This window comes from Mytilus galloprovincialis, chromosome 10 (assembly GCF_965363235.1).
Source record: "Mytilus galloprovincialis chromosome 10, xbMytGall1.hap1.1, whole genome shotgun sequence".
NCBI classification, from domain to species: domain Eukaryota; kingdom Metazoa; phylum Mollusca; class Bivalvia; order Mytilida; family Mytilidae; genus Mytilus; species Mytilus galloprovincialis.
In genome coordinates, this window is record NC_134847.1 from 85,627,239 (window position 1) to 85,915,596 (window position 288,358).

Sequence of the window (288,358 nt, forward strand, 5' to 3'; positions counted from 1 at the left end):
AGAAAACTATTTAATATGCACATAAACCAAGGTGAGCGACACAGGCTCTTAAGAGCCTCTAGTTTATTCTCTCCATATAGAAAATCCAAATTAAGTTTGTTGTCTTTTTTCCGGATTGATCTTTCGTACATTATAGGCTTTATGCGTCATTTGTCAATCTCCTGTACATAAATGACACTTGTCTAACGAGCTGAATAATAATGTTTATTCTGTTGCATTATGTTGCTTATACTTGTATTTTATATATATCTATGTTTTTTTTAGAGTAATTCATCGTGTCCTATTCCTCATTATGACATTTTGACTGAATGTAGATTTTAGTGACGATGATTATGTAACGCTGGAGACGCCAAACCTCTGGACACAATGTAACCGGCTTTGTCCCTTTTGAATTTCATAGAATGCACTTTTAATTTTGTGTTTGATCATGAGTTGTTGCTCAACCAAACTGGTCAATAGAACGATGCTATAAACAACTGCCATTCAAGCGGAAAGTTTATAAAGGTACTAAAGCCGGTTTAATCAACCATTGTTTTCAGAAAGTATCCATACCTAGTTAACAATATGTCAGGTGTTCTCTATTACGTCCGCTGGTTGCTATATTCGAGCGTTTTAAGTTTCCTGGACTTCCTTTTTTAATTTACCTTAGAGTTCGGTATAAATATTTGTTTTAATTAATGTATCGATACTGTTATTGTATTCCTATTAAAAGAAATCTTAAAAAAGATGGTAGCTGATAGCAAAACGAAAATAGAAAATAACGAATGACATTTGTATACTTTTCTTGTTATATGAAGTACAATCAATAACTCAATTGTTGATAATGTAATAAGTAAATTCAAAGTAACATTTTTCGTTACAGTTTATTGCCTTGATTGTTATGAAGTTGATCATCCAGACAATTGCACTCAATCAACAGCTTGCAGTGATGGGAAGGTATGCACACATATTTGGAATGTTGCATTATATTTGAATGTGGTTTTTTTTCTACAATGCAATTTAACAAAGCGATGTGATTACATTGTAAACGTAAATATATATCCTTATGTATATTAACATGATTAACAACAAAAACTTCTTCATGTCGCTAAATAAAATGTTATTTTCCATTATTTCAAAGTTATTATAAATTCACCAGAAACATAACTAGTAATTTTGTTCCACAAATATTTTTGTATTATAATCAACTATTGATATACAAGTACGAGTTTTGTAATTTGCTAATGGAAAATTCACATCAAACACTTTACATGTAGTGCATTAAAATATTAATGAGTAATGTTTTCAGTTTAGAAATTATTAAGTGCGCATGAGTAAACCCGTATTTTTCTTTCTTTCTCATATCAAATCGCCATAAGTTATAATGTTTCAAAATGTGTGGATAATATAATAACATATTTCAAATTTTTCCTCACTCATAAAAAAAAGGTAAAATCAAAACTTATGATATACATAGTAAAAACAACTCCTCATAGATACAAAAGCTTTGAAACTGAGAAATTTTGTTAATATTTTTGATTCGTCAAAGCTCAAAGGTAACAATGTAGGTATAGTAATCCATGGGACGCACACGGGCTTGTCCAGGAAGTTTCAAATCCCTTACTAATTATTTTTGAAAAGTTTCACAGTTAACCTGTATATTCAACTTTCTGGAAGATTGCAAATACTGTAAAAATGAGAATGGAAATGGGGAATGTGTCAAAGAGACAACAACCCACCTATAGAACAGACAACAACAGAAGGTCACCAATAGGTCATCAATGCATCTACAAACTAGGGTGTAATATGATTGATTGATTGATTGTTGGTTGCTTAACGTCCAGTGGCAAATATTTCATGCATATTGAGGACGAGAACAAATTCACAATAAATACAATAGGTAGGTTGTTGTAATAGAGGCCATCTAGGATGATGGTCGGGGAAATTTGGACTGCCACTGGAAAATGAGGGTATATTGGATAGGGACAGAAATTTTGCCTTGCAACAGGCCACCTACGGACCCCTACAAGAGTTATTGCAAGGGTTCTTAACGTGCAAAGAGCGTGGCACTCTCTTTACACGAGGCATCGGATTTAACGTCCCCCTTCTGACCGGACGTGACTGCGAACTTGATACATCCCGCACAGCCAAATGGACGCCCCACTTCAGCAAGCGTTTTATTGCCGGTCGGAAGAAGACCAAGTGACCATATTTCTATACCCCAGTCACCCTTGGGGTTGTAATATGATTGCAAGTTACACATATTTAGTAGAAAGAAAGCAACAATGATGTAAGCAAATACTAGTCTTGTTTATTCTCACAATAAAAATTTAACCCCAAATCCGTAAGGCTTGAAGATGTACAAGATTTTATGTTACCATGTTATCACTTCCTATTAATTATTTCCATAGACATACACACATGCGTGCAAATAGTTTTTAATAGTCCATTTGAAAATATAAATTGAAAACATAGCATTCGAAGTTGGTATTCGTTTAAAAAATCATTGTAATGTTAACCAACATTGAATATTATCGCTTCTTTGATTGTTAAACATAAACAATTCATATATGAAATTAACAAAAACTTATCTTTATTTATCTTTTTTCACTGTTAGTTCACTGTTTAAATATTTTTATTCTATTCTTAACTTTTAGGAATGTTATGGACTTGAAAAATTGGGATCAAACTTTAAAACTGTAGTTCAACTCGGATGCATTGAACGGAGTGTAAGTTTGTTAAATATAGGAGGAAGCCAAGTATTGTGGTCATAGAACAAATATACAAGTTATATATGATTGAATTATATTTGATGTTTTTACATGGTACAAGTAATTATTTAGAGACAGTTTAAAGCTGTACTAATTTAAATATATTTTGAACTGTATACTTATTTATAACAAAATGTGAGAGACGAATATTTTTGGGGGAAAGTTACAAGGATATTATTCGTTTTTATAAAGGGAATATTTTTTGCGAGTTTGATAACGTTTTGTTGTAACTAAAATCTCGTTTATGAACTTTTTCGTTTTGAATATACCTTTGAGCTCGGTATTGTTCCTATTCTTTTTGGAACAAATTTAAGATTGTGACAATCAATTTGATTCAACAATCTGTCAGAAATTCTCAGATGTTAAGTAATCAACAACAGAGTATGTGATCATTTATCTTTGAATTGAAACTTATAAGAAACATACCAATATTAATTATCGTTTGACATATTACAGTTGTGTGATCAACTAAAGTCACCTTCAGGTCATGTATTTGGACGAAGAGATTTTACCTTCTCTGGTGGATGCTGCAAGGGAGATAAATGTAACGCACATCCTAATTCTAAAACAATATCAACTACGACTACGACAACCACGGCTCAACCACGTATGTAAGATGATTTTAGAACAGTTTAAAATTAATACTCAACAAGTTGTGACAATTTCTATTTGTCAATTTAGAACACATCAACTGTAGTATATGTCATTTTTAGTAAAATTTCATGTCGGATATGAATTTTTGTTCATTAATATATTACATCACTATTAATCGTTTTAATATTGTTTAAACTATTTTTATTTTTAGGCTGTTCAAATCGGTATTATCGGTGTCCGATTGGTTTTCGTCAGCATGGTAATAATTGTTATCTCTTTGGTAATCAGAAGGTAACCAAACATGAAGCTCTTGTAAGTATAGTTGTACTTTTAAACATGATTATGTGGAAACAAATAAGTAGTATTGGACAAAATGAATACGAAAAAACATCATGACCTCTAATATTTATAAATACGTTATTGTTAGAAAAGCTATTGATGACATTGGCTTTCTCCTCTTACCACGTGTATCTCTTTTAATAATATGACATCGGACATGATTATAGGTATAATGAGAGGGTTATCTTTCAAATATAAGTTCAATCTATATATACCACAGTATCAAGTAGGCTCTGCATTTTATATGAAAACAACATGTTAAATAATTTCATTCGTCCGAAGTGCTTTTCTTGATTTACCTTCATTGGGAACTCTGAATATTTAAAGCTGTAAATGCATAAAATCGGAAACAGTCGTAGAGCTGTATGACAAACTAAAAGCTAACAAATAACTAAATCCGTCTAAGGTAGACTTTGCCTTAGTTATAATTTTTTTTAATTTTAAAATTTATTAACTAACTGTTGTTTTGTGTTAGAGACTGTACAATTTACTAAAGTAAATAGTTTTCTTTTTAAAAATTTAAATTTGTATTAATATGTATAAAGTGTATATGAGTGCACAAATTAGAGATACCTACTACAACTTCAAGATTTTAGAATTTATAATGTCACTTACTGTTATACAAATTATTTTTGTAGAGATTCTGTCGAAGTCATTGCGCAGACCTTTTTTACATTCAGTCTGACTCTGAACTTTCTGCATTCAAACAATACCAACACAATGGATATATAGGTATGTTTTGGTGCCCTTTATAGCTTACTGTTCGGTGTTAACCGAGGCTACGTGTTGAAGACTGTACTTTGACCTATAACGGTTTACTTTTGCAAATTGTGACTTGGATTGAGTATTGTCTCATTGGCACTCATACCCCATCGTCATATATCACTGGGAAGGTTTACATTATATCAATTAATATGTTGGTATTGATGAAATCAATCAAAGAACCTTTTATTTAGAGAGGGTACAACCATTTACTCGGTTAAATTAATCAAAGTATATGTTATACGGAAATATACGACTAAGTATAAACCTAAGAGTAAATCTATAAAATATATAATAAACCAAAAATATTGTATCAGATCATATTAGCAAACCCTATGATGACCGTGTATGGCATGATGGGCAACTGAACCGGTCGTGAATGCTCTCATATCATATGCACACACATAAACATTCATAAATGCTTTGTCTGAAATTGGCTAAACACTCAGAGAGGGACACGGAGTGTTCAAATCTTAATGATAAACTGTTCAATGTCCATGCTCAGCTAGTGCAATTCATTGGCTTTGAAACCCTTATCATGTTATTTTATAGAGTTGAAACCTAATACATATATTTTGCTTGACAAAAACAATCTCAAAATTAATGGACCCGTTTTGGTTTGTTTTAAGTAATGAATTTGTGATTTACCATCTGGTTCTCTGTTTGCATACAAAAGAAAACAGTGTTGCGGTTAAATATGTTATGAGGGAAATGAAGCTCTAGAAACATAACATTTATGGAGATATCTAAATAACAACAATAACTACAATATTAGGGCTTAGTTTGTCGTCGACGTCAGCTGTGTTCCTTAGCCGTATTTAGCACAACTTTTTAGAATTTTGGATTGTCAATGCTCTTCAACTTTTTCTTGTTTGGCTTTATACATATTTTGATATCAGCGTCACTGATGAGTCTTATGTAGACGAAACGCGCGTCTGGCGTTCTAAATTATAATCCTGGTACCTTTGATAATTTTTAACAAAGAACGTCCGAATTAGGAAATTCTTATCAGCGTTTATACTGTCTCTGATTAACAAAGCCTTGATTTAGTTTATTTTTAAAGTCATGTAAATACAAAAAATCAGCGTTCTGTCATGAATATAGTATAACAATATTATAACTTGTAAATACATGCATGTTGATGTTTTTTCTATATTTTAGACGTGTTTACGGGGTTGGTCAGAGATCACCGTCAGGGATGGATTTGGAGCCATAATGGTTTGCGGATCCAGCAGTCCGTGCAGGTTGATCTATTCCTTAATTATAATCAACATGTAATTGGACAAAATTGTGCCACAGCTAATTACCAATACAGCAATAACAATGGCCATTACAGTTTAAGAGCAGTATCTTGTACAGATTTACATCATCCGTTTTGTAAACTGGAAATGGGATAATGTTGTTACTTAATCATTGCCTTGTGTATTCAATTTTCTTTGGAAAATAAAATAATCATATACTTATAGTTTTTTTTTTACACTCGAAACAAATGTTAACTGATCTTTCAAACATAATATGTTTTTAAAGACTCATTCAAGGACATGAACAGGGCCTTGTTTCATTGAAAAGTTTCTTTTATGCGTTTACCGAGTTGTGTTGATTTTTCACTTCATTTGTATTTTTGCAGATAAAGAACGCATCAAGAATCGATTAAGATATAAACTGGTGTTAAGTTGAATAAAATACTTAACATGAGTGTCAACCTGTTTAGTACTATAGACAAAATTTAACATTGCATTTCAATAATTATCACTGGACGTTAACCAATCAAATTCCGCCCCTTTTTCCACTGTGTACAACAAACAACAACCATGTAAATAATATCTTCATAGATACCAAGATTAACATTTTCAGTGACGTTTCAATAAAAAAAAGTTAAAAAGACAAAATGAAGAACGAAGTTAAAAAGCATAATACCAAATATTCTTAAAAGTAAAGCCAAATACAGCTAAGGTTATCTATTCCTGAGGTAGAAGTACTTCAATATTCCAAAATGTTCTATATTAATACCAAATAAAAAGTACTGTTCTTTGAAACACCTGATAGATACGTTTATGACTCAGAAATATTTTAATACAACTGTCAAATACAAGGAAACATTTTTTCGACAAGTTTTCGTATGGAACTGGATGCGACGTTCTAGTATTAGGTGGTACTATATTAAAAAAGATTTTTTTGTTGATTAATCAAAATTTGACTCTCCCTCCACCCCCACCCCCTTCCACACACACACACCATTGCGCTACCTGTTAACTCAAGCTTAAATGTCAAGTTTGTGGATCAATAAATTTATCTCATTGTCCCAAGAACAATTCAATATGATACAAAAGAGTACTCTTGGATTATAAATACAACTAATGGACCTCTTTGGCAATGTTCTCATAAAATCATGATGTGTTTTTCGATTCTAAATTCCTCAGAATAAATTATCTTGGTAGTATTTCACTTAACAGCATGACATTTTAACAAAGGAGAGTAAACTCAAGGTCGAAGTGCATGTACAGCTTCTCATAATGCACATACCACAATTTATCTATCCTATCTAATCAACCTTAAAAAAAAAGAAATGATTGGCATGAGTAAAGTTATATCATGTCCAGTACTACAGACAAATTTTCACATTGCATATAAGAAAAGAACCATTACCAACGGTAACCAATGAAATTGTAAATGCTGTTTTCCCTGTATACAAGTAACCATGTAACCACGAATTTCGAAAATAATCTATAGAAACACCAAATGAAAAAATAATGGTGCTTTGAAGCCCCAAATATATACCGGTATGTTATATGACTCGGAAATGTTTGACTGCAATCAATTGTATGATTAATTTCCCACAACTGTCACATTCAAAGGAGTATTGTTCTGCACTTTTTCATATGCAACCGGATGTGACGTACTATGATTATGTGGTATTGCACCTAAAATTACGTATAATTTTTTATATTTATTGTTACAAAATGCTACTTGTAAACGTCATAAACATTTTGTCAATCAAAAAGTCAAGGATTTTGACAATGTCAGTTTTTGAGGATTGTTTTGTCTATATTAAAGCTGTATTTTACAATGTTTATCCTGTCTAAAACAAGATATCTGTGTCTACTGTGGTCATTATTTTCTTTTAATTTGTCTTAAAGTTTAGATTAGGGTATACTAGAGTCAAAAAAAGAGGGACGAAAGATACCAAAGGGACAGTCAAACTCATAAATCTAAAACAAACTGACAACGCCATGGCTAAAAATAAAAAAGACAAACAGAAAAACAATAGTACACACGACACAACATAGAAAACTAAAGAATAAACAACACGAACCCCACCAAAAACTAGGGGTGATCTCAGGTGCTCCGGAAGGGTAAGCAGATCCTGCTCCACATGTGGCACCCGTCGTGTTGCTTAAGTGATTACAAATCCGGTAAATAGTCTAATTCGGTAGGTCATATTCATGAAAGGGAAGGGGATTGTAGTTACGACGTAAGGAACATATCCGATATCATTTGTGAAACGGTTATTCCATAACGGTCAACCAACTCGTGATGGCGTCCGTAAAATTTACGAAGGGATGATTTCAACTTCACCATTTGGAACTCTTGGTTTAATAGCTTCCTTGTGAGCAGCAAACCTCTATCAAGAAAATCATGATAGGAAATGCAAGCACGGGAATATCGTATCAATTGGGAGATATATACCCCGTATGCAGGTGCTGCTGGAATGTTGCTACTTAGAAATGGAAAGTTCACAATTGGAAAGCTGAAATCATCTCTTTTGTCGTAAAGTTTTGTTTTCAACCGACCCTCATTGTCAATTTCTAGATGTAAGTCAAGATATGAAGCCGACTTAACTGTATCTGTAGTATCCTTTATCTCTAATTCGATTGGATAGATGCGTTCCACATAGTCACCAAATTTTGAATTGTTTAGTGAAAGAACATCATCTATATAGCGGAAAGTAGAGTTAAAGGATATTGCTAACTTCTTATCTTTCTTCCTAAGAAGTTCCTGCATGAAGTCAGCCTCATAATAATAAAGAAACAAGTCGGCGAGTAGAGGGGCACAGTTTGTTCCCATTGGAATGCCGACAGTCTGTTGAAAAACACGTCCTCCGAACGTAACAAATATGTTGTCAATCAAGAAATCAAGCATCTTGATAATATCAGTTTCAGAGAATTTTTTGTTTGAATCAGAGTGATTCTTTACAAAGTAGGATTTATCCCTCCCTAAGACAAGATACTTGTATCTACGTTGGCCATTCTTTTTTATGAAGCAAAGTAATATCAACTCTTTCAATTTGTCTTTTAGTTTGGAATGTGGAATACTTGTGTACAGGGTAGAAAAGTCAAATGTTTTAATACTGTTACAAGATGAAAGAGAGTTAGATTGTATGTACTCTAAAAGATCTTTTGAATTTTTAAGTATCCACATCTGATTCACGCCACCTCTAGAATAGGCAGTTTCACAATAACTTTGAAGCCCGTCTTTGATTGCTGATAAAATAGATGTTAATAATTTAGAAAGAGGTTTCGTGGAGCACTTGGAAGACCCAGCAATATACCGTTGTTTGTAAGGACACTTATGTAGTTTAGGTATCCAATACAGTGATGGAAGATCCAGTTCTTCATCTTTGGTTGAAATTCCAAAGGAACATACATGTAGAACAGACCTATGATTATCCAGGATTTCCTCTTTGGTAAGTGTCGTGAGGGTATATGTTGAGTTACCAAGTGAATTGTCAATACCTAATTCGTTTATCAAGCAGTTGATATAGTGACTTTTACACACAAAAACGATGTTATTTGGGGCTTTATCTGCAGGGACAACAACATATTTGTCATGGAGGTCGGATAGGTGTTTTGCAACATTTGGGTCTTTAAAGATTGACGTAGCACTGGCATTGATGGACCCATTCAGTTTCTTAATTCTGATTTGTATCAACGACCTCACTGCCTTAATCCATTCGGAAAGAGTGTCTACGTCTTCCTTTTCGCGCTTAGCCCATTGCCTGGCATAATCCTCGACTGAATCCATCAAAATTTTAAAGTTGTATTTCCAATTGATGGATTTAGGCTCACGATATTTGGGACCTTTCGATAACACATTTCGTAGAGAAGTGTTATTAACAATGTTAAGGTCACCGGTAATAACGTGGCCAGCAGGATTATATGTGAATTTGGAACTAGCACAAGTGCAATCAGGAGGTTTAGACTTGAAGTCGTCAATATCGAGATCCTGCAAAACGCGTTTGTAATTGAAAATTTTAGTTGCAATAGGTTTGGTATAGGTATAAGAAATTATTGGTACAGACTGGTCTTTGAAATAAGGAGGTATTTTCGATTGCACTAATTTATGATGGAGGATATTGCCTAGGTTGACGCCATCGAGACCTTTGTTGGCAAAGGAAAGATTAAGAAAAGATCTTTTCTCTTTTTCATCTTTTCCAATGCGAACTGGCTTGAAAAGTCTGTGACTTGCAATATCCGAAATTATAGCTTCAAGTTTGTATTGGTTTGAATCAAACGTTCTCATTTTATTGCTAAAAGAGACCGATTAAGATTGTATGTTCTCTAGCAAAACTTTCTAGTATCCACATCTGATATACATCGTCCTTAGAGTAGGAAGTGTCACAGTAACTAAAAAATCCTGTTTTGGTTGCTTATAATATTGGTGCTAATAATATAGAAAGGGCACTTGACAAATCGAGCAAGCTTATTTTGTGCAAGGACACTTTTGTCATCGAGTACAGTAAACAAAGATCAAGTTCATCATCTCTGATTAAAATTCGATAGCAAAGTAGAATTGATATGTATGTACAGAAATTCTTCTTTTGTAAGTGTCGTGGTCGTATTGGTTGAGATACAGGATGAATTGAAAATACCTTTTTACGTTATCAAGCAGATTCCTCCATATGATTTACGCAACGTAGTTGGTCGGAGGGAAGGAACATATTTTTCATTAAAATAAGATAAGGTGTTTAGCAAATTTAAGTGTTTTAAAGATAGATGTAGCATGAGTATTAACACTAATTTAGTTTTAAAGTTATAATTTGTATCAACGGCATCACGACCTTAACCTATTCGGAATTATATTATATGCCTTCATTTTCTTGCATTTCGTTTTTTTTTATATAATCCTCGACTGGTTCCATGATATTCTGAAAAACTGTGCTTCAAACTCGTGAATATAGGTTCACGACAATAGTTCCATTCGTCTTTAAAATTGTGATATTGTATTATTTCATAAATGTTACGAAAAGCTGAGGTTGAATACGTTCACATTTTTACATTTCTGTTTGAATTCGTGAACAACAGATTTAGATAAATATCAATAGAGAAATATATAAAGTCATGTCACAGAACTGATAAAAGGATAAGACAACAAGGTCACCTAAAATGTCCACCATGAAATATTACAAAATTTTTACTCTATCAGGTCAGTACAACTATAGGACTGTTTATCTTACATTTTCTTTTATATAAACTCCTTTCTAAATACATCAAGGACGAAAAAGAAATGTCGTTTAAATGTGTACAACATCATTTGACAATGTAGTAAAATTTACTTATCGTTATATTGACTCTTATGAAGTCTTTATGGTTTCAGTAACTTGTGTTGTCTTTACTCTTACGTTTTCTAACTATTCGATTGACTCCAATAAGTTTTTGTGCATTCAGTACATAGTGTAGTGTTTATTCCCATGTTTGCTTATCATTTGATTGACTCTTATGAAGTCTTCGAATATTCAGTAACTTGTGATATGTGTTTATTCTTACGTTTAATGATTATTTTATTGACTATAATGAAGTCTTCATGTTTTAAGTACACTGTGTAGTGTTTATTCCTACGCATGCTAATTATTAAATTGACTCTAATGAAGTTGTGTTTTCAGTAACTTGTGTTGTTTTTTCTTTAACGTTCGCCGATCATTCGACTTACAGTTATGAAGTTTTTGTGTTTTTAGTAACTTGTGTTGTGTGAACAGTAACGTTTGCTAATCATTACAACAACTTTAATGAAATATTTGTGTTTTCACTCATTTAAGTTGTGGTAAATACAAGTAACAATAGTTTACATCTGTTCAATATTTATAAATCTTTAAGCAAAACCAAACCCTGGTTACAAACTAAAACCTTTGAAAACTCATCATCTGTTTTGTTTATTATAACGTTTGCTCTTCATTTCATTAACTTTAATAAAGTTTGTTTTTATTTTCAGTAATATGTGTATTGTTTACTGTGACGTTGGCTGAGATATGTGATGATGATAGTAAATCGTTGTGTAGTTTGATGCAAAGTCGGATACCAGACATGTGTGGTGATCCCTGTTTGTCTAAATTCTGTAAAAGAACTTGTGGTTTATGTCGTAAGTATATATAATCAACAAGTGATGAACAATTTCACAATCCTTTTTTTTCTCCAAGATATTTACTTTGTTGAACATTCTAAACGGCATGCTTTAATGTGATAAACGATAAATATGAAGATAAAAAGATACCTGATAATATTTGTATACGGTATGACATTTATTCATTGTTGAAAGCTGCACAGTGACAAATAGTTGCTTAAATACTCGTCCTTTTGACTCTGTTGGATTGTAATCACATTGGCAATCATGCCCCATTTTCATATTGTTATACTCATATTAAAATGAAAGCATTCAGAAAACGTTGTATGAGTTGTAACTATTTAACTGCGTATGAATGATTGGTGTATTTATTATAATGATATTTTATTCAAGTCTATATAAACATGATTTATTATCATGAATTAAAAGAATGTACCGAAATGATGTTTCTTGTTATTCTTTATTCCATTTGTTTTCTAATGCTTTTAGCTCTGACCTGCTACGAATGTATCGATGTTGACGACGCTACCCAATGTACTACAGTAAAGACATGTGCCAAAGATCAGGTAAAGACAGTGTAATATTGGTATAGCTCAAGCTTTCAAGAACAGACAGTAGATGTAGGGATAATGGAATTCGTTCGTTTGTCCAACATATGTATCCACAATTGCTTCATAACCGTTTGACACTTTACTTTAAATTTTCACATAATGTACTTTTTCAACTCATTTTCCATTTCGTTATGCGATTCCTATTATTTGGTGTACCTATCATATGTGAACACTAACGTACTTCTTCTCCTAAACCCCTATGCATAACTATATTGAAATGTTCGTCAAAGTTTCATTTTATTACTCGCCAAAACGTAATACTAAAAATAAATTAAAGACTGAAAGTATATATACTTAATATTTATGTTATATGAATTTAAGACGCAATTACTACATAAGTAAGCCGCCTACCAAAACCAATAACAACATTTTTTCTCTCGTAATAGGATCCCCTTAATTTAAAATGGTAGATGTTGAATTGTTGTTTGGGACCATTTAGATTTTCTAGCTGCAAATAGATAATGATAATGATAATAACAAATACGCTGACAAAAAAAAGCTACAAAAATAACAATTGATGATAAATTATTATATTTCAGTATTGTTTTACTGCCCAGACATTCACCATTAACTTTGCTGAGGCTTATCGTCTTGGTTGTGGTCCGATTAAGGTTTGTATATTAGAGTTCGTGTTTCATCATCCTTTCTTTTTATCCTTTAATTAACTATAGTTTATAATTGTCCGATTTCGAGACGAACACATATTTTGATCATCTTTTATTTCTTTAATTTTGCTTTCTTCTTATTGTATGCATATTTTGTAATTCATAGAGCTACACAACTTCAGAACAATATAATATGACAATACCTTTGCCACATTGTAGCATAATGCATATTTTTTCCTCAACGATTGTTAGTCCTCAATGGTCTTCAAATTTGTACTTGATTGGCGTTATAACTATTTTGACCTGAGTATGACTGATGAGTCTATGTAGACGAAACGCGCGTCTAGCGAATTAAATTATAATCCTGGTACACCACTGGGTCGATGCCACTGCTTGTGGACGTTTGGTCTCCGAGGGTATCATCAGCCCAGCAGTCAGCACTTCGGCGTTGACATGAATATTTATTATATGGTAATTTTAATAAATTTCCTGTTGACAAAACTTAACTTTGAACTAGCTGTCAGATAACTGCGAGTACTCTCAGATCTGTTCATTGTGTCTTTTTGTGTCGGGATGTATAAGTACCGGGCCACGTCCACTTGTATATTTGTCCTTCTGATGAGTTAAGCCTTTTTCAACTAATTGTTATAGTTCCTTCTTATGTTGTACTGTTATACCACTGTCCCAGGTTAGGGGAGGGTTGGGATCCCGCTAACATCTTTAACCCCAGCACATTATTTATGTATGTGCCTGTCCCAAGTCAGGAGCCTGTAATTCAGTGGTTGTCGTTTGTTTATGTGTTACATATTTGTTTTTCGTTCATTTTTTTTTTTTTAACATAAATAAGGCCGTTAGTTTTCTCGTTTGAATTGTTTTACATTGTCTTATTGGGGCCTTTTATAGTTGACTATGCGGTATGGGCTTTGCTCGTTGTTGAAGGCCGTACGGTGACCTATAGTTGTTAATTTCTGTGTCATTTTGGTCTTTTGTGGATAGTTGTCTCATTGGCAATCATACCACATATTCTTTTTATATTAAATATTTTAGACAAAATAAGAGTTTTCTTATCCCAGGAGTAGATAACCTTAGCCGTGTTTGACTCAAATGTTTTTGGAATTTTGGGTCCTCAATGCTCTTCAATTTTGTACTTGTGTTGCATTATAACTATCTTGATATGAGCGTCACTGATGAGTCTATGTAGACGAAACGCGCGTCTGGCGTTTTAAATTATAATCCTGGTACATTTGTTTCATTGGCTTTAATCCCCAAATCTTATTTTAGTCATTGTAATAATTGAAAGCATGATTTTACTATATATCGAACAGATAATTAGAAGCGTCGATTCCTATATTTTGAGATGTAATATGTTTTCTATGTATCCTAGACCTGTCTACAATATGCCTCGATATCAACAAAAAGAGTAAACTTAGATGCCGGATGCTGTAACACTGATAAATGTAACAATAAACCGCCCGCTCTCATGAAAGTGATACCAAAACAAAATTTTACTAATGCAACAAGTAAGTGTTGAAAGTGTTGAACATGTTGAATATGTTTAATAATTAATACGATGACAATATAATGATATATGATTTCAAAACATTCCACCATGTCTGCAATCAGTTTCCATATTTACGATTATATAACATTAAAAGAACTTATATAAATCATTTATATGAACAAGGAAATTCGAACAAAATAGTTTATGTATCAATTCATATATTTGAAACTGTGTTAACGATTCTACAATTCAGTTCAACATTCAAACAATGTAACAAGAAATCCTTAAAATATCAAAATTCTTCATAGCGAATAATTTCTTAATGTACTTAACAAAATGCCTGTATCAAGTCATGATAATAACAGTTGTAATCCATTCATTTGATGTGTTTGAACTTTTGATATTGACATTTGATTATGGACTTTCCGTTTTGAATTTTCCTCGGAGTTCAGTATTTTTGTGATTTTTACCTTTTTTGCATTTGAGTATTTGAAATATTATATAATCCGATTTTACACATCTTTTTTAAATTGGAAGATGTGTTGGTCCCCTTTGAAAACGAAAAGACGATATATAGTATATACATTGTGTTTAATTTTATATAGTACCTACTACTGATAAAAGTTTCTGTGTGAACCTGGACGACGATGTATGTACAAGGCTGGCAATAGTTCATCCTAATCCTTGCTCTGACGACTGTATCGCTTCCAAAATATGTCCTCATATGTGTAAGAAATGTTGTAAGTACGCAAAATATATAAATAATTCAAGTGTGACTTTACTAGCTGATTAGGACATGTCACAATAGCTTGCAAAAATATAATTCTTCACATTTTTTGTTTGGAATTGCAAAGTGCGCACTTGTGAATAACCGCCCACAATGACTTTTGATATTGCCTTTTTAGTAAAATAGTTCAAACTATACTTAATTCAAAAACATTAAGTGCAAAGAAGAACTCAATGTGTTCCTTTTGTATCTTTGGGTTTTACGTGCGAGAGGAAAATTTGTGTCGCAACTAAATGATATCTTTCCTTCCTTATCTTTTTTATTTGTGTTCCCTTCTTTTAAACTAATTGGTTTTTTTTAATTGAACAATTTTTCAGTCATTTTATAAATGTTGCAGTTTATTGTCTTGACTGCAATGAAGTCAATCATCCAGCTAATTGTACTAAAACAACAGCATGTGGATATGGAAAGGTTAGTTGTCAGTACTTTATTTACGAAAAAAACTGGATATTGTGCGGTTCCTGTCGATCATTGTGTTTAAAGGAGAATGCTTTAAATTTGCACGTTTGATTTCTTGCAAAACGATATGAAGACTTATTTAAATTGGTTGACGTTTTCCCTGACTGGATAAAAATACCTACATCACAAATACTTATATTGGTTATCACGTCTTACCGGCCATGTGATTGGAGTAATTGTGCTTTCACAAGGTTGTGTAAGTGTTTCTGGTTAAATGAAATAGAGAATAGAAAAAATGATTAATAAATGATCCTCGAAATGGACGCAATTATAAACCTTGAGACATACAAATGACAAAAATATCACCACAAGACTACCAAAGCCTAAGGCTTCCTGGCTTGGACATATCTGGACAGGTGCAAAGCAGTTAAGTTTTAGTGTTGCCTTGCGAGTATATTATTTGATGCAGATGACTCTTTTTATTACAATAACAAATTTTATTGGAATGAATTTATAGCAAAACATAAAAACAAAGCATTTTTTCTTTATAAATATTGAATAGTACTATATATTAAGACAAGAACAAAAAATGCTAAAGGGCTATTGATATCAAATTTAAGATCTTTTCTCTACAGTATTATTTGAAAATTTGACAATTGCAATGCTTGATAAATTGAAAATGAACTACTATAGCTGGTACTTTTTTCAATCTTTAGGCTGTGTATCTTGTCTGACAGAAATACTTTAAAAAAAGGTTTATACAATTTCACTTTTGATTCAGCAATGTTATGGCTATGAGAAAATAGGATCAAACAGATTGCCAGCAGTCGAACTAGGGTGCATTGACGAACAGGTACTGTTAAGATTACTAGTTAAGTCCATTGTTGTTGGTACTCGTTGGTGTTAAACGCTTTCAAACTTAATATGCGTAAAACAGCCAGGAACCGTATGCATGAAGCTACTGAAGTTAAAATTTGTTCCGAACAGACGGATTTTCTACATGTCCTATGATAAATTAGAAGTACGATTCAGTTTATTAACTTCTGTGGTTGTACTCATACAGGCCAAGGTACCCCCCCCCCAAAAAAAACAACAACAACAACAAAGCAAGTTCATTGGATGAATTAATTAACATGTTTGTGGCCTAGTCTTTTGTTCCTAAGCTTTCTCATTGGCAATCAAACTACATCTTTAATCATTTATTTTATTAACAAAGTATTAATAAAAACTGATTTGTTGATATCCTCAGAATTATTACTTGTAAGATATCTTGTTATCATGTTATTAACACTTTTCACATACTCATTTTCATATGTATTTTGTTTCTAAAGGTATGCAACCTTCTGCAAACACCATCAGGTCACGTATTAGGTAGACGGGATAAGTTTACCTTCACCGGGGGATGCTGTGTTGGTGACTTTTGCAATACACATCCCGATGGTGCGGTGACAACTCAACCTTCAGTCGCTACGGTCTCTACTTCATCGCCTGCAGTAGTTGGACAAAGTATGAAAAATGAAAAATTATATATGCTAGAACACGTAAGATCAATAAAAAGCAAATAATGATCTACAAATAGTCAAATGTGTTCATATATAGTTAGGTACTTATTGAATCTGATATTTATGTGAACGATTCCCAAAGCGTTATTTGAAAACACTTTTAGTTAATTCTTAAGAACAATCCAATCAATGATATAAATTACGCATTTCTAAAGTAATTCCTTGCTAATGTCTCTTGAAATAAACATTAATCAGTATGTATTAAGAGTGTTAGAGAAATAGACCAAACGTCGGCAATCCAACATAAAGAAAACAAGTGTATCTAGATTATCAAACTTTCATATCGATAACAACGCCTTAAAAAGTTGGAGCGTCTGGATGTACTTTTCTCAGTATTAAAATCAAAATAGTATTGGACTTAATGTTTTACATCTGAACGGCTGTTCTTGATTTTCTTTCATTGTGATTGACGCTTGATATCAATTAATGGAATTTGAGTAGAGGAATATGTATAGATCATTGTCGACAAAACAGCAAATATAAAAAAAAAAACCAACACACATTACTTTTCATAAAAGGAGATATGAGAAAAATTTTAATGTCCAGTCATTTATAATATTTAATGGTGTGGTTCGTTTACATTGAAATGACGAATAATTTTTACATAGTTTATATGAACAGCGGTGGTATGAAACAAAGCGTTATTTGTAATCAATGACACATTGCATTTTTCAGATTGTAGTTATCAGTATCATCTGACCTGTCCAGCGGGATTTAAACCAATAGGCAAAAACTGTTACCACATGCCACCGAACATAAACGTGACCAAAGTCAATGCTGAGGTAGTAATATTTAGACCTAAGTTGTGTTTACTTTATGTGCGTTTGTTTTGTCGAATTTTCCTCGAAGTTTGGTATTAATGTTCTTTTACTGTAAAAAAATATCTGTTACTAATGATAGACTATAAATTTATTTTTAGCGCTACTGTCATGATAGGTGTGCTCATCTGGTTAAATTCTCAGACAAAGTGGAAATATTGAACGTGTTCTCTCACTATGACAACAATCATCACCATGGTGACGGTAAGTTTCTATAATTAAAAATTAAAGTAAAAATATAATCATATAAAAGGCTATTTAGCAATTTTACGTTTTATGAAGCAATACCGAGACAGCAAATTGAACAAATATATCCTTGCACAAAATAGGTGACAAGATATTCCAGAAATACCTAAGGATTTCTTCTTCAAAAAAAGAGGATTGCTTCTTGTTAGAAATCTACTACTCGTTAGGTGATATTTTTTTAAAGTAAAGTCATCTTTTAAACATCGTCATACATATAACATTAAGGGTACCTATTCAACCATTCCTACAGTCCCAGCTCTGACCCACATTTAAAACTAACTAGGTGCGAAAATTTATAATTTTTGGAACAGAATTGATTATTGACTATTTATCAATATTTTGATTTCTTTGTGGTATGAGTTCTAATGTGAAAACTCACCATCGAAGTCACAATGTATAAAAAGATAACAATTATAGGTCAAAGTTCTGCCATCAACATGGAGCCTTGGATCGCACCGAACAGCTAGCTATAAAGGGCCCGCAAATGACTAGTGTAATACAGTTGTATATAACAAAATAAAAAAACGAGAGCAACCCCAATGAACCGCACCAACAAACGGCAACCACTGAATAACAAGCGCATGACTGAGAATATGATAGGTGCAGAACAATATTTTGTTTGTGCTCTTCTATTTTATAGGAAGTTTAAGGTCCTTCCTTAACTTAAATCTTTGAATAATTTATTTTTACTTTTTAAACCCAAGACAGCAAAAATGAACGTCCTTGCATGTTTGTTCCAGCCATTGTTGAAGACTGTACGTTACCAACAGTTGTTAATTTCTGTAACATTTGGTCTCTTGTGAAGAGTTGTCTCAATGGAAATCATACTATATCTGTTTTTACATCCTAGCAACTATTAATGAACTGCTGCTATTTTCCAGAGGTATTTACATCCTTGTCTAAAGATTTATTGGATCATTGGATCTGGGACAGTGACAAGACGACAGCGAATCCCCAACTGATTGAACACGATTTCCATCTTACTCACAACACATGCGTAGTAGCCTACATATCATACTTCACAGGAACTAACGGACATATAGTATATGCTTATGGTTTGTCACCTGTGGATTGCAATCACCATGCCATTCCTATGTGCTATGTTACACGATCATAGTATTTAAATAATTTCAATAAAAATAATTTTATTATTCTATCATCAACTATACCCGTCCAATATCTATGATTTATCATGCCTTAAGTTAATGTATGTCATCAGTCAATTTATCAGCCAATTTAACAAATCACTCCATACTTAAAATCTTAGTCTTTGCGAATATCCAGCAACTTAGAAATATTTCAAAACATGGATGAAAAACAGCCCGCCGACCTAACCATCCTATTTAAGACTACCCTCATCCCGAGTTAGAAATGCAATTCGGTTCTGCATGTCTTTTAATTTATGTAATCTCTAGGTAAAGTTTGGTACAAAAGTAAGAATGATAACCAATTACTGAGTTATTTTCTACACACTCTGTATGTATGTGCCTGTCCGAAGCCACGAACCTGTAATTCAGTGATTGTCGTGTGTTGCTGCGTCAAATATTTGCTGTTTTAAAGACCCATTGGAGGCCTTTTGCTGTTTTCTGCTCTTTGGTCGGATTGTTGTCTCTTTGAAACATTCTAAATTTCAATTCTAAACTTTGTTTTTCACTTTCATCGTTTTGCAAATAAATTTAATACTGAGTTTAATCGTTTGAATCATTCTATCTTTGTCATATTGGGGTCTTTTATATCTGACTTTGCGATATGGGCTTATATAGCTCATTGTTGAAGGCCGAATAATGACCAACAATAGTTAATTTTTATATCATTTGATCACTTGTGAAGTGTTAAATTTGTCTCATTTGCAGGCATACCACATTTGCTTCTTTTTATGCATATAAGCTCCTCTTAACTGTAAATTTCTATTTCATTTTCAACCAAATATATCTTTGAATACAAGACCATTTAAAAGAAACGAATTTGTATTAGTGTTCTATTACACATTTTAAACTAGCATTAATGTAAATTTGAGGGTGTTTTGATTTGTTTGTCTTGTATTTTGCCATTACCTGATTCTTAGACAGATTGGCTTTTAACATGAACTTGCCTGTATATATATTTTAAAAACATTATTTTGTTTTATAAGCACCAAGGTTAATTGAATGATTGGAAAAGTTCTATGGGATTATAGGGCACACAGATTGATGGATTGATGGATGATCTGAAATAGTCGCAGAGTTAAACGGGCATCAGGTTTAATTTGACGACTAAAACATTCAAAGAATAAGAGAGACACAATGATAGATAGGTCGACTAATAGAACAGGATCAAGGTTTAATGTATAGAAAGATTTTTATCGTTTGACAATCACAAATATAAGGCAATTTCCACTACGATGTTTACCGTTTGACATCCATAAAGGTCAGTCGGTCTACTGAACGATTTTTATTATTTGACAATCATAAGTGTAAGTCGGTCAACTGAGAAAAGTAAAATCACAAAATACTGAATTCCGAGGAATACTCAAAAAACGAAAAGTCCCTAATAGAATGGTAAATCGACTTATCATTATCCTTGTCAAACATTAAGAATCGTTCAGTTGATCGACTAACCTTTCTGATCGCCAAACAATAAGAAGTTTCAGTAAACCGACGTACTTATGTGACTGTCAAACAATCAAAATCGTTCAATAGATCGGCTAACCTCTATGATTGCCAAACGGTAAAAATCGTTCAATAGATCGGCTAACCTCTATGATTGCCAAACGGTAAAAATCGTTCAATAGATCGGCTAACCTCTATGATTGCCAAACGGTAAAAATCGTTCAATAGATCGGCTAACCTCTATGATTGCCAAACGGTAAAAATCGTTCAATAGGTCGAAAAACCTTTATAGGTGACACACAATAAGAAGTTTCAGTAAAGGTTAGTCGTTCTACTTAACGATTCTTATTGTTTGATAATCATAAGGATAAGTTGGTCAACTAAAATTAGTAAAATCACAAAAATACTGAACTCCGAAACAGAAAGTCCCTAATAAAATGGCAAAATTAAAAGCTCAAACGGTACTCATCGTTTGACGATCCCAAAGGTAAGTCGAAATACTGAAAGATTCTCATCGTTTGACAATCATAAAGGTCAGTGGATTAACTGAACATCTTGTTTGACAACCATAAAGGTTAATCGACCTACAGAAAGATTTTAATCGTTTGGCAATCATAGAGGTTAGTCGATCAACTAAACGATTCCTATTGTTTGGCAATGGTCAGTCAGTCTACTGAACGATTCTTGTCATGTGACAATAATACAGGTCAGTCGGTCTACTGAACGATTCTTGTCGTGTGACAATAATACAGGTCAGTCGGTCTACTGAACGATTCTTGTCGTGTGACAATAATACAGGTCAGTCGGTCTACTGAACGATTCTTGTCGTGTGACAATAATACATGTCAGTCAATCTACTGAACGATTCTTGTCGTGTAACAATAATACATGTCAGTCGGTCTACTGAATGATTCTTGTCGTGTGAAAATAATACATGTCAGTCGGTCTACTGAACGTTTCTTGTCGTGTGACAATAATACAGGTCAGTCAGTCTACTGAACGATTCTTATTGTTTGACAATGGTCAGCCTGTCTACTGAACGATTCTTGTCGTGTGACAATAATACTTGTCAGTCGGTCTACTGAACGATTCTTGTCGTGTGACAATAATAGAGGTCAGTCGGTCTACTGAACGATTCTTGTCGTGTGACAATAATAGAGGTCAGTCGGTCTACTGAACGATTCTTGTCGTGTGACAACAATACAGGTCAGTCGGTCTACTGAACGATTCTTGTCGTGTGGCAATAATACAGGTCAGTCGATCTACTGAACGATTCTTATCTTGTGACATTATACAGGTCAGTCAGTCTACTGAAAGATTGAAAGTGGAATATTTGATGTTAAAAAAATGTTTAATATAATATATAACTGAATGATCCTTTTGTTGGAAATGAACAAGAATAAATTAGCCAACCACAATATTCTGAAAATCACACAGGATTAAGGATTGATTGGTCAATCTGATTGTTCTTATTGAAACAGGCAGAAAGGCTATGAAAAGATTGTATCAGTGTATATAACAACACGGATGAAGAGAAACGACAAAACGTTAGTGAAGACAAAAGCTAGAAAAAAAGGCTGATCACACAAACTTGTCGAAGTCGATTAGAAACTGACAACGACTTTATAGCATGAAAATACGTCATTGAAACTCATTTTTGAAAGAATGAGTTCCACTTTTATGTTTCAGTTTTAACACTAAGAAGTTTATTTGAACTGATCGCCAAATGCTTCCATTTTGATATATTTAAGTCTGTATTTATCAGGATTATTTCTTAGTTCCTAACTTCCTTGTTCTGTTTTGTACCTTGTTTATCAGACACAACCATCCTGCGAGAGGACAATTTATTGACCCGGCTTGTATTTACAGTACTGATTTACCTAAAGTTCATTTCCTTACGTATCTCTGATAAGAAAAGCCGGAGAGATTATTGACTGATATGTTGGTTATAGGTATGACAAATAATATTTATCTAAAATCGAAAGAATTGTTTAGATACAGGAACTTTTATATCAGTCTTAACTTCTTAAATCAAATTATAAAAATAACCATAATTATGTTAATGACTTACGATATTTCAGACAAAGATAAACTAAATGTATATAAAATTTAGCATGTAAGAACACCTTTAGATTTCTGGAAGATATATTAGTACGTCAATGTTAGCTAAATATTTGACAAGCAAGAACACCAGAATATTGATAATCATACATACGGGATAGGTATGTCATCCCAAATACATGACTAACCTGGCAGTAAGAAGATGTGGTATTATTGCCAATGTGACAGCTCTCCAACAGAGACCAAATGGGTAGAGGTAAACAACTACAGGTCCGCACGGCCTTTAACAATAATTTAAACGCATACCACATAGTCAACTATAAAAGGCCCCAAAATTACTAATACAAAACAATTCAAACGAGAAATTTACGACCTGCAGATTTATGTACAAAACAAAAATCAAAAAACAAATATGATATAAAGCAACAAACGACAGCCATTGCACTATATACTCATGAGTTGGAACAGGCACATACAGAATATGGCGGTGCTAAACATGTGTGAAGGTGCCAACCCTCTCCAATTTGCAAATATATCAATACATGTTTTAATGTATTTCAATCATGTAAATCCATTGTATACCCTTGAAAATGAAAACGATAATATAATTGCATTCGTTTTTCAGTTACTTTGCTGTTGATAAGTGTGGTCAATTCTGAGTTGTGCTCAGACGTCGACAACATACTGTGTAATTTGTTACTCCACAGGGTACCAGATACATGTACCGACTCATGTCTATCTAGGTTCTGTAAACGATCATGTGGGAACTGTGGTATGTATTATATATACAAAAGACTGGTGCTGGGTCTCTAGACCTTATGTAAATCCAATGATTTGTCTTACTTGAATCTATCAAAGTTGAGACAAACTTTATGTTGTGTCAAAAAATGCAGACATTTAAGGCCGTGTTCACACCAAATGCCGTGTACAGTAAACATGTTTACATCCCAGCTCCTTTGTTTTAACAGGGGTGATCTGAGCCGGATCACCCCTATTAGATCACCTGAGTTTGAGTTTCTTTGTTATGCAGGTTTCCTTTGTTCTGTAACATTTTGGCGGGAATGTAAAATCAACTATAAAACTTATAATTAATTATACGGAAAAGACTATTTTTCAAAATTCACTTAGTAAAAATCCAGTCAATGTGCTGGGATTCGAACTCAAGACCTTTAGCATGTTAAGCCACGACACATACCACTAAAAGAGGACAACTGGATACGAACTAACATTAATTTATCATACTTAAAGGAAGCAAGATCTTTTTATAAGTGGGGCGAGTTGGCAGACCTTTATTCAGTGGGCTTTAAACCTTTTTCGTTAATAAGTGAGTTGTCAGACTGATTGTTTAATTTGATGTTACACTTTTTCAAAAGTAGGGCGAGTCGGTAAACAAGAGTGGGGCGATTTTTTTATAAAGTGGCGATATAATGTGGGCCGATTCGCAAGTGGGGCGAGTTGACATTGTTTGATATCTACTCATCGTTTACGGGGGTCATCAAAGGGTATACATCATATAGTAATATATAAAGTATATGGGTCATTTTCAAAAAATGTCGAATTTTGAAATTGAAAAAATGATTAAAAGTTTCTTATTCAAACAACCCTCTACATAAGCAAATCAAAACAAACAGTACTTTAAGAACAACATATTAAAAGATGCAATCTTAATGATGTCAAACAAGAATATGTTGAAACATTTTTTGATCGGTGGTACATTATTTTGTCTATCCTGTTACCATTTTCAAAAGAAATTTTGGGTTATTAAGAAAAGGTTTAGATAAAATGTTAAGCTTGTTTTACGTAGTCAATTAGATGGTTTTCAAGAGAATAAACTTCTATATATATTCATTCTGTAATATAATAGATTATTTGCCCATTTTCCAGGTTGTACTGAAAAATGCCTCTAAAAATTGGTTTTCAAAGGTTGTAAAAATTTCCACCAGTAATGCAAGTCTAAGATATCAATTCATATTGTTCGGCATTTTTTCACCCTTTCAAATAAACCCAACATCAAGTAAATCCCTCATAAGTTAGTTTACTTGTCTCTGTATTTCATTGGTAACAGGAACGTACGTTTCTGATATATCACTATATAAAAGTCTATCCTGTTACCTTTTTGTCTATCCTGTTACCGATATCAGTATTGCACCTGCGAATGCTTAATTAGGAAGATTAAGACGTTATAACCCTATTAAGATGAGTTCAAACAACGAAATATTTTATTCGTTTTGCACCTATATGTTAAGATAAAAAAAATAACGACGTTTTTGTCTACAATTGTCTATCCTGTTACTGTAACCATAGCAACCATAGTAACAGGATAGACATAACAGGATAGACAAATTTCATCGTTTTTGATTGCTGTTGTGAAATAACTACTCCCTTTGGTGAAGTGATTATGTTTTTCTATTGTGAATTTGGTTTCCAACACGTTATTGCACTTTTTACAAGTATACTGTTGGTGTAATTAATCAAAATGGTTGGTAACAGCATAGACATGAAAAAAAGTACGCTCTATTTTTTTCACTAAATGTCTTGAAATTTCTGTTCTCTACACTGTCGTTCAAGAAACGAGGCGTTTTAAATGTAAAGATTACTTTGCACTTTTGATATCAACACTGACTGATTCAATATTCATGTGGAGAATAATTTAACGGCTGATTTAAGTAGCGGTAACAGGAAAGACATGAACCTCCTGTACGCTGATTCAATTTAGTTTGTAGATAATATGTTACATACAATGATAAAGAAGCTACGATTTTTCGTTAGAGTAATATTAAACGTTCTTAAAAAGTCCCTTTTGCAGATATCAAGGCGATCAGAAAATCGCAAAAAAATCATTTGAAATGTGTTTTTCTTACACTGTACGCAGACAAATACCCCCAAAATCGGTCTTAAATCCAGTTTAATCTTATCAAAATAGATGTAAGGTGTGTCTATTATTAATGTTCTGAATCACAAATCTGACAAGCTTTCATTTAAACCATTACAACTGAAATTTCCATTAGAAATAAAAAAATTAGCATGGGTGTACTGAAAATTCGACATTTTTTGAAAATGACCCATATTATAATGGTTGTGTGGCGTTCTAAACTAGATTTTATGAATTTTAAATGTTTTTTCGTCTAATCTAAAACAGCTGGGATGTAAAATAGTTACCCCACTCGGACTTGGTGTGTCAGTGTTAGATCACCATCTGGCCTTCGGCCATCGGGGTGATCTTACGCTGACACACCGCGTCCTTGTGGGATAAGTATTAGATAAAATACAAAGAAAATACAAAGGTAACAAAGAAACAGGTCGGTAACAACCGTTGCCGGATAGTTTTTCTGCACGAGTAGTCCGGTCAAGGTCCGAGGCGATAACCGAGGACCTTGACCTGACTACAAGTGCAGAAAAACTATTCGACTGGTTGTAACCGGCCTGGTTCTTTTGTTACTTTTGTTTTTTATCTGACTTGTACGACGTTTCAAGAAAGTAATGATACTTTTAGCAAGACTAAACATTTGAGAAACTTAGATAGCCATACTGGAGTAAATGTAAGTTATAGTATAAACACATATTTTTTCTTTTCCCTTCAACCGAGATTTTTTTAAGATTTAAGATTTTTTAAATGCAATTTCGTAAAAAAAAGTAATATATTAAAGAAATATTTTAGTGCTATTTAAGTAAGATAACGTTTGATTTTATGAATGAAACGGAAAGCGGAGAGGGGGAGGTCTAATTCATTTTAAATTAAACAGGCTGAGATCTTTATTTTTTATGAAAAATGTAGGATGTGCCATTCCATCCCCCATAAAAAAAAAATCGTAAGAATCGCGCGTTTGTTGCCAAATACATGAATTTAATATTTAGTGGTTGGGGTCGCAGGGGTTGGAACAACTTTTTTTTGGACGATCAATGCATTTAAATGGGGACATAAAGTTGGACCCCCACCCCCCTTTCCCTGTTTTGTCCTGGATTTGGACCTGGATCCGCCACTGATATAAATTCGATAACAATATAAATGTATTAAAAAAATGAATTTCCTACTTCATTAGTGAATGAAATGTTTATGAAAAAATGGATTTTGTCTAAATATACATATTCAGGCATATACTTTGATTTTAAAAAAAAATCATGCTCGTCTCTAGATCTGCAAGTGTTGATCGGGATTAAACACGTGTTAATATATGATCCAATCGCAGCTTACCGCCCAAAATTGATGACATAAGTTGAATGATTTTCTTCTAGATTTGCTGCTTTTTTGGACGTGTATAACATGAACACTTTTTGTTTATAGGATCAATCGTGCATTGGTGAGTTGATAGGGACTTTATCTTTTGATATTAGATTTAATTTTTTTATTTACTTATTTCTTGTCTTATTTTTATTGAAATATACACGTCAGTGTCTTCATTTCTTTACTTTCAGCATTGTCCAAAATTCTATTCATGTCCATATATTGAAGAAAACATTTATTGACCGAATATTTTGCTTCATAAAGGGGGCGGTATTTTCTTTTTTGAGTAATTAACTATTTACTTTTCAACGCCATCACCCAAATGTTTTTGTTAAAATTAGCACTATTAACGGTATTCGGAAAATCAGGAATCATGCAAAACATTAATTTGTCATCTGCTTGACCATAAAAAAAAATTTCTCATAAAATTTGGGAACAAAATATCTATTTTAGGAGAAAACTATACCCCATCCCCCTTTTGAAGTTAAATGTCTAATCCCTTAGTGTACTGATATGAAAAGTATTTAACTGGAAATATTTGAAAAAAGATATTGATGCTAACGTAAATATGTTGTTCAATAAAAATACAGGAAATAAGTCGGTGAACCAAAAAATTCAAATCCAATTGAAAGTTAAAGTGCCCATGACCTCACTGATCATGCACGAGTGATACTATTTATAAAAACTGTCCGTGTAACAACAAAAAAGAGTTAGTGTATCGCCTAAAAAGAGTCCGTGTAACACCCGTTAATGTACTGGGGCCATATGCATAAAACATCTTAACTTAAGGACTCCTTAAACTTAGATTTCACTAAGAATTTCCTTAGTTAAGTAAAATTCTTAAGCGGTATGCATAAACTTACTTAAGTCTTCACTTAACTAAGGAATACTTAAATCGGAACCTTTCTCTAATTACCGTATGATATATATATACTAGCTCATCACATGTACTCATCCGTGTAAAAGTTTGTTAAGATTATTTAAGTTTATCGATCAATGCATGCTTTTCTTTTAAAGAACTGATATTGGTTTGTAAATTAATTCAATAGAACGTATAAGCATAGTATAATGATGAACAATTGGCGCATATAAGACAACGCTTTCTAAGGTTATTTTGACGGGAAAGCATTGGAAGAAAAATATTTCGGTAATCAAAGACTTTCCTCTACTTAATCTTTAATCATCTTTTAATGGGTGTAATATTTTCTGGATACAACAATATGTTTTAAACTCTTACAAAACATGATCAAAGTTTCAGTGGCGTAGCACAAGACTAAGGCATTGTAAGCAAATCATTTTACAAAACACTTTTTTCAATAAAATGTTTACTAATAGTTCAGCTTATTATGCGCTCACATCTCCCTTTCCAGGCCCCTTGCTTACATTTGCTTATGGTTTGAAAAAAAATCTATTTTGATGTGAAATTAACATTTTTGTCGAGTCTTCGACTTTAGTCGAAAAAGCGAGACTAAGCGATCCTACATTCCGTCGGCGTCGTCGTCGGCGGCGTCCACAAATATTCACTCTGTGGTTAAAGTTTTTGAAATTTTAATAACTTTCTTAAACTATACTGAATTTCTACCAAACTTGGACAGAAGCTTGTTTATGATCATAAGAAAGTATCCAGAAGTAAATTTTGTAAAAATAAAATTCCATTTTTTCCGTATTTTACTTATAAATGGACTTAGTTTTTCTGCGAGGAAACATTACATTCACTCTGTGGTTAAAGTTTTTAAAATTTTAATAACTTTCATAGCTATCCTTGATTTGTACCAAACTTGGACAAAAGCTTGTTTGTGATCATAAGATAGTATCAAGAAGAAAATTTTGTAAAAATAAATTTCCACTTTTCCATATTTTACTTATAAATGGACTTAGTTTTTCTGCGAGGAAACATTACATTCACTCTGTGGTTAAAGTTTTTAAAATTTTAATAACTTTCATAAACTATCCTTGATTTGTACCAAACTTGGACAGAAGCTTGTTTATGAACATAAGATAGTATCAAGAAGAAAATTTTGTAAAAATAAATTTCCACTTTTCCGTATTTTACTTATATTGAAGTTATAAATGGACTTAGTTTTTTTGCCAGAAACAAAACATTCACTCTGTGGTTTAAGTTTTTAAAATTTTTATAATGTTCTTAAACTATCCTGGATTTCTACCAAACTTAGACAAGAGCTTGTTTCTGATCATAAGATATTATTCAGAAGTATATTTTGTAAAAAAAAAAATCGCTTTTTCCGTATTTTACTTATAAATGGACTTAGTTTTTCTTCCAGTTAACATTACATACAGTCTGCAGTTAAAGTTTATAAAACATTTATTAGATTAATAAACTATCCTGGATCTTTTTACCAAACTTGGAAGCTTCTTTCAATCAAAAGACAGTATCGAGAGGGAAATTTTTATTAATGTTTTTCCTCGTTTTTGTTGAGTCTGCGATTAACAGCAAAAGTAGGCGAGACACTGGGTTCCGTGGAACCCTTACGAATTTTTATCACTTCAAGTCCCTTTTACAACAAACAAAAAGGGGGAGGGTAGATTTTCCCACAGGAATCCATTATATACAAACTAGGGCATTTTTCAAACTTTGAGTCCTACAATATTTACTAAAACAAATTATTACAGTAAGTTTATTCTCAACATCTTAACGTACTTAGCAATATTTTCGAAACCGTAATATATCTCATTGAATATATAAGGAAATATAAAAAAATAATTTGATACGAGTAAGGTATCATAAATACCTTATATGATCTTATATAAACTTCGAATTCAATGGGGTGTAGCAGTGGGGACTTCTGACTGCCGAAACAGTGATTCCATAAACAATCAACTTATTGTTTCAACAAAATGGAGGTCCATTTCAACCCCACCCCACCCCACCCCCTCTCACCCCTTTTATGAAAGAAATCCGTAGGTCTTAAAACTTTTCGATTTTGTCCCTGTAAGTGAAAAAAAGTAGGGTATGCCCTACATCTTTAAAATAAAACTAAACTGAAAATTCAAATGACCCCCTCCACCCCTCCCTAATTAAAAAAAAACAACCCCCCCCCACACACACATGATATAAAAAATGTGGTTTTGCATGCCCTCTCTTCATTCCTTAATTCTGTTTGAACTTACGGTTACGAATGATATCCGCGCGGCGTATTTTAAAAACTACGCACTGCTAACATGGATAATGCACTCATGTATACCCTGCAGAATGTCGAGGCGAATGGTCTACGGTATATATAGCATGACAGTGCCATTAAGTTCTGCACAAATATATACTATTAACAAAAGAATCAGCGGGAACAATAGCTGTTTTCTTTTCTATGAATTTGTATTGTAGCGGATCGGCCTGTCGATCATTATAAATTCCGGAAAACACTTCATGCAGTTCCGCGAGAAATTATTGCCCCCTCCCATGAATCGGTATTGAGCTTTTACTCTAAACATTTGAAGTTTTCTCAACAAGCAACAACAATTACCCGTATTCTGAAACGTCTGTGAAAACCGCAATAATGACAATTGACGTAAATTTTGTATATTTTGTTACATAACGTTAAAATCGTATGTGGGGACATTGTATCGGACATTATAGTTTTAACCGATATCTCGTATTTTAGATTAAATTTATGAGAATTTACTATCAAAATAGAGATAACTTTTTGTACTTTTTTCCCTTATATTTTATTTTATGTAGCGAATAGCACTGTATTAAATAAATATCACGAAAAAACAGAAAAACGTAACCCTACGTCAATTGGGTTTGAAGGGGACAAATTGTCGGACATTGATATTCGACTCGAATAAAAAGAATTTGTTATTAAAATCCCTGATTATTGCATGAGGCGAAAGTGTGAGCTTTGTACAAAATACTAGTATAATAATTATTTACTTACGACATGGTGATTGCTTTGGTGTCCCTTTTTAATTGGACAATTTAGAAAAATGACGGCAATTTTTTTAGCATGGGACACATAATTTGTATCATCTAGATCCTTTTTTCTCGAAATTCGTCTTTTCAAAGAAAAAAACGACATTACATCATCGACCAATTATGTCGTTCTTGTTCTAGACAGACTTCTATATCGTTTGGTGGAATCTTTTATATGTTTTTACAATATTCCGAATTTCCCAAAACTTAAAGTGTAACGCGGGACAATGAAATAATATTAAAAAATGAAGGTTTAATTGATTTTTACTTAATGAAAAAAGTCTGTTACTTATACAAAATTGCAATATTCTTAAAGTAGAATTTAAAAGCTTTAAAATGATATATAACACTTTAGAAGATCACTTTTAATGTTTATTAATTAATGACATGAATGTGTCTTGTCCGCGATTTCACTAAAATAACACCAGTATCGTGCGACGTTTCTATACACACGAGATATGGGAAATAGTATATAACTAACCACTGTTATCTCTTGATTTGTTGATTATACGTGATTTGAAGAAAATCGTTGATATTTAGCAGTTTCCTTAGTATAAGTAGTTTTATGCATACCACTTAAGTTTTGTGGGCGTGACTTAAAACAACTAAGATTTTACTGAGGAAATACTTAGTTTAAGATTTTTTATGCATACCACTTAGATAAAAAGGGCGGAGTTTCCTTAATTTAAGTGTTTACTAAGGAAAATCTTAACTTAAGTAGCTTTATGCATACGGGCCCTGTTTTTCTATGGCTGTGCGGGGGGTAAAGTCGTACAACTATTAAGTAATCTAAACGCAATTGCGCTCCCATTGATAAAACTCAATGTTTACATGCAGTTAAATCATGTTCTGTCTATACATGTATTTATAGGTTAGACAATACTTGGTCATGTTTTATGAAGATTTAAGCCCAATGCGAAGCCGAGGGCTTAAATCTTCATAAAACATGACCAAGTATTGTCTGGCCAATTTAGAACATATTCACATTTTCGAGTGACCTTACAAAACACAGGATCTGTTTTATGCATCGTATTGATCTGATGAGTTTAGCGACTTTGATAACAGGGTTGAGGGCTTGCAAACTTTTTCCCTGCCAATTCTGTATGTGCATGTCTCATAACATACACTTATTCAGTGGTTGTCGTTTGTTGCTGTATATCATGTTTGTTTATAGGTGTTGTGCAATCTTTAGTGTTTTGTTTTGTCGATAGTTGAAGTGTTTTTGTTGTTTTGCCTGTGCATGGCCATAGTGTCGTCTTTTTGTATTGCCTTTTTTTTTTATTGTCGACTTTCAATCTTCTCCCTCTTTAAAGGTACAATAAAAACGGTCCAAACAATGAGGTCTGTATCTTGTTATAAGAATCTTTAAGCGTATCAAATAACAACATGTAAATATTAACGATTATATCTGTATACAAACTATGATCATGAGTACTAGTTTGTGATTAACGCACGTTCATGTCAGTGTAGAACATGCGCATCATTAAAACTAGCGATTCAAGGTTTTAATTTTCATTTAAAACATTTACAATTTAGTATTACAGCACAACCCATGTACAGTTTACATATAATAATAACCCCAATTACTTTATTTAATGATAGATGTAGGACTTGTTGATGAACTGATTGATTGGTGGTGTTTAACATCACTGTAAGCACTCTTGGTTTAATTGCGATGATGAGTGTTTATTGGTGTAGAAGCTGGCGTGCCAGAATACATGTAGAACCACCGGGTCTGGGCAGGAAAATTATCAAACAGAGTCAATTGTGACGCGCTGGTTCGAACTAAACAACTGTTTTCCTCTACTCATACCGCGAGACCACGACAGTTTGTATGATATGCAAACAAATAACTAAAAATACTTATAAAATTTATTTGTATTTTTCTTCTTCTTTTGTAGGTTTTTGTTTACTATTGTTTTTCTGTTCAACAGTATAATAGTCCTAGTATGTACTATGCATTATGACTTTTCCAATATTCAATATGTACATGTACTTATAACAATACTTTGACGATTATAATATATTTGTCTGTTTTCTTTTGAAGCCCTGAAATGTTATGATTGTACTGATATCAATGATCCGGGTAACTGTACCAGCTTTAAGACATGTTCCAGCAATGATGAGGTAATTAGTCACGTGTTATCTTCTAACATCAGATAAGATGCTGTTTCTTTTGTCTCTTCGTTGTGATTAAAAAGAGAAGGAATTCAATGAGACATCACCCCAACAATAAAACAACGTTATGACTTTATGTTACAAAATGTATGTTAAGCAGGATAGTAAAATAGAGAATCTTACTTAAATATGTGTTTTGTTTTTTTTTATTTTCTTATTTATATGACTCATGATGAATTCCTTTTAAGAAAAACAATGCTTTACCACTAGTAATTTTTGTTGTTTGGTGTGAGCCTACTAGGCTACGTGTTGAAGATCGTACATTGACTTTTAATGGTTTTCTTTTATAATTGTGACTTGGATGGAGAGTTGTCCCATTGGCACTCATACCACATCTTCCTATATCGATTAAACCAGTTAAAATACATGATTTTCGTTTATTTCGAGAAAAAATTCGACACCAATGAAGTATGCTTATCTAAGAGCACCTTGATATTTTGAATGAAACAAAACATTTTCAACGTTCAAGTTAAAACTGAATCTGCTATTGAAATTATGATATGTCTTTTATTTTCGTAGCTTAGTTAGTGGTTAACCTTTTGGTAGTAAGACAAAAAAAAATCATTGCGTGTTTTAATTTTATGAAATTTTTACTTAAGAGGGAAAAAGAGATGTTTGTTCATGCACATTACTAGTTTGACTCAACTACACAGTCGCGCTACCTCAACCATGTTTTTGGTTTATCTTTGTGTGTACGTTTATTCTATTTCGGAGGGTGTATGTGATAGGCTTGTTATCTGCTCTTTGGTCGGGTTTTGTTCACGGGGAACAGAAAATGTGAATGAGTATTTCCTTTTGTCCAATCTTTTAAAGATTTGTTATAAAACAGTTTTTCTTATGTTTCTCATTATATTTATAATGTACAATAAAACTTAAAATTATATTACAGTACTGTTTCAGTGCCCAGTCATTTACTAACGATTTACATCAGGCTTTTCGTCTCGGTTGCAGTACTAAAGATGTAAGTGTTACTATCATTTCCAATTATGTCAATTATTTGGTAAGAATAGAATAATACACAAAAGAAAAGAAAATATTGATATGGCGGAAGAATATATAAAGAACGTTTTGCACGAAAGGAGTAGGTTCAGTAAGACCCCTTTTTGGCCCCAAAATATAGCAGTTTTACAAAAGTATGAAAATGTAATCTTTTAGCTATTTACTGGAAAGTAGAATGCTTCTGCTACATAAATATGGGTTCTTTTTGACAAAACAATGCACATATATGGTACTAGCATCATTAAGTCATGCTAAATTACTGAAATCTTCACAATTTGAGCATTTTAGTTAAATTTTAAACGGTTTCCGTCTAAAATGGAAGTGGCCGCATTCGTGTTCATTCATAATATTGAAATGTAAGTTGTATTTGATGATAATACATAACATATATAAAGGTTGAGGATGAACACAGATGCGGCCACTTTCATTTTTGACAAAAATCTTTTGAAAAAGGACGTTTCTTTGCATATTTGATAGATTTTTCATATTTAAGCTTGAATCGGAGCGTTTTTAATTACTAAATCACTTAAAATTCTTTACAAAAACCATTTAAATAGACACTTAAGTGTTTAAAAAGTGTCCAACATCTTTCGTTCGATGAACGTGAAATTTGAGGCCAAAATCGGCCCTTACCGGACCTACTCCTTTGAATGCCTACTCAAATCCAATATATAAGACAATCGAATTATTACAGGAGAGTATCCAATATGCACTTGCACTGCACTATTATTAGAGTAGTAGAATATAATGATATACAAATGGATGAAAATTACATATTCGCGTAACTATCTTATACAAATATTAATATAAAACATAACAAAATTAATAACTGATTTGTATCACTACAATATAATATAGGGTTATTGCATGAATATTGGGGAATATTGTCCTGAGTAGAATTTTATATTGCACGAGCTTGCGATATATGTTCTACGAGGGACAATATTCCCCAATATTCATGCAATAGCCCTTTTATTGTTTAGCAATACAATATAAGAAAGTAAAAATTAGTTTAAACTAAGATTTTGTCGATGAAGACGTCATGAATTTTAAAGATTTATTGCACTAGTGGAATATTGGAATTTATTGCACGCTAACTTTTGGTTATTTCTGTGGGAAACATTATATTGCTATGCAATAATAATTATTACAATGAGGTTGAATTCCCTGTCATTTATTCATTATCCATGCACAAACTTGTCTCAGTAAAACATATATCTATTTATAGAGATGTGATTGGTTTTCTGAGACAAGTGCTTGTGACCATTCACGAGAACTTGCGGTCATTTGATTTTCAGTACTTCAGTACTATGATTGGATTAGTTATCTATATATTTATATCGTATGTAATACCGCAGTCCCACTAGGCAACGATTGCACTACCGTCTGTGATAAAAATGCAAATTTTGATGATCGTAGTACGATCGTGTAGATCGCAGTATGGTCGTATCACGGTCGCAGTGAGGTCTTCAAGATCTGATGAGCGTGGCCAACTTTGAACATGTTCAAAACAATCGTTGTGCGGTCGTGGCAAAATCAAGTTGTAGTAGAAGAGCAGTGAGAGCGCACTAAGGTCGTAGTAAGATCGCAAAGGTCGCTGTACCATCGTGACGAGAACGTAGCGAAAGCGTGATTCTATTCGGAGAGACTGCGATACGATCTCGCAGCGACGTTAATACGACCTCACTACGACCACCACGTTCTCACCACTACCCGTCTACGCTACCGATACGACTATATCACGCTGTTCACGACCATAGTACGATTCTAGCACGTTTTTACCGTCCTCACCACGCTCTTCTTACGACCTGACTATGTTCATACTACGACCTTCATTCTCATTGTCATTTTCACATAAAACATATTGAATCTCTTCAGGTTTTGTTTGTCTGTATGTAATTAGGACTTCTTGTCTATTTTCTCTAACGGCTCAACCATTCTTCTTGTTTTTATATAGATTAGACCGTTGTTTTTCCCGTTTGAATGGTTTTACACTAGTAATTTTTGGGGCCCTTTATAGCTTGCTGTTCGATGTGAGCGAAGGCTCCGTGTTGAAGGCCGTACATTGTCCTATAATGGTTTACTTTTATGTGTTACTAAGATGGAGAGTTGTCTCATTGGCACTCGTACCACATATTCCTATATATTTTGCCACATCTGTCATCGCTGCTATCGTTCACTAAAATATCGTCATTTGAGCTTTATGGACCAGCAATATGTTGAAATTTAGGTTGGATTGGTCGGTCAGACATCTCTGCTTGATCAGAATTTGTTATTATCAGAGTTCTCTCTGGCTCTAAATCAACCCCTTCCACCACGCCCACGTGTTTTTGTAGATTGTGGTGGCATGACAGTATTGTTTCCGAGAAATATACATATTAATCAGAAATAGAAGGAATGGGGCTGTATTGATATGGAACACGTATTGACGTTATTGCTTAGAACGTAGTAAGATCGCGGTTTGAACGTAGTATAATCGTGGTAAGAACGTGCTATAATCGCAGTAGAAGCGTGAACATATCGTGTTGCAATCGGATAAATCGTTGTATGGTCGTAGTAAGAACGTGATGATCGTAGAAAATCTTGATAAGCGTAGTAAGGTCGCAGAATAAGCGCGGTGAGAACGTGGTATAATCGTAGCAGAATCGTTGTAAAAGCGTAATGAGGACGTAGTAGCATCGTGAAAGCAACGATAATTTTGCGATCGTGGTCTAGTGGGACTGGGGCTTTTTAAGAAGAGCTATAATTTGTTATAATAGATATACTAGTAATTGACGTTAAATCCTAAGCAGGTAAACACTCAATGTAAACAAACTAGAGACCTGCAAGTCAGTGATTGTAAACAAAATAGAGACCTGTAAGTCAGTGATTGCAAACTGATTGTAAACAAACAAGAGACCTGTAAGTCAGTGATTGTAAACAAACTAGAGACCTGTAAGTCAGTGATTGTCGTTGGTTGTTATTTGGTATATAATTATTTTGTTCGTTTATTGATTAGTCACAAAAAGGGCCGTTGGTTGTTTTCGTATGAATTGTTTCACATTTAGAATCGATGGAGCCTTTATTTGCGTAGTATACGGGGTGTTGCTGATTGTTGAAAACCTCCGTTGATGTGTTATTGCTTTTAAAATCTACGTCATTTAAAATAATTGGATATTTACCACGTTGTCATTCATACTTCCAATCAAGTATAAGAACCCATATAGACGACATATTTAGTTTTTTTCTTATTTTTGTCGTGAATAATGAATAAACATATAGCATATTCTTTTAGACTTGTGAACAGTTTGCCAGTTCGCAAGACAAGAGAGTAAATTTTGATGCAGGTTGTTGTAACCATGATAAATGTAACAACAAACCACCATCTTTATTAAATTCGACGCCATTACCAACACCTAACCCAATAGGTATGTACATAGGTAACGCATAACGACAAATACCAACACCTAACTCAATAGGTATGTACATAGGTAACGCATAACGACAAATACCAACACCTAACTCAATAGGTATGTACATAGGTAACGCATAACGACAAATACCAACACCTAACTCAATAGGTATGTACATAGGTAACGCATAACGACAAATACCAACACCTAACCCAATAGGTATGTACATAGGTTAACGCATAACGACAAATACCAAACCCTAACTCAATAGGTATGTACATAGGTTAACGCATAACGACAAATACCAACACCTAACTCAATAGGTATGTACATAGGTTAACGCATAACGACAAATACCAAACCCTAACCCGATCAGTATATACCCACACCAGAGTAAGTACAAAGACTGAAATAGAAATAATTAGAAATAAAAAATAATAGTAAACAGAGCAATAAATCAAGCTAGAGGTACAAGATATAGACTGGATAAGGAAAACAAAATTTTAGGACAATATCAGGATAACAACAGATTCAAAATGTCCAACATTTTTATAAATATTAATAATTTCAAAACTGCAAAACTGTTTCCTGGTGAAGATAAATGAAAAAAGCGCTTTTACAACGTGTTATTTCATTTTCAGACTTGGTCGATACCTCTGCTGACATATCCAAGTAAAACAAACAGACTAATGTCAGATGCTAAAAACAACCACCTGTGAATTAAAACAAATACTCATATACTGCATATCTACACATGTACAAAAGCATATTTTTGTAACTGTAATGTAAAGATATAAGTTAAACTAAGTATATAATTATATGACAGCTAATTCATATTATTGTCAAATTAATGATAACATGAAGTTAATGATATTAAATGTCTTCTATCAAGTCTCAATAACTTATTCATTATTTATATAAAACAGTGCCTACTTCCGGTAGTGATTTCTGCGTCAACACAGACGAAGACACGTGTCAAAGATTTGCTCTGCTGTACCCTAATCCATGTCAGTACGACTGCGTCAAAGCATTGTGTCCCCACATGTGTCAGCAATGTTGTAAGTAATGTAGTTATATATATTTATGCCAATATCAAACATTGTCAAGCACTATGCCCGCATGAATAACAACTTATATGAATGATTTTTTCAGCAACTCATATATTTCCGTACGAATGCTCCAAAAGACGAAGAGGTTGAGTGTGTCAAGAATGTTGAAAATTACATATTTATATGTTTCAATATGGCTACATATTTTGAAGATTGACCTTATTGACCAGAACTAAGGATTTTTTTTATTAAGGCTTTGGTGAGTATAACGACGGACGAGGAACGAAGATCCATTATTATGCCCAATTTATGGGCATTATGTTTTCTGGTTTGTGCGTTCGTCCGTTCGTCCGTCTGTCTGTCCCGCTTTAGGTTAAAGTTTTTGGTCGATGTAGTTTTTGATGAAGTTGAGTCCAATCAACTTGAAACTTAGTACACATGTTTCCTGTAATATGATCTTTCTAATTGTAATGCTAAATTAGAGATTTTCTCCCATTTTCACGGGCCACTGAACATAGAAAATGATAGTGCGGATGGGGCATCCGTGTACTGGCGACACATTGTTTTTTGTTATCTATAAACAGGTTTTAAGTCAGCGCCCGTAAGATAAAGGTCACGAAATAAATTGTCAAAACATCAATTGAGTTTTTCTTTAGTTTATTTATAATTGTGTCCCAATATGAAAGAAAGTCGTAAAACTGATACACACGGGTAAACAAGGATAAACAAAATATAAATAGGTTCAAAGTTTATGTTTACATTCCTATATTTATATCTATGTTTATTCTTTTAGTCTATTGTCTTAACTGCGATGGAATTTCAAACCCAAATCAATGTCAACAGATAACCGTCTGTGGTAATGGATCAGTAAGTATACAATACCTCATTTTATTAACCAACTTACTACAATATGTATAGAAATGCCCATGCATTATAAAAGGAAAATTTCGACATCTGGTCATTATGAACGGAGAAATTGCTACAGCCAGTCATTACGAGATCTCAGTCATGCATTACGAAATCACAGTCATGCATTATGAACAGTTGAAACGGGACATCGATTAAAACAAAATGTCGTTTATTTCTGTAAATAAGTGTGACATTTTTTTATTCTTTTTTAAACTTAATATCATAAAAATAAGTTTAATAAATGATGTTCAGTAACATTGTTTTGTAACGACTTGAAACGGAAATATTTCACAGCCTTTTTCGAGAACGATTTTCGATTATTATCACTGTTTCATTTCCGTTGTTCAATCCTCAGAATGCAGACTTTACTGTCTGATTAATTCTTCCCAGCTACTTTTTATTTGCTAGATGAAATGAATTTTAATAGCATAAAATTAAGTACTTGGATGACAAATCAGAAATTACATCTGACAGTCACAATGTTGACTAAAATTCCATGCGAAATTGAATGCGAAAAGACAAGTTGAAGTTCAGCTATGAAATTCCTGTATCTTCTTCACGGTAAGTTTTTTACTCTTTGTTTAATCGAAGAATAAAACCATTTAATAAAAATTTTATGAAACGGGCTTTTCTGTATTGGTCCTGTTGTAGTTTGTGGATAGCTGTATAATTTTGGATCCGAGACTCGAAGACTGTTCTTGAATGAAGTTGCCTTTATAGTTGGTTAATAAAAGTATCAATATATGGACTTTTTCATATTGGCCCTGTAACATGCCCTTGATATTAATAATGGCCTCGGACAGTTGTAATGGCCCTCGGCGTTGCCTCAGGGCCATTACAACCATCCTTGGCCATTATTAACACCTTGGGCATGTTACAGGGCCAATATGAAAAAGTCCATACATTAATACTATAGTAATAAGGGCATATGACGATATCGGCTGCAGACGTCATATTGCCTTACGTCGTAACTAAAATCCTCTCCCCTTTCATGAATGAGACCTACCGACTGTTTATCGGATTTGTTATAACATAAGCAATACGACGGGTGGAGAAGGATCTGTTTATCCTTCCGGAGCATCTGATATCACCATTAATATTTGGTAGGGTTCGTGTTGCTTATTCTTTAGTTTTCTATGTTGTATCATGCGTTCTATTGTTTGTTTGTTTGTCTTCTGTCATTTTTAGACAGGCGTTGTCAGTTTATTTTCGATTTATGAGTTTGACTGTCCCTCTGGTATCTTTCCTCCCTCTTTTACATAACTCAACTCATTACACTTCATGAGTACACATTTAAATTAATCTAAATAAATAAATAGTTGAAGGTTCAACAACAAAGCTTTTAAACGTTCATTTCAAATATTGTATTTTTTCTAATTTTTAATGACTAGAAAAACAAAGGGTTATGGGGTATCCATGAATGACATATATTCATGTATATGTTACAGTGAATTTGTATAATCAGGGATTATGTAGATTATGTATAATCACTGGTTAGTTTAGGGATTATATATAATCACTAAAACTTTCAGGGATTATGTATAATCACTAGAAAAAACGTCAGGGATTATACAGAATAACTGAAATGATACTAGAATATATAACATATTGAAATATTGATATATATATACATATATATATATCATAATAATAACCTTAATATTGTAAAACGTTAGGCATAATTTATTAATATGAAAGACACAAAAATATTGAAATGTTATACACAAAATAATCAAATGATAAGCACAATATGATAAAATGATAAGCAAAATATATATGGAATAATTGATGTCTTGTTTTTAATACTGATTTTATCAGTAATAATATCAAGCGAGCCCTTTTTGATATGGACTGTATTAGTATTAATAATACCAAGCGAGCCCACACGGGCGGGTTGATGAAGTCAGTATGAAAATATTAAATTGCATAATGATTATTCATTTTATCGTATTGTTTTAAGAAATTGTTTTTAGGTTGAGAATATGAAGTAATTTAAAATGAAATTGTCATTAAAACTATTTCTATGCGTACAGTTGTTTTGATAAATGTTAATGTTATGTATAATATTTTAATATTAAACATTTTATTTACAAACTAAATTTGGGTGGCATTGACTATTACACATTTGCCCTGATTTTCTACAGGCATATCTATCAAATTCACATCTGTTTTTACCACGATATCAACATTAAAAAAACCTTGTCCTCCACATCAAATAAGATTTTATGGCACGTCTCAGAGAAATAGAGTTTTCAGCACAAACATCTGAAGGTACAAATTGTACCAATGAAGGGTAATCAGCAACCTCAAACTGATTTCTTGTATTAAAGATCCGAGCAGGATTCTATGCTATATAGCAAGGCGATATCCTTCTTCAGCCTTTTCGTGAATATTGACCATTAGTTTTTTGGGATCTCCCTTTCCTGAAACCAAGGATTTGTATAGTAAGACTATACAAATCCTTGCTGGAACCACTTGTGTAATTGGTTTGAGATATCATCTTTGAAGCTTTTAATTATTGATAATCCCTGAAATCATATTAGGGAAGTTGTAGAATAATAATTAAAATTATCAGTGATTATATAAAATCACTGGTCATTTTCAGGGAATCTATATAATCACTAATGTTTTTAGTGATTCTACATAATCCCTGATTATACAAATTCACTGTAACATATATACGTATATCTAACAACACATTAAAAGGATATTACCTTAATTGTTTATATTAATCATACACGTATGATATATCTTTTATTATTATATTGAACTTTATTCGTTAAAGGTTTGCTATGGATACGAGAAACTAAATAATGATCTACAGATTGTTGCAGAATTAGGTTGTATGGATTCTCAGGTATATATTTTATGAAATCGATCGCAAAATCATGTTATTGATAATGACGAAGCAGAGTTCTAACCACTAATAAATAGTAGATATATGATGTGTACTTTTTAAACAATGACTTTTTTTTTAATTCAGTTGAACTGTAATATATCATACGATCTTTACATTAGGTATACTGGACTTCAACATTCGTATACCTCCCCGTACATTTCTATTAAATATAACAACGCTTTTGGTGTAACCTCACGACACGCTAGAGTCGATATTGTTTAATGATGTCATTTAAGCCGATTTACCGTCGGTCAACGGATGTTCTTCTTCTATGAGATCGAGGTCGAAATTTGTTTATACAGAATTAATCCTAAAATTGCGATTCTATAACTGATCATATTCCAACGTTTCATTGAATTGCCGTTTTCGATATTTAAAACTCTACTAGTCCGGCAGCTACACGCGCATTTCAGACGAATTGGGCAAATCCTGCTACAAGCATGAAATCTGGCACCTTCCTCAACTATTACTCTTTGATTACAGATAGGGAGGCATTTAAACAAAATGTCTCACTACCGGTAAAATTCAAAATGGGGGACATCATACTTAAATCAGCCCAATATCGAAGGCTAGTATGTGAATAGGTGTTAATATCATGCTACTATCATAATATTCAGTACAAACATTTTTTTTACTACTTTTGGATATATTATATAGATTAGATGTCTTACAAAACCATTCTTCCGGTAAAATCCAACATGGCGGACATTGTTCTAACATAAGCTTATTTTTTAGGGAGGGTAATTGAAGTGTGTTTTAACGTATTGCTACTATCATTACATTGTGCAGGAACCTTTCTTCATGCTTCTCATGGATACAATGTATAAGACGTATATCTTTAAAACCCTTACTTTAGGTAATATCCTAAAATGGCGGACATAGAAATATCAATTTATTATTTAAATATTCAACTTTTTCAGCATGTAAGGAAAATGTTGTTTTTTGTGCTGGTCATTAAACTTTTGGCTTTAAGTTATTCCCAAAACCACTAATTCTATTCTGTTGTAAATGTTTAAATACAAAGTTGACACCTCTGGTAAAAAATATGGCGTAAAGTCCTCAATCCATATCTTCGGTGTAGTGTGTCTTATGCAGCGAAACACGAACTAAAGAATGTACTTAGGTGAGGTTAGGTGAAAAATAATAAATCAAGAATTTAAAATTGATACTTTAACCTGGTAGAGCATCTATTAAGGATAAAGATAAGCTAAAAGTATTGATAGGTCATGGACCTCCTTTTCGAGATATTTGAGATTTAAAATATGGCGGGAAAAGGCTAACTCGGACTTTTACCTTATATTTGCATAGGTATTATTTTTGTCTCAAAACGGAAAAAAGAAAATCAAGAATCTTCTTTATAAATTTTGGTAAATGACCTTTCATGAGCTATTAAGTCAAATATGAAAAAATAAATGGGTGTTATCGGGCAAAATATTTTACATCGATTGTATGGAAAAATACCAAGGAGTCCGAACATTTTACACACATTCCAAAACCTCACCTAAGTACATCCAACGAGTCATGATTCGAACAGTCGTTACTGTTGATGCCATCTCAATTGTTTTTCACAAAGCCGCCGTACTATCATGACTATACTGATTATTTTAGTTGTTAAACAGTTCCTGCCTTAAAACATTCATTTGTTGAAAAGGGACGGATGAACGACATTCTTTCTATCAAGATATAGATAGATGTGGTGTGAGTGCCAATGAGACAACTCTCCATCCAAATAACAATTTATAAAAGTAAACCATTATAGGTCAATGTACGGCCTTCAACACGGAGCATAGGAAGATGTGGTGTGAGTGCCAATGAGACAACTCTCCATCCAAATAACAATTTATAAAAGTAAACCATTATCGGTCAATGTACGGCCTTTAACACGGAGCCTAGGAAGATGTGGTGTGAGTGCCAATGAGACAACTCTCCATCCAAATAACAATTTATAAAAGTAAACCATTATAGGTCAATGTACGGCCTTCAACACGGAGCCTTGCATTGATATTATGACACAATAGAGACATTAATGTTTCCTCTATTTCCAAGATACATGATGCGCAGATTGTCTTCGTTTTCCTTTCTTGGAGAATCTGTTTGCAAACAAAACAGTATTTATTGAGTAATTAAAACTCAATTAATGCCTGACATTGATTTATATAACTTTATGTCGATTTCTGTTTAAGCAATGTTCGATTTTGATGTCACCTGCGAATCACCCATTCAACCAGTTTGGAAGAAAACGAGACTTTGGTTTGATTGGTGGATGTTGTACTGGTGACCGCTGTAATCTTCATCCAAACGGGGTTCCAGTTGTAACTACAACACCTCTACCTACTACAGCGACTCCTACCACTACTGTTACAGTGCCTAATCATACAGTTCCTGTTAATAGTATGTATACTAACTATATTTTAATATTCAAGTGGCGCCTGCTTATAGATTATGTATTTCTCAGATAATTGCAGTTCCTGTCATAATTTCCTTGATAGATGATTGGTTCTTACATGGAAGCTTTTAAAACCAGGGTTCCAAGTTGTGGCAATAGCATGAAATCTTGCAACTAGTCAAAACTGGAAGGATCAAATGTCAACTTGGTTCCTTGATTTGTGAAAAATTACTGTTACTATTTAGTCTGTTTTGGTGATATCCATATGACGTGGCTCTGTACTTATATATCCCGTCATTTTGTTATTGTTCTATGTTAAATATTTTGTATTCTTTTCTTTTATTTTTACTAATGTACATTGTCTATATGCTTTTTTGTTTCTTTGTTACATATGACGTGACTCTACTTATACATCCTGCAATTGTGTTATTGTGCTAAAGTAAAACAAATATTTCTTGTCTTTCATTTTTGTTAATGTGCTTTTTAGCTCACCTGTCCCGAAGGGACAAGTGAGCTTATGCCATCACTTGGCGTCCGTCGTCGTCCGTCGTCTGTCGTCGTAAACTATTTCAAGAATCTTCTCCTCTGAAACTACTGGGCCAAATGCTTTCAAACTTTAACTGAATGTTCCTTAGGGTATCTAATTTATAAATTGTATCCGAAGTTTTGATCTATCAACAAACATGGTCGCCATTGCTAAAAATAGAACATAGGGGTCAAATGCAGTTTTTGGCTTATAACTCAAAAACCAAAGCATTTAGAGCAAATCTGACAGGGGTAATATTGTTTATCAGGTCAAGATCTATCTGCCCTGAAATTTTCAGATGAATCAGACAACCTGTTGTTGGGTTACTGCCCCTGAATTGGTAATTTTAAAGAAATTTTGCTGTTTTTGGTTATTATCTTGAATATTGTTATAGATAGAGATAAACTGTAAACAGCAATAATGTTCAGCAAAGTAAGATTTACAAATAAGTCAACATGACGGAAATGGTCAGTTGACCCCTTTAGGAGTTATTGCCCTTTATAGTCAATTTTTAACCATTTTTCGTAAATCTTAGTAATCTTTTACAAAAATCTTCTCCTCTGAAACTACTGGGCCAAATACTTCCAAACTTTAACTGAATGTTCCTTAGGGTATCTAGTTTGTAAATTGTATCCGAAGTTATGATCTATCAACAAACATGGTCGCCATTGCTAAAAATAGAACATAGGGGTCAAATGCAGTTTTTGGCTTATAACTCAAAAACTAAAGCATTTAGAGCAAATCTGACGTTGGGTAATATTGTTTATCAGGTCAAGATCTATCTGCCCTGAAATTTTCAGATGAATCAGACAACCTGTTGTTGGGTTGCTGCCCCTGAATTGATAATTTTAAGGAAATTTTGCTGTTTTTGTTTATTATCTTGAATATAATTATAGATAGAAATAAACTGTAAACAGCAATAATGTTCAGCAAAGTAAGATCTTCAATTAAGTCAATTTGACCAAAATTGTCAATTGACCCCTTAAGGAGTTATTGCCCTTTAAAGACTTTTTTCACAATTTGTTCATCATGTTAACTTACTTTAAAAAATCTTCTCCTTTGAAACTGCTGTATCAATTTCAGCCAAACTTAGGCTAAATGAGTTTCAGAGTATCTAGTATAAATTTTATATTTTATTTCCTTGTATGTCAAGAAACATAGCTCCTATGGCTAAAATAGAACATAGGAGAAAATGATTATTTTTTTTGGCTTTTGAAGAAAATAGGACGATCCAAAAAACATTTAAATAAATTGAAAAGCCAAAATAATCATTGATGAGAGATTTAACCAAAATAATTAAGGTGAGCGATTCAGGCTCTTGAGAGCCTCTTGTTCTATGTTCCCATTTGTGTTTCTTTGATACATATTTGTTTGTCAGATTATAACACAGTGTTGACTGTTGTACTCCTATTTTTGGACATTTTTATCTATACACACGGAAAAAAGTATTGCAACACCTTGATTTTTTAAAACTTGAAAAATCAGCCTATTTTTTTTGATAAAATATAATAAAATATTTGCATAAAATTATTGAAACATAGTTTATGATAACATTGGCAATGAAACGAACAAAACATGTTTGAAAAAAAAAATGATTTATTTAACCACAATTCTAATAACAAAATGAAGTGTTTTTTGTACAAAATAATGCATTTTACAACTTTTACTTTAGTCGAACTTTACAATGTCAGAAATTTCAAAATTAATCTTCAGATGACTGTTCACATCATGGTTGATCGTTATACGCCAAAGAATTAGTACTTTGTGCGCAGCTTCCATTCATCCATTCAAACGGATAACCGCATCTAAACGTCTTCTGATTCCTGCCATAAATCGACTAACTTATTGCTAAGGTAGCAGCAACCATTTCTGATGAAGAGCATTGTTTATTTCATGATGTGTTTGAACTGGGGTGTCCTTTCGCGCACTTTCCGCCCAATAGTTTCCCATATATGCTCGATATGGTTCAAATCCGGCCTACGATCGGGCCAAGGAAGATGAACCGAATTCCATTGGAACAATGGATCTTCCTCCACGATGCTAATTTCGAACTTTGGCGAGCTCTACACTACATTTGATACGGAAAACTGTGTGTCTGTTCGTAAGGAAAGGTCTCCGAAATGGTCTTACCGCACGATAACCAGTAGCGATGAGTCGATCTTGAACAGTTCTTGTTAAAAGGCTCCTGTATGCCCACCACTCTCTTTTTAGGATTGTATTGTATGCAATGGGTTTCCTTCTGCCCAACCTTCATTATGCTTGATTTTCCCTAGCAAATGGTATAGGGGGTCTTCGTTATCTCGGAAGGTCTTTAACATCGTTTATTGCCTGATTTTTATTCTCAAAACGACTTATAGTGGAATGGTGATGACCAACAATACGTACAATTGTTACAGCGACATCCCTACTTCTCTCATGCTGATAAACTGCCATCTTGCTGCAGTTAAGAGTTGTCGAGGACCCATTACAAGGTGTCAATCACATAACTTTAAAAACTTGGTTATTTAAAGTGTTGAAAACAATGAGGATAAAAACATCTGTTTTGCTGTTTACGGGTACAGTAGCTGCATGTGCAGATAAGAACTTACCGAGTGGATATTTATTGATTAAACTCAGGTGATACTTAAATAATGTTTAATTAGTTCTATTTTACCAAATTATATCACAAAAAAATAAAGAGTGTTTTTTTATTTCAATTTCAATTTGGTGTTGCAATACTTTTTTCCATGTGTATATTACATGTATTATGTCTGCTGGGTTTTTTTCACACACCGTTGACAATGTAATGGAATTTTATGCGACTATGACACAAGTGAGAGGTTTATCTAGCTATATAACCAGGTCTTATCTTATTTTTAACATAAAAAATGCCAGTACCAAGTCATGAATATGACATTTGTTGTCCGTTCATTTGATGTGTTTGAGCGTTTGTTTTGCCATTTGATTAGGGACTTTCCGTTTTGAATTTCCTCGACGATCCGACGATATTTTTTGTTATTTTACTTGTTTCAGTATGAATGATATATTCCACTTGTCCACACTCTCTGCTACCTTGAATTTGAACTCTTTGTTTTAATACGATTGTTTTATTGCAGACTGTACGAGCTATGTCTATCGGGACTGTCCTCTTGGTTTTGTTCCACATGGACATTACTGTTACAACATAGGAAATCTAACATTAAACAAACAACAAGCTGAGGTATGCTAGTATCTAAAATGGTAAACTATCATATCAATAATTTAAATTTCCTGAATATGATATCAAATTTTTTCTGCTGGATCTGGTCCTTAAGTTCAAAATTTTGATATAAAAAGGAAGATGTGGTATGATTGCCATTGAGACAACTCTTCACAAGAAACCAAAATGACGCTGAACAACTATATTAAACCAACTTTGCCTTTGATTTCATATCTTGTTCTTTATAAACAAATGTATGGAAGTGGTGAAAACGAAACGCCAATATATTTATGTTGCAATTATCCATACCTAATAATATGAACAGCTAACTGTTTGGATTAAATTATACTGTATCTACTGCTCTAGTGACATTGTGTGGCGTTATCTTGTAAATAACAATCAGCATCTATGATTTCAGGATTATTGCTATCAGAGATGTGCTAGTTTAGTCAAATTCTCGGATAAAACGGAGATCTTAGAAGTATTCTCATATTTCCAGCATAAAAATCATGGTGAGTGTGTTTCGTCTCCTGGGCGTTTGTTTAGAGGATACATTTCATTAATTTTTTTCTCAATAAGCAGATATTTTGCTCCTAAAATAGAAAAGGCAACGTTAACTTATATGAATAATACAGGAGACTAGCAGACGTGATATCACATTCAATAAAGGCGAAAGAAATAATTCGGACATTCAAAACGATTACCAAAATTCATTTCATCATATTTGGATTCAATATATGGCACTGATTTGTTTATTACCGAACAGTTAATTTTAAAGAAGTTCCGTGAATCCTTATTCTATCTACATATGTGTAAATACATTAGTTTTGGAAAGAGGATTTCTATTACACACCTGCAATAATTTTTTTTATTCTTTGCACACATAAATCTTTATATAAATAAAATATTTTATTTATAGAGGCGTACACGTCACTTACAAGAGATATAAAGCACCAGTATTGGTACTGGGAAAGCGACGATACTATAGTGTCCAGTCAGCTGTTAGAGAATGATTTCCAGTTAACACAGGACTCGTGTGCTGTTGCCTACATTACGTTTTCTGTTGGGATACATTCACATTCAGTCTATACCTATGGACTAAGTCCAGTATCGTGTGCACATAATGCAGTTCCAATGTGTTATATTCGGAGGTCTACATAGTGTCCTTTTAAACTTGTGCCAATTCACTTGTTAGCGTACTTACATTACAACTGTCTCTAAATTGAGATTGCATTATAATGTTTATTAGAATGTTATTAAATCTTTAAACTATATCGACTCCGAGGTCTTATTTGTTATGTCGAATTTGAACATAATGAACCGACGAATGTTGTGTGTTAAAATGGTAAATAAACTCATCATAGATACCAGGACTAAATTTTGTATATACGACAGACGCGAGTTTCGTCTAAAAAAGACTCATCAGTGACGCTCGAATCCAAAATAGTTAAATACATGTATGCCAAATAAAGTACGAAGTTGAAGAGCATTGAGGACCAAAATTCCTAAAAGTTTTGCAAAACGTGTGGGGATGATTTGGCAAGGTAGATTACCACGTTCATGACCTCATAAAGAATAACATATACTAGTACCCGAAAAAAAGTTCAAAGTTAACGATAATCAGAACACAAGTTCATAACACTAAAAGATCCACAAGTATGCACCTGCAGTTTCATAATCGCCATTTTTCAGCTTTTCTGGAAAGAATTAAAAAAACTTTATTTTGTAAAAATATTAAAAGAAATGTCACCTTAGATTTTATAGTAATATTTACGTCCATTGCCGATCAGAGGAGGTTGTGAATTTTGCTACTGAATGCCAGGGATTGCAAATGTGTATGTCCGAGTGTACGATTTTTACGTGTTTTAAACAGATATATCATGTTAAGGAGGGATATTTGCGAAAAATACCAGTCGAGAGAATGTTAAATTTCACGAGCCGTAAGGCGAGGGAAATTCATTCTCAAGACTGGTATTTTTCGCAAATACCCCTCAAGAACATGCTATATCTGTTTAATTACACCGAATGTTAATGTTCAAAAACGCATTGATGATCTTGATGTTACAAGCGTCCAGTCGGATAGAGAATTTTTTGGCAAATACCACGGCAGAGAGGGTAAAAAAGGCATATCCTTTTGGCAAATACCCCGGCGGCTTTAAAAAATGAACGATATTCATCTGATAACAGTAAATTGGTGAAAAATACACTGGCTATCAACCAATCAAAATCCAAGATTCTTACATAAGGTGTAATTAAATCAACAACAAACTGTACATTTACTTTCATGTTTACAAACGTTATAGACTATATTTGACATAATAATAGACTGGCTGAGAATTTAGAATTGCACCATGAAAATTAAAAATCTTAAATGTACACCCATATTTGAACCGGGCTTTATTTGTATTTCCACATTCGGCTAAAACATTCGACATAAGTATTCTACCCTATTTATGTAGACACAAAATGCCATAAACATATAGTCTAGTTCATAAATATATTTTATAAAAGCTAAATATAATCTGTTTCCTAGATGTGAAATTAAAATCTTTTTGTGATGAAGATAGTCTATCATTTGAGTATTCTCAACGTAGGTTGTTATGGTATAATAGCACAGTCATTATTGATATAACTAGTTATTACATTCTGTGAATGATATACCTATATATTTATATAGCACAAAAGTATAAAATAATGAGAAAAAAATCAATGAGGAAACCAAACCATGTGATCAGCATAGTCACATTATTATCTATTTTGTTGTAAGTAATGCAACACGCGTATTTACATGTGAATATTCACAATGTTCTAAAGGCATGTCAAAATACATGTCAACTGTCTATTTATATACTGGATTCGTGTATAAGGAAGGTAAGTTTGTATACATACATATTTAGACCTTATCCATCTCTGAAACCAAAAAAAGCTTCTTAAAACGTCTTGAAAAAGCTTCTTTTATTATATCTTATTTTTCTCTCCTGCTTAAGGTTTTTTGACACTACTATTTTGGAAACGAAAAGAACGAGCTGAGCTCATGCATAAAAATCACATTACATGATCGTACTTTGCGTATCAATGATAAAAACAGAAATATCCAGTAAATATTACATGTAAGTATGAGATTGTGATAGAATGGCTATCATGACTTATAAATATCAATGTCAGTTTAAATAAAAAGATGTAGTATGATTAAAAATGAGGCAACTAAATTGGTTTTTTTTATATTTAATTCTAATATGGATCATTTTAAATTAAATTTCATCTACAGCCCCTTCAAATATGATTGGTTTATTGATTAATTGATTGATCAATCAAAAGATTGATTGATTGCCATTGAATTGTAAATAAACTCGTCTTAGATACCAGGACTAAATTAGTATATACGCCAGACGCGCGTTTCGTCTACAAAAGACTCATCAGTGACGCTCGAATCCAAAAAAGTTAAAAAGGCCAAATAAAGTACGAAGTTGAAGAGCATTGAGAACCAAAATTCCAAAAAGTTTTGCCAAATACAGCTAAAGTAATCTATGCCTGAGGTAGAAAAGCCTTAGTATTTCAAAAAATTCAAAAAATTGTTAACAGTATATAACCATATCAATGACAATTCATGTCAGCACAAAAAGTGCTGACTACTGGGCTTGTGATACATGTACCCTCGGGGAAATAAATCTCCACCAGCAGTGGTATCGACCCAGTGGTTGTAAATAAACTCATTATAGTAATTACTGGAAAGCAGATGAATAGAAACACTAAAATATAAATTTTACCACAACATCGATAGTGATCCAAGGTTTCGCCTATGAAACAGTTTAAAAAATCAAATCTAAAATGCAGGACTTGCCGAGGATCTAATATATTCAAAATTTAATTAACAAAGTTACACGACCAACAACATAAAAAATTAAATAAAAATTAAAAAAAATAAAGCTAAAATCATAGCTAAAAATATCCTGGTTTGCAAGTGGCACCCATTGATCGCTTATTGCAAAAGAGAATGCGAAAATAAGTTCTAGATGTCATAAACGAGAAAAGAAAGACAGAAATATTGTCTCAAAAAATATAAAACACAAACAAACTACAAATGGCCAGACAGTCAGACATAGCACAGACAAACTACGTACACACTTGAAATGCCATTTTCTAAAAATTCTTTCTTTTAATAGGTCTTTTATTCAAAACGAACGATTAGTCCCATTCTAAAAGCAAGATATTTAGTGCACGTGTTATAGGAGACTGCTGGTTACGTTCATTATCCCTGTGATCCACATGAATTTTTTGCTGCGTATATATTCCGGATCAATTCCATTTTGCTATTTTTAAATTTTAATCTTGCATAATTAAATGAAATATACCAGCCTTTAGTTCTAATCAACAATATACGCAGTGAACAAGAATAATTTTTGCTCCTCCTTAATATCAACTAAATCTGAAACATAACGCACCACATTAAACAAAACATTCTGAAGGATGTACACCTCTGAGGAGCCAAACATTTTTGATTTCTGGAATTAAACTTTTTTTCTTAACCTGATTTTCGGGTTGATATGACTGCAAAAAAAATAGTTGCTGAGGAAAAAATCATATGGTGTAACATTTCTTCTTTTGTTATAACTCTTTGAAAGTACCTCTATTGTAAAGCTTTGACTTACGACTTGCAACAATAAAATTCTATGTTCGCATAATTTTATCAAAATAACTAACAATTTAAGAGGGTGTCCATGGAAAAACAAGGCAGTTGGTGGCACATGACATATTTTGTTTTCAAATTTTTTTCATCTATTTCATATCACAATTTCATTCTTTCTTAAAGTTAAATTTTGTTTATTATTAACTACGACAAATAAAGAGAAAAAAAATACATAGAAAGCACTGCAAATTCATTTAAAAGGGGAGATAACTCTTCATTTTGTACAAATTTTTTTTGCATTGTTAGTGAACTTTAAAATCATTTTCTGAGCCATCCACTGATGATTCAAAAATATCTTTGACATATATATCCTTTGTATGATATAAACGTTGCATTGGATCCAAAAATTCAGTGGGGAAAAAAATATGTTGTGCCACCAATATCATAGGATTTGCCTGATATTTACTTGGACAGCCTCTTAACACACAAACATTAGAAAAAAATATTCCAATTTACATGGCATCTTGTGTCTTAAATCATAACTCTATTAAGGAACATATAAAATATATGCCAACCTTGATGTTGGAATTGCTAGTTCGGTCAGATATACGTAACATTTTTATTTTCGATTCAAATAAAGTTGATAAAAGGCTGAACATACAGAAAACATATATTCTCTGTACTGTATAAAAAAAAACGTAACGTTGCTAAAACATTCACTTATCATGTCACTAGGTTACATATTTATATAACAAGATGATTTATTTTGCAGATGTGATGTTTGCAAATGTCCAAAATTACTCCGTATGAAGATACAAGGCACGGCCAACTGCCTGACATGTCTTCTATCACTAATGGATGGGAAACGTTTTATTCATAAAGTCCACAGTAAAATACGTCAGCATCAGAAGTTGACTGCTTGTTGTTTATTGTCATTGTCATTTGTAATTTTGTTTAACATATTCTTCCGTACGCTTTCCGTTGATTGTGCTCCATTTATTTGGAGTTATTACAATCCGAGTTGGTTTAATGTAACCTTTATAGAATCCGCTTCAACTCCTGTTCAGTTAGTTGGCAGTGTCACAGTAGACTCAGAAAATATACTTAATCTGAAAGAAAATCACAGAGAAGTCTACAGACAACTCGGTGTTATATTGGATGATAATGATATACAAAAGTTACAGGCATGGCATGGACTAGATACTCGTTTAAAACTTGTCGGGAAAATAGCAACATTCAACGACGTAGTTGTGTCGTCTGACGGTTGGATCGTAGACAGTAAATATGACCTTGCGGTTAGAAATGGTGGCTGCCAGACAACAACAAACTTTTTTGTTCGGACATTTTTGGTGACGCGATACCGAAGTGTTATAACAATCGCCGCACGTTGGTGTGAAGGAATATGGCACTTTCCAATGGAGGCATTAGTTGGTTTAGCACATATAACAGATCTCAATAAACATAATAGCTTCATCCACGTCTCTGAACAAAATAAATGGGTAATGCAATGGCTCAAATTGATTGGCGTGAATAAAAAACGAGTAATCCATGGAACTATATTTGCAGATACATTAACTGTCCCTCAAATGGCAAAATGTGGTAGTCCCTCATTTGATCAGCTTCAATGGTTGCGTAAAAGTATTTCTATAAAAGTTCCGTTAGACAAACTCAGCATCTTATTAATAAAAAGAACTCGAAAACGTGTGATGCCGAAATTTGATGAAATTCAAAGCTTGGTAGAAAAGTTTGCCAAAGAGATGGATTTAAACTTTGTTCTCCACGATGATCATTCATTGCCATCATTAACTGTTCAGTTAGAACGTTTTTCAATGGCTTCCATTGTAATAGGTCCTCATGGTGCCGGAATGGTAAATCTTATTGCATCACAAAATAGAACATGTGTCATTGAATTTTCCCCAACTGATTCAAACACTTGTTATATGAGTTTAAGCTATCTATTAGGTCATAATTATTTCTCTGTACCTTTGTATGAAGATCAAACAGTTCAAATAAATAAAGTAGAGAAAGCATTAATTGCTTGTAGACGAACTAAATAATGCATTGAAATCGAATATATATTATTTTACTTGTTATGTTATTACTTCTATACAATGGAAGAACTGTTAAAGCACCATTGGCCACTTGACCTTGGTTTATTGGTTGGTTAATAACAACTTTGTTCTTACATATCCTTCTATGAATCATTTCCTATCCAAATGGATTTCTGGATATCTTGCCATTATTTCAAAGAACCACTGGTTAGTTATTAAACTTATCAACCATAAGATACTATAATAAGTATCTTTAAAGTAGTTTTTATTCCGTAATCGAATTTGTTCTAAACGCAAATTTTTATTAACACAAATTTAATTTATCAAAGTAAGTTGTGTTATTAAATTTCCATTTTATGTGTACTTTTATGACAGTATTGAAGTGTGCAATTTGAAATAAGAATTCAAAGGAAATATCTGTTTTTCCACTATTACTACTGAAAGATACGCCAAAACAAAAGAATGACTGAAAGATTAATCACACCATGACTGTCAAACAAAAGAATGACTGAAAGATTAATCACACCATGACTGTCAAACAAAAGAATGACTGAAAGATTAATCACACCATGACTGTCAAACAAAAGAATGACTGAAAGATTAATCACACCGTGACTGTCAAACAAAAGAATGACTGAAAGATTAATCACACCGTGACTGTCAAACAAAAGAATGACTGAAAGATTAATCACACCGTGACTGTCAAACAAAAGAATGACTGAAAGATTAATCACACCGTGACTGTCAAACAAAAGAATGACTGAAAGATTAATCACACCGTGACTGTCAAACAAAAGAATGACTGAAAGATTAATCACACCGTGACTGTCAAACAAATAAAAACAAATCAAACAAATCAAACAAGACACGATTCTTAAGCAGGTAGTTAGAATCCTACTTTCATGTTTTATACAAGACACGAATCTAAAGCAGGTAGTTAGAATCCTACTTTCATGTTTTATACAAGCCATTTATATATTTATTTCTTATAGCTAGTATTCTGCGTTTGTTAAAAGGAAAGTCTTGCGTCACTGATGAGTCTTATGCAGACGAAACTCGTGTCTAGCGTATTAAATTATAATCCTGGTACCTTTGATAACTATTTGCGCAGAATAGAAAAACAAACTTATGTATTTTTATCATTTTGAGCTATACGCACACATTCATGATGCTGACAAATCTACTTCATACTTGAACAGATACATTTATTTTAAGTAGCAGACATTTAATGAACATTGCAAACAAACATACACATATCACGTCTTTTGAATAAAGTCTTTTCTGAAAAAAATATTGTTATTCTTATTTGTCACGTGTCGTATATATGATATAACATCTTAACTAGAAGTAAAGTGAAAACGGTACTATTTATTCTGCCATAGGCGACAATGTTAACATTTTCTAAATTTACCACTTTTTAAGATAAAAACCTGGATAAAACAGTTATGTGTTGTGTTAGTACTTTATTACTCTGTTTTAAAAATTAAAGCCAAATAGTATCATGACCAACTTCCAACGGAGCTTGTTTATGTTATCCATGCCCACCGTCATTTTGCACCAAATTTATGAAATTTTGCAAGTCTTTTCGAATAATTCTCTAGAAAATATTTCAATAGGTTTTAAAATTTATATTGTAAATATACACACTGCAGTTATTCAAAGATAAATAAAAAATATATTGTACCCTTACAACCAATCACAGCGCTCCTAATTTGACTTCCTTCACCTGCCTTGGGTACACAAAAGGCCAACCTAATGCTGGGAAAATTAAATACTACCGTTTTCCCTAAAGGGAACCTCGAAGCTACAAAAATAGCCTTGTAGATCATTTAAAAAAAAGCATTCGCTTAGAAAACTGCTTTAATTTTGCTTGCTGTGTTTCATGTAAAAAAAATGGTATCATAAAGATTGTAAATGTATGAGCTCTAAGTTCAGTCACTTTGTTTATCAGGGACTTAAAAATGTAAAGTGGAAATGGTCCCTCTGTGGTCTACCTAACTTCTACTCATGCCTTTTTGATGCGCCCATAGTGATGATGAATCAAATACATGGTATCGTTAATCCTCCACCAATTCATACAAAGAATCGAACTATAAGATAACAACTGTCATATTCTGACTCGGTACAGGACAATTTAAGAAAAAAATGGTGGGTTGAACCTAGTGTTGTGGCTAGCCAACCCTTGCACTTTAAGGCAATGTCAAATATACCGCTTAAATGATATTACATGACAGGAATCCGGTACAAATAAATGCAAGTACACTCAGGAAGGAATGATATAAGATATAATATTATATTGCCTCCTTTACACTTCTAGGAATATGATTGGTTAAAAGCGTCCGCGTGGAGGCCATGTATAATCAATATTAGGTTAGGGAGGTGTGTCTTATATCAATACACGGTTAGTAGTTGATATTTCATATCTATTACAAGAATATTATTATAAAAATTGTGTTAGCAATTGTATAACTAATTATATTAGCTTTAAACCAAAATTTTTGATTGGTACTGCATAACGGTTGCACACAGAATTACATAGTACTAATGTTTGTTCACTTGAGTGCATTGTCGAAAATGCCTATTTAACTGCAAAGAAATATGCAAAAATGATAGCTTGTAGATATACCCCTGATGTAGATCGTATGGATTTAACTCGTTATTGAAGGTCATACAGTGAGCAGCTGTTTACGTAACTGTCATATTTTTTACTCAATGGTAATGAAGTGATACCTAGTGATTACCTAGGATATCTGATCGCGAAATAGTAAACTGTAAAACCAATTTTCAAGAGCTCTATATTTTTTCGAGTGGACAAATAGGGCGAATATAAATTGTCGCGAATATGCAAAACTTGGATATTATTCTTATACAACTACACCAAGAACATTTGAAAATCACAAACTTTTAAAGAGTGGGCGAAAGATACCAGAGGAACAGTTAAACTCATAAATCGAAAATAAACTGAAAACGCCATGGCTAATTTATAGCCACTTGTAGATGGACCACCTATTATCTGCTTTTAACGCCAAATTCTTTATAAAGAAAACCCAACATGAAATTCCCTAAGTTACTGACGTTGGATAGGTACACTGATTATTTGTCTTCCTCACTTGAGACAGGTACATGTACTGAAGAAATCTATCCTCTTGAACTTACTTTAAATAAAGCTAATACTAACAATGACCACTGCCCTTTTCTCGATCTTGATATCTATATCATTAACGGAAAGCTTAATACAAACATTTATGATAAAAGAGATGATTTCTCATTTCCTTTCGTTAATTATCCATTTTTAGATGGTGACGTTCCCTTTTCACCATCTTACGGTGTTTATATATCTCAACTTGTGCGATTCGCTCGTGTATGTAACAATGTTTAAGATTTTAACGAGAGAAATTTATGTATTACTGAAAAATTTTTACACCAGGGTTTTCGATATCACAAACTAGTCAAAACATTTACTAATTTTATCATCGGTATAAGGACATCATTCGTAAATAAAGCTCAACATGCAGACTTCTTATACGTTCAGGTATCTCACATCCAATATTTTATGAAAATATTCTTTATAAAGCATAAAAATGTCAGTATTCACCTCAGAAGCTATCAAAACCGTTTTAAAAATAGACTTATTAAGAAGGGATATAGTTACGATACTGTTGTCAAGTCATTTAAGATTGCATATTTTGGACGCATCGGAACTAAACACATTTATTTAAAAAAAAACAAAAAAAAAAACAGTCGTTGGCATGACACGGGTTATGCTCTTTTCATATATTTTATGACGGTATGATACTAAATACATCACGAGGAGGATTGTGCCTGATATTCATGTGATGAAGACATAATTTTTCAATCAGTTTAATTGAAGTCTCTGGCATGTCAGCAAACTGCTAGTAGTCTGATGTTATTTATGTATTATTGTCATTTTGTTTATTTTCTTTGATTCCATCTTCTGACATCAGACTTGGACTTCTCTTGAACTGAATTTTAATGTGCGTATTGTTATGCGTTTACTTTTCTGCATTGGCTAGAGGTACAGGGGGAGGGTTGAGATCTCACAAACATGTTTAACCCCGTCGCATTTTTGCGCCTGTACCAAGTCTTGTATTATTTTAACTTTTAGTTTCTTGTGTACAATTTGGAGTTTAGTATGGCGGCGTTCATTATCACTGAACTAGTATATCTATTTTGTAGGGCCAGCTGAAGGACGCCTCCAGGTGTGAGAATTTCTCGCTGCATTGAAGACCTGTTGGTGACCTTCTGCTGTTGTCTGCTCTGTGGTCGGGTTGTTGTCTCTTTGACATATTCCACATTTCCATTCTCAATTTTACAATAATCCTAAAATGTTTATGATAATAGCAAGCGTCTTGTGTATTTTACCCATTTTAGTATCTAGGCTCTTATATATAGTTGCCAACACAACACAATACATATCTTATCTTGTTTGTAAAAGGTCATAAACTTGTCACCTATTTGTAATGGAACTTCTTGTACTAATCTGTGAGTTGTATACTATTTTTAATATTGAAAAATTAATAACGAAATAATCACCATTGAAACATATAGCTACTTCCAGGTTTATTTATTTTTGTATTTTGATACATCCTTTAGACAATTAGAAACACCAATACCTTACATATGGCTATATGCGGCCCTGACATGAAAAACGTACAACTATTCAATTGAGAATACAATCCGCCTTGTAAGTAACAAAACAATTAACGAAAAACAATTAAGATAGACGTTCTGTTGTGACGTTTTTGATTTTAACTAACGCAATCTATGTATTACTGGTAAATTATTAAACCAGGGATATCGTTACCATAAATTACTTAAAACCTTAACTTAATTTTTCCATAGATATAAAGCTTTGGTTTTGAAGTTTGGTTGTTTAAACTGGTATAAATATTGATTTTGCTATCAGTAAATTAAAAGCAAACTAACTATTACTAGTATGTTATATACATATATACATTCGTGGATCTACAATCTGTCGACACCTTTAACTTTGCATTCACAAGGTCATGTTTTTCTCTGACTGTTTATGGCGTCTTTACACTAAATCCATTGGATGTTGAATGTGTACGAATTGATAGTTTAGTCTTAGATGCATGATTTTTTTTTTATTAGTTGTTAGTGGCTTTGAACTAGCTGTCAGATAACAGCGAGTAATCTCAGATCAGTTCCTAGTGTCTTTTTGTTGTCGGGATGTACAAGTACCCGGTCACGTCCACAAGTATTTTTGTCCATCTGATGAGTTAAGCCTTTCTTAACTGATTTTTATAGTTCATTCTTATGTTGTACTGTTGTATCACTGTCCCAGGTTAGGGGAGGGTTAGGATCCCGCTAACATGTTTAACCCTGCCACATTATTTATGTACGTGCCTGTCCCAAGTCAGGAGCCTGTAATTCAGTGGTTGTCGTTTGTTTATGTGTTACATATTTGTTTTTCGTTCATTTTTTATATAAATAAGGCCGTTATTTTTCTAGTTTGAATTGTTTTACATTGTAATATCGGGGCCTTTTATAGCTGACTATACGGTATGGGCTTTGCTCATTGTTGACGACCGTACGGTGACCTATAGTTGTTAATGTCTGTGTCGTTTTTGGTCTCTTGTGAACAGTTGTCTCATTGTCAATCATACCACATCTTCTTTTGTATATGAATGATAATTTACAGCGATTCTGGTTATTTCCGGTACTCGTAGTGAGACTGTAGAACAAGCTGAAACATGTGACGATGTAGATAAAACTTTATGCGATGAAATATTTGCTAGGAAACCTGACATGTGTACAGAGTCTTGTATCACCAAGCTATGTAAACGTTCGTGTGGACTATGTCGTAAGTACTTTCTAATAAACAATTATAATATTTTTTCCTTTACAAATTGTGACTTGGATTGAGAGTCGTCTCGTTGGCACTTATACCACATATTCTCATATATAGCAAACGAACCACACGTTGATTAAAATTAGATAATCAACATGTCAGGAAAAGGATAAATGTGTTAGACTTAGAGAATTAAGGTTATATGTAACAGAGTATATATACGCACTGTGTATCATGAGCATCGGATATAGATACCCTTAACTTGGTTCCCTGTTCATTGTTAAAGAAAAACAACATTACTTTTTTTCAAATCCCAGCGTAAAGCTGCCCGGGTACCAACATATTTGCACAGTAATGTAGCCTTTCTTTTACAATGAACAGAGAACCAGGCCAAGAATACCTATATGCGGTGGTGATGCTACACAGTGATGTCGCTTTTTTTTAAACTTCCATGTGGATTATGTATTAAGTCGTATAAATTGCATATTTCTCCTGGTACATATGCACAAACTTATTCAGTTTACAATTCTGACATATGAAATATTTTCAAATCCTGATACGTTCTCGATTATTTTTCGATATCATGGACCATGTATATTGATTCTACAAAACCATGAACCTCTTCATAGTGACAATAGTTATCAAAGGTACCAGGATTAACAAACTAGTCACAACGTACATTTGACATTTTATTTTTTAAATTTCGCGTTTTATCTTTTGTATGTTCGTATTACAACACGTTTTTTTCATATCTTAAGCACTACGATGCTACACCTGTCATGAGGTATCTGATGTCACTAATTGTACCGCAGAGTCTGCCTGTACTAATACTGAAGAGGTAGGAATTCTTTTACCTCAATACGTGGACAAAATACTAATAACGTAAACACATTCTATGGAGTATGAATTCCTCCGTAATTCCAATGTTAACTGTTTAAGGTAGTTCTTATTGTGTTCATGGAATAACATAACTTACAAGTAAACGATTTTTGACAAGAGCTTTTGAGTTTTTCGTTCGTTTACCAAAACCTCTGTTTCATTGAATCAAAGTATTTTGTCCAAAATATAATGAATGTGCTTCCAAGGCAATCAAGAGAAACTTCACTTCTATAAACTTTTCTGCATTTTGACATAGTAATATGTATTTCCATAACATATAATCAGTATTTTTAAGTTTAATGTGTACTTTTTCTTTTTCTTTTAGTTGTGTTTTACCGTGCAGACGTTCACTGACAATTTTGAAGAAGCTTACAAATTGGGGTGTGCTAAAAAATCGGTAAGATTATTAGTGTTTTTAACAGAAATTTCTTTTAATTAAGTATCACATGATTTCTATCCAAGACAGCTACAGCTTACAAAGTCAGAGAGTACCAAAATTATTCTTAATATTGCATAACTAGCAACACACAGGACAAACATGTAAAGTTTTCTTACATACATTCGAGTGCTGCGCATTTTATAATTTTATTGTGATGTACTGTAGTAGTGTCGTACATTTATGAAAGGTGTCCGTTGTTTTTCGGTGGTCGGCATGTTGTGCAAAACTATACTATTATTTATCTAAGTATTTCAATGTCGTGAGTGTGTATATTTGTATTGTATTCCTGTCACGTAATGTTGTCGTTTAAGAGGTATTTTTTTATATTGCCATATATCTAGCCATAAAACCAGATTCAACCCACCATTTTGTTTAAAATGTTTTAAGGTATCAAGTCAGGAAAAGTACAGTTGTTTTCTAAAAGTCCGTTTCTATGTTGCTCTTGTTTTTGTTTCGTGACCCAGATTTGTTTTTAAGTAGAATCGATTTATAAATATTGGACAGCGGTATACTACTGTTACCTTTACATACATGTTGTATTATCAACTTGCTTTGTAGCAAAATCTACCTTTTTATTTTGTTGTTGTTGTTGTTTACTACGTCAGTTGAACTACTACTATTATAAAGATTGATGCATTATGTTCTTATCTTCCTATAAGTTATGTGATAGCATGTCTAGTAAGCGAAAAGTGAATGTTGATGCTGGATGTTGTAATTCTGAGTTATGTAATAATAAGCCTCCCACACTACTCAATGTGACAGACTCACAGACATTATTAACAAGTAAGATTCAAAAGTAGTTCATGTATCTCCAGTAATATAAACATCTTTAGTTATTCGTTTATACAAGTAAACTTTATATGATCATATACTGTTCGTTCTCGTGTTGCAATTAAGTACTTAAAAGAATATAAGCCCTTTACTTATTAAACTGTCATTGTCTTATTCATGGGTTTAATCTCGTACAATGCAATGTCTTCCTTTATATGTATCCATGAATAAAGGTTCAGTACTAATACAATGGATAATGATAGAGGGGAACACGGCACTTAGTGAATAGATATTTTTTTCTAATTAAGTGTTTTAAGCTGTCTTTAAACCATTTTCATTCAAAACTACCAAGTTGTTTACCGATTTTGATTGTCGCTTCCAAGTTTTCATCAAAGAGTAATACTATTAACAATAATTAATATCAACCATTAGTTTAAGGAGACTTCAAATTTATTAGATGAATGTATTCACAGATAATACAACGATGAACGATACCAACATGTGCGATGATATAGACAGTGACATATGTCAGAAAATGATGAAGATGGATCCAAACATGTGTAGTGATGACTGTATTGCTTCAAAGCTATGTCCACATATGTGTGGTAGATGTTGTAAGTATTAGTTTGAACTTTATTGGCTAATTGTATCACTGGCAATTATTCAACATACTTCTATATGTATTATGCACAGTTGGTTGTTAACGTGATGAAGGTGAAATAGTATGAAGTAAAATCACAACAGTACTGAGCTCCGAGGAAAGTCCGTAGTCAAATCTGAAAATTAATAGACCAAACACATCAAAAGAATGGATAACAACTGTCATACTCCTGACTTGGAATAAACATTTTCTTATCTAGAAAATGGTGGATTAAACCTGGTTTTATAGCTAGCCAAACCTGTCACTTGTATGACATTCGCATAAAATTCCATTGTATTGACAAAAGAGGGACGAAAGATACCAAAGGGACAGTCAAACTCATAAATCTAAAACAAACTGACAACGCCATGGCTAAAAATGAAAAAGATAAACAAACAACAGCACACACGACACAACATAGAAAACTAAAGAATAAACAACACGAACCCCACCAAAAAACTAGGGGTGATCTCAGGTGCTCCGGAAGGGTAAGCAGATCCTGCTCCACATGTGGCACCCGTCGTGTTGCTTATGTGATAACAAATCCGGTAAATAGTCTAATTCGGTAGGTCACATTCATGAAAGGGAAGGGGATTGTAGTTACGACGTAAGGAACATATCCGATATCATTTGTGAAACGGTTATTCCATAACGGTCAACGGACAACAGTTACGCAAACATAATGTTGGGTTAAAGCATTAGACATATTTGTGCCAAATACCGGTTTCATGCATATGCAAATGTATGTAGTAGTGACACAATACGTTGCCAGCGTTTGTGTCCGCTTATCTGTATAAGGTTTTGTTATAAAAACGTATGCACTTTAAATGGATTAACTTGATGTGAACATCGGCTAACTACGGTTGCCTCTAACCAACATATTTTTCATTTTCTTTTATTTTTGTTATTTTCTTGTAGTTCACTGCCTGCATTGTGATGAGATAGATAATCCCAATAACTGCAACATGACTACTACATGTGCAAATGGAAAGGTTTGTTTAATTCTATTTCCTGATAACTACGCAAAACACAGTCATGGTTTAATTTGATCCTCAAGACTCGCTGATCCTTGGGAATTAGATTCCAGTTTACTTCTAAGTTTCTATCTATTAGTAATTCACCTTATGTTGTGTGATAAGGGGTTTATATATTTCATTTTCTTTATCATATATTTTAGCTTTTTCCCTTTAGTTTACCTTAAGATCTTTCAATAACAGTGTAATGTTTTGTCCTTTTTTTGCTCTCATGTTCATCCTGATAGATGAGAATCAAAAACAAGTACGGCAATTAAAAAATATGTGTTTATATTACTCAATTATGAAGAGGAGTCAACTGTTATATGTAAGTAATACAATAACCAGTCACACAAAAATAGAAAAAAATAGTTCTCAGTAGGTTTAGTTACATTCTGCATAGTAAATGACGCCGCAGAATGTCTAATGATACAAAACATGTTTGTTTCAGGAATGTTTTGCATTGGAAACATTAACCTCAGAAGGAATGATAGCCACCAAGCTAGGATGTATGTCTAAACAGGTGAAATTGTACTAGTTTTTGAACTATATTGAAGCCATTACTGTATTGTATTTGGAGCTTTGCGAGATCCAACGGTAGTTTTACTGTGGCAAATTTAGTTTACCTTGCGACGCATTGAATGACAAAAGTTCCATCTTCCAAATATTAAGAATTTGAAATTATGACCTAAACAACATAACAAATATGAACTTAACGTTAATAATAACTATTGGTCAAAATCAATCGTAAATGTTGATTTTGTATCAAAATCAAGATAGCTAGACTTTGTTTTGTTTCCAAATAGTTGATCCAGTCTTTCCTTAATGGTGCAATAAACATTATGTATATAAATATGTAGGACTCTAAAGTGCGATGGGGACTCTAAAGTACGATGGTCACGCTAAAGTGCGATGGTCTACGCTAAAGTACGTGGTTCCATACGCTAAAGTGCGATGGTCCGGGAAAATATAGACGTTAGAAACGCAGTTGGATTATGACGTTAACAGTCGATTATACAAAACAAAAATGTACATGCCGTAAGATAAATTAAAAATATTTGATCAACATATTTTTTAAACCAAATGTCTATGACATTATTTCAAACATAATTGTGATTTGGTTGGCAAAATGCGTTTTTTTAGTGCTAATAGAAGGATCTGCATGTATCCTGCACCCGACCTGACATTTTACTATACAGATACAAAATAGAATACGCATAGGTTCCCTGTGTCCTGTTTCTATTGGAAGCGAACTGATCCAATTATATCTCGTAAACGTTGCAATTTATTTTGCGGTCCCCTTTAAAATATTGTCGATTTTATTGAAAATTAAGCGTAAATGATAAATTGTCCGCTAAAACATAGTTTGTACATTGTAGTTAAATATAACATGTATTTGTACTCGTTACGAATATGGAGAAAGCTTGGCGAATATTGATTTTTTTTCTTGCATTTACATTAAAGCTTGTACAGATAAATATTTATAGTATAACTAATCGCCGTATTTGAATATCAAAAATAAGACAACGCGTGACCGAACGACGCATGGATTAAACGAGTGCGCAGCACGAGTTTAATCCATAGCGGCGTTCGGTCACAAGTTGTCTTATTTTTGATATTCAAATACGGCGATTAGTTATTCTTTTTATTACATTGGCAAATGGCCTTTTTTTTATGAAATTAATGTAGAAAATGTAAGGAACTATATTTTTTTCCTACGCATTGACAATTTGTTTTGATCCGACGTTATTGACGTCTTGACAACGCCTATAACGTCATAATAACAACCCTGATTATTCCGTAACGTTTTCCTATTGTGTGTGTTACGTTCTACAATTGTTTAAGAAAATGGCGTCTAGCAACAAAAACAATAACAGTCAAACATGAAAAAAATTCAAAGCACAGATAACAACAAAACTGTTCAACATCAAAATATATCAAGAGACTACACTTTAAATAAATCAAAGGCCTTGACCAAGAAACTAGATGCAACAAGATCAGAACATTTAAGTTTTAAATTGACCGGTGGTGGCCTTAGGCTGTTTTTTAGCACGTCTAGTTTTGAAGTGTTTAAACGTGCATGCACATACTATTATGAACATCTGAATACAAATGGAGGAGATAACAGAGAAATCGCATTTATTCCAATCAGCGATAAGAATAATAAAAATGCCGTTGAAGAACAAATTAAAGTTTCCGAAAAAGGTCTTGATTCGTTGGGAAGATCTATCAAGCGTAAATCTTATTGTATAAATATATATTTCACAACATCTTCTGTACTTATTAATGGAAAAGGACTGAACATATTTTGTGAAACAGATCTTCCGGTCATTGTAGTTAAAATGAAAGAATGCCAAATAAACGGGAAAGATGTAAATTTAAATGAGCTAAACAAAATTTTCGAAGAGGTGATTTTAATGGAGAAACAAGGAAAAGAAGATTGCAACAACAACTCTGTTATAGATGTAGATAAAACAGAACATTTAAACCCCGGTACCATTCAAATATCAAATCCTAATAACAACACAATAAAATCAATAAAAGAGGATGTATCGTCAAATACAAATCGGGAACCGTCAACTTCGTCAGTAGCTATACCTATAATAAATATTCCAGATGATATACAAGCACAAGTGAAAGATATAAATCCGACTAATTCAGAGGATAAAAGTACATGTTTAGATGGAACTGGTAACAATTTACCACAGTTAAATATTCAAGACTTCGTTACAACACTAGACAAACTAACTACTGTTGTTACAAATTTGAAAGACAAAGTTGACAAATTGGAAATATCTATACAAGCGAATAATTTATCAAATGCGAGTAGCATTCAAATTTTAAATGACCGCATGACAGCTTTAGCAAAGGTGCGCATGCAACATGACCAACAATCAATGAATAAGATGCAAGACATTGAAGCAGAAATTCAAAATGTTAATAAAAATTTGGAAAAAAAAGTTAACATGTTACAAGGAAAAACACAAAGCATCAGTGACAAAATGAAACTGTATGAAGTGGAAACCATTAAATTACAAAAGAGCTTTATGCCGGAGGAAAATCTCGGTAACCAATGTACCCCAATGTTAGATGAAGATCAAACAATTCCAAAAACAACATGTGAAACAATATTACAAGAACATCCACATGAACTAGAACAGTCAATAAATGCAGATATAAATGAAGAACCACAAAATCCTGTGTATGATACCCAACCAAAACTGCCATTATCAGGAAGTAGGGTTTTAATTGCAGGAAGTTCAGTCCTAAAAGGAATTGACCCATCTAAATTAAAAGATTATATAGATGTCCATGTTCACAGAGGAGCAAATGTACTAGATTTATACGAAGACATAAGAAGTATGGATCTGAGTTCATACAATACCATTATAATTCATGTAGGTGGCAATGATGCAAGTAGCAAAATGAATGTACAACAATTTGTGGACATTTTCCAAGAAATCATTAACTTTGTAAGATGTCAAAACTGTCGAGCAATTGTATCTGGCATATTGCCAAGGATACAATGTGATGTAACTGAATATAACACAATCCTAAAACAAATGTGCCATTATAATGATGTCAAATTCATATCAAATTATGAATCTTTTGTTTACAAAGATGATCATATAGCTAAATCATTTTACACCACAGATGGCATTCATCTAAATAGATATGGAACAATAAAGTTGTTGGCAAATGTTAATAAAGTAATTAAAGTATTCAAGGGAAAACAAATAAAGCATCATTTGAACCAACAAAACAGAAATATATATCAAAGTTCCAGTCACCAATATTACGCAAACAACTTCAGAAGGAGCCCTGCAAAACCAAGATATCAATCTCGGAGCAACATGAATACAACAGACAGAAGAAATTTCAACCATTCACGAATCAACCCCAGAAACGTAAAGGATAGAAATGATCTCAATATGAACTCTCGTGACTCGTGGGAAAACAATAATGAGCTAAATAGACAAAATGTAGACAGAGCACCATTTTTTAACAATCATTCACCAAACTCTGTACGTAAGTCAGATTATGTTCATAGGTAGCATTTAGCTTGTTCTAGTTTTTCAAACAGATATAATATTTTAAATCTGTTATGTGATAAATGTAGTAGTATACAATGTTCATGTAATATAAAAGACATTGATAATATAAACAACAGTAATACTAATAATTGGAGAAAATCTCAAAAGAGACATAGAAAGAGTCAAAATAAAACACCTAGTTCAGTAAATAAAAGTAGAAATAATCAAGCAAGTTGGTTGTTTAAAAAAGGGTTTAAACTAGGTTGTTTAAATATTCAACATTTACAACCAAAAATTGAAGAAATAAAATTTCTATTAAAATATGAACAATTATTTGATATATTTGGTATGGTAGAAACATTTTTAAATAATGAAATTAGTACCGAAACATTACAAATTGAAGGTTACAAAATAGAAAGAAAAGATAGAAACGCTATTAATTATGGCGGAGGTGTCATTGCGTACATACGAAATAGTGTATGTCATCAGAGAAGAATCAATTTAGAAATAAGTAGTATTGAATCTTTATGGATTGAAATTAAATTTCCAAACACAAACTCTATTTTAATAGGCATTTTTTATCGTCCACCGAGTTCATTTCAATCTTGGATTGATTCAGCTGAAAAAGAAATAGATAAAGCGTCTGCAGAAAATAAAGAAATTATACTCTTAGGAGATTTTAATATAAACTTTTCACATATAAATCATACAGTTGTCGGAAACCAAAAATGGAAGGACTGTATTAATTTGTATGGTTTACAACAAATTGTAAATAAACCGACACGAGTAACAGATAAATGTGCAACTACCATAGACCATATATATACGACCGATGTAGACCATATTATAGAAGTAAAGGTGCCTAGTTACGCTGTCAGTGATCATTATCCTGTTTGCGTAACAAGAAAACTTAACCCAAAAATATCAAAAATGGAGCATTTGTCCATAGAATATAGATCATTCAAACAATTTGATAAAAATAAATTTATTGAAAATTTAACAAATACTCCTTTTTATCTCATTCAATCGATTGGAGATGTTGATGAAGCAGCTAATTATTGGTATAATTTATTTCTCAGCACCCTAGACAAACATGCTCCTAAGAAAATTAAAAGGGTAAAAAACACCCAACAACCAGAGTGGTAGACTTCTGATATAAATAGCGCTAGACACCAAAGAGATCATTTTCAAAGAATTGGTGATATATATAATTATAAAATTTGGCGTAATAAGGTTACATTTTTAGTAGAACAGGCAAAGAAAAAATATTTCCAAAATGCTATTTCAAATTGTAAAGATAGTAAAACTATTTGGAAGTATGTCAAAAGTCTAAATCCTAAAAAAGCACATAATAATATCACGCATTTAGAATATAAAAATAGTGTAATTCAAAATGATGTTGATATAGCAAATACATTTAATGTGCATTTCACAAATATTGCTGAAGGTATAGTTGATAACAAATTATGTAATAATGATGATGGTGCCAGTTTTGATGCACTCAAAAAATTTGTAAAATCAAAGTTACAAACGGGTAGTGAAAAATTCATTATACCAGAAATGAGTATTTTAGATGTAAACAAATATTTAAAAAAACTTGACAAGTCTAAAGCAACTGGTTTAGATGATGTCGGACCAAATATTTTGAGTATGTGCAGCGATGTCATTGCACCAGCCTTGACATATATATTTAATCTAAGCATCAAAAGTGGTAAATTTCCAAGTATTTTTAAAACTGCAAGAGTTTGCCCAATTTTTAAAAGTGGCGATGCCTGTAATCCTGATAATTATAGACCAATAGCAGTTTTGCCTTGTCTCTCAAAAATTATAGAACGACATATAGCTAATAGTTTGTATATATTTTTAAATAGTAATGACCTTCTTAATACTACACAGTCAGGTTTCAGACCTAAACATTCGTGTACTACTGCTCTTACTAAATTAGTAGATGAATGGTTAGCAAATATAGATAATGGAGAGATAAACAGAGTTATATTTTTAGATTTAAAGAAAGCTTTTGATCTGGTTAATCACATAATTTTATTGAAAAAACTTGAATATTATAATGTTTCAAATTGTACACTAGACTGGTGTAAGTCTTACTTGATTGAACGAAGCCAACAAGTGAAGGTCAATAACGTCATGTCTAATACTAAATGCATAAAAACTGGGGTACCACAAGGTTCTATCCTGGGCCCTCTGTTATTTATTTTATATATCAATGATTTACCACTTAATATAGAACATTCATTAATAGATTTATATGCAGATGATTCTACATTACATTGTAAAGGTAATAATTTACTTCAGTTAACTTCTAACCTTCAAAATGATATTCATGTAATTGAAAACTGGTGTTCGCAAAATTGTATGAAATTAAATGCCAAAAAGTGTAAATCAATGATTATTGGTTCAAAACAAAGGCTTTGTTCAACTGGAAACAGTTTAGATATCAATATTTCAAATGAACAAATAGAAAATGTAGATTGTGAAAAACTTCTTGGTTTATATATTGACAAAAACCTAAGTTGGAATCAGCAGATAGATAAAATGTCATGTACTATATCAAACAGAATCAATTTATTACAAAAGATAAGAAAATATTTACCTATGCATATACGTATTATCTATTTTAATGCTTATATTCTGCCATTATTTGATTATTGTTGCAATATATGGGGAAGCTGTTGTGAAAGTGGAATAAATAAACTAAATAAGTTATTAAAGAAATCTGCTAGGGTTATAGTAGAAGCTGACATAATGACATCATCCAGTTTATTGTTTAATAGTTTACACTGGTTAAATATGGAAAAACGCATTCAATACCAAAAGGCAATACTTGTATTTAAATCATTAAATGGTATGGTTCCTAACTATTTACAAGAAAATTTTCATTTTACTGATAATCAAAATTATAACTTACGTTCAGCTGATGAAAAACTATTAAATCTTCCAAAACCAAAAACAAATTTTTTAAAGAAAACATTTACATATTCAGGTTCTCAAATATGGAACAGTTTACCAAATGAAATAAAAATGAGTAATACACTTGTATCTTTTAAAACAAAATGTTACAAATTTTTCATCAATTGTGCAAATTAATATGCTTTTTCATTATTATTTAAATACAATTGTATATTGTGTATAATATAACTTTATAATACTCTATGTACTTATAAATATGTTATTATTATTTTGAGGACTCTCAGGAAGATTAGTTTTAACTAATGGGATCATCCTCTTGAAATAAAGATTATTTATTTATTTATTTTATTTATTGTTGTATGACGTCAGAGAGTGAAATAACCACGTTAATTTCACATGTGAAATTATCGGTTTTTATCTAACTGGGAAATCAATGTAATTCATTGCAACCAATGTAATAATACTTATTCCGACTTTTGTATTTGTAATTTACGATGACGACTGTAAAAGGGGAAAAAAGGGGGATAGAATATTGATGAACTGTGTGAACGGCAAGCTACGCCAATTATCAAAATATTTCTAAATACGCCTGAATTGTAAAAAAAATGATTTAACAGGATATACAGTATTTTGTCACACTAAATATTTTTTTTAGCAATTATTACGTTGTTGGTCTTCTATAAACAATCATTTCATCCTACAGTCCAGTATATCATAAAGCCTACATGTTTTACATATGTTTTACCCTAGCATACTAACTTTTGCCAAACAACTATTTTAAAAAATCCATGTACTTTAACGTTTAAATCCCCCAACCTTACCCTATTGATGCATTTCAATTTTAGTGTGACATATCATCGTACGTTAGCAAACAAACAACCATCGCACTTTTGCGTGAAACACCATCGTACTTTAGTAAACAAACAACCATCGCACTTTAGCGTGAGACACCATCGTACTTTAGCGTAGACCATCGCACTTTAGCGTGACCATCGCACTTTAGAGTACCATCGCACTTTAGAGTCCTACAAATATATTCTGTAATATTTCGTCTTTTTTCAAGGTTTGTCAAAGAATTCAAGATCCCGTCAACCATATATTTGGCAGACGACAGGAATCGTTTTCTTTCAAAGGAGGATGTTGCATAGGAGACAATTGTAACCGAGACATTGCATCAACTACTACCTTGTCAACAATACAACCTACAACAACAAGTTCAACTACACATGAGGTCCAACATCTTACAACTCAATGTAAGACTTTTTCTCAAATGTATATATCTTGTAGTCTTAAAAACTACGAAATAAACATGAAAGTCACGTTAAAAAAATGTATTGTGTGTCGTGGCGATTTCTTGTTGTTGTTCAGAAAATTGGACCAAAAATATCAAACGTCGATCCTTATATGTTTTGTTGACAGAGAAAAATATTAAAAAATAGTCTGATTCTCAACATGCTAAATGTATATGATTCTGTCAATGTTTAAAGTGTAAAAGATTGTTGCGTAGTTTTATTTACCATTTTCGCGTCTGAAGCCAGTTATTTGTTGATATTTTTTTTTCATCTGCGCAGGCTCTTTATATTACGTAGATAATTAATTTGATTTAATTTGTGTTTTCTGCAAATTAATGCATAAATCTTAGTTTTATACGGAATCCTACTGTACAAACATGTTTATAAAGTTGTTACAAGGAATATAACTGCCAACTTAAAGGTAAAAAAAAATGTTTAATTTTATATAGCTGTACAAGTACTAATAAACAAAATTGTAAATGAATCGTTCTGTAGAATAGAAATTTCTTAAAATGTAACATCATAAATATACTTAACCTTACGAGAAAAGTTCAAAACGGCAAGTCCTTAATCAAATGAGAAAATCAAAAGACCTAACACATCAAACGAATGGGTTACAAATGTCATATTACAGACATAGAACCGATGTTAGAGGTGTCTGTTTAAACCTAGTTTTCAAATGTTCCACGAAGACGAAGTTAAATATAAACATTCTAAAAACATTTTGTTTTTGTAGTTTAAACATTAATATAATCATATACATTGAGCATGTTGAGAATCAGACCAGAAAAACACATTACTTTCGAACAGCGGTATACTACTGTTTACATAACATATGAAGTACTAGATGTTTAATCTGAATTACAGCTACCAATTTCTGTAATCATTACGGAAGAGGATGTCCACCAAACTACCAACAGATTGGCAACGGTTGTTATATGGTAGAACGACAGAGATTTAACTATGCAAAAAGCAAAGTAAGTACGTAACCATTTAACATTGAAAATGAACTATTTGTTATATTTTGTCCTTCTCATTTAACATAAACGGTTTATACATTGACTTTTACATTTCTGATTAAAATATATTAACTAGAAAAATACACTTTTATACTGAAAAATGTTTAATTTTGCTGCATTAATTTGTTTATTAATATAGATGATGACAAGGTAAAAATAAAAACGATTTCAAAATGTATTATAGGTGTCACACCACCAATTACTCCCTCAAATTTAGAACGTATGTGAAAGTAGGCTTACTCGGACAAAAAATAGTGCATTTGATGTCATTGTTTACTTAAACAAACCAACAAATTGGCAGAAATGAAACTTTTGGTGAAAGAGAAATACATTAAGACCATTTTGATCTAAAACTTACTTGTTTATGAGTTTGCATTCAAAGTTGAGGATTAATGCACTCCATAGTATACTAATTTAAGATTTCCAGAAAACCAGGGGTTATTTTTAGTGGTACCTCTATTCGGAAGACCTTTCTTTTTTATATGATTTTAAACATCTGTTGACAATTGGCATGTAGAAAGCTGATACATGTACGATCCAGGATATAACTGGTTTCTATGAAGTTAAACTTAAGGTAAAATATTTACAAAGCTGTGAAAATGGCAAAATTTGGTTGAACAGATAGGGACTTTTAAATTGGTGGTATGACACCTGATACGGAGACGTAAATCTCGATGCGAACAAGAGGGGTATAAATGGGAAACTTAATATTACTAATAATCAGTTTTAACTATCTTTTTATAATAAATGATCGAAGAAAAAGAAGAATATGTTGTATCAAACCTTTTATGACCTTTCTAGTAATAAACAGAGAAACGTACTTGTAGACAAAACTATTCCTTGGTTAATACATTAACATAGTTCCGAAGCAAGGTTTACCAAAGATTACAAACAGGGTTAAACTTAACCACAGGCTAAATAACAGAAAAATAATCTATAGTTAAATTTTACCAAGGGTATTCAACCCTTGGTTAAAATTTAACAACGAGAAGTAAACTGGGTCCTTAGGGTATAACCAATCCAGAAAGCGGAACCTTTGCACGAGCATTACGGATATCGTTTTATTTTATTTGCTGATTATAATTTGGAAATATTTTAGATTAAGAAATGTAGCTAACCAGTGCAAATATGTGCTTTCTTGTCCAGGTTCAGATTTTCCTCTTGTTCTAATTGATTTTTCAGCTCTTCAACTTTTGCATTCATTAGTTTTTGGATATTCAAAATAAATGTCCTTTGGTGTCACTGGACATTGATTATCAAATCGTGCAACAGTTACTGGTGGAGAACAACTGGTACCGTTTGTATTATGTCATTGTGTACTATTTAATTTGCTGTTGAGTATTATTATGTTTGTAAAGAGATACAACTCTCGCTTATTCAATGGAACTCTTTTTGTAGACGTTTTGCAAAACACGATGTGGAGCACACCTCGCAGAGTTCACCAGCGTAGCCAAGTTTTACGAAGTCATGTCATTTTACAAAAAGTTTGTTCCGTTTATAGGTGAGAATTCTATCTGTAGAAATATATATACCAGTATCCGCATTTTAGATGTCCGAGATAAATCTGTTATACACAATAATTTTTCTCAAGTACCATACATGTTGCTTTCAAAATTTTCAACTAAAAGCTAAAGTTATTATTTAAAATGAAGTTATTTGCAATTAAGGAGTGTATCTCCATCTAGCAAAACTCTGATTCCTTGCCGGCTTTGGCTATGCGTGTTTGTCCTTTATGGTTTATAGCTCTTCATTATTTTCATAAGCTTTGGATTTTCTAATATTTTAGACTCGAGCATTACTGATGAGACATTGATTGTCGAAATAAACATCTGGTGCAGAAATTGCTACCGTTTATGTTATTGCAGGACAACTAGTCTTTACCTTCTATGTTATCATTTTCTTGTTTCATATTATATAACTGCGTAGTATTTGTGACTTTCATTGACTATAAACAATTGTCCAAAAGTGTTATAGCCTGGTACCAATTACTTTATTTTTAAATTCTAACATTAAAGAGAAGGGCGAAAGATACATAAGGAATATTCAAACTCACAAGGCGAAGATAGACTCATTTTGCTATAGCAACAAAGAAAAAACAAAAAAGGACAAGGTGCTCATAATCAGGACTGGGAGACAGATCGTATTCACATGTGACACTCGTTGTGTTGCTCGTGTAAGTATATATTGTTGTCTGCTCTATGGTCGGGTTGTTGTCTCTTTGGCACATTCCCCATTTCCATTCTCAATTTTATTGGGCATTATGCTTGATATTACACATGGCAAATTAGATCGACGCAAATGGATTAAATTTAGGATTTATATTTTTTATGAGGGATAACCTTATTATGGGGCGCAATGTTAATTTGGCGCAACTTCTGAAGTTAATTAAGTTTTATTGATAAACATTGTACTTTACGCACTTTTTTGTCTTCAATTTGAAGATGCATATCTATGATTTTCAAAAAAAATGTTAAAATAATTTTCCATCAATTTGATTAACGTTATAGTATTATAGCACAACATGCGTACTTTTTAGGTTCTAAAAGTATGTTTGCTTAAGCATCCAATATTTTAGTAGTGACAAAAAATATCATGGACATGAACATATTAATTTCAAATAGGACTTGTTATTTAAACATTGAAAGTCGATCTTGCTCGGTTTCTGACATCACAAGCATTTGTACAAAATACCTGACAGGCTTTGTCCTTTCTCACATTGAATTAACATTGATCAACATTGCTTCTTTCTTTTACAATAATGCATACAAGGAATATTAGAATTATCAAAAATATTTGACGTAACAAAAAATTATAAACCATTCCGCAGAAAAAAAAGAATTTCGAAATGTGACAGGTTTTAACTGGACGAAATATACCCCTTCACTTGTATATCGTGTTTGCTCAAAAACGAAACAAACACACTTAGCACATTCTTGCTACCAATAGAATGACATCAAACGTGTTAACACGATTCCGTGAAACACGTCATTTATGCATTTAACACTAGGTCACATTCTCTAAATTAAAGTGTATTATAAATTTGAGAAGTAGTACGAAATATGGTTCGAACTCTATTTGACAATTTTGACCGTAAGTGGGTTCCGCTCTTCTTTTAGGGTCCGTTTTGTCCTATATCTATTTCAGAATACAAATTCCGATTCTTCGTTGCTTTCAAATATTCAAATTAAGCGTTTCTTGATGAAGATAATGACAGAAAGACGCATGAAGGACATTTGCTATTCAACAAATGGAAGTTTTTAACGACCTTAACTGGCTATACAGCCCTTGCACGGTCGGTTGCTATTCATACTACATAAATTTACTTTTATTTAAATAATGCAAATTATATTTAAAAGAATGATAATTACATTCTTTTTTAACAGATATGGATCTCTATATCGGAGCAATTAAACACAATGATAGTAGCATTTATTATTGGGAGGAAACCCATGCTTATGTGGCAAATAATTTATGGGTGCAGAAAAATGAAGCAAGAGGAAGTTGTGTAATGGCAAGAGGAAAATACAGACTGGTACCCTATCATTTAGAAGAAGGACTGGTTTCCGTATTATGTGATGAGCTCTACAATCCTCTTTGTTATGCTCCATTACATTATTAAACTTATGTTCTAATTCGCCACACTTAAACGAACATAAATTATTTATACAATAAAACTCAACACATGTATCAGAAATGAGCTCTCCTTGTGAGGGTAGCATACTTTTTATTAACGAATGTATAACAAATCTAAATCAAACAGTTCATTTAAGCACACTGCGGCTTATTCTCATAATTGAGACACTAAAACAGTCATACTGGCTCGATCACAGTCAGCCATCCATAATGAATACAAATATACACCAATCTACAAAACAAGAAATTCAAGTTAAATAAATCATTGTAAATAAATCACTACTTTCAACATGAACACAATAGATGGTCTTGTTGATAGTGGGTTGGGTTGGGTTGGGGGAGGGGGGGGGTAATACAGGCAAGGCAGTAGTACGGCGTATGCTATCCAGCGTAAGGCAGAACTTCGAATAATAACATTATAAATTCCATTTAATTTATATCAAACAACAAGCACGAGAAACACGAGCTAGAATACCTTTTTTTAACAATATTGTCCAATGGAATACAATGTAAACATTACATGTACTCTAAAAACACGTGTTGATGTAAACAATTATAAACAAACACACGTTTTTTTTACAAAAACAAATACATGTGCTCCCGTACTATAATTAAATATATTACCTTGTCATTACATTACTTAAAATAATGTCTTCGTATTTATATTATCTATGCAAGTTGACAAATTTAATCTGTCATGTTTGCTAAACGTATATTTCTGACCTAATATCTATCTTGAGCGCCAACACTAAAAGCTTGACCTCCCATTATGTATAAGTTGTTTAAAGTTCCGTTATATTAAAAAAAAATGATAAAGCATCCCAAACAGACATTAAAGATACGCATTACATTAGATGGGAGTAGCAGTCTAAACTGTATAAACATACATCACAACTAACTTAAACATTAAAAAAACAAAGAAAACCAAACAAAGACACTTACAAAACAATCAACTTACTTTTTACAGTTTGATAATAACTTTAAATTTACCTTAGTCTCATACTTTCTAAAAATGTACTTATAATATAAAAAAGTGTTTAATTGCTTCCAGTTATCACGCTATTGCACGGCAAGTCGTACAGTTTTTCCTAGTTTGGAAAATAGTGCCAACATTATTCAAATATTACCTTTGAAAACTCATCAACGATACCAGTATTATAATTGGTGTTTTGACGTACAATTCATCATTACGACGAACCAAAGCAGCTAAAAACTAATTCAAATGAAGACAGTTAATGATCATCTAACCCCATCTTTCCCACAAAAGATGTTTTATAAAGCGTCCAGTCAGACACTTTTACTTGTGAATTTATCACGGTGTGATTACTAAACTCTGGTTGGATTATCGTTCCTTCACCAATGTGGTATATCAGGTTTGCAGATTGATAATAGCTTTATAGTAACCAAAAATATCCAATTAAGTGTGTGTTTTTTTATTATTATTATTCTATTGCTTTAGTCGCCTGTAGCTTAGGTTTCATAATTTTTTGGAATATTTCATTTTTTCAATGTAAAGTCTGTCAGACATACGCGTATTTATGTTTCTTCTTTTTCTATGTCTATTTTGAATGTTTTCCTTTGACAATGTTTGATCATATTGAAGGTGGTTTTACATTAGAGTAAAACATGAAAGATGTAAAGATCCATATGGTTAGAGCCTTATCGTCGACTATAGTTTTACCAAATCCAAGATAAATAAGATGAGGAACATCCCTATTAAAACAGTAATGGACCCTATCAATACTTGTATGTTGAGTATTTGTAGTTTTTCACTTTCTGTGTTTTGTTTATTGAACTTGATGATTTTTTCCTGTCTGTGTCAATAGTACTACTGTCTGTCTTTTATTCTGTTAAACAGTTTCTTGTTGCCTCTTTTATATTTTCATACGGTTACTTGTTTGATTCTCTCCTTATAGTACTGTTAGATTTTTATGTCTGTTCATAATTATATTTTGTAACTATGCCTCTTTGAATAATTGATCGCCCTGAAGATCATAAAAAACATTTTATTAAAATTAAGTATGTCAATAAAGGCTTTGATTTTGTAAATATTGCCGGTATATTTAACGACCATTCTCTTAAAGAACAAATTCCTGGATATTTTGACAATACTGAGCTACCTCTTATTTGTTATATTTACAAAAAATCTACCCGGAAATTTGTGTTTAATTATAGTCAATTGTGTAAAGATGTTAATATCAGTGAAAATACACCTACTTCATGTAATTGCAGTAATTCCGAATATATTTATGGACCCATTTCCCATGTTATAACAGGAGATCTTAACATCGTTCAAGACCGAGAGTTAAAATCATTCCTCAGTAAAGGACCTAAATATCGTCCCCCGTCAATTATTAATTGGAATGAGTGTCGTAATATCATCCACGACTCACTCCATACTTACTGTATGAAATGGATAAAACGGGAAAAAGCTGACAAAAAATCTTTGGACTCTTTTTTTAATTCAGTAATGAAGATAGTTGATATACGTATTCAACATTTTAAAGATCATTTTACTATAAACAATAACCACAATAAACCTATTTCTCGTATCAAACATAAACTAAAAGAACTAGCCAAGGAATTTGTTTTTGTCCCGGCCGATAAAGCTGCTAATAATATTATTATTGTTTGACGTAAATTTTACATTGAGGTTCTGAAAAAGGAAATCACCAATTCACCAACATTCCAACTGACTCCATTTTCAGAAAACGAAATCTGTAACAAACATAAACTTTTAGCCACCGCTTTACAAGCAGAGCCAAGTACAATGAAAGTCCCAACTATGTATTGGCTTCCGAAGCTACACAAAACCCCTTACAAATATGGATTTATTTCGTCTTCAAGCCATTGTTCAACTACTAAATTGTCTATTCTTCTTACCAGCACACTTGGTACAATTAAAAACCTGATAATAAATTGTTCAAATAAGGCTTTCGAAAATAGTGGAATAAATTACTTTTGGAGTGTCAAGAACTCGTTGGAAGTACTTGATAAATTGCATGCTTATATTGGTGATTTTGAATCTGTTCAAAGTTTTGATTGTTCTACCCTGTATACCACATTGCTTCACATTCTCATTAAGAAAAAATTCACACACCTAATTAAATGGGCATTCAAAAAATCAGAATGTGAATATATATGTTCAAACTCTTTTAGGTCATTTTTTAGTAGCAATAAACAAAAAAACTATGTTAATTGGACATGCTTTGATACTATATATGCCCTTGAATTTTTACTAGATAACATTTTTGTTTGCTTTGGGGATTCCGTATATCGTCAGATTATCGGAATTCCAATGGGGACTAACTGTGCACCACTTATTGCGGACCTGTTTTTGTATTGTTATGAGTTACAATTTATGACAAAAATAAGCAAAGACCCATCGAAACAACATCTGATAAACAAATTTAATAATACTTTTAGATATTTGGATGATATTTTGGCTCTCAATAATGACGACTTCAGTATGTATATTAATGAAATTTATCCTGTTGAACTTACTTTAAATAAAGCTAATACTAACAATGACCACTGCCCTTTTCTCGATCTTGATATCTATATCACTAATGGAAAGCTGAATACTAAAATTTATGATAAAAGGGATGATTTTTCATTTCCTATCGTTAATTATCCGTTTTTAGATGGTGACGTTCCCTTGTCACCATCTTACGGTGTTTATATATCTCAACTTGTACGATTCGCTCGTGTATGTAACAATGTTTTAGATTTTAACGAGAGAAATTTATGTATTACTGAAAAATTTTTACACCAGGGTTTTCGATATCACAAACTAGTCAAAACATTTACTAAATTTTATCATCGGTATAAAGACATCATTCGTAAATATAGCTCAACATGCAGACTTCTAATACGTTCAGGTATTTCACATCTAATTTTTTATGGAAATATTCTTTATAAAGCACAAAGGTGTCAGTATTCACCTCAGAAACTTACAAAACCTTTGAATAGACTTATTAAGAAGGGATATAATTACGATACTGTTGTCAAGTCATTAAAGATTGCATATTTTGGCGTTAATATTGAGTCACTGATAAAGTCTTTGCATCGGAACTAAACACATTTATTCTAAAAACAGTTGTTGGCATGACACGGGTTATGTTCTTCTCATATATGTTATGATGGTATGATACTAAACCCCTAACGGGAAGGATTGTGCCTGATGTTCATATGATGAAATCATAATCTTTCAGTCAGTTTAATTGAAGTCTGGAGCTGGCATGTCAGTTAACTGCTAGTAGTCTGTTGTTATTTATGTATTATTGTCATTTTGTTTATTTTCTTTGGTTACATCTCCTGACATGCATCAGACTCGGACTTCTCTTGAACTGAATTTTAATGTGCGTATTGTTATGCGTTTACTTTTCTACATTGGTTAGAGGTATAGGGGGAGGGTTGAGATCTCACAAACATGTTTAACCCCGCCGCATTTTTGCGCCTGTCCCAAGTGAGGAGCCTCTGGCCTTTGTTAGTCTTGTATTATTTTAATTTTAGTTTCTTGTGTACAATTTGGAAATTAGTATGGCGTTCATTATCACTGGACTAGTATATATTTGTTTAGGGGCCAGCTGAAGGACGCCTCCGGGTGCGGGAATTTCTCGCTACATTGAAGACCTGTTGGTGACCCTCTGCTGTTGTTTTTTATTTGGTCGGGTTGTTGTCTCTTTGACACATTCCCCATTTCCATTCTCAATTTTAAATTTTACTTTTTGAATACTAAATGTTTGATAAAACTTCTTTCAGTTCACTTGCTTTTTTTAATGATATATTATACAAAAGAGGGGCAAAAGGTACCAGAGGGACAATCAAACTCATAGATTGAAAACAAACCGACAACGACATGGCTAAAAAAAGACAAACAGATAAACAATAACACACAAGACACAACATAGATAATTACAAACTAAGCAACACAAACCCCACCAAAAACTGGGGGTTCTCAGGTACAAATTTCGATAACGTAGTACTCAGCAGGCACACTCAATACCTAATATTGTTGTAGCTAAAACCATTAAACATTGTAAATCAAGGTGCAGAAAGAACAAAAAGAAAAGCAAAATAAGGTCAAATTTTCAAATAAGTACGGAAATTTGAAAAAAGAGAACTATTAATTACGTTTTAAGTTACTATGTGTTATGAATGATTGATACTTTATAAGGTTCAATACCATACTATCAATTTCGAACAAAAAAAACAAAATGAAATTTCGATAACATGAAAGTGAATTGAAAGTGATACAATCGTGACAAACAATCGACAGCCGTTACATTAGGTCAAATGTGGGTGTTGATGACACGTATTCATATCTAGGTCTAACCTTTTCTATATATTACTTGAACATGTATTTGCAACTTCATTTATCAAAAACTGCTTTCATGCAGCAAGTTATAAACTTTTTTAATGTATTTTTTATATGTATAACAAGTCCAGTGCTATGAGATTAACCTTCTTTTTACCCGATTTTTTACTAGACAAATTCATCTTCATTTCATATAGATGAACATATGTTACTTTGAAATTTTTGAAATACTAAGTCTTTTCTACCAGGGATAGATTACCTTAGCTGTATTTGGCAAAACATTTGGGAACATTTGATCCTCAATGCTCTTCAACTTCGTACTTTATTGGGCCTTCTAAACCTCTTTTGTGGGGTTTCGAGCGGCACTGATGGGTCTTTTATAGACGAAACGCGCGTCTAGCGTAAATACAAAATTCTATCATGGTATCTTTGATGAGTTTATTTACTTGAATGCTGTCTCTTGTATGTGTCCCAATACATGATATAATTCAGTTTCCATAGTGACTCAATAGTACATTTATTTATGTATGACTTTTGCTGTTACCAAGACGGGACTCGTACAGGCTTAATGACACCCATTATCTGCTTCATAGTAAAGAAAGTTGCCTGATCCTTGCTGATGTATTACAATACTAATATTAGAATATAACATTACAAGATGCAAATGTTAAATTTACGTACCATATGTGCATTTCTAAAACGTACTTTTCGACAGCTGAGCACAAAACAAAACAAAGGGTCGAGCAAGAGTAATCTGAAATAGTACTAATACAAGTTACACATGTACATCATAAATATATCTCGAAAACTATACTCTTTGAAATTGTTTTTTTTTTTTATTATTTTTCAACTGCTTTGCTTATGGCGTGACTAAGTATTTTGTAGTTGAAACGAACGTCTGGCGTACAAAATTATAGATCTGGTGTCTTTGTTTCTTGTTTAAAAAAATGCATAGGTTGTTACTGTCTTGAAATGAATATTGTGTATTCTGTTTCCGCTTTAATTTTAATGAATATAATATTATTCATTTAATTAAACTTCTGATATCAACTTTTCTTATCAGGCATTTATTTTTACGGTTCTCTTTTTTTCTGACAGATAGCGTTTCGTTTCATTATCTGTGGAGAAATTTCTTATCATTTATTGCTTAACATCAAATACTGTGTTGTATAACGCAAAGCAATACAGAAACCGGTGGGCCATACGCGGTGCACAGTAAGTCCCCATTTGATTTCCGATGACTTGACAAAGTATTTATCGCCAACCTAACTCAATGAACATCGATGAACATTATATTTGTGTTCTCTCATTTTCAACTATTTTAATGGTTTGTAAATCATTAACAAATTTGTCGTTTTTGAAAAATCTGTGAACTGATGTTAGAACGAATTAGTATCAAAGTACAGATAGCAGCTTTCTTCAATAGATATATTGCCACAAATAATTTTATACAGAAGATGATTTGGGTTAGATGGTGGTTAAACATGACATATTGCTATAAGGCGGAATAGTGTGTCACGTAAATTTTATAATTTCAGACCAAAAAAAGTGAAATGAACGTTGACCATTTGTCTTTTATTTCACCAGATTACATAATAATTCAAAATACTTTTTCTAATAAGTATTTAGTGTTTTAATGGTTTACGCAGGGTAGTAAAATGCATTCATTTTTTTATAGTTGCATATATCAAACTACAGGAATTAATATTAAATTGAACGAACCTAGAACTCTTTTGTTCATTGTAACAAAACTATGACTCAAGTGTCTAAAAGCAAATGTGATGTATACAGTCTTAGTACTCAAAATTCCTCGTAGGTTTATCCGTCATAATTTTTTTCTTGACAAATAATCTGTTTTGATCTTTATGAAGTTAAAACAAAGGCAACAGAAGTATATCGCTGTTTACAAGTAAAAAAAAAACTAACAAATATACCGAACTCCGGGGAAAATTCCACCAGCAATAACGTTTAGTTTTGGAAGAAACTTGACATAGACTTGGTTGTAATAAAAGCAAAATAACCAAAATACCGAACTCCGAGGAAATCGATTGGGAGAATACAAATCCGGGTTACAAACTAAAAAAAAAGGAACACAACAACTATAAGAAGAAGAAAACAAAGAAACAACAGGAAAACTGATGTGATAAAAACCAAACACCACCATACAGAAAAACAAATTATTTGATAACAACTGCCTGGGTACTAGCAAAGAATTATAGATATTGTTGTGGTATCACTATATTTTGGCCATGATTTTAATTTTAGAATGTATCTTCATCATGAACAGCTAAATTATAGTTGGTAAATGATATAGGGGTCTCGATAAACTATGATTAAATCCAAATGAAGGAAATGAATTTGCTTACTATGTAAAACATATTCGGTTCTAACAAAGTTAGGCAGAATTTAAAAGTATACGTATTTTCTATCTAGTTGTAAGCTTTGCTGGTGCATTTTATTTTATTTTATATACAAAATATCTTACACAATTCTTTCTTTCGAATTTGTAGTCATAGAACCTAGAATTATAACAGCAGCTTATAATTACAAATTGTGTTAAGTGAAAATTATCAATAGACGTGTACTTATAAGCAGATAGGTCTTTTGACCCTTATTATATTTGAGTTTGAGATTTAAAAAAAATATGTTTCAGTAGAAGAAATAGACAAAAAAGTAGAAACAAATTTAAAAAAACTTAAGGTCGAGTTAAGAGAAAATAATTAAGATGATACATTGTCCAAACTTTAACATTTACCATTGTTAACAGAACATTGTATCACCAAGTTATCTCCCTTTTTCTGACCTGTTATAGTTGTATATGGCTGATGTGTTATATATATGTGATTAAAACGTTACCAACCGATGTCTTTCTTATAGCATATTTACATAATCGCGATGTCAAAGGGGAGTAATTTATAATCGTTAAATTCAAATTTAAACGAAATAAGATTATTTTTGTTTCAATATTACATACATTATTGAAATACAATTATCAATGGTTGAAATCCTTACAATTAAATCAAATATGTATCGATTAATATTATGTATTTGTAATAGAACCGTCTATAATATCGATTTGTAATATTAAATATAATTTTAACATTCAGATTTAAAATTAGACATAATTTACATTTTAAATATTTCTTCGTCATCATCTAACACATTGCTTCTTTATTGTAAGTTTTATTTGAGATATGTAGTCGAGCATTTGGTTTTCGTTCTCAATAACCCCTACTCTTAACAAATGAAGGGTTGATCCTGATATTATGGCTAGCCAAACATCCAACTTCTCTGGCAATGTTAAAAAATATTGCTAAAATGACAACGTAAGAACAGACGACATAGATGTTAAACCATATGTAAAGTAAGGCATGTGAATTTCACAGACTTGAATTCTATTGGTAAATTCGTATTAACTTAACTACTATATTCCTTATCAAATTTCTATATGACTTTATCCTTTCAAATGTTTATCCGTGTATTTCTTTTTGTGATAAGTGTATTTCGTACGTTAACTGGCCTTTTTATCTTTATTTTTTTATTCAAGTGTTTAAAATGACGAGTATATGGAGTACACATTTTTAACTATGGTATACATGATGGATTTATTCTATATAACATTGCCATGTATTAATATTCCAACAGTACCTGTATATCGAATACAACCTAACAAATTTATACAATTTCACAAAATATGCTTGGAGCTTCAAAACTTGATTGATGAAAGATTTCTGCTTAAAACGGAGCTTATCCTATGTTTTGTGTGGTTAAGTTTAAATCATCTCGTCGAAAATTTTACAAACACAATCTGGACTTAATTAATATCTCTACTCAGTTCATGTCCACACTAATAGTTTACTGGTATTACTGGTTTGTTATTGTTCCAGATGTGACATTCATTATATAATGTGATGTTAGAATCAATTCTGTTTGGGTTATCTGACTATTTGTCTTTTTATTATTATTCCTAATCTAATGGTTGCGACTGAACAGACTAGCAATACCTGTCATGTGCATGCAACTACCTATTGGTTTATTCTTTGTGTGTGTGCTTTTCCACGAGCACCATCATATAACTCTGAAAACTTCAAATATATATATGATACTTAACACTTAGCTGTAGATAATCAATACATATTCTTAGTTTTGTTTGACGGAACCAAAATTTTCAATTTTGGCTATTCAAAAATAACTAATTGTTTTTAATAAATATCAACATTAGAATGTTTTCATTTATTTCGGTTATTATCTTTATTATGACATTTTTCTTTATTATGATTATTATTACCGTTGTTCTTATCATTAATCTTGCTGTTGTTTTTAAATTGGTAACTTTGACACTAGTTGTTATCCATTTGTTTGATTTGTTTGAGCTTTTGATTTTGACATTGAATTAGGGACTTTCAGTCATGAATTTTCCTAGGAGTTCAGTATTTTTGTAATTTAAATTTTTTTCTATTTTTTTTCAGATGTTATTGGTATATTTTTCTTTTTTCTTATCTTACTTTACCATCTTTACTACATCTACGTTGATCACAATGCATGAAAATGTTATTTTCTGTCGATGTTGCGTTCGTATAGTTGAGTCAATGACAATTTTATTTTTGCGAGTAGATCGAGCCTTGTAACACATGATGTAATACTTGCATGAAATAACATATATTCTTGAGAAATTGCCGGCTAAGAAATTATAGGTGTTTGTATTTCAATAGTTGTCATCTTAACATATATATATATATGGCCCTTTAATTGATAGTTTTTTTAGTATCGTTTTATTGTTGTTTTTAAGTATTGACTCGTTAATGTTTAAATAATTTTCTGTGTTCTTAGGTTATTTAAGGGCCGGTGGCGGTAGAAAAAAAGTTGAAAGTGAGAGTGATGGTGTATAAGTAGTGCATATAATTTGATTCTGTATTCTTAGTTATGTTTCTTAAAATTCTAAAAGGGTTAATTTGGATAGTTATATAAAACATTAAATTCATCTGATTTTGTTAACTGTCAATTAATGTGATTACTATTGATTTGATATTGTAAACTATAGACCCTTTTTTTTAGTTTTACCGTGCAATCTCTGGATTTTCTACCTAGAAGGAAGTTTATACCTCTCGAATTCTGTTGTATTTACATTTGTTTAAATAACGAAAGCTATGTTAACGTTAATTTCACAACATTTCATGGACTTTTATACAAAGTTCATAAAATAAACAAACACAATCAAAACATAAGTTATATATAATTGTTACACTCAAGTATTGAAATTACAGTTCAAATTATATTGTTATAAAATGATGGTTTTGTAGATCCTTTGGCTTTGCAGGCACAGATAAATGTGTGTTTCAATGCTCTTTCCGAGAGGAAATAATAACATAATGGATTGTGTTTTCAATGCAATTCAAATTAACTTCACGGATTGAGATAAGAAGAAACATTTTGGATAAAGAGACTCCGTAGGAAAATAAATATACATATTGGTGAATTGAGAAGACATAATGATGAAAGTTAGAAGACAAAACGTATGCTTCTTTTTCTTCTTAATAAAATTTATTCACCTAATCAGATTACAAGAACAATATATAATCTTTCAATATAAAGTTCATATTTTGTTAACAGCTTTTGAGACTATTTTACGTTTTATGGATAGGTTATCATCAAATACTGCCAGTCACTGTATTAATTTCCAAATTAGGACTTAATTTCCGCACAAAATTTCATATTGGTAAAAGAAAATCAAAGTAACTTATTCGGATGAGATTGGAGTTAGCGTGTCGTCACGAGATTGAACTTCATAAATCTGCCATTTTATCAGGTGTATATAATATGAAAAACCACATGACGGACTGTCAACCCGGAGAAGTTCATATGCGGATATTGGACAGTAATCTTGTTAATTATCCAAAATCATGCAAGTTTTTAAATTTGATATTGTGTTATCATTTCGATTGAAATAAAATATTGAAATATGATTTAATTTTGAAAATGGAACAAACAATGAATTTTCATTACTTCAGATTATTTCATGTTAATTTATGAGGGTGTATAATCCAACTCAACATTTAAAAGTTAAAAAAAAAATAAAAACACCTTTTTAAAAAATCAAACAATAGTACACGAAATACAACATAAAACGACAGAGCAACACGAATCCCACCACTCCAGTGCTGAGAAGGGCAACCTGGATGCAACATAACTGTTATCTGCCTGAACAGAAATAACTATTGTATATCAATTTTGAATACTTTGTTTCCTGTTATGCTTAGATTTGAGAAGCCAATAAAAGTATTCCAATATTTCCATATATACTCATTCTTTGGTACCAAAAATCAGAAGATACGGTCTGATTTTCAATTTGACGACTCTCCATCATAGTCCAAATGGCATGGGTATAAGTAGCAATAGGTCACTGTATGCACTTTAACAATAAGAAGTACACGATTGCTTACATTTCTGTCTTTACAGCTATTTATACTCAATATCTAGCTTGTCTTTAATATGTTCTGTTTAAAATTTTGGCCGCATTTCAGTTGACGTACTGGTAGCATTTTGGATTTGAATTTGTGTCTGTCTTTTGTTTGTGTTTTGTGTGTTTTTTCGCTAAACTTTTTTCCTCATCTATACCCATATATTAAAAATCTTTATGATTGAAGACTGAGCCTGATAAAAATGATATTCCAAGACAAACAATAGAATATAAATTAAATTATGCATTCATGTATCGTCTACTGTTCATAACTTTGTATTTATAATACTCACCTGAAACAAGATTCCCCTCATTTTCGTTATTTTATGAATCCCCAAACTGTTATTACATTTTCCGCAAATAACAGATGTAAATAAACATGTATTGTTTTATTTATTTAAGCCACAGTTGTGAGCAACTTTGTCCGGGAACTTGCCCAATTACTGCCTGGTAAAAGGGTAGAATAATTTCAAAGAAGAAACATCACCTTTATTCAATAAAAATATCGTCAAATTGTTATAAGAAAAATACACAATATAAAGAAAAGGAGAAAAAATAGACAGCAGTAAGGCTAAATAGAAATCAAACGAAAAGACAAGATGGAACATTTTAAATTTAGCACACGAACTCAACCAATGACAGTTCCTGCTCATTTAATGACTATCACAATGGTCCTCCTGGTAATAAGTGAATAAGCTCTGTACAATAGCAGATTGGTAAATGACTCATAGACATAACCAAATGCATAGACAATAATAAGTTACAGCAATGAAAAATATATATTAAAATTTTAATTCAAACTTTATTCTAGTCTAGATTTATTTCAAATTTTAGATATAATGAAATACTGGCTGATAGCTACTTGACGTTTTTCAATCAGTAAAGTGGCAACATCGGAGTAGAATACATGTATATACATTTACACATATATATATATATATATATATATATATATATATATATATATATATATATATATATATATATATATATATATATATCTTATAATACATTCAGTATAAGTCACTGTAGAAAAATAAAATTGCACTTTGTTTAAATGATATATAACCGTTAACTTTGTAAGACTGACCCGTATTATGTTTTGGTTGGTTGTCTTCAGCATCTTGCATAAAAAATTATTATGCATTATCTGAAAGAACAACAACTTCGTTTGCATAGAAAATGGTAATTATTTAATTCTTTTACTCTGATGTGATGGCATTTGTATAATTCACACCTCAAAAGAAATTTAATAGTTGTAGTTTTTCAGAATACTGAAAGAGAATTTAAATCAAGGCCTTAATTCAGGTATAAAAACTGATATATAGCAAAACATTAAGTTTTAATGATTTTCTTTGTTCTTTCGGATCAGGTAAAGCATTAAGAGTTTCATTATTGATAAAATCATTTTATATCAAAAATACGTTAAGTACACATCATTTATAAGTTAAAATTAAAGTAAAATCTCTTATTTTCTGATCTAAGACGGAATTACGACGGCCGCTGAACCGTCTTTGAATCTAAAACTACTCAGCATTAATTGCAATTTGACACGAACGGGCCGACTTAATCAGGTAACAGGTTAATAATGTATTCTTTCCATGTTGATTAATTACCATGATAACGCATATTGGACGGAAGTCCATCGATTTGACTAATTGTCTACCGTTGTTTAATAAAAGATGAAAATAAAAGTGAAATAAAAAATACAAACATGAAAGTGAATGATCAAGTTAAAAACGTACCGTTGATGACATCATTAACCAAAGTTAAACATGATTTTAAAATATTAATGCAGTAAAATAGCAAAATAAACTGAAAAAGGTCAAATGTATTAAACATATGTAACATTTGAAAAGATTACATAATTACAGTGTTAACGAGCTTTGATTTGTTTGTTTATACTAAGAATAGTCTGAACTGCAAGGGAACAAGTCTATTCATTTGGACGAAAAAAGTTGAATTCACCTATGAGAATTCTTTTTTATTTGCTAGTATTTATTTAACTATTTGTAATTTTTTTCTTCAATTTCTTAATTTGTTTTTCTGCAAATGTTTACTTTTAAACTAAATGAAATCAAAATTGGAAAAAAATATTTTCATTTCCAAACATTTTACCAAAATAATTTGTGTTTACTATACATTAAGTTTTGTTGGACAACTTGTGCGTTTGCGTTTACAAAGGTGATGACATTTAAAAAGTTATTCGAAATTGCTTTCCGTTACCATGGTTACACATCTATATTATTTAGAAAAGGTTCGTAACAATTTTCACCCGCTGTGATTTTATCTCTTGGTCTTACCATGGAGAGGAGTGTAAGATTATTTATATGTTCTATCAATTATTTCTTAAGATAATATATTATAAAACCACTGTATACTGTACAATTATATACACAAATATATGAAGTGATGAAATTAGGCTTTGTTTCAAATGATTTGTAAATAATTGATCATTTAAAAATAAAACCTTTCTACGAACAATGATTTCTTGGTAGAAACATATTGACACATCAGCATGCCAAATAAGGCTTGATGGTGACTGGACTATCTAAGAAGAAGGTATGCAACACGATAGTTAAATATCAAGGTAATGTGTTTTTCAATTTATTTTACTGTCGTACAAGAATTGTAGGAACATGTCAGTAAGACATTAACCCAATAACAAAATCTATTTAAAACATTTGAGGTCAGTATACTACCCACCTCCTCCCCCCAATGATAAATGTTATGATATGAATTAGCCCTAATGTGTATGTGTTTAAAATAAATTTAACATATACTATCAACGTTTAACACACCAACACCAATTTATTTGTTTGATACATTATACAAGACAATATGAAATCTAGGATGCGATGCACGACCTCATCTGATTTGCTCTCCTTACTGTTTGGATTCAATAGATATCAAAGGAACCAGGCTTACAACTTAATACGCCAGACGCGTGTTTCGTCTACATAAGACTTATCAGTGACTTAGTTATAAAGCCAAACATTTATAAGGTTGAAGAGCATTGAGGATCCAAAATTCCAAACAAATTGATTCAAGTGTCTGGTATAGGACTAATTATTACGGTCCTCTGTCGAGAAAGATCAAAACCAAATTGCATTCATTGTAAGCTTTTTACTTCTATTAGTTGTTTTATAACAAGCACAATATTCAACACTTCTGACGTACATCCTGGTAGCTAGGAAAAGTTTATTTACTTGATCGAGTACCAAAATGTCCTACCACAGAGAGTTGTTAAATTTTATTCCAGTACTCCGAATTCAAAAGTTTGTTAAATTGAATATAGTAGTGAAAACGAATTAGTTCTCGTCATGGCAAGATTACTAATAATGGATCGTTGCAGCAGAGAGCAATGGCTAAAAGTAAATAGAAAACAAAATGCTACTTTAATATACAACATTGTCAACCTTTTACAGAGCTTAATTACAATTATCTTTAAATGCAAAAGACTATTTATAATTATTAGTTAAGGAATGACAGTAATATTTTTTCAGTCTACGGAGAAGTAACATAAAGAATTTGGTGCACACTGAATAACGTGCGTAGTGGGTTATTTAACAGTTTGCACAACATTTTTTATGTTATTTCGAATAGACAGAAAAAATATTACAGTCATTTCTTATAATCAAATTCTTAATTCCATTTTAAACCGTAGAAAACAATGAAAAAACGTTGATGACGTAACGGTCACATGACTAAATTATGTCTATGGGCTGATAACAAAATAACGTCAGCCAATCAGAAGACGCGTGACATCCAAAATTAAATTATATTCAAATAAATCAAATATTATCTTTAAATCGACATATGTTATAAGAACTGGTAATCGCTGACGTTTCATTACGCTTCCTTTTCACAGAGGAGTTCGATTCCCGACAAGGGAAATAACTAGCTTCAAATGTTTAATTAACAGTAATATTAATGATTCCAGAAATAAGTTTCTAGAAAACGCTGTATACAAAATGCATCGGGCTTGAACAAAATTATTAGCCATGATCTTTGATGAGTTTTTATATGTATATTAACACTTATACTGGGCTCTTGTACGAATAATATATAATATTTCAATCAAACTGAATAGTTCTTACGCATAGCTATGAAATTCGAAGCACGTAGGTAATTTTGGTATGAAATGTAGCCTTGTAATGCCTGGGATTACTTGTTGCAAGTTCTCTTTCTATGTGAAAAAGATTGTATAAAACAGAATGGCATATTGTGCGTATTTCTAGCTTAGATCGGAAAACCTGTTTTGTACTTCCGAACACTAATGGCTACTTCTTCCCTCTTATATAGCCGACCGTGCATGGGCTGTATAACCAGTGAATGTCGTTTAAACTTCTATCATCACCCTCTTATATGCAATGAAATGTATGTTTGATTTTTTAGCATAAGCCAGTTTAATGTACTGGTATTTGGTTTACATAAACTGTAGACGTAACGTGAATGAATGCTGAAAAATATTAGAATCTAAGACAGAAGGCAAAGGGGTCTTAAATGAATGATTTTATATCACAAAGATAAGTTAAATAAATTCAATTGAATAAGAAATGAAAAAAATCTAAATGAATCAAATTCATTTTTTAAGTTCGGTTTTCAACGTTAAGCTAAAAAGTTTAAGCTGTGTACCTACATCTACTATGGTGGTATATAGACTAAGTTTTATACATCCGGTCGCATGTCACTATACTTATTGGTATATAGACCACGAACCAATAAAGGCAACAGTAGTATACTGATTTTCAAAAGTCATTGAGAGAAAAATAAAACCGAGGGAAACTGATCATCTTTAAGGGGGAAACATATTTGTAAAATCACAAAAATAATGAACCTCGAGGAAAATTCAAAAGCGATAGTCCCTATTCTAATGGCAAAATCAAAAGCTTAAACTCATAAAACGAATGGATAACAACTGTCATATTCCTGATTTTGTACAGAAATTTTTCTTATGAATGGTACTCCTAGTTTAAATCTATATTATATTATCTGAGTTTATCCTCGATCTTTGGTATGTTCACTTTGTAAAGTATTTTAGTTTTCTGTCTGGTTTGTCCTTTCTTTTCTTTTCCTTTTTGCAATGCAGTATTTCCTTCTTTTTACTTATCATTTGGATTGTAACTTTTTTAAAACTATTTGTCACATTAGAACATGATAAACATGCCAGAATTCAGAGGTTGTCGATGGTTGTTGACGTATTTTTGTTATCACCGTTTACTGCCTTGTCATAAATTATGCCACTGTTTTTTTTTTATTGAATTATTTCACCTTTTATAGATGACTCTATGGCAGTTTTTCCTGTGGTTAAAAGTTGCACTTTCACCTATATTTTTTTAAATATCTTTGAACTCTCTAGCATAGTTTTTTCATTGGCCATCATGTCACAGCTCCTTATTCTATATTTATTTGATTTATTATTACACACTTTTGAACAATTTACTTCACGTTTTCAGTCATAGACTGGTTCTAAACCGGGCAATGCATGATAAGTTGAAAGAGATATATCGGAGTTTTTAGAATTTTTTATTTAGCTTTACATGAAAATTTAAAAACAACTTAAAGCTCTCACACATTACGCACAGATAAAATTGCTTTCCCCGCTAGCTTTCAATTGGCAATCAAAATGTATATCCTTTCTATGGGAGACAACTAAAAGTGGGGATCTCTTATTACAGGATCAATTACGGGAATTGGAAAATAGACTTTTCCAACACAAAAAATCAAATTAAGGTATCTATATGAATAAGTCGATCCGACTTGGATCAAGAGTAAAATGTGCTGCAATATCAAATGTAATTAAACGGGCTAATACATGGGTGTCGATGAGTTCTTCCATGGAAAGATCCCTTTTTTTACGAAAAATATGTTAAAATAACGTCCACTTTAAAAATTGAAGTTGTCTTTTAGTTTTAATTTGGTTTGTATTGTTTTCATCTCAACTGTTGTAGCGAAAATCATTTATATATATATATATATATGGCTTGAGAAATGACATTTTTATTGTGAGTTTTTTTTTCGACATAAATATTCAAAACAAATTCATCCCGAATATATATTTAAAAGGTTTAAAAGAGAGTACTTACTGGAATATTCAATGACAGATATTGTAAAATGTATGTATGTTGTACAGAAGATTTAATTATTTCTTTACAAAAATTGACTTTCAATAATTGTTTATATTACTGCTGTTAACTAAAGAAAAGATTAACATAACACCGTATTTAAAAATAGCAATAGCAAAATAATTTGTTTTTTATTATTATTTAATTTCGTAATCGATAAATTCTTCGAATAAATCATGCATTAGATTAGCGCAAGACAATAATAATAATAATAATTCATAAATTATTTTTTAACTAAACCTCAATATTTACCTAACTTATGCATAAATCATAACGGTAAATAATAGTAAGGCAGCTGTTGGTGGGACTGTATTTTATTACAAATATTTAATGTAGTATAGAAAACTATTTTTATCACAAATATTCAAACGTATATACATGAGTCTATCCTAATCTAAAAGAGTATTTTCGTTATAATTATTTTTTAAAACAAAGTTTAAAAATGTATCATAAAATATCAAAAGTGCTTCATTTGATATATGGTAAATCATGACTTGGTACCTTTGATATCTATTGATCTACCAAAAAGTGTTATAGGATGAAACTCTTTTTCAACAAAATATTGTTTTATGATTTATTTTAAGAAAACAGATATCATTGGTTATTTTTGTTTATGTTAAATTAAGGGATTGTTGATTTTCATGTATACAATAAATAACAATTCCAAAATTTACAATTAACAACTTAGTTCTGCATGCAGGTAACATCGAAATATACAGGTAGTCAGGCAGTGTTCAATAATTGATTTGTTGCACAAAAAAAAAAAAAAAAACAGTAAATAAAATTCCTAGCAATAATGTAATTAATAATTAACACTTGATCTTCCACTTACAATTTCCGATAAAAGCCTAATCCAATCTAGAAATGGACACTGATGGTGTCAAATCAAACGCATATCATTTGACGTATTCAGTCGTAAACTATATCCGTACACACATTTCCTTATTTGAACGTATCAAAATAAGAATTTCAAGAATTTCCCAGAATCAGTTATACACAATTGAAGTATGTTCCGATGTAGAAAATCCAGAAAATATGCCTCTCTGTAACTTATACAAACGGTTTGGATGTTACAGAAAAGCTTACAAATATCTAAATGAGCTCGTGACAGTGGCCTAAGTCTTTTTATTCATGTCTCGCATGCTACATGCAAATTTTCTACATTTCGTGTGTTTCTACATTTGATGGAATATAGATTAATTAACCATATCTAGAAGAAGAAAAAAAAAACGCGACAACACACTTTATTTGCGTGCAAATTTCTATAATATGGGTGCATAATTTTAATCATTATTATATAGAAATACCGGCAAGACCGTGTTTCGAGAATCCCTAAATTGACAGAAAGTTACTAGATGCACGAACTTTGTGCGTGTATTTGTAAATGCGTGATACACTGACTTGTCAAAGTCTCATCCTTATTTAAAAGCTTGTAAAGTGACTAAAATCACCTCTAAACATGAAAAATTATTTAAGGAAATTGGCCGTTGAAATGAATTACGGCTTCAATACTAATATTCGCCTAAGACACGATTTGAACTAGGTTTAACAGGAATTATATCCTTATAGACACATGAAATAGCTACGATTATTTCATTCAATGTCGACATAGGGAAGAAAAAAGCACTTATTTTACAATAACGTGACGATTATTCTAATCTCTTTTCAACTTTAAATAATTAAGAATTTAGATCAAATATCATTTATTTCAAAAACATTTAGTAGCGTTTCTCAAGAAAAGATTTTAAATGAATAAATGTAAAATAAAATACATATTTTAGCATTTAGAATGGAAATATTTCTTATCATCTGAGTATATATCTCAAAGACCTGGCTGGTGGGAATTTACATAATTTTTGTTTTGTCAATGCAAAGACCAAACAAAACTAAAATAATGTAATGTTTACAAAAAAAAAACCCGTTTTATACTCTATAACATAATCCCATAAATAATATTTCAAAAAGCAAATCAAAATCAACAACAACTATACAAATAATATTACAAATAATAACTGAGAAGGCGTTGTGTTAAATGTCAGATTTTCCATGCAAGGTCATTGAATTATACTTAGGTGTAAGAAATGGTTGATTTCAATGATGATATTTCTGGATGATAACTGTAACAGAGCCTTTGTGAAATTTTCATCCAATCATATGCTATAAGGTTTCACGTCAAGATTAACCTTCGACATTTTACTTATCATTTAACCAACCCCTTTTCAATAGCTCTATAACTTAAACCAAACATTGTGTAAAAAATGTTTTCCTATCATAATCGTTCGGTATAATTGCTTTTGTATTACTGAAAACTGCAGTAATTTTAATTGAGATGTTGTATGTTTTTATGTCAATGAATCTTGTAAAATTGTACTCATGCGAACTTGTAAGTGATTCCGCCTGGTTAGTTTTATGTAATGACCCTATACATGACACAATCCATTTCCTTACGTTTCTACATGAAGATTTGGAATACAATAGATTATCTTGATTTTGTGGTGTTTTTAAACAAAGAATAATCTGTCATATGTACATATAAAAAATGTAGTATTCACAGTTCTACCCTAGAAATACATAAATCACATTGTTTTACACTTGGTTTGGTTCTGGAACCAAATATTGACAGGTGGGAGAAATACATCAATTTCAACTCTGACAGAAACATGATCTTATAATATTTGAAATTGTATTAGCTAAGATTTCCTTTAATTAAAATTATTTTTTATTATCAATAACGTTAGCTGACTGTGTTTAGTAATGCTGACTATTTCAATGGTAACATTATATGAAAAATAACTTTTATTTGATATGTTTAAGATTGTTGCATAGTCTACGAGAACTGCAGAAAAAACGCTTATTATTGTCATACCTACGGAATAGATGGACATAATCAAAATTTGGCAGGGCCGTTCGGAATCTTGAGTCCTTAATACTCTTCAACTTTGTACTTTATTTTGTTTTTAATCTGTTATACAATATATACCATAAAACTCATTGTTATTGGCCTAGTCTATGATTTAATGGACTTGATCTGTACTTGACAACGTCTTTCGGAATTTTGGGTCCTCAATGCTTTTCCATTTTGTACTTAATTTGGCCTTTTTCAAATTTTTTATTCGAGTTTCACTGATGAGTCTTTCATTAACGAAAAGTGTGACCAGGATACAAAGTTTGAATCCTAGTATATGTGAGGAGTTTATCCATGATAAGGGTTTTTTTTTCATTCGGAGGGACATGAGTTTATTGCTATTTGAAAATTACATCGTATCTGCATTTATATACATGTATAAAGAATAAATATAAACATGTATTGATTATTACTTGTCGAACTTTAAGCAGCTTTCAAATGCATAGTACCCTGTGTTTTTAAAGTTGCCTAGTCTGCGAGTTCCAAACGTCATTTCCAAATTTCATTTTAGGAAGACCTAGTATAGCAACAAATGTGTTACAACTGCAGTTTCAACCATATATCAGTAAGATTTCAGTAAAACGTTGATTTACATTTTTAATTTAAATGCTTGTTACATTGACTTTACTTTGTCTTTTTTATCTGTCGGTGGGGCTTTTATAAATTGTATTTTAACATCTTTTAAAAGGAATCACAAGATGTTTTGTCTTTTGGTCTAATAAACCCGCCGGTTTTAAACATACCTATTATACTTTTTGAAAACTTTTTTCTGGTCTTGATTGTCATTACATAGTTGCTGCTAGACAAGCATCAAATGGCAAATCAATCACCGTAAATATCATACAAACTGTAAGTTCTTTTTTCTTAATTTACTGAGTCATTTTGTGAATTCTCTGAAATTAGTAAAATCGAAATGTTTGTTTCAAGATAATACAATTGAACAAGCATTTTCCATTTTATCTGTTAGAGTGCATGTATTTTGAAATAAAATATGATTTCTTTTGCATTACATCAATTTTATCATTTAACGAAAGGTCTTATTCTACCAAAAATAGCAATAAATTTCCAAGTACAAATTTGAAAAAAGATTAATTAATATTCTGTATTCCTTTATAAATTGTTTACTTTTCTCATGTGGCGAGCAGTAATGAAACATTTTCGTAATCTCTCTTATTATTGTCAATTTGAACAATGTTCCTCAGACGACAAATGAACATTTCCAAGACAACAAATTCGAATATTACCACCGCAAAATAACTTTATTCATTTTTCATTTTATTTCTTTTGCAACTTAATTTTCTTAGTGTTCCCTGAGCGAAGCCGGTACCAATACATTGTAACAAGTTATTATACACATATTAACGATTGCGTGCGAAGAACGAACAGTGAATTCATGCTTTGCATCTCTGGGATTTACCTCGCGTGCGGAAAGTTAGACGATCACAAAATGTGATGGCAGCTGTCGAAATTACCATTAGATGCGACAGAATCGTTTGTTTACTAATTTAGATTGTCAAAAAGAAGGGAAAATGCTAAATAATTGTCAAATGGTGCAATATTTCAACATTTGGCAGTATTGTAGTCATTGACGGTATCATCTTAGGGTCATTTTTTCTGAATGCTTAAGGTCACTAAATAAAAGAAGACGATTACAAATTTTCAACTAAGATCGACAGGGTAGAATCTTAGTTCTTTTTTTTTTGATATACTTTAAATTGGTTGGTTTTTGTATAAAAAAAGAACTAAGGTTTCGTTTCTACAAGGTAAACCTATATACATATATATGTTATCCAAGTGTAAAATATATAGAAAAGAGCAAAAAAAAATTGCTCTGTGAATATCTTGACTTTTAAAATAGAATAGTTCTCCATACTGTAAGGATTTGGCATCTTTGGTATAATTTACCTCAGCCATGTTGGCGTCACTGGTGATGAACAGCACGCAGGTAATGTTGGTACCAATAAACGGTATGTGCACATGGTTGAAAGTATCAATCGCCTACATTTTGCTTCTCTAGATCATAAATATAACTAAAGATATTCAGGTAATAAAATATAAACTGTTTTAGACTAAGCTTCCAATACCCTTTGTATATAAATAAACTCGTCATAGATATCAGGATTGAAATTTTGTATTTGGGCCAGACGTGCGTTTCGTCTAAAAAACAATTGTCAGTGCCGTCGAATCCAAATAAGTTGACCTTTGTAAAGAATTGTTGATATGTCTCATAGTGTTTTTGATTTAATTGTGCATCTAGTAAATGAAATATCAAAAAGCACTCCGAATGCAGACAATTGTTAATTATAAAGTTGTGAGTAGCTGTTATAATGACATAATGACTTTCCATTTGAGGGTAAACTTATAACTTCGTAGTTTTACACAGAGTATTCTGTAATTAAATTTGATTAAGAAAATTATATTTTAACTATTCTTGTTATTATTGAAACATAAACCGAGTACAATAGGAAGTCCCATGTTAGTCAATTATCTTTCTTAATAGTTTGTCAGTTATACATATAATCAGGTACAAATAAGGGTTGGGTGAAATTAGCGGTAATGTATTTCTATACAATATATATATAAAAAATAATCAAGCCTTTTTAATATTGGTCTTGTTAGATAACTATAAGATTCTTTATAAAACATGCCTTGTTTTTATTTATAAAACAAGAACAATTGCAAAGTTATGTCTTTGAAATGATATTTAGTTATGTCAAATTAAATTGAATGTTATCATGGAAACTTGTGAGTAATGTATTCGCTCAAGTATTAAAAACAAACAAAAACAAAAATGCTGAAGGAGTAAAATACATTTGTCAGTCACTTAAATTATGACAAGAACCTTATGATATTTACCATTTTTTCAAAATAAAGTATCTCGATAAGTTCTAGGAAAAGTCGCTAGCTGTATTTAAAACTTATAGTAGAATATTGCGAATTTAATGTATAAAATCAAATGTTGGTACAATCCGGATAAGATCTTAATAAGCATACATATAATTAAATTTTTAGAGATATCCTATAGCAGAAACAAACATGCATGACAAAAGAGGCCGGAATGTTAATGCACACGGCTATATTTCTACAAGCACCCACTAAATGTGTTGTTTTCTTCATTATATACATGTATTAATTGCATAACAGGGGTTAATGTTCCTGTCAAGGCACCCAGCCGCTACTTTGTCAAGGCACCCCGCCGCTACTTTTTGAGTTCATAATAGATAACAAATTAGGATGTTATACATGCATTCGGATATGTTGAAACAAGCAGTTAAAATAAAGTCGAGTGTAAAAGTTTAAATTGGATTTGGATTTCTTTTAGAAATGGGAAGATGTGGTGTGAGTGCCAATGAGACAACTCTCCATCCAAATAACAATTTTGTTTTTATAAGCTGATCTTGGGGTGTGTCTATGCTCCGTTCTATCTTTATTGTGGAAATTGATACACAGTAAAGATCGAGATATTGTAAAAATGTCTTTTAACTGATTATTTTTGATAGAATAAAGATTACTATATTAATGTTGCATAGTATGATAATACAATCTTAAAATTGAGAAAGGAAACTTTGGGGAACGTGTCAAAGCGACGACAACCCGACCATAGAGCAGACAATAGCATTCTCTTAACTTGAGTAAATCATTTCCAAGTAACAAATTTATTTACCTAAGTGAAAAAAGCGACTCTCTAAATAAACTCATCATAGATACCAGGACTAAATTTTGTATATACCCTATTACCTTTGATAACTATGTATATACGCCAGACGCGCGTTTCGGCTACAAAAGACTCATCAGTGACGCTCGAATAAAAAAAAAGTTAAAAAAGCCAAATAAGGTACGAAGTTGGAGAGCATTGAGCACCAACATTCATTATTTGTTTGCGAAATACAGCTAAGGTAATATATGCCTGAGTTAGAAAAGCCTTAGTTTTACAAACATTCAAAATTTTGTAAACAGTTAATTTATAAATATAACCATATCAATGATAATTCATGTCAGCACAAAAAGTGTTGGCTGGTGATACCCTCGGGGAAATAAATCTCCACCAGTAGTAGCATCGACTCAGTGGTTGTAAATAAACTCATCATAGATACCAGGACTAAATTTTGTATACGCCAGACGCGCGTTTCGTCTACAAAAGACTCATCAGTTACGCTCGAATCCAAAAAAGTTAAAAAGGCCAAATAAAGTACGAAGTTAAAGAGCATTGAAGACCAACATTTCTTAAAGTTTTGTCAAATACAGCTAAGGTAATCTATGCCTGAGGTAGAAAAGCCTTAGTTTTTCAAAAAATCCAAATTTTGTAAACAGTTAATCTATAAATATAACCATATATTAAGGTTTCTTATTCTGTACCTCTTTTATTGGCACTTGTTTCAAATTATGAGAAAAGAGTTATGAAATCGTAATAAAAATAACAATTCATGCCGGTATCAAATCCAAATTTGCATCTAGTGAAAAAACATGCATAATAAGGATTTGTTTACCTCTTAAAATTTATCGAAGTGGTATAATACAAATCAATATAGTATGTACACTATTTTACCTAGATTAAAAATATTATCATATTAAAATGTGTATCCTCTTCCTATATATGTATATCTAGTTATAAAAAATAGATATTACAAACGACATAGAAATAACCATAAATAGGTATGCTTTGTAGATTTAAATGTATAGTATATATATGAATAGATATTCTATAATTTAAAGATCTAAGTTAGAAAGTCATTCAATTATTATTAAAATACACAACAAAATGACAATTAGTCGAATAAACTTGAATATTTATCTACTGCTTATCACATTGTATTTAAACCTGTCTGATCGAATAAGCATGTTTAATTTGGAAGAGAAACATAATAATGAGTTAGTCCCCTTTAAAACCGATATGCAAATATCGCTTACCATTAGAAATGAATAGGTGAGTTTCAGTCATGTATATATTGCATTCCAAACAATTATTTATATAACAGGTCGGAAAAGGGAAGTAACCTTTGTAATACATTGTTTGACAACGAAGGGTAAATGTTAAAGTTTGGACAATGTATAATCATAATTATTTTCCCTTTGAGTCGACCTTATGTTTTTAAATTTAAGGTTTACTTAAAATCCGTAACTATGATATGATAATAAAACAATTGACTTCCTTATCAGTAAAGGTCTTCTGATAGCTTTTACAAGCGATATCTGAATCAGGTTATACATAATAATCTGCCAACAGCCAGTAGCAGGGTCTAATACTGAAAAATATTATATTCAGAAACAAATGTATAAAGATGTTCCAGTAAATAAAATAATAGACATCTCCTAACATTTAAGAAACAAATACAATATACATCTTTATTTTACATTCTGATTTCAAGAGTAATGACTTCTATATCTTCCATACAAGAAATTATGAGAAATGCACGAAACTTGGTGGCCATCAGATAATAGTTACTCTCAGAAATGTTAAAATAGGGAATAAACTCAAGTAAAAAAAATCTGGTAATTTCCATTAGTTTTCGCCCGACTTTACATGTCTATGGTGAAAAACTGAAACGTACGAAGCGAATGACGTTGATGAAAATTCTGTCAAGCGGTGAATTTTTAAGAATGAAGCGTGGATTGAAAATTGATAATTCACGCGTGTTTTATCAAGCAAAACGATGTTAAAACTGCGGTCTTGCGCTTATGATTTTAAAATATTTCCCTCATATCAATTTGAACTACAACTAATGAGACATTAACGTTTTGAGCGCACATGCGATGCCTTACCCCGTACACTATGAATATAAATACAGATTTCATTGTCCTGGCAAATTATAGTTGTACTTAGTTGTAAGTTATCAAATGGCAAAATCAAACACTCAAACAACTGTTGTAAATTATTGTCCCCAGTCCTTAATGTATTGGGGCACCTGTTGTAAATCATTGCCCCTTGTCGCCTTAATTTATAAGGGTACCTGTTGTAAACTTTTGTCGCCTTAATGTATTGGGGTATTACTTAAATTTCGATGAGTCTACTATAGAAGAAACACCAAACTTAATCATAAGCCAGGTATATTATATTTAGTGAGTTTTTATCTAACACATTTTTACAAACAAGCAAATTTTGTATCGCCAATTTGTATTCCCCTAATGATAGTGTTTTACAAATAACAAAAACCAACTATATATATATGAATAAAGTAGTAAATAAATTCATCATTGATACCAGGGTTAAAATTTTATATTTACGCCAGACGCGCGTTTCGTCTACAAAAGACAAACCAGTGACGCTCGAATAAAACACGTTAAAAAGTCCAAATAAAGTACGAAGTTGAAGAGCATTGAAATCTTTAAGAGTTGTGCCAAATACAGCTAAGGTATTCTACTCCTAAAGGTTGAAAAGCTTTATTATTTCAAAAATTCAAATTTGCAAACAGTTGATTTATGATTATGAACATATCTATGATAACTGACTACTTGGCTGGTGATACCCTCGGGGAATTAAAACTTCACCAACAATGGCATCGACCCAGTGGTTGTAAATAAACTCGTCATAGATACCAGGATTAAAATTTTATATTTACAACAGTAACAGAGGATAGACAGTAAAGCTAAAACTTAAACAAAGACAGTCATACAAATGGATAGGTCAAACCTCAGTATATTATTTAATTGTTTTCAAGGCAGATATATATTTATATAATAATCATAGCGCATGTATTTAAATAGATAACTCAAGAAAATAAAGATTGCATGTATACATTTTTTTTCAGTTCACTCTCCTTTTTTGCATGATACATAAATAAAGATTGCAGGTATACAAACTTTTGTAAATTGACTGTTAGTGGAACTTTGAATTATTGAGATACTGGGGCTTTTCTTCATCAGGAACTTTTGGTTCTCGGTGCTCTCCAACTTCGTACTTTGCATTTGGCCTTTTGACATTTTTTGATTCGAGCGTCACTGATGGGTCTTTTGTAGACGAAACGCTCGTCTGGCGCAAATACTTAAGTTCGGTCCTGGTATCTATGATGAATTTATTGCCAGTACACTCTTCCTTTTGCTTGATACATGCATGTGTAGATACCAGGATTAAAATTGTAACGCCACAAAAGACTCATCAGTAAAGCGTGAATAAATTATATTCCTTGAGAAGAAAATGATTAGCATTTCGAAGTTTTGTGAATAATTTGTTTATAATTATGACGATATCAATGATGTCTCAACATGTAAGTGCTAATTACTGGTCTGGTGATATTCTCGGGATAGAAACCTCCATCAACAGTGGTATTGACCCAGTGGTTACAAATGATCTCATCATATAGATACTAGGATTTAAAATATATACCCCAGACGCACATTTCACCTACAAAAGACTCATCAGTGTTCGAAAAAAAATTGTAAAAAAGGCCAAATAAAGAACGAAACTTGGTAGAGGATACAACATTCCGAAAGGTTTTGCCAAATACAGAACAAGTTTAAATGCACAGTTCATTTTAACTTTCGGTTGGCTTATTTGTCAGACAGATGTTAAACATACCTTTATACAAGTAAGACCTCTGCACAAAATATTTTCCATAGGACACAACCATGTTAATATTGTTATGTGAAATTGACTACCAGGCTTGTGATACACAAGGGAACACGCGTATAACACCCAAATATGAAGAAAACGGATGGACATACCAGAAATAACAAAAGTTGGTGAATTCTAGTCAAATGCTTACTTTTTTTTTTAAATACAGGATAGCATTTAATCAGTTTTTTTGCAGATGGTCTTCAAATTAAGTAAGGATTATTTTGTGTCATGCTCTATAAAATTGAGAACGGAAGAGACAACAACCCGTTCAAACAGCAAAAAAAAAAAACAAAGTCCACCAATGGGTCTTCTACATAGCGAGGACACCCAGCATCCAAATTTGCATAATAGTTAAAGGAAAGTAAAAAGTAATTTTTTATTAAAAGTCGGGTTGCATATATACACAATAACAATGAACATGAGCTCTTTAAATCGACTGATATTAATAAACAAAACATACATGAAAACGTTTAATCCCGCTGCAAATGTTTGCCCCTGTCCTAAGTCAGGAATCTGTTGTACAGTAGTTGTCGTTTGTTTATGTAATTTATACGTGTTTCTCGTTTCTCGTTTTTTTTATATAGATTAGACCGTTTGTTTTCCCGTTTGAACGGTTTTACACTAACAATGTTGGTGCCCTTAAAAGCTTGTTTTTCTTTGTGAGCCAAGGCTCCGTGTTGAAGGCCGTACATTGACCTATAATGGTTTACTTTTATAAATTGTTATTTGGATGGAGAGTTGTCTCATTGGCACTCACACCACATCTTCCAATATCTATATAATAACATCAGATACATATACAACACAATACATACACACATACAGACAGACAGCACATATATGCATTAATACATAGAAAGCACATGCAGAATAAAAGCTAATTACAGTGACTTGACTGTTAGTGTTGCTATTCACCAATTGCAACTCATTCAAAATTTTGACCCAATTGCAATTTGTTTTATTAAATCAAATTGTTCAACTGGTCAAAAATTTGAACAAACTGTTCAGCCAAAATGTGAAAGTGCAAAGTGATAAAATAAATCATACTTACAATCCTATAAGTCTGTAACTCCACTGTATTGATGTAATTCCTAAATTAGTCTATCAATCTGTATAGTTATATTACAGCCATTACCATACTAAAGGTGAACTGTTTTATTTTGAATTGCTATAAAAATGTCAAAACTAAGCTTTTATAGAGTTTTTCTTTCGAAAAGTATTCTATATTTATAAGTATCACACATTATGTGAATAAAAACATTTCATATTCAGTAAAATATGTATGAAATAACAATATGCTTCCTTGGGGAGATAACCTAAAATACTATTCTTTTGAATAAAGACTTTTTGAAACCAAAAAGCGATTATCTCCCCTTCCTACAAACATATTGCAATTTCAAATATTTTACTGAATATGAAATGTTTTTATTCACATAGTGTGTGATACTTATAAATATAGAATACTTTTCAATGTGATTGACGTTTAACTAGCTGTCAGTATCTGTGATTTTTTTTCTGTTGTGTGGATGTATAAGTACCCGTCGACGCCCACTTTATGTTTTGTTAGAATCATTTCTATTTGTGTAGATATGCTGATTTAATATAAAAAAGAAGATGTGGTATGATTGCCAATGAGACAACTATCCACAAAAGACCAAAATGACACAGAAATTAACAACTATAGGTCACCGTACGGCCTTCAACAATGAGCAAAGCCCATACCGCATAGTCAGCTATAAAAGGCCCTGATAAGACAATGTAAAACAATTCAAACGAGAAAACTAACGGCCTTATTTATGTACAAAAAAATGAACGAAAAACAAATATGTAACACATAAACAAACGACAACCACGGAATTACAGGCTCCTGACTTGGGACAGGCACATACATAAATAATGTGGCAGGGTTAAACATGTTAGCGGGATCCCAACCCTCCCCCTAACCTGGGACAGTGGTATAACAGTACAACATAAGAACGGACTATAAAAATCAGTTGAAAAAGGCTTAACTCATCAGAAGGACAAAAATACAAGTGGACGTGGTCCGGTACTTATACATCCCGACACAAAAAGACACAATGAACAGATCTGAGAGTACTCGCAGTTATCTGACAGCTAGTTCAAAGCCACTAACAACTAATAAAAAAATCATGCAACTAAGACTAAACTATCAATCCGTACACATCCAACATCCAATGGATTTAGTGTAAAAACGTCATAAACAGCCAGAGAAAAACATGACCTTGTGCAATGCCAAGTTACAGGTATGGACAGATTGTAGATCCATGAATATGTGTATGCATATAACATACTAGTAATATTTAGTTTGCTTTTAATTTACTGATTTAAGCCTTTTTCAAATGATTCTTTTGTGGTAGTTACATTATAATCCTATTACCTTTGATAACTATCTACACCACTGTCTCAAATTAGGGGAGATGTGGGATCCCACTAGCATGTTTAACCTCGTCACATTTTCTAAAACAACTTAATCGGAAGGTACCAAGCCATTATTGATCAATATTATGTATCTACTTCACAAATAATACATGATGGTCTTGAATAGATTATGGTTACTTACATTGTGTATCTTCTTAGTAACGTGTTTATAATATTATTTTGTTTGTCTTTATAAATATTACTTTTACTGTTTATAGATATGAGAAGATGTGGTTTGAGTGCCAATGAGACAACTCTACATTTTTATATTTTTGTCTTAAATTTTGGCTAATGTGCTTTGTCTACATATTTGTTTGTTTTATAATGATTAAGATTATAACCCAATGTTGACTGCTGTCAATCGATTTTTGACATTTTTACATATTGTGTCCGTTTGCTTTGTTAAAAAATCGTTGTCATATAATGGAATTTTATATGACTGATACAAGTTAGAGGTTTACTAGCTATAAAAATATGTTTATTTCACCATTTCTACATAAAAGCAATGCCTTTACCAAGTCAGGAATATGACGGTTGTTATCCATTTGTATGATGTGTTTGAGCTTTTGATTTTGTCATTTGATTACGGACTATCCGTTTTGTATTTGCCTAGGAGTTCGGTATATTTGTCATTTTAGTTTTTAGGGTTATTTGTCCTTTCTTGAATTTAAATGAAATTTAACTGAATCATGTAACTTAATACCCAATAGAATTATTTATAAAATATTTAAGGTATAATAATACAATTGGTTGGATGTATAAATTCATACACCTAACTCATTTTTGATTAACAATGCATCATGAATATGCTGTGAATCCGTTACTTTCTGTAGAGTTGTTACTCTAATGTATTTCAAGGAAAAGATGTGATATTAACTAAGATATCCAACAAATTATATGTCTACTTCTGTTGGTACGCAGAAAATGTCACAAATAACCATTAAAGTATCCATGAAATTTCTATTTTTCTTGGAAATAAGAATGAAATGAAATATTTTACTCCAGCAGGCTTTGACTGAATTGATACAGTTTGACTGTTTATCTGTCTTTGGTCTTTAAAAAACAAGTAAGACAATAGTTGTTCTTTGTTAATAAATTGTTTATTTTATGTAATAAATGATAGATTTTAACATGATGAAGCACCAATAAATAAAAAGAGCATAAAAATTACACCATGTAACAAAAGGAGTAAAATGAGATTCACTATAGGTAAAACACATTCTTATCTTTAAGCTGTAGTTCTCTAAAAGTACTATTCACAGGTTATAACTACTGACTTTTGCTATGACTGGCTCAGTTCTGGTATTTTGCAATAGAAATTATAGTTCATTTTCTTTAGGGACAAATAGGGGGAAAGGATTACTAGAACTCTGCTATGATAATTGAATTCTATATAACATTAGCATACAAGTACTAGTGAAAGTATACATGAACATCGATCTATTTGACATATGCATATACATCAAATAGTTCTTTTCATGGTTTTCTAAGACACATCTTTTCAGTTTTTAATTTCTTTTGTTTTGGTGCTAGTAAAGTTTAAAACATAGTTCACCACCAAACAATAAATTAAAATGAACCAGTAGAGCTCCATATTTTATACTTAGATCCTAGAAATATAGCAACCAAAGAGAAACATTTTAGATATTTAATCGTGTGAGGTAATTGTGAAAGATTGTGCAGTATGCTAAAGTTTTCTTTTTACATAAATGCAAATTAAATGACAGTGTAGAAAAAAGAGGTCATCACAATTGTCTGAAATATGCCTTCAGAATTATTAGACTGCTTTGCACATTTCAAAAACTACATGCTGACATGTAATTAATTACATCCTGATCCATTGGTTTTTGATAGAATGTTGTCTAATAAGTAGTCTTTATATTTATACACTTTTCACACTTGAGTTTATTAACTGTAGATGAAAAATTTATTGATCGATTGACTGGTGTTTAACATCACTTTCAGCAATATTGCTCAATTTCACAGCGTAGAAAGCCTGAGCGCCAGAAGATAACCCTGACCTGCAGTAGAATAAACAATCTTAGTCAATTAAGATTGGAGATGACTACACCTGCAAGTTGCCTTTTCAAACTCACAATCTGTGTTGACAAACCAGTGTTTCAGTAATTCAACTATTTAGACCACTTGGCCACAGAGGCCCTTGTATGTGTAAAAAAAGCTTCTGAGCAGACCAGTTTTTCTTCAACTTAAACAAGAAAACATACAACAATTAACAACAAAACAGTATTTTTAAACAAAGTGAGTAACACCCTGTTTGCTCTATAAATGATTATTATTTACAAAATGACACTATTATTTACATTCATATATCATCTATAGACAATGTCTTTATGCACCAATATGTTCAAAATAAATGCAGTGTTTACAACCAAAAGAATCTTTATGATTCAATCTATACAAAAGAATCATATTTATCATTTTATATCACATAGAACAAATTTCTCCCTTCTTTTACTTACATGTGTAATCATGATCTATAGGACACTGATAATTAAATTACTTATTTAGTTTGTATCATGAAGAGTGTTAACTTTACGAATGAAAAAATTTGAGTAGCTTGTGTAATATTTTAATCTTTTTGACAACAAAAATATAGCCTGGCTATTTTATTAATGGCAAAATAAATGAGAAATATGTACGAGTGACTGTTACATATTATATATTTATATATACCACAATTTTGTGTGACAAGCCTACACATACAGTGCAATATGTATAGTGAATACTACATGTACCACATATAACAGCACTTTACTATGTTTGGGACTTTTTCAGGTTTGGCAAAGTCATTCTCTCTGAGTATTAAAACACAATCACAATATCACAAAGTATAACAGTAATGTTTCTATTCACTGGATAGTCACTTTTGAGATATGTGCCATGGTGTCCGCTATAATTCCCCTTGACTTCTGATGACAGGAATAGAGGTCATTGTGAACATTCCAGTCTTTAGGATCACCGTAAGAGGAGTGTGGCGTGTGGTATTGTACCCATGGTGATGTTTTTACAACAGGAACTGGTATACCACCTAATGGCTGTTTCTCACAGGACCTACAGAAAAAAGTTATACATTAAAAATATCTAAGTCGATGTTACTACATGTACTCATAGTCTAGGTGAACCCTTCTGTTCACACCCACTAATGTAATGTAAAACGTGTCTGGTAAAATACAGCCAAGTCTGGTATTACTATACATGCTGTTGGTTAGGTTGTGGATTTCTATGGTCACATTTTTACAGAAGGTCTTTCAGTTATCTGTCTGTCTAAGTGGTGTTTGGTCACAGTTTTCAGTTTTTCCACCAAATGTTTTAATGATTTGTGATGCTAGTTTTATGAGGGACTATGAGTAAGTGTTTGTGAGTTATTTTTCTGTCATCCTTTCATAAACATTGTTGTTACATTTGCATTTATTTCATTCAATAATATTTTGACTACAAATTGGTCTGTTAAGAAATTTTTAGCAGGACCAATGTTAGGAAACCATATTATCATAATTTGAATGCAACATAAAAATATAAGAAACTAATAAATGTCTTTAGAAAACTACTCTCTTAGTGATCTAAATATTGAGATATTTTACCTGTTTGGAGGTGACCTGTCCATTAAGTGTATAGGTGTGTGTATCACTGATGCTTGGGTGGCCCCTGTTACAGGACTACTTGTAGACAACATCCCTCCATCAGATTTACCATGACTCTGCTTGGGACTACAGCTATGATCAGACCGAGGTGTAGAATTAGGACTGGAATTTTTCAGACAAGGATTCCACGAGGAGCCCGGACTACTTATCACATTCCCACGTCCAGAGTTATTGTAACTGTTTGATAAGTGTCCATTCACATGATCAGAGTTCCGTGAGTTTTGAATTGATCTTGGACTAGTATTATTTTTTATCACTGAATTATGTTGTAAAGGAATCGTCAGACCTTGACCATTTTGTCCAAGGTCATTTGTAGAGCAAATAACTTTTGTCTCTTTTGAAGTCAAACTTTGTCCATGAATAATTTCAGGTTTGATCAAAGATGATGAGGAGTACCCTGACCCGTGACTGACCATTGAATCAACACCATTCACATAACCAGTACTACCGTACATTGATGATGACCTAAGGTCAACTGGTTCTAAACTTCCATTCAGACGAGGTTGAAGTCTGTCACTACCATATTCATATGCATATTTTCTAAAATCGTTGTCAAGTCTTGATAAATCCTCACCGTAATGAACCTTTTTGGCAAGTTCAAGTCCATAACTATCACACCCAAACCCATACCCATATTTACTAGCAGGTGTCATTAAATCAGGATAACCATTTCCATGGTAACCTAACGTATGTTGATACTGTCTCCGATGTGAGTCCAGATAATAACCATTAGCATAACTATGCTTCTCAGCTTCTGTGAAACCATAAGTATCCGCGGCAGATGGATAAACGGTCCCAGGGAAACCAGTATATCCATGTGGACGGTAAACTTCAGGTTCCATCCCAAAATTATTGGGTGGATACGGATAGAGAATTTCTGGTTTGAAGTCACTACCTTCAAAGTTCCCGTATTGTGGATAGTTTCCACTGAAACCATTGATTCCATTAATAATATCTCTACATCCTGTCTTTCTTTTCCTCCCTGGGGATTGTAAATATTCCCTACCCCCCTGATTCTTCTGTTTCTTTTGCTTTCCATTTTTCATTTTTGACATCATTTCATCATTAGGAAAGTCAAAACCAGAACATATATCTAAATCTAATAATGGATAGGGTAATTTGAATTCATTTCCTCGTTTGTGGAACAAATCCTGTCCTTCGTCATCACTGAAATAGACAAACATCCTTATATATATCTAAATGACAATCAATGGAGATTTGAAACCAAAAATTGAAGGACATAGTATCGATTATAAAAAATAATTACTTCAGTTGGTGGACCGTTATGTTAACTTTCTTCATGTTATATTTCTTTGGAGCAAAAAACCTTGTTTTTACCAAAAATCAAAAAAAAAAATTCTACTTAATTCTTATATCTGTAATCTGTGTTTTATTATTACATATTTTCTTCCATGTAATTTGATCTGTTTCCATTTATAAAAATCTCAAAGTTGTTGAAGGTTGACTTCATTGTGTAGGATCAAAATAAATTCAACTGATTCTGATTGGTCAATAGTTTAATAAATTGAAGTTTTATAAATAAATAAAATGTACAATTGGTAGGCACTCCACCATTTACCAGGACTATTTGCAATTGATTTTTTGGTACTGTACAACACAACATATTTTTTTATTATGCCATATGTGTAATCTATTGGCTTGCATATCTGTTCTGTTTTAAAATATGTAATTTAAAGAATGAATTCCATTGGGTGTTTTCAATATATATGGGCCTTGGTAAATGCTTTTTTTAAAGATTACCAAGAAATACTTAGGAGTTGAATATTGTTAATTAATACATGATGCTGGTATACTCACGTAAGTTGTCTGTGTGTACAGATTACAAAGTCTGGTTTACTGTTTTTATAGATAACTTTACAACTGGACTGTAACCATATCCAGCGGAATTCTTTCGTTAACCATCGATACGCTATCAGTCCAGAACTGCCTGTCTTTATTACTGAAAAAAAAAATAACAGTTAAAAAAATACTCAAACACATATATATATATATACTGTGGATTGATTTATTTTCATGGTATTAATGTTCATGGATTGAGGAAAATATCCATTTCTTAAAATATTTGACTTCTGGCTTTTCACGATTACTGCATGCATGCTGAGCCCATGGTGAACTTGTTTTATATACCTCAAATTATATATCAAAATTACTGTAATGAAAAATAATAATGAATCTCGAGTCTTCAACATTGAACTAGTAATCCTTTTTTTATTATTTAACTGGGCAATATCAAGTTTAACACCTTGAAAATGATGCAGGAATTTATAAGTTTGCAACTGCCTTGAATTCTGCTATTTTTTCTACCACATCTCATCTTTCTATTTTTATGGCAAACTTAATTCTGTAACTGGTTCTTTTTCCAATCTTCTGTGTGGAAAAAGTCAACCCTTCATTTGTAACCTTTAACTTATATAAAATGTTATAGAAATTGTGGATTAAAACTTTTTACGTGAGAACCAAATCAGTAATCCATTGTGTATATGTCAGTATATATTTATGAATAAAGAAATATGGTAAATGTCATAAATATATATTTATTCTATGGGTCATAAGATTAAAGCAAGGTTTGCATCATGATTAGAGAAGAGAATTAGATTAAACTGAATGTTATAGAACATTTAATTTTAACCTTTAAATATGAGTCAACACAAAACATGATGAAATTTTAACTTGGAATACGATGATTGTTTCACTGAGAGAATTTGAAGTGTTTCGCTGCCTTATTCAACTTACATTCTTGATGAGCTGCTGAAAAATAGTTAAGATCATCAGGGTGAACCAGATCATAGCCAGACTTTGTAGCTAACTCTCGGTCAGAAAATCCAAACATCATTTTACCCCTGAAATAAAAATAACATCAATATATATCTTGCTCCATATTTGAAAAAAACTCTGTCAGAAAATGAAAACCTCATCTTATTCATTTGTTTCTTCAAGGTCTCAAATATTTTGGTGTATTTATGTTAGTGAAACCTTCAATACATTTTAAATTATATCTTCCACAATTTCTAGGAGTACCATGATGGTGTAATGTCTCATATTACTATCAAATATATCTAGCACTGACAAAAATCATTGAATAATAATGAAAATATTATATTTCTAACATCAAAGAAATACACGAGCAAGATCATATATAGATACTTCATTTTACTCAAAAAAATCAAAAAAATCAGTGTTTGCCAGAGATTTTAACAAGATATAATTCAAATCAAAATCAAAAGCTATCAATAGAATTTTATAAAATCGTAATAAATAAAAGAATTGGTAATCAATATGATGCTGAGGTCTCAAATCTGAATTCTAAATTGTAAAAATGTGAATTAAATTACATTTGATTTCATTTAATCTGCATATTTTGTTAATATCTGATGATTTGATCAATGAAGGGTTGTTGATGTAAAGCTTGATAAATGGCTCCGCTGGGACAAGACAAACATATCTATTCAGATCCGGATGTGATTCAAATAGTTGTGGCATAAACTTTACTGCATGTTAAAACAAAATCTACATATTCTGTGTGAGGTAATATGTTGTTCTAGTATTCAATTTTACAGAACGAATTTAAAGCATTCATTTGGGTCCAAATAAAATACAAGATGAAGTCAATGTGACACACAACTTGTCCTAAGTTTGTACCCCACGTAAATTTTCCTATTATGTCTTAAGTTTGAAACAAATAAGAAAAGAAAGGATATCAGGTAAATGCACACAAGCGGCAAAAATCCTGCAATACACTACAAAATATCAAAGAAACAGATTAGTAATGGCTTTCAACCATTGGAATTTGCTTGCTTAGGTCTGCGTCTATGAACTGATGTTTTATTTGTAACATATAGTTGGATATGCCTACAACAAGTCTTATGGATAGATGTCTCATTAGTAAGCATACCACATCATCTTATCTATATCTATATATGTACATAAGTATGGGATGTACCTTTAATATTTGTTAATGCAAAGTCACTATGACATTATATATCTGTTTAACATCATAATATACATATAAAGACACCACTCATTGATATGACATTGATATAGTCATAAAATAACAAACCAAAATAATCAAGGTCAACAAAACATGGTCAAGGTCAGTATAACACTGAAATTGCACCTCTTTACTTAGTCATACTATGACACCAAATCTTACACAGCTATATAAATACTCTAGCTTTTTATTATCACTAGTTTTAATTCACAATACTCCTAGCATTAAAAGATGGGAACAAACTGGCAAAACAATTATCAGAACCTACAGATTCCTGACCTATTTTCAAACTATTTGACTGTATATAAAAACTAGAAAAAAAAAATAAAAAAAAAAACCATTAAAAAAGAACTTATGATGGAATAACTAACCCATTACCCGTAACTATTATTATTGTGCTGTCCAATAGTTATGGTCATTCCTGTTACACATTTATGTATTTTTTTAGGTTTGTTTTCACTAAAAATATAAATTGACCAACTTGTTTAAAAATCAAAATTCCACCCACTACCTGTTTAATGCCAAGTCACAGTGTGTTATTTTATATGTGGGAACTTCAGATGTAGGAGGTCAGAAATAAATGGATGAAGACCGCAGGATGAGGTATGATATGGCCATAAATCTTCTTAATTTGTCAGTTGTAACCTACATATTGTAATTGTATACTCGTCATGACAACAGGGATGTTAGTTCTAGGGTTAATTAGAAAGGACAGGTTATCATCTATTTCATTGGGTAGTGTAATATCAGTCGTGAGAAAAAGTTGTAAGGAAGTTTTTATGAATGACCAGTTTGTGGAAAAAAGTACTCTAGTCATAGTTACTCATCATTTTTGATTATCATTTATTTACTCATCTATCAATTTGTTATATTTTTTGTTGGTTTCAAATGTTCCTACTCTTTACTCAGTGTGTGTATCAAAAGTATTATATATTATAAATCCAGAAGTTTTCAACATTTGTCAGCCTACTTTAGTTTACATTGATACATTACGTATACAATGAAATGTATGCACCCTTCAAACCACATTTTACAAAACTTTTAACCAAAAACATTTAAAGCGTCTTTTTCATAAGAATAAAATTAAATAAAAAGCCACAACATTATTAACACTAAAGGAAGACACATATATTCAATGCTTGTTTCCCTGTCCCCTTTGATAAAAATCAATGACCTTGACAAGCTGAAGCGCCAGGATAGTGTGACTCTAGACAACTTTTCTTTCTAAATACTCATTTTTCTTCTCAAATAAATAATTAAGATGTGATATAAGTTTAAATCTGATATTTGAACTACATTACGTAAGCATCATCATGAAAAGCAGCCATACAAATTCTGTAAGCGCCAAGTGTTTTTGATTAAGACAAATCTACAGCCTTTTAACAGGGCACAAATTAATAACTTCTTTCTGTTAGTCAGAGAAAACCTTACAACTGTCCATCTGTTATTTTATATTTTAATGAAAAATGATCTACATATTTCCCGACAATAAGGTGACATGTATTACCATTAGCTTACAAAACATGGCTAGTTTATCAAGGATAAAAATATCATTTAAATATTAAATTTCACTGTCAATTTGTACACAATTCACAAAATATTGTCAAATAAGACATAAATTTATATCCCCGATTCTTGTTCAGGTCTTGACATGGAGTTTTATCTGAAATCTGATCTTATGCTATCCAATTCAAACGGTAGATTTTGTTACGAGTTCCAGGTACTTATTGAGAAAACATCTTCATTAAAAACACAAAACAAACTTAAAAAGTGGGCTGGGAAGGGTAAAATCTTCATACTTTTTAATAAACAGGACAAGATTGTCATAAGTTACAACAGGGATCATCTCTCAGGTTTTAGCGTGACCATGGACAATTAAAAACGTTAATGATTAAGTTTATACTTATGAGGGTTACGCTGTGAGAATGTTAGTAACTCGCCAGCCCAAGACAAGATTTATGATGTCAGAAGATCTCATTTAATGTACTTATGTTATCCCTACATTCACATAAAAAAAACTTCACACGTGGGTGTCTGTCTGACAACTGTATTACTGGGCAATTACATTTTTCATTTTACAGATTCACAACCAATCTTAATTTGAAAATTGTTTTATTCGAGCATGTATTCTGAGAACAAAATTCATTAAAAAAACTTGAATAATCTTTTAGTCTGCAGATTTCAGAGAATCTTTTTTGTCCCTTATAAATATTAACTTGCATTATAATATATATCTATAATAAATGGCAAAAAGTATAGAGGGTTCTTCCACCAATGTTTCCTGTTTGGAACCATAGAAAAAAACACAAAAGTAAAACTAAGTGTAACAGTAGCACAATCTGGTACCTGATGAATAGCATTAAATAATTGAATATCCATGTGACAATTGATTTGCCAGGAAAAATCAAAATAATTGTTATAATCTCCCCTGATTTTGATGTCAAATTACATCAAAAATTAATATTTAACTTTTCATGAATATTTATCTTACTATATAATTTGAATAAGTTACTGCAATTATTTATAACTACAATAATAATTGTAAAATTTAATAGTTTTATCCCACGTAGAAAAAGACGAGGAAAAAAATGACATAAAAAACTGGCCTTCTTGACTTCTGTCATGCTATATAACACGTTATACATATAAACTTGATGCTTAGATAACCCCATCTGTTTCTAGATTACCAAACCACTTTGACTTTCACATATTATGGGATCAAATTTTCTAATCAGATACATGTATGTAGCAAAATAGCTCTAATATGTTCAAAACACCTGCAGCGTATTAATGTACATATCACAAAATACCTCCAATCTGTTAATTTTACTTTTCATGATATCTCCAATATGTTTAAAAAAATATATTTCAATGATTTTTAATAAAATTTGATACTGAAAGATGACCTGTAATTTTTTCAAGTGAATAATTATGAAATATTTTTATAAATTTAATCCATGTTAATGTTATTATTTACGAGTGTGATAGTGTTGGTGATCTGTTATATGAACTTATATCAGGGAGTATAATATTAGATATTAGTAGGAATTATATGTCCGTACCACTCAGAACAATATGTTGACATGACAGGGTAGTCTGTATCAAATAGTCATAGTATTAAAATAAGGTTGAATGTACTTATCAAGAACAGTAAAAACAGAAACGAAGACCAAAAGAATAAAAAAAAAGGTCATAAAACAGTTATATGAAAAATAAAGTTTAGATTTACTTTTATAAATTGTATAAAAAAAGAAAAAAGCCCCAAAAAACAAACATACTGTTCACCATCATAGTCATCTAAAATAAAAGGAAAAGTGAACTTAAAAAAAAGAGAGTACAGACCAAAGAAACCCCAAACAGTGATTATAAAAATCTTACCTATTATCCATGGACATTGGAGAGAAGTCCATTTTATGTTTAGATTTAAAAGTTAATTCTCTGGACGGCAAGTCTAGCAGTGATAGTGGCCCAAACGGACAACATGTTGCAAACAGTCCCATCTGTGGCTCCTCTGTCGAACGGGGAGCAATATTATTATGCAACAATCGGATCCAACCATTAATTTCTAAGGTCTGCAAAATAGTAAAACACGTCTTCTAGAATTTCTTGTTCAAAATCATGATTCCTATGGAAACTTTTGTTCCGTGACTAGTGGTAGTCTTTGGATACTGTCTATTTTATTTGTTTTTTTTGCCTTTATTATGTTTAATTCATACATGAAGTTTACAATAAATGAAATGACTAGGTTACAGTCATACTAGGTTCAACCCATCATATTTTTCAAAATGTCCTGAACCAAGCCAGGAATATGGCACTAGTTTATATCTATAGTATGTTTCTATTTATACTGGTGTTTGCTTTTTTGGTAAATCAGTATTTCTGTTGTTCTGTTTTTTTTCCTCTTATAGTTGATATGTTTCCCTGTTTTAGTTAATTTCCCAGAATTTGTTTTTGCTTTATCAAATAATGACTTTTGAACAGTGGCATATTATACTACTGTTGCCTTGATTAAGTCAAATACGAAAATCATGCTAAAATTTTTATTACTGATCTTGGTCAGAGCAATATATGTACATGTTATACATATATGATGAAGGCCATACTTTGACCTATAATGGTTTACTTTTACAAATTATTACTTAGATGAAGAGTTGTCTTAGTAGCACTCATACCACATCTTCTTATATCTATGGATGCTATGATTTTAAGTTTGTCCTAACAAACTTGATAGTAAAGAAATTAAAGAGCGTTGTACTTACAATAAATCCTGATGTATTGTCTAACAAACATCGAAATCTCACTGTGAAAGATCTATGCAGGTAGTGGTAATTTTCTGTAATAAAAACAGGGAAATATCAAGTTAGATTTATTCTGTTTGTAATAAAAAAGTTGATCTTTTTTTCATTAAATCATAATCCTTTTGTCAACAATCTGTGGCAAAAAAAATTATTTTCATTACAACCAATCCAAAAATAAAATGTAATACGATTGTGTTTATAGTAGGCAGATACCGAAACAGGAGTAAAAGCTCTAATTTGGTATTAAAATTAGAAAGATCATATCATAGGAACCATGTGTATTAAGTTTCAAATTGATTAGACTTCAACTTCATCAAAAACTACCTTGACCTTGAAGAAGGACAGACAGATGAACGGAAGCTAAGACCAAAAAGCACAGTGCTCTAAGGTGGGGCATAAAAAGTAAGGTTTAGATTGACTTCAGAGGTGCAAGGCTATTGTATTGAAACCTGGGACCTGACCCTACATACTTGCAATTTCATTCTATAGTCATAGAACATTTTTCTGATTCTGAAATAGTATAAACATACCTGGCATCATTATTTCATGTAATGTCATAGATGATTTTTCCTGAGGAAGTGTAGAATTCCAAGTCAGCTGTTTTTTAAATTCTTCTCTGTCTTCTGAGTGGATCAGCTCCATCACACTCTGGTGTATGATGTCTGACTAAAATTTAAAAAAAATGTGGGTTTAAGCTTAAAATATAGAATATTATTTGAGTGAATCACATTAATTGTATTTCAATTCTTAATAATAATTATTAAAAGTTATACACAAATTGAAATATGGGGTATAAAACAATAGGAAAACAACCTAATCGCATTTAAAAAAACCCATCATAAATACTTTCTATTTTTTTTTAAAATCATTTGAAATTAGAACATATATTTTCTAACATTTCATATGTAAGATGTCAGTGCAATTATATAACATTAAATGATCATTTCCAGAAAATGTCAGGAAACATTTTCCAATCTGTTACTGAAGTGAAAGATTGCTTTACGATTGGAATAAATAACTGTTTACCAACTGATTTTGAAGTCTCATTTAATTCCCATAATTTGATCAGTGATAAAATTATTCTTTAATTTAAGTATCAATGTTATGTTTAAGTTCACAAAGTAATGATCAGGCTGTTCTCTTGAAAGGCTATCAATGTCACATAATTTTGGACTCTTGATTAAAAAATCCTGACTCCAACCCTTTCCATCTTTCTCTATATAGATTGATGGGGTAATTGTATCTTTGAGATTTAATCACATTGTAGGTCGGAATTATGCCATCTTGAAGTTTAAAGGGTCAATCAATCAGGGAATCATAAAATACAGCAAAACTACCCCAAAAAATAGGAGATTGCACTTAGGGGAGATAATTAATGTCAGTCTTTCCCAGAAGCTTAACAGTAATCCTAGCTTAGTCCTCCTAATACCTCTAATTAATTGCCATGCTTAACTTAAAATCAATAACCAACTTTCAGTTTCCTTAAACGATTTGACTATTTTTATGAGTCAAGAACAAAGAGGAGAGATCAGTAAGATGTAACTTCTTCCTTGGTCAATTAGATATAAATAGCTTCAAAACAACAGTAATTATTGCATTAAAGTATATTAAGTTTGCCAATTAAGTTGGAATTGACTTTAAGATGTACGGCATCTCAATCAAGCTATTGACTGGGCGGAAGCACAGCGACTTGTATTCTCTCCGTTACTTGCGACCAGGGTACCATTAACAATTTTACGCTGGGAGATCACAGTAAGAATAGGATTTAACCTTCAGATGCTTTACACGTCCGTAAAAAACAAATCAACTTTATAGTTTTATTGCATCATAGTAATTTACCATCAGAATAGAACGGGGAAAGCTAAATTAAACACCATACATTCTCAATTTTCTGACTCTCAAGAATGGACATTAGACTAAATATGATTTCTTTATGTTCAAGAAAAATCCATTTTCGTCTGAATGATGTATATTTATATGTATATTTACATTTATTTTTGTAATTATATAATATGGTTGAAATCTTCTTATTTCATATCTAAATATAGCGTTCATGATATAAAGTAGAGACTGGAAATGGGGAATGTGTCAAAGAGACAATAACCCGACCAAAGAAAAAAAAAATAACTGAACACCATCAATGAGTCTGCAACACAGCAATGATACGTTTTTTTTTCAAAAATAAAAAAATATGTGTGATCTTTGAATCACATATATGTTTCAGGTACAAATGTTTAACACAATCAGGGAAAAATGTAAAAGCCACAGATACAAGATGTAAATAGCAGATTCCCACCTGAAGGGAACTTAATGGAAGGCAAAAGGTCAATGGGAACTCAAACTGACATAAAATCATTATTTTTCAAGAATCCTTCTAACTGGTAGAAAGCTTGACATCTGTTAATCAGGAGGTTACACAAAATATTCATGAAAATATCACCTTACAGACTTGTATTGGTAGTCATGGTACATGGTACATAAAGAGCCACATCGTTTGATAATTTTCAGAACATAAGATGGAGGTACATAGGTACCCATAGGTATTCCTTACCTGATGAAAGCCAAGGTACTGTTCCACTGTTCTGGCAGCAAAGAACACTTCACCATCACAGGTCACAACAAACAGGAAACCATACAAAGCCTGTAAATATATTATAAAGGGTGAAAACCTCAGAATTATGCCTTATTTGCTTATGTATGTGTGTCTAGTCTGAAAACCAAACAAAGACTGCAAACATCATTCCACTATAAAACTAATGTGGGTGTATCTAGTGTATGCAATCTTTGTGGTAGAAAAAGAGTTAGGATTAGAATCTTTTCTAAGTTTAAAATCTGGAATACAGATATCTCATCACAGACATTTCTCATGACATGTGGTTGGACTTGTTTACTTTTTCAATATTCTAATAATTTTTTTTTTCTTTAAACCACTCAGCCAGCAAAATAAGTAAACATTTTTTAACTTTGCACTAGTTACTAAAATTATTTCAAAGTATGATTTTATGTTTAAACTTACTTGTAAAATACTTTCTCCTTCCGAGAAGCCATTATGAGGGAAAAAATGAGATCGACTAATGATATGGTGATGTGATTCTAAGTTGTATCTGTCAGGTAAAACAGCTGTAATAGAAAGAATATGTGTGATTAACATTATGTGTGATTCTAAGTTGTATCTGTCAGGTAAAACAGCTGTAATATAAAGAACAAACATGATTAATATTACCTGTATACCTACTACATTGTACTATAACAACACATATGCAAATAACAGGATATGTATGATTTTGGTTTATGATTGTTCGGAATATGCATAAAATATTTCCTTACTTGACTATTCAACTATCATTATTTTTTATGCACTATAGATAACTTCCCTTTTTTTGTATACAAGATTGTATACGGTGGATCAACAAAGTTTGACAATATATGGCAGCATCTGAATCTGTTCAAATATTTAGGCTTTTACAGCGAATATTGTAGAATACAATATATATTATTAGTCTTGGCTAAAGAGGAGATATTAGATTCAGAAAAATCTTAGCCCAAGATAGATTATGAAGGGAAAATATCATACAATTACTGTCTTTTGATGAGGTAAATATGCGGTTTTATTGACTTTTGAAAAACTGATATTCACTGAGGCCGACGGCCGAAGTGAATATCAGTTTTTCAAAAGTCAATTAAACCCCATATTTACCGAAACAAAAGACAGTAATTGTTTTATTCCATATTTCGAGAGAAGAAAATGTATTTAATGACAAACATATACCGAAACAAATTTTACATGAAACATTTTACCATAACGTTGCACGTAAAGGCGCGTGACGTTTAGCGCGGTGAATAACACTTTCTCAGGTGAATATGCTTTTTTATTCAAAATCCAATCCATATAGAGAAACCTACTAAAATGATACCAATATGGAATAAATACTATTATTCCATATTGGTATTATTTTATTAGGTTTCTCTATACGAATTGGATTTTGAATAAAAAAGCATATTCACCTGAGAAAGTGTTATTCACCGCGCTTAACGTCACGCGCTTTTACATGCAACGTTACAGTAAAATGTTTCCTGTAAAATTTGCTTTGGTATAATATGTTTGTCATTAAATACATTTTCTTCTCTCGGAATATGGAATAAAACAATTACTGTCTTTTGTTTCGGTAAATATGGGGTTTAATTGACTTTGGAAAAACTGATATTCACTTCGGCTGTCGGCCTCAGTGAATATCAGTTTTTCAAAAGTCAATAAAACCGCATATTTACCTCACCAAAAGACAGTAATTGTATATTAGTGACAGTAGAATATGTAATATCAAAATATTAGGTATGTGCAAGCAATGTTTACAGACATAATTCTGAAACATTTAAAAGTCGATTGTGACTTCAAAGTAAATCATAAAACATCTGCAGGAGATAATAACGTCTAATGATGATATGACCTTGTACGACCTTTGTATGCACATTCTTCAAAAAAAACATAAATATGGGCGGGACTTTAATATCAGTAATCGAAGAGGGTCAGACAGGGTTGACAATTAACTCTATTTTTCTGCTTGATTTATCAGAAAAAATGTGAATATTTGTTGACAGTTTAAAAAAGATAAAGATAGGAAATTAGTACGCTAAATGATTCACAGGAGATTTGACCATAAAAAGTGTTGATTATATCCGACATAATTGATGAACAATTAACTCAGGCTTGTGATATGTTAATGTATAATTAGGCATAATACTGTTTTGTAATAACATTCAAGGCAATTGATGTTTTCACTGCAATTAAAAAACTAAAGCATATCAAACAATCAAACTGCCTTTTATTCTTTACTTTCTTGTTTGATAATATCCAGGGTTAAATATTACATGTTCAGGATAAAAAGTTGATATCATGAAAAATACCCTGCTTTTAAACAATCTGATCTATTTGCTACCCCAAAAAGTAACAATCTGTATGAGGACTTAGATGATATGTTCTGGACACATTTGTTCAGTCTAGTAATAAATCATTCAGATCTGTTTTTATTCTGAGAATCTGTTTATAAGTGGAGAAGTAGCATACTGTGGATTCATTATTATTCGTTGGATAACAATTTCTGTGGGTTTCCTGTGTATAGATGAATCACAAATTCAAATGTTCAACGAAATACACCTTTCTATAGGCTTTGTATGGAGAGATTGGCTAAACCACATAATCAAATACCCACGAAAATAGCAAGTTTTCCTCAATCCACCAAAATAAAGGAATCCACAGTACCGATATATAACTGTTTAAAGAATAAGATTAACCTAAATATTCCTCAAAGTCAAAAAAAGAAAAACAACCAAACAACAACACAATTATTTATACATGAAATTCTTTCCCTTCAATCACTGGTTGTTTGTTAATCTATATCTAATTCACCTTCAACTTACTCATATCTACATAATAATCATTTCTATCTAAATTATTCGTCCAACTCCATTTTTTCATGTTTTTTTTTTTTTTTATCTAAGTCCATCATCAGTTGTCATATAAATCAATAACTATTATAATCAATATCATATTTATCAATATTTCACAAATTGTAGCTTAAATTTATGACTTTTTCACTACTAAAGAGATCATCTTATTTTCATGATAGCACACCATGAGAAATATAATTTTGATTTATTTTGACGTACTTTTCATTATGTGTCATTACAAAATGGAGAAAAGATGAAAAGGCAAATATTACATTACAACAGTAATTGAAATCAACGTCTATTTAATTGTCTATCACAAAGGAACTCAAACTTCTTCCTTTCTCTGACATAGAGGCCTCAGTAGGGGTATCCAAAGTTATTTATAAGAATGGGGTCTTACACAACAACCTGATCAAAGTGCAGAAAACAGCTGAAGGAACATTTCAGTATGACATCTATGTTTAATTTGTCCAATAAATTCTCAATACAAATCTGAGGGAACAGATCTGTGTTGAAACAGTGAAAAATAAATGTTTTTATTACATTGGTTGCAATGAATTACATTGATTTCCCAGTTAAATAAAAACCGATAATTTCATGAAATATTTATATTGAAGCAACTGCATGCTCAAATGCACGTATGGACATTGAGATGTTTTCTCCACTTCTGGTAACCTCTTTGTTTTTCCATTGCTTACTTCTATGATTTTCCACTGTAACAGTAGCAAATCTTATCAAATATGACCAATTTTGTTTTGTATTGAAGGAATTAACTCAAAAATTTGACCTCAGAGCATTGAATCAGTCTACTAAATCTAAATATTTCGTTATGCATGCAGATTTGTATCCCAAAAATTGAAAGAGCCTTGAGCCAAACAATCTATAAGTTACCCCTGTATTGAACCCCTTTGTATATGAACAGTGTTGTATAATCTACAAGTTACCCCTGTATTGAACCCCTTTGTATATGAAGTGTTGTATAATCTACAAGTTCCCCCTGTATTGAACCCCTTTGTATATGCACAGTGTTGTATAAATGGCATTAAGACATTGTCTAAGAATGTATGGATGTCAACCACTTTAAAAATTGCCATGAAATTTTACCCAATGATTGATTTGTTTTGAAAGGTAATTAAAACTATAAATCAAAACTAAATTTCCGCTCCATTTATGTACGACAGTGGAATTATCATCCGGTAGTTGCAACGACGGTTGACAATGGCCCAACATTACAAGTAAAACATGGTTAAATTAGTATTTCAAAGTAAAGGATGCTTCATACCTTATAATTAGACAATACAAGACCTTTTAGTTTTACAACCTAGAGTAGGGATGCTAAGAACAATTTCTTTTTCGTTGTTCATCAAGGACATATATCAGTAGCAATTCAAGATGTGAATGTGAACAACTATTATAAGCTGTTAAACATGTTGATAAGATGTAAGAAATGACTCAGTGATACAGCAATCCAACAACATTAATACACCAAAAATAAATATAAAGAGGTCACCATACAACATGAATGAATGATATTAAGACATATTTTAAGATTTCAGTAGACTTTGGGAAATATGCAAAAGACTATTCAACTGTTGTTTCTTTTGTTTTTAAAGGTCCCTTTCTCTTAGAAAAATTCTCAGACTCTCTGATGCTGTCATTGTGATGGTTTATCTAGAAAAGTGCCTTAAATCAAGCAAATAAGGTGTGTTTGACTTTCCACAAAGATATATGAGTTAGCATTAAAAGTACAAGCATGTTGATTTTTAATTACATTATATTGTGTCACTTCAAAGCTGATTTTAATTCCTTGTAATTTGTAAATTACAACCCAATATATTCTGCTCAGTCAACCATGACTTGAGATGAGAGCAAACTTATGTAAAAGTCAGATTGTATCTTCAAATTGTCATAGAATTTTGATTAATGATATAAAACTAAATAGAAGAACTATGATGGAGAAAAACAAATACAAATCACATTGATCAAATTAGCCATGTATGGTACTGTAGCGACATGTTCTCCTAGCATAATTAAGACATATACATGGCCTACCAAAGGCAGCATTAATATGGTTTTTATTGACACAGTAATTAACAATCTCTGTTGTGGACATGCTTGACCAGTCGTCCATCAAAATAGCTACCGTATGCTACTTGAGAGTTGTGTAAATACCATACAAGCAATTCTATATAACCAATATTTGTCATAAATGTTTTCCATTGTAAATAAATTTCCCAGTAGAAATGTTGACTTATGAAATAATTAAACACATCAAAAGATTATACACTGCAGTTACAACTTAATCAGATTAACAAATTGTACATCACATGATTAACAAATTATACATAATGTTCAATTCTAATAAAAAATTTGTATACAAATATATTTTCTTTTGAATTACAAATTAGGTTTTATTGGAAAGCGTTGCATGATCATAGATAGATTTAGCTACAATTTTGTGTATTTCTGTAGAAGATAAATCAAGAAAAAAATTTATGCAAATTCATTATAATACACATCCTGTGTCCAAGCTTCCCTAACAAGGTTGTAAAAACACTCTTTCGATTTTCTTTTCTGTTAATTGTTACATCAGCCACTGAAATTCCTGCCTACAAATTTTGAAGGTGTGTATCAATATGGTGAAACCAGAGAATTCTGAAAGGTCTTTAAAACAAGAGTACTGAATGGAGTGTTTTCATATCCTAAGTGTAAGCAAAGCTTAAATACAGTATCAGAGTTTTAATCAGATTAGCCAGTAGGACATATATATACAATTTATATGTTATTGTCCTTCTTTAATTATACTGCCTTCTTAAGCTTCTACAAAAGAGATACTAGAGTTATATAGCCTCCTTACAAATAGATTTGACAGGACCTGGAACAAATCTTATTTATTTCTTCTGAGACAAGACAACTCTCCTCAACCTGTTATATAAATAACATACGGTCCCTTCCTTAAAAGTTTAAATTTTCCCAGACTGTTGTGTAAACTTTCGTATGCTGTCTCTTTATTTTCAAGCAGAGTAAAATAAAACTCCTTTGAGTATTGTAACAGCTGTAATAAAACTATAAATCATCCTCAATGACTCAAAAGTTGGACAGGTTTTTAAAAATGTCTCCTTCAACTCCCCATCCAGACAGGAAGAATTCCTGAAGGAGGTGAAATCCATCACACATTTGTGTTGGTAATTAAAACATTAATTGTCCAAGGTGAACATATTTTCAGCTTTTGTGTGAACACAAATTTACATATAAATTGTATTGGAACCACAGTTACATAAAAATTACATCTATCAATAAAAAGATATAAAAAGGTGAGGAAAAAATGTTTTTGGTTGGTATAAGGAAAGAAACCATCATAGAAAAACTGTCCAGCATCTTTTGACTGATACATCATCTTTTCACATCAGACTGGCTGATAAATCCTTGGAGAAAACGAGAAAGTGTTTCTGAAGGGTAGGCAGAAGGTCTATACACTCTATACAGAAATGTTACTTTTCACTCATTCTGTGTTACCAGGATTGATTACAGAAAACTTGTAGCGAAATAATGAAGAATTTGACTAGATATAAGAAGATGTGGTATGAGTGCCAATGAGACAACTCTCCATCCAATAGATATAAGAAGATGTGGTATGAGTGCCAATGAGACAACTCTCCATCCAATAGATATAAGAAGATGTGGTATGAGTGCCAATGAGACAACTCTCCATCTAATAGATATAAGAAGATGTGGTATGAGTGCCAATGAGACAACTCTCCATCCAATAGATATAAGAAGATGTGGTATGAGTGCCAATGAGACAACTCTCCATCCAATAGATATAAGAAGATGTGGTATGAGTGCCAATGAGACAACTCTCCATCCAATAGATATAAGAAGATGTGGTATGAGTGCCAATGAGACAACTCTCCATCCAATAGATATAAGAAGATGTGATATGAGTGCAAATGAGACAACTCTCCATCCAATAGATATAAGAAGATGTGGTATGAGTGCCAATGAGACAACTCTCCATCCAATAGATATAAGAAGATGTGGTATGAGTGCCAATGAGACAACTCTCCATCCAATAGATATAAGAAGATGTGGTATGAGTGCAAATGAGACAACTCTCCATCCAATAGATATAAGAAGATGTGGTATGAGTGCAAATGAGACAACTCTCCATCCAATAGATATAAGAAGATGTGGTATGAGTGCCAATGAGACAACTCTCCATCCAATAGATATAAGAAGATGTGGTATGAGTGCCAATGAGACAACTCTCCATCCAATAGATATAAGAAGATGTGGTATGAGTGCCAATGAGACAACTCTCCATCCAATAGATATAAGAAGATGTGGTATGAGTGCCAATGAGACAACTCTCCATCCAATAGATATAAGAAGATGTGGTATGAGTGCCAATGAGACAACTCTCCATCCAATAGATATAAGAAGATGTGGTATGAGTGCCAATGAGACAACTCTCCATCCAATAGATATAAGAAGATGTGGTATGAGTGCCAATGAGACAACTCTCCATCCAATAGATATAAGAAGATGTGGTATGAGTGCCAATGAGACAACTCTCCATCCAATAGATATAAGAAGATGTGGTATGAGTGCCAATGAGACAACTCTCCATCCAATAGATATAAGAAGATGTGGTATGAGTGCCAATGAGACAACTCTCCATCCAATAGATATAAGAAGATGTGGTATGAGTGCCAATGAGACAACTCTCCATCCAATAGATATAAGAAGATGTGATATGAGTGCCAATGAGACAACTCTCCATCCAATAGATATAAGAAGATGTGGTATGAGTGCCAATGAGACAACTCTCCATCCAATAGATATAAAAAGATGTGGTATGAGTGCTAATGAGACAACTCTCCATCCAATAGATATAAGAAGATGTGGTGAGACAACTCTCCAACCAATAGATATAAGAAGATGTGGTATGAGTGCCAATGAGACAACTCTCCATCTCAGTCAAAATTAGTACAGGTCTATAAGTACTATATAGCAGGGTTGTACTTTTCCAAAATGCCTCAATCAAGACAGGACTAGAAAGCTCCATTATCAATTGTTTGGAAGAGGTTTCCCCAATAATATGTAGTCCTGCTGAAAGCTTTGTTTACAATTATTATTTGGAACTAATACCTATACTGTCACATCAGAAGGCCAGATAACGTATACATTTATTTAATTCACTTGGTTCAAGTTCTTCAAATTGTCGTTTATTTTGCTTGTTAAGCATTTAAAATAAATATTCTTACTTTACTGGTAAAATAAATATTTATTAAACAAGTTTATAATCGGTTTATCAACAAAATAATTTGATGAAAACCAGATGTAAGTGATATTATGATTATTCCGTCTTAACAAATGGCTAGTTCAATACCTGCTTATATTTGACATTCTGTATACAGGGTACATTTAATGTGAACAATCACCTATAATGTATGGCTTTTTCATTTTTATTGCCGTTAGTCAATTCAGCGGAAAATTCATACAAAAGTTCTAATTTATAGGGTAGAGATACTGGCTGGCTACAATCGTCCTATTTCTGACATATATGATTCATAAGCAATGTAAAATTCTCTTTTGATGAAAGAAAGGCACAAATTTAAACTTTTTTTTTGACAAAGGAAGTGGGCAGAAAAAAACAAATAAGATATGCATTTTCATCATATCCGTGATTAAATTATATTATATGATAGAACACAACAGATCTGAACCAAACAAAAGTTTTAAACCAAAAAGAGTATTTCAAAAAACTATTTGAATAAATTTGTAAAGTTGACTTTTTCTGAGAATAAGTACCTTAAGAAGCCAAATTAAACCATGTATATACAAATAGCTAATTGTCCTGCAACTAGTTAATTATACTAAAGTGGAATTCATCCTAATTTTTGTTGTATCCTCATCTATTAATTTCAAAACAAACCCATTACATTATGTTTGGTTACTAGATACTTTATCTTAAAGAAAGTTACGCACCAAAAACCACGGAAAAAAAACTCAGCACTCCATCAAATTGATAGAAAAGTATCTTTTTTTCTGAGACGACTTGAAAACCTTGAAACATTTAATAGTGTAGGATGTTGAAATAGATGGCATTTGTCTGAGTCCATCGAGTGCTTGTAATAAGGCTGTCAGTACATGTTGTCACTCGACCTCTGTGTTAATGATTAGGTAATTCACGGTTGTCACCCTTGCCGATCAATGCAAGCTATTATTTAATGTGACCGTAAGTCTATGGTGACGAATGCTATTAAGACAAAATATGTCCCTTTCCCTTTTACTGACATTGATAAGTTTGATTCCGTTCAGAATTCATTACTTGTTACAAGTTAGTTATGGAAACTGATGGCACTTCATTCACAAATTAAAACACAAAAATTAATTATAAAATGGTAAAAAATAAATTGTAGAAAAACTACAAAAGGAAAAAAATGGGCCTTTTAGAAAATTTATTAGTTTTATTGAATTTCACCTTAATTGTAAAATAATTACTTGAACTTTTGATCAAAGAAAACTTTATGTAGCAAAATATCACTGATGAAAATCATAAAATAATCAGATGAAAAAAATATCCCCATCACTTTGATTGATACAAAATAGTTGCCTTTTGACAATTTTCCAATAAAATCCTAGAAAAATATTTAATAACTGTAGATTTCAAACAGCTGAGATTTTACCTGTAAAGCCGAATGAAATGAAACTTTGCTCTAAAGAAAATCGTAGTTGACAAGGGACTATGTTATAATTATCATGTAATTAATTGGAAAGTTGATTTTATTTCTGTCAATAATTTTGACCTGGGGGAGATGATGACTGTCAGATTTAAAGACCTGACTGTCTCTATTGTAGGCTCTGGAATCCGTAGGGGACATGGAGCAAATTTTAATTACAATTGAAGGGCCATTTATGGACACATTGTAAAAATTATACAAACATTACATGTTCATTTTTATATTTGTTCTGTTATGAATTTATCTACATAAAATATGTTTATACTATCAAATAATGGCACGATTTTAATTTTTAATGGACATAAACAAGAGTATTTATTTTTTGCTAGAAGTAGACATAATAAATATTAAAAGATATTTGCAGATACCCACTCTCTAAATCCAAAACCAAAAAAAGATTTAATAGATATCAGAGGTGCTCCTTGTACACGTGAAACAAGCCCATGTTATTCATTTTCTTGCTGTTCTTTGTCTTAAGTATCTTTAACAATATGTTAGAGGTTTAGGACATATAGCTATTTAACTTGGGTTATAATATTGCTAATCATCAGTCATAACCTTTTGTTTTATAATACAGGTGACTTTGATTAGTATAAGAGGACTTTCTCTAATAAATGTGAAATGGTTAATACTCCTCTGATCCTAACATGTCAAAAGTACTGTAATTAAGTCTCTCTCATCAATTCAGATAAGATTAGAGACGACATTAGACCTTCAGGACATTCCATCTAACGAGACTTTGGCTACCTGGATCCTTTCAGGTGTAAATGATTACAATCTTGATCTATTGGTTAATAACTTCTGATATTCTTTTAATACCGGCCTATGTCTGCACCTGACTCGGGACGTGTGCACATAAATCTAGGACATGTTTCACGTCATATGTTGGTCAGGTGTGTTTCTCTTGGTAAATGACAAAATAAAATTTATTTTACATGGACATGACTCTGGCAATAATAAGCCTCATTTTCTTTTCATCTGAATACAATTTTTTTTCTTCGTAAAAATAATAATCAATAAGGAAAGATAATTCTCAATCTTTTCCACATGCTTAAGAGTAGTCAGCAGTCATTGCAAGACGTTATTATATATGAAATGAATGCATAAATTGTTTATGTCATTGCTCAAATTTTTGAACTTCCCATATATGAAAAAGAATTCTCATGGATTCTTATATCTGAACTGATCTTTATTACTTAAATCATAAATATGTAGTAGCAAAGGGGTCAGTTTAATTTAAATCATATCTTGAGCTGGCCTATCTCAATACTGTTAATTTAGAAATTATTGTAATGTTTTCATTATTGCGAAAAATGCGACAGGGTTATAAGAGGGGCTTAAAGGGGGTATCTGCACAAAGGAACGCGAAATAAAATTGCGCAATTTCATGATGAGCAAACAATTAATAATTTCTTGCACATTGATCTTTTTACCGATTTCATGAAAAATGTTGAAAAACCAATCTTTTTCACGACTGCATGAGAAATAAAAATGTCAAAAATGTTGCACGAAAATAACCTTTTGCAGTAATTTCTATCTAAGACCAACTTTTTCAATAGTTTTTCCATATCATTCTTATAACAAAATAAAAATAGAAATGACCAATTACAATAAAACTGGATAAGGCAGTCTCGTTGTTTTAATTGTTATTTTCATTAGGTATCTGTAAGGAGCTGTCAAACTTTAACCATAGTTCATTACGTCATCTTTATTATGATTAGTGTTTTATTTTGAATTTAATTACTTTTAATGTCAAACTGTTGCACCAAAGCAATCGTAACCATACAATATGGTTCTATTGTAATCAAACTTTGATGAAAATTCCTTTTTTACCTGATTACTGTTATTTCTACCAATGTAACAAGGTAGGGTGTCCATTTCTCCTGATTACAGATCAATTATTAATTACAATAAGAGATTGTTGTATGATTGACAGTTCAAAGATAGATTTCAGTCAGGTTTCACTTTCCCCAGAGGTCTTATAATCATCTTGTTCAATCAGACATACCCAATTTAATATGAAATAACAACTACATTAATTACAGCAAATTCTTAATCAACTTTTGCTGCATTACCTTGTTAGGGCAATGAAAATATGAAACAAGGTCCAGATGTTAAAACATCTTTCTAGAAAGTGAAGCTCTAGCACTATTTTCAAAGTATATTCTCATTTCTTCTGTGTTAACTCATTTACATATGGTTCACTTTTCCCCCAAACCACAGTTAAAAATCAAATTAGCAAAATTAGAAACACATCTTAGTAACTTTTGAATTCTATAAATAGTTTAGAAATAAATAAAGTTAATTTGTCTATTTTAGATCCATAAGAATCACAGGTGTAAATAAATTTGTCAGTAATTAGTGTACAATTAATTACCATTGATGTCTAGTTAAATGTAATAGCTGCTAGGTTGTAAAATCACGGTCCGATTGTTAAACCGACTATCTCCTTGCATGCTGCATGCAATGTGTCGTGGAGGCAGCCATGTTTTGTTGACAAGATCATTGTTTATTGACGTTATACCATACAGACATAACAAATACAAACCGTTCACCATATCGCGTGCAGGACCAATTTGTTGGGGAGAGGAATTGTCTTTCTAAGTTTCCTGAAATAGGCGCTTAAAAAGAATTTGACTGATCATCTGATATTTCCGTAGAGCCGTCACGATACATTTAGTTTTTATATACAGATCACTAAACTGTTATATATTATAGTAACGATGTCTATGGTCGAGTTATAAATACATACAGAATCGGTATTCAATGACAAAAATTACTGGTTTGCATGTGACAAACATTTAATTATAAATTATACATAACTCTATAGTATTAAAAACACATTGTAATGTAATGTTTGTCTGCAGAAACTTGTAGAGTATTGGGGTCAAAATATAATTCCATTGATAGATTTAGTCATGTATAATATTTAGACTTTTTTTCTTTTTTAGATATAATTTTTGGACTATTATATAATCTGTAGGATTTTCTAATCATTTTGCGTCTAAGAAATGTTTTTCAATCTTATGCTGAGTTCACACATAATTCGAATTCGATTCGCATTAACTAATTCGAATTTAAGTTTAATTGGCATTCGTAACATTTAACGTCCTAACGTCAATTCTAACTCGAACTGCAATGCACGTCAAATTTGCTTTACTGTCCTAACGACGTTAACTTTTAATTCGTATTAACAAAAATGTATTTCTAATGCGAATAAGTTAATTCGAATTAGCTGATTCGAATTAAAAAAGAAGAGTGTGTGAACGCGATTAGCGAATTGGATTGGCATTCGATTCGAATTCAATTCGAATTAAATGTATGTGTGAATGAGGCATAATTTTAATATAATATCTTTTATCACCAACATATATTTATGCTAGAATTTGTAAAAATTGTGCACTACTAAAAAATTAAAACTCTGTAATAAAATAGGAATAAATGTCATCAATTTCAAGTGTAACAATGAAAGTAAAAATTATTTGCAGTATATTTTAGCTTAAGAAAAATCAGAAGTTGGTTCTATTTAAATTTAATGATCATACTTTATAACATAGCATTAAGCTTTACTATCCTTTACGAACAATAACTATGATTTTGATGACATTATTTCATACAATAATCAAGAAATTATAGAATATATTAAATAGCTCTTAATAAGTTTGTATTTCTGCTGAATGGTTGATAATCCACACAGTAGAGGGGAGTGAATAAAGATGTCATCCCTTTCAATAAGGCGTGACGCCATATCATCAACCTTGTCACCTTCTTTATGTCAATGTTAACTTTCACAATGGGGGTTCGATAGAGCCTTTTGTTAGACTTGGTATTAAAACCATATGATCTTATCAAGCACTCGATCAAGCAAATAAATATATGAATTTTTAATGCTATAAACTGAGAAAATAATAAATTTTTATATTAAATGTATTTAAGATTGGACAAAAGTGGAGATTTATTTATAAAAACACGGTTTAACAATTAAACGGAGAAATTTTACTTTAAATATTGATATTTCAATTTATAATTTTTCGTTCTTATTTGAAAATATTTTAAAGTATCACATCTTTTATTAATGGATTCTTATACAATCATAATAAGTTTATGTAAATGATAAAAAATATGAAAAATAGTCACTATATGAAAATTCAATTTATATCTGTAAAACTCAACCCAACAATTATTTTAAGTCAAAGGTTATAACCGTTATAATTTCAGTTAAAGTTTTGAAACAATACCAAAATTACAGGCTTAAGGACGATTGTAATGTTAGACCTTTAATGGAACTCAAAGATTTTTTCTCGGCCAAGAGTTGGGTTTAATAAACCGAACTGACTTTCCATCCCTACAAATTTTTAATTGCATATCAATACTGTAAAAGAACCCGTAATTATTGTCTGGCAAATTTTATATTGCATAATATCATCAATGTCGTTAATGGAATAAACACAGTCCTCCGTTGTCTCGATGGTGCCGACCATCATTTGGAGAAAAACTAAGTGATAATTAAATCCATCATGTTCTGACAGTATATGAAATGACTGTCAGTATAGAGCTAGGATGAACAATATCTTCATTTATACAACTTATAAAGGAATCAACTTTGTTGTAAATAAAATCATAAATAAAATCATGTCGTCCGCCATTGTAGAGTTTCCACAGTCAAGTATGAAACTCAATTCTGATTTCGGAAATACAAATATATGTTCTGTTTAAGGTTTTTATAGTTCATATCTAAAAGACAAATATGTCATTTAACAATATCCCTTAGGTTGAATTGAAACAAATTTTATATTTGTCCGATTTAGATTTGATGTTGAATATATAAGATAATTTAATTAAATTTGTTTAAACATTTAACTTTCTTAGAATATTTAAAAAACCTAAAGACGTACTTTTTTAAAAACAGCCATTTAAACAGTATATTTTCCAGGTATAAGGTAAACATAAGGGTTGGTAAGGTTAACCCAAACAACAGGTGTATATTATTTTTTAGGGATTCTATCAGAAAACTATACTAATAATAGAAGGTCAATTCATATCACTCTCAATGCATTCTCCCAGGAATTTCACAATTTACAATGTGTTTGGAACTGAACAGGAACTTTTCTTTTAGTAATTTCTTCTTTAATGCATTAAAATTGGTTTGCTAACTTGTCCTGCTATTTTTTAATATCATACTTAAATCGCCCATACTTCAAAGACACATTTTTTATGTATGTAATAAAAATGATTGGTAACTGCTTACAAATGAATATATAACATTGCTCATTGCTGAAAGCTGAAGGTGACCTAAAGTTGATAATTTCTGTCATTTGATATATATTTTACAACTGAATTTCTGCTAATAAAATGCAAATACCGTTTAATACGTGCTTCAGTTTGTTGTAAAATTCTTTTTTCATAAATGTTTGATATCTTAATTTGTCCGTATAATGTTGCTACATCCCATTGTTATACCTTTAAATATTGAATGGAATAAAGTTCAATCATGACGATTATTAAAATTATTTATTTAGAATTATAAGAACATATTTATTAGGGTCAATCAGGGTGAAATTATCATATTAATAAACACATTGTATCAATTATATTAAATAAAAATCAACATCTGTTTATGGTTCGCTTCAATGGATATTTTGTTAATCAAGCAATGTATATCACTAATTAATTCCTTTTTTACCAATAAGAGAAAATATCCTTTCTTTTCAGAGAGAAATGGTAATTTAGTGTAATCGCATTGTACCGACACATGTTTAATTTCTTCTACATTCAAACATTATAGTTCGGCTGATTTTTAAGGCGACATTTAAATGCAACAATCCGATTACGATTATTCAGGTAAATTGACTCAGGATCTACCTGTTTTTAATCTAACTAAGGAATGAATGATGACAAAAGTATGGTTAAATTCAAGATTTGTTTTCGGGGTTAATTTCCCTGACTGATTTAAGTCTTTCATCTTTGGATAAAGACAGATTTAATAAAAAAGAAGTTTAACCATAGAATGTGCAGGAAATTTCTTTACAAATTATGCATCGGCAGTTGGACATGAAACATATGCAAATATTTTCTTTTTTCTGTCATTCATAATGTTTTTATTGGGCTTATTTCAAAGAAATCAATCAATAGCAGAAAAAGAAATAAGAAATAATTTGAGACAGTAATAAATTCTTTGCTGCATGAGAGAATTATACTAAAGTCAGGAAAAATCTATTATTTCTATGGCTATTCCTACAATCAATTCAGAAAGTAGATGGACAAAGACGAGAATGAAGGCAGTCCTCCAAAATCATAAATACACTGTTTACAGACCAGTAGCTAGGTTGCGTATGAACCCATTGAACAACACTGACTATGGGTGCGATGTATGAAAACTATGCACATCCTTGAAAAGAGAGGAGGGTTAAAATATTAAAAGAAATATTAAAACTGTGCCAAATGTTAATGTGCTTGTCCCTCAAAAAATCTTTAAAGATTCCTTTTTTTTTCTTTTTATTAATTATGGTATTGTCTTCTTTCTTTCTTTTTTTTTCTTTTTTTTTTATCATTTTGAGGAATTTGGCTTTGCTTATAGATCTGCGATATGTAGTCTCTGTGATATTTATTTCCAATTTTCTAGACTTAGGCTGAATAAGACCTGGACATATAAAAATTCTGCAAAAATTTATGATTACTACTGTATATACAGGGGAACATTACCAGTTGAGATTGAGAAAAATCCTAGCCGTGCAGTCTGAATAAAACAAGCCAACCAGTCTGACTTCATCATAGACTAGAGACTGACAGATCATTTATATTAGACCTGCATAACATCATTGTTGAAAGAGACAAAACTTTGTCAAATTTCAAACCTAATAGTTTTATAAATTACACGTTTTTAGTTAAATTACCACTATCCCTAACAATAAACAAACCAGATTAGAATCTGTTATGACCCATATGGACCTCTAGCTCACACCCAGTCTATATAACAATCATCCCGACTATTTATCAGATGTAATAAACAAAGAAACACATACCACAAAAATACTTTTTTACAAATTTAAATGTAAAATATATTTTGTTCACTTAAAAACACAGTAAACAATAGAAGTACTTTTAGTTTGGCTGTTTTGTTTATTTGTGTGTTTTAGTTTCATTGTTAGATAGTCTTATATAGGGTAGACACAGAAACACAATACTCCTCATCTGTTAGTTATATTATCATATCAATATATTGTGTGTAATAATGAAATACAATAAGATATGATATGATATCAAAAATTAGTTTGACATTTTTTTAGCAATTAAAGCGAAATCTAAACTTGTAATCTGCATACAATATTGTTATATAGATCAATATTACAAGTTTACATACTATTCTCAGGTCAGCAACAAAGAACATTTTGTAGTACATTACAACTTGTATGGTGACAGAGGAAAATTTTTATAGTCTGTTATACTAATGAATAAATAACATGCATTTTGACCCCCCTATATATTTAATATTGGCAATCTTATTACATTGTGTCCAACTGACCACAACTTCTTTACTTTTATTTATGTTTTGTAGTAAGTAATGTATCTTTGTGAGACTAACATCACAGTGTCGCCAGTTTACAGTCATATGAAACCAGTTTCTTGTATTATAATGTTAAGGAAATTATTGAACCAATCTATACATATATACTCTTTATACTGGATTCTCTGTGGGATTTTATTTTTTTAACATTTTTTTGCGAATCCGTAAGTTATTATTCACCCAAAAATTTCATTTTTGATTTTGTATTCTTTTTCTCTCCTCATGGTTTTTCCATTTGAACCAAGTCGCTTGTCAAATTTCTAAAGAGAAATGATATGTTAAGGTTACTGCTAATAAATTTTGTAATTTGGGTTACAGGTTTAACAGTCCTGGAATCTACAGAACTTGAGGTAGATATATGTTCTTCAGATAGCAACCCAACAACATATCAAAATTAGATTAGAAAATGCAATTTATTATGATTTTTTTGATAGAGAAACAAGTAAATATTTTGAAAGTTAATAGTGACCTAAGTCTATCAATTCATATATTGTAGATGTTAGGTAGCCATCGACTTATTTTGTTTTATCTTGATCTTAATCTCTTATATCTCTTTATCTGAAAAATCATACGCTTCATCAATTTACAAAATTCAAAAACCTCTAACCCATTTTGGCCTCAGAAAATGACAATGAAACATCTTCAATATACGACGATTACAGAAAGACAATGTTGCTTTTAAATATAACTACGATGTTTACTTCCGTGAGGAAATGAGATGTCTTTCCAGCTACGATATAAATAATAATCAGTACATTATGATCCCACATCTTGTCCAGTGAATGAATACACCCCAATAATGGCCGACCAGCCGCTTGCTCTGTATCTAATAGGAAATAATTAACAGTTGTTCACTAACTGAATGGCACAAGAAGATGGAATGGTTGTTTTCTAAAACTTTTTAATGTCTTGTGCAAGTTAATACACTCAATTAATTCTAACATTCACTGTAATTTTATACCACTTGCAATGTTCGCTGCCATATTTGAATAATGACGTCTTTTAAGAAATCTACGGGATATGACACACTCCGGATGCTTATGGAGAAATATTTTGTACAATTTCCTCCTCTTTTGAATCACATAAGAGTCGTAATAATTAGCAGAACTTGTAGAATTATGGGTAATAAAACCTTTTATTGTCATTACTTTACCTGTGAAAATTAATGTGTAGATTTTATACAAATTGGTGTCAAGCCGAGTGATAAATAGACGCAGAGAAAGGTTTCTATTGAATAGGTATCTGTCAGACAATCGGGTAATAATGACAAAACATTTCACTACCTGATAAACACAGAAATCGTCTAAAAATATTAATCTGAATGTATTAAACTTCAATAACTTATAAGTCTTTAATTATTTGTTTAAAACAAATTATAATAGAGACATCTTACTGACAATATCACTTATACATACATTCTAAATATTTAATAACGTATCACTTTATGAGTACAATTTTTTTTTCTTCAATAACCGATGATGTACAGTCCAATATAAAAAAGAAGATGTGGTATGATTGCCAATGAGACAACTGTCCACAAGAGACCAAAATGACACCGACATTAACAACTATAGGTCACTGTACAGCCTTCAACAATGAGCACATCCAAATTTCAAAGGTGTCAAAACCATCACACCAATACCGTTTTCAAGAATATGTAAATTGAAATTCACTGGGAAGAAAATGAAGAAAAAAGAAGGTGGAAGATATCAAGAAGTCAAAGGTCAAGGAGAAACTGACAATGCATGAAAACACATGAAATACTTGAATATAATTCTTACAGTTGACTTGTAATACTGGTATTGTCCAAGGGAAAGCAATTGATAAAATGTCTACAGGAATCGAATTGTTACTTGTATGAAACTCTTCTTGAAACATTTTTACAAGAATTAAATCATATATATTTAATTTTTCTTTAACAAATGCATGTGACCAAACTAATAAATATAATAGAGAAATAAGAACATGTGGACTGTTTTTTTTGGTTTTTTTTTTGACTCAAACAAATAGGTATATACATTTACAAGTACTAATTTTCATATGTCTGTTATCTTACAACAATGTATATGATTAAGTTTAAAATATAAAGTTTTAAAGTTCTTATCAATGAATATTATTACGGCCTTTTATAGAAAATTTCAAATAAAGGTAGTAATTAAATAATCGCAAAAAATGTTGAAAAATCAAGTCATGGCTTAGCTATGCAACACCTGGTGATTTATCAACAATCTACAAAAATATTTACAAAAAGAAAAACTCTTTCTTTTAGCTTCCTTTCCTTTCTCAAACTGTACCCTATCACTTACAAATATGTTTTTCTTTTCAATAAAGTAACAACTACGATCGCTATCTCAAAAACAATCTGATTAACCTTAAAAACGAGTTCTAACAATCAACGTGAAATATTACATATTACAAACTTGATTTGTCAAACATAAATGCAATTAAAAACTCATGATACAATAATGATTTTAATTTTCTTTTATCATTATCTTAAATTTATTCTTTCAATGAATTGTGTCTCCTGCGGAAATGCTATGAAGTACTATTTGAACTGTCAACGATCCAACTCGTTCAACACCCAAATCAATGTATAATTGTAAATAAAGCAATCGTCACTGGCCTGTGATGAGCCTCAGATTAAATCGTTATTAAATGAATTGTATTTATGTAAATAATTGTTTCTATTGTCTGGGTATTGATTGGACAAATAAAATACAATTTGTACTCTAAGTTGAAATATAATTCTGTGTCCATTAATTGGAATTATCAGAAAAGATATATGTAATAAATGTATCCCTTCTTTAAGATCATTTGTTTATGAAAATTTAATATGGTGAAGGGATACACACAATATTTTGTTAGCAAGACAGGATCTCGGAGGACAGGATATAATTAGCAATTTTCTAAAAACAATGAAATTTTGCAGTGACAAAACACGGCACTGGACACAGTCATAAAATTTGGTTATGATTGAAACTATTCAAAAGTAAAAATCCCCAAATTACCATCAGCCACACAGATACCCTCAACAGTATTAACAGTATACAGATATTTATATAATAAAGCTCTATAAGAAACAGCCCAGTATCACAAACTATAACATTGACTACAATCCCCATAAAGTGTTGTACAATAGCACACGGATATGTCGAATAAGAATAGTGAACATCAATTAAGACTGAACTATTAATAACAAGGTGATAATGGCTCTACATTGTTACATGGTGAATGAGGTAATATCATTAATTATTGACCATTAGGGACGGCAACAATAGTTTTAATATACAAAGTTCTTTCTAATTACAGGGTCAGTCTATTGGCTTTCATTTCAAGGTAAAACAAGGTGGGACAAGGAAACAATTACTTATGTATGTTTTGTTCTAGAGTCTAATGCTTGCATTGTTTTCCTAAACCTATTAAGTAAAATAGATTGAAACTAAAACAGCCACTTTTTTTTATTCCTGTAATCTTCTACAGATGGCATTCACATTTTTCTGTTATGCACATTTGCGCTTCGAAAAATAATTTAAGAAACAAAAAACTGCAGATATTATTTTCTCTCCAGGGTGAAAACAATACCTACAGCACTTGAGACTAGAGGGCTACTTTGCAGATCTGCAGATATTATTTTCCACTAAATATAAACCAATTATTGTATATTATGTTTAATCTATGTGATCAGAACAAAATTTCTTTATGGTATTAGTTTAACACTCATCTGATCTTGTTGATAAGCCAGATATATCAATATTTTCTACAAGTTTTATTTCAATAACAGCTTCATATTTGATTATCCCTTTTGAAGATAAAAATCACAAAACATCATTAAATTCCTTCTCTTCAACCAAATCTGTATCATTTTAATAACAAATAGTCAAAATTCCAGATTTTTATGAGATTAATCAAATCAATTTACATTTTTAGTAATTTGTATGAGTCAATTACCTCCCTTGAATGAACTTCAATGTTCAATTTCTAGTAGCAGAAAATTTCTAATAATACTAATTAACACAGGCAAAAAATTATGAGGCTCTAGAGTAATTAATTACTATTTATTACTTGTTTAAAAATTGTATGATTTAATTATTAGGTGCAACAACTGTGTCCGAAACTGCATTGAATTTCAAAATATTGCAATAAAAAAATACATTATGCTCAAATACTTTAGGTATCAATTTTCTGGTATGAAAGCAAAAATTAGATCGGTATTTGTTTTTGTTTGTTTACTATGTATTTTAGTTAAATATTTCTGATGCAAGAGAGGGGTATATTGGATTCTGTATTTATCTACCAGTACCTTTACACTGCACAATGCAATGACAACAGTTTGAAATTACTGTATTTGTTTACCCTTACAAAAAAGTCCCCCTCCCTTATTACATTAATCCAGACCCTCAATCAACCAGGTAGAACTACAGATGGCGGGACAATCATACAGAAGTAAACTACTATTGTTTATTGATCAGGTCCTGGTTAATTAACCTGGGCCCAGAAAGGTAATTGTGGGTTACTGGACCATTATTTCACCAACAACTCAAACAGATGTCCAAATTCTTCTACCTTCATCAAATATTTACAACCAAACTTGGATTTGATTGCCTAGATTTTTTACGTGTAGTAAATGAGATATGAGGATATGTTGATTGGCCTGAGGGAGACACTTTATTTTAATTTGATCTGACAGAGTCTGGTTTTCTGGGTTCCCCAAGACTTCACAATCTGTCAACATACCTGAAATAATGGGTTAATCAAAACTCAATTAACAATTATATTTTTATTAGAAAAAAAAACATGATTATTTGAGCGTAATTTTCTGTAATTAAACAATTGAGGTAAACAGATACACAATCGCCATCAGTGCCTGATTTCTTTAGCTGGGATAGTGAACAGTTTTGATTATAAATTTGTTTTGACTTTTTAAAGGGCTTCCAGGAGGATTGGGAGAACAAGAAATTGATACACAACCAAAATCAATGCCTTTTTTTTTGGTATAGCTGGGGCGAATGATCGTTCAAGTTTAATTAAAAAAAGTTTGACTTATTTTTATAGCAATCAATTAATTTTAGTAACTTACATTTTCTTCTGATAAAATATTGTTGGCAATATATATTTTAAGAACAAATGACTGCTGTAGACCAAGAATTCTCCTTGGAGGAGGATGTTAGTGTAATACTGTTATGAAAGGTGTCAATTGTTATTAATTTACCCCTGAATTTGATCTCCGTTGACAGAGTTTTGCAGTTAAAATGATATGATTAATTAAGTGTTTTGTGGTATTGTCTGTTGAATGTGAAATGGTCAGGCAATATTGTCATTAATTTAGCATGGCCATATGATAATACCAAGCTTATTTGTGTGGTCATCTCCTAATAACATTGCTGACATCTTGATTTATTGACGGTTAATGTTTTATATGAATGCGAAGAAAAGTACAAAGTTGTATCTTTGACCAGGCTAAGGGGAAATAACTTATTTCAAACTTTGCACATGACTATTGTAATCTGGATTAAGATCATGGTTTGGATTATATTGAAGAAGTCCATTTGTTCTGGTTTTCAATTGATACAATCATGCACTAAAATGAATTTTATGCAACCCCAATGGATAATGTATAAAATACAATCAAGATAATGTCTGAGTTACAGGAGATAATGTCTGAGTTACAGGAGATAATGTCTGAGTTACAGGAGATAATGTCTGAGTTACAGGAGATAATGTCTGAGTTACAGGAGATAATGTCCACCTCTCAATTGTTGAAAAGCATGTACAATATACAAAAGGGCAACTGGTTTTAGAAAAATTGAGATAAAAAAATAAACTTAGTAGCAATAAAAAAAAATTCTTCCAAAAAATGTTTAATCTCTGTACCAGAATAGAACAATAAATCCACGAAAATATAATGAGCAATAATATTAAATGCATTCTTCATTACCTATATATAATAAAATGTACATGGCAATCACCAACCACAGGTGAGTTAGTACTTTTGTTAAATATGTATAAAAATAATTTCAGGACAAGTTACTAACTGTACCAGAATCTTTAGCCTTCTTCAGCATTGAAGGGCAGTTCATATGTGTACAATTAATTACCAGGTATCTTACCTTGAAAATAAGCCTTAGTCCTGAGAAAGCTGACAGCAAGTCTTAATATAGACAGTTTATCTAATTTCGATATGACACTTTGTTCAAATGGTAATAAGCTAGCTAGATGATCTAGTTCAGAATTAAGTCTCTCTCTATGTCGTTTACTTGGGTTACTTTTAGGAGGGTCCTTGGATGGTGCTTTTACACTACAATAAACAAAACAAAAATATTTAGCAATATAAAATAAAAATATTAACAATATAAAACAAAATAATATTGAATATTTCTAAGAACTGACTAAAAATAAACTTAAAATTATGTAAAAGAGCAAGAAAAAGTACCGTAAGTAAGTTTTGTCAGTGGTGGTCCAAAAGATCAAGAGTTCTCCTGAATAATGTCTCTCATGGTCTTAATTAACCTAATTCTTCCAGTGATCACAGGATTTGTGTGGCGTATTAAATTTTCTAAATTATACAGTAAATATTAAATAATGATTAAGTTTAGACAACATGGAGAACGAGAGCATTAAAATCAAATTAAGCATGTAATAAATGGTCCACATGTTCACACATTTTTACACAATATGACCATATTGAAGTAGTCTGTAAATATTTGTTATAATCATTACAAAAGAGAACTCTTGTGATAGCTGACAAGTCACTTAAACAACTGGTAAAGATGTCAAGCGCCATTCAATTGTAGCTGGTTTTTATCAAGTGCCATTCAAATCTAATTGTTTTTATCAAGTGCTGCTCTCTCTTTAAATCAATTTAACATTTCTTCCAGATACTTAAAAATTCTTCCTATAGTTTTAACACTATCTTTTGTGTTTGAGGAGGACATATTTGATAATAGAAAAGCTAAATATTAATATATTTACTTTGTCTGCCTTTGTTAATTTCCAAAGGCTTTACTTTAAAATATTTAAATATTAATAATATTAATTCTTATTATATTATGACTTAATTAAAATCATATTCAATATCTAAGAATTTTCAAATTATCAAATAGCAAAAATATGACTTTAAATGTAATATTTGACAAAACTTTTAAGGAAAATTAACAGATTTATAAAGTGCGATGACTATTAATTCAATCGGAAATTAATCCTGGCGTTTAATAATGGGATGACCAACCACCAACACAGCAGGATGTACCATGAACCCCGCTAGTTTGATTGACAAGCTCAATGCACATTTCACAATATTTGATAATGTCATTGTGAGGCTGATACACTTCTCAAAAATACCATCATGCAACATCATTATACGGACAATTACGCTTCAGTCACAATTGTTTGACTAGCATACAATGACGGAGGTCCGAGGGGATCAGCTATCATTATTCTAGGATAATAACAAATGTCTCACAACAAATTAACCCCTCATTATTCTGTTTCTCTCTCAATTGACTTGGATTTTGGGGCCCACTTCAAAACACTCTAGAGACCAGATCTTCTTCACATCTGTTAACTAGATGTTTGAATTTGGAAAATCTTATAAATTTCTATGAATCTCAATGTATAAGAAGATGTTAAATATAGGATTACTAAGTATACCCGAGAGGAACATTATTCTTGATTTTTTGTCCTGGAAATTCATCTCATCCTCAAACCGTTAGTACAATATTTGTTTAGTCTTGTAAATCATCTGGCAGACGAATATCTACTGATGAGAAAATTTGGGTACTTTGTATTCCTATACAATGATGATTTGTGTAGAGTTTTAAAGAAGTATCATAATTTTCATAAGCCACAGGCATTCACATATTTTTCTCAGGATGTCAGCTGGCTTTTTAACTTTTGACACCTCATCTTTAATAAATTTGTTAAATCTTGCTTTTTTTGGTTTGGAATAAAATGGACATACTATTTTATATGATTAAATTTTGACATAAATTAAAACAAATTGTTGAAAATGAGATATACAGCAGTGCACATTTCTTTCAATACCAAATTAATAATAAATGGATTTTATTGCTTCAAATTAAACATATTCTGATTTTATTTTTTGAATAATGTTTTATTACAAAGAGAAATAAAAAACAAGAACAAAAGAAAAGTTTGGTCCATGCAGCATCTAGTCTTTTACAAATCAAAATTTATCACACTCCAAATTAAATTCAGGGAATTTAAAAAAAAAATTGAATATTCTCCAATGAAATTGATTAATGGAGTATGTTTCCATTAAAGCAACAATAATTAGATTGATAATTCTAGAATGCACAGAAAATAACATCCATAACATTGTCTTATCATTTGTCCCTAGCGTAGAACTATAGTTCCCGCCACAAAACCACATCAAACTTCAAGCCATCAAAGTCTAATTTAAAATATCATTAATATCTTGTTAAATGAAAACCCAGAAGCTTGTAATTTCATCTGAGACCCGTCAAATTGCCCCGGGCCATGTAACTGTTGCCAAATGATCAAATATTGCTTTTTATCACCAATAGACAACAAGCCGATGTCAGCAGAGTAATTGAATTTTCCAGCATTAATGTCGAATTGGATGCCAATTTGGTAATATCATGCTCAAACAATCAGGGGTAAATCATGCATCGGAGTAACACCATACCGCTATTTCATTCTACATCAATCGAACGACACAAATACACAAATGTTTTGCCGAACATAAAAATATATTTCATTTTAGTTGATTTGATTACAAGACAGTAAAACGTTCGCAGTGAAAATAGATATAATACAATGTTGTTCATTTCTAATCAAATTAAGAGAAATAGATTAACCTTATCTGTATGGTATTTTATGTGTCAACCAACACATTACCAGTGAACAGTCCTTACACAGCACGCACGACACGAAACTTTATACTAAATATTACAATCTGTGCAATAGTTGTATCTATAACAATGTCATAGAGTTGTATTAATATTTTATCAACCAAAACAGTTGTCACTTTGACATTTATGGCACTAAAGGCCAGAAGATTTCTAATAAAATCAAAATGAATTTTGAAGGAAATATGTTAATATGCGTAGCATTGCAGCCATTGCACTATAACCCTTTAATAAGCTTTGAAATGTGTCCATTCTGAATATTGACCATTTATATGTTTAAATGGGAAAAACGTCAAGACATGAACAAATATTGAAAATCAGCCACAATAGCAATACGTAAAAAGAACAGTACAATGATGGTTTTTCCTCATCCTGCTCCTTGACTATTCATCCGAAGAATTTTCTCCAATCAGATAAACTTGCAGCATGCTCCTATGTCAACATATCACAATCCCCCTACAATTACTTGCTACAAAGTTCAGTTACCATAAATGGAACAAAAAAAGTGAAACTACAATTCTTTATATAAACATTGAAGTTGAACAATAGAAAACTTTGGTAAAACCAGTAATCAAAGTTGTACATCACTCACAAGCCTTAAATGTATAGAGCAATAAACATTCAAACTTTGGAATAAATTCTCTTTTTACTATCACAAACTGCACATTTAAATGTGATAAATGTTGACAGAGGTACTTCTTACAGAGGGAACAAATAAGGGGAAACATTTGTTTCATTTCAAAATTCCTCATAGTTTTAGAATAAAAGGATTTTCTTGTCAGTCAAAGTGTTTAATTTGTCTGTAAGTAAAGGGATTTTAAAGAATAAATAATTTTAGGTAAATTAAGAAACAAAAACAATTAAAAGCTGCTTTAAGTCCCCCTTTAATGTACCCCTAAAAAAGTACAAATGAGCAACATTGAAATGATTTGTGCAGATTAATAGTGAAAAGTAAAAGGTCCAATTATCTGACAAGGAAATAACAGTTATAAAACTCACTGACATTTTTCTCTGGCTTTAAATTTACTGTTGAATTTGTTTTGAAACTGAAACGTTAAAATTACATGGTGTTTACCAGTTTATTTCAATCAAATAATAAAAATAATGTCCATGATAGGGTTTATGTTGAGAAATAGCATGAACTTTGATACCATGATAAATTGTATCTTTGTTAAGCCAATAAAACATAAGTATGTCCAAAACTGTATTAAAATATATACTTTCTGTGCTAAAAATAGGAAATTTATAACTGAAGGAACAAAAAATCTGCATGGTAAAAAAAAGCCCAACCTCTGCATAACCATTTATTTTGATGGGTGAATGGATATGTAAGGTTAATATACCATAGATACAACAGCCAAACAACACAGAAAACCAGAACAGCTGATGTCTCAAGGTCACCACACAATACCATAGATACAACAGCCAAACAACACAGAAAACCAGACCAGCTGATGTCTAAAGGTCACCACACAATACCATAGATACAACAGCCAAACAACACAGAAAACCAGACCAGCTGATGTCTCAAGGTCACCACACAATACCATAGATACAACAGCCAAACAACACAGAAAACCAGAACAGCTGATGTCTAAAGGTCACCACACAATACCATAGATACAACAGCCAAACAACACAGAAAACCAGAACAGCTGATGTCTAAAGGTCACCACACAATACCATAGATACAACAGCCAAACAACACAGAAAACCAGAACATCTGATGTCTAAAGGTCACCACACAATACCATAGATACAACAGCCAAACAACACAGAAAACCAGACCAGCTGATGTCTAAAGGTCACCACACAATACCATAGATACAACAGCCAAACAACACAGAAAACCAGAACAGCTGATGTCTAAAGGTCACCACACAATACCATAGATACAACAGCCAAACAACACAGAAAACCAGACCAGCTGATGTCTCAAGGTCACCACACAATACCATAGATACAACAGCCAAACAACACAGAAAACCAGAACAGCTGATGTCTCAAGGTCACCACACAATACCATAGATACAACAGCCAAACAACACAGAAAACCAGAACAGCTGATGTCTAAAGGTCACCACACAATACCATAGATACAACAGCCAAACAACACAGAAAACCAGAACAGCTGATGTCTCAAGGTCACCACACAATACCATAGATACAACAGCCAAACAACACAGAAAACCAGACCAGCTGATGTCTTAAGGTCACCACACAATACCATAGATACAACAGCCAAACAACACAGAAAACCAGACCAGCTGATGTCTCAAGGTCACCACACAATACCATAGATACAACAGCCAAACAACACAGAAAACCAGACCAGCTGATGTCTCAAGGTCACCACACAATACCATAGATACAACAGCCAAACAACACAGAAAACCAGAACACCTGATGTCTAAAGGTCACCACACAATACCATAGATACAACAGCCAAACAACACAGAAAACCAGACCAGCTGATGTCTCAAGGTCACCACACAATACCATAGATACAACAGCCAAACAACACAGAAAACCAGAACATCTGATGTCTCAAGGTCACCACACAATACCATAGATACAACAGCCAAACAAAACAGAAAACCAGACCAGCTGATGTCTCAAGGTCACCACACAATACCATAGATACAACAGCCAAACAACACAGAAAACCAGAACAGCTGATGTCTAAAGGTCACCACACAATACCATAGATACAACAGCAAAACAACACAGAAAACCAGAACAGCTGATGTCTCAAGGTCACCACACAATACCATAGATACAACAGCCAAACAACACAGAAAACCAGACCAGCTGATGTCTCAAGGTCACCACACAATACCATAGATACAACAGCCAAACAACACAGAAAACCAGAACAGCTGATGTCTAAAGGTCACCACACAATACCATAGATACAACAGCCAAACAACACAGAAAACCAGACCAGCTGATGTCTCAAGGTCACCACACAATACCATAGATACAACAGCCAAACAACACAGAAAACCAGAACAGCTGATGTCTCAAGGTCACCACACAATACCATCGATACAACAGCCAAACAAACAACAGAAAACCAGACCAGCTGATGTCTCAAGGTCACCACACAATACCATAGATACAACAGCCAAACAACACAGAAAACCAGAACAGCTGATGTCTAAAGGTCACCACACAATACCATAGATACAACAGCAAAACAACACAGAAAACCAGAACAGCTGATGTCTCAAGGTCACCACACAATACCATAGATACAACAGCCAAACAACACAGAAAACCAGACCAGCTGATGTCTCAAGGTCACCACACAATACCATAGATACAACAGCCAAACAACACAGAAAACCAGAACAGCTGATGTCTAAAGGTCACCACACAATACCATAGATACAACAGCCAAACAACACAGAAAACCAGAACACCTGATGTCTAAAGGTCACCACACAATACCATAGATACAACAGCCAAACAACACAGAAAACCAGACCAGCTGATGTCTTAAGGTCACCACACAATACCATAGATACAACAGCCAAACAACACAGAAAACCAGACCAGCTGATGTCTCAAGGTCACCACACAATACCATAGATACAACAGCCAAACAACACAGAAAACCAGACCAGCTGATGTCTCAAGGTCACCACACAATACCATAGATACAACAGCCAAACAACACAGAAAACCAGACCAGCTGATGTCTCAAGGTCACCACACAATACCATAGATACAACAGCAAAACAACACAGAAAACCAGAACAGCTGATGTCTAAAGGTCACCACACAATACCATAGATACAACAGCCAAACAACACAGAAAACCAGAACAGCTGATGTCTAAAGGTCACCACACAATACCATAGATACAACAGCCAAACAACACAGAAAACCAGACCAGCTGATGTCTCAAGGTCACCACACAATACCATAGATACAACAGCAAAACAACACAGAAAACCAGACCAGCTGATGTCTCAAGGTCACCACACAATACCATAGATACAACAGCCAAACAACACAGAAAACCAGACCAGCTGATGTCTAAAGGTCACCACACAATACCATAGATACAACAGCCAAACAACACAGAAAACCAGAACAGCTGATGTCTCAAGGTCACCACACAATACCATAGATACAACAGCAAAACAACACAGAAAACCAGAACAGCTGATGTCTAAAGGTCACCACACAATACCATAGATACAACAGCCAAACAACACAGAAAACCAGACCAGCTGATGTCTAAAGGTCACCACACAATACCATAGATACAACAGCCAAACAACACAGAAAACCAGAACATCTGATGTCTAAAGGTCACCACACAATACCATAGATACAACAGCCAAACAACACAGAAAACCAGACCAGCTGATGTCTAAAGGTCACCACACAATACCATAGATACAACAGCCAAACAACACAGAAAACCAGAACAGCTGATGTCTAAAGGTCACCACACAATACCATAGATACAACAGCCAAACAACACAGAAAACCAGACCAGCTGATGTCTCAAGGTCACCACACAATACCATAGATACAACAGCCAAACAACACAGAAAACCAGAACAGCTGATGTCTCAAGGTCACCACACAATACCATAGATACAACAGCCAAACAACACAGAAAACCAGAACAGCTGATGTCTAAAGGTCACCACACAATACCATAGATACAACAGCCAAACAACACAGAAAACCAGAACAGCTGATGTCTAAAGGTCACCACACAATACCATAGATACAACAGCCAAACAACACAGAAAACCAGACCAGCTGATGTCTAAAGGTCACCACACAATCTCCAATGATTTATGGTGATTATCCTGTTTATCCAAGGAATCATCAGGATATTTTTCAATATGATAAATGTAGATATCCTTGCCAAATATCTTGCAAATTTTTAGTATTAATAGAGATATCCCTAACAAAAATATGTAGACGGAACATTTTTAAGTTGAAAGAAACAATATGAATGTGCTCTACTTCTATCTTAAAACATTATGTTAGAAAGAAAAGAAAGTTCAACTTGCTTCAGAACCAAAACTATTAAATGTAAATCTACCGGTTTAATTAAATTTTTGTGAACAAAAACACAGTTGTGCTGAAGGCCTTGCATCATGTCAACGTAAACTGAACAATAATGAAAATACAAACGGATAATTCAGTGTTTGTTACGGGGTTTCCATATTTAAATACCATATTTATATACTGGTGTAATAAAGGATTACATGAAGCTTAGGTCTTAAGTTAATTGTACCCTACATTTATATGAAATAGATAAAATCAAAACTACGACAGACTAATATACGTATCTATTCCTACAATCAACAATAGTTTAAGTGAATAAATTGTTTCTTCTTTAAAAAAAACATCTATCCACACAACATCTTGTGCAGTCTGGCTATTATCACACTTGTAATTGAATTAATTTAAGTAATTCTGTTTAATTATCACAAACCAAGCCAAACATTGCATGATAACTGCAAGAATTAATTGAATATTAAGAAACTATTAGAAAACTCTTGACACGCATGTTCAATTATATACTTTCCCTTTCTGTTTGACAAAATAATTGGTACAAACAGTCAATAGCACTTTTTCACATCTTTTACTTCAACTGCAGACCAGAATCTTTTAACTAATACTACAATGTACTAATAAAATGGAAAAAGAACAAATTCTAGTCTTACAAACTGGCAAACACTATCTTATAATAAGCTATGTCTAAACAGTGGAGATTGCTCTAATGTCCTACAGCCTTCTGTATGATGTGCTGAGGTCCAACATGCCATGCAAATCATAAAAAAGTCTTCAAACATTAGAGCAATCAAGGACTTATGTACATGGGATCAACTACCCAATATCACAAAGGTCATCAGAATCTCAGGATACAACATTCACAGATTGGATGACCATTCAAGCTGTAATATCTAAAAACTTTCAATTAAGGAAAATGTGCAGAAATATGCAATTATTGCATAATTGTTATAACCAACTTAGACAACTGATATAAACTGCCCATGTTCACTGGGGACATATAGTATCAAGTATAAAAAATATCAATTTTAACCGTGTGAACATCGATAGAATGATAGTGATCGGGTCAACAGATTTTCCATAATATTTAACACATACTCCTGCAAAATTCAATTCAAGATTGCCTATTTGGTATTTTCAGAAAAAAAACATTGTGCATCATGGCATTATTTCGTTATTTTAGCATTTTCTATGAACATGAGATTTTTCTATTTCCACAGAATACCTGACATGAAGATTGAATATACTTAATCATCAAATATAAATTACAATTAATTCATTTTTCTTTTCAATCCAGACATTGATAAGAAATTCAAATCATAAAGAAAATCAACTGAAGTGAAAAAGTTGATGGAGAGCCAAATACTTAAATATCTGGACCACCAAAGATTAGGACATCGGAGAAAGTCTGATTCGTTCCTCTATTACAGTTCCTTTTGTTTACAGTGAAATGTAACGTTATATAAAAATTAGTAACAATCTATCACATTATAGTTTCTATATGATTGCCATTGTTTACATCCACATCAGTTTTCAACTTGCCCGCCTGACATCTGTCAACAGAGTCTGAACTGGCATGTCGGGAGTACAAACGGACGTTGTTTTATACTCACTGAACGATTAAGTCATTCGTAAACTGTCAAAAAGAACGATGAAATGTGAAACCATCTCAAAACACTTCTGAATAAAGACATCAAATTCTCTAGCGACTCTATTTCCCTGTGAAAATTTCATTTTCTGCCATTTAAAAAACTGGTTCAACAATTTTATTTTATAATTAGACATATTTCATGCTTACATGGCTTAAAATGAACATTAATTATTTAGAAAATGTTTACAGAAAAATGTAAACAAACATGAAGCTAAAACACTGCTCAATGTTTATGTGATATAGTTTGATGGAAATGTTTCAGGAGTTTATAAGCGATTTGTTGTATTACAATTTCACCTACTGAAGAAACATTAATTTTCATGGGGTTAAAATTTCATGGTTTTGTCTTTATATAAGATTTCACAGAGATTTAATTTCATGGTTTTCAGTAAATGGAAGTGATGTTATATGTAGATTAAATTTTCATGGGGGTTTTAATTTCGTGGAAATATTCTTGCCACGAAATAATCAAAATTAAATCCTCCACGGAAATTCTGCTTTTACAGTACTATTATCCTTGCACAATTTTCTTCAGCCATTCCTTGTTTGTGTAGCATTTTCCTTTCTTAGTGACCTGATACCTATTAGGTTAGCTGGTCAGGTGTTTATTTCAATGCTTGAATATGTGCTTTCAATCATCAAGGCTATAATAAAGGCATATTGAGTACTTGAGAAGCTAGTTTCAACCCACCAAATGAAAATGGCTTTGTATTAGTCCCAGGAATCCCTTCTGAGTTGTTCTGACCCACAAGTGATTTACACATTACATAATAGTCTGCATGCTTGACCATTATCAGAGACCTTCCAAGGTGACCTCTGGATAAAGTTTTGGATAAATGTTGTTTAGTTGCTGCCTCAATGGTGTTTACCTTATTCTACTCTTATTCCTACCCAAGTTTGGAGATTAGATACAGGCTAATATCCTACCCAAGTTTGGGGATTAGATACAGGCTAAGATTGTAGAACTCATTCTTCTCTTATTCCTACCCAAGTTTGGAGACTAGATACAGGCTAAGATTGTAGAACTCATTCTACTCTTATTCCTACCCAAGTTTGGAGATTAGATACAGGCTAATATCCTACCCAAGTTTGGAGATTAGATACAGGCTAAGATTGTAGAACTCATTCTACTCTTATTCCTACCCAAGTTTGGAGATTATATACAGGCTAAGATTGTAGAACTCATTCTACTCTTATTCCTACCCAAGTTTGGAGATTAGATACAGGCTAAGATTGTAGAACTCATTCTACTCTTATTCCTACCCATGTTTGGAGATTAGATACAGGCTAAGATTGTAGAACTCATTCTACTCTTATTCCTACCCAAGTTTGGATATTAGATACAGGCTAAGATTGTAGAACTCATTCTACTCTTATTCCTACCCAAGTTTGGAGATTATATACAGGCTAAGATTGTAGAACTCATTCTACTCTTATTCCTACCCAAGTTTGGAGATTATATACAGGCTAAGATTGTAGAACTCATTCTACTCTTATTCCTACCCAAGTTTGGAGATTAGATACAGGCTAAGATTGTAGAACTCATTCTACTCTTATTCCTACCCATGTTTGGAGATTAGATACAGGCTAAGATTGTAGAACTCATTCTACTCTTATTCCTACCCAAGTTTGGAGACTAGATACAGGCTAATATCCTACCCAAGTTTGGAGATTAGATACAGGCTAAGATTGTAGAACTCATTCTACTCTTATTCCTACCCAAGTTTGGAGACTAGATACAGGCTAATATCCTACCCAAGTTTGGAGATTAGATACAGGCTAAGATTGTAGAACTCATTCTACTCTTATTCCTACCCAAGTTTGGAGACTAGATACAGGCTAATATCCTCCCCAAGTTTGGAGATTAGATACAGGCTAAGATTGTAGAACTCATTCTACTCTTATTCCTACCCAAGTTTGGAGACTAGATACAGGCTAAGATTGTAGAACTCATTCTACTCTTATTCCTACCCAAGTTTGGAGATTAGATACAGGCTAAGATTGTAGAACTCATTCTACTCTTATTCCTACCCAAATTTGGAGATTAGATACAGGCTAAGATTGTAGAACTCATTCTACTCTTATTCCTACCCAAGTTTGGAGATTAGATACAGGCTAAGATTGTAGAACTCATTCTACTCTTATTCCTACCCAAGTTTGGAGACTAGATACAGGCTAATATCCTACCCAAGTTTGGAGATTAGATACAGGCTAAGATTGTAGAACTCATTCTACTCTTATTCCTACCCAAGTTTGGAGACTAGATACAGGCTAATATCCTACCCAAGTTTGGACATTAGATACAGGCTAAGATTGTAGAACTCATTCTACTCTTATTCCTACCCAAGTTTGGAGACTAGATACAGACTAATATCCTACCCAAGTTTGGAGATTAGATCCAGGCTAAGATTGTAGAACTCATTCTACTCTTATTCCTACCCAAGTTTGGAGACTAGATACAGGCTAAGATTGTAGAACTCATTCTACTCTTATTCCTACCCAAGTTTGGAGATTAGATACAGGCTAAGATTGTAGAACTCATTCTACTCTTATTCCTACCCAAGTTTGGAGACTAGATACAGGCTAATATCCTACCCAAGTTTGGAGATTAGATACAGGCTAAGATTGTAGAACTCATTCTACTCTTATTCCTACCCAAGTTTGGAGATTAGATACAGGCTAAGATTGTAGAACTCATTCTACTCTTATTCCTACCCAAGTTTGGAGACTAGATACAGGCTAATATCCTACCCAAGTTTGGAGATTAGATACAGGCTAAGATTGTAGAACTCATTCTACTCTTATTCCTACCCAAGTTTGGAGACTAGATACAGGCTAAGATTGTAGAACTCATTCTACTCTTATTCCTACCCAAGTTTGGAGACTAGATACAGGCTAAGATTGTAGAACTCATTCTTCTCTTATTCCTACCCAAGTTTGGAGACTAGATACAGGCTAAGATTGTAGAACTCATTCTACTCTTATTCCTACCCAAGTTTGGAGATTAGATACAGGCTAATATCCTACCCAAGTTTGGGGATTAGATACAGGCTAAGATTGTAGAACTCATTCTTCTCTTATTCCTACCCAAGTTTGGAGACTAGATACAGGCTAAGATTGTAGAACTCATTCTACTCTTATTCCTACCCAAGTTTGGAGATTAGATACAGGCTAATATCCTACCCAAGTTTGGAGATTAGATACAGGCTAAGATTGTAGAACTCATTCTACTCTTATTCCTACCCAAGTTTGGAGATTATATACAGGCTAAGATTGTAGAACTCATTCTACTCTTATTCCTACCCAAGTTTGGAGATTAGATACAGGCTAAGATTGTAGAACTCATTCTACTCTTATTCCTACCCATGTTTGGAGATTAGATACAGGCTAAGATTGTAGAACTCATTCTACTCTTATTCCTACCCAAGTTTGGATATTAGATACAGGCTAAGATTGTAGAACTCATTCTACTCTTATTCCTACCCAAGTTTGGAGATTATATACAGGCTAAGATTGTAGAACTCATTCTACTCTTATTCCTACCCAAGTTTGGAGATTATATACAGGCTAAGATTGTAGAACTCATTCTACTCTTATTCCTACCCAAGTTTGGAGATTAGATACAGGCTAAGATTGTAGAACTCATTCTACTCTTATTCCTACCCATGTTTGGAGATTAGATACAGGCTAAGATTGTAGAACTCATTCTACTCTTATTCCTACCCAAGTTTGGAGACTAGATACAGGCTAATATCCTACCCAAGTTTGGAGATTAGATACAGGCTAAGATTGTAGAACTCATTCTACTCTTATTCCTACCCAAGTTTGGAGACTAGATACAGGCTAATATCCTACCCAAGTTTGGAGATTAGATACAGGCTAAGATTGTAGAACTCATTCTACTCTTATTCCTACCCAAGTTTGGAGACTAGATACAGGCTAATATCCTACCCAAGTTTGGAGATTAGATACAGGCTAAGATTGTAGAACTCATTCTACTCTTATTCCTACCCAAGTTTGGAGACTAGATACAGGCTAAGATTGTAGAACTCATTCTACTCTTATTCCTACCCAAGTTTGGAGATTAGATACAGGCTAAGATTGTAGAACTCATTCTACTCTTATTCCTACCCAAATTTGGAGATTAGATACAGGCTAAGATTGTAGAACTCATTCTACTCTTATTCCTACCCAAGTTTGGAGATTAGATACAGGCTAAGATTGTAGAACTCATTCTACTCTTATTCCTACCCAAGTTTGGAGACTAGATACAGGCTAATATCCTACCCAAGTTTGGAGATTAGATACAGGCTAAGATTGTAGAACTCATTCTACTCTTATTCCTACCCAAGTTTGGAGACTAGATACAGGCTAATATCCTACCCAAGTTTGGACATTAGATACAGGCTAAGATTGTAGAACTCATTCTACTCTTATTCCTACCCAAGTTTGGAGACTAGATACAGACTAATATCCTACCCAAGTTTGGAGATTAGATCCAGGCTAAGATTGTAGAACTCATTCTACTCTTATTCCTACCCAAGTTTGGAGACTAGATACAGGCTAAGATTGTAGAACTCATTCTACTCTTATTCCTACCCAAGTTTGGAGATTAGATACAGGCTAAGATTGTAGAACTCATTCTACTCTTATTCCTACCCAAGTTTGGAGACTAGATACAGGCTAATATCCTACCCAAGTTTGGAGATTAGATACAGGCTAAGATTGTAGAACTCATTCTACTCTTATTCCTACCCAAGTTTGGAGATTAGATACAGGCTAAGATTGTAGAACTCATTCTACTCTTATTCCTACCCAAGTTTGGAGACTAGATACAGGCTAATATCCTACCCAAGTTTGGAGATTAGATACAGGCTAAGATTGTAGAACTCATTCTACTCTTATTCCTACCCAAGTTTGGAGACTAGATACAGGCTAAGATTGTAGAACTCATTCTACTCTTATTCCTACCCAAGTTTGGAGACTAGATACAGGCTAAGATTGTAGAACTCATTCTTCTCTTATTCCTACCCAAGTTTGGAGACTAGATACAGGCTAAGATTGTAGAACTCATTCTACTCTTATTCCTACCCAAGTTTGGAGATTAGATACAGGCTAATATCCTACCCAAGTTTGGAGATTAGATACAGGCTAAGATTGTAGAACTCATTCTACTCTTATTCCTACCCAAGTTTGGAGATTATATACAGGCTAAGATTGTAGAACTCATTCTACTCTTATTCCTACCCAAGTTTGGAGATTAGATACAGGCTAAGATTGTAGAACTCATTCTACTCTTATTCCTACCCATGTTTGGAGATTAGATACAGGCTAAGATTGTAGAACTCATTCTACTCTTATTCCTACCCAAGTTTGGAGATTAGATACAGGCTAAGATTGTAGAACTCATTCTACTCTTATTCCTACCCAAGTTTGGAGATTATATACAGGCTAAGATTGTAGAACTCATTCTACTCTTATTCCTACCCAAGTTTGGAGATTATATACAGGCTAAGATTGTAGAACTCATTCTACTCTTATTCCTACCCAAGTTTGGAGATTAGATACAGGCTAAGATTGTAGAACTCATTCTACTCTTATTCCTACCCATGTTTGGAGATTAGATACAGGCTAAGATTGTAGAACTCATTCTACTCTTATTCCTACCCAAGTTTGGAGACTAGATACAGGCTAATATCCTACCCAAGTTTGGAGATTAGATACAGGCTAAGATTGTAGAACTCATTCTACTCTTATTCCTACCCAAGTTTGGAGACTAGATACAGGCTAATATCCTACCCAAGTTTGGAGATTAGATACAGGCTAAGATTGTAGAACTCATTCTACTCTTATTCCTACCCAAGTTTGGAGACTAGATACAGGCTAATATCCTACCCAAGTTTGGAGATTAGATACAGGCTAAGATTGTAGAACTCATTCTACTCTTATTCCTACCCAAGTTTGGAGACTAGATACAGGCTAAGATTGTAGAACTCATTCTACTCTTATTCCTACCCAAGTTTGGAGATTAGATACAGGCTAAGATTGTAGAACTCATTCTACTCTTATTCCTACCCAAATTTGGAGATTAGATACAGGCTAAGATTGTAGAACTCATTCTACTCTTATTCCTACCCAAGTTTGGAGATTAGATACAGGCTAAGATTGTAGAACTCATTCTACTCTTATTCCTACCCAAGTTTGGAGACTAGATACAGGCTAATATCCTACCCAAGTTTGGAGATTAGATACAGGCTAAGATTGTAGAACTCATTCTACTCTTATTCCTACCCAAGTTTGGAGACTAGATACAGGCTAATATCCTACCCAAGTTTGGACATTAGATACAGGCTAAGATTGTAGAACTCATTCTACTCTTATTCCTACCCAAGTTTGGAGACTAGATACAGACTAATATCCTACCCAAGTTTGGAGATTAGATCCAGGCTAAGATTGTAGAACTCATTCTACTCTTATTCCTACCCAAGTTTGGAGACTAGATACAGGCTAAGATTGTAGAACTCATTCTACTCTTATTCCTACCCAAGTTTGGAGATTAGATACAGGCTAAGATTGTAGAACTCATTCTACTCTTATTCCTACCCAAGTTTGGAGACTAGATACAGGCTAATATCCTACCCAAGTTTGGAGATTAGATACAGGCTAAGATTGTAGAACTCATTCTACTCTTATTCCTACCCAAGTTTGGAGATTAGATACAGGCTAAGATTGTAGAACTCATTCTACTCTTATTCCTACCCAAGTTTGGAGACTAGATACAGGCTAATATCCTACCCAAGTTTGGAGATTAGATACAGGCTAAGATTGTAGAACTCATTCTACTCTTATTCCTACCCAAGTTTGGAGACTAGATACAGGCTAAGATTGTAGAACTCATTCTACTCTTATTCCTACCCAAGTTTGGAGATTATATACAGGCTAAGATTGTAGAACTCATTCTACTCTTATTCCTACCCAAGTTTGGAGATTAGATACAGGCTAAGATTGTAGAACTCATTCTTCTCTTATTCCTACCCAAGTTTGGAGATTAGATACAGGCTAAGATTGTAGAACTCATTCTACTCTTATTCCTACCCAAGTTTGGAGACTAGATACAGGCTAATATCCTACCCAAGTTTGGAGATTAGATACAGGCTAAGATTGTAGAACTCATTCTACTCTTATTCCTACCCAAGTTTGGAGACTAGATACAGGCTAATATCCTACCCAAGTTTGGAGATTAGATACAGGCTAAGATTGTAGAACTCATTCTACTCTTATTCCTACCCAAGTTTGGAGACTAGATACAGGCTAAGATTGTAGAACTCATTCTACTCTTATTCCTACCCAAGTTTGGAGATTAGATACAGGTTAAGATTGTAGAACTCATTCTACTCTTATTCCTACCCAAGTTTGGAGACTAGATACAGGCTAATATCCTACCCAAGTTTGGAGATTAGATACAGGCTAAGATTGTAGAACTCATTCTACTCTTATTCCTACCCAAGTTTGGAGACTAGATACAGGCTAATATCCTACCCAAGTTTGGAGATTAGATACAGGCTAAGATTGTAGAACTCATTCTACTCTTATTCCTACCCAAGTTTGGAGACTAGATACAGGCTAAGATTGTAGAACTCATTCTACTCTTATTCCTACCCAAGTTTGGAGATTAGATACAGGCTAAGATTGTAGAACTCATTCTACTCTTATTCCTACCCAAGTTTGGAGATTAGATACAGGCTAAGATTGTAGAACTCATTCTACTCTTATTCCTACCCAAGTTTGGAGATTAGATACAGGCTAAGTTTGTAGAACTCATTCTACTCTTATTCCTACCCAAGTTTAGAGATTAGATACAGGCTAAGATTGTAGAACTCATTCTACTCTTATTCCTACCCAAGTTTGGAGACTAGATACAGGCTAATATCCTACCCAAGTTTGGAGATTAGATACAGGCTAAGATTGTAGAACTCATTCTACTCTTATTCCTACCCAAGTTTGGAGACTAGATACAGGCTAATATCCTACCCAAGTTTGGACATTAGATACAGGCTAAGATTGTAGAACTCATTCTACTCTTATTCCTACCCAAGTTTGGAGACTAGATACAGACTAATATCCTACCCAAGTTTGGAGATTAGATCCAGGCTAAGATTGTAGAACTCATTCTACTCTTATTCCTACCCAAGTTTGGAGACTAGATACAGGCTAAGATTGTAGAACTCATTCTACTCTTATTCCTACCCAAGTTTGGAGATTAGATACAGGCTAAGATTGTAGAACTCATTCTACTCTTATTCCTACCCAAGTTTGGAGACTAGATATAGGCTAATATCCTACCCAAGTTTGGAGATTAGATACAGGCTAAGATTGTAGAACTCATTCTACTCTTATTCCTACCCAAGTTTGGAGATTAGATACAGGCTAAGATTGTAGAACTCATTCTACTCTTATTCCTACCCAAGTTTGGAGACTAGATACAGGCTAATATCCTACCCAAGTTTGGAGATTAGATACAGGCTAAGATTGTAGAACTCATTCTACTCTTATTCCTACCCAAGTTTGGAGACTAGATACAGGCTAAGATTGTAGAACTCATTCTACTCTTATTCCTACCCAAGTTTGGAGATTATATACAGGCTAAGATTGTAGAACTCATTCTACTCTTATTCCTACCCAAGTTTGGAGATTAGATACAGGCTAAGATTGTAGAACTCATTCTACTCTTATTCCTACCCAAGTTTGGAGATTAGATACAGGCTAAGATTGTAGAACTCATTCTACTCTTATTCCTACCCAAGTTTGGAGACTAGATACAGGCTAATATCCTACCCAAGTTTGGAGATTAGATACAGGCTAAGATTGTAGAACTCATTCTACTCTTATTCCTACCCAAGTTTGGAGACTAGATACAGGCTAATATCCTACCCAAGTTTGGAGATTAGATACAGGCTAAGATTGTAGAACTCATTCTACTCTTATTCCTACCCAAGTTTGGAGACTAGATACAGGCTAAGATTGTAGAACTCATTCTACTCTTATTCCTACCCAAGTTTGGAGATTAGATACAGGTTAAGATTGTAGAACTCATTCTACTCTTATTCCTACCCAAGTTTGGAGACTAGATACAGGCTAATATCCTACCCAAGTTTGGAGATTAGATACAGGCTAAGATTGTAGAACTCATTCTACTCTTATTCCTACCCAAGTTTGGAGACTAGATACAGGCTAATATCCTACCCAAGTTTGGAGATTAGATGCAGGCTAAGATTGTAGAACTCATTCTACTCTTATTCCTACCCAAGTTTGGAGACTAGATACAGGCTAAGATTGTAGAACTCATTCTACTCTTATTCCTACCCAAGTTTGGAGATTAGATACAGGCTAAGATTGTAGAACTCATTCTACTCTTATTCCTACCCAAGTTTGGAGATTAGATACAGGCTAAGATTGTAGAACTCATTCTACTCTTATTCCTACCCAAGTTTGGAGATTAGATACAGGCTAATATCCTACCCAAGTTTGGAGATTAGATCCAGGCTAAGATTGTAGAACTCATTCTACTCTTATTCCTACCCAAGTTTGGAGACTAGATACAGGCTAATATCCTACCCAAGTTTGGAGATTAGATACAGGCTAAGATTGTAGAACTCATTCTACTCTTATTCCTACCCAAGTTTGGAGACTAGATACAGGCTAAGATTGTAGAACTCATTCTACTCTTATTCCTACCCAAGTTTGGAGACTAGATACAGGCTAAGATTGTAGAACTCATTCTACTCTTATTCCTACCCAAGTTTGGAGATTAGATACAGGCTAATATCCTACCCAAGTTTGGAGATTAGATCCAGGCTAAGATTGTAGAACTCATTCTACTCTTATTCCTACCCAAGTTTGGAGACTAGATACAGACTAATATCCTACCCAAGTTTGGAGATTAGATACAGGCTAAGATTGTAGAACTCATTCTACTCTTATTCCTACCCAAGTTTGGAGACTAGATACAGGCTAATATCCTACCCAAGTTTGGAGATTAGATACAGGCTAAGATTGTAGAACTCATTCTACTCTTATTCCTACCCAAGTTTGGAGACTAGATACAGGCTAAGATTGTAGAACTCATTCTACTCTTATTCCTACCCAAGTTTGGAGACTAGATACAGGCTAAGATTGTAGAACTCATTCTACTCTTATTCCTACCCAAGTTTGGAGACTAGATACAGGCTAATATCCTACCCAAGTTTGGAGATTAGATACAGGCTAAGATTGTAGAACTCATTCTACTCTTATTCCTACCCAAGTTTGGAGACTAGATACAGGCTAAGATTGTAGAACTCATTCTACTCTTATTCCTACCCAAGTTTGGAGATTATATACAGGCTAAGATTGTAGAACTCATTCTACTCTTATTCCTACCCAAGTTTGGAGATTAGATACAGGCTAATATCCTACCCAAGTTTGGAGATTAGATCCAGGCTAAGATTGTAGAACTCATTCTACTCTTATTCATACCCAAGTTTGGAGACTAGATACAGGCTAAGATTGTAGAACTCATTCTACTCTTATTCCTACCCAAGTTTGGAGACTAGATACAGGCTAAGATTGTAGAACTCATTCTACTCTTATTCCTACCCAAGTTTGGAGACTAGATACAGGCTAAGATTGTAGAACTCATTCTACTCTTATTCCTACCCAAGTTTGGAGACTAGATACAGGCTAATATCCTACCCAAGTTTGGAGATTAGATACAGGCTAAGATTGTAGAACTCATTCTACTCTTATTCCTACCCAAGTTTGGAGACTAGATACAGGCTAAGATTGTAGAACTCATTCTACTCTTATTCCTACCCAAGTTTGGAGATTATATACAGGCTAAGATTGTAGAACTCATTCTACTCTTATTCCTACCCAAGTTTGGAGATTAGATACAGGCTAATATCCTACCCAAGTTTGGAGATTAGATCCAGGCTAAGATTGTAGAACTCATTCTACTCTTATTCATACCCAAGTTTGGAGATTAGATACAGGCTAAGATTGTAGAACTCATTTCCTGTGTTTCAGTGGATACATTACATTAGCTAGCCTTGATAGAGAGTTATCTCCTTACTATAAAACACATTATCTCAACACAAATCAGATCTACAAATCTAGATCAAGATTACCAGTATTAAAAGATGGGGCCGATTGGAATTCTGATGTAGGTAAAGAAATCACTGTACAAATCAGTACAAACTTTATCAACATTGGTGCATATCTATGTTAAAGTGGTATTACTCATAAGTTCTATATTTAAACAAAATTCTCAGGTCTGAAATGATTTAAACAAATTATTGTGAGTGCCATACCATTATAATTAGTATGTTACACAAAGACTGACAGTTATTAGTAAATTCTTACTGTAATTTTAACAGGTTTTAAGTTCCAATTCTCAATGACGATACAAAGTATTGAACTTTAAAAGCCTTCTATAACAACACCTGCAAATTAAAAGTCAAGTCCTTATACTGTTAAAAAACTTGTATGGATATCTTCAAAAACATTTCCTTTACAGGTTAGATTTTTATGTGAGACCTGAATAAAAGGATATGTGGGGTTTATACATCAATGAGACAGAACCTATTGACACAAAAAACCATAAGATATCTGCATGTTGAATTGTAAAAGCAGGACACACCAAAACAAGCAGTAAATAATAATTCATATGTTTTTGTTTTCCCAAATAGATATGAAAATGATTTGTAGCCTTCAAAAAGTACAATCAAAAGTGCTACACAATGTTATTGATATAAATAGTTGAAAAAATCTACTGTCCATCAAAGAATACAGTGCAGTATACTTACTGCTGCTATTATAAACTCACAACCTATATCTAACATTCCAGGAATTTAATGCAGTTGAAAAAGAGAGGGAGAGATACTAAAGGATATTCAAACTCATAAATTAAAGACAAAATGACAAAAGAAGAAGGACCAAACAACAGTCTACAAAACATAACTAATGACTAGGCAACAGGATCTTAACAAAAATATGGGTCTATTAGTTGATAAAACATATTCTTGTATTGTACCTCAAAACATATAAAGCAACATATGTTTTAAGTAATATGTAAATAAACTTTCATTCATATAATCTTAATATGGTAATAATATTATTCAGTATTGTACTGTTGGTACATAATGTTTAACATTTGACATCAATATATCTTCCAGGTGACTGACCAAATCACAACATCAAATCTAAATTCTACAGCCCTAATTATATTGATTCAATTAAACTAAGGAAAAAATCAACAAACCGATAAACAAATTAAAGTGTTTAATTCTGACATTTTTGCCGAATGACACAGATCAATTTTACATAGGAACAAGGTAACAAGATTTGTACGATCGGTAGACCACCAACAATTCACCTTGCCAAGACATCTGACATCTGACTTATACAGGGTCAAACAGGTGACACACCCTTTTTACAAAGATTTTGAATTTTCATTATCTTAAACAGGAAGTTTGATTAATTTAATTTATCTGAACTATTTGAATTTTGTACCGAATTCAAATTTGTGGTCAAAATGTCAAAGTTTGCCATTATTATTGGTAAAAGTTTAAAATATTTCCAAAAAGGCCATCCATGAACATATTCTATATCCAAACATTTTTTTCTCTGCTAGTACATTTATTGAACTACAGGTATATGGAAGAGGTCAAATTTTCAATGCAATTATAATAATCCTTACACCAAAACTTATGCATGTATGGTCCTAAGAATATATAACATTCAAAAACTTAAAATAAAGTAAATTTCTATTAAAAAATAAATCCGTCCATCAATATATCTTCATTTAATACTAAAGGTAAACAGATGATTTGTAAATATGATTCTAATCTATACAGTCTGAGTCTAAACAACAGATACAATAGTCATAAAGATTAGCTGATCCAAATCGTCCTTGATCCCAGAACAACTGTCTGTTACATCTGTATACGTAGATAACATCGTTATTTTCTGTTTTCTGACTCGGCTCTATTGTACACAACTAAAATGGTGACATAATTGTTTAAATGTACCTCAGAAATACCTATTGAAACTAGCATTGATTATTAGTACATGGGGGCTGTAGATCACGTTTGTTTACTTTGTGTTTCATATTATTGCTAACTGTCAGAAGCAGATGCCAATACATCCATCAATGTGTTCAGATGCCAATATATGTACGAATTCTAGTTTATCTACCTAACTTTACGTGTGGTATAAGAAAAACATATACAGGCAAACCTGCATAAAAGTCACTTCTTTTTTTTACTTATGCATTTTAAAACTCAATTCAAGTCACCTCTCTTATAAGGGCAGTTATTAGTAGCCCCAAGTGAGAATTTTATATAAAGGTCTGAATGTTACACTGTACTCGAGATATATAAATGTCTATTTTGTAATCAATGCCTCTACATCTTTTTCGGTCAGCCAATTTCATAACTATTTGAATATTGTTTTCATAGATTGTGTTTGTCATAATAATTACCATTTTATAACTAATCATGAGGGTTTACATGTACTATTAATCAATGACTGATTCAAAATATTCAAAAAATGTACTGATCCATTTAAAAGTATCATAAATGAGACTAATTGTAAGTCCAATAGTTATATAATTTTTGAGTCCAAAGATATAAATAACAGAAAACTAACATTATAATAAAATAAGAAATAATTGAGTTCCATTCACCTGCCATCTTACAACATTTAATGGAGACTAATATGGGTTCTGTAATATTTTATAGTTGTCCTGTCTCCAGGCAAACAAATGCACCTAATGCCAAACTATCAAATTGTTCCTCCATTATACAATGATATAAACCAGGAGTTGAGGGCAGTGAGTTCGGCTCCACCTTTTCTTTACTTCACGTTAACTGTATTACAGGTTCTCCATTTCCTTTCGGTACAATTTACAATATAATACGCCATAAATTTCATTTATTATTAGACAAGTAACACTCCATACGACCAACATTTGTGTTCATTCTCCGCTATAAAACCTGAACCCTATAATATTTACTCTGATAGTTGAGATGGTTGAATGGAGATTTGGTATGATTGTGTTTATACATCATACCCATCAATGAAAATCTGCAACAAATTGAAGGGAATAAAACCACAATTTAATTGGCCATTATCAGATAACTAACTTTTGATAACTGGTCCGAGTAGTCTGTATAGAGTGACCAGCTATGACACGGGTCAGTGGTCCATTTAGCCCTCCACTCGCTGAGGCAGATGTAATTATATATAAATCAGTATGTTAAGGTATCAGGTAGGTGATGTTTGGGGGAAGTTAGGACCTACAACGCAGCTGGGACGAACAAGAAATAAGCGTGGTTCAAAATAAAGATCTTACTGTTTAAATAAGTAATAATGTATATCACAATCCTGGGAAAATGAAAAAGGATACAGAAACTAAATGGTTTTATGGTAAATAATCCTGTATCTGTCTTTACAAATACAACTAGGAAATTAGTTACAGTTGATGAAATCGGCTCATTTAGGTGTAAAAATGACATGTGAGAATTCCTAAATACATGTAGACACCAATTATAAAATTGTGAAAAAATGTATCCCGTACACCAATGAAATTTACAAGTAATTCTAAACAAATAGTACAAATATACAGAAATTTTACACTCTTATTTTTAATCACTTTCCATACTTCTTTGCACGACATCTAAATTGTTAACTGGAAAAAAAAATATTTGAGACTGAAAAACAATACTCTCTAACCAATGCTAACCAATTCAAAGTTGTCCTGAAGAAAATATAAACTGTTGATTTCTTCATAAAAAACTTTTTTAACTGTATTGAAGGAAAGAAACTGTAAATACTGAAATTATTTAATGCATTTTTTTTTTTTTTTAAAGAAACGACAAAAATGTGGAATTAGCTTTTGTGACTTCAGGAAAATCTGCATACTGCTTTATTGATCAGATACTAGAATGCAAGTTATTATTCTACAATAATAAACCCATCCTATCAATTGCATTGATAAAAATATCACAATAATTTCTGAATTGACAGTAATTCAAATAAAATTGAGAATAGAAATGGGGAACGTGTCAATGAGACAACAATCCGACCATAGACTATATATTTTTATTCAAATACATGCAATTATTTACTTGTAGTTCCATTCCAGTACAAAAAAAAGCTTTAAAATGCCTGTTATTTTTTTAAATATTAAAAACTAACTTTATCTATTAGTAAAAAGACAGAAATTTGCTATTTATATTTTTTTTTATCTGATAGATAGGGGAGATGGCAAGGCATTTGTTTACCTAAATATGTAAAATTCCTACATGTCATACTATTATAACCTCAATAAAAATATACAAAATATCTAAATAAAAAAAGGTGCAAGAAGACCTCCTTGAGGTTTACACAGGACATATATAAGCAGATGATTCACAATGTATTCATCATTCACTCCTATCCTGATAATAATCACTTAAGTCATTTATTTCTGAATAATTTTCCAGTCAGTTACAATTTCAAAAACACCACCGTGTTTCAAAAACAGCATCAGACATGCACTCAAATATTTCAATAAAAGAAGCAGAGGCCCAAACTTTCAAAGCAAAACACAAACAAAAAAACCCAATAAAATCAAAATGTAGCATTTCAGAATAGAAAATAAGGTATGTTCAAATTTCTATTGAAAATTCTACAAATATTGTAGGTTCATTAACCTTGGTGTCAATATCTAATGGCAGCCTATTTTTCACAGGGGCACAGAAACAAACTACTGGCATCTTTAAAGCTCTGAAGCAGTCAACATTAGACTTGTAACATTGTATACAGTATCACTTGCAGTGTATTGAATACAACCAGAGTTTATGACTCGTCATTCAAGATATTTCTGCCTGATAAGATGATCATCGTTCCAAGGAATGCCTCCATTCAGATTTAATTCGGGAGTTTACCGATCCTAGCATATTAAACATTAATATTGTGAAACTGGATCCCATGTCTTTTGTTTTTGTAAAAATATCCACTGTAACTACTTGAGATTAAGTTGTAATCAGGACTTTATTTCCCTCTACATAGGAGAGGACTGTGATATCAATGGGTTAAACTTCTATTCTAAACACACAGATTTAATAAAACGGTGAAATTTGAGAAAAAAAATCATCTTGAATCTTACAGGGGGAAAAAATACATAGTATTTAATTGATATGTTTTTCATTTGTACAAAATAAAAATAAGGAGATATGGAATGATTGCCAAGAGGCTACACTCCACCAAAAACCTAAGGAAAGGGTGTATACAACTAAAAGTCAGAAGAAGATCTGCAACAATGAAGAAACTTGTACTATATTTAAAAAGAAGATTTAGTATAATTGCCAAAGAGACAACATTCAACCAGAAACCAAAGAAAATGGTGACTACAACTATAGATCACAATCAGACATTCCACAATGATGAAACTTATACTACTAGTATACAGTATGTTAGTCTTAGCCTCTTCAAAATTCTTACTAGACAACTAATAAAACATTTGTTTATTCTAATATTAAAAATTAAATCTAATTTTACTTCTAGTTCTATATAAAATTGAGAAAGGAAATGGGGAATGTGTTAAAGCAACATACGTGTTGAAGGCTGTACATTGACCTATAATGGTTTACTTTTATAAATTGTTATTTGGATGGAGAGTTGTCTCATTGTCACTCATGCCACTTCTTCTTATATCTTTTGTTACTAATATTAATACCTTGGATTTGGTTTCTAAATCAGTCTAGAAGAAATCTCATGATCTGAAGCAATCATCCTAACAAGATCATTTCAACAAAAATAAAACAGTTATTTCATGTTTTGTTTATTTATCAAAGGGATGCAACTTTTATTCTATAATCACATAGACTTATATCAGTATATATCTATCTCTTAATGGTTTTTTTTATAATTTTCTTGCACCAAATGTTTATATTTAATTTATATAGTGTACCTTACAAACAATTATACAGTTATGTGTGAAAGGATCATATGAAACCCTGTAATACTGGTCACTGAATATTAGGAAACCTATAACTGGTTATCAATAAAGAAAAAAACTCCAGATAAATCACTTAATTCTTGATAAAAAAATTGTGAATATATTTAGTATTTTGAATAGTTGTCAAAAATATTTACACTTGAAAGGGTGAAAACATTTAATAGACTTGTGAATTAGGACTAGCAGTAATTTGAATGACCAGTTTTCTCTCTTTATAGAGGACTGCCATGAATACATACTATTCAATGTTTAGTACATAAAGTCAACTATTCACGGCCACCTACTAACTTGATCAGAAAATTTAGATTTTGAAAATAGATTATTTATATTATTCATTCATTGAAACCATGAAGTACTTTGTCTGTTAATCATTTATACAGATATATTGATGACTTTATTTAAATACTTAATCTTTATATCAACATTTTTATTTTCTTAAAAATGTTAAGATTTTAAATGGGATTTTAAAATCAGCCGTAAAAGTTTTCAGTATGAGAAAAATAAAAGAAGCCATTAATCATATTATGTTTTGTACATATGTCATGGTTTACAATAGTAAGTCAGTATCAATCAATGCTATAAGTGTAACAGCCTCTGCTCTGACTTAAAGTCATCTTCCTACAGTCAACTTCCTGAATCGGAACAATTAAGTAAGATTGGACCTTGACAGAATGAACATTGAAACAGTCTCATTTGGAATACATACAAATATAGCTGCTGGAACAATTTCACAATGAACTACTGGGTCAAGAGTTAACAACATGTTTAAGGCAAGACTCTAGTATTGGTGTACTCAGAAATACATTCTTTCATATTTACTGCCACTATTCAACTTCATACTTGTTTGGCTTTATAAATATTTTGATATGAGCGTCACTGATGAGTCTTATGTAGACGAAACGCACGTCTGGCGTACTAAATTATAATCCTGATACCTTTGATAACTATTGAAAGAAACTATTAAGGAGTGATCAACAATTTCCATATAAAAATAGTCTTTCCATAAGATGTATCATTTATTGCACAAAAACAGACTATATGATAATTTTTTGAGAGCTACATAAATTAAGGAATAGAATATGGAGACTTTGCCTTTTTACCTCAAAAAAGCAAAATGTTTAGAAATTTGTAAGCGCTGCAAATTTAAAATTTAAAATTTTGATGATTGAAATGTTTAAACTTGACAGGATTTTCTAGACCAAAGGAAATGCCCTAATTAAGACATAAAAAAAACTCTGACCATGGGAAGTTATTACTCTAGAATTTTGTCAATATTTATCCCTTTAAACTAAAAACCCACTGTTTACAATCAAATTGACAAAATGAACAAAGTATTCACAGTTTAAGTCCATAATTTATATTTTTTTCCATGGGTCTGTTGACATATACACCCTAATAAACAGATCAGGCCCAAGTAAATTGGCGGAACAACAGTAATTTACCTACTGCGTAGAGTGATTAGCATACCATTCAAGACGACAAACGACATTTGATAGTCTCTAAAGATGGCCAAGAAACATTCTTAAATGTACCTATGTGTATTTGTGGTTTTTAAAAATGCTGCACAACAAAGGTAAACAAAAATGATCCTGGTTAAGTGCATATTTTGCAGAGGATATATCTACACAAAATAAATGCCATTCCTTTTTATATTCACATTATCAACCTTTAAACATCAGTACAAAATTCTGAATACATGATCTCGATGAAATAATCTTAGCTACAATGTTTGGTATTATTACCCAATTCTTGATTACAGATATAAAATCTCAATCGGAAATTTCTCCATTTGTGAACCTCATATTCAAAGCTAAATTGACTTTCAGTAAATAGCAGTTCATCCAAAAAAGCTATAAAAACTGTGATATGGAAGATTATACTATAATACTCCGTTAGAATCAATAAAGAAATATCCTTGTCACTTTCTGCATTAGATGGGTTAAGTGATGTTTTCTAGTAACTGTTCACTCGACCGTGAAGTCGACTCCTCCTTCAATTGGGAAAATGAAAGGGATGATGAACATCCACTCTGTAATTATTAGAAATGGCAAATGATATCCGTAAAACATCTAACCAACCTCCCGTAGGACTACAATGGCTTTTTCATTGTCATTATTTGCATTTTGATTTTTATATTTGTTTACTACTGTTGGTCCTACGGTTAATGGAGTAGACTATATATGTAAATTTGAACGTTTTACTTTCCAAACTACTTGTTTTAAATTGTTATTGAGACTTAGTTGTAATTTTATAGACTTGTAAAGTTCCTCTCCTAACAACAAGTTACATCATAAAAATACCAGAAGAAGCAAAATATTAAGTTTTATTTAAGAATCCTGTAAAATATAGTCCATATGAAAAAGTGATATTTAGTACAAAGTTCAATATAAAAAGAAGATGTGGTATGATTTTGCATTATTTCTTCTGACTTGTGACAGATTGCAAGTTTCTTCTTATGTATATTATAGGGATACACTGTGTATTTGAAATATTAAATGACTGAAGTTTGAAAAACATAAGCTGAAGCAGTTTTTTTGGCTTAACCTTCCACAACTACTGCTGAAAAGACTTTAAACTACAATAGTTTCTGTCCAAGTAAACATAATCCAAATAACCTACTTATAGCAAAATTTTGGTACCCAAAAACTTTTTAGGATGCACAAGCTGAATTTTTAAAGCATTCATGTGGGTCTGACAAAATGTTAATTCTCAATGAGAAATTAGTCAAAATTACAATGATCAACTAAAACTCATAAATGGTGATTACCAAATAACTTTATTTTGCAGTTAAAACTTCTGAACATAGCATTTAAATTTAGGAGTCCTCCCAAATGACCTTGAGGAACTCCTGAAAACCCCTTTCCAATCATTAACACAGTAATTAAGTGACTCAGATGTAGTTAAGAAAATTTGAAGATTTTTACATCTAACAAACACTTTTTTTATACTTTGGTTTAATAACTACACCATAATGTAATTATTGTTTTACTTTAGTTTCCGTTTCTACATTTTCTAATTAATACAACCAAACATAGACAGAAATAAATATTGCATAATTTTCTATTGTAATTTACGAAAAGAATTTATCTAGATAACATAATTTAAATGACTATGCACAATTCTATTTACAAATTGCAATAATTACAAATTTGTCCAGGTGTTTATAGAACTAAATAGACAGGGTCCCAGTCAGAAGTCAATAATACGCAATTTCCTTTTGATCATAAATGAATAAAAACTAAAAACAACCATCATATAACATAAACATTTCGACCCTAACCTTCCTCGTAAAATCAAATAATAGCAAGACGTCACAAAGACATCATACAAAAACTTCACTGTTAATTTTCATTATGTTCATTTTAAAAATTAGTTTTTGTTCACACCTAATTAACTGTCAGTAAAAAAAAAATCTCATGTAATTTTGTGTCCTTGCTGTATTAAGGTCCTTAAGGGTTATAAATAATACAGAGAAAATCTATTTTAACATCATTAAATTAGTCAATAATTTATTTCTTTATTATCCATTTCCTGCCCATTTTATAAAAGAATAAAATCCCTAATTTTTCAATTCCTCAATTTCCACCTGGTATGGTAATTTGAACCTGTGTAACCCCTCCGTACCTGAAGATTACTAAGGTATCATTATTGTCAAATTAGGCCACTTTAGTGTCCTATGAGATGTGGTATAATAACACGTTCCTGTACACAACCACCCCTCCCCTCCTGTTTACACCTTGTTTCCATATTGTACGACAGATGGAATATCGCACCCTCATATCAAAAGTAATCAACGTCAAATTTGCCATCCTTCCAATAAATCTACGACCTGCGTCAGTCTTTCTAATGAAAAGTCGTCTTAGATTTCAACAAATAGAAAGACAATTAAATGACTTTATGACAGTTTTAAAAGAACATTTCTTATTGTTTTCCCCCATTTTTTTCCTAGTAATTTCTACCTGATTGTTCAGTGAATTTTTGTAGTTTCTTATTTTAAACAAAATTCTTTTACCTAAATCCAAATATTTAAGAATATAGGTTACTTACATTTCTCCTAAACATAACTTTGTTAATTTCTGATTGTTATGTTATCTTGTTTGTAATCAGAAGAGATTGCCATTCAAAGAACCAGGAAATACAAAAATACGTCAACTTGAAAGAACAAAAGTTACTTTCAGAGAAGGAAACAAATTATGTCTTTGTAGGTAAAATGTATTATGTTTTATAGTATTGTCTTTTGGCGACACCTTTAAGATTCCACTAACTTTATTTACATTGGAGTAAAGTATTTATGTTATACTTTTTGTCATATAGTATTGAGGTAAACAGCACTATATTTGACATTTTGTAAATTTCTTTAATTAAATCAAACAGGAATTCAAATCCTTAAAAGAATTTTCTATACGCTTCCTTAATAGGAATTATTAATAAATCCATGCATATGACATCAATTATTCTCAAAATCTTAACTTTTTGTGCAACCAAAAAGAAATGTAACAGGTTCATAGTTTTACTATTTTATCTATAAAAAATTCCATCTTTGTATCAAAATCAGAAGGAATATATTAAGTAAGAAATTTTGTATCTTAAATATTCATAATTTTGTGAAGACACTCTCAGAGTCTTTCGTCATGAACAATTGTGACTATAAGGACGTGATGAGGTTAAGGTGACGTATTTCTATCTATTAATTCATTAATAAGGTATAACAATTACATGATAACATTGATCTATGATCAGGACAGACTTGACAATTACTTTTATCAGGTGAAATCAACACATCAGACCAAAAAATGCCCCCAAAACTTTCGCTTTTCTTAATTATATTCCGACCATATGCCACCGCTCACCTTAAGTTTTCTCCTTGGAAGAAACAAATGAAATGTGAGGTTTATTGCCTAATAGAGAGGAATTAATTTGGGTTATTGTGTTTTTAGGAGTCAATAATTTTTGGTTCATATAATTTTATTACATCTGAAATAGACTTTGTTGTTCTCTGTATGGAGCCAACATTATTTCAGTAAATTAAAAGTAAATGCATTGAAAGTAATAACTAATTAACTTTGATGATGATTAGAGAAAAGAGAATGTTTAAAACCCACTGATTCTTCAGTAAACATTTTATTAATTATGAAATAATAAGTGAAAAAAATGATAGATCGCGTGGAAATGTTATTTTGATGTAAAACTTTGTGAAAGCAGCAACATACAGCGGTTATGTTTGATTACCTTCAGTTTATTACACAAATTTGGACAAAACAAAGTTCAGGATCAGGATCAGTTTCTAAGAGGAATGTTTGTACGACAAGTTAACTGGGTCAAAATAAAATACAACAACAATTTTCCTTATTGGTTAAATCATTTTTGCCGAAAGAATTTTTTGGTTTATTTCCTTTAAATTATGTAGGTTAAATAGTATAGAACTTTGGAAATAGCTAAAACACATTGAATACTATAAAAAGTTACATCTATGTCTTGATTATATACCTACATATTTACAAAAAATTAATAATGACAAAATAAAAAAAAATACTGTTTTAATTTGAATTTTAGATAAGAGGTATAAATCAATGATAAAACAACCCAACAATAAAACATACTTCATTTATATATAAAAACATGAGAAACAGATTGATTTTGTCAGGACCGATTTGAGTTGTAGTTTTTACAGGAAACCCCTTGTAACGTTTCATCAGAACAAACAAAACAATGGCACAAATTGAATCTAATTACACTAATTATATCGACAGCAATATTTCAAATTTCCTACATGGCCGGCTTCAATAGGAAATATAAAATTGATGAGTTAGAACTGGGTTTAACATTCAATACTCTTCAATTGGGTTATTGAACACGGAGACACATATAAGATATTTATGTTCTACGTTTCATTGGGTACAATTAAAAGCATAACTCCCGAGTACGAATACAGATTAAATTTGTGTAAAAACAAAACAAAAAATACAACAGATGGATTTTTTTCTCATTAGCTTGAATGAAATTCATCTGGATAAAATTTCTTTAAATGGAAATCTAAAAATTCTGAATGATTTTAAAACATTTAATTCCAATCACAAAATGCATTTGTTTTAATAATTCATATAATATAAAATTGTAGAAAATAAATGTTAATAATATTTATAATATTTTTTTTCTAACAGAAAAAGAACTTAAATAAAAAATATATTCAAAAATTTAAATATTTAATACTTAGAAAAGGGTAAAAATGGACTTATTCCAGTTACAAAAATAATTGTACTTTGAATTCTCTTATTATTTAGAGTGCTGTAAACATCAAAGAAACATTTATTTCAAAATAATTGCTACAATAGTCATTTACCATACAAAGCATATTTGATAAAAAATCTATCAGTTAAAAATAACCTACAAAAACTCAGTGTTCAAACTTTGTATGATCATTTTATCAGATTTAAAACAATATATGTTACATTTAAATTCATGTTTTTAACTGAGTTGACCTGAACAAATGCCAAATGGATTTTAAAAAATTGCATTAAGAATTGAATATATGTAAACGCTAAATAAAGATTTAATAAGATATCCGTTTATTGCTGCAAATTGAAACAAAAAGCGGAAAAATAAGACAAACTTTCCTACCTTTTTACAGTTCTCCTCCGACGCTTTGTTGCATACATAGTTTTTATGACCCAATCGTCAACCATTCAGGCGCTATTAGCTCATACACAATCCCTCCACTTAACTAAACAATAAACCAAACCAAACATCCCAAAAATATTGCACTTTAAAATGAGTATAACTTCCGTCTTTAAGTAATATTCATCATAATATTTGTCGTTTCGTTACTTATCGATGAAAAATAAAAACAAATCTTCCTTAGTTTTCGTAACGGAACTGTCTGGTCATAAGAAGGCCGATTTTGGTCAATTTTGAACCTTACGGACAATCATTATATTAGAGTTATCATTAAAATGCATACATTAACAGTTTTAAAATACAACAATCGGGGCAATGATTTTCTGACACTATGGACTTATTTTTCCATCCAATTCCATGTTAACTACCCTCTGCCACGCGACCTGTCACAAAACCAATTAATCCCACCCACTGACATTAATCCCGCCCCATTCATCAATCACTACCAATGAGAAGTTGAGAAGCGTGAACTGTTCTTTTGACAAAGGTAAATGTACAGGTGAGTCCATCCTATATTATCTGATGAGAACCAATGTTCTAATTATCATCATCAAAAGATGACAAAAAAATATCTAAACATTAATTTACAATGTGACAAATGATTTTCTTTGGATATCTGTCACAATCCAGAAAAATTATGATTTTCTGATAAAGGTTTATGTCATTAATTCTGAAAATGTAGGAAAAGAAGATTTATGATAAAGTTAAGTAAGAGCACAAAAAATGAATCAAGAAAGACAAAAGAAAATATTAAATAGAAGAAAAGCCTTTACAGAATTACTGCTAATAAAATCTGTGTAAATATGAATAGACAGACAATGATAAAATTTTTCAAGAAGTTAACATTTATGAAAGGAACAATTGTTCACATTAAGGAAGTTTTTTTTCTTCAAGATTTTACTAATATTGAGTTATATGGAATCACCAAGTATCATGTGCTTTCTCAGAATCATAACTTTCCAAAAGTCCTTTATAAATCTAACTAGAATTCTAAAAATGAAACATTTTAAAAAGTGATGTTTTCCAAAGTAATAAAAAAAGCTGATGACACTTTTTACTTGGCAATTATTGAAATGTGAATTCTCAAATTCTTAGCTGATTTAAATTTTTCCTGGATCAAAGACAACTTACAAGTACTGTAGAAATATATAACAGCAACAACATGTTAATCACTGACTTCTCATAGTTTGGTTATTTAGCTCTTTATAAAGATTTTTGTACATCAAAGATATAGAAATATGTATTTAAATTAAAAAAAAAATATGAATAACTAGATAAAAAAAAATGATAGCATAACTTTCTTTTGAAGTGACAAATAATCTGGAAAGTACTGTACAAATCATAGTACTGCTGATATATTAGTAACATTTACAGAAAAATGTTAACCATGAGCAACAAATATAGGGAGGAACGATATTAAAAAGAAAAGAGGGGAATTTATCATCAATATATGACTGCATTAAAGGAATACATCTCTAAACAAACTGAATATTTACAACCATCTTTTAACTTTTTCCCATTATTATCTGATATGACTTTAACACAAATATTTACTTGTTGCTTGGTACTAGATATTGTTAGCTTTCTGTCTTAGGATCTAAAATCTATTTTTCAACATAATCTCCATCAAAGGTCAATTTCTGACAATTTTTTTTTTATCACTGCAAAAGAACAGGGTAATTTTACTGTACAGAAAAGTCTGAATCCACTGTACAGCAAAGTGAAACCACTGTACAGAAGGTCTAAATACACATTCTGAGTCTAAAGTATAGAAACACATGTTTGAATCCACTTAACAGGAAAGTCCAAATACTCAGTTAAATGTAATAATTAGTTTAATGTTTAACTTACTATCAACTACCTTCAGACAATAACAGCTTCTGTTCCATACAAGACTGGACTACAACTCTAAAAATACATCAAATAAATATAAACCTAGGCACCTCCAATAGGTTATGTTTCTACTCTAAACTCCTTTTATCCCCTATATAGTAGGTCATACAATAAAATATGCATCATATAAGTACAGTGTTGTTTTGTGTCTTATGGACTTTCTAATGGAGGATAGTCTCATTGACAATCATACAATTTATTTTTATTTCACTTTAGAACATAAAAGCCATTTGGCTAGCTTTTTTGTAAGTTCAATGTTTTCTATGAAATGGAGTGTCAGAAGAAAGGGACTCTATTTTCATGGATAACAGTTAACTCAAAATTTCAGGACAGTATTAACTATTTTATTTATTTATTTGTACGATCATAATCTTCAAAACATTTTTTATATTCATTTTTTTCTACAAATAAAATGTATGTTTACAATAATCTGAGACAATTAACCATATTAACAAGAGTTTGTATAATTACCATACCATAATTACCATTACATTTAACATTGTCAGTTTGCTTCAGGCCTTCTGAAACAGTAGCTTAACTCGTAACACCTCGAGTCATCTATTTCACAGTGGGATCCATCATTAAATCGTTGTTCATTTAATTGTCTCCTTGTGCTGTTTCTACAAATAATGATGGAATAATGATTACAATATCTTAAACACCCATCAAATTATAAACATTGATTCAATGATTTAAAAAACTTTAACACTTACTGTTATCTTGTGATTTAAATAGAAAAGTCAAAGGTTTACAGCAGAGTTTAGACTACTTTAACTTATTAAATTTTTAAATAGCTTTGAAGAATGTTTTACACATTGCGATTTATATAAACATGAATGTACCTAAAAGATGATGAGAGGATACATTAATGAGTCAGACAATGCAGCACTAACAAACATGTTAACACCACCACATACTGTATGTGCCTGTCCAAAGCCAGGAGCCTCAGCACTAACAAACATGTTAACACCACCACATACTGTATGTGCCTGTCCAAAGCACTAACAAACATGTTAACACCACCACATACTGTATGTGCCTGTCCAAAGCCAGGAGCCTCAGCACTAACAAACATGTTAACACCACCACATACTGTATGTGCCTGTCCAAAGCCAGAAGCCTGTAGTTTAGTGGTAGTTGTTAATAATTAGGCCATTTGTTTTCTCAACTCATTTTTCTCATATTTTTCGTGGATGGAACTTTTATAGTCATGTTTAAGGTATGGGTTTTTCTCATTGTAGAAGGCCTTACGTTTCCCTATAATTGCTTACATACACTTCAATTGGTCTCTGGTGGAGAGTTGTCTCATTGGCACTTATTACACATCTCCAAATTTTTTTTTATGAAGTTTTTAAAAACTAAAACATTTCTTTTATCAAATCCACATGTTTAAGACAATTGAATAATAGATTTGTGGTAATGAAAAAAAATATCAAATAGGCATTAATAAAAACAGCAAACTAACAACAAAACTTGTTAAAAAAAAGTCACTAACAAAAACGTCCGGTAAGGGCTTGTTTTTGCCTCGAATTTCAAGTTCATCTGACGAAAGATTTTAGACACATCTAAACACTTAAGTGTCTATTACAGTTGATTCAATTAGTTTTTGTGAAAGATTTTAACTGATTCACTCATTAAAAACGCTCCGATTCAAGCTTAAATATAAGAAATCTGTCAAATATGCAAATAAATGTCACTTTTCAGATGGTTTTTGTCAAAAATAAAAGTGGCCACATCCATGTTCATCCCCAACCTTTATATATGTTATGTATTATCATTAAACACAACTTACATTTCAATATCAAGAATGAACACAAATGTGGCCACTTTCGTTTAAGACAGAAACAGTCTAAAATTTAACTAAAATGCTGAAATTGTGAAGATTTCAGTAATTTAGCATGACTTAATGATGCAAGTACCCGATATATGTGCATTGTTATGCCATAAAAGCCCATATTTATGTAGCAGAGGCATTATACCTTCCAAAAAAATAACTTGAAGTTTGCATTTAAACAATTTTGTAAAACTGCTATATTTTTGGGCCAAAAAGGGGTCTCACTGAACCTACTCCTTTTTTTTTCAATATTGTTCGTATAATAATCACTTCACAACAATTATTTCTTCACTATATAACATGATATGAATTCATTGGCCTGCTGGTATTGACCTTTTCTATTGTAGGTGAATTAACTATATAAAATCTTAACACCTAACCTCAGACTTCCAGCTGAGATAAACACTGCTAAAAGCATAACACCTTGGTAAATTAAACAAATTTCTACCTGATTTTTGATTGCTACAGGTAGATAGATCAAAGACTTTATAATCACTAACCCTACAGTGACAACAAGACAACTGGACTGAAGATTATCATCAGTCGCTAATTACTGGTGGTCAGTCTGAACACCTGACCACTGTCCAATCAGATCATCACCAATAGTTACTCATGTGTAAATCAAAGAATTACAACAATAAAAGTAGAATTATTGTGATTTTAATTCTGCGAGGATATTAAGACAGTTGCACAAGGGCCTGATATCAAAATCATAAATTTGACTGCACAGTTTTATCACTAAACACATCTTATAAACTCTACTATGGACATATGCAGGGGAGTAGGCCAAGCCAATAAAAACTGAACAACCATGACAGTGAAAGTAAACTTCAGTGGAATTTAATGGTGTGAAAAATTCAAATGTTATTTTACAATATTGACAATAAGTGTTTTATGTTTAATCTATAAATCATGATAACAATGATACAATAATATTTCTTTGTACATCTGTCTCTCTCTCAAGATTATTCCTCACATTAACTGAATTAAACCATAAAAACAAGGAAAACAATATTACATTATGTCTCTCAACACATTTTTTCTTCTTAAAACAACAGATATTAAATAGTAAAATTAACCTTCAAACGAAGCGACATAATGTGACTTAATTAATGTTCTCATCTCTTAAACTAAAAAGTTTAATCTAAAACAATATCTATAATTAGACAATAAGAAGTAAAGACATAATTTTTCTTGTTTCATCTTTTTTCTTGATTTATCCTTTTTAGTAATTGTTTTTGCTATTTTTATGTTGGGTATTTTTGGTATTTGTTTCTGTTTTGAACCTATTTTTTAATGTTGTAAGATATTGTTATAAATATAAACAAATAAAATAAAAAGGAAAGCTATATTAACACATATTATCTAATATAGTCTATCATTTAGTAATTGCAAACTTTCCAAATTAACATATTTATAATTTTTATCCATAATGTTCATGATAATGGTGAATTATACATAATATTGAACACATCTAATTTAACATGACAATTCAACCTAACAAATCAACAATGTAATAGTTAGTAACAAAGGGAAAGAACTCCTAATGTATACAAATCCATTTGTTTCTTCTCTCAACTGAAAAATTAGAATTTTATTACATGCATTTTTTTCTTTATCTAAACACAAAACTATAGGACTTGTTTGGAAGTTAAAATTTTATATTTTCTACATTCAATATCTACAGGAAATATATTCCAAGTCGCATTGCATGCCATGAAAACTTAGCTTTACTCTAGGGTAGGCCAAATGATAGATTGGATTACGAAAAACATGTTCTTTTAATATTTCAATGTGAATTTTTTTTAAGTAAACTTGATCCAATTCTTTCTACTTTTCCATTTATTTTTTTTTTATATAAAGAAATATATAATTATAATATGTTCAACACTTTTTAATGAATGAGCTTTACTGTACATATGCTAAAATGTTGAATACAGTGCAAAATAAATATTATTATAATTTTGAATGTACATTTTCAAAGTAGATCCAATTTATAAACATAATTAATAGCAGGGTTCATACACCTTTTTAGTTTCATTTTTCCATGACTTTTCCATGACTTTTCAAGGATGTTTTATGAAATTTCCATACCCCGAAACTATAGACCAAAAAGGTCATCCCTAATGCTATAAACATGCTTTTGTGTCCTTTCCATGCAACTAAATAAACAATCTTTTTAACATCCAATAATGACACAATTGCACTGAAACACAATGAGAAATACCAACATATTTATGAATGACAATACTGAGTTTAGTTTGCTAACAATGATGTAGACCTACTTGTTATCAAAGATTCTATGAAAGAGATAATGACCTACACACTCATTTGAATGTCCCCTTTGGTATATGTTCTGCCTCTTTTTACAGTATAAAAGAATATATACAAATTTTGAAATATTTTAATAAACAAAGTATTAGAAAAGGTTACTTGGCATAATCCTCTTGACTGGTTGGACTTTCATCAAACAGATAATACATTGTAGACAAAAAGCTATCACTTTCCTACTTAGAGGCACCATTGCCATTTCAGAAGTGACATTTGTCTACTATCCAGAAACATATTCTTAAATACCGAGACGATATCCTCACAACTGTTGTATGAAAAATTGCTCTTTACTATATGTAGGACTCTTATCATTTCAGCTCCTCTATCCATACATTATCATTAAAAGTGTTTTTCAACGGCTGTTTGGTAGCAATAACTTCGTTTTCGAATATTCCGATAGCTGGTTTCTTATTTCAATACTGTTAAAGCAAAATGCACTATGAAGGAAACCAGATACGGTTGCATATTTTTATAAACAATTTTGAAGAAACGAATTTTAAATCCTCATTTTACACTTACCACAACTGGGGCCTTGTTTCTAGCATTCGAAAAAGAAACAGTTTCGACAAAAACTACGGGGATCATTTAATTTTAGATGTTTGAAGACGTGCAATAAAGATTACAGTGCAAATAATCATTTTCCATGACTATTCAAGGACTTGTCACTAAAATATAGCTTTCCATGACTTTTAAAGGCCTTTCCCCCCCTAAATAAAAATCCATGACTTTTCCAGGATTCCATGCCCCGTACGAACCCTGTAATAGTGACGTTAGAATGACAAATATGAAACAACTTGAAACAGTATTTTTGTGCCTTTTATTTTGAGATATATCTGTATTTTTCATTAAAATTAGATAAGATCTTCCTATAGGATACTAAAAACAGAAAACAAAAAACTAAAAACTAAAAATAAAATCTCATTTTCATCTGTTATTTTTCTGAGATTCATAAAGCATTGAACAACTCCCAAAAGTAAAAATAAACATTTATTTTTGTCATTAAAGCGATACAGTTGTCCCAATATTGACCATCAATTAATTCTACCTAAATTACATTTGTGACTTTGACTATATAGTAATAATATTTCCATCAAAAGCACAATATTTATTTACCAACATCATGAGTTGATTATTTCATAAAGTTACAAGTTTACATAAAGTTTTATCATAATGATAACTGATTGTCGCTTTTTTGAAATGACATCAGTAAAATTAATCAAATCCAGAATGAGTCAAGCTAAACAATGAACCAAAGAGTAAGAACTGACATCAGTGTTCATTTCAGTATGAAGACTATAGACAACAACTGGTCACTCATAGTGTGTGACCTATTTCTTCTCTTTTTTTTTAGGGGAGAGAGTATAGGGGAAGACTTACTTAAATTGTTATTATGAAAGAAGATGTATTTAACTTTTGTTTTAGAACTAAATAATATTAAGAAGAGGCGGTATGATTGCCAATGATACAACTATGAACCAGAAACCAAAGGACGAAGGTGTAAGAAAAAAACGTGTCAATGTACAGCCCTCAACAATGAGTAAAACCCATACTGTATAGTAAGTTATCAAAGGTTGGGCATGAAAAAATTTGAAACAATTCAAAAGAGAAAACCAACAGGCTGATTGTATGCCCTTTCCTTCGACTCCTTTTCTAAAAGACGAAATATTCAGTTAAAAAGAGAGGACAGTTTTTCATTACAGAAATTTCAAGTTGAACTTTATACACTGTACATTTTTTACAACTTGTATTAATAGATTAGAATCCAATAGTTATCAAAAGTACCAGGATTATAATTTTATACGCCAGACGCGCGTTTCGTCTACATAAGACTCATCAGTGACGCTCAGATCAAAATAGTTAAAAAGCCAAACAAATACAAAGTTGAAGAGCATTGAGGACCCAAAATTCCAAAAAGTTGTGCCAAATACGGCTAAGGTAATCTACTCCTGGGGTAAGAAAATCCTTAGTTTTTCGAAAAAATCAAAGTTTTGTAAACAGAAAATTTATAAAAATGACCATATAATTGATATTCATGTCAACACCGAAGTGCTGACTACTGGGCTGGTGATACCCTCGGGGACGAAACGTCCACCAGCAGTGGCATCGACCCAGTGGTGTAAATAGTTATCAAAAGTACCAGGATTATAATTTTATACGCCAGACGCGCGTTTCGTCTACATAAGACTCATCAGTGACGCTCAGATCAAAATAGTTAAAAAGCCAAACAAATACAAAGTTGAAGAGCATTGAGGACCCAAAATTCCAAAAAGTTGTGCCAAATACGGCTAAGGTAATCTACTCCTGGGGTAAGAAAATCCTTAGTTTTTCGAAAAAATCAAAGTTTTGTAAACAGAAAATTTATAAAAATGACCATATAATTGATATTCATGTCAACACCGAAGTGCTGACTACTGGGCTGGTGATACCCTCGGGGACGAAACGTCCACCAGCAGTGGCATCGACCCAGTGGTGTAAATAGTTATCAAAAGTACCAGGATTATAATTTTATACGCCAGACGCGCGTTTCGTCTACATAAGACTCATCAGTGACGCTCAGATCAAAATAGTTAAAAAGCCAACATTAACCTACATTTCAAACTTTAATGTCCATTACGACAGAGTCATTAAAACAGACAATCTTAACACAACTTGTTGTTTTTATCATCTTAGTCACTAGAGTAAAAAGTAAAGTTAATTTGAACTGATTCAATAGTTTTACGACCTTAAATGCTTTCATACCCTTTCTTAACTTTTTACACCATCTTATAAGCTAGCTGACAAGATGCAATTCTGACATTATGTAAAGAATACAACACACCTTTGAAATTAACAATCAGTACCTGATATCAGCAGAGACAAGAGAAATCTTCTCTTTATTTTAATGAACAAATAAAGGATTTTGATAATCAATATTTCTTTTAAAGGTTTTGAAGACGAGTAACAAGAAATGACAGGATGTTCTATTTTATAAATTACCTGATTTCCATTTGGATAATGGACTCAAAACATAGGTAAACAATTACTAGAGGAAACTTAGCATATTCAGCTGATGTACCTGGCTAGTCAGCGATCAATGCTGATTACAAACACCCAGGAGACTAAGAATCTCCTCTGTGAATCGGTTATTAACCGTAATATCCTGAACATTTACAAGACAAAGATGTTTGTCGGAGAAAGTGTTTCCTTCTCGAATAAATTAATGATCACAATGATTTTCCAGGAAGTTATGATAATCACAGTAATAGCCACGTTCCCTTTTATCAATTGGAAAACCCATTTAACTTTTCAGGAATCTAATTATTCAATCTCAAATTTTAACCACAATTTAATGGCCAGAAAAACATATATGTCAAAGTAATTAATCATTTATTAAAAATGTTCTTTTTATTAACCAACTTAAAAATTCATTATGGGTCATTATTGACAAATATAATTTGTGTGCAGCTTTCTTTGGCTTTGTTATCTCTTTTCTTTTATTTTCAGTTATTTTTTTTAATGATTGTTCCTCTTCTTCATGTACTAACAGGCATTCATGTTATTAAGTTGCATATAATGAAGCAAGAAAAAATAATAAGTAATCATATAGGTAGTATCACAAAAAATATGTAATGAATATGAAAATGTTGATATTATTAATGATAATAATAATTATAGTACTTTCTCTTATTATTTAGTATATATAAGCACAATCTTAAAGTAGGTTTTTTACTATCTGTATTTAAATAAATTATTTATAACCTAAAACGTAATTATACCTATATACCTTATTTGACTTCCAATATTTTGTATACTGTGGATTCATTTATTTTTGTGGGTACCAATTTTCGTGGATTCAGGAAAACTAACATGATCATGGATATCTAATTCACAGTTTTGTTGAAGTCTATAATATACAAGCCTATAGAAAACTTCTTATTTGTTAAAAATTTAATTGTGTGGTTCACCCATACCCACGAGATCCCAAAAAAATGGTATCCAACGAAAAATAATGAATCCACAGTGAAAAAATTAAATTCTTAAATTTTTGAAAGGATGTCAATCTATAAATAATTTATCATTTTTTAAATGTACAACCTGCTGCGCTATTGACATGATTTATTTTAAAAGCAGAGAGTTCTCACACCAACAAATCAAACAATCTTGGAATAATTTGTCAAGAACTGTATATATCTCAAGAGATTTTTCTTCAGCGTAGGATATTACATCTCCCTGTTTATGCATGGATTCTATTGCCAAATTTTGCACAATTTACTTTAAATGTCAATTGCTTTGTGTATAGGGGTAAAACCCTGATGATGCACACTATGTGGCTAGTGCATTAAAAAGCTACAAGCATGACTCAATTTGTCAAATGCACCTGCACCTGAAGCAAGAGGTTTAATTTACAGTTATTCAATGGTTTTGATTTAGACATTATATCATCCCGTTATGAAGCACATTGATAATTTACTCATTGGACTGTTACTTATAAATGGATTGGTTTTAGTGAATGCATCACATATAAAATAGCAAATTGTTAGACCGACAAAATTAAAAGCTGTAAATACTTGGCAGAAGCTTGTTGCATTTCACACTTTTGGAAATTTTCTATTAAGGAAATTTCTGATTCCATCGTGAAATTTAGGAGAAATATAGATTCCTACACTGCAACAAGTGTGTTACAATATTTCTCCACTCGAGACAGTTAAATTTTATTATTTAAAGCGCGAGACTTGTCGAGCTTTTTAAATAATTAAAATTTAACTGTTGAGAGTGGAGAAATATCGTAATACACGAGTTATAGTGTCGGAATCTGTTTCTCTAATTATTTTTTCCTAATTTTTCCAAGATTTTCAGGAAATTGTGTTCTTTATATGCGCCTTTTTTCATGACGTCACAATAGGAAAATTCAGAGGAAAACATGAAATTTCGACGTCATAATCAAATTTTGACTAATCATTTGCCGAGAACAGATATTTCACTAGTGAGGAGAAATATTTTTCTCACACCGCTCAAGAAATGTGAAAATAGCACAAAAATTAGAGAAACATTGTAAATGTATTGTATTTTAAGCTTAGCCAACATAAAACATAGCTTATACTTTCCAATAAAAAGAATACTCAGGAAAGCTAGGTAAACAGATATTTGAAATTGTAAAACCAGGTTTTTCATAGACTAAGCTTAAAAAACAACACATTTAATTCCATTTGAATAAAAAAACTAACTAATATCAAATTTAAGAAATTATTTTGGAGAAAAAATCAATACAAATCCGGTGTCAAAACCAAACATTTCTTTTTTAGGAAAAATAAAAGCTACTACAATTACTGGCAGGGCATTAATATCTTATTTATCAATTTGAATTTATATACATTCTCTGAAAATATGATGTATATATATGTTATCAAATCACCATTGTCACTAGTAACTTTATAAGATCCCTTTCACCACTATTATTTGGTAGATCATGATATTCTTTGTTCAAGCTTGAAATTTATGGATTTAGTGAGGCTACTGTTAGTTTTTTCAAGTCATACCTCAATAACAGAAAACAGCAGGTAAACATTTGTAATGTTTATTCTAAACAACAACATGTCAAATTTGGTGTCCCCAAGGTTCTTTACTTGGTCCCCTATTGTTTGTTCTATTTATAAATGACCTTCCCTTATGCATTGCAAATTGTGAAACAGACCTATATGCTGATGACACCACTCTTCATAAATCTGGGAAAAACATAGAAAACATACACGATGATGTTCAAGAAGATTTATACAGGGTGGTGTAAAATGAACAACATGTTCATTAATGCAAATAAAACAAAATGTTTGGTTACTGGAACAAAACAGAAACTATCAATTCAGAATTATCAACCAAACTTGATAATAAATTCAAAAGTATTACAAAATTCTTAATGTGAAAAATTATTAGGTGTTAAAATTGACAACACATGTAACTGGAAAAATCAAATTGACTAAGTTTGTTCTAATATATCATCCAGAATATACCTTCTTTCTAAAATAAAGAAATTTTTTAGATATAAATGCAAGGAAAACATATTACAATGGGTATATTCTTCCCTTAATTGACTACTGCTGTATTATTTGGGGTGAATGTAAAAATGAAGGAATAACAAGAATTTTAAAACTCCAAAAAAGGGCAGCAAGATTAATTCTAGATGCAGATCCTTTATCCCCCTCAGCCCCTTATTTAAAAAACTTGGGTGGATGACAGTTGACAATAGAATAAAATACCACAAATATTTACTTCTATATAAATGTATGCATATGGAAGCAAAAATGTACCTAGTTCAAAAGTTCAAACTGAAATCAGATAATAATCCTTACTCCTTAAGAGGTGTCACTCAAGGTAATCTGATAGTTCTTAAGTCAAAAGCTGAACTTTTTAAGAAATCCTTTGCTTATTCTGGACCAGTATTATGGAATGGACTACCACACAAAATGCGTAAGCTCAAAACACTTTTACTTTTAAGCAAAGTATCAAGAAGTATCTCACACAACCCTGATAAGAAATGTTTGCTACAATGTATTTGTATATTTTTAATTTTCATTTGAATTTTTTACTACATGTACATCTTAAACAGCATTATATCTTATGCTAATAACAATACATTGAACTACATGACTGTAAATTAACTATGTGTAAATATCTGTTTTGATTGTATTGTAATTTGTATGTGAGGGCCTCAGGGAAGATTAGTTTATTGTAACTAACTGAGTTTACCCTCTTTAAATGAAGAATTTATTATTATTATTATTATCAAATACTATTATAACCTACCTGAGGTAAAATTAATCAAATTCATAATCTGCATCCATAGATACTGGTGACAGCAGGGTTGTTCCTACATTTATTTCTTCCATTGAAAAATCTGAAAATCATAACCCATCTCATTTTAGTTCCATATTTTTTCAAGTATGGCTTTCTAAAATCAAATGTTTACTATATATTTAGAACTATATCTCTGACATTAAAACATTTGCCTGCCTTGTTTTCTGGTGTTATGTCAGCAACTATAAAACTTTAAACAAGAGGCTCTCAAGAGCCTGAATCCCTCACCTGTCAAAAACATGTCTTGTTTTGGTGGCCATACTTGCCATTTACATATTTAGACATAAAATACAAAAAGTGAGTCTTAATCGTCAATAACTCCTATAAGGTGCCATCAGATAGCTTAGTTGTACCAGTTGTTTTGTAGATCTGGTATTGCTGGTTATCTTTGCAGTTTATAAGGTTTATACCTACCTATTATAGTTTATTGTTTATGGTCATAGTAGCATTTTTGTAGATTTAGTATTGAAGATCAGTTTTTCTGTTAGGTGGAGATTTATTTTTGTAGATTTAGTATTGAAGATCAGTTTTTCTGTTAGGTGGAGATTTATTTTTGTAGATTTAGTATTGAAGATCAGTTTTGCTGTTAGGTGGAGATTTATTTTTAATTATATTGCAATTATCAAACTTATTGATTTTAGAAATTCACATGGTGGCTGGCTCACTCATTACATAGGACAGAAATATGGAAACAATTTTTCTCCAATCATATCTTAGGGAGAAGTATTTGTTCATTATATTTCCCTTATTTCTTATTTGATATTTTATATCAGTTCATTTATAAAGTATGATTATTTAAGGAATGACTGTAATATTTTTTCTGTCTATGAAGATATAACATCAAAAATGTGGTGCACACTGAATAATCTGCATAGCGGATTATTTTGAGTGTGCACCACATTTTTGATGTTATTTCAAATAGACAGAAAAAATATTACAGTCATTTCTTATAATTTAATTCTAAATTCCATTTTAAACCGAAGTAAACCATGAAAAAACGTTGATGACGACAGGGTCACATGACAAAATTATGTCTATTGGCTGATAAACATAACAACGTCAGCCAATCAGAAGAAGCGTTACATCCAAAATTAAATTATTGTTTAATATTAATAGTAGATATTTATAATGCAGAAGCTTGTGAGTACATCATATAATACGTTAATTGAGAGAAAAATTCACCATAAGTAATAAAATCACCATTTCATTTTAGAGTGCAGTTTGAAAAACTACAAACATAATTTTATCACTGATGTTTTCAGTAATTTGAAACTATATTTGCACTTTTTACTTGATACTTGTCACGCTGACTTTCAAGCTCTTGGAAAATTTTCACTTTTTTTTTTATTTTTTACAACTACACAGTATATATTTTCTACTTGTGCTACTCACTAATATTGTCCTTTTTGGCAGGTATTAACCTGTGATAGATCCTGTGGAAGAATTGACTTATTCTTCCTCGCTTTTCAATATCATACATGTCAAAGGAGTCGTCTAAAACAAAACAAAAAGTAATTCTATTAAACAGGTATGGATCCAAGATTTTGAAAAAGGGAGGCCCCTTGCACGCTAACATTTGCAGTGATGCTTGCAAAAAGAATATATATGCATTTATCATATATAAAGCTCCATAATAAGTGTGGGGTGGTCAACCCCCCCAAAAAATGTTTCTGTTGAACAATGAATATTCATTAAAATAAAGTGTGTCTTATTCCTATCTTATATAAATGCATGTCACATGCTAAAAGGTCAGAGGGTGATAGAGCTGATTGTTATCTTTAAAAAAAACATTGTCACACAAGGTGAAATAAATTGGCATTTCAACATGAGGTAAAATAAAATCATTTCTCTAATACTTCGTCAATTTATCCCTTTCTGCACCCATTGCATAAAAAAAATTTAATCAACATTCTTCATTGGTCAAAATCCGATTATGAGGTCAAATTTACTTGTTTTCCCCTGAATTTCCTATTGTGACCGCATGAAAAAAGGCAACCATGCCTGATGACGTCACATAGAAAGAACACATCTTTTGCAGATCAGTTGCAAAGAAGGAATAAGTTTACCTGCATATTGTTATATCTGATAAACATATAAGTTTACCTGCATATTGCATATCCACTCTCAACAGTTAAATTTTAAATATTTAAAATGCTCGGTGAGATCACATTTCAAATTTAAAAATTGAACTGTCTCGAGTGGATAAATATCGTATCACACTCTATGCAGTGGTAGAATCTATATTTATCTTCCTTCATGTAGCTGGGTTGTTTAAATGCTAAATGATAGATTTTTCTTAAACTTCTGTTATAAAAAGACTTCTTGATAAATGTACTTTAAAATGTCTACATAAAAAGGGACATTTTTTTTTGTTAAAATATATTGAAATTAATTAATTCAGTTAATTTACATGGGTTATAAAGTAGAAACATATTTTCCCCAAAATTGTTCCTTATTGAGGAAAAATTAAACAATACAATTGGTTAAATTCAGTGAGAAAATTGCATCTCACAAATAACTATGAAATATTAAATAAAAATAGTGGGCGACAGGCCATGCTCATGGCGCATGATACGCCCGAAGTCTGGTGTGGAAGTTTTATGCAATAATCATAAATAGTTTCTGAGAAAGTTTTAAGCAATAGCCATTTATTGTTTTTGAGACACCACATGACATGTGAAATCCCCCCCACCCTGTTTTTTTTTTTTACAAAAAACTAAATATCACTAAAATAAAATTTTGAATCGAACCAAACAGTATACAGATCTTTAGATTAATATAACATAGAAGTGTGTACAGTTTCAAGCAATAATCATAAATTGTTTTTGAGATAAGGAGTGACATATAAAAAAACCCTCCCCCTTTTTTACAAAATACTCAATAACTCAAAAATGAAATTTTGAATCATCACCAAAAAGTATACAGATATTAAGATTATTATAACTAAGAAGTGTGTAAAGTTTTAAGCAATAATCAAGAATCGTTTTTGAGATACGGTGCGACATGTGAAAAAAAACACCCCCCTGTTTTAGTGACAAAGTGCCGTAACTCAAAAAGTTAACATCTTATCTTCACCAAAAAGTATACAGATCATTTGACCATCATAAGAAACAACTATATTAAGTTTCATGAAATTTGGATAAGTCGTTCTCAAGTTACAGTGCGACATGTTTACGTCGGACGGACAGACGGATGGAACCGCACAATTGTATACCATAATACGTCCCGTCAAAATTTTGACGGGCGTATAAAAATCACCAATTGTCTTTAAAATTCAATATGATTATCTCCCCTTGATTTTAAAATGATTTTTTTTTTCCTGAAAAATTTTCATTAAATACACTTAGTTATTTGACAGTTGAATTAAAAGTTTTAAGTTTATATCTTTCTGTTGTATATTACTTGGTAAAATACTTTATATCAAAACAGTAATTTTATAACATGCAGAATATGGATGCTCAGAAAAACACCCAATCTACTTAATAATAGATTGATTTTGGTGGAAAGTAAAATCACAAAAATACTGAACTCCAAGGAAAATCCAAAATAGAAATTCCCTAATCAAATGGCAAAATCAAATGATAAAACACATCAAACAAATGGACAACAACTGTCATATTCCTGACTTGGTACAGGCATTTTCTGATGTAGAAATCCAGTGTCAGTACACATCAGTTACATAATGGATCCAAGCTGATTGAGAATATTTGGACCAAAATTCATTGCTAGCTGTTGTCATCTGATAATTTTTTATTGATTTTTAAAGTATGGATAAAAAAATGTTATTTATCATTGACAAAATGCTGTATCAAATTGAGAATGGAAATGGGGAAAATATAAAAAAGACAACAACCTGACCAAAGAGCAGAAAACAGCCGAAGGTCACCAATGGGTTTTTAATGCAATGAGAAAATCCTGCACCCGGAGGAGGTTCTCAGCTGGCCCTTAAATAAAATTGTGTACTAGTTCAGTGAAAATGGACATCACACTAAAAATTAAAAAAACATACAAGACTTACAAAGGCCAGAGACTCCTGACAAGTTTAGGATGTTTCGTCCCCGAGGGTATCACCACCCCAGTAGTCAATACTTCTGTGTTGACATGAATATCAATAATGTGGTCACTTTTATAAATTTCCTGTTTACAAAACTTTGAATTTTTCGAAATACTAAGGACTTTCTTATCCCAGGCATAATAATAATAATAAATTCTTTATCTAAAGAGGGTAAACTCAGTTAGTTACAGGATAGATTATCTTAGCCATATTCAGCACAACTTTTTTGAATTTTGGATCCTAAATGCTTTTCCTAAATCGAGGAAAGAGAAATAGATACAGGTCCAATCAGGAAAGAGGAAATTTCAAAAGCATTGAAAAGATTTAAAAAATGGGAAGTCAGGAGGCATAGATGGCATAACAGCTGAGATACTAAAAGCAGATACAATAATAACCACCAAGTATTTACATAAACTTTACAATATGATATGGATTGGAGATGAAATACCAAAAGACTGGAATAAAGGTCTAATAGTTAAAATAGTAAAGAAAGGAGATCGAACATGCTGCGATAACTACAGAGGCATAACACTACTTTCTGTGCCAAGTAAGGTATTCACAAAAATCATTATCCAAAGAATACAAGGAGGAATAGATGAAGAGCTGAGACAAGAACAAGCTGGCTTCAGAAGGGGTAAAAGCACTACAGAACAATTTTTCACGTTAAGAAACATCATAGAACAATGTACATCAACTTTGTAGACCTTGAAAAGGCGTTTGATTCCATCCACAGGGAAAGCTTATGGTCCATCTTAAAAGCTTACCACATCCAAGACAAACTCATCACAGTCATAATACTCTTTTACGACTCATTTGAGTGTGCAGTCATAGACAAAGGAATACAATCGGAATGGTTTAAAGTAAAAACAGGAGTAAAACAAGGATGTGTGATGTCTGGTTTCTTATAAGCCATTGACTATGTCATGAAACAAACGATTAAAGATCATGAAACAGGAATCAGATTGAAATTTACCACCAAACTAGAAGACCTTGATTTTGCTGACGACCTAGCTCTACTGTCTTCAAAATTCCAACACATACAACTGAAAACAGATAAACTTCAAGAGAATGACAGCAAATTATGACTTCAGATTAACACCTCTAAAACAAAAGTAATGTGGATGAATCACAAATAACAACCCAGTGAACCCTTTCCTCCATTGAATTTTTTTTTTTGCATGCTTGATTCGCATAGGATTTTTTTAATAAAATGCTGAACATATGCTTTAAAGTATTAAGGCATTGCGAAAAACAACTATTTGATCAAATAAATTTAAGTCGGATATTCCTATGATATTCCTTTTCATATTGGATACAAATTTTATTAAGTCAACTGCAGACACTTTGTAGTCAAAGTGTTTCGACTGAGGTACTACACAGGCGTCAAAAGGCGTTATTATGGAGTAAAGGGGGTGGCGTCAAAAGGCGTCATTATGGAGAAAGACAGAGGATGTTAATACCCTCACTTACCTAGGAGGAATAGTAACAACAATAGGTGGCTGTGACAATGACATGGACAACAAGTTAAAGAAAGCTTAAGGCCAATTTAGCAGACTAAGAAAAATATGGAGATCGTTGGTACTGTCATTTAAAACATAGGTCAGGTTATTTAACAGCTTAGTCTGTAAGTCACATCAGTCCTACTATACGGATGTGAAACCTGGAAAACAACAAAACAAGACAAACAAGAAGAAATTAAACACCTTTCAAAACAGATGTTTAAGACAGATACTGAAAATAAGATGGCCCGATACAATATCCAACAAAACCCTTCACATCAAGCTGGAACAAAGAAACTAAGTGATGATATAATAGAACGGAGATGGAGATGGATTGGCCATGTACTCAGGATGGATACCAACAGAATATGCTCAGTTGCACTGACATGGAAACTTGAGGGGAAAAGGAAAGTTGGACGTCCCAAAATCACCTGGAGACGGACTATAGAGATTGAAAGAACATCACTTGGATGGAACAGCTGGGCTACAACAAGAACAGCAGCTAAAGACCGTGTTAAGGTAACACGATACCGAATGGCATATCTCCCGATTTCCAAACTTTTTGGCACACGTGTTCTTTGAATCGAGTTACATCGGAATATGTAATAAAAAATGGGGGTCACCATTTTTGTTTTCTTGGTATTTTCATAGGAAAACGTCAATTTTGGCGACAAATTTACCTAGGTATATAGGGGAAATGCCTTTTTTTCGGGTTACCTTTTTAGATTTTCCAATGGATGGCTATGTTCTTATATACGGAGAAAAACAAAAAACTAACATAATATCCAGAATTGCATACTGAATCCATACACGTATAGAAACTCATATGTCACCATCCTTGTTTTTGAGATAAATGGCTTCAAAGTTGATTTATACCCTTAGAATTGGACCGAAAACGTGTGACGTTATTGAATGCAGAATGTAACGTAACGGTATTACTACTCAGAGATATTGAAAACAAAATATGTGTCGGGATCTGAATGGTGTTTATTTTATTTTTATTTCCGCTGTCGGGTTTTGTAAATTTCCTAGTAATGCAATATGCAATTCTGCTGATATAATTTATTTCGTTCTGCACCTGGAAATTTCACTCACATGAATTAACATTAATCTCGTCTGATTTTCACAACGAGCATATACTTGAAACTTGCTTGAACTGGTTGGTTCCACGTGAATCATGCATAAATCAGGAACACGTTGAATTCACGTAAATTTTTAAATAAGATTATTCAAAAATTGAATTAAAATCATGAAAAATACCTTCGTATTTTTGTAAAGTTCATGTGAAAATAACATAAAAAATTTCACGTGGGATTCATTTGAATTACTGAGTTTTTAACTCCATCATTTAAGACAATGGTGGTGTCGCTGCTTCATCAATGCAGAAATAGAGTACTTTAAAAATTTGATTCAGTTAACAGTTTTATGATTGATCGGTTTTTATAGTTTTATAATTGATCGGTTTTTGATGGTTTATTTAACGTTCAGTGGCAAATAGTTCATGCATGTTCGGAACGATACAATACAATTTTGAAAGCAGTCGGACAACCCTTGCAAACTGTATGCAAAATTTCACAGGGTCATTTGTGGAAAAATATTTACGAACAAATCTTGAGATCATATATGAATTCTTTATAAGTAAAACAAACTGCACATGCGAAACATAAAAGTTTCAGCTTGAAATGCCACATGATGTAGGAGATGTAAGCCGGAGTCTGCGTGCCTTTTATATTTTATCAAAACGCCTAATCCAGCAACCTGTCATGAACAAAAAATTAAGAAAATCCAGACGATATGCGCACTTTTAATATGAGTAGTAACACCAGGTACATAATTGAAACCTGAAGCAAAAAGACTGTATAGTCCTAAATAATAAGCCGTATAAACCCTGTATACACCAAGTGCGGGATTGTTCGTAAACTTTGTCGATTTCTTTGAAAAAATTAGAGGCAATGATTTAAATTTTAACAACTGATGTTTCAAGTGACGGGTGTAAATTGTAGGATTGATTGTTGGTTGCTTAACGAACAGTGGCAAATATGTCATGCATGTTCAGGAAGAGAACATGTTTACATCAACAAAAATATTTATAGTTGCAAATGGATACTTGGGACTGGATTAAATCAGACACTAACAGGAAATGATTTTTATTTTTTTTTATTTTTGCCGAGTCAAGTTCCCATGTATTTCTTAGCCTACGGTAACTTTCTCAGGCCTTATTCTGATGTTGCTGTCTGTCCTGTGTAGACTTGGTCTATGATATTACGACGCTAGCACTTTATTTTTAAAATGTTTCCGAAACTATATCGGATTTACTCTGTACGGACTGTTTACACTTGGAATACCGGAAATGTTATTCGGCAAAATTACCAAATATACCACTTTTCTACATTCCATACTAACAAACTATTTTCTGTACGAGTTTCAAAGTCTGGTTGTTTTGTGCTTTTTTGCCTTATTCTATCCGTATTGAGGGGGAAGGACCTTTATCGGGACTCTGGGGTCAGGTGTTTTTGAACTCGGGATTTCGGGATTGACCCTTTCGGGATCTGGGAATTTGTTTTTTCGAATTTCGGGATGGCGGGATTTCAATTTTTTAAATTCGGGACCTCGGGATATCATGCTTTTAAGTCCGGGATTTCGGGATCAGGACCCCTCCTATTCAGTATTCTCATCCAGATAAATTTCCTTTTTCCTTTTTGCCCGAGCGGTGTTTTTGACGACCATTTTAACACGAATTAATAGCTGTACAATTAACTTTCTATAGACAAGATTTTCTATTTTCAAAACAAAATTGCACGGGGATACGGCGTTCATCATGAAAAAGTTTTTATTGCGAAAATAAACTAAGAGTAAAATAAAATGATAAAACTCAGTCTATTTTCCATAAGAACATAATTATATAGATAAATCGTGCAGATGCTAAAATATTAAAGAAACAGAATATGAATTAAAAGTAAAGTAATACATTGTTTAAGGTTAACAATGAGCAGAAGAATTACCGGAAAACGATAAAACAATCTATGTCGAAAAGTTAACCGTTACGTATTGCATCAAAACTCTCGGCACTCTGCATCTAGAAAAAGTTACCGTTAAAAATGTAACATAGTTATGATTATCCAAAATATTTTTTCTTTATTATTATAATCACTTTGCGATTGCAGAATCTGCTGTATTGGCTTGTATGTATGAACGTTATTCGATAACGTCAGGAACGATAACTCGTGGCGTAACGTCATTCGGTATCGTGTTACCTTAAATGGAAAGAATGTATCAGGGCCTTAAATGCCGACCGGCATGAAGAGGATAGGTGAGGTGAGATGCTCTTCAACTTTGTACTTGTTTGGCTTTATAAATATTCTGATATGAGCGTCAATGATGAGTCTTATGTAGACGAAATGTGTGTCTGGCATACTAAATTAAAATCCTGGTACCTTTGATAACTATAAGGACAGGTGCAAAAATACGGCTGGGGTTAAACATGTTTTGTGAGATCTCAACCCTCCTCCTATACCTCTAGCCCATATAGAATAATTACCAGACTTCTCACAAAGTTACTCAATTTTATTACGGCACAATATATACACAAGACAAACAAATATATTTCACAGCACAGGACATACACTCGACTATACCACTGACAGTCACATATAACATGTAAAGTTAATGTGAAAGAGCAAATATAGGCTAGCGTTTAGCCATTAGAAATGATAAATATATTCATCCAAACAGATCGAATAAACACATGAGCTAGCCACAGTATACACAAGCACATCCTATAAATAAATACATAAAAAACAATAAAAATCATAACTAACACAGTTGTATGCGGCGGGTTGGAGGGTAAAACGAAAAATTTCAAATGTACTGCGAATCCCGAAACAAAGAAATATATAAGAGTGTCCTGTATCCAGGTAACAAATAAACCAATCAAAATAAGGAATACTTGGAACAATTTCTTCCAAGTAAATGTAAACAGTGATTCATGTGGTAATTATCCATTTTTATAAAATCAAAAATTACACAAAGAAACACATAGCACAGTATTGCAAATTAAAACTCAGTTAAAAAGAAGTTTGAGTCTGATGTCAGAATTGGTAACAAAAGTAACTAAGCAAAATGACAAAGATACATAAATTAACAAAGGTCTACTACATATTGTATACAAATAATGTTATTATAATTAAAGATGTGATTTTTTAAATTTTTGCCATAGGTTTTCCATAAAAATTTTCCAAATAATAAAATCATATAAATTTCTTAATATGCAATACTCAACAAGTCCTATATATTATCATACCTTCAAAATCAATGTCGATGGTCAGTACATTCTTATTTTTGACACCTTTTGGATTGTAGTCGTCATGTAGAGACTGAAAGAATCCTGCCTTTACTGGAGATATGTCAGGTGACAGTTCTCTGTAGCGTTTCTGCTTATCTTTCCGACGTTTATGGTTGGAGACATGGAGCAGAACAATAATCGTCACTGATAATGCCTTATGTGTTAAGGAAAAATAGGTTACAGTAAAACAAAGGAACAAATTTGACTGAATCCCTTAATACATAGATAAAAGCAAGTAAAATTGATTCATCTGTGCATGGTCATTAAAAAAAATGAATCTGGTTTCATTTACTGCTATAGCTTATAATAAGTCATACCTGTCAACTGACCCGGATTCTGCGGGTGTGACCCGAGATTTTCACAATTCTGAGGGATCACCCGGATCACCCGACGGGTCATTGAAATAACCCGGAAATTCCGAAAATGACCCGATTTCACCCGTATTTCTTAGCCTTGAGATTGATTTTCATAAGTAATATTCCTTTGAAATACCGGCAAATTCGTAATTCTTCCATGAACATACATCTAGCTATGTAAACTGTCAAATTAAGTGACCCATTAAGTGCATGGCTTCACTTGACAGCTTTGGTGTCAAACACACTGTTGATTACCACCAATTACTTTAGCTTTAGGTCGTAAATGAATTGCCCTGTTGTTTTACAAAGATATTTCAACTAAGAGTTACTTCCCCTTATTTGTCATCATTCAAAATTATTCCTTATATTTACGTTTTATGGGTGAAAAAGATTAAATCATAATAATATAAAATTCAAATACATATTGAAAAATAACTTTGCATTATTTTTATACCTTTATACAATTTTTTAAAAAAAGTTGAAAATTATTTTTTACATTTATACTTGTTTAACTGTATTACTATATTTTACTATAGTCTAATTTCCTTGTCAATTGAAAGATGAATGTTCATACATGAAATACCTCTACATGGTATGTTGAAAGACTAGTAGTCTCATTTGAAAAATAAGTTTTAGATGATGACAAAAAGTAAAGGACATAAGACTGTGATACACAAGTTTATAAAAATCTTTAAAAGTGTAATGAAATAATAATAAATAAGATTTAAAATGACTTAACCAAGTGAACATGCATTGATGTTTTGGTATCTTTGATATACATTATAAGAAAATGTACCATAAATACTGAAATTCAGCTCGAAAAAGTTCGTACGCGTTATGACCTGAGATTTGATTCCTCAATGCAGGTCATGACCTGCATTTTCATCGTCACAGGTTGACAGGTATGATAAGTACAAAAACAACAGTTTAACAACCTTAACATATGATTGGTTAATGGTTTGATATTGTTTAAGGGAGATTGGGATACTAAGTTGACACATACATGTATAACTGAGACAGTGATAAATAAAATTTGTAAAAGAATCTACCTAACTATATGTCTTGCCTGTGATTGCTGATTACAGTATAAAAGGTAAATATAGATAAAGTCATGGACGTCTAAAAAAGACTATGTTTAGACTGAACTTGTTGTGTCTTTTATAGCTAACTATATGGTAAGAGTTTTTGTCATTGTTGAAGGCTGTACAGTTTCCTATAATTCATATAGTTCCTTCATTTGAACTTTGGTGGATCATTGTCTCATTAGCAAATATTACACATCTCCCTATCTTTATATAAACAATGATAATTTAATTTTTGGACCAATCAATCTATTTTTGTTTCACCAAACCACCAAAAGAGAAAATGATCTCCATATCTACTGTTAAAGGATACAACTCCCACTAGGACATGTTTCCAGTAGCCTTTTCTTCCCTTGTTACACATCTGTAATCTTCTGTTAAGTATCTCCTGATCTGGGAGCACCAATGAGTCCCAGCCTGGGTTACAGAGACAGGAACTTTTATTGGGTAACAGTATCCCATGATTACATGCCACTCTTCTCTGTAAAAGCATTAAAATAAATAATAAATTAATATTGCATTTTCTTTTTTCTCATTGGTAAGAATCGTGGCATGTTAATATGAGTATGAACCTTTTCCATCATGTAACAAGTATGAAAGGTGAAACAACTGAAATAGTTCTGTAAAATTTAATGAAATTGCTTTCTCTGGACACATATGATAAACCCCCTGCATCTTACATGTTTTACTGTTTTAAGTTAAGTTATATGGATAGAAGAGAGGGGGTAGGACCTTTTTTTCGGGAAGTCCGGATCGTGTTTTTAAGCTCGGGATTTAGGGATTGATCCTTTCAGGAATTCTGTTTTCAAATTTCTGGATGTTGGGATTTAAATTTCTTTAAATTTGGGACCTCGGAATTTCATATTTTTAAGCCCAGGATTTCGGGATCAGGACCCCTGTGATCCCCCTCATAGAAGGAAGATGTAGAGGTAAACTGAATTGTCACAACATCCCAACAATTAAAATACATAAAGAAACATTTTGTTAATGTTCAACAGTCAATAAGTTTTATGTTATTTTTTTTGTTTAAAAGATATTTGTGAAATATTGTGTGTAAACATCAGATAAATACCTCAGTCATCCAATCCACTTCTTCATAGTCAGCATGATAATCGTGTTTCCCTGACAACAGTTTCTTTTCTTCTTTAGTCATAAACTTAGGTCTAGCTACATTCTTACAGGAATTTCTTTCGATATCAAAAACCTATGAAACAATAGATACAATTATGTACTAATTGAAAACATCTTGTTTGACCCAAAATTTTGAAATACAAGTAGTGAACTGAACTGCAAATGGAGGAAGAAAAAGTTTTTTTTTTTTATTAACAAGTGCCATACAACATGCTCCATCTTCTCTTAAAAACGTATTTCATAAATAATTTGGATATATGTGCTATCTTTAATATGCTTGATTTGCTGCTGCATATAAAACATCCAAATAATTCTCACCCCAGTTTGTTACAGAGCAAAATTCCTTATGTCTAAAACCGTTTTGATGCTTCTTAATTACCATATGTCCTTTGCTCAATGTTGAAGTCTGTATGGTGACCTATAGTTTTTATTTCTGTGTCATTTGGTCTGTTGTGGCAAGTTGTGACATTGGCAATCATACCATATCTTCTTTTTTATATAATGTCATTTGTTAAAACTCCCCAAGATAGATGAAACTTTGAAATCATTTAAACAATAGCATATATGTACATTAAGGAATAACCATTCCAGAATTATAAATACAATTCTTTTCTAAAGGCTAAAACAACTCTTTTGGCGTAATAGAATACCATAGCGGGTGGGTTCATGTTACTCCCAGGGCAGTCTGGCAATGGTCTACACAGCCTACTAGTCTCATTAAAGTAGTTACGATGGCCATGGTACTTCATATCACATAATACTGGAGAACAATGATGGAATCTGTCCTCATCTGGGGAAGGACATTTGTGGGGTATACGAATGTCAAACAAATATTCTGTAATACAAGCATAATGTAAAATTATTCTACCTAAATGTAATATAACTATTTAGAGTATTACAAAAAATATATAGCTTGAAAATATGTTTCTATATAACATAAAGATGTTGTTAAAAAGAGGTGTAAATTATCATTAGGCTAATTTGGTAGTTCACATTTGGGACAGGATTGTAGTTACGACAATTGGAACATATTTAGCTGTCGTCTGTGAAGAGGATATTTCATAACAGTCAACCAACTCTTGAAGGTGTAGTAAAAGTTACAAATTGAAGATTTCAACTTCACCACTTTGAACTCTGGGTAAAATAGCTTCCTTGTGAGCAGCAACCCTCTATCAAGGAAACCATGATAGGAATTACAATCACGGGAATATCGTATCAATTGGGAGATATATACTCCGTATGCAGGCGCTGCTGGAATCCTGCTATACAAATAATGTAAGTTCACAATTGGGATGCTGAAATTATCTCTTTTGTAGTAAAGTTTTGTTTTGAAACAACCCACATTCACAATGTATATATATTTTAAGTTCCAAATTATGAGGCTGTAATGTTTTCATTGCTTTTCCTGTTTGGTATAGGTAAATAAGATATACATTCCAGAATTGAAACCATTCTACTGTGGTAACAAAATTCATTATTTTATTCTCATAGAAAAGTAATTTTTAATTAAAGCAGGAACAAACCTTACATAAAAATGACTAAACTTGAACTTGTTAGTGAACTCAAAAATGATACGCTATGTATAAAAATTATCTCCCCTTTAGCATCTGGTTACCAGGATTACATTCCTTTAAAGCAAATCCTCAGCTATTCTTCTTCAAATTGTAAAGTTTTAGCAATATCTCATTTAAACTTAAGATGTGCTAACAGGGGACAATTATAATATTGAAGTAATTAGGTTTAATTATCTCCCCTTTATCATGCAGAACTTTTATTTTTTTCCTACTCTATCCTCATTTAGTTTTTTAAAACTTAAATTACCTCAATGTTTGTTAAGGAGGAGAAGGATGGAACATTTAGTCATGCTATGTATACTCCAACTTGTAATTTAAAGTATTGAACAGCAATAGCAGATATCGACAGATCCAAAAAGGCAGTTGACAAATATAAAAGTTATTCTGTTTCATAAAACTTGCGTAAAACGTGACAATTTTTAAAATTATATTCAATTTATTGAAACGATCTAAGTATCCATACCTGTCAACTTGCGTATTTAGTGCACATTATTATTTTTAAATTTTTTTCGCTGGGTTAGTGTATGCATATTATTTTCCATAGGAACAGTGTCATTTCCTTTTTTTTATTGTATACTGATGATGCCCGAATAGCTCTTTTCTTCTTTTTATTTGTAAGATTCTTGAACTTTCTAATGTTTAGGAAAGATAGTACAATAAGCTAGAATATCAGAAAATACTTACCATTAACAAATTCAGGTAAGAATGACACAGGTTTCTCATATTCCAATGTAGTGTTGAATGCAATCTGCAAAACCTGTGTAAAGTTGTCTGCTTTAAGGAACAGAATACAAATACCAGCCATATCGTGTGGATACTGTAAAAATAACAAGATTGTTAGGGGACATAGTCTGTGTAAAGTTGTCTGCTCTAAGGAACAGAATACAAATACCAGCCATGTCATATGGATACTGTAAAAATAACAAGATTGTTAGGGGACATAGTCTGTGTAAAGTTGTCTGCTCTAAGGAACAGAATACAAATACCAGCCATATCATATGGATACTGTAAAAATAACAAGATTATTAGGGGACATAGTCTGTGTATAGTTGTCTGCTTTAAGGAACAGAATACAAATACCAGCCATGTCATATGGATACTGTAAAAATAACAAGATTGTTAGGGGACATAGTCTGTGTAAAGTTGTCTGCTCTAAGGAACAGAATACAATTACCAGCCATGTCATATGGATACTGTAAAAATAACAAGATTGTTAGGGGACATAGTCTGTGTAAAGTTGTCTGCTTTAAGGAACAGAATACAAATACCAGCCATATCATGTGGATACTGTAAAAATAACAAGATTGTTAGGGAACATAGTCTGTGTATAGTTGTCTGCTCTAAGGAACAGAATACAAATACCAGCCATATCGTGTGGATACTGTAAAAATAACAAGATTGTTAGGGGACATAGTCTGTGTAAAGTTGTCTGCTCTAAGGAACAGAATACAAATACCAGCCATGTCATATGGATACTGTAAAAATAACAAGATTGTTAGGGGACATAGTCTGTGTAAAGTTGTCTGCTCTAAGGAACAGAATACAAATACCAGCCATATCGTGTGGATACTGTAAAAATAACAAGATTGTTAGGGGACATAGTCTGTGTATAGTTGTCTGCTCTAAGGAACAGAATACAAATACCAGCCATGTCATATGGATACTGTAAAAATAACAAGATTGTTAGGGGACATAGTCTGTGTAAAGTTGTCTGCTCTAAGGAACAGAATACAAATACCAGCCATATCATGTGGATACTGTAAAAATAACAAGATTGTTAGGGGACATAGTCTGTGTAAAGTTGTCTGCTCTAAGGAACAGAATACAAATACCAGCCATGTCATATGGATACTGTAAAAATAACAAGATTGTTAGGGGACATAGTCTGTGTAAAGTTGTCTGCTCTAAGGAACAGAATACAAATACCAGCCATATCGTGTGGATACTGTAAAAATAACAAGATTGTTAGGGGGCATAGTCTGTGTAAAGTTGTCTGCTCTAAGGAACAGAATACAAATACCAGCCATATCATATGGATACTGTAAAAATAACAAGATTATTAGGGGACATAGTCTGTGTATAGTTGTCTGCTTTAAGGAACAGAATACAAATACCAGCCATATCGTGTGGATACTGTAAAAATAACAAGATTGTTAGGGGACATAATCTGTGTAAAGTTGTCTGCTCTAAGGAACAGAATACAAATACCAGCCATATCATGTGGATACTGTAAAAATAACAAGATTGTTAGGGGACATAGTCTGTGTAAAGTTGTCTGCTCTAAGGAACAGAATACAAATACCAGCCATATCATATGGATACTGTAAAAATAACAAGATTGTTAGGGGACATAGTCTGTGTATAGTTGTCTGCTCTAAGGAACAGAATACAAATACCAGCCATATCATATGGATACTGTAAAAATAACAAGATTGTTAGGGGACATAGTCTGTGTAAAGTTGTCTGCTCTAAGGAACAGAATACAAATACCAGCCATGTCATATGGATACTGTAACAAAAACAAGATTGTTAGGGGACATAGTCTGTGTAAAGTTGTCTGCTTTAAGGAACAGAATACAAATACCAGCCATATCATATGGATACTGTAAAAATAACAAGATTGTTAGGGGACATAGTCTGTGTAAAGTTGTCTGCTCTAAGGAACAGAATACAAATACCAGCCATATCGTGTGGATACTGTAAAAATAACAAGATTGTTAGGGGACATAGTCTGTGTAAAGTTGTCTGCTCTAAGGAACAGAATACAAATACCAGCCATATCGTGTGGATACTGTAAAAATAACAAGATTGTTAGGGGACATAGTCTGTGTATAGTTGTCTGCTCTAAGGAACAGAATACAAATACCAGCCATGTCATATGGATACTGTAAAAATAACAAGATTGTTAGGGGACATAGTCTGTGTAAAGTTGTCTGCTCTAAGGAACAGAATACAAATACCAGCCATATCGTGTGGATACTGTAAAAATAACAAGATTGTTAGGGGACATAGTCTGTGTATAGTTGTCTGCTCTAAGGAACAGAATACAAATACCAGCCATGTCATATGGATACTGTAAAAATAACAAGATTGTTAGGGGACATAGTCTGTGTATAGTTGTCTGCTCTAAGGAACAGAATACAAATACCAGCCATATCGTGTGGATACTGTAAAAATAACAAGATTGTTAGGGGACATAGTCTGTGTAAAGTTGTCTGCTCTAAGGAACAGAATACAAATACCAGCCATATCGTGTGGATACTGTAAAAATAACAAGATTATTAGGGGACATAGTCTGTGTAAAGTTGTCTGCTTTAAGGAACAGAATACAAATACCAGCCATATCGTGTGGATACTGTAAAAATAACAAGATTGTTAGGGGACATAGTCTGTGTAAAGTTGTCTGCTCTAAGGAACAGAATACAAATACCAGCCATGTCATGTGGATACTGTAAAAATAACAAGATTGTTAGGGGACATAGTCTGTGTAAAGTTGTCTGCTCTAAGGAACAGAATACAAATACCAGCCATGTCATGTGGATACTGTAAAAATAACAAGATTGTTAGGGGACATAGTCTGTGTAAAGTTGTCTGCTCTAAGGAACAGAATACAAATACCAGCCATATCATATGGATACTGTAAAAATAACAAGATTGTTAGGGGACATAGTCTGTGTAAAGTTGTCTGCTCTAAGGAACAGAATACAAATACCAGCCATATCATATGGATACTGTAAAAATAACAAGATTGTTAGGGGACATAGTCTGTGTAAAGTTGTCTGCTCTAAGGAACAGAATACAAATACCAGCCATATCATATGGATACTGTAAAAATAACAAGATTGTTAGGGGACATAGTCTGTGTAAAGTTGTCTGCTCTAAGGAACAGAATACAAATACCAGCCATATCGTGTGGATACTGTAAAAATAACAAGATTGTTAGGGGACATAGTCTGTGTAAAGTTGTCTGCTCTAAGGAACAGAATACAAATACCAGCCATATCGTGTGGATACTGTAAAAATAACAAGATTGTTAGGGGACATAGTCTGTGTATAGTTGTCTGCTCTAAGGAACAGAATACAAATACCAGCCATATCGTGTGGATACTGTAAAAATAACAAGATTGTTAGGGGACATAGTCTGTGTAAAGTTGTCTGCTTTAAGGAACAGAATACAAATACCAGCCATATCGTGTGGATACTGTAAAAATAACAAGATTGTTAGGGGACATAGTCTGTGTAAAGTTGTCTGCTCTAAGGAACAGAATACAAATACCAGCCATATCATGTGGATACTGTAAAAATAACAAGATTGTTAGGGGACATAGTCTGTGTAAAGTTGTCTGCTCTAAGGAACAGAATACAAATACCAGCCATATCGTGTGGATACTGTAAAAATAACAAGATTGTTAGGGGACATAGTCTGTGTAAAGTTGTCTGCTCTAAGGAACAGAATACAAATACCAGCCATGTCATATGGATACTGTAAAAATAACAAGATTGTTAGGGGACATAATCTGTGTAAAGTTGTCTGCTCTAAGGAACAGAATACAAATACCAGCCATATCATATGGATACTGTAAAAATAACAAGTTTGTTAGGGGACATAGTCTGTGTAAAGTTGTCTGCTCTAAGGAACAGAATACAAATACCAGCCATGTCATATGGATACTGTAAAAATAACAAGATTGTTAGGGGACATAGTCTGTGTAAAGTTGTCTGCTCTAAGGAACAGAATACAAATACCAGCCATATCGTGTGGATACTGTAAAAATAACAAGATTGTTAGGGGACATAGTCTGTGTAAAGTTGTCTGCTTTAAGGAACAGAATACAAATACCAGCCATATCATGTGGATACTGTAAAAATAACAAGATTGTTAGGGGACATAGTCTGTGTAAAGTTGTCTACTCTAAGGAACAGAATACAAATACCAGCCATATCGTGTGGATGCTGTAAAAATAACAAGATTGTTAGGGGACATAGTCTGTGTAAAGTTGTCTGCTCTAAGGAACAGAATACAAATACCAGCCATATCGTGTGGATACTGTAAAAATAACAAGATTGTTAGGGGACATAGTCTGTGTAAAGTTGTCTGCTCTAAGGAACAGAATACAAATACCAGCCATGTCATATGGATACTGTAAAAATAACAAGATTGTTAGGGAACATAGTCTGTGTAAAGTTGTCTGCTCTAAGGAACAGAATACAAATACCAGCCATATCGTGTGGATACTGTAAAAATAACAAGATTGTTAGGGGACATAGTCTGTGTAAAGTTGTCTGCTCTAAGGAACAGAATACAAATACCAGCCATGTCATATGGATACTGTAAAAATAACAAGATTGTTAGGGGACATAGTCTGTGTATAGTTGTCTGCTTTAAGGAACAGAATACAAATACCAGCCATATCGTGTGGATACTGTAAAAATAACAAGATTGTTAGGGGACATAGTCTGTGTATAGTTGTCTGCTTTAAGGAACAGAATACAAATACCAGCCATATCGTGTGGATACTGTAAAAATAACAAGATTGTTAGGGGACATAGTCTGTGTAAAGTTGTCTGCTCTAAGGAACAGAATACAAATACCAGCCATATCATGTGGATACTGTAAAAATAACAAGATTGTTAGGGGACATAGTCTGTGTATAGTTGTCTGCTTTAAGGAACAGAATACAAATACCAGCCATGTCATATGGATACTGTAAAAATAACAAGATTGTTAGGGGACATAGTCTGTGTAAAGTTGTCTGCTCTAAGGAACAGAATACAAATACCAGCCATGTCATATGGATACTGTAAAAATAACAAGATTGTTAGGGGACATAGTCTGTGTATAGTTGTCTGCTTTAAGGAACAGAATACAAATACCAGCCATATCGTGTGGATACTGTAAAAATAACAAGATTGTTAGGGGACATAGTCTGTGTATAGTTGTCTGCTTTAAGGAACAAAATACAAATACCAGCCATATCGTGTGGATACTGTAAAAATAACAAGATTGTTAGGGGACATAGTCTGTGTATAGTTGTCTGCTTTAAGGAACAGAATACAATTACCAGCCATGTCATATGGATACTGTAAAAATAACAAGATTGTTAGGGGACATAGTCTGTGTATAGTTGTCTGCTCTAAGGAACAGAATACAAATACCAGCCATATCGTGTGGATACTGTAAAAATAACAAGATTGTTAGGGGACATAGTCTGTGTAAAGTTGTCTGCTCTAAGGAACAGAATACAAATACCAGCCATATCGTGTGGATACTGTAAAAATAACAAGATTGTTAGGGGACATAGTCTGTGTAAAGTTGTCTGCTCTAAGGAACAGAATACAAATACCAGCCATATCGTGTGGATACTGTAAAAATAACAAGATTGTTAGGGGACATAGTCTGTGTATAGTTGTCTGCTCTAAGGAACAGAATACAAATACCAGCCATGTCATATGGATACTGTAAAAATAACAAGATTGTTAGGGGACATAGTCTGTGTAAAGTTGTCTGCTCTAAGGAACAGAATACAAATACCAGCCATGTCATATGGATACTGTAAAAATAACAAGATTGTTAGGGGACATAGTCTGTGTAAAGTTGTCTGCTCTAAGGAACAGAATACAAATACCAGCCATGTCATATGGATACTGTAAAAATAACAAGATTGTTAGGGGACATAGTCTGTGTAAAGTTGTCTGCTCTAAGGAACAGAATACAAATACCAGCCATGTCATATGGATACTGTAAAAATAACAAGATTGTTAGGGGACATAGTCTGTGTAAAGTTGTCTGCTCTAAGGAACAGAATACAAATACCAGCCATATCGTGTGGATACTGTAAAAATAACAAGATTGTTAGGGGACATAGTCTGTGTAAAGTTGTCTGCTCTAAGGAACAGAATACAAATACCAGCCATGTCATATGGATACTGTAAAAATAACAAGATTGTTAGGGGACATAGTCTGTGTATAGTTGTCTGCTCTAAGGAACAGAATACAAATACCAGCCATATCATATGGATACTGTAAAAATAACAAGATTGTTAGGGGACATAGTCTGTGTAAAGTTGTCTGCTCTAAGGAACAGAATACAAATACCAGCCATGTCATATGGATACTGTAAAAATAACAAGATTGTTAGGGGACATAGTCTGTGTAAAGTTGTCTGCTCTAAGGAACAGAATACAAATACCAGCCATGTCATATGGATACTGTAAAAATAACAAGATTGTTAGGGGACATAGTCTGTGTAAAGTTGTCTGCTCTAAGGAACAGAATACAAATACCAGCCATGTCATATGGATACTGTAAAAATAACAAGATTGTTAGGGGACATAGTCTGTGTAAAGTTGTCTGCTCTAAGGAACAGAATACAAATACCAGCCATATCGTGTGGATACTGTAAAAATAACAAGATTGTTAGGGGACATAGTCTGTGTATAGTTGTCTGCTCTAAGGAACAGAATACAAATACCAGCCATATCATATGGATACTGTAAAAATAACAAGATTGTTAGGGGACATAGTCTGTGTATAGTTGTCTGCTCTAAGGAACAGAATACAAATACCAGCCATATCATATGGATACTGTAAAAATAACAAGATTGTTAGGGGACATAGTCTGTGTATAGTTGTCTGCTCTAAGGAACAGAATACAAATACCAGCCATATCATATGGATACTGTAAAAATAACAAGATTGTTAGGGGACATAGTCTGTGTAAAGTTGTCTGCTCTAAGGAACAGAATACAAATACCAGCCATATCATGTGGATACTGTAAAAATAACAAGATTGTTAGGGGACATAGTCTGTGTATAGTTGTCTGCTCTAAGGAACAGAATACAAATACCAGCCATATCGTGTGGATACTGTAAAAATAACAAGATTATTAGGGGACATAGTCTGTGTATAGTTGTCTGCTCTAAGGAACAGAATACAAATACCAGCCATATCGTGTGGATACTGTAAAAATAACAAGATTGTTAGGGGACATAGTCTGTGTAAAGTTGTCTGCTCTAAGGAACAGAATACAAATACCAGCCATATCATATGGATACTGTAAAAATAACAAGATTGTTAGGGGACATAGTCTGTGTAAAGTTGTCTGCTCTAAGGAACAGAATACAAATACCAGCCATGTCATATGGATACTGTAAAAATAACAAGATTGTTAGGGGACATAGTCTGTGTAAAGTTGTCTGCTCTAAGGAACAGAATACAAATACCAGCCATGTCATATGGATACTGTAAAAATAACAAGATTGTTAGGGGACATAGTCTGTGTAAAGTTGTCTGCTCTAAGGAACAGAATACAAATACCAGCCATATCGTGTGGATACTGTAAAAATAACAAGATTGTTAGGGGACATAGTCTGTGTAAAGTTGTCTGCTCTAAGGAACAGAATACAAATACCAGCCATATCGTGTGGATACTGTAAAAATAACAAGATTGTTAGGGGACATAGTCTGTGTATAGTTGTCTGCTCTAAGGAACAGAATACAAATACCAGCCATGTCATATGGATACTGTAAAAATAACAAGATTGTTAGGGGACATAGTCTGTGTAAAGTTGTCTGCTCTAAGGAACAGAATACAAATACCAGCCATGTCATATGGATACTGTAAAAATAACAAGATTGTTAGGGGACATAGTCTGTGTAAAGTTGTCTGCTCTAAGGAACAGAATACAAATACCAGCCATATCGTGTGGATACTGTAAAAATAACAAGATTGTTAGGGGACATAGTCTGTGTAAAGTTGTCTGCTCTAAGGAACAGAATACAAATACCAGCCATGTCATATGGATACTGTAAAAATAACAAGATTGTTAGGGGACATAGTCTGTGTAAAGTTGTCTGCTCTAAGGAACAGAATACAAATACCAGCCATATCGTGTGGATACTGTAAAAATAACAAGATTGTTAGGGGACATAGTCTGTGTAAAGTTGTCTGCTCTAAGGAACAGAATACAAATACCAGCCATGTCATATGGATACTGTAAAAATAACAAGATTGTTAGGGGACATAGTCTGTGTAAAGTTGTCTGCTCTAAGGAACAGAATACAAATACCAGCCATGTCATATGGATACTGTAAAAATAACAAGATTGTTAGGGGACATAGTCTGTGTAAAGTTGTCTGCTCTAAGGAACAGAATACAAATACCAGCCATATCGTGTGGATACTGTAAAAATAACAAGATTGTTAGGGGACATAGTCTGTGTAAAGTTGTCTGCTCTAAGGAACAGAATACAAATACCAGCCATATCGTGTGGATACTGTAAAAATAACAAGATTGTTAGGGGACATAGTCTGTGTAAAGTTGTCTGCTTTAAGGAACAGAATACAAATACCAGCCATATCATGTGGATACTGTAAAAATAACAAGATTGTTAGGGGACATAGTCTGTGTATAGTTGTCTGCTCTAAGGAACAGAATACAAATACCAGCCATATCGTGTGGATACTGTAAAAATAACAAGATTGTTAGGGGACATAGTCTGTGTAAAGTTGTCTGCTCTAAGGAACAGAATACAAATACCAGCCATATCGTGTGGATACTGTAAAAATAACAAGATTGTTAGGGGACATAGTCTGTGTAAAGTTGTCTGCTTTAAGGAACAGAATACAAATACCAGCCATATCATGTGGATACTGTAAAAATAACAAGATTGTTAGGGGACATAGTCTGTGTAAAGTTGTCTGCTCTAAGGAACAGAATACAAATACCAGCCATATCGTGTGGATACTGTAAAAATAACAAGATTGTTAGGGGACATAGTCTGTGTAAAGTTGTCTACTTTAAGGAACAGAATACAAATACCAGCCATATCGTGTGGATACTGTAAAAATAACAAGATTGTTAGGGGACATAGTCTGTGTAAAGTTGTCTGCTCTAAGGAACAGAATACAAATACCAGCCATATCGTGTGGATACTGTAAAAATAACAAGATTGTTAGGGGACATAGTCTGTGTAAAGTTGTCTGCTCTAAGGAACAGAATACAAATACCAGCCATATCGTGTGGATACTGTAAAAATAACAAGATTGTTAGGGGACATAGTCTGTGTAAAGTTGTCTGCTCTAAGGAACAGAATACAAATACCAGCCATATCATGTGGATACTGTAAAAATAACAAGATTGTTAGGGGACATAGTCTGTGTATAGTTGTCTGCTCTAAGGAACAGAATACAAATACCAGCCATATCGTGTGGATACTGTAAAAATAACAAGATTGTTAGGGGGCATAGTCTGTGTAAAGTTGTCTGCTCTAAGGAACAGAATACAAATACCAGCCATATCATGTGGATACTGTAAAAATAACAAGATTGTTAGGGGACATAGTCTGTGTAAAGTTGTCTGCTCTAAGGAACAGAATACAAATACCAGCCATGTCATATGGATACTGTAAAAATAACAAGATTGTTAGGGGACATAGTCTGTGTATAGTTGTCTGCTCTAAGGAACAGAATACAAATACCAGCCATATCGTGTGGATACTGTAAAAATAACAAGATTGTTAGGGGACATAGTCTGTGTAAAGTTGTCTGCTCTAAGGAACAGAATACAAATACCAGCCATATCGTGTGGATACTGTAAAAATAACAAGATTGTTAGGGGACATAGTCTGTGTAAAGTTGTCTGCTCTAAGGAACAGAATACAAATACCAGCCATATCATGTGGATACTGTAAAAATAACAAGATTGTTAGGGAACATAGTCTGTGTAAAGTTGTCTGCTCTAAGGAACAGAATACAAATACCAGCCATATCGTGTGGATACTGTAAAAATAACAAGATTGTTAGGGGACATAGTCTGTGTAAAGTTGTCTGCTCTAAGGAACAGAATACAAATACCAGCCATATCATATGGATACTGTAAAAATAACAAGATTGTTAGGGGGCATAGTCTGTGTAAAGTTGTCTGCTCTAAGGAACAGAATACAAATACCAGCCATATCGTGTGGATACTGTAAAATAACAAGATTGTTAGGGGACATAGTCTGTGTAAAGTTGTCTGCTCTAAGGAACAGAATACAAATACCAGCCATGTCATATGGATACTGTAAAAATAACAAGATTGTTAGGGGACATAGTCTGTGTAAAGTTGTCTGCTCTAAGGAACAGAATACAAATACCAGCCATATCGTGTGGATACTGTAAAAATAACAAGATTGTTAGGGGACATAGTCTGTGTATAGTTGTCTGCTCTAAGGAACAGAATACAAATACCAGCCATATCGTGTGGATACTGTAAAAATAACAAGATTGTTAGGGGACATAGTCTGTGTAAAGTTGTCTGCTCTAAGGAACAGAATACAAATACCAGCCATATCGTGTGGATACTGTAAAAATAACAAGATTGTTAGGGGACATAGTCTGTGTAAAGTTGTCTGCTCTAAGGAACAGAATACAAATACCAGCCATATCGTGTGGATACTGTAAAAATAACAAGATTGTTAGGGGACATAGTCTGTGTAAAGTTGTCTGCTCTAAGGAACAGAATACAAATACCAGCCATATCGTGTGGATACTGTAAAAATAACAAGATTGTTAGGGGACATAGTCTGTGTAAAGTTGTCTGCTCTAAGGAACAGAATACAAATACCAGCCATGTCATATGGATACTGTAAAAATAACAAGATTGTTAGGGGACATAGTCTGTGTAAAGTTGTCTGCTCTAAGGAACAGAATACAAATACCAGCCATATCGTGTGGATACTGTAAAAATAACAAGATTGTTAGGGGACATAGTCTGTGTAAAGTTGTCTGCTCTAAGGAACAGAATACAATTACCAGCCATGTCATATGGATACTGTAACAAAAACAAGTTTTTTTTAATAAGGGGACATAATCTAGACACATAAATTGAGAAATATACCCTAAGGGCTTTTCCATTAAAATGTATGTGGGAGGGTAGATATGGACTTTCAAAATATCCCTACATTTAGATAATTATGTTTAATGGTAATAGAAGCATACTGAAAAAAGATCCATGACCCAAATCAAAGATTATTTATTGTCATAACATTAAAAAAGGGCTAAATATCCATGATTTATCCAAGAACAAATCTTATAAAAACCCAAAGATATCAAGTAACTAATAATATTCAGGAAGATCTATGCTTTGTTCAAGTTTTTTTTATAACTGTGGAAAGGGAAATAACTTGAATTAATTTTTATGGTTATATCAAGTTAAATCTGGGGCATCGCACAAGTGGCTAACCGTGCAGACTGAATCTGACACTTATAATTAAATCATGCTTAGAATACATAAAGCCCAATTCTCAATTAACTTATGACTGATGGTGTCAGCTTTCTAAAACTAAAAATGGTTGTTAAATTTTTATTTAAAAGCAAGATTTTTTGCAAGGTTTTTGTCTTATCTGCTTCCATAGTGAAATTACATTTAATATAACATTGGTAACAACGAATTACAGACTTAGTGTGAGTTCCCTTAGTGTGAAATAAAAACTGAATCCTTCACATGTGAAATAATCTGGTAATTTCACTCCTCTGACCTCTAAGAAGGAAGTGAATATTGTTCAAAACTTTTATATTTTTGTATTATTCCAAAGCCAATTTTGACATCTGTCTTGAGCTTACTCTTGGGTGTCTATCTTTGTTGTCAGTAAACTCTACATATAATTTTATAATACACTTACTTGCAATACAACAAGCTGTAATACATACATGTGTGGGATATATAAAAGTTGTGGTCTTTGTTTCTCTTGCCTTGATTTGTCCTATATAACCCCCATAAACCTTCATAATCTACAATAGATAAATATAAACACTCTATTATAAGTCAGTTAGTTCCCCTTATTTCTAGCATTTACACAAAAGGGGGTGAGGGGTATATGTCAAAGACACAGCAGCCCAATAAAAATAAAAATATAAAAACATTGAAGTCTATCAAATCAATTAAAAAAGGGGTATTTAACCTGTTGTTCAAGATTGTATTTTGCCTTTTAGATGTTGTTTGGTAATTTTTTCTATTAGGTTGATGTCCCATTGACATATATACCACATCTTTGTTTTACATGTATATACTTATTACTTTACAGTGATTAATATAGAATATATTTGTTTTTTTGCATCTAACATCCAATAAATTCCATGAGATTCATCCATCAAGGTTAACAAAATCAACTCTTATAACCAATGATATCTATAGGCAACTTTTAGGAATTAATAAATTATGTTTTCTTTGTCAGACACAAAATCTTGATAGACTTACATTTGGCCAGCTCTTTGTATCTAACAAAATACCTTAGCTAACCATACCCATGATGGTCAAGGCCAGAGAAAGTTTAGCGCAGCTAGTAAAATATTTCTTAAGAGAGGAGTTTGAAGCCCTACAGATACATGTATATATATACAAAACTTATATAAAAAAAACTTATTTTCAAGGCTTAAATGTTAAAAAATCAAAATAATTGTGAGATCATAGCAAAAAAATTCTAATAGTATTTGTTTATTTGTTTATCTTTAATCTTTGCAGGTTTGACTGATCCCTATATACTTGTTTGATATAAAACCTACTTCACAGTCGTCATCTTTCTTTCCTTCATCGATACAACATTTTTCTACTAAGATTTCTACATCAACAGCTGATGGTCTTGGGTTTTTCACATCCACATCTAAAATAGCCACGTAAAAATATACAGCCAAAAGTCTATAAGTCAATCAATGATAGAATATCAGAAACAGAATAAAACTGAAACAATAAGAAATTTTAAATGTCAATGGTCTTCTTATCTTTCTGATTTGACCAAAGACCATCCAATTTGTTTATATTTTCCATTGATCTTGTTGTCATTAACCTTTAGGTAAAAGGTCAAGAATGGGTTTTCAATCTGATTTTGATACAATTTTGCATATTATATAAAAATAAGATGGGGTATGGTCATGCAATCAGACTAAAAGGACTAAAAGATAAGGACATGAACAATTACTGTTACTATAATAATTTCAACAATGAACCAAACAAAATGTTGTGTAGAAAGCTATAAAAAGACTGGGGATGTCAAAATTTGAAACAACATTCTTTCAAGTTTGGTTGACTGTTCACTAATTGAGATTAATGAGGGAGAGTGAAGGTCTCAAGAACTGCTTCACCTCAGCCTCTTCTTCCATTGGTAGAACCAAGTAAGGAACCTCATAAGGGGTTGTTTTATCTAAATGTCAAGGAGTTTTTTGTCAAATTAGAGAATTCAAAAAAATTTGACCTTGATACATTTTGTAGGTCTTTGATAGTTTTTATTTAAAATTCAGAATATATTATATAGACACCTGTCCATTGTTGGAATGAATTTAAAAGCTTTAGATGGTGTTTGGTTTGTTGTGTAACTAATGTATAACCTGAATCTCCTTTTATTCATATTGTTTAACATGCATATTGAAATTATTCCTTTGGATAGTGATCGAGATACACAATTGTAATGTAAATTCAAAAGTATTGCATGCATTTATTAAAATGGACAAAACTGAAAGACTAATTATTGCAATTCAAGGAAAATATGTATACAGACACATATGTATCAGATACCAGAATATGAGTTCTTATTACTCACCCAGTTGCATTATAAATTTGCATTTAAAAAACCTCATATCAATTTTGATTTTACAGTACCTATAAATATGATAGTAAGTACATACAAACCACTAAAGCAATGCTTCCTATTTCGGTATTGGTTACGCCACTATCCTGAAAAATAATACTATACATTACAATTTACAGCATTTCTCTGAACATTGCTTGTCAGTTTATAAAATTCAATGTTAAAATCTGATGTTCAGTAGTTGTCATTTGTTGATGTGGGTCATATTAGTGTGAAGATTAAAGAGATTATACCATTGGTTTTCCTGTTTAAATGGTTTAAACTAGTTTTTTGGGGACCTTTATAGCTTGCTGTTCTCGTGTGAGCCAAGTCTCCACGTTGAAGACTCTAGTTTGACCTGTAATTGTTAATTTTTACAAATTATTACTTGTATGGAGAGTTGTTTTATTGGCACTCATACCACATCTTCTTATATCTAATTAATACATGAATTCAGATCAATATATTCCTCAATCATGTCAATTAGTTGACCCACTCAGTCTTAACTAGTTTCTTGCCTGGATTAAGCTCATGAAATTTTCAATCAACACATGTGAGTTCTTCAACATTTTTTTTAGGTTTTGGTATTCAAATATATTGGCCTGTCTTGCTCCACAATAGAGACATTGTAAAAATGTGCATCCGGCCCAATAAAATTGGTACGTTTAAATGTGATTACCCAGATCTTTCTTTAAATATTGTTGTTTCCTCATAGACTTTTGAGGTGCTGAAATTTGATTGTTCCCCATCTATTAGACTATTTTGATACTCCTTGATATCTTAATCACTCAGTTTTCAGCTTCTTCCTAATAGTTCTTATATCAAGTTTATACTAAAAAAGATATACTTGAAGTGATATTGATCTAGAACATATTGTTATAATGGTCTAACTGTTTTAACACTGTAAGTTTGAACCCATCTTTATAGTACCAAACCTCTTAGCTTATCACAGTAAATCTTATATAACATTTTTACTTTTATTATAAGAGGTTGTTCTTTGGTCAGTTTTGTTTCTGTTAACAAACTCTTGGTCAGCAATAACAACAGCACAAACAGGAATTCAAACTCCATTTTCCTGCAACAATACAAATATGTAAAATATAAATAAGTGACTCAATGTGGCTTGTGTAGGTTCATATTATGTCAGGTGTGAGTAAAATGTGTAGAATGTTGAGCTATAAAGTATAAACACATAAATTAGAATACATAAAGCCTGGAACAAACTGCCAGATAGGAATTAACAAAACACCCTCTATAAAATTATATATATAATGCCTTTTTAAAATTGTCAAGTTCAATATTGGTCTAATGAAGAGATATATTATAAGAGCCGAAATATCTGGGAGTCACAGACAAAATAGTAAGCAAAATAATTCAAATTAGAGTCTGGTGAAGAGGATCCTATACTAGAAAATCACACTGTCTAACAATTATGTGAACACCTCCCCTAGTCCTAGCTTACAGTCATTATTGCTAATAACAAATACAAAAATTGTTTATTTTCGGAATGTAAAACATTGAAGACCCATTGGTGGCCTTCGGCTGTTGTCTGCTCTATGGTCGGGTTGTTGTCACTTTGACACATTCCCCATTTCCTTTCTCAATTTTATTTTATATGCATAAATTTTAATTCAAATGCGTGAGAAAGGAGATGTTGTCCAAGTTTTCTACATTTTCACAGCGAGAACAAAGTTTTCTACATTTTCACAGCGAGAACAAAGTTTTCTACATTTTCGTAGCAAGAACAAATACATGATATATTTTCCTAAAACATGTAAAATGTACAAACTAGTGATTTAGCGTACAATCTATAATTTACGCTTGAAAACATGTACCTTTATTTTACAGATGTTTCTTTTTTATAAAATCCACAATATTTCAACCGTGGGGAAGGCAAAGTTATTTATAAAACTACAATTATCGTAAAAATAAATTTATCTGTTTGCTTACAATAGAAGCAGGATACAGGATACTTATGTGTATACTATTTTGTATCTATAAAGTAAACTGCAGATACAAGTCCTCCTTCAAGCAACTGAAGAAAAAAAAACCACACATTTGCTTCAGCTGACAAGGCACGGTTAGGTTTAGATTAATAAAGTCATGGACACTTGCTTTCTGACTGCTTGGTTTTATTATCATGATTAAATAAGTTGAAATAAGTGATAAACCAAGCTGTCCGAAAGCAAGTGTGTCCATGACTTTCTTAATCTTATTTAAACCTAACCCTGCTTAAAATGTCAGCTTAAGCAAATGTGTGGGTATTTTTTCAGTTGCTTAAATGAGGACTTGAAATATTTCGTCCGGCATGTACTTTTATGGTTTGTATAAACGACTGTTAACGTGATAATGCAATTACATTTCATACGTCTATACTTTCATCGCACTTAAGAGTGTGGAGGCATCGGCCTATAATGCAGCCGCAGACCATCACCCTTTAGCGGGACCATCATACTTTAGCGCCCCCATCACACTTTAAAGTCCTACACACATTATTGTAGCTATTTGATTGGTTATTTTGTGGATTAAATCAATATGAAATAAAAACAGGATTGGTTTAAGTTAGGCTACTATTTTCAGTTTCAGCAAAACAGAAAGAGGACCTGTCTAAGAAATTAGTTAGCCACACTGACAGGCAAGTACAGTCTACTTGCTATTAAGGTTTATATACCCTTCTGTAGCCATTTTTGTACGAATTTTTCAAACCTCAATTGTATCAAAACTAAAGATATAATAAATAATAGAGATAGGCCAGTTAGTATATGTTCCAAGGGGAAACTTGATGCAAAGCATTATTTTTTACTGTTTCATTGCATTTGATAGAAAAAGAGGACTTTGTGGCAAATTAATCAAGATTTTTATAGAAAATCCACAGCCTTTAATACAGAGATTTTTGTTATAAAATTTGAAACATAAATTACTCACTTGATTTTCTATGATGTGCTAGTGTTTATTTTTTACAAAAAGTTCTAAGTAACCTGTAAATTCCAAAACACCTCGTGCTGAGTCACTAAAGTCGAGCGCACCCTAAAAGGTGTACTTGATTTTGGCCATATTTATACTTGTCTTAACCAATAACTACATTTATAAACTTGTTTTAAGGAAATCAATGCTAGCACTGCATGCAATAATCCTATATCTATCAGTCATCAAATTGCCAAATATGAGAGTACAAGGATAAAGGCTGTGGATTTTCTATAAAAATCTTGATTTATTTGCCACAAAGTCCTCTTTTTCTATTAAATGCAATGGAACAGTAAAAAATAATGCTTTGCATCAAGTTTCCCCTTGGAATATGTACAAAATGGCCTATCTCTATTATTCATAATATCTGTAGTTTTGATACAATTGAAGTTTGAAAAGTTCGTACAAAAATGGCTACAGAAGGGTACATAAACCTTAAAGTAGAGGGTAACTTTCTGCGTCTTTTCTACATTCATACAATGAACTCTGTTTTACACTATGATTTTTGTGACTAAGCTTATAACGGATAGATAGTTAAGCTTATTTTAGCATTTTTTAAAACTCGTGCCATTACTCACTCAAATCAAACATTTTTTTTCCAAAACGAATTAAATAGCTCATATTGAAATTAATTAAACATAAAAGTTGTAAGTATTCAATGAAATGATAAAATTCTATTCTATCATATTTTTACAATTTATGGTAAGATAAAGAGTATAAAAAACAATATAGTTTGACAACTTTCTAAATTCGTTTAGTTATTTTGCAAATTGCTCGCGACGAATACTACAGCCTTACCAATTTACTCGATACTAACTATGTTTACATAAAAAATGGCGGACATTCTTCAAACTTCAAAATGTCATAGTTAAAAGTTGCCTAGCGAGTTTCAAGTGTAGCTGATTCCATAATACTGGACGCATTTAAAACCTTTGTAAAGTTTTCTTAAACTGAACACTAAACAAAAGGTATTTGCATCACACAGAATGATGTGTAAATTGTTTTTGTAACGGCAGCAAGATCAAACTTGTTTATTTTAATGATGTGATGTACTTTACATTGTTTACTGCTGTTGAATACATCTTTATGGTCAATTGAAATAAAACAACATGTACTTACAGTAAACTGAACACTCCCATAAAAGTACAGGTACCCTTTAAAGACAAAAAAACCTAATAAATTTTCACATATAAAAGTTATACAGCCCGTGATATCGAGCATTAGCTGATTTTGTCATATCAACACAGTTACACAAACAAAATCGTTCTTGTAATTGTTTTAGCCTTTCGAAGGGATAAAAAAAAATAAAATGATAAGTTCAAGAGTTAATTAATAAAGTTCTGCAATCCCGTGATTTGCCATATTTGACCAATTTCCATTAAAAAAAAATACATCATCAGATAAAATTTGTTTTATTTAAGTCAAACTTATATCAGATTGAAATAATCTTTGCTCTGCATCCTTGTATTCTGTATTCTGTAGGTGTCGCTGTTGACACTGGATTGTCTCCCTTGTAATTATTTAAATCTCGCGTGTATTTATATTTCACTCTGGTAAACAACTCACTTGTACTTTAAAATACATACTATTAGGTGGCAACTGTGCTTAACATATTTTTCCAAAAAATTAAAAAATATATCTACATTTATTAATTAACATGAAAATTTAAAGGAAAAGAAAGAAAAAAAATAAAGAAAAAAAAATCAAAAAAATCTAACTTTACATTAATCAAACCGGCGCGACTCGCAAATAAAGTCACCCAACAATCGCATTAGTGTTTCATTAGAGACGGAGACATTGTCGTTTTTTTCTATTGACAATAAAAGTTCCAAATCAATGTGTAACGATCCTGTGTTGAAGTATATCTCGTGTATAAGTTTCTGTCTTGCCTCTTCATAATTTTCACAAAATAGTAAATAATGTTCCACAGTTTCTAATTGACCGCATTCACACTTTGGGTCTATATTTTGATTGATTTTGTTTTGATAATTTTTTAGGTAGTATCCGGATCTTAAATTTCTAATAATTTTTGCTGTTTTGTGATCTGGATAATTAAATGTCGATTTATTGCTGACAGTCTGATGAAAGTTATAATAAAATCTTCCTGTATCACTATTATCCCATCTATGTTGCCACTTTTTATTTACTAAAATTCTTGCTGCTGTTTTAATATCTTGTTTAGTTACTGTAATATGGGCTTCTTTCTGAATTTGATTTGCCTCTTTAGCTGCCTCTTTAGCTAGTTTATCAGCTATTTCATTTCCTCTAACATCTGCATGTCCTGGGGTCCAATCAAAATTAATTCTTATTCCATGGTGTTTTTGGATACATTTAATAAGGGAAATAATTTCATGTGAAGTGGATCTGTTATTTTCAATTTTCCAATTTAATGTTAAAATTCCAATTGCTGTTTGACTGTCCGAAAATATTTTTACTTCTTCAATTAATGTTTTGTTTTCAATTCTGCTTACATAATCTAATACTAATTTTATTGCAACCAGCTCTGCCAAAAGAATTGAACCCCTTTTTGAAACTGGTTGTTTAAGTTCAATTTCTTTATTGTTGAAGATTACAATTGCACCTGCTCCACAAGGTCCTGGGTTGGATTGGCAAGAACTGTCTGTAAAAGCAACAACTGTTGATGGAGATACTGTGTTAAGTTTGTTTAATATTAAATTTTTTCCTGTGATTTCTTGTTCTTTAGTTCTGTTTTTTGAGGAACCAAGAGTACGCCAATATTCTGGTGGAGATTTTGATGCTTGTAGACCTTGAAATTGATATTCTGGTTCTATGTCATCAATACTGATATCTGTTTCTTCTTTCATGTTTTTTGCTTGTTGTAACATTAAGCCTAAAGGTGATATGAACTTGTCCACTGTTTCTTTGTTTTTCCATTCATCTATTTTGTTTCTGATAGGGATTTTGGTTGAATAAGAATTTAGTCTTGCAATATCTCTAATAGCCATTTCTTCTCTTCTAAGATCTAATGGCAAAACTCCTGCCATAACTTGTAAGACTTCTAAACTGGCTGTTGCAGGAACTCCTAGACAAATAGATAAGCCCTTTCTTTGGATGGCATTTAATTTTTTTAAGTGTTCTTCTTTCCCTGTTTGCCAAATACAGCTTGCGTAAAGAAAAATGGAACCTATAATACTATTGTAGACTTGAATAAGAAATTTAGTTTTTATGTTACCTATTCCTTTTATTTCTCTTAATATTCCGAGTGATTTTCCAGCTTTTTTTTCTATGATGTTGATATGTTCACTAAAGGTAAGTTTTTCATCCAATGTAACTCCTAATAATTTTGGATTAGGATTGTATTTAATTGGTTGGTTTCCTAACACAAGGTGTACTGTTCCTGGATGCTTTTTATTTCTTGAAAAAATACAGTATTCTGTTTTATTTGTATTAATATTTATTCTCCATTTTTTGCTCCAATTCATGATTGTATTTAATTCATCTTGAGTTTTTAATCTTATTTCCTCTAAATCGTTACCAGTATTCCAAAAGGTACTGTCATCAGCAAATTTGCATTTTCCCGCCTTTACTTTTTCAAAAAGGTCAATTACAAAGATATTAAAAAGTATTGGTGAAATAACTGACCCTTGTGGTAGACCAGTTTCAGTCCTACACCATTGTCCTTCGTGTTTATTTACTATACATCTGGAGTACCTTTCATTTAGAAAAGCCTGTATCCATTTCCATATTTTTCCTTTAATTCCATATTGGTGTAATTTTACCAATAATCCTTCTCTCCAAACACTGTCATAAGCCTTTTCGAAATCAATTAGAACTGCTAACGTAAAATTATCTAAATTAAATCCATCCAGTATAGATTGTGTTAAATTTAATAGTGCATTAGTTGTAGATCTAAAATGTCTGAAACCTTCCTGTTCTATGTCTAAAATATTTTCAGATTCCACATAGCATTCAACTCTGGTAGTGATTATTCGTTCCATGGTTTTTCCCAAAACGCTGGTTAAACTAATTGGTCTGTATGAAGATGGATGATTATAATTAGATTTACCTGCTTTTTTTAAAAATTTTACATTTGCCCTTTTCCATTGAATTGGTATTCTTCCTTCTTCTATTGATTTGTTGAAAATGTGTAATAAGGTTGATATGAGTGAGTCTCCTGCATTAATAATCAATTCTGTAAAAATATTGTCTGGTCCTGGTGCAGAGTTTTTCTTTAATTTGGCAATGGATCCCTCTAATTCATCTCGACTAATTTCTTCATTCATATACCCTTCTTCTTCTACTTCTTCAGATAGAGTGATGTTGATATATTTTTCCATTATTTCAGTGTAAAAATCATTATCAAAATTGTTAGCATTTAAATGATTGCCTTTAAAAAAAGTGTCTTCCAAAATTTTTTCTTTATCTTCTTCTTCAAAGAGTATATTTCCATTTGAATCTAAAAAAGGTAGAACTAAATTATTTTCATTCTTTTTAGTTAATTTTTTAAAATTTGACCATTTTTCCTTGAGGTTTTTACTTCCATTTAATTGGGTACACAGTAATGCTGACCATTCATCCACTGCCTCATCTTTTGCATCTGTAAACGAAGATTCTGCTTCCATTAGTTTGGTTAAATTTGTTGGTGTGTTTTTTAATTTAAATTCTCTCTGGCATTTGTTGAGCAGGTGTTTCTTTTCTTCTACTGTTTTATTCCACCAACATGGTTTATGATGTTTTCTAATATTTCTTGTTGTTTTAGGGATTATGTTTTCCATGCACAGCATCATTTTGTCTTCAAAAATTTGGTAAATCTCTTCTATTGATTGATTGTTAAAAAATTCTAAATTCTGAAATGATTCTTCAGTGGCAGTTTTCCATGCATCTAGGTCTGCTTTATTGATATTAAATTTTGGGGTTTCATTTTCTAAAGGAACTTGAGTATTTGTACAAGAATTTAATTTAGTAAAGATTGCAATATGATCCGACTGAATATTTTCGTGACTGAGCGTTGTACATTCAATAACTTCATTATACAAGTTTTGTGTAATAAGGGACAAATCGATGATACTGTCGCTGTTTCTTCTTGAAGCTTGGCAATCATTTACACATATTAATTTCTATATGTGTAAATATATACTGCATCCTTGGCAGTGTACTTGGTTCAAACTCAGCTATATTTCGTAGTATAAAATCTTTCCTTTATTTAATATAAGCTATTTTTGGAAGGCATGCTCAAAATCACCGGACATTGGAGAAAATCTCAGAACAGGGGTTTCCCTAATTTTGGACACACATTACACAAAATCTATAGGACATGTAGGATGAAACTTTACAAAGATTTTATGAAAGAAAAGTATGTTATGAATTTGTTCACACAATATTATCCAATTATTGATTTGATCAGTTGAATGAAATGTAGTCATAAGTCTTAGGTGCGCGGATACATTGGGCCCGGCTGCATCGTAACTGTTATAAGGGAGTCTGATCCCGGATCCTGCTTATTGTTTAATGAGAATCCTGCTTCTCGTTGCCATAATAGCACATGTTATTTCCCATGTCACGACAGACCGTTTCCTGTTTTCACCCTTAATTATTATTTGACTTTCACCGGTTACACTTAAAAAAATCAGCCAATCCCTCGTCATGGTCAGACCTAGTCCAAATAATTATGATGTCTGGCAAGGCTATTTTTTTTTTCTGGGTTGCCTTTCAATGAATAGAACAAATAAAAAATTGCAATAAATTGTATGCCCCTTAATGACATTTAAAAAAAGTAATAAAGGAAGCCACAAAGAAGTTTGATTGACATACAATGTATGATGATGTTGAAGGTTTTCCATAGGTCATAATACATAGTTATTTAGTGACCCAAATTAAATCCTCTGTTTTGTATGCATTTATTATGACCATGATGACCTAAAAAATAATTAGATTTCAATGAAAATATTAAACGGTGCATTTGTTTGGAACAACATTAGAAACTTTTAATGAAGGCATGGATTTCTTAATTGATCATTCTGAATTTCACCTTTTTCTTAGGGTTAATCTCACATGTATATAAAATTTGTTGCTTTCAGAAAAGACACATATAGAAATAATTTTTTTTATTATAAATCTTTAACTGAATAATTTTTGTCAAGCCTTCAACTTTTGTTGCAGAAAGCTCGACATACTGATAGTGATAACAATCATGTCATATTCAGTGTTCCAGACTTCCAGCTAGGATTTCAATGGGGCAGGGTGCCAATCCTGAAAAAGGGCATTTAACGTGTGATATGATAATATGAAAAGGGCATGATTTAATAAAGATATTAATCAAACATTGTGCTTATTCGTTGAATAACTGGTTATACAAGAACAACATCATTAGCCCATATAGAACTCTATCTTTCTACTTTTTAGGCTGAAAAACAAGCAGCTTGTCACACAAGTTTTTAGATAATTGCTTGGCACAGTTGAGCTTTAAATGCAGTATGTTTTGAAAGGTGACTGGCTTCATATTGTTTCTATGGTCTGACACAATTTACCAGTTTCACCTTTCTACCTCTGCTGTGCTTAATGGCAATACAGCACAAAACAGCTGTGCTCAGTAAATGCATAATTGTTAGGATATATAGCAACAGTGAAAATTTGTATTAAAAATAATGAATACAGAAAAAGATGACCAAGCCACCATACCAACACTGCTACTAAGACCATCTTTTACTTCTACTACGGTAAACATTGCAAATTGTGCCCAAGTTGGCGTATGCACATTTCTTCACAGATAATTGCTGACTGACCGATTCTATTTGAATGAATAAATGTTGATGATCTTTAATGTCCCATCCGATAAATGGATTACCTAAAACAACAGATTATGACATGACACCAGTTGTAACCGTTGATTAGCTTGGGTTGTAAACAAAGTCATAAACTTTTCGCCAGGTAAAATTTAGTAATTTGCGGATCATATCAATAGACAATACGAACAAAATAATATGCAATCAAGTTAAAAAAAAGGCAGGGCGTCCTGGAAACTGTAAAAAAGGCATAGGGTGGCACTCGGGGAAAGGGCAGGCGCTGCGCCCTCTGAAAACTGCCTAGCTGGAACACTGATATTCATGATAGTGGCTTTTTATGTCCCACCTATTTCTGGTCTGTGCCTCCGTCAGTTTGTTCGTTTGTCCATCCGTCTGTCCCGCTTCAGGTTAAAGTTTTGGGTCAAGGTAGTTTTTTATTGAAGTTGAAGTCCAATTGACTTCAAACTTAGTACACATGTTCCCTATGATGTGATCTTTCTAATTTTAATGCCAAATTAGAGTTTTTACCCAAATTTCAAGGTCCACTGAACATAGAAAATGATAGTGCGAGTGGGGCATTCGTGTACTGCGGACACATTCTTGTTTTTTATTTATTAGAGGTTACTGTTAAGCTACATGTACCCATGAACCAGATTTAATCAAATTTATTTTAATATATTTTAGCCATCATGCCACCACTGGAATGGGATAAGGTTATGTCGGCCAAGGTGGCCAGTCTATCAGATGACCAGATAGAAGAATTCTATGAGTCAATGATTGATGTAAGTTAGAAAACAGTTTAGATTAATTTATTTCTGTTAATTTCCCTGTGTATCATGTGTATTTTAGTTAGTTTTTTTCTTTCAAGTAAACATAAAAAACTTTTCCTTATTCAATCTAATCACAGAAAGGTTCCGATGTATGATTTTTGTAAGGTTTTGTGTTTTTTTTTCATTGAAAAAAACAGCATGAAAAATAAAAAACATAAAAAAACATATTTTCTTTATTTAGATATTAAATATGAGAGAAATATTTCACCTAGGCTTGTACTTACATGTACAAATTTTCATTATTAAGCATTAGTGTAATCAATATTTTATTCAGAAACAGATAAATAAATGCGTACATATTATGGATTGGAAAACAAGTGACAAGTCACTTATACAAATTCCTCTCCTTGAAGACTTACTTCATCTAGTTATATTGTAAACATATGATTTTTATATAGTTTAAAGTTGATGATGTTGTGGAGACTGGTAAACTACAGAAACTATTTGATGTAGCTAAAGTTGTTATGAAATCCAAGCATGAGGTTGGTGAGGAAGTACTGAAAACCATGGAAGAGGAGGCCAAAGAGGCTGCAACTAAAGGTGAAATCTAGAGTTGTTTCCAAAGGCACACACTCTAACTCTTTAACATATTCCCCATTTCCATTCTCAATTCTTTTTATATGCTTCTAAAGTGGAACAAATTCAAGGTAAATAATTACTGGTTCTGAATTTGATCAAATTGACTTTAAAATTCGGGAACTCTGCATCACTGTTTAAAACAGTTTAACCAAGCTTGAAGCTAAGAATAATTTTAAGTTGTTCACACAGTTATAGTTTTTTATGCACCTGCAGAGGTCAAACTGGCATTAAATGTTACCCTTGTTTGTGTCTTCCACTATCCCCAAAATTGGTTCCTATTCTCTAACTTTAGTTTGGCTGAACCAAATGTTAAAAATCTTATAGACAATGCTTATAAGTTACAACATTTCATAAAATAGATCTTGTTTAAAAAAAAATGTATTTTAGGAATTACAATGATTTTTCTTTGTTATTTTAAGCATCCATCACAATTATAGCTATTATTTTTATTGATAGATAAACAAGCTCAAAGTAAGATGAAAGAATTGGAGAAAAAAGTTGCAGAACTTGGGGTAAATGTCTGGTTACTATGGTTACAGTTTGCAAACAAACTTTTTAAATCACTGCATTTTTGTCTAGATATTGTAAACAAGCTTTGACATATGAAAGATCTAGTACACAATGTACTAACATATGAAAGATCTAGTACACAATGTACTAACATATGAAAGATCTAGTACACAATGTACTAACATATGAAAGATCTAGTACACAATGTACTAACATATGAAAGATCTAGTACACAATGTACTAACATATGAAAGATCTAGTACACAATGTACTAACATATGAAAGATCTAGTACACAATGTACTAACATATGAAAGATCTAGTACACAATGTACTAACATATGAAAGATCTAGTACACAATGTACTAACATATGAAAGATCTAGTACACAATGTACTAACATACAATAAAAAAGTACAAAATAAAGTACAATAATTTTGAAAAAAAATAAAACTTGATACATTTGTATGTCTATTAAAAGAGGTTTAGCAAGCTATATTGACAAGTTTAACCCACCGTTTTGTTTTAGAAAAATGTCTGATCTAAATCAGGAATATGAGGGTTGTTTTAGATGATATAGTAGTAAAGCATTTGTTTTTGTCAGATTTTATGGATGTTCCCTATTTTTAATTTGTAATATGTACCATAATATAATTAATACAAAGTACTAAAATGATGATACCTTTTAAAGTCTCAAAATACAAAAATAATATCCAATATTTTTCAAAACTGACTTTAAATGACACTAAATACATTCTTGTTCAAAATACAATTGAACACAGAAAACTTCTACTGTTTTGTTATGTTATTTTGTTATACTTTCCATACTAATGACATACTTTCTGTTATATAGAAATATGGGCCAGAAACAGGAGGCGCTGCAGGAGGTACCGCAAGGGTTTTAAGGGAGAATGTGAGTGAACTAGAAAGACAGAATGAAGATTTGCAGTCTGAGATTAAAGATCTCCGTAAAGATTTGGCCAGTGAGAAAATAGCTGCTGAAAAGGTAATATATCAATAGAGTTGTCTTTTCTTTACCATAAACTAAAATTAATGTATGGGTAAAAAATGAGTTGAGTTTGAATGTAAATTGTTGACTCTATATTATTTTACTGATTTGATATGCATTTGGTTGGTAAGAAGGAAAATAAAGTTGTTCTTTTAAAAAAAAAAATCATAATAAACAGCAGCATAAATATAGATTATTACATTAATACAAGTGGATTATCGGATTTATCCAATCGAGATAGTTAAATTATCAATTTTAAAGTCTGAGCCTCGGCAAGGACTTTAAAATTTATAATTTAACTATCGAGATTGGATAAATCCTATAATTCAAGCGTTACTATGTAATAATCTGTTTCTCTAATGATTAAAAGATAAATTTTTCTCTTTCTAAAACAAAATCCCCTTCGAGTGCCTTCCACTTTCCACGAAGTTGTCAATTTCATTAACGTCTGTTAGAACATTTTGATCATTTCAGGGAGCTGAGAAAGGTTATGACCCTTTGACTCAGCCAATCATCTTCTGATATCACCGGCAACCACACGTTGATTAAATTTTTATATACAATGGGTTCAGAAAGGGATATATTTCCATAGAGTTAGAGAAACAAATTATATAGAATACACTGTCATAGAACTATACTATAGTACACATACATTATATGTTTTGGTTTTAGTCTTTTCTAGAATACAGCAGAATGTGTGTCTGTTCTTCCTGTTGTTAAAAAGAGTTTGGAGAAGAAAAATTCTAACAAAACATACAACCTGATATTGTAATAATGAACTAAATGTCTCGTTGGCACAAATAGAAATCTACCAAAAAGTCAAATTGAAAATAATCTAAAAAATCTTGTTAGCATGTTTGTTAGTTTGAATTTTCTTTTAACAATTATACTGCTTCTTATTTTAACATTTTGATTATTATTTTACTTTTCTATTTCAGTACAGTGAAAGAATAAGTGAGCTAGAAAAAGATATGAAAGATCTAAGACAAGATGTAAGTTACACAAATATACAGATATTTACAGACTTATTAATTTGCATGTGCTGTTCATGTAAATTGGAAATTCAAAATATAGCAAAAGAAAACATGAAATAATTGATTCACTAAGTAACGTTTATAAGATAGCATGTAACAGACATTACAATTAAAAGAAAGGGAGATAATTCACCATCTTGAATGCTACAAACAATTTCCAGAACGGTTATTATTGATTCAAATTGATGAATTTAACTCTATATACTTAAATTTTGCAAATAACTTTTATGGTAATCTCATCATTATATACATGATGTTAAATTAATCCCCTTTTTATATTGACCAAAAGAGGCAATACAATACAAACTGCTTTCACATGTTGTATCTATTTTGTAGAATGATCAAATGAGACAAGATATAACAGATTATAAGATGCAGCTGCAGTCCCAGGCTTCTGGTATGGCTACAAGGAGAGGTGATGAGGCTGACTTCAGAGAGAAACTAGCCAAGAGAAATCATGAACTAGCAGAGGCTATGGAAGAACTTCAGGTAAAAGGTCTTCATAGAAGAACCTTTATGTAACTTTACCTACCCCCTAAAAAAAGAAAATAAAAAAATCTTGAATAACCATTGAGACTCAATAACCAATACTAGAAACAATATGTTTATCAGTTGAAGTTTTTATTTAAGAATCAAAAAAAAAAAGAAAAGTTGATGGTTATCTATAATATAATATGTAAATATGTTTTTTTTAAGTTACATTTTATCAGCAATATCTTCCTCTTAATTTAAAATTTTTAAAACAGAATACTTTAAATTCAGAATATTGCATGCATTAGTTATTGTAAATCCTTTGCCTTTGGCAAAAATGTAAAATCTAATTAATGCAATTGCAAATATGTTATACTGTAATATTTTTTGCAATAATACAAGCATTGCAATAATTGCTTAATTAACAGTACAAAATATGTGAAACTATTTTTTTTTTAAAACTGAATCTTTTTTCTTCAGAACTTGACAGATGCTAATGAAGCCTTTGAGAGACAGATTGCAGACTTACAGAGAAATCTGGATGATGCTGTTAATCAGATGGACAAGACCACAGAAGATTATCTCAAACTTAAAGTATAATTCAACTTTTAAGAATATATATATTTTTTTTTTTTTTAAATCAAACACAAGGTTGTGGTTCAAGTTTTAAAAGTTTTTACAATTCTTATGCCAGAAGGATCTGAACATTGGCAATTGAACTCTATGAAATAATGATTAAATTAGCGTGTTAATATCAGAAACATATTTGTCTATATGGCAAAATATTTGTGAAAAAACAGTTTTTATGCCCCGTCTACGATAGTAGTAGGGGCATTATGTTTTCTGGTCTGTGCGTCCGTTCGTCCGTCTGTTCGTTCGTCTGTTCGTTCGTCTGTTCGTTCGTCCGTTCGTCCGTCTGTCCCATGTCAGGTTAAAGTTTTTGGTCGAGGTAGTTTATGATGAAGTTATAGTTGCATCCATTTGTAACTTTACATACATAGTCATTATAATAGGGAATTTCTAAAAAGTACCTCAAATTTAGGTTTTGGTCCTCATTTCATGGTTCATTGAACATGAAAATGAGATTGTGTGAAACAGCTCTTTGCCAGGTTAAAGTTTTTGGTCGAGGTAGTTTATGATGAAGTTATAGTTGCATCCATTTGTAACTTTACATACATAGTCATTATGATAGGGAATTTCTAAAAAGTACCTCAAATTTAGTTTTTTGGTCCTCATTTCATGGTTCATTGAACATGAAAATGAGATTGTGTGAAACAGCTCTTTGCCAGGTTAAAGTTTTTGGTCGAGGTAGTTTATGATGAAGTTATAGTTGCATCCATTTGTAACTTTACATACATAGTCATTATGATAGGGAATTTCTAAAAAGTACCTCAAATTTAGTTTTTATGCCCCACCTACGATAGTAGAGGGGCATTATGTTTTCTGGTCTGTGCGTCCGTTCGTCCGTCTGTTCGTTCGTTCGTTCGTCTGTTCGTTCGTCCGTCTGTCCCGCTTCAGGTTAAAGTTTTTGGTCAAGGTAGTTTTTGATGAAGTTGAAGTCCAATCAACTTGAAACTTAGTACACATGTTCCTTATGATATGATCTTTCTAATTTAAATGCCAAATTAGAGTTTTGACCCCAATTTTACGGTTCACTGATAGAAAATGATAGTGCAAATTTCAGGTTAAAGTTTTTGGTCAAGGTAGTTTTTGATGAAGTTGAAGTCCAATCAACTTGAAACTTAGTATACATGTGCCCTATGATATGATCTTTCTAATTTAAATGCCAAATTAGAGTTTTGACCCCAATTTTACGGTTCACTGAACATAGAAAATGATAGTGCAAATTTCAGGTTAAAGTTTTTGGCTTCAGGTTAAAGTTTTTGGTCAAGGTAGTTTTTGATGAAGTTGAAGTCCAATCAACTTGAAACTTAGTATACATGTGCCCTATGATATGATCTTTCTAATTTAAATGCCAAATTAGAGTTTTGACCCCAATTTTACGGTTCACTGAACATAGAAAATGATAGTGCAAATTTCAGGTTAAAGTTTTTGGTCAAGGTAGTTTTTGATAAAGTAGAAGTCCAATCAACTTGAAACTTAGTATACATGTTCCCTTTGATAAGATCATTCTAATTTTAATGCCAAATTAGAGAATTTATTCCAGTTTCACAGTCCTTTAAACATAGAAAATGATAGTGTGAGTGGGGCATCCGTGTACTGTGGACACATTCTTGTTTGTATGTCATTTATCATTAAAAAAATTCTACTATATCTTGTTATATACCTTTCAATAGTCAGTGTTATGAATGTTTTCATGTCAGTGTTCTTTCTATACAGAGTGTATTATAATTGTAGAAAGTATTGGAGCAGAGTGATGCAGTGACAGACAAACTACGGGAAGAAAATGATGTCCTTAACGCTCAGGTATGACTTGTATAAAGTATAGATACAAAGGTTATAAGGAGGTTTCATTTCTTGATGTTTTTTAACATGCATAACGTATCTATGCCTTCATTTTACAGATTTGACCTTCTTGACTATTTCAATGTGTATAATGTACAGATAATAATGTTCAAAGAATAATTTGAACATTTCTTAAATCTATTTATAGCTTCAGTTCAAATTATAAAATAAAAAAATAACCAAGTACACCCTTTCTAAATGCAATCATAGTAATATAAAAATGTGTTGTAAATTTAAAAAAAAATCAAAATTATTTATTTGTATAACTTGTCTGTCTGGTATTTTTTTGTTGTCTAATATATATATATATATATATATATATTTTATTTTAATATTTTGACTGGTTCCTGTAGGTTGCTGATCTGAATGAACAGGTTCAGTCAAAGACCGATGCTGACGATGCTATTATGGTGGCTGTCAATGAAAAGATTGAAGAATGGAGGGTAAGATATTCTATAAAACGAAGGATGATAAGCTGTTAAATATCTCTTTTATATAAAATTTATTTGGGCTGTTCCATTGAAACAAACATGGTTACCCCATTTTGTAAAAGGTAATCACAGTGTATCATGCATTTTTAAGAGGAACAGCCCTTATTATTTTACATGTAGTTTCAATCTTTTAGGTGTACAATGAGATAGTTAAAAAAATGTTTTTGAAAGTTTAAGTCAGATCTACTAAATTAGTTTTCATCACTAAAGATAGCTTAGCTAAGCTCATTCAACTGATGAAATAAATCGGCCTGAGATATTTTGATCTTTCAGAAATTACAAATGATAAGTAATTGATAATTCCAATATCATGATTAAAAAAAATGAAAAAGTACTTTAACTGTTTCAAAATGATCATAGTAGGTAAAGTTTGATGTATTTAAACTAAAAATCTTGAATAAAATTGTATCAGTATGTTAGGATTGCATCATAAATGAATTTTGTAAACATGTGCAAACTTTTATCACAGTTTTTTTTACTAAGCAACTAAAAGTAAAAAAGTATAATGTTTGAATAACTTATTTCAGGAAATCTTATCTCAAAAAGATGCAGTTATTGTAGAACTTCAAGGAAAAAACTTTGCCTTGAATGAAAACCTGATTGCTGCTACCATGGATACAGACAAAGCTTCAGTAGCTGCTCTTTCTAAAGTGATCAAAGATAAAGATAAACAGATTGAAGAACTGACAGATCAGATCAAAGTTTACGTGGATGAGATGGAGGCTAATGCAGCATTAATGGAAGATATGAAAGGAGAACTACAGAGAAGTAGGTGTTCAATAAAGATATAGCTGAGGTTTCTTCAAGCAAAAGCGTGATTCTCAGCTACAATCTCATGATAGTCCAAAATGAGATGTAGCAGAGAATCATTTTAGGGATTGAAAGACCATCGATAATCTGTTAATCGCTAATTATGATTGCAACATCTGAAAATGAGCTGAAGATTGTGCCTAAGATATCACATTTACACAATTTACTTGTAAATAAATGTGTATATTTAAGATTTAATTTCTGTGCTACTGCAACCTACTTTTCATAATTTTCAATCAATGCATACATCACAAAAAAAATTCCAGCCAAATTAATTTTAGTGTTTGGTACCATCTTAACTTATGGTATAAGCAGACATATTGGTATGATGAAATATGTTATAAAAAAATATGCAAGTCACATTGATCTAGAAAAAAATGTAAATTTAATATATATTTAAAAGCTGGTACAGGTCCAGGGGATCAACAACAGAAAAGGATCCGTGAACTGACTAACGAGATCAAATATCTGAAGCAGAAACTAAAGGATCATGATACAGATCTGACCAAGGCTGAGGATGACGCTAGAGATAAGGATAAGGAATTAATAGATGCTCTGGAACGCATGTCCAAATATGAATCGGTAAGTTACAGCTGAGGTTTGGGGTTAAGAAGGTCTCTAAAGTAAGTAAACAATACAAAAACAGAGACAGTCAGAACCTAACAAAACAGATACAAAACAAGTTAAGGAGAGACTAAAATTAGTAAGGAAGTAAGGTTCAGTCTTTTAGTTTGGACTGAATTATTCAGTATCATACTTCCTGTATATTATAGATACTAAAACATACAACATTGATAGCATTTGTCTAATTGGCTAGTGTTTCTGAAGTACTCCTCATTTTTATTACTCAAAAATGTAACAAATACCAAAAACATGAAACTTGGAATGCAACAAAAAAAAACACCACTAGAATCTAGACAAATTTTTATTAATCTTTTAATCTATAAAAATAATAAAGATAAAGATAAACTCTTACATATAATGATTTAATTTGTATACACTTAAGTTCATGGTCTGTGTTTTATGTGTAAGCATTATCATTTATTAACATAAATGTTAATGAAAAAAAAGGAAAAAAGGAAAGTCTACAAAATAGAAATCCAATCACTTGCATTTTACCAATAGACATATTAAACAAGAAATGTATGTATCTTATTTGTTTGACATATTTATTTTCAGGGAGAGTATGGGCTTGCTGAGGCTGTACAGGAAATTAAGGATTGTAAACATCAAGTTAGGATCAGAGACAGGTAAGACCATGTGGTATACAGATCAGAGACAGGTAAGACCATGTGGTATACAGATTGTAATCATCAAGTCAGGATCAGAGACAGGTAAGACCATGTGGTATACAGATTGTAAACATCAAGTCAGGATCAGAGACAGGTAAGACCATGTGGTATACAGATTGTAAACATCAAGTTAGGATCAGAGACAGGTAAGACCATGTGGTATACAGATCAGAGACAGGTAAGACCATGTGGTATACAGATTGTAAACATCAAGTCAGGATCAGAGACAGGTAAGACCATGTGGTATACAGATTGTAAACATCAAGTCAGGATCAGAGACAGGTAAGACCATGTGGTATACAGATCAGAGACAGGTAAGACCATGTGGTATACAGATTGTAAACGTCAAGTTAGGATCAGAGACAGGTAAGACCATGTGGTATACAGATTGTAAACATCAAGTTAGGATCAGAGACAGGTAAGACCATGTGGTATACAGATTGTAAACATCAAGTTAGGATCAGAGACAGGTAAGACCATGTGGTATACAGATTGTAAACATCAAGTCAGGATCAGAGACAGGTAAGACCATGTGGTATACAGATTGTAAACATCAAGTCAGGATCAGAGACAGGTAAGACCATGTGGTATACAGATTGTAAACATCAAGTTAGGATCAGAGACAGGTAAGACCATGTGGTATACAGATTGTAAACATCAAGTTAGGATCAGAGACAGGTAAGTCCATGTGGTATACAGATTGTAAACATCAAGTTAGGATCAGAGACAGGTAAGACCATGTGGTATACAGATTGTAAACATCAAGTTAGGATCAGAGACAGGTAAGACCATGTGGTATACAGATTGTAAACATCAAGTCAGGATCAGAGACAGGTAAGACCATGTGGTATACAGATTGTAAACATCAAGTCAGGATCAGAGACAGGTAAGACCATGTGGTATACAGATCAGAGACAGGTAAGACCATGTGGTATACAGATTGTAAACATCAAGTTAGGATCAGAGACAGGTAAGACCATGTGGTATACAGATTGTAAACATCAAGTTAGGATCAGAGACAGGTAAGACCATGTGGTATACAGATCAGAGACAGGTAAGACCATGTGGTATACAGATTGTAAACATCAAGTTAGGATCAGAGACAGGTAAGACCATGTGGTATACAGATTGTAAACATCAAGTTAGGATCAGAGACAGGTAAGACCATGTGGTATACAGATTGTAAACATCAAGTTAGGATCAGAGACAGGCAAGACCATGTGGTATACAGATTGTAAACATCAAGTCAGGATCAGAGACAGGTAAGACCATGTGGTATACAGATCAGAGACAGGTAAGACCATGTGGTATACAGATTGTAAACATCAAGTCAGGATCAGAGACAGGTAAGACCATGTGGTATATAGATTGTAAACATCAAGTCAGGATCAGAGACAGGTAAGACCATGTGGTATACAGATTGTAAACATCAAGTCAGGATCAGAGACAGGTAAGACCATGTGGTATACAGATTGTAAACATCAAGTTAGGATCAGAGACAGGTAAGACCATGTGGTATACAGATTGTAAACATCAAGTTAGGATCAGAGACAGGTAAGACCATGTGGTATACAGATTGTAAACATCAAGTTAGGATCAGAGACAGGTAAGACCATGTGGTATACAGATCAGAGACAGGTAAGACCATGTGGTATACAGATCAGAGACAGGTAAGACCATGTGGTATACAGATTGTAAACATCAAGTTAGGATCAGAGACAGGTAAGACTATGTGGTATACAGATTGTAAACATCAAGTTAGGATCAGAGACAGGTAAGACCATGTGGTATACAGATTGTAAACATCAAGTCAGGATCAGAGACAGGTAAGACCATATGGTATACAGATTGTAAACATCAAGTTAGGATCAAAGACAGGTAAGACCATGTGGTATACAGATTGTAAACATCAAGTTAGGATCAGAGACAGGTAAGACCATGTGGTATACAGATTGTAAACATCAAGTCAGGATCAGAGACAGGTAAGACCATGTGGTATACAGATTGTAAAGGATCAGAGACAGGTAAGACCATGTGGTATACAGATCAGAGACAGGTAAGACCATGTGGTATACAGATTGTAAACATCAAGTTAGGATCAGAGACAGGTAAGACCATGTGGTATACAGATTGTAAACATCAAGTTAGGATCAGAGACAGGTAAGACCATGTGGTATACAGATTGTAAACATCAAGTTAGGATCAGAGACAGGTAAGACCATGTGGTATACAGATTGTAAACATCAAGTTAGGATCAGAGACAGGTAAGACCATGTGGTATACAGATTGTAAACATCAAGTCAGGATCAGAGACAGGTAAGACCATGTGGTATACAGATTGTAAACATCAAGTCAGGATCAGAGACAGGTAAGACCATGTGGTATACAGATTGTAAACATCAAGTTAGGATCAGAGACAGGTAAGACCATGTGGTATACAGATTGTAAACATCAAGTCAGGATCAGAGACAGGTAAGACCATGTGGTATACAGATTGTAAACATCAAGTCAGGATCAGAGACAGGTAAGACCATGTGGTATACAGATTGTAAACATCAAGTCAGGATCAGAGACAGGTAAGACCATGTGGTATACAGATTGTAAACATCAAGTTAGGATCAGAGACAGGTAAGACCATGTGGTATACAGATTGTAAACATCAAGTCAGGATCAGAGACAGGTAAGACCATGTGGTATACAGATTGTAAACATCAAGTTAGGATCAGAGACAGGTAAGACCATGTGGTATACAGATTGTAAACATCAAGTCAGGATCAGAGACAGGTAAGACCATGTGGTATACAGATTGTAAACATCAAGTCAGGATCAGAGACAGGTAAGACCATGTGGTATACAGATCAGAGACAGGTAAGACCATGTGTTATACAGATTGTAAACATCAAGTTAGGATCAGAGACAGGTAAGACCATGTGGTATACAGATTGTAAACATCAAGTTAGGATCAGAGACAGGTAAGACCATGTGGTATACAGATCAGAGACAGGTAAGACCATGTGGTATACAGATTGTAAACATCAAGTTAGGATCAGAGACAGGTAAGACCATGTGGTATACAGATTGTAAACATCAAGTTAGGATCAGAGACAGGTAAGACCATGTGGTATACAGATTGTAAACATCAAGTTAGGATCAGAGACAGGCAAGACCATGTGGTATACAGATTGTAAACATCAAGTCAGGATCAGAGACAGGTAAGACCATGTGGTATACAGATCAGAGACAGGTAAGACCATGTGGTATACAGATCAGAGACAGGTAAGACCATGTGGTATATAGATTGTAAACATCAAGTCAGGATCAGAGACAGGTAAGACCATGTGGTATACAGATTGTAAACATCAAGTCAGGATCAGAAACAGGTAAGACCATGTGGTATACAGATTGTAAACATCAAGTTAGGATCAGAGACAGGTAAGACCATGTGGTATACAGATTGTAAACATCAAGTTAGGATCAGAGACAGGTAAGACCATGTGGTATACAGATTGTAAACATCAAGTTAGGATCAGAGACAGGTAAGACCATGTGGTATACAGATTGTAAACATCAAGTTAGGATCAGAGACAGGTAAGACCATGTGGTATATAGATTGTAAACATCAAGTCAGGACCAGAGACAGGTAAGACCATGTGGTATATAGATTGTAAACATCAAGTCAGGATCAGAGACAGGTAAGACCATGTGGTATACAGATTGTAAACATCAAGTCAGGATCAGAGACAGGTAAGACCATGTGGTATACAGATTGTAAACATCAAGTTAGGATCAGAGACAGGTAAGACCATGTGGTATACAGATTGTAAACATCAAGTTAGGATCAGAGACAGGTAAGACCATGTGGTATACAGATTGTAAACATCAAGTTAGGATCAGAGACAGGTAAGACCATGTGGTATACAGATCAGAGACAGGTAAGACCATGTGGTATACAGATCAGAGACAGGTAAGACCATGTGGTATACAGATTGTAAACATCAAGTTAGGATCAGAGACAGGTAAGACTATGTGGTATACAGATTGTAAACATCAAGTTAGGATCAGAGACTGGTAAGACCATGTGGTATACAGATTGTAAACATCAAGTCAGGATCAGAGACAGGTAAGACCATGTGGTATACAGATTGTAAACATCAAGTTAGGATCAAAGACAGGTAAGACCATGTGGTATACAGATTGTAAACATCAAGTTAGGATCAGAGACAGGTAAGACCATGTGGTATACAGATTGTAAACATCAAGTCAGGATCAGAGACAGGTAAGACCATGTGGTATACAGATTGTAAACATCAAGTCAGGATCAGAGACAGGTAAGACCATGTGGTATACAGATCAGAGACAGGTAAGACCATGTGGTATACAGATTGTAAACATCAAGTTAGGATCAGAGACAGGTAAGACCATGTGGTATAGAAATTTACCTCTTATTTACTCTAAAATGCTCAAAAGAATAAATTACAAATATTTACGCATAATGCTTTCCTTGCACTGTAAGCAAAAATTGATGTTTTTTTGTTTATGGGAAGTTGTAATTGAAATGCATCATATTCTTTAGGAATTTCACATATACATTGTAAGTCCTAATTCTGCCATTGAATTTGGTTATGGTATTAAAACATGACCAAAAGAATGAGATAACTATATTCAGTATGATAATGGATTTACTATTTGAACAGTTTGAAAATGATTCCCTGAGTACGGAATATGTTTCATGGATTGGATTTAACATGATTGTTGGTTGCTAGAATTAATAGATAGATGCTATTTCTATCTCACAACCACCTGTAATCCTTATAAGTTTTTAATAAAATGATTACATTTGTATACAGGCAAATAGAAGAGCTGACCCAAGTTATTAATAAGATAGAAATGAAGTTTAATGATTTGGAAGAAGAGAATGAGGATCTTAGATATAGACTGGGGTTAGATCCCAGGGAGCCAATCGATCTCACAGAATTCAAAGCTAATAAGTCAAAGAGGAAGGAAGAAGAAAAAGCATTAAACTTTATTCTACAAAGGGAGGTAAGTTGGATGGATTTGAATGTAATGGGTCTTACAAATCTTTTTAGTTAGGGTAAAAAGATGTGCAAATCATTTTAAAAGCATATACATTTATAGAAGAGAGGTCTTTATGATCCTATATTATTCCAGAAAAATATTTGGATATAATATAAACCTCTTTGTATAAAGACAAACAAGAATATATAATGACTTACTAAAGATTTTCATAATTCAATATCAAAGTAACTGATATATGATGTTACTGTACAGCAAAAGAGAACTGTTTAAAAGTCACGCAGAAATTAATTTAGGGATGATAATCGAGGCAGTCCCCAATTTTATTTCAGTTATTGCAATAATATTAGACACACACTTCTATATTTACAGATAGAAAAACTTGAAGATGAAAGAATTGATTTGAAAAAGAAAATGAGGAAGATGGCACAGACAATAGGACAAAGGTACGAATCAATGCCTGATGAGGTTTACATTACATTACAGCTTCGGTGAATGCTACTTTTTCATCATTGATAAGTCCATACTGTCTACTAAGATTTGTCCATTTGAAATGTAACAAACGCTTTACTCATATTTGTGATTTAATGTACATGCAATCTTTTGATAAAAAAAAGAAATGACTTGTCTACTTCACAGAGTGATAACATAGGATCACTAGGAAGTTCTGTCAACTCCAAATATGAAAGGGTTGAAATAAAAATCTTTCAAGCTTTCATGTAGATTGATATAGGGAGATTTCAATAGTTTGTTTTTTTAGTTCATTAATAAATGTACCCAATTTTTTGTCTTACAACTCATTTCATTATGTTTTGTTGAACTTAAAAAAAAAAATTTCATACATTTCTTGTCATATTTATCTTTAGCGAGTCTTTAACAGGGTGATTATCTTGTTGAATTTTGTTTATTGTTTATTGTTATGACATTACTTCTTTATAATGTACTGAATCAGCAAAAATGACCACTAATATAATTTATACAAATCATCTGAAACAGAAACTTGAAGACAAGAAACATGATTGAAAAACTATCATAAAAAAGATGGAAAGGAAAAAATGCACAAAATAGCAATTTATAGATTATCTTCGCCATTTTAACCTTTTGATCAGTATATGATTTTAACTATTCTATCAATGAAATATATTGAATCAATATAGATTTAATTTGTGGTCTTTTCTTGAGTCAGTGTTTGTTTTATTACATATAATTTGTTGTTATTGTTTTATTTATTTCTGACAGAGTTAAATTTAGAAAACAATACTGAATGAAGTTTCTTAGATTTTCCATTGTCATGTTTGCGATCTTTTGTGGAAGCAAGCCACAATATTTTCATTACTAAATACATATTTCTAAAAGCAACCTTAAATTGAAATGATGAAAACACAAAATCAAAACATTTTTTTTCTGCAACTTCAACTTTGATATCCACCATAAAACTGATTATTTCTTGCTAGCATTGCAGGCAAACATTAGTTAAACTCTCTTAATTTAAATACCTTTAAAGTATTTTTCAGATAGAGGGAATTTTTGTAGCACACTATACATTTGTACTAACATGATAGGGAATGGAATTTTCTTGTTGATCAATATTTCACACATTGTTTAATACACGCTAACATTTGATATAATTTTTTAATCTATTTGTAAACAGAGCTGTAGCCCTTGGTTTGCCAGCAGAAGATATGATTGCTGTAATGGACTTCCAGGAAGAACTGAAAACTCAAAGACTACAGAAAACAGGGCCATCTATAGCAACAGCTATTAGGAAGGAGGTGGAAAAAGAGGAGTCACAAATAAAGGTGTGTACTAATACCAAAAATTTGTAAGGGTTCCGCGGAACCCAGTGTCTCGCCTACTTTTGCTGTAAATCACAGGCTAAACAAAAATGAGGAAAAAAAATCATTAAAAATATTCCTCTTGATACTATCTTATGATTGTAAGAAGCTTCTGTCCAAGTTTGGTAAAAATCTAGAATAATTAATGAATCTAATAAATGTTTTGAAAACTTTAACTGCAGACTGTATGTAATGTTCACTGGAAGAAAATCTTAAGTCCATTTAAAAGTAAAATACAGAAAAAATGGAGTTGTCTTTTTACAAAATTTACTTCTGGATACTATCTAATGATCATAAATAAGCTTTTGTCCAAGTTTAGTACAAACCCAGGATAGTTTAAGAAAGTTATTAAAATTTTAAAAACTTTTACCACAGAGTGAATGTTATGTTTCCCGCAGAAAAACTAAGTCCATTTAAAAGTAAAATACAGAAAAAATGGATTTATTTGTTTACAAAATTTACTTCTGGATACTATCTTATGATCATAAACAAGTTTCTGTCCAAGTTTGGAACAAACCAAGGATAGTTTAAGAAAGTTATTAAAATTCTAAAAACTTTAACCTCAGAGTGAATGTAATGTTTCCCCGCAGAAAAAACTAAGTCCATTTATAAGTAAAATACAGAAAAAATAGAATTTTATTTTTACAAAATTTAATTCTGGATACTATCTTATGATCATAAACAAGCTTCTGACCAAGTTTGGTAGAAATCCAGTATAGTTTAAGAAAGTTATTAAAATTTCAAAAACTTTAACAACAGAGTGAATATTTGTGGACGCCGCCGACGACGACGCCGACGCCGACGGAAAGTAGGATCACTTAGTCTCGCTTTTTCGACTAAAGTCGAAGGCTCGACAAAAATCAATATTTAGGAATAAATCAAAGCTTTATTTTTTATTGTTTTAGATATAACCTCTATTTATTTGGAAATTATATCTATTGGAATAGGTGTTATAAAAAAAAGGTTAGATTTCATACCCAAGGCAAATTGAAAGTAGATTCCATGAAATTGAAACCATGTGATTCTAAAAGATCACCCTCTTCAAAGACATCCAACCAGAAACCGTAGTATTTATTTAAATAAACATTATAAAGATACAGAAGAAGATATTTCACCAGTTCTGCTTGATAAATAATATCTATGTAACTACATAATAATTGTAACTTAAAATTACAAAAGACAAAGTCAAATCATATGCCTTTACTTTATGTCTCTCACCTTTATCCAATTTCATGTGAAATATAAAAAATAAGGAGATGTGGAATGATTGTCAATATGACAACTATCCACCAAAGTTCAATTGAAGTTGAAAGCTTGATTCTGATTGATTTTGATGTACATTTTGATTTAATGATAATGTTTCTTAGTAAAATAATATATGCACTGTTATATATTTTCCAGTTTGATGATTACCATGCAGTACAGAAGGAGAACTTCAAAGAGATAGATAATCTGTACAGAGAAAATGCTAAATTTAAATCACGAACAGATCAACTGGAGAAGGAAAATAAACAATTAGAACAGGGACTCAAGGAAGTCATAGAAAATCTGAAAACATATTCACCAGGTATGTGATTGTGTAGAAGTTAAGGTGCTATATGACACAATACGGAAGACGTGCTATGTCAAAGAAGACAGATATATACACACTAAAATTTCGTTTAATGAAATAAGTTTGTTCTTACTTCATGGAAAACATCTGTACCCAGGTTAACCAGCCAAAAGGGAATTTTAATATGCAAGTTTATTTAAATGTGTACTCATGAAGCTCATACTAGATGACTTAGAAAATTTAAATATTTTGGTGTTTTGAACATAGAAAATTTAAATATTTTGGTGTTTTGAACATAGAAAATTTAAATATTTTGGTGTTTTGAACATATAAAATTTAAATATTTTGGTGTTTTGAACATAGAAAATTTAAATATTTTGGTGTTTTGAACATATAAAATTTAAATATTTTGGTGTTTTGAACATAGAAAATTTAAATATTTTGGTGTTTTGAACATATAAAATTTAAATATTTTGGTGTTTTGAACATATAAAATTTAAATATTTTGGTGTTTTGAACATAGAAAATTTAAATATTTTGGTGTTTTGAACATATAAAATTTAAATATTTTGGTGTTTTGAACATATAAAATTTAAATATTTTGGTGTTTTGAACATAGAAAATTTAAATATTTTGGTGTTTTGAACCACAAAAGCAGAAGAGATTTGAACATACAATAACTACTACTTTGTCTGTCAATTAATCTTTACATTTACCTTTTCCTATTTATTTAGTACAAAATCTTCACTGGCTATAAAGTCTACTATTCTTTTCATAATTTGATTGTAAATAAATTTGATTTTTTTTTCAGAAAAAGGAGAGGTAGAAACACAGATGCAGTTCCCTACCTTGGAGAAAATGTTGGCTGTAAGTCGTTTTATTTAAATGTTTTGTGGATTAATTGTCCGTGAAAATATTGACTGTATCACACAATTTGTGGCTAAATCCTGTGTTTTGTCATTGCTTTTATCTTCTAACAGGAGAACTACATTTAAATTTACAAAATGTGTTACATAACTGAAAACTTGAAAAAATCAGGATAAAATGCCTACAAGTGCAACAGGGATTTATAAAACCTCTGACTTGCCTGAAAAAAATGTAAACACCATAAATTTACATTTTGTGTAGTAAGATTTCATAAGTATATACATCATACATTGTTGTATTTAAGTGAAATGCAATATTTAATAGATTGTCTGATACTGTGGACTCATGTCACTTTAGTGGACACCACTTTTTCTATCTGAATGTATGCAGACCAACAAAACCACATTATCAAATTATCAAATATCCATGAATATGCAAGTTTTCCAAAATCCATTAAAATTGGTGCCCAGAGAAATATCTGAATCCTTATTACTCTGACTGTATGAAGATCGATTTTGAACAATAAAGTAATGTATTAAGGAGGATATTTTGTGTTAGTTATAGTGTAAGGTGAAAGTAGAATACTTAGTGAGTAAACATGACAAATTTCCCTTTATAGGCAATAGAAGCAAAGAATCTTCTTGGGAACTATGATACGTCTCTGTTTCTGAAGGCACAAGTAGATAACTTACAGGGAAGGAATGAAGAACTGAGAAACGAACTTAAACAGACAAGATTAGAGACAAGTAAAGCTAAACTGGAGACACAGAAAGCTATAGAGAAGGTAGATATTTTTGTGAAGTAAATATTTCATATCTATTGCAATATGAACCAAGGAAGCTGATTACAATGATTGCATTTATATAGTCACTACACCATATAAAAACAAAGGTATCTTTGAACTCAATTTCAAAGTTATAAGCAAAAATGTTTTAATTTCTCAATTTTTTTTGAATATTATATAATGGGTACTTATTACATAATTTATTGCCATGCTAAAAATAGTTCTAAAGAGCCATCACATATCCCATACATTCTAAACATTCTTTTTAGATTTCTTTAATACCAAACAATGTTATGACTCTGGGAAAATGTACATTATACTGCCAAATTTTCAAATTTTTCCATATTAAAGTTTCATATTAAGAATTGAAAGAAACTGATTCACTACTGCATGAATTAATTTCATTGTTTTATTTATATGTGAACTTTGTCATATAGATTGTGTAAAAAGTGATATAGATTGTGTAACAAGTGATATAGATTGTGTAACAAGTGATATAGATTGTGTAACAAGTGATATAGATTGTGTAACAAGATATGTTATTGATATATTACTAGATTGAGAAGTTGGAAGTAGATTTAAAGATAGCTGTAGAATCTGGAGGCGGTCCAGGAGGTGTGTTCCAAACAATGCCACTCCCTGATTCCATGGCGACAACAAGTGCAGAGGTCATCGCTAGCATTAACGAACACTTAATAGTTACACTCCAGGTATGTAAAGTAGTGAATAAGTATTATTTATAGATATAAGAACTCTCCATCCTAGTCACAATTTGTAAAAGTAAACCTTTATAGGTCAACGTACAGTCTTCTACACCTAACAGCAAGCCATAAAGGGCCCGAAAAATTATGTATAAAACCACTCAAACAGGAAAAACAAGAATGAGAGACACTTATAAACCACATCAACAAAAGAAAACATTTTATAAATATTTTATTGGAAGTCGACATCAGTGAATCCCTACAAAGAATATCATGAACAATGCCACAATATCTCTTATTACTTTATTTTCATCACCATTAGCTATAAGCAACTTAACTTTTTTGTATTTATAAGTCAAGAAATCAATTTTCTCATTGGAACTGTTATTGAGATATCTGATAAGAAAGCAAAAGAAAAAAAATAGATAAAGTAATTACAATTTCTACATGTAATTATGACGTTAAAAAAAATGTTTAGGTTACTTGTTCATGTAAATTTTTATGTTTTTAAGGAACTATCAATAAAGGAGCAGTCAATGAAAGAAATGGAGAATTCCCTGGAGAATTATAAGAGGAAGTTTGCTGTAATGAGGCACCAACAGGGACTCGTTTACCATGATTATCTCAAAGATAAAAAAGTAAGTAGTAAAACAATACTTCTTTTTGAAGAGCCAAAAATAAAAGATATCATCCTACTTTATATTTATAAAATAATGTAGAACATATTAGAGTTATCATATAAAAATCTGTAGAGATTAGCAACTATATGTCACTGTAAGGCCTTCAAGAATGAGAAAAACACATACCACATAGCAAGCTATATAAGGCTTCATCATGACAAATGTGATGCAAATCAAAAGAGAGAACTGACAGCCTAAATTATTAACAATTCAACATTAGAAAAACAAATATGAAGTACAGCTCTGACTTGCCATGGGCTCTTACAGAATGTTTTAGGGTTAACCATGTTATGTTTTTTTGTTTTTTTGTTTGTTTGTTTTGGTTTTTTTTTTTTTGGGGGGGGGGGTTGCCCAGCACAAGAATGCTTAACCTATACTCATTATTATGAACTGAACATTAATTGATGATGTATTTGATGTATTTATACTTTACCCTATGTTTTGATATGGATATTTTATTACTAACTATTTTAGGAATGGGAAGAAGAAACACAGAAGATTAAAGACAAATTGGCTAAAGTTGAAGGAGAGAGAGAAGAAGATAGAGTTAGAATACAAGAATTTGATGTAAGTTATCTAAATGGAACTGTACTGCACAGTCAGCATTTATTATACTTAATCATATTATAGATTGTTTTATTTCAATTTATTATACAGTCCATAAATTGCTTAGCAACTGTTTAAGAGGACTTTTTGTTTTATTCATACTAACTATATTGAACAGAAGACGAGAATGACTAGTTTTCTAGCAGCATAACTTTTGAATGGGTAACACCAAAGTTAAATATTTTTACAATTAAGACTTTCATACATTTTATTATAAGTCATAATAATTATAGATTATCCCTTTGATCATCTCTATGAGATTGGTTTTCTCGCTTGAGCCTGTACGGAAAAAGTGAGAAAAGTAATTGAGTTAAGATGACCAATGATAAACTATTTATCAGTATTTTACCTATGACGACGCCACATGCACCCTTAGTTTTTAGCAATTCATTTTTCATATCACTCGCCTTTGCTAAGAAAGGAAGGTATCAGTTGGCAAGATCAAATAAAAATTTCATAAAATAGCGATAACTAGATCTATAGATTACTGAAAAAAATAATATTCGCAAGTAATGTTCAATGCCACATAGTGAAAAAGTAGACTGAGATGTTCTGCTGTGAATGAATCCTTAACCTTTTGTTGATTCATTCTTGCATTTGTAAATGTATGTGAGATTCTGGTTTGTTCTTTCTGTACTTTACACTCAAAATTCTTAATTGTTTTTCTATAGCGGTTAATTGATACATTATCTAAAGATGACACAGAAGTCAGAAGGAGGCTGTCAGACATGACACGGAGAATCACTGTATTACGTGTTAATGAGAAAGCCCTGACAAGGAGATACAATACTTCAGAGGAAGTGGAGGGACAACTGAGGAAGGTAAGGAAAGATAACTCATTGTGTTGGTTTTTATTTTGATCAGGGGTTTGATAATCAAAGAAATGAAGAAAGCACTCACAATGAGGCATTAGTTATTTTTATTTCCCTTATGTTCAATTTTGGAAATTGACCAACTAACTGTTTCCTAATCTAAGGAAATAATCTTATGTTTTCCGAATTCTCTAAATTTTTAGATATGTCAACAATTTGCTAAACAATTGGGGATAAAATAACCCACAGTCATTAAGAGTCAGAAATAGTCAATTTCAAAATAAATGTACACACAATTGAATGATCTGTGAAATCAACCAAATACATGAATTATTTTCTCTGTAACCAAATAAAAATATGATAATATTAATTATTGTTACTAACATTTTTTACTGTAAAACTTGTTTTAGGATATAAATAGATATAAGAATGACATGGCTTCTGTCGAAACAGCGGTAGCAGAAAGGATGGGGTACTTACAGAGATATAAGGTAAATACGGACTTAACAATAATTTCAATAATCATCAATAACACTGATTTTAATTCGCATTCAACAAAAAGATAAAGTATAATTTTGTATTAGGCAGTTACATATTCAAACTGTTTAACTAAAGATGTAAAGATAATTGTATATATCAACAGATATATGACGAAGTCCTTCTGAAAAATACATAATCAATATGTCAACTTTTTACGCTATAACTGAGTATACGGAATTAATGATGAAACTTAATTTTACACATTTTTGATCTCAGCTGATTACAATTTAAAAACATTCTGGATATCAGCGTGTTAATTGTGAAATATGCCTGATAACACAAGGAATACATGACAAATATATAAACAAAACGAAGATTAGTGTTATCTTTGGCTTCACCATATTCTTATGACAGTGACCAACTAATTCTAAGTTGGAGAAGATGTTACTAAGTTGAAAAACTTGTGTCTAATCCATTTGTCTCTTTTTGGAACAATAAAATATGTTTAAACTAACTAATTCACCCCCTTCAAGGAAGTGTGTTACAAATTAGTGATATACAAGGAGCTGTGTACTGACTACACAACCACCATTCACCTACATATTAGTCACCACCTCATGCTAAAGAAGTAACTAATATAATCTGTTAACAACATTAGTGATTACCTAAGTTCACTGACCTCCACTTGGTACAAGCTTGACTTCAGTATTTATATACAGCTTTTTTTTATAAATTAAAAGTGAAAGTTGGCAATATTTACATATTTAAACCTATCTTTTTCAATATTTTATTTAAATCATGTATTTGAGTTCCATTTAATATGTTATCAATCAAAACATAATAATTAAAAATCAATGAGCATATTGGTTACACCAAAATTATACAATGTTAGTGTTATTTAAAGAAAATTTCAGAAGTTCAATATTAGGGGATGTAACTCTGGTTGCTCATTATAAATACACAAGTTTGTTTGATATATAAAAGTCAGTTACAAGATTAAAAATCTGCATATAATTTAAGAACACTCAACTATCATCTAATATATTATAAGCAGCTGATATCTTTAAACTATTTGCTGCTTATTTTATATGTGTGTATGCATTGGACAGCAATGATTTTTCCTTATGTATTTATAGGACATGGCTACCTTTAAGATAGCAGCACTACAGAAAGCATTGGAAGACTCCATACCTGTATCAGAACTAGACAGAACCAATAAAAAGTTACATGAAGTCACAGAAAAGTACAGAGATCATCTGGAAAAAGGAAACTCACTAGTCTCTAAGGCTGAGGCACTTACAGGGCTGGAGGTAAAATATTAGATGTTTTTCTTAGTGTAACTACCAACAAGACTGGGGTTAAGATATGTGGTCCATAGTGCTGATTGAGTTTTGGTTAAAATGGAAACTGTTATTTAAAAAAAAGTGATATTTAAGTCAGAAGTTTATTCCTTTGTCCTCTAATATTAGACAATTGGAATGAAAAATTGGGCAATGCTTCAAAGATTTCTGTATTAGTGAGAATATTCTTTTGACTTTTACTTGATGTAGTAAGTAAAACATAATAGTTTTGTTTACTTCTTTTAACAGGAGGAAGTAAAGCATCAAACAGAAGATAATGATTCCCTGAGAAGGACATTAGAAACAGAGAAAGAGAAGTTACATGCTTTAGAGGCTGCATTAGAGGACCTTCATAGGAGAGGTAACAATCAGTAATGGGGAAAAGTATCACATCACGTGAGGTCATACACCTCTGGGGGTTGGGGATTAGAGGCAACATTAGAGGACCTTCATATGAGAGGTAATATCCCAATCACATGAGGTCATACACATCAGGAGTTTGGGTTGAGAGACTGCATTAGAACATCTCCATAGGAGTGGTAAAGTGATGAGGGAAAGTATCATTAATCACATGAGGTCATACACCTCTGGGAGGAGGGGTGTTAGAGGCTGCATTTGAGGATTTTCATAGATGTAATAAAGGGCTGCGCTATAGCGCATGATACGCCCGTTGCTCTTTTAACTTGTATTTTATGCTTTAAATGAATTTATATGATCAACTAGAAATATATATATACAAATCAAAAGGGATGTTACATTAATATATTCACCAAAGTTTCATAAAATCCCCCTTTTTTAAGTACAATGTATAAAAATTCATAACTTAAGAAAACGTAAAATCTAAAATTTATAAAAATGGAAAGGGAGCTTATGTCAATAGATATAAACAATTTATCAAAGTTGCATAAAATTTTGTGAAAGTGTTAGTTATTGTCCCAAAATTGGAAAATCCCCCTTTTTTAGCATAAAAATTCATAACACGGAAATGTAAAATCTGAAATTTATAAAAATTGAAAGGGAGCTTACATCAATAGATATAAACAATTCACCAAAGTTTCATGGACATTGGTGAAAGCCTTTTTGAGTTATTGTCCGAAGTGTTGAAAATCCCCCTTTTTTTCACGAATAAAGCCCCTTAAATCCAAAACATAAAATCTGAAATTTATAAAAATTGAAAGGGAGCTTATAAACAATTCACCAAAGTTTCATGAACATTGGTGAAAGCCTTTTTGAGTTATTGTCTGAAGTGTTGAAAACCCCCACTTTTTTTATGAATAAAGCCCAATAAATCCAAAACTTAAAATCTGAAATTTATAAAAATTGAAAGGGAGCTTACATCAATAGATATAAACAATTCACTAAAGTTTCATGGACATTGGTGCAAGCCTTTTTGAGTTATTGTCCGAAGTGTTGAAAATCCCCCCTTTTTTATGAATAAAGCCCCATAAATCCAAAACTTAAAATCTGAAATTAAAAAAAAACGAAAGGGAGCTTACGTCAATAGATATAAACAATTCACTTAAGTTTCATGGAAATTGGTGAAAGCCTTTTTGAGTTATTGTCCGAAGTGTGGACGACGGACGGACGGACGGACGGACAACGGTATACCATAATACGTCCCGTCTAAAAGACGACGGGCGTATAAAAACCAGTGATGGAAAAAGTATTATTATATATTGTAGTGAGGTTTTACAGCTCAGGGGAGGGGGTTTGAGGCTGCATTAGAAAACCTTCATAGGAGGGTTAATAACCAGTGATAGGAAAATCATCATGATATATAGTAAGGTCATGCACCAATTAGTGTGGTAAAAAATTGTAATATATATGCCTTTAAGGCAACCTTAGGAGTGTGAAGTCTAAACTAATGAAAAAATTTAACAACTTGCAAATTTTCCTTAACCATTATATTTTCATATGATAGGCTGAAGAAATCAAAGGGACCTTCAAACTCATAAGTAGATGACAAACTGACATCATCATGGTGTAAAACAAGAAACAATAAAAAAACAGTACACAAAACACAACATAGAAAATATATGTTTATGAGTTTATTGTGTTTAAAGGTGTGACTGATGGAACCGAAATCAAGGGAATCACTGATGGTGATGCTATTACCATATCTAAAAAGATCACAACATTAGAGATGAAGGAACTGAATGAAAGACAAAGAGCTGAACATGCTGTGAGAATGTATGAACAACAGAAATCTATACTGCATAATCTGGAAGAGAGGAATAAAGATTTGGAAGAGAAATTCTCTCAGGTAAGTAGGACAAAACACTGTCCCTTATATCGTTAGAGGTCAAAAGTCAGAGGGTAACTGTTAGAATGTTAGATTGAAGGGGATATCACACATGCTTCAATGTATGGAGAACATAGATTTATAAAGAATATATGGTCAGACAAAGATTGGAAATATATAATGCAATGTACAACCTAACTAAATATGTAATAATCACCACTGTTTCCTCTCAACATGTTATTCATTTTAGAATAATCAGTAAAAAGGAAAATGTAAGACTGGTACAATTCAAATTATTCTAATCCATCATTTATTTGTAAGATATCAATGTTTTATATTTTCTGTTTAACATTTCAGATAACCAAGTCTAACCTTGAACTGCAGAAGATTGAGAGAGAATTAAGAGATGAACTTACAAGTAAGTGAAAATAGCAACAAGAAGAACTAGCATCGTTTAAGTCCTAACAAATTAAGTAAACACATATAGAAGTTTATGATTATCTCTAATGAATTTGAAGTTTTTCAGGCATAAAAAAATGTGATAACAATGAAGTATGCAATTTTTCACAGTAAAACTGTTATAATTAGAAAAGTGTCAATTTTATTTGGTGAATGATTATTAATTTTCTGCTGTAAATATTTTATAAAAGAAAATTTAACTCAAAGTCTGTGTTGCCTTTCTTAAATTTTTCTTTACATATGTTTTAATGACAATTTCAGAAAGGAAAATTTCATTTGTTACAATTTGAATATTGCAGTTTCATATTTCACAACATTTCGTAACTATTTGTGGAAACATTTTATTCTTGTTTATATTGGATTGCATAGTTTTGCCAAAGTCTGTATACAGGCTTATACAAAGCTTGTCTTATGAATAATATTGAATCTAGAATAATGCATAAATAGGATAACAGAAATTAACACAAATATTGGGTAGTAAAACAGGCTAAACTCCAAAAACAATAGAGGTGTATTTACTAAGACGAATAAGGAATGGTCTTTCTTTCACAAATATAATGATGAATAAGATAGAAATTAGCTAAGTATGTTTGTAGATTCTGTAACGAAGGAAGTCAGTGATGCAGACAGGAAGAAAATATCATCACTAGAGGAGGAAGAAATCAAACTCAAACAAGAAATCTCTAAATTAAAGGTACAATAGTGGTTTTAAGAACAAACAAAAAAATCAAAAAATTCAAACTATTTAAAGAAAAATTTGTAATTTAAGAATAGAACTGAGAAAAACAAGAAGAAATCTTTCTTAGTAAGAGGGAAAGAGAATCTAGGACAAAAAAATGAAATGATATTTTAATAATAAAAGTAAGCATAAGTCCTTATCATCCCACACTTAACAAACTATGTATCAAACATAACAAAATAAAACTCTGTAAGAAAAAACAAAAACAAAATATTTTTTATAATGAACAAATAAAAACGAATTGAGCAAAAGGTGTGGTTACATGACAAGAAGCCAGCAAACACTCAACACAAAAATTAAACATCTGCATGATAGCACAGGCCTTTGGAATAGACAATACAAGATATATATAAATATATCAGGCTCAATATCATATGAGTCTAGAAAAGTACTGAAATTATTTTATTGATATTGACTGCTGTATCGTGTATGTAACTGACTGTCTATTGATCTTTCAGGAAATATCTGAAGTAGCTACGTCTCAGGTGAAGTCATTAGAAACATTACAGCTATCTAGAGAGAAAGAAAATGCTTCATTACGACAACAGCTGCTCGACTTCCAAATACAGAGTGATGAAAAAACTATAATTGGTAAATACTATAAACTTTACTGAACATTATCACAAAAGTTGTAACAGTAGTAGCTATGTTTAAAAGTTCAATAGATTACCACTTTGTCTATAAAAATAAAAATATATAGAGTATATCGTATGGCTTTTCGAATATCACACCTGCTCAAGCGATTATTTTGATTGGGGGTTGATGTGATGTGTGACATTGAAAAAGCCATATCATATACACTTTATTATATACATTTACTCTAAGTAAGACTAATATCTCTTATGTATTTTTCACAAGACACAAGTACTATATATAAGGGGTTTGATAAGCTTTTGTGTCTGTGACTGATATCGATTATGTGATGTCATACAGATTAGGGGTTTAATGAAGCCTTTGCAATTGTGACTGATATATCATCAATTGAATTACACCTACAATTTACCTGTATTTACTACTTAGTATGTAATAAAACTAATTAACTCATCTGTTGTTCTTATGTATAGGTAAACTTCATCGCCACATAGTACAATTACAAGTGAGTGAAGGTACAGCAGTGAGAAAGTATGAAGAAGTGAAGAAAAAAGTGTCAAAGACGGAGGCACTGGTCCTGAGACTGGAACAGAAACTGGATGACAAAAACCAGACTATCTACCATAACAGGAAGGAGGCCCAGGATAAGTCTAACCATCTGAAGAAGAACCTTCAGGATCTAAGGTTACAGTTCGCTGGGGCTATACCTCTCACCAGACAGGAAAAATTCTCTCATAACATGATGCAACTACAACAGGATAAAAGCAAGTTAGAGATGGAACTCAAAAAGGTAAATATGAAAATTATCTTTAAATAATAGAAAGGAATTATAGGAGGTTTTAAATCTCAGTAAAGAATTTTGTATTTATCTGATAAAATGATGATGTGTACAAGATGGAGAAGTATAACTTTGAATTCACTCTCACAAGCATGTTTTAAATCATCACAAAAGCCCATTATTCTGTCATACATTTAAACTTTTAATCGACAAATAGATTTGAAATACATTTTCACTTGAATACAGAAGGAGAAAACGAAATTTTGCTTGTAGATAAGATTAAATTCTTTTTTTGATTTAAAGCTTTCATATTACCATTCTTAAAAAAATCAGACATTTGAATTAGGATAATGGTCTATTTAATCGTTGAACTGTCATTTTGGAATATTTGTATTTAAGGTAAAAGAAGAGAGATACCAAGTGGAAGAGAAGTTAGCCGTACTAGAACTACAACACAGAAGTCTGCAGGATCTGATAGCTACATTGAAGGACGGCCGTGGTGCTGCTAAAGTTATGGAGTGGCATTCTAAACTTGATGCTGTCAGGATTGAAGAACTCAAACACAAGAGACTCAACTCAAAACTTCAACAACAGGTATAAACAATTAGACAATGCAACTAAAGTTTGGGATTTTAAAGGAGTAGGCACTAAATTGGCCCAGATTTCTTGCTAAATTTCAAATTATGATTTATTGACCAATATCACAATGATAGTAGATAAAACCATAAGTAGATAGAAATATATTTTTATGTTGAAAATTTACATATTAGCATTCATTACGTGACAAATAGCACACATTGATTTTTTGGACTGGATGCATTTAGTGCATTCTTTTCAGTCTGTTATCTGTAGTTTTTTTTCCTACCAAACTATCTACACTTTCTTTATGCAAAGGTTGAAAATTATTATGTTTTTGAAATTATTGTTGGTAGTAATAGATCTAATTCATTAGAAATTCAAATTTAGAACTACCAACCTATATTGCCTATGCAATTTTTACAGATTCATTTATTATTGACCATTATTAGCTGTATAGTAATCAACATGCTAATGTAGGACTACAATAAAGATATTTCATTATTTTAAATTGCAAGTAACAAGCAAAATTATGATTTTACCACTGTATGGTAATAAATGTGATTTTCTTCCAGACTCAGTATTTAGAAGGTATAATCAGATCAAATGAGGCGATGGTAGCTGACTTAGAGGCTGATAATGTACATCAAACCAAGGTTAGTTTAGTTAACCTTAGTATTTGTATTGATTAAATTAAATCTGACATTTTGTAGATTATAATATAGATCATGTATTCCATTATAGAAAATTAAAAAAAAATAATGAAGAAAAAGTGATAAATGTGGAACAGTTTGTACTGAAGCTAACAGGAACAAGGGAAACATTTTTTTAAAGGCCTTACAGTAGAATAAATGTCATACAACAGTGAAAATAGGTACCTGCAAACAAAGTCTCCCCAATTAGGAATTAGGAAATAAAGAATTTTATTTTAAAATCTTACATGTAATTCTTTGTGTCTAATTAACAGGACTTTGAAGAGAAACAGCTGAGATGGGAACACAGAGAGGTTGAATTAGAGAGAACAATAGGACGACTGGAGGGTCAGGCAGCAGAGATTGCAGGGGCAGCTTCTAAGGTTAGTTTACTACATAGGATATAAAACACATACATCAAACACTAAACTAAAGTAATCAGTAGTAGTTGATTTATATATGAAAACAAATAATTGACTTTTGCCATGAAGAAAGTCTACAAAATTTGAAAAGTGTTCAGCATTGAGACTAAATCATATTTCTTTTATAATACTCGATTGATTGTTGGTGTTTAATACTGGTACTAGCTTTTTTGGCTACATCATAGTGACCAGTTTTATTTGTGCTGAAAAACATTACAATTCTTAGGCAGCAAACTGACAATCCTTGTCAATTAAGTACATAGTTGAATGCACTTTCCAGGAGTGCTGGTTCAATCTTAGTATTTACAGGCCCGTGACCAATCAGCCTAGTTCTTGTTTGATGACTACTATTTTAATGCTAAAAAATCAGAGATTTATAAAAAAGACAGTTTGCATGTGTTATTTTATTATGTGAGCCACACTGAACTAATTTATTTTCTTACAGTTTGAGCAAGCTCTAGGATCCTTACCAGACCATAAATTACCAGTAGCAAACCAGTTGGAGGAAGCTATCACCACTATAAAGAGTAACGTCAAGATCATACTGGACACACAGGCAGAATCTAAAGTACTCAGAAAGGTGAGGAGGTCAGATGTATAGAAAATGTGTAAAATTATACCCCACTCTAAGGAGATGGAGCTATTTTTCAAATCACATTGTCCAACTGTGGGTACCTTCATCTGACAAATTTTCTCTTCACACTTTTCTCTGAAACTACTAAATACAATGACTTCACATTTGGTCTGCTAGTTGATAGTGATGAGATGACACCATTGTTATGCCCACCTATGATAGTAGAGGGGCCTTATGATTTCTGTTCTGTGGGTCCGTAAGTTCGTTCATCCATCTGTTTGTCTGTTTCTCTGTTGTACCGTTCGTCCATCCATCCGTCTGTCCTGCTTCAGGTTAAAGTCTTTGGTCAAGGTAGTTTTTGATGAAGTCAAAATCCAATCAATGTGAAACTTAGTACACATGTTCCCTATGATATTTATTATAATCTTTCTAATTTAAATGCCAAATTAGATTTTGACCCCAAATTTCACGGTCCACTGAACATAGAAAATGAAAGAGTGAATTTCAGGTTAAACTTTTGGTCATGGTAGTTTTTGATGAAGTTGAAGTTCAATCAACTTGTAACTAAGTACACATGTTTGCTATGATATAATCTTTCTAATTATGATGCCAAATATTTTTTTTTACCCCAATTTCACGGTCCACTGAACATAAAAATTGATAGTGCAAGTGGAGCATCCATGTACTATGGACACATACTGTTTTGGATCTATCTTTCTGTTTGCTGATACTTTGTGGATTTTTCTATATGTTGAATGAATTTTTAAAATATTCTAAATGTGTAGATCGACAACAGGTATATTCTTGTTGAACGTAGCTGACTTATAATATTTTTCACATATTCACACTGGATAATCTAATTCAATCATCTACATGGACACATGTCAACAGGTACACCATTGGAATATAAACATTTCTTACCTGTGAAAAAGATTTTTGATGACAATCAAATGTGACAAAATCAGGTACAAATGTACAAAGTGTATCTTTTATTTTTGCAATATATGTAAAGAAAATTCATAAGAAGAATTTATCAATAGTGAAAAGTTATCTTTTATAGTATTCAAGGAAATTTTATTGCTAAAGAAAATTAGAAATAGAGAAGTTTGTAACATATCTTATGAATTTTAATTGCCTATTTGAAATTTTATATTTCTTAGTATTTGTACAAAACTAATAAATTTCCTTAAATATTCTCACTTTACTTATTTAATTAATTTCTTTTTATTTATCAGAGAAATCAAGAATTAGAGAAACATGTGAGACAAGCAGAGCAGACCATTATAGCCAGAGACAAACTGATAGCTGAGTTACGACTTAGAATGCCTGCTACCGCTGATAGAGACGAGATCATTCTCAGTGCTACCTCTAAAGTTACCTCAGCCATGCAACAGAAACCTGGCAAAGAAAAGGAATACAGGACAGAACATTCCATCAAAATAGCACAGTCTACTATTTCAAGCTTACAGGTAAATTAAATGATACAGTGTACTATTTAGAATACTGGTAAATTTATCACATGCAGATAACATATAGACCTCAATGTACATAGGCTGAAAACAATTATTCAAATGATCATGGAGCTTTAGTAGACAGCATATGAGATTCATCTCGTTTCAATTTTTTTGTTTTCTGTCCCAGTACTTATTTTCTTTAAGATATTTTTTTTTATTTTCTTTTGCTTCCACATATTTGACATTTTTGATTACATTATAGGCCAGATTAAACCAGAAAGAAGAGACAATAGCCAAGTACCAGGAATTACTGAACCAGGCTCGTGAAGACATGATGTCAATGAACAAACGACATGAACAAGATCTGAAAAATATGCAGGAGAAGATTCACATGAACACTGATGCTGCATTTAACAAGTTTAAGGACGCTGCCAGAGAACTGATGCAGAAACAACATGTCCAACCAGCTTCTAATAAACAGGTAGGTTTCTATTGTAAAATTAAGAAATAATTCATGGGGCTTAAATATATCGTAATTTTACCACAGGTTGGCCCTTTAAGACACATATTTTACCATGAACGATTATGAGGGGTAAAATATCGGCATAAAGGAACAACTCGTGGTAAAATCACGATATATTCAAGCCCCCATGAATTATTTGGATTCTAATAGGACAAATATGGCAATTGTTTTAGATCAAAGCACTCTAGGTGAAGGCATTATTTGCTGTTCCCATAAATAAACGCATGATTAAATTGATGTAAAAGAACGGAGCAAACTAAATAAGTGACATGCTTAAACTATTTACAATAAAATATTTAGATAGGTTTGGATGAATTTAAAGATAATTGTACTTAAATGTCTTATATGTAAACAAAAATGACTTATATAACACATTTTAGCATTGTTTGCTTACGTTTCCTTGTTGTGATGATTTTTCGGTTTCACAAGGGTGTATTTTCCCGTAAAATGCCATTATTCTGACGTCAACGTTCTGTGACATCGGGTAGCTCATTCATAAAAAAGCATATGACGTGGGAGTACGATTGGAACAGCCCAAACAATATATTCACATTTTACCAGGGGTGTTTACTCAAAGCGTTTGAAGGATGTCATGTTAGAATAGGATTTATAAAGTTTGTTTCTTATTGAAATGTTCAATGAACAGAAAATCATTATTGTTTGATACAATTATGAAAAGTACAATAAATCATTTAATCATTATGTATCAGAATTACTATTATTTCAGTCACTTTCATAACTTAATCATAAATATTTGCAGCTCAATATATTAATGGTGAGATGAGTTTTAGTAACAATTTGATTATAATTTTCCAGATTGGACGTTTACATGAGTTAGAAGATGCTGTTGCAGAACAGGACAATGCCATGGCAGCCATGAGTGCTAAGATTAAACAGAAAGACGATGAAATAACCAATCTACGTCTCAAACTACAACAGATAACAAAACAACATGCTTCTGATAAAGATTAGTAAGTATGGAGACTTAGAATTAATTACAGACAGTAAAATAACTAATCTACGTCTTAAACTACAACAGATAACAAAACAACATGCTTCTGATAAAGATTAGTAAGTATGGAGACTTAGAATTAATTACAGTCAGTAAAATAACTAATCTACGTCTCAAACTACAACAGATAACAAAACAACATGCTTCTGATAAAGATTAGTAAGTATGGAGACTTAGAATTAATTACAGTCAGTAAAATAACTAATCTACGTCTTAAACTACAACAGATAACAAAACAACATGCTTCTGATAAAGATTAGTAAGTATAGAGACTTAAAATTAATTACAGACAGTAAAATAACTAATCTACGTCTTAAACTACAACAGATAACAAAACAACATGCCTCTGGTAAGGATTAGTAAGTATGGAGACTTAGAATTAAATACAGACTATAAAATAACTAATCTACGTCTTAAACTACAACAGATAACAAAACAACATGCTTCTGATAAAGATTAGTAAGTATGGAGACTTAGAATTAGTTACAGACAGTAAAATAACTAATCTACGTCTCAAACTACAGCAGATAACAAAACAACATGCTTCTGATAAAGATTAGTAAGTATAGAGACTTAGAATTAATTACAGACAGTAAAATAACTAATCTACGTCTCAAACTACAACAGATAACAAAACAACATGCTTCTGATAAAGATTAGTAAGTATGGAGACTTAGAATTAACTACAGTCAGTAAAATAACTAATCTACGTCTTAAACTACAACAGATAACAAAACAACATGCTTCAGATAAAGACTAGTAAGTATGGAGACTTAGAATTAATTACAGACAGTAAAATAACTAATCTACGTCTTAAACTACAACAGATAACAAAACAACATGCTTCTGATAAAGATTAGTAAGTATAGAGACTTAGAATTAATTACAGTCAGTAAAATAACTAATCTACGTCTTAAACTACAACAGATAACAAAACAACATGCTTCTGATAAAGATTAGTAAGTATAGAGACTTAGAATTAATTACAGTCAGTAAAATAACTAATCTATGTCTTAAACTACAACAGATAACAAAACAACATGCTTCAGATAAAGACTAGTAAGTATGGAGACTTAGAATTAGTTACAGTCAGTAAAATAACTAATCTACGTCTCAAACTACAACAGGTAACAAAACAACATGCTTCTGATAAAGATTAGTAAGTATGGAGACTTAGAATTAACTACAGTCAGTAAAATAACTAATCTACGTCTTAAACTACAACAGATAACAAAACAACATGCTTCTGATAAAGATTAGTAAGTATGGAGACTTAGAATTAACTACAGTCAGTAAAATAACTAATCTACGTCTTAAACTACAGCAGATAACAAAACAACATGCTTCTGATAAAGATTAGTAAGTATAGAGACTTAGAATTAATTACAGACAGTAAAATAACTAATCTACGTCTCAAACTACAGCAGATAACAAAACAACATGCTTCTGATAAAGATTAGTAAGTATGGAGACTTAGAATTAATTACAGTCAGTAAAATAACTAATCTACGTCTCAAACTACAACAGATAACAAAACAACATGCTTCTGATAAAGATTAGTAAGTATGGAGACTTAGAATTAATTACAGTCAGTAAAATAACTAATCTACGTCTTAAACTACAACAGATAACAAAACAACATGCTTCTGATAAAGATTAGTAAGTATAGAGACTTAGAATTAATTACAGTCAGTAAAATAACTAATCTATGTCTTAAACTACAGCAGATAACAAAACAACATGCTTCTGATAAAGATTAGTAAGTATAGAGACTTAGAATTAATTACAGTCAGTAAAATAACTAATCTATGTCTCAAACTACAACAAATGTCAATATAACATGCTAATGATAAATAAAATTGAAAATGAAAAGGGGGAACGTGTCAAAGAGACAACAACCCGACCATAGAACAGACAACAGCAAAAGGTCACCAATAGGTCTTCAATCATAAAGATAAATGATAAAGATTAGTAGGTATTAAGGTCAGACTAGAATAAATACAGACTATGAAATAACTAATCTATGTCTCAAACTACAACAGATAACAAAACAACATGCCTCTGGTAAGGAGTAGTAAGAATGGAGACTTAGAATTAGTTACAGACAGTGAAATAACTAATCTATGTCTTAAACTACAACAAATAACAAAATATCATGCTTTTATAAGGATTAGTAGGTTATATGGTCTAAAGTAAATATAGACTATAAAATAACAAATATATGTCTGATAAAGATAAGTTAGTATGGATGCTTAGAGTTAGAAAGTGACAGTGAAATAAAGGATAGATGTCTCATGATACAACAGAGAACAAACAACATGGTTTTGATACAGGCTAGAGTATCGAGAGCCTAGAGGTAACAAAAACAAGCCAAAGGAGACAATCAAAAACTAAAATTACAAATTTATGTCACAAACTGCAACAGACCAGTAATTTGAGATCAATTTCCTTTACTTTTGTTTAGCTGGAATAAGAAACTAGAATAATGAATAATGAATATTTATGATTAAAATGTGATTTATTAATAAGATGTAAGATATATTTGTCTTTGTTTTACAGTTTAACTGGTGAAGTAAAATCCCATTCAGAGAAGAAAGACAAAGAAGTAGATGATCATAAGAGACAGGTCGAACACATGAGGAAAGAGATTGAACTGTTGACCCAGGAAGTAGATACATTGAAGGATCAAAACAATAGAGCTCCTACTACAACAATGAAAAACATGGTGGACAGACTGAAAAATCAGCTGGCTCTGAAGGAAAAACAACATCAGGTATTAGAAGGTTTTAACCATTTGCACTTTACATCTCTAGCAACATTAGCATGAAAAAACAATTTTATCTTAAGTAAACCTTTGATATATATGTATAAAAGGAATAACTGTATCAAATGTTTATACTTGTTGACATCAACCATGATATTACTGCAATAAATGGATTTTACCAGTACTTCTTTAGCAGAGCAGAAAAAGAGTTATATGCAACTGTAAAATTTCATGATTTAGCAATAACACAGATACTTTTAAACAATAAATGAAAAGATTTGACAAAGGGAGATAATTCACTATTTTCATATATCATTTTGCTTTAAAAACTTAAAAACTATGACTTCTCTAACATGATGCTAGAGCCTTAGAATCATGTTAAGCATTCTTTTAATATTTTTTAGTCTTTGAGTAAAGCTTTGACAGAGTTGAGAGCAGATATGATTCAACAGGCTCAGGACCAAGTGAAGCACACCTCAGATGAATCGGAACAACAGATTAATGTACAGAAAATTATAGACAAACATACAAAGGAATTTGTTGTAAGTATAAGGATATTAGACAATAGATTTATTATTTCATCCATATTCTAGATGTACATACAACCATTTTGTCATCTTCAATTAAACCTTTTTTTTTATAGTTGTAAATAAATGGAAACGTACTGTGTCTTAATTATTAATCAGCAGTGCAATAATTTTGTACTTTATATCTACATCCTAGATTGGAGCTGACAAGTTTGGATATATAGATAAAACCATATGAGGGTTTATACAATAATGAGAAAGCAACCCAACAGTATATAATGTAAGACATCTTGAGGTCAATGTGTGGTCTTCAGTAATAAACAATTGCCTACTTCAATGTCCACTGTGCTTCACCAGTGCTTTGATTTAATGAAGTTGATGATGGTTTATAATCCATATTTATATAGATCTATAGATTTATCTATTAGATTGTGAATTTTATATCATAGGATCAAATAGAAGACCTGCAAGCACAGGTGGACAAACTCAGGAAAGAAGTGAAGAAGAGAAAAGAAAATGAATCCACTCTACAGACAGATTTAGATGATCTAAGGGAGGAAATTGGTAAGAAACCTAGAAGTTGTCGGTGCAAACTATTCATTTCATTCTTTTGTTATCAATGATGTTATTATAGTCATTTTGTAAAAATTGCTAATTTATTTTTATAAATGGGGCAGTAGTTTTTTGCATAAACTGAAAGTGAACTGCAAATTAAAATATTTAATATTTTACTATTGAAGATAGGCCTGCATGCAAAATTTACATAAACCATAAAATCAAGTATCCATATAAATACAATTTATATTGGAAATACAATATACTTGTATCTTTTTAAAAAATATGTAATTACAGTGAGTTGACTGTTAGTGTTGCTCTCCACCAATTGCAATTCATTCAAAATTTTGACCAAATTGCAATTTGTTTTATAAAATCAAATTGATCAACTGGTCAGAAATTTGAACCAACTGCTGTAGAAAACCACAGCCAAGTCATGAAAGTGCAAGGTGGTAAAATAAAACATACTTACAATCCTAAAAGACTTTTACTCCACTTTAATGATGTTGTGACAAAATTAGTTTATCAGTTTGTATAGTTATATTATATTCATTTCCATGCTGAAGGGGAACTGTTTATTTTGAATTGCTATTAAATTGTCCAAACTAAGCTTTCATATAGTTTTTCTTTCTAAAAGTATTCTATATTTATAAGAATCAGATATCATTTTAAATAAAACATCATATATTCAGTAAAATATGTGTGAAATAACAATATGCTATTGATAAGTTTTCAGGGGAGATAACCTAAAATATTATTCTTTTGAATAAAGACTTTTTGAAAGAAAATAATGTCTGATTCTTATAAATATAGAATACTTTTAGAAAGAAAAACTATATGAAAGCTTAGTTTGGACAATTTAATAGCAATTCTAAAAGTATTCTATATTTATAAGAATCAGACATTATGTGAATTAAAACATTTCATATTCAGTAAAATATGTGTAAAATTGCAATATATGTTTGTAGGAAGTTTCCATAGGGGAGATAATAACTTTTCTCTCAAAAAGTCTTTATTCAAAAGAATAATATTTTAGGTTATCTCCCCTGAAAACTTTACACACATATTTGACTGAATATATGATGTTTTATTTAAAATGATATCTGATTCTTATAAATATAGAATACTTTTAGAAAGAAAAACTATATGAAAGCTTAGTTTGGACAATTTTATAGCAATTCAAAATAAACAGTTCCTCTTCAGCATGGAAATGGCTATAATATAACTATACAAACTGATAAACTAATTTTGTCACAACATCATTAAAGTGGAGTTAAAGTCTTATAGGATTGTAAGTATGTTTTATTTTATCACCTTGCACTTTCACATTTTGACTGAACAATTTGTTCAATATTCTGACCAGTTGAACAATTTGGTTTAATAAAACAAATTGCAATTTGGTCAAAATTTTGAATGAGTTGCAATTGGTGGAGAGCAACACTAACAGTCAACTCACTGTAACATCCAGGACAAAATATGATAACTACCAGTAGAATAGAGTATTGAATAAAGAGAAAACAACCAAAGGGAGATAATTCAAATTTATTTTAAGTAAACCAACCAGTTTTTTTTTCTAAATTAAATTTTCACTAATGTGCTTTATATTTCAATTATAACTTCTATAAAATTTTATATATTAGAAGGGACAATAAATTCAAGTAACAAGTTTTGTATTTGTAGGAAGTCTACACTTATGATCATTGTGGAAAATGAAATAAATCTTCTAACATACATGCAAAAACAAAAATCTAATTTTGAGTGAATTTTGATGATTAACAAAGCCTGTCTAAATAATGTCATAAATACTTTTGTAATTCCAGGTCGAAAGGAGAAAAACTTACAGAGATTTAAATCTGATAAACATAGACTGGAAGGAGAAGTTGATGACCTGGAGAAGAAAGTCGACAGAATGAGTACAATGAAAACACAGGTAAAAGATACTTACTATGAAAAAAAATCAGTATTATCTGAAATATTCTCAAGTATTTTATGATCCTGGTTTGTTTCTTAGTTTATACTCATTTTGATATAATAACATGAAAGAAGCATTAATAGGAGACCAAAATAAGTTCATAGTACAAAATTAATTATATGCAAACAAATGTTTTCTTCTTACTTGTAATATTTTATTTGCACAACTTTAAAGTTTTTAAAATATTTGGTGCAACTTTAAAAGAAACCTAGAAATATAAACAGACCAATAAAGTGCTGTACTTTCATCAGAAAACAGGAGATGATGCCAGACAACAGGAGACAGAGGAGTTAAGACGTAGAGTCAGGTTACTAGAAGATGAATTAAAACGTAAACAACAACAGCCAGAGAAACCGTACGAAAGACCTCGAGAGCCTGAACCTGCTCAACCAAAGAGAGAAAAGGTAAATAAATGTAGAAAGTCAAATGTTAGAGCTGGATCACTTAAAATGTAATATAACGTGAATTATAATTGTTAAATTTCACATTCATTTTTGCTAGAAATATTAACAAGTACAGATATCACATTAATTAATCTGAAACAATTAAGTTGTTCTTGCCCTATATTGGACACATGGCGATATCAAAGATTTTAAGTGTAAGGTGCTGAAACAATTGTTTACTTTATTTCATATAATCAAGTTATGCAATATAACAATATTTAAACATAGAATTGTTCAATTTCAGACTGATGAAATGATTAAATGGGAGGAGAGTAAAAAATGGCAGAAAACAGTGGAGAAAATGAAACTTAGATTGAAAGACAAAGAAGAAGAGAACGAGAGAATTCTAAAGGCAAATAAAGTATTCAAGGATCAATTTGATAGGTATGTTAACAATTGTCTTGCTCATTTGTTTGTTTTGACAGATTCTGTTTGTACAGAATATTGAATATGATTGGACAGCAAAACAAGAGTTACTATTGATAAGGTCTGTACATGTAGCTTTTAAAAAATATTTTGGATTGAGAAATTTTGTCCTTGAATCTGATGTAGACAAATTTGGAATGTTTTTTTTTCTCTCCTGTAAGCTTCTACAAGCAAGCATATATTCTCATGTTTGATATTATCTCCAACACACTATCTCATGTTTTTGGTTCTCAATAAATTTTATATCATAAGTAACCATTTTCTATTTTTATAATGCTGAACATTCATTAAACACATTCAATTTCAGGGCAGAGAGAGAGAAAGAGACGTTACAAAGAAAATTAACTAACTTACAAAGAGGCCCAACTGGTGGTCCATCTATTGTATCATCAGGAAAACCAGACCATCAGATAGAGGCAGTGAAGACACAAAATTACCAATTACAAGAAGAGGTAGGACTTTGTTTTTGGTTAGACAGAGTTTTTCCTTTGTTTTTGATGTCTTAAACATTTAATTTTGAGTGATATATAAACAAAAATATATTTTGCACATAAAATATCAATGTATCAAGATTTCTAATGCAAGACTGTACGCTCTGACCCTGATACAAATTTGTGGAAGCAATTAAGACGTTTACTTTTCTCTTTTTCAGGTATCAAATTTAAGGCGGCAGCTCGCCATGGATAAAGATGCTGCTTTCCAGGATTTACAAACCAAGAACACATATCTACAGCAACAGTTAGAGCAACGAGAACATAGGGAACAAATTATAGCTCAGAAAGCTGTTACTACTTCAGCTGTGAGTATAATATAAAAAAAATTGTTATTTACGAAAAGGAAAACAAAGGGAGCAAATCAAAGCTCAGAATGCTGTTGCTACTTTACCTCTGGGTATTAAACCCTTTACAAGAGCAGAAAAAGTAAAGTCAAACATCAGAAATATTTAACTACCACCTCAACTTTGAGAATCATACAGAAAACTCAAACAAAGCATGTGGAATTGCTACTGCCTATGCTGAGAGTTATACAAACCAAGTACAGAGATTAAGCCTAGCTTGGAAAGGTGTCATTGCCACAGGCGTGAGGTTAATTATTAAAATGAGACATTTGTATCTTAATAACAAGATCAAAGGATCAAGACTTCAACTTTGGCGCACTAAAAAAACAGAAAAGATGGCATGTATTTGAGAAAGAAAAAAAACTTTCTTGTAGCCAGTTCTGAAGGACATTAAAAGATCTTTTTTCTCTTTTACCCAACAATTTTATAAAATATAAACCAACAAATGGATCTTATATATAAAAAGAAAATGTGGTTTGATTGCCAATGAGACAACTGTCCACAAGAGACCAAAATGACACAGACATTAACATAGCCCATAAAAAATGGTAGGACTATCTGATAAGACAATGATAGAAAACAGATTTTACACCAAGTAATATTTTGTAGGAGTTTAGCTCTTCCGGTACAGTGGCTGCCAGAGAGTACCAGGAGATATTTGAGAAAAACCAGTCTCTACAGAGACAGATGCTAGCTTTGTCAGAAGAAAATATAGAATTCAAATTTGAAAATGAACAGCTCAGAAAAGATGTTCCTAGGTTAAGAGTAAGTTTGCTTGTCAAATACCTCACTTTATAGGAGTCAATTTGCTCTCTTAAAGAGAAAGGATGGAAGTTCTCCAGAAATTCTAATAAACTTTTAACTAACTGCAGTATAACTTTTTTCTCAAAATTTGATGTTTGATTTCTGGAATCCAACTTCTCTTATACTTTTATGATAAAACAGAGAACAAATTAAAAAAAATATATAGATATTTTCAAGTTCGTGTTCCATATTATATTCAAATATCATAGCTGTAAAATCTACCTTTGTGATTACTAACACATAATTTACCTTACAGGGAAGAGTAAAAGACCTACAGAAATATGTGGAAGCCTTGAAAATAGAGAATGCTCAACTTGGTGGTCACAATTCATCTAGGTCTGGAGGCTCAATGGATTCTATAACCTCTAGTGGGATAAGAAGGGTATGTATTGTATAATATAGAGAATACAAATGCTACAGAGATAATGTTGAAGCAGTTCATCCAGATAAAAAGATAAATGATTCAAATGAGAATCCAATGGCTTCAATAGGGTAGATTTTGAAAATTAGTAAATCTGTTCTATTAAAAGATGATAAAAACCGTATCTGACACAAGATTTTTATGAAAAAAAGTTGAACTTCAGTTTGAATTACTAGTATTCTTGAAAACTATACTCTCAAATGTTCATGGCTCCCAATAGATTAGGAGAAGATAATGTGATGATAACCCAACATGTAAAAAAAGTCATGTAGGAAATGTATATCACTTCCCAAGTGAATTATTATTTTTTTTCTCCCTAGTCATACAGTTGAAAAATCAGATAGTCAGCTAAAAAACCAATTTAAATCAACGTGTGTCCTAATCTTAAAAATCAATCATTATTTTCTAGCTATAACAGTGATTTTAATTTGACAGTAGTTGTATATTTTTTTACAGATAGGAGAAAGTGGTAAGAGTACACGAGAGTTAGAGAAGACCGTAGCTTTGCTGAAGAAGGTGGTAGAGAGAGTTCAGACAGAGAATGAAATACTGAAGAAAACAGCTGCAGGGGAGGCTAATATACGTGTACAAACACTTCAGTTAGAAAATGACGGTCTAAAGGTAAAAATAGGTTATTGTATACAGATGCTAAAAGTAACAGATAGCGTTTTTAGCTCACCTGCGCAAAGGGCCAAGTGATCTTTTCTCATCAATTGGTGTCCATTGTCCTTGTCAGCGTCTGTAATCTTTTACAAAAATCCTCTACTCTGAAACTACTGGGCCAAAATGAACCAAACTTGGCCTTAATCATTCTTAGGGTATCTAGTTAAAGTAATGTATCTGATGATCCCTCCCTTTAACCTAGATGGCCTCCATGGCTAAAAATAGAACATAGGGGGATACAATGCAGTTTGGTATATATCTCTGAAACTAAAGCATTAAGAGCAAATCTGACTGGGTAAAAATGTATATCAAGTCAAGATCTATCTGCCCTGAAACTTTCACATGCATCAGACAACCTGTTTTGTGGTTGCTCCCCATGAATTTGAAAACTACTATAAATGCAGAGGTGAATATGATAAGCAAGACAAGTTCTTCACATCTGTCAGCATAGTCAAAATCATCAATCGACTCCTTATTATAGAGTTATTACTCTTCAATGATTATTTTGACCAATTTTTGTTGTTGTTTGCCTTATATCTTAAAACTCTAATAGACAGATAGAAAATTAGCTATGCTAAATCTACAATGAAGACAATATGGAGGAATGGTTAGATGACTCCTTATTTGAGTTATTGCCCTTTAAGGACAATTGTCTGTCTTATGCCATATAGGATAGAAAATTATAATCAATAAAGATGCACTTTAAATCACAAAAATTATCAGCAAGTCAAGATCTACTAACAATTCAAATTTTACTGATATAGTTTAGTAGACTGTTACTCTTTATCCTCTTTTGTGTTGAGTAAAAGTGTCCTTTGTTGAATATGCACCTAGAGCAAGGTGAGCAACACAGGCTCTTTAAGGAGGCTCGCGGGTATAAGATTTTCAGAAAAAAATTAAACATTTATTTTTCATTACAAATTTTATTTATTACCTGTAGTAGTTGTGACTTTATCATATGGTACAAACATCATTCCAAAAAATCAATTCGTGTTGGCCCCAGGTGACTTTTAAAATGTAGATATCATTACAAATGCTCCAAATTATCTCCCTTTGGTGCAAAAATGCCATTTTTTGGCATTAAAATTGAAATATCTTTTTTAACTCATCGGTGACCTATATTTTATATTGTTGTTTTCAAAGAAGCTGTACATAAACTAAATATTTGTAAAATTTAAGCGATTTCTGTAATTTAGTTATTTTTTTATTTCGATATTACCACTATTTCTGCTATTAGTTCAACAGAAAAAAGGGACATTAACAAAAATGTATGCTTCTTTCGAAGGCAGATTGTGAGCGTAAATGAACGGTGACCCCATTATTTTATTTTATTTTTCTATTAGGTATAAGATAAAGTTCATTTATAGTAAAATATTGAGAAATCCTATATTGAATAATGATTTAGACCCGCGAGCCCCCTTAAATCATCTAGTTTAGTTTTGTGTGCACATTCATAGAACAGATCCCACTGATAAAAAAGATCCCTATCCTCTTTTACTCTTGATTTGATTTCATTAAAACTATCAGAGTTTGGTAAATTCAGGTCTAAATTTATACAGATAAAATATTGTTTATCAAGTACTAGTATTGTACAGTTATGGTATGATAATATAATATAGATTAATATTACAGCTTTTGAAATATATGTGATTTTGTTTTAAGGGTAAGCTAGAACATCTAAGAAACAAGATGGGTTCTACATTATGAGAGAGATATACCAGTCAACAGTTTATGTAATATATGTGATTTTGTTTTTAGGGTCAGCTAGAACATCTAAGAAACAAGATGGGTTCTACATTATCAGAGAGATATACCTGTCAACAGTTTATGTAATATATGTGATTTTGTTTTTAGGGTCAGCTAGAACATCTAAGAAACAAAATGGGTTCTACATTATCAGAGAGATATACCTGTCAACAGTTTATGTAATATATGTGATTTTGTTTTTAGGGTCAGCTAGAACATCTAAGAAACAAGATGGGTTCTACATTATCAGAGAGATATACCTGTCAACAGTTTATGTAATATATGTGATTTTGTTTTTAGGGTCAGCTAGAACATCTAAGAAACAAGATGGGTTTTTCATTATCAGAGAGATATACCAGTCAACAGTTTATGTAATATATGTGATTTTGTTTTTAGGGTCAGCTAGAACATCTAAGAAACAAAATGGGTTCTACATTATCAGAGAGATATACCTGTCAACAGTTTATGTAATATATGTGATTTTGTTTTTAGGGTCAGCTAGAACATCTAAGAAACAAGATGGGTTCTACATTATCAGAGAGATATACCAGTCAACAGTTTATGTAATATATGTGATTTTGTTTTTAGGGTCAGCTAGAACATCTAAGAAACAAAATGGGTTCTACATTATCAGAGAGATATACCTGTCAACAGTTTATGTAATATATGTGATTTTGTTTTTAGGGTCAGCTAGAACATCTAAGAAACAAGATGGGTTCTACATTATCAGAGAGATATACCAGTCAACAGTTTATGTAATATATGTGATTTTGTTTTTAGGGTCAGCTAGAACATCTAAGAAACAAGATAAGTTCTACATTATCAGATTTTGTTTTTAGGGTCAGCTAGAACATCTAAGAAACAAGATAAGTTCTACATTATCAGATTTTATTTTTAGGGTCAGCTAGAACATCTAAGAAACAAGATGGGTTCTACATTATCAGAGAGATATACCAGTCAGCAGTTTATGTAATATATGTGATTTTGTTTTTGGAAAATGACGCAGTCATTGTTCCATTACTGGCGACCTGAACTTCATTACATTTCTCTGCCTACCGCGCTTGGTTTTGTATTTACTATTTTCTATACAAACTGGAATCTGCTTGTGTTATCATTAATTATGCATGAGAGGTCATTGTGTAGTAATCAGCCAGGAACCAGTTTACAAACTAACTGGTTTCTGCTTGTATTCCACTACACTCGGACAAAGTGTTGTAGTTTGACGGGAACCAGTTTAGAATTTGTAAACTACAAAACGTAATCGGTTATTGTTCATTCCGTTTTGGTGTTTCATACCGACTTTTATGGTTTGAATAAGCTTAAGACCCTTCAAACATTAATGTGATAGGTATATTAAAGACTGTTTTACAAAAGGATGGAACTGTTTTGCTTTCAAAGTCGTACTATAGTGATATCTGTTATGTACGGATTTCCACTCTCACCGGTTAATTTCTTTTTTTACACGTGCTTTTGAAACTTCCTGTTTAAACATCGCAAGTTTTAAAATTGTTTTTTGAGTGAATTTAACTTATTTTAACAATCATGAAGCGTTCCAGAATCATTTTCAAGCAGTTTCTTCTTCTCTTTGATGATGGAAAATAGGTTTTTCTCAAGAAAATACCGCAAACGATCGCAGAGGAATTGAAACGTACAAGTCAAGTCGGCACCTGGTTAAATTGGCATCTAGTCAAATCGGCACCTATTTGACGTCAATTCGGCATCCAATAATATTTGTTATAATATTTTCTATTCAATTAATTAATAACTGTTACCAAGTACATAGTGAATATGTTGTTGTGTATTTAGGTAAACAACAAAACCAAAGTGAAATTATGTTGTTGTGTATAAAGGTAAACAGCGAAGCCCTTACCCAAGCTGTTGTTTTAACAATTAGACAATTATTAAAAAAAAATGGAAAACTATGAGTCCCTTTCAATAAATCAAACTTTCATGCCAAATAATAAGCAAATTTAAGGTGTTTTTATTTCAGTAAAGTTTAAAAAGCATTAAACAAACAATCCTGTAAAATGCTCAACTGGTTTAAATAATGCATAAAAATATCCAATATCTCATGTATTAGTCCAAATAATTATGACGTCTGGCAAGGCTATTTTATTTTTTTTCTGTGACGTCTTCCTACGAAGTTCGTAGGAAGGCTTTCTTAGGAAGGCGTCCCAGAAAAAAATTAACATAGCCTTGCGGTCATAGAAAGGTGTCCCAGAATAAAATTTAAAAAGCCTTGCCAGACGTAATAATTATTTTGACTACTCATATATATATCATTAAAAATACACCAAAAATGTCATTTAGTTGAGAAAAATAAATATATACAAAATGTACAATGAACACCCAAAAATGTGAAAGTTAGTATTTAACTCTTTTTGCTTAAATACTGAAAAAAATTCTGGCAACCCCTTACTTATTTTTACTCTTTTTGCTTAAAATACTGTTAAAATATATATTTAACATGGGTGACGAATTGACTATATCAGGTGTCGATTTAACCAGGTGCTGATTTGTCCAGGTGCCAATTTAACCATGTGCCGGTTTGACTAGAATTCTTTGACAAATGTTTGAAATTACCTGAGTTTCATTAGACCTTTGATAACAGTAACAAAAAGATTATTTACTTAATATTTTGTGGTATCAGGTCTGTTCGCGCCCAATACACTTTCGCACCTTGCAGGTTCGCACCTCGCACGTTCGCACCCAAGGTCCGTTCGCACTCTACTCATTCGCGCTCAATTTTAATTCAAATTCAAGTTGAATAATTGGAAAATCATGATTGTTGTTTTAAATTGCTTTGGTGTAAATACTGAATGTATTTATAGCTTGGTATGAGTAAAACATTGAAGATTTTGAAGGAAAAACACAAAAGATAATTGTTTTTAACAGCTTGGTCCCTTTGATCTGAAACAACGAAACAATAAAATATAGGAACCAAAATATAGCAATCCATTATTATAACCAAAACATGATAAAATCTATTCAACACACAAAAAAAAACATAGTCAGAATCTCACTTCATTTTGAAAGAAGTCAATGAAACAAAGTTATAGCAATACACTAACCAAAACATGATTAAGAGTTATTCAACACAAAATAAAACGTTGACAAAATACCACTTTAATTAGAAAGGATTATTATTATTTTTAACAATACGCTATCCAAAACATGATTAAGATTTATTCAACACAAATAAAAATGCTGTCTCACTTTATTTTGGGACAATGACAACAATTATACTTATAAGAAAACACTTGCTTACAGAGTTATTAAACACAAAACCAATTAAGATTGGGTGCAAACATTTAGGGTGTGAAAGTGAAAGGGGGCGAACATGAGTGGGCGCGAACGGACCCGGATTCAGACTACCGGTATGTACCAGTGAAAAATATACAAGCCTTTCTACGGTATTTATTTGTACAATTCAGGTAGTCTTGACCTATTCATTTGTCTTAAAAAAACAGCCAGTTGTCACCTTCACTTCACACACACACATATATACGAATATCAATTATATGCTTACGAGACATGTTGCATTGTTAAACTAATTACGGTATGTGAAAATCAAGACTTGCATAAAAACTATCCCAATATTAGAGACAGTGGCGTCATTTTTCTTCAGAGCTTTCAGCTCTTTGATTAGGGTCAGCTAGAACATCTAAGAAACAAGATAAGTTCTACATTATGAGATTTTATTTTTAGGGTCAGCTAGAAGATCTAAGAAACAAGATAAGTTCTACATTATCAGATTTTGTTTTTAGGGTCAGCTAGAAGATTTAAGAAACAAGATAAGTTCTACATTATCAGATTTTGTTTTTAGGGTCAGCTAGAAGATCTAAGAAACAAGATAAGTTCTACATTATCAGATTTTGTTTTTAGGGTCAGCTAGAAGATTTAAGAAACAAGATAAGTTCTACATTATCAGATTTTGTTTTTATGGTCAGCTAGAAGATCTAAGAACAAGATAAGTTCTACATTATCAGATTTTGTTTTTAGGGTCAGCTAGAAGATCTAAGAAACAAGATGGGTTCTACATTATCAGAGAGATATACCAGTCAGCAGTTTATGTAATATATGTGATTTTGTTTTTAGGGTCAGCTAGAACATCTAAGAAACAAGATAAGTTCTACATTATGTGATTTTGTTTTTAGGGTCAGCTAGAAGATCCAAGAAACAAGATGGGTTCTACATTATCAGAGAGATGTACCAGTCAGCAGTTTATGTAATATATGTGATTTTGTTTTTAGGGTCAGCTAGAAGATCTAAGAAACAAGATGGGTTCTACATTATCAGAGAGATATACCAGTCAGCAGAAGGGTACAGCTAAGATGATGACAGACTATGAGAAAATGAGGAAAGATTTAATGAAGGTAACTAATAATACAAAGTTAAGACATATTCAGGCATATTCAGGCATCTAAAGTGAACTGTAAAAGAAACTGATCATACATACTTACCAATCAAGTACAGATTGTCATTCTTTTTATTAACTGGATTTTGGTTTTTGATTTGGGGATATGGGGTGCTGGCAGGCGAGCGGCTGCCAAACAGGGTCCGTCCATTTACTCATAATCCGTTCAACCAAAGCTTTCAAAATTGAATATGTTGTTAATGATGACAAAATGGAGGATAAGTTAAATATTGATGATTTTCACCTCCACTGTTCAGGAGTTAGGGTTCTTGAAAGATTGAAAAATGGTCTTTCCAGTCGTGTCTGTGTTTTAACTCTTGAACCATTCAACCAAAGCTTTTCAAAATCATCAATAATGTTCAGAAGTAATGGTACTTGTGATATTGAAAATTCCAGGATTAAATCTCAGGCTGAAACCTTGGCATTGATACCCAGGCCAGTATGTTGAAAGACCATGTATTGTGATCTGTATGTAGATAATACCTTGCATTATTTGAAAACAAACACTTCATTTGATGTACTACAAATAAAACATTGTATCATATTAATTTATATCATACTCCAAAATGACATTCTAAGTATAAACATTTATCAATGAATGGACTTTTTTTTGTGAAATGTATGTCCATTTTAACATTTTGATATACCAAGGGGAATTACTCAAGTTTCCCACAAGTCATCCTTTGTGTTGTTACGTTTATTGGACATTCTGTTTCCTAGTGTCCACAGTCAATTTTCAGTACAACCAAATAAATTTGAATTTATAATTGGCAGGAAATAGAAACCAATGAGAAGTTACGTTCAGAGATCAGAAACCTGGAATTCCAAAAAGAACAATTAAATGCCCAGTTACAGGATTCTAAATCTATGTCAGCATTAGACAGGACAACAGGTTCACAACAGTCAGTTGATACCAAGGGATGGAAGGCATCTGTAGCTACTAGGATGTATGAAGGCAAACTTAAAGATGTAGAAACAGATCTGGCTAAAAAGGTAGGATCATCTAGACCTATGAGAACAAGAATACAAGTTGCAATGTTTTGATAGACATCTTTTCTTTCAATGGTGTTTATGCTAGGTGCTATAAATTTTTATGCTGTGATGTTGGGGTTTTTTTTGTTGTTTTTTGTGGTGACAGCAAAATTGCTTGAGACAGTGCTTTGATAAACTGTGTTGATAAGGATCAAAGATCATAGATGTTTAAATTGAGTTTTATAACTTGCTTATTGTCGTGCCTGCAACTTTTGTTGCAGAAAGCTCCACATAGGGATAGTGATCCAGCAGCAGCGGGGGCGTTAGCTCACTTCTTAAAAGCTTTATATTTTAGAAGGTGGAAGACCTGGATGCTTCATACTTTGTATATAGATGCTTCATGTTACGAAGTTTCCGTCAGTCACATGTCCAATGTCCTTGACCTCATTTTCATGGTTCAGTGACCACTTGAAAACAAAGTTCAAATTTTTTGTAATGTTGAATTCTCTCTTATTATAAGTAATAGGATAACTATATTTGATATGTGCGTACCTTGCAAGGTCCTCGTGTCTGTCGGACAGTTTTCACTTGACCTCGACCTCATTTCATGGATCAGTGAACCAGGTTAAGTTTTGGTGGTCAAGTCCATATCTAAGATACTATAAGCAATAGGGCTGGTATATTTGGTGTATGGAAGGACTGTAAGGTGTACATGTCCAACTGGCAGGTGTCATCTGACCTTGACCTCATTTTCATGGTTCAGTGGTTATAGTTAAATTTTTGTGTTTTGGTCTGTTTTTCTCATACCATATGCCATAGGTCTACTATATTTGTTGTATGGAATGATTGTTAAGTGTACATGTCTAGCGGGCAGATGTCATGTGACCTTGACCTCATTTTCATGGTTCAGGGGTCAAAGTTAAGTTTTTGAGTTTTGGTCTTTTTATCTAATGCTATATGCCATAGGTCAACTATATTTGGTGTATGGAAATATTTTATGATCTTTATGTCAGTCGAGCAGGTTTTATTTAACCGTGACCTCATTTTCACGGTTCATTGCACAGTGTTAAGTTTTTTTGTTTTGGTCTATTTTTCTTAAACTATAAGTAATGTGTCAACTATATATGTTGTATAGAAGCATTGTTAGCTGTACCTGTCTGCCTGGCATGGTTCATCTGACCTGGACCTCTTTTTCAAGGTTCATTGGTCTTTGTTTAGTTATCTTGGTTAATGTTAAGTTTATGTGACAGTTGTAATAAAGCTTAGCTTTATACTTAGGACTATCAACATAATATCAATGATTAGTATAGAAGGCGAGACATTTCAGCGTGTGCACTCTTGTTTTAAACATTAATCCTATTTTTATTTTAGAATAAGATGTTATCAGATACAAAGATTTTACTGAAGGAAGCTGCCGAGAGGGAGCAGTTATTACTTCAGGAAAGAGAGGAACTGAGACAAAAAGTAAGATAACATAGAAATTATTGTTCAAGCTTATTTCAAATTCAAAAAAATCCTATAGATTTGATAATAAATTTTATAAATTCCAGGAAATCATTTATCCACAGAAGAATAGAATGTTTTTCAATCCATGATAATTGGTACCCTAAAAGTGGAATAAATCTACTGTCAACCACTATTGAAAACCTATCTGTCTTAAAATTTTCCTATTTACATTATTTAAAGATGCACTGGAAAGGTAATTGTGTATATAAAAAATAAGGAGCTGTGGATGATTGCCAAAAATGCAATGATACAACTATCCATCAAAGTTGAAACACAATGGATGTAAGCAATTAAAGGCAACATTACAGCCTTCAACAATGAGAATAATCATCCTCAACTCTTGTCTGCTCTTTGGTTGGGTTGTTGTCTCTTTGACACATTCTTTGACATGAATAATATGAAATAATTCCATTCAAAACTAACAGTCTAATTTATAACAAAACAATTTACGAAAAACAGATATGACAGACCTGAAATAAATACCACCAATGAACTTGGTACAGGCACATATAGAATTTGGCAAGGTTTACTTACAAAACACTATTTATGTAACAGAGTATTCTGATGTAATTTTTTTTTATTGATTAAAAAATCTATTAATTACATTTAGGTATTTTTTTTTTTATTGATTAAAAAATCTTATTATTTACATTTAGGTATCAGCTATGGAGAGGTTTCCTAAGGGACACAAAGGAGATATGGGTAGAGACTTACAGCAATCAAGGTACAGCTTATTTATAACAGTCTTAAAAAATATAAACACAGCTAATTGTAATGGGGTTACCATCACATTATCAGTATGTTGCTGTTGTAATGTGTTACTGATTTTGTTACTGAAGTGTTGTCAGACTTTGAAGGTTAAAAATGTATTTTAGTCTTTTTTTTCAAGCAATATGATAACATTTATTGAATTGGTTTGTGTTTGGTTACAATTTTCTAGTAGAGTATTTTCAAATTTACTAAAGTAAGTTATGCTTTCTAGAATAAATAATTCAAAAAAATATTTATATTTAAATATGTTAACGTTTTAAAATATTTTTTTTACATGGAAATATTTATGATCTTAAAGCTTACTGTGTAAGATGAATACTGAAGTACTCAATGAAAAATACTGTCAAAAGAGGAAACTTTATTTTTTCTAATTTCATTACTTAGAATAAATGGTGAAACTATACCCACGGATTTGTTTTATATTGGAATTAAGAATCACCAACAAGAAGGTTAAGAAAATAAAATATTGTGAACAGGTTTGGCACAAGAAATGGCCACATTTAAACTTTTAGAAATGTTACTCTATCATAATTGTCAGTGCTATGTTTTGGTATTGTGTTTGTAAAATTACAGCCATACAATGTTTTTGTCTATGATCAGTTCTTTTATATTTTAATTCCAGACTACAGATAGAGAGATTAGAGAATGAGAAACAAGAATTACTACACAAAATAACAGTGCTAAAACAACAGACAGGACCTGGTGCTCAAGAGGTAAGTTTAATGTTCATATATTTTGATAAGTATCTGAATTGCCTACATGAAAACAACAACTTAAGATATTTGATTTAATAAAACTATTTATTCATTAATATGTTATTGCCATTATATTGTTTATTTAACTTCTACTTTGGCATAAGTTATTTTATGGCCCAGCTGAAGCCAGCCTCAGGTGGAGGATTTTCTCGCTGTTTTGCAGAACTGCCTTGGTTTTGTTGTTGTGTGCACATATTTCTGTCCTGGTCAAACCAAAATCCTGTAAGTTGGTATTTTCAACATCACTATTAGGCTTAGCTAAGGGTTGTGATTAGGATAATAGTTAGATATAATTTAGTTTATCCCCATATGGACTCAGAATATGTGATTTCAATTTATGTCAATATATTTTTAGTATGACACAGATGCTCAGAATAAGATGGCTGCCTATGACAGACTGATGAATGAAAATGTAGAGATAAAAATGAGTCTGAAGTCAGCTAAAACAGAGAAAGATAAAATGAGACTAGAAGTAGAAAGAGTAAGTTAAACAAAAATAAGTTTATTTTATATCATTGATCTCCTCTTATATTTATGTTTCAGTAAATTTTTTCTCTTGTTATATAAAAAAAGTGTTCCCATTGTATGTTTCTTTTCTTTGAACGTGTGAGCATGTTCAGTTAGGATGTTCTTTAATTTGTGAGTATGGGAGGTTATTTATTGATTAGGAGCAAATAGTGAAATGTCATGCTTCTGTCTTAAATATGGTAATTTATTATTCTTAATGCATTTAATTTGATATTGTCTGGTTATTACTTTCTTTTTATTGAAATACATATAAAAAGCAATAGATCATTTCATAATAAAATAGAAAAACAAAGGATATGTGGTATCCATCTGTGACATAAAATCAGTACATGCACAGCAAAATTAGATTCACAAAAAGCAAAGGAACAGCACTGATATAGCAGTTTTTCATCTTAAAGTCACAGTGAAGCCTTCAACATGGTGCCAAAAAATGCATAGTAGAAGTCAAATAGTTAAAACATACAAATAATATGACCAAATAAGATATGAGCAGCTTCAAATAGAAACCGAACTTATGCAAGTGCATGTTAACATATACCTTGATTAGATTTTGAACGATTTTGGAACATTCAAATGTGAAATAAAAAGATGAATGTTAGTATGCTTTGTATAAGGTTCTTTAATCATGTATATCGGCTCAATTTTCAAACAGACTTTGCATATAAATTCTTTCCCACCCGAATAAGTAAACAGATGTACTGATATTTATTTGCAGAAGGTTGATTTCTATCACATGCATCTCTTAAGGTTCGTTATATGTTTTGAAAGAGTTCTGAAGTTTTTAAACTGATTTGACATTATTTTTTATTCAGATGAAGAAAGAACTACACAATTTTGGTCCTGATTTCTTTGAAGAAATAGAAGACTTAAAATATAATTATAAACAGGCTTTAGAGAAGAACATTTTATATGAAGAAAAAATGACACAATATGGATTAACGATAGATTTACCTGGAGGAGGACATTGACCTTTGTGAATACATGTAATGATTAGTCCTATACATATAGTGAATCTCTCCGATATTGTAATGGAAAGATCTGTTGAATATGTCATATGATTGGAGATGATTGAGTTTATATTCAGGAATTGTGGAATATTATGAATTTGATATTTTTAATACAAATTTATTGATATCAAGATTAAAAAAAAATTCTGATGAGCTAGTGGTAAGCTTTTGATTTGTCTGTATTGGTATAGCCAAATAGAACAATGTCAGTGTATTAGTTAGAGAGTGTAGTAATGTGCCAAGTTAAACAACAATTTTTAATTTTTGCTGAAATTAACCAATGGGTCTAAGTTTATAGTCATCTTCCAAGTTAAATAGTTGGTTTGAATGGAAAATTCATTGACTAAATGGGAAAAATAAGAGAGTAGATATGTATCAGTTTGTATCATTAAATTTACTCTAATTGTTTTTAGTGCTCTATGATGGCAATTATTTACTCTACAGTTCAATTTGGATTTTTCAGAAATAAATATTTATTTATCTAAGGACAAAGGAAATATTTTAAATTATGTTTATCTGTAATTTTAGTGTCCTTGATTTTAGTTTAGTTCATTGCTGGCTGTTACGTTTTCTTCATGTAACATCAACAGTTAATGTTTTACTAAAAAATCACATTAGGAACAAATCATATTTTGTAGCATTAGGATTTCCATTGCTGCATTTCTTAGTTTAAATAGATTATATGCAGATGCATACTTTTTTTTCTTTTCTAATACTTGTGTAACTGTAGAACTATATGTAAAAAATAACTTTATTATAACTAGATCAAAAGAGCATCGTGTTAGACTTTATCTGTGATATTAATGTGAATATTTGTGTAAAGTTATCTATTTATATGTTTATCCATTCCATCCATATATACATTAGTGACTGCCGTCCAAAGATATATGTAGAAGTTTTTTTAAATAAAAAAGCGTCAGAATATATAATGTTCTTATTTCTTATTTAATGTTTGCATCATTTCTTTTATATATCAAGTTCATTCTTTTTATTCCTCAGAAACTTCGTAGAAAATGAATAAAATCAAGATAAATTTTGAAATGATTTCCCATTCATAGTAGAAGTCATGATCATTCTTCAAGTTACTGTCATGTATAATTTAATTTCCGCACATATTTTCTTCTATATAGTAGTTTCCATTTCATTATAGGGTTGGAACTGAACATATTTCTTTTCCAAACAAACAAACAAATATTTAGAATGCTTAAAGAATATACTAGCAATTTTATCTTTATGAGCAAAACTTTTATTGTTTAAATATAGATTACTGATAGTAAAGGATTGCAAATGAAACCACTACCAATAATGACCATATGTCAAAAATGTTAATACACATACCTTAAAAGAAGCATCAATAGGTCATTGGAATACTAAAGGTGTAATACCATCAAATCATAGTAAGTCACATCCAGTTGCGTACGAAAAGGGGTAAAACAAATATTCCTTTGAATTTAACATTTATAGGAAATTAATTTCTTGGTCATAAACATATCTTGGGTATTTCAAAGCACCATTAATTTTTTTTTTTTTTGGGGGGGGGAGGGGGATTCTATAGAATATTTTGTAAATTTGAGGTAACCTGGTTACTTAAGCATGTACACCGGTAAACAGAGGTGAACATTTGATTGGTTAACTTCCAGTGATGGTTATTTTCTTAAAGGCAATGAAATGTTATGTGAAATACTGTGGATTCATTATTATTCGTTGGATACCAATTTTTATGGATTTCTTGGGTATATGTGAAACACGAATTTAAATATTCAACGTTATACAAATTTCTATAAAGTTGTATCCAGAATTTGGCAGAACCACGAAATCCCATATCCACGAAAATGCAAGGTTTTGGCAATCCTCGAAATATGGTACCCACGAAAATAAATGAATCCACAGTATTGACCTTAGTATTTCTTTATTTGGAACAAAGATAAATTCTGCACAATTTTTTGAAAAGTGCAACTTTTACAAAGACTAAAAGAGGAAAATAAATGCAAATGTAAAAGAATCAAAAAAAGAAATCCAAGGAGCTGATTAATACTACAAGTGTTTTAATAAAGGGTGAAAACAACCACTATCAACAACAAACTCATACCTTGGTACAGGTACATAAAGAATGTGACAGAGTAAAACATGTGTGTAAAACTCATTAAAGGTACAAGG

General features: G+C 32.0%; 7 protein-coding genes and 2 long non-coding RNA genes across 10 annotated transcripts in view; 6 read left to right on the forward strand and 3 right to left on the reverse strand.

Annotated features, from left to right (window-relative positions):
• The window catches only part of LOC143049416 (uncharacterized), a 13,885-nt gene extending 7,977 nt beyond the window's left edge, over positions 1-5,908 (forward strand). Inside the window, exons 7-12 of the mRNA XM_076223064.1 lie at positions 863-936; positions 2,637-2,708; positions 3,207-3,357; positions 3,556-3,656; positions 4,322-4,415; positions 5,607-5,908. Of these exons, the coding sequence (XP_076079179.1) occupies positions 863-936; positions 2,637-2,708; positions 3,207-3,357; positions 3,556-3,656; positions 4,322-4,415; positions 5,607-5,842 (728 nt within the window). The 3' untranslated portion in view covers positions 5,843-5,908. The remainder of the gene's footprint in view (positions 1-862; positions 937-2,636; positions 2,709-3,206; positions 3,358-3,555; positions 3,657-4,321; positions 4,416-5,606) is intronic.
• A 4,818-nt stretch (positions 5,909-10,726) lies between these two features.
• LOC143048674 (uncharacterized) lies at positions 10,727-19,475 on the forward strand. Its single transcript, XM_076222480.1, has 12 exons — positions 10,727-10,868; positions 11,652-11,798; positions 12,270-12,346; positions 12,931-13,002; positions 14,381-14,516; positions 15,103-15,237; positions 15,622-15,695; positions 16,465-16,536; positions 17,015-17,189; positions 17,921-18,027; positions 18,165-18,267; positions 19,191-19,475. Exons 1-12 carry the CDS (start codon positions 10,829-10,831, stop codon positions 19,424-19,426), a joined length of 1,374 nt encoding a protein of 457 aa, XP_076078595.1. The 5' UTR covers positions 10,727-10,828; the 3' UTR covers positions 19,427-19,475.
• Positions 19,476-22,764: 3,289 nt separating this feature from the next.
• On the forward strand, positions 22,765-49,896 carry LOC143048677 (uncharacterized). Its single transcript, XM_076222483.1, has 12 exons — positions 22,765-22,849; positions 23,584-23,730; positions 33,156-33,235; positions 34,176-34,247; positions 37,560-37,692; positions 38,604-38,735; positions 39,520-39,593; positions 42,421-42,492; positions 44,718-44,925; positions 48,542-48,645; positions 49,043-49,136; positions 49,544-49,896. Exons 1-12 carry the CDS (start codon positions 22,837-22,839, stop codon positions 49,783-49,785), a joined length of 1,371 nt encoding a protein of 456 aa, XP_076078598.1. The 5' UTR covers positions 22,765-22,836; the 3' UTR covers positions 49,786-49,896.
• A 1,511-nt stretch (positions 49,897-51,407) lies between these two features.
• On the forward strand, positions 51,408-55,341 carry LOC143049418 (uncharacterized). Its single transcript, XR_012970229.1, has 2 exons — positions 51,408-51,495; positions 54,024-55,341. It is a non-coding gene; the product is annotated as an uncharacterized LOC143049418 (long non-coding RNA).
• A 4,379-nt stretch (positions 55,342-59,720) lies between these two features.
• On the forward strand, positions 59,721-77,841 carry LOC143048675 (uncharacterized). Its single transcript, XM_076222481.1, has 12 exons — positions 59,721-59,805; positions 60,986-61,147; positions 61,894-61,973; positions 62,340-62,411; positions 63,113-63,236; positions 63,698-63,838; positions 64,783-64,856; positions 65,329-65,400; positions 72,900-73,089; positions 73,996-74,105; positions 75,546-75,648; positions 77,531-77,841. The coding sequence occupies exons 1-12, from the start codon at positions 59,784-59,786 to the stop codon at positions 77,764-77,766; spliced, it is 1,386 nt and encodes a 461-aa protein (XP_076078596.1). The 5' UTR covers positions 59,721-59,783; the 3' UTR covers positions 77,767-77,841.
• A 12-nt stretch (positions 77,842-77,853) lies between these two features.
• LOC143048676 (uncharacterized) lies at positions 77,854-96,800 on the reverse strand. Its single transcript, XR_012969914.1, has 3 exons — positions 96,518-96,800; positions 83,782-83,854; positions 77,854-78,012 (listed from the first exon to the last, which is right to left on the reverse strand). It is a non-coding gene; the product is annotated as an uncharacterized LOC143048676 (long non-coding RNA).
• A 12,859-nt stretch (positions 96,801-109,659) lies between these two features.
• On the reverse strand, positions 109,660-179,952 carry LOC143048678 (uncharacterized). The gene is made up of 11 exons (XM_076222484.1): positions 179,553-179,952; positions 146,413-146,600; positions 123,567-123,670; positions 123,102-123,191; positions 121,081-121,216; positions 120,512-120,585; positions 119,631-119,824; positions 114,998-115,104; positions 114,062-114,203; positions 112,184-113,410; positions 109,660-111,653 (listed from the first exon to the last, which is right to left on the reverse strand). Exons 1-11 carry the CDS (start codon positions 179,615-179,617, stop codon positions 111,452-111,454), a joined length of 2,529 nt encoding a protein of 842 aa, XP_076078599.1. The 5' UTR covers positions 179,618-179,952; the 3' UTR covers positions 109,660-111,451.
• A 4,196-nt stretch (positions 179,953-184,148) lies between these two features.
• Positions 184,149-222,210, reverse strand: LOC143048679 (uncharacterized). 2 transcript variants are annotated; one of them, XM_076222485.1, is made up of 12 exons: positions 222,111-222,210; positions 221,194-221,242; positions 220,078-220,175; positions 219,226-219,306; positions 207,218-207,350; positions 205,610-205,794; positions 204,901-205,032; positions 204,142-204,309; positions 202,349-202,544; positions 193,888-193,989; positions 192,445-192,535; positions 184,149-184,914 (listed from the first exon to the last, which is right to left on the reverse strand). In XM_076222485.1, the coding sequence occupies exons 1-11, from the start codon at positions 222,204-222,206 to the stop codon at positions 192,456-192,458; spliced, it is 1,320 nt and encodes a 439-aa protein (XP_076078600.1). In that variant the 5' UTR covers positions 222,207-222,210; the 3' UTR covers positions 184,149-184,914; positions 192,445-192,455. The 2 variants fall into 2 exon arrangements, with proteins under 2 accessions (XP_076078600.1, XP_076078601.1); XM_076222486.1 differs by having other exon boundaries at positions 221,198-221,242; positions 222,111-222,147.
• Positions 222,211-224,908: 2,698 nt separating this feature from the next.
• LOC143048680 (centrosomal protein of 290 kDa-like) lies at positions 224,909-287,117 on the forward strand. Its single transcript, XM_076222487.1, has 56 exons — positions 224,909-225,067; positions 231,527-231,624; positions 232,071-232,212; positions 232,708-232,763; positions 233,614-233,766; positions 234,708-234,761; positions 235,140-235,292; positions 235,755-235,868; positions 237,633-237,701; positions 238,094-238,183; positions 238,759-238,999; positions 239,445-239,623; positions 240,221-240,291; positions 245,181-245,373; positions 245,740-245,813; positions 247,019-247,166; positions 248,604-248,769; positions 249,566-249,621; positions 250,241-250,405; positions 250,963-251,115; positions 251,619-251,744; positions 252,261-252,353; positions 253,064-253,213; positions 253,615-253,695; positions 254,821-254,994; positions 255,274-255,385; positions 257,088-257,287; positions 257,624-257,684; positions 258,322-258,419; positions 258,923-259,055; positions 259,529-259,845; positions 260,233-260,427; positions 260,985-261,065; positions 261,377-261,484; positions 261,969-262,103; positions 263,333-263,566; positions 263,814-264,032; positions 264,891-265,045; positions 267,646-267,859; positions 268,255-268,392; positions 268,827-268,941; positions 270,753-270,862; positions 271,156-271,308; positions 271,592-271,731; positions 272,081-272,225; positions 272,426-272,572; positions 273,221-273,376; positions 273,672-273,797; positions 274,293-274,457; positions 280,499-280,621; positions 281,437-281,655; positions 283,006-283,098; positions 283,797-283,864; positions 284,534-284,624; positions 285,022-285,147; positions 286,007-287,117. The coding sequence occupies exons 2-56, from the start codon at positions 231,532-231,534 to the stop codon at positions 286,160-286,162; spliced, it is 7,527 nt and encodes a 2,508-aa protein (XP_076078602.1). The 5' UTR covers positions 224,909-225,067; positions 231,527-231,531; the 3' UTR covers positions 286,163-287,117.
• The last annotated feature ends 1,241 nt before the right edge of the window (positions 287,118-288,358 follow it).

Excerpts from the sequence above, each read along its gene's own strand:
- LOC143048674 (XM_076222480.1), top strand. The coding sequence starts at position 10,829 with ATGTCCACCATGAAATATTACAAAATTTTTACTCTATCAG. Across the intron at positions 11,799-12,269 it reads AAGAACTTGTGGTTTATGTC|CTCTGACCTGCTACGAATGT; the intron begins GTAAGTATATAT and ends TAATGCTTTTAG. Across the intron at positions 16,537-17,014 it reads TAGGGTGCATTGACGAACAG|GTATGCAACCTTCTGCAAAC; the intron begins GTACTGTTAAGA and ends TTGTTTCTAAAG.
- LOC143048677 (XM_076222483.1), top strand. Across the intron at positions 42,493-44,717 it reads TAGGTTGTATGGATTCTCAG|CAATGTTCGATTTTGATGTC; the intron begins GTATATATTTTA and ends TTTCTGTTTAAG. Across the intron at positions 48,646-49,042 it reads TAAACAAACAACAAGCTGAG|GATTATTGCTATCAGAGATG; the intron begins GTATGCTAGTAT and ends CTATGATTTCAG.
- LOC143048675 (XM_076222481.1), top strand. The coding sequence starts at position 59,784 with ATGGAACTTCTTGTACTAATCT. Across the intron at positions 61,148-61,893 it reads ACGTTCGTGTGGACTATGTC|CACTACGATGCTACACCTGT; the intron begins GTAAGTACTTTC and ends TCATATCTTAAG. Across the intron at positions 62,412-63,112 it reads TGGGGTGTGCTAAAAAATCG|TTATGTGATAGCATGTCTAG; the intron begins GTAAGATTATTA and ends TCTTCCTATAAG.
- LOC143048678 (XM_076222484.1), bottom strand. The coding sequence starts at position 179,617 with ATGGTTGACGATTGGGTCATAAAAACTATGTATGCAACAAAGCGTCGG. Across the intron at positions 120,586-121,080 it reads ACATGAAATAATGATGCCAG|AAAATTACCACTACCTGCAT; the intron begins GTATGTTTATAC and ends TTTTTATTACAG. Across the intron at positions 111,654-112,183 it reads GACAGGTCACCTCCAAACAG|GTCCTGTGAGAAACAGCCAT; the intron begins GTAAAATATCTC and ends TTTTTTCTGTAG.
- LOC143048679 (XM_076222485.1), bottom strand. The coding sequence starts at position 222,206 with ATGGAGTTTGAATTCCTGTTTGTGCTGTTGTTATTGCTGACCAAGAGT. Across the intron at positions 220,176-221,193 it reads AAGCATTGCTTTAGTGGTTT|ATGTGGATGTGAAAAACCCA; the intron begins GTATGTACTTAC and ends TGGCTATTTTAG. Across the intron at positions 207,351-219,225 it reads CTTTTATATATCCCACACAT|TATCCACACGATATGGCTGG; the intron begins GTATGTATTACA and ends TTATTTTTACAG.
- LOC143048680 (XM_076222487.1), top strand. The coding sequence starts at position 231,532 with ATGCCACCACTGGAATGGGATAAGGTTATGTCGGCCAAGGTGGCCAGT. Across the intron at positions 248,770-249,565 it reads TCTGAAAACATATTCACCAG|AAAAAGGAGAGGTAGAAACA; the intron begins GTATGTGATTGT and ends TTTTTTTTTCAG. Across the intron at positions 259,846-260,232 it reads TAGAGATGGAACTCAAAAAG|GTAAAAGAAGAGAGATACCA; the intron begins GTAAATATGAAA and ends TTTGTATTTAAG.